At 40.8% G+C, this 216934-nt stretch overlaps 10 protein-coding genes across 19 annotated transcripts; 5 read left to right on the plus strand and 5 right to left on the minus strand.

Annotated features, from left to right (window-relative positions):
- Positions 1-29753: 29753 nt before the first annotated feature.
- On the minus strand, positions 29754-59815 carry LOC311261406 (TNF receptor-associated factor 2-like). Of its 3 annotated transcripts, XR_014623148.1 has the most exons (11): positions 59392-59815; positions 56284-56362; positions 55386-55484; positions 51985-52146; positions 49165-49239; positions 48958-49032; positions 45847-46329; positions 45297-45474; positions 45010-45158; positions 36616-36913; positions 29754-31683 (listed from the first exon to the last, which is right to left on the minus strand). XR_014623148.1 is itself a non-coding variant. In XM_084359989.1 (10 exons), exons 1-10 carry the CDS (start codon positions 59577-59579, stop codon positions 36695-36697), a joined length of 1707 nt encoding a protein of 568 aa, XP_084216115.1. In that variant the 5' UTR covers positions 59580-59815; the 3' UTR covers positions 29754-36694. The 3 variants fall into 3 exon arrangements, 2 of the variants coding, with proteins under 2 accessions (XP_084216115.1, XP_084216116.1); XM_084359989.1 differs by having other exon boundaries at positions 29754-36913; XM_084359990.1 differs by lacking the exon at positions 48958-49032 and having other exon boundaries at positions 29754-36913.
- A 6006-nt stretch (positions 59816-65821) lies between these two features.
- rabl6b (RAB, member RAS oncogene family-like 6b) lies at positions 65822-88829 on the plus strand. Of its 3 annotated transcripts, XM_084360756.1 has the most exons (18): positions 65822-65949; positions 67889-67999; positions 68211-68568; positions 68700-68834; positions 69182-69229; positions 69434-69463; positions 69840-69892; positions 70066-70154; positions 74032-74172; positions 75289-75394; positions 75870-75973; positions 76809-77194; positions 79472-79625; positions 83183-83386; positions 84047-84308; positions 84555-84741; positions 85560-85618; positions 85708-88829. In XM_084360756.1, exons 3-18 carry the CDS (start codon positions 68439-68441, stop codon positions 85891-85893), a joined length of 2274 nt encoding a protein of 757 aa, XP_084216882.1. In that variant the 5' UTR covers positions 65822-65949; positions 67889-67999; positions 68211-68438; the 3' UTR covers positions 85894-88829. The 3 variants fall into 3 exon arrangements, with proteins under 3 accessions (XP_084216882.1, XP_084216881.1, XP_084216883.1); XM_084360755.1 differs by lacking the exon at positions 67889-67999; XM_084360757.1 differs by lacking the exons at positions 67889-67999; positions 69434-69463.
- On the minus strand, positions 87622-94128 carry LOC311261786 (CMRF35-like molecule 8). 2 transcript variants are annotated; one of them, XM_084360758.1, is made up of 5 exons: positions 94069-94128; positions 93281-93568; positions 89785-89874; positions 89205-89227; positions 87622-89111 (listed from the first exon to the last, which is right to left on the minus strand). In XM_084360758.1, the coding sequence occupies exons 1-5, from the start codon at positions 94103-94105 to the stop codon at positions 89019-89021; spliced, it is 531 nt and encodes a 176-aa protein (XP_084216884.1). In that variant the 5' UTR covers positions 94106-94128; the 3' UTR covers positions 87622-89018. The 2 variants fall into 2 exon arrangements, with proteins under 2 accessions (XP_084216884.1, XP_084216885.1); XM_084360759.1 differs by lacking the exon at positions 89205-89227.
- A 1139-nt stretch (positions 94129-95267) lies between these two features.
- Positions 95268-103709, plus strand: imp4 (IMP U3 small nucleolar ribonucleoprotein 4). The gene is made up of 9 exons (XM_084359731.1): positions 95268-95360; positions 96780-96888; positions 96984-97067; positions 97189-97298; positions 97817-97949; positions 98652-98806; positions 98902-98996; positions 99095-99168; positions 103380-103709. The coding sequence occupies exons 1-9, from the start codon at positions 95358-95360 to the stop codon at positions 103490-103492; spliced, it is 876 nt and encodes a 291-aa protein (XP_084215857.1). The 5' UTR covers positions 95268-95357; the 3' UTR covers positions 103493-103709.
- A 359-nt stretch (positions 103710-104068) lies between these two features.
- On the plus strand, positions 104069-127104 carry araf (A-Raf proto-oncogene, serine/threonine kinase). Its single transcript, XM_084359009.1, has 16 exons — positions 104069-104136; positions 106482-106696; positions 110690-110793; positions 111234-111336; positions 111867-112021; positions 113018-113116; positions 113220-113364; positions 113769-113796; positions 114551-114681; positions 114846-115048; positions 115312-115488; positions 116722-116768; positions 117128-117246; positions 118428-118559; positions 120005-120139; positions 120688-127104. Exons 2-16 carry the CDS (start codon positions 106586-106588, stop codon positions 120826-120828), a joined length of 1830 nt encoding a protein of 609 aa, XP_084215135.1. The 5' UTR covers positions 104069-104136; positions 106482-106585; the 3' UTR covers positions 120829-127104.
- A 324-nt stretch (positions 127105-127428) lies between these two features.
- On the minus strand, positions 127429-135222 carry LOC311261526 (leukocyte surface antigen CD53). Its single transcript, XM_084360229.1, has 8 exons — positions 135114-135222; positions 134166-134250; positions 131767-131955; positions 130671-130745; positions 130465-130575; positions 129500-129604; positions 129257-129340; positions 127429-127985 (listed from the first exon to the last, which is right to left on the minus strand). Exons 2-8 carry the CDS (start codon positions 134226-134228, stop codon positions 127914-127916), a joined length of 699 nt encoding a protein of 232 aa, XP_084216355.1. The 5' UTR covers positions 134229-134250; positions 135114-135222; the 3' UTR covers positions 127429-127913.
- Positions 135223-137700: 2478 nt separating this feature from the next.
- pnpla7b (patatin-like phospholipase domain containing 7b) lies at positions 137701-168704 on the minus strand. Its single transcript, XM_084360294.1, has 35 exons — positions 168451-168704; positions 167475-167518; positions 167052-167126; positions 165291-165378; positions 164708-164784; positions 161682-161776; positions 161077-161217; positions 160239-160398; positions 160057-160137; positions 159814-159942; positions 159542-159622; positions 157033-157153; positions 156820-156912; positions 155434-155516; positions 153876-154025; positions 153601-153678; positions 150592-150797; positions 150366-150497; positions 149852-149975; positions 149556-149745; positions 149072-149221; positions 147927-147990; positions 147524-147692; positions 145885-146067; positions 145678-145796; positions 144699-144855; positions 144472-144588; positions 143995-144064; positions 143646-143762; positions 142370-142518; positions 141644-141796; positions 141432-141548; positions 139637-139721; positions 139231-139379; positions 137701-139086 (listed from the first exon to the last, which is right to left on the minus strand). The coding sequence occupies exons 2-35, from the start codon at positions 167514-167516 to the stop codon at positions 139021-139023; spliced, it is 4011 nt and encodes a 1336-aa protein (XP_084216420.1). The 5' UTR covers positions 167517-167518; positions 168451-168704; the 3' UTR covers positions 137701-139020.
- A 112-nt stretch (positions 168705-168816) lies between these two features.
- Positions 168817-170001, plus strand: mrpl41 (mitochondrial ribosomal protein L41). 2 transcript variants are annotated; one of them, XM_084360298.1, is made up of 2 exons: positions 168817-168973; positions 169386-170001. In XM_084360298.1, exons 1-2 carry the CDS (start codon positions 168890-168892, stop codon positions 169827-169829), a joined length of 528 nt encoding a protein of 175 aa, XP_084216424.1. In that variant the 5' UTR covers positions 168817-168889; the 3' UTR covers positions 169830-170001. The 2 variants fall into 2 exon arrangements, with proteins under 2 accessions (XP_084216424.1, XP_084216425.1); XM_084360299.1 differs by lacking the exon at positions 168817-168973 and adding an exon at positions 169029-169173.
- Positions 170002-171192: 1191 nt separating this feature from the next.
- Positions 171193-182846, minus strand: dph7 (diphthamide biosynthesis 7). Of its 3 annotated transcripts, none has more exons than XM_084360297.1 (10): positions 182665-182846; positions 182163-182335; positions 180654-180787; positions 180488-180575; positions 178672-178766; positions 178406-178560; positions 175254-175326; positions 175097-175162; positions 174748-174920; positions 171193-171874 (listed from the first exon to the last, which is right to left on the minus strand). In XM_084360297.1, the coding sequence occupies exons 2-10, from the start codon at positions 182292-182294 to the stop codon at positions 171465-171467; spliced, it is 1326 nt and encodes a 441-aa protein (XP_084216423.1). In that variant the 5' UTR covers positions 182295-182335; positions 182665-182846; the 3' UTR covers positions 171193-171464. The 3 variants fall into 3 exon arrangements, with proteins under 3 accessions (XP_084216423.1, XP_084216421.1, XP_084216422.1); XM_084360295.1 differs by having other exon boundaries at positions 178406-178563; positions 182665-182844; XM_084360296.1 differs by lacking the exon at positions 182665-182846 and adding an exon at positions 182516-182611 and having other exon boundaries at positions 178406-178563.
- Positions 182847-183351: 505 nt separating this feature from the next.
- Positions 183352-211676, plus strand: sh3glb2a (SH3-domain GRB2-like endophilin B2a). Of its 2 annotated transcripts, XM_084360422.1 has the most exons (12): positions 183352-183523; positions 184083-184224; positions 186242-186253; positions 190588-190716; positions 192718-192851; positions 193541-193633; positions 196109-196171; positions 199686-199709; positions 200877-200966; positions 202919-203019; positions 205698-205899; positions 208266-211676. In XM_084360422.1, the coding sequence occupies exons 1-12, from the start codon at positions 183461-183463 to the stop codon at positions 208371-208373; spliced, it is 1161 nt and encodes a 386-aa protein (XP_084216548.1). In that variant the 5' UTR covers positions 183352-183460; the 3' UTR covers positions 208374-211676. The 2 variants fall into 2 exon arrangements, with proteins under 2 accessions (XP_084216548.1, XP_084216549.1); XM_084360423.1 differs by lacking the exon at positions 186242-186253 and having other exon boundaries at positions 183353-183523.
- Positions 211677-216934: the final 5258 nt, after the last annotated feature.

The raw sequence follows: 216934 nt of genomic DNA on the forward strand, positions 1-216934 counted from the left end.
AGGATGAATTGTAATAGCTTTGGTGATCTAGCCCTGTCATCTGGGCAAAATGTTCATTTTTCCAGTACTGTGGTTTATGACAAATACCTCTAAAAAATAATGACATTCCCATTAGCCCCAGTTGTACTTTGTGTTTAGTGCTAATTAGCAAATATTAGCATGCCAACATGGGTCAAGACAAGCCACCAGGAAAAATGACTGGGCTTTACAGCCAATTTGGCATAGCAGCCAGTGTATTTACAACATCACGTGATGCAAACTGGCAAAAAACGCTGCAGTTGTAAAATGCTGGATAAGTTTTATTGAGCATCATTACCACTGCAAACTCACTTGTTTCACTATCAGCATTTGAGCTTTTCAGTGCGATAACACTTGCAAAGTGCAGATTAGCTGCAAAATTAAACTGAATTTTGAATTTATTTATTTTTTATGGAGGGCTAAACCAGCTCAAGTCTCTAGATGGCCGCACCATGAGGAAGCTATCCGGAAGATCCAGGTAATATTACACCTAGGAAGTCAACTTTTTTGGCTTCATGCGCCACTGAGCAATTTCCATAGGAATGAATGGGGCTTTGCCTCTGACCGTAGCATTTAGCTTAAACCACAGCCTCCCAGAGCCGCTAGCAAGGCTGTAGATTGTTAGATTTTGTGCATAAACTCCCCCTAAAAATAATTGTTAAGATTTCTCAACCAACGGTTCTTACACACTTTAGAAAAAAAGGAATAGAACTAAATCTGACGGTAGAAGAATTCATCTTTTATTGTTTCCTCTTTAAATTCTGCTGGGACTGATCCCTAATCCAATGCGTCTGTGTTTTTAATCAGTCCATACATACCAAGACATCTGTCTTGCAGCATAATCAAACACATTTGCAGTCTGGTTATTCATGTAACTGGAATAAGGCATTTTTGGACAGTTTAAATCAGGTTGGATGGTACCATTTTGTGAGTTAAGAATGGGTTTTTTTCATGGCCAAATTACATACAATAAACTGAGCCAGCTGGAGGGCTGTGTGTGCTCCAGATTCAAGACCTTGTAAAAAGAGTGCGCCTGGAGGTATTTGTCCCTCTCCAAAATACAGTATCAGGGGGTTAAGTACAAGGCTGGCTGAAGAGGAATCCTGCTCATCTTAAATATCCTCACCACAAGGAGAGAGGGGAGGTGAAGTGTAATTGATTAAATCTCATCTCCTTCTTCAATGCTGGGAACAGGTAGAGGCAGATACTGTAATGATCTATCCTGGGATTTTCACCCATTCTAATTCACTAGCCACATTTATTTTCATATTGAAAGATATTATATCCTGATATTACTTAACTGCTTCCCATTTCCACTAATCAGTCTAGTGGTTTACCAGTTCAGATCCAATGGTTATCCGCCAGATTGTCTTGTTTGCATCCACCCTAACTTTTCCACCTTTTTTTAAGGCACCTGCCTGTCTGTTTAACGTTTGCCTTTTCTGCCTGATATCCTAGTTTTGACCCTTGCCTGGCTTAAGATCAAAACTTCCTGAACTGATTCTGCTGGTCGAAATATAAATGTCTGCAGCAACTCTCTCACACTGTTATCAAAATGGGGGAAAACTATAAACTTCAGTTGCCCATATTGAGACTAGATGAATAGGGACCCATTTTAGAAAGCAGATTTAACAAACTCTGACTTTATAGATATAATATAAACTCAGAGTTTGTAGACAATGGTGGTCATCTCTGCAGATCGCTGCTCCAGTCAGGTTGATAGATGGGAGTGAAGTTAAATCCGCTTTTCAATTCTAAGAGTTACAGAGTAATCTCTGAGCTCTCCTTCTGTCAGTAAACAGCTCCAGATTAGAACAGAATCTGGTGTGACTCTGGGTGTCTATTCCTTCTGTAGGTCTGGCTCTGCCCCTGCCTCTGAAATGCTGTTGAAACACAGACTATGTAAAGTATATGCAACCTATATTCAATGTTTTAGAATCTTAATCTTTTAATCTAATCTGCACCACAATCATAGTTGCATAATCTCCAACATGACATGTTAACTATGACAGGAAACATCAGTGCGACCAATCACAACATGACAAATAATAGTTTATTGATCAGTGTCCTGTGTATCTAAAGCTTCATACAAATGTGTTTATTTAAACAGTGATTACTACAGTAATGTAATATTTGTAAATGTTTCAGTGCAGGGTAACTGGTTGACGGCCTGACAGCTGCCTTAGGCTGTATTCAGACCTGGGTCATTTGCGGCCAAACATTGCAGGGTGGTGCGCTGTGTCACTCCATGATCCATGTGTGTGACGTGTTGTGAACCCCCCGCCGATCAGTTTGCCGAAAGGAGCAGCTACTATGTTGTTATGCTACTAACATGCTGGTCCTACTAGTGATTGTTTGTCTTCATGGAAGGATTAAAACTAAGAGTAAACAACCAGGATTACTGTGTGTTTTAAACTGGGGCACAAGACAAGACAGAATGATCCCAACTGAAACATAACATCACACAAAGAAATATCAGTTGTGTTCCCTCTGTAGTATTTATCCATGCTAAATAACATGCCCGTCATGCCTCTGCCAGAGTTGGTTAAGCATGCCGGTCCTACAGTGATCGTCCGCATCCACGAATGAAAAAAGTGTTTGAAATTAGTGCACGATGCAAAACTGAGTGAATGCACATGACACATGATGTTACACTCCACTGTGGTTTGATCGTCGGCTTACGTGAAGGCTGCTTTTCCTCAAGAGTTGACTCAGCCTCAACTTTTATACTGCAGCCGACTGCCTTTTTGGCTGTAAGTGGTCTACACAATATCGTTTTTTTATTTTATTGCTAGTAAACTAAAATAACCTTTGCTGCCAGTACAAATTGTCCGGAAACAACAGTTTGCATGTGGTCACCTCCAGGCAACAAAAGTCAACCAGTGACCTGGATCTTTCCTGAAACTTAACTTAAGTTGTTTCAGTTGCCTTAGCTTAACCAAATCTGAAGCATAGAGGTGGCCGAGAAGAAAACACTTGCATGGATCATTTTAGAAAGCATTGATGAATGATCTATTCATCATTTAAGTAGATGGTGGTTGGAAAACATTTCTTCAACAGGATGTCAGTGATCATCAGTCAATATTGGTTCCGGATCAAACCCCCCTACACAGGGGCATAGCTCTGCTCTTGACACTCAGCATTACTTTATCAGCAACATGCTTAGAACTTATTCCAACCTTTTGCAGCATTATTACTTTTCAAGACTTTCTCTGTTCCCCACGGAATTAAAGAAAATCCACTCGAGCAGCAGGCTATAAATGTACTGTATCTCAATTTCACAACACTCTTAAACTCACCCTAACCCTTCATGGGAAGACAGAGGGGCCAGAGGATTGAATTGCAGACCCCAGACAAGACATACACACCCCCCAAGCCCGCCACACACTCCTTCACCCCATTGGCTTGACCTTGGAGCACAAAGAAAGCACATGACTTCACCCCCAGGAGCAGCATTCAAACATGTATGTGATCATTAGCAACTTCTGGTAAATCCAGTGGGAACAATTATAGGCAAAGTAAAGCACAACTGAATCCTCTGCCACTGTATATAGGGTGTAAAGCAGTCATAAGTGAGCACCATCACCTTCTGGTTCCACTCAGTGGTGCATAAGGGGATTTAATTTTGATTAATGGTGGCAATTAAACAGATGAAAAGAAGTGGACGCCTAATGAATCTATCAACCTTTAGTCAGGAGTACAGAGGGAGGCTCTGAAACTGGTCCCCATGCTTGACGTCCCTAATTTGACAGCATAAATCACAAGTTAGGCTTTAGTCCTGTTAAACCCTATTCAACACTAATGGCCAACACAGAATGCTATCAGACCTCCCCAATTAGCCCGGCCAATGGGAGATACTAATCTGTAATAATTGCTACATGTTGATTTAATTAAGCAATATGTGAACTCAATCTGTGTGCAAAGAAAAATCTGTTAAATGGCTGGCAGTAGAAGTGATGTCACTGGGAAAGTACACAGTAGAATCAGTGTTTAACTCAGTGTCTCTGACCTGAAAAACATAAAAAACAGAGAAAACCAGAGCCGTATCAATCTTCAGAGAGGATTAACCCTTTCCCCAGGGGCTCTTGATGCAATGGGAAAAAATCCCTACGTTAAGAAGAATGTGTCACAGATAGAAATCAGTCATCGTGTTGGTCTGTTTGTCTGCTTCTGCTGCATGTGATCTCCTCCCCAGACAGACGCTGGGCCAGCTACGGGTCATTACGAGGGGCTCCTGCTAGAGGAAGGAAGATGCCAGAAGTTACCTCAGCTCCCTCTGAATCATCTTACCAGGAGCACCTCATCAGGGTCATCAGTTAAACAGTGATGTCAGCTCCTTGAAAATAGAAACTTTCACAATGTTAAACGTGTTTAAAAAGGATAACAAATCTCAATTTCATTTTTTTTTTTTCCCCACAAGCTGCAAAGCGATGATGATTATAAAAACTTCATTGAAAATTTTGATAATGATGGTCCTGGAGCAACATTAGTTTCGAGCTTCCAGGAACAACACCAACACGGCGATATTGAATTGTGCATCAAGATCGTTGCACTTGGTCAGTGGTGCAAATTTGCTTGTCAGTGTTTGCCAAAGTTGAACTAACTGTACTGCTGTTCTAAAAATGTTACCATTTTAATGCTGGCTTGGTATTTCAGACACATACGGTATGCAGCTAAACACAGATTTGGTTTCTGGTCCCAAAGAAAGTGACATTTTACTTAAAGGATAACTACCGTTTTTTACAACCTGGACCTTATTTCCAGCAAAATATATGGTCATTTACTCACCCAGATAACTTTGGTGTCATTCGGCGTCGTTCGGACGAAATTAGATCCAGTGGATCGCCGATATATCCATATAATGCGAGTAACGGGGCATCGACACACAGCCTCTATATAACGCATTATCTACCACGAAACTAGTTCATTTCACCAATATTTTGTTACGATACGCTAGTGCTATTCCCCTCTGAGTCCGGGCTCGTCTGTTGTCAACATCCGGGGTCTGTAGGTTGACCTACTACCTCTGACCTGGAAGATGTCGTCTCTGAGCTGCGCGCGCACCCGCGACAGCCCGGCTTGTTTACCTGTAGCTGCTACTGCTAATTTGACCCCGGATGTTGATAACGGACGAGCCCGGACTCAGAGGGGAATAGCGCTAGCATATCGTAACAAAATATTACGATGGATCTAATTTCGTCCGAACGACTTCAAATGACACCAAAGTTATCTGGGTGAGTAAATGACCATATAGTTTGCTAGAAATAAGGTCCAGGTTGTAAAAAACGGTAGTTATCCTTTAAGTCTTGAAGAGAAAGAATGGATCTGGATAATGAGCATTAGCAAATACTGTGGCTGACCAGACACAGGGAATCAGGATCTTTATCAATGGAAAAACAGTTGTTATAAGTTCCTAAAAATATCGCCAAATGTAAACTGAATTTTAAAAATACATTTAGTAGATTTCATGCTTCATATTCACACAGACAAATAGCCCATTTTTACTCACGGCCCAACTGAACAGTTGAGGGTTTCGGTACTTGCTCAAGGGCACCACCTAGTTTTTGAGGGAAGGAATAAACCCCCCCCCCCCCCCACTCCCAATGTTTCCCAGCAGGTTTAGTGAGTGTCACGCATCAATGCAAAATGTGCCGCCTGCTTATTTGGGCCTCCACTGAGCTGGCCTCTGCTTGGACAGTTGATTATTATGACTACCATCTCACATCTCATTAGCAGTAGTGACCATTGAATTTTGCCCTCTAGATCTCAAAAGACACTTTGTGTCAGAAAGTTGATGTGTCTCTGGGGTGTGGATGTGACATCTAGAAAACAGTGTCTCTGTTAACATATGGAACAGAGACCCCAGCAGAGCTGAGCAGTCAGAGTCTCAGGCCTGTAGATGTTCTTTCTCTACAAGATACAAGATCTCAAAGAACAGAGAGCCTTTGTGCTCAAGCCACACCACCGACCTCTTGGTTCTGTGGTGTGCCATAGAAATGCAAGAAGTCATTTAGCATTAACACGAGGTGAGTCCACCCCTGCTGCCACTCACTGTATGTTTATGGAGAGCAATGTGCCATGTCACCGCTTTTTAGTTCCACTGTAATTATAAATCATCCATTTACCAATGTTTTTCTCTTCCCTGGAGTTGTGTACATGAGAAGTACTGACGCTACGAATGTAACACATTTTCTTCCAACAGCTTCATGTTTCTCCATTTACAAGCCACACACTGATGGATGAAGGATTTTGCTCAGTTATAGTCATAATAGGGTGGAAAATCTGCTGACACAGCATTAAGGTAAGCATGAAACACTGAAGCTCTTTTCTATTAAAAAGTTAATTAAATTCTTTAACATAGATCAGCACCTTCTTTGGGTAAGGTAGACCATCTAGTCTAACCAACTGTGAGAAAGATGGATTTATACTTTTGTTTTCATGTACATGTAGCTATAATTAAAGCTCCTTTAATCAATATTTTTATATTAAGGAAGGATTAAATCACTATGTGTATTGTAAAAGGGGCTGCTGGTTGTGATGAACCCATAGGTCTTGTACTAAAGCCCCACTCCTGTGTATTTTAGCATTTTTATGATGTTTCATATTTTTCTGCATCATTTCCTGACCATGTTGATTAGTTACACTGCTTGCCAATTTTTTTTTGACAAATAACATAATGTTGTGCTTTAACTGAAAAAAAAAAAAAAAACTGTTCCTAAAATGGGACAATGCTATTATCCATTGTTATGGCTACCCATGCTTATGATGATGATATTGCTAGAACATCAATCTGGTTGCAATAGTTAATCATGTCACTATTTACCACATCTCTTTTTGAAGCCAAGTGACATTGGCTGGAGTGGGGCTTTAAGGCCCCTATCATTTCACATTGTTCACATTGTGCTTTAGTGGTGCATACAGTATTACCAAGTACATTTGCATCAAATTACCACAAGCAAATTGCCACACCTTAAACCTGGTGCTTTCTGGCCTGTAGGTTCTGGTGTCCCATCCATCCCCCTGCTTTTCCATTTTTTTTCTAAAATGGCTCTCTGCTGTCACTGCAGTGTCCACTGTTTCTCCTCTCCACCTTTAATTCCCAGGCCTCATCTATTACCCCCCAGGGGATCTCTGGAACGTCTGTAGATAACGAGGTCTCACCCCTATAAGTTCATGTCAAAGATCTTTTAATTAGTGAAGTAAACGTCTGTGGAGGTGTAGCGTGTTCCCTGATTGAAATATGTTTCTCTGCACTGGTTACATGGGTAAATGCCACTGAAGCCAAAGCATCAATGACTTTACAGCAGCAATAAAAAACATCTGGAGGAGCCCCTCTTCCATTCATCAAAGGTGGATGGAAAAAAATAACTTTTTAACCGGTCAAATCCCTGCATCTGTGCCAGTAATCTGTTTAGCATAACTTTAAATTCATCAGTCTGTAATACAGCAAGAAATGCAGAAAGCTCAGCCAGGCTGTTAGGTTTTACCATTAAATGCAGAAAAAAGGGAGGAAACCAATATAGTGCTGCTGACGCTTTGACTACCGGAGCTGTATTTGTTTAGTCAGGTGAGTTGCCATACCCACTGAGCTCCTAAATTAATTTTCTGACAGCACACAAAAATACACAAAAAAGGAAAGTGCCATACGTTTGTGTTTGTGTGAATAACAGATGGTTTAAAAGCAGCAGAGTCAATGCTGTCACCAGGTATGATGATATTAACGTACATCAACAACCAAAATGTCTTTGCATTTGACATGTTAATGTTATTCAAACATAAATGAACAGTTTATATGTCATTTCAACATCACCCTCCTCTTAACCTCTTGTGATCCTCTCCACAGTTCTGTTTTGAAACTTAATGGTCATGTTGAGGTGTTCCCATTCCATGTTAACACCTACCTTTCAAACAGCATCACATGGAAATAACTATTATTATCATTTCTGCCTCATAGTTGCACCTTGTAAACCGCGAGGAAGATCCAGGTGCTCGTAGTGCATCAGTCTTTGAAGGTGAACGATTTAAGCCTCAGAGGAGGGCTTGAAATGCACAAAGTCCATATTTGTAAGCAGCAGCAAAAAAGACTGGATATTTGGTCCCCACATCATTTAAAACGGTCCCTGTGATATTGAGAGGTAAAAGTTTGCTAAGTAGTTGTGGCTTGTCTAATGAATGGCTGGCCACAGCTCTCCCAGGTATTTTTAGTGAAGGTGTTAGTGTCAAGGAAGTGATTTAGAGGAAGGGCTTTGAAAGTGAACCAGCCTTTTCAATTATGTAGCTCTTGACTCTATCATTCACCTCCTCACACTACATAACCCAGCAAACTACCTGTCTCCGAACATCTGTCTGGAGAATGTACCTATCTCAAGAATCATTGCAGGAAGCTCACTGTCCTCCTGTTTGCTCAACAAATGTGAATTTAATGTACAAAAATAATTTCAGAGGAGGGGGGCACTGGAGCAGAAAGAAATGCATTTTACTTTTCTCACCTCAGACGATTATTTTGTTCCAGCCTTCCCTTTAAATACTTAGCATAAATCAAACAAATCACAAAAAAAATGTCTTTATGCAAGTCTCACCGTATCCAACTACGTCATGTCTCTTCACATGTAACAAAACACCTAACATTATCAGAGTGAACGTAAACTACATGCTCATTATTAGTGCTCACAGCTGTAAAGCTAGCAGGTTAGTAATGGGAAAGTTTGTCTGTTGATGAAATGATTAGATAGACTTTGACAGCCACAGACACCATATTTCTTTCTTCTTTTTTTTGTCAGAGCATTTTATTTATTGATTGCCAGTGGGATGTAAAGACATTTTATACAAATGCAACAAAAAATGCTTTTAAACTTGATTACCAACCATAGCTTTAACCGTTAAACAACATTAGACTGGGGCATTCAGGGGCTGGCCAGAAACGTTCAGTGATGTTAGCCTGCAGATATTACTGCCTTCAGAGTTTGGCGACAGTCATTGCAGCATATTTGTTGACAGATTTATACTCTTCATTCCTTGTGTCAGTAATTGTTTTGCATGTTGATTTAAATACTTTTGCTGTCTATGTTACTGTAATGACACAACACACATACAGGTTGGTACAGGTTTTGTTTATTTACTGTTCAAAATAATACATATGTGGCATCAACACGATTAATTCAATAAGTAAAGTCAATAATTTGTTGATTTCTTTAGGTATCAGCTTCACGCAGCTAACAGCGTAATATTTTGGGAGGATAATGAAGGATATTGCTTTATTATATTGCCATAGATAATAAAACATGAGAGGGCCTTGTTTTTTTGAAACATAAGGTCCATCTCTTCTCCCCATCCCATTAACTTACATATGGTCCCTAACAAAAAGGTGCAGTTCAATGAAAAAGCTGTCAAAGCTTGAATGGTCAATGGAGACATAGTGAGGACAGGGATGGAAGAGTTTGTGACTCATTTTCCTGCTTCAATGAAGACATAAATCTTAGGTTACACACATCTGCAGGATATTAAACACATTGCCATACCATTGGAGGGACACAGTCACATTCACAAACTTGATGAATTGAGCCACTAGACATGAATTACATCCCTCTATATCACATGCAACAAGCATTCACATAACAGCAACATCTGTGTAGCAGTCCGTTCAGAGGTAAGCTGGGCTCATAAATTGAAGGTTCAGTACAGAACATGTGATAATGAGAACCATACTGGGGTTTTCTTTTTTTTTGTTTTACTCCACAAATGTCACTCAGTGGGGAACATTCTTCACCTTGTGCTACGGCAGCAGTATCAGTTAGAGATTGAGGCCTCTTAAGAAAACAGTAGCCGTTGACAAGGAAAACACGGCCCTGGTGAGAGGCCCCAATGCTTCAGAGGATACTGCTTCCAGCAATGAAAATAAAGCCTCCTGTAAGCCCAGACCATTTAGAGACAGAGAGACCCAAGCCTCTTGGAAGCCATCCGCAAGGCAATCTGAAAGGGATGACTGTTCTAATGGTTATAAAACTTTCCAAAGAATAGAGGCTTTAAACAGCACAGCCAGCACACCACCAGCATGCAGAAAATTCAACAAAAACAGAAATACAACATGTTCATTTTTGCTCCCATTTTTCAAGAGTTGACAACCAAAGACTTTTCTGTGCACACAAAAACTTATTTCTCTGAAATTCTGAGCATTCATTTGTTTGTTTGAGCACCAAGATATACCATCCACCTGACAGGTGTGGCATATCAAGATGCTGATGAAACAGCATGATCATTGCACAGGTGTGCTTTGGACCGGTCACAACAAAAGGCCACTCTAAAATGTGCATTGTTGTCACAAAAAAAATGCTGCAGTTGTCTCAAGTTTTGAGGGAGCTTGCAGTCAGATTGCTGACTGCAGGAATGTTAAATGAATGGTTTTTTTATACCATAAGCCGTAGTGTAGTGCAAGAATTTGGCAGTATATCCAACCAGCCTCACAACCACTCCACATGTAACCACATCATGCCAGGTCCTCCGTATCCGGCTTCTTCATCTGCAAGATCATCTGAGATCGGCCACCTGGACAGCTGATTCAACAGTTGGTTTGCAAAACCAGAGTCTCTGCACAACTGTCAGAAAGTGTCCCAGGAAAGATCATCCGTGTGCTTCTCATCTTCACCAGTTTGTTGTTGTAAACAGCTTGGGTGGAAAATTCTCACCTTTGGTGGCATCTGCTACTTTGGAGAGGTGAGTGAGTGAGTGGGGTCAGTGAGGAAGGTTTGTTTTCTCATTAGCGCTGGTGGATGTGAGACATTTGGTGTCAGGGTGAAACAGATACCATTATATAGGGCCCTAAAAGACACATGCTCAAACATTCAAAGATCTGCCAAATTGCACTGAGTTTCTATTATGTTGCTTGTTGCCTCAAACAACATTTTGGAGCTGGGAGACTGCACCAGCAGGGGAGGAGGAATATCCGGTATTGACGGATGGAGAGCCTCTCTGGAAGAGTTTTTGCTCCAAAGCCAGGAGCCAGAACTTGGGGCTATCCAGGCAGAGTTCGTTGATCAAATGACAATACTCGTCTAGCTGTGTCCTTCAAAACTGCCGCATAGGCCTGTGCTAATCACAGCAACGCCTGAATGACACCTCACAAAATTAAGTGTGTCTATTTAAGGAAATCTATCACGCCAGTGGAACTCCGTTCTCGGTTTAGATTAATACATTAAGCAGCACACAAAAAAAATGTGTATGCTAGTCTGAAACCATTTTTTTATTATTCTTTTTTTGTGCATGGGGCCTCAGAAGAAGCTGACATATCATCATAACACACCCAGCAGACACGGAGCAACATTAGCTCTGATTTGACGTTTCGTTTACTCGTCTTTTAGCTTTGTTTTGATCTTCACCAACAGGCTCTCTCTGGCTGCTAAATACTCCACTATCTTCACTAGCTATTGGACGTTATATATGTCATTGAATCTATTGTAATATGAAAAAGTTGGTAAGTGCTGCTTAAATGTATTAATCTAGACCCTATGGTAAAGAAGGAATAAGGGTTCCACTGGTGTGATAGATTTCCTTGAATGGACAAACTTAATTTTGTGAGGTTTTCTTGGAGTCATCACTTGCACCATTTTGAATCTTGTGCCATTTCTTTGACCACTTCTCATAACTGTCTATACTGTGTTCTTTTGCTGGTGCTCACAATTTCTGTTGTTGGCTGCCAGAATGGACTGTCAGCCTTTAGGTTCAATCCAGTTTCATTTTGAATCCACAGTTGTTCAAAATCCAGAATCTAGAACAGCTTCCTGTGGGATGAGCAGGTGAATAGCTCTTTGGCACTGCTGTAATCCTCTGTTCTTTTTACAAAACAATGCATTTACAAATGCACCATTTATTTTTAGTTGTTATCGGAAGGTCGCTGGTTCGATTCCCCTGGTCTGCATGTCGAAGTGTCCTTGGGCAAGATACTGAACCCCAAACTGCTCCTGATGTGCTGGTCGGCACCTTGCACGGCAGCCACCGCCATCAGTGTATGGATGTATGTATGAATTACTGTAAGTCGCTTTGGACAAAAGCGTCTGCTAAACGCCTTAAAATGTAAAATGTACTTAGCTGGCCTCCATTTGTCAAATTCAATCAAGGCCACAGTGTGGGGACATGGCCATAATTACATTTGAGCAGTGTGGAGTTATTGAAGGAAAGTGAATTGAAGATCCATTACAGTTAATCATACAAAGTCTAAGTTATTATGACCATGATGACAATTGACAAGAAATCAAATGCCATGCATGCACCTTCCAGAAGAGAGAGAGCTCCTGAGGTCTCTTTAGTCAGTCAGGAGTGACCAGCAAAGACGGTGGCAGCACACTTTCTATATTTTGGAAAGGTATGATGATAAGTTGATGAAGTATACAAGGTATACACCCTCACTTCACTATGGATTCAGCATGAAAACAAAGGTTAATGGTTCATATGTTTAAGTCAAAAACATCTAACACACACTATCAAAATTTTTGATGTAAAGAAATCAGTACACTATTTTAAAGGCCAATGTCTTGCACCTCTAGTGTGTTCATGGTCACACAGCCCTTGTAAAGGTAGTGTTTGAGGACTATTGTTGCCTTTCTCTCAAAACACTGTAAGTTACAGGTTATCAGTGCCGACACTCTGGAGAACGATCCTTGTTATAAATGAAAAATTGCTTCCAGTGAGTGTCTTCAGACAGCTCCTTTATCATCCCAGTTCTCTAGAGATAGGATGCCTATATCCGACTCTAACATACTTCCATCTCTGAAACTCATCTTCTCCTCATCACAGCGTTGCCTACAACAACCCAGTCTGGAGAAACAATGACCAATACCACCTGTGCTTTCCCACTTTGTAATATGGCCCGGAGTGCCATTTTAAAGCTGTGTCCTCTTGGGAGCTGCCAGGCCCTGTAAGAGATGTTTCACAGTTTCTCCACCACTCTGCTGTCCATGGAGGTGAACCCTAACATGACCCTGGCCTAATGCCTAACGCTCCATCTGGATCAGGTCAGTCACATGCTTCCCTCTTGAGGTCATGACATGCTCAAAGTATAAGGCACAGGCCATTGACATCTGAAGTTCTAGTGGATGCTCATATATAATGTGGCTCACAGTACAACACCATGAGTACATGCATTTTTTAGTCTGATGTGGGAAAATTCTGGTAGTAGCTCTAAAACACCAATCCACACAAGACCCCATATAAGCAGATCTGTTAAATTGTACAAGATTTCAGTATCATGGAGACGAATACAGTGTGTTTTTATCCGACAGCCTGCATCCAGATGTTTGAGAGATGCCTGTCCATACAGTGTTTATGGGAAAAGTCATTCACAAGGGAACCTAGGAAGCTTTCTCACCATTGCTGATGGTGTTGCCATGGCATCGAGAATAGACGGTTTAGCTAAGCAGATTTTTGAGGTGTGGGGAGTCTGACCTCCCGTCATCTTTAGTTTGTTCCATTCTCACCAGCCGCTGACTGCACACATCTGTTTTCAAAGTGTGCGTCTGTGTGTATTTGCAAGGACTAATGAAGGACATTATGAGAATGTGTGTATTCACCACATCAGCAGGGGGAAGCAGTACCATGAGCTGAAGTCTGGAAGTGAGCTCAGGCCACTAGAATGTGGGTTACGCTGTTAAAACACCACATGAAAGGGGCTCCTCCGGGTTCTGTTAGAATCCATGATTTTTTTCCCCACTATAGGAGTTTTCCAGCCATGGGCCCCACGTTAATCATGGGTTAAAGATGTCGGTGAGTGATACATGAACATGACAAATTTGCTACTGTGCATTTAACTGTTTGCTGACGTACCTCTCTAGACCTCACAATGACCACATAGAAAAACTGAAGTTGAAGGCAAGTGTGAGGCGAGATGCCTATTGATCTGTCAGCCAAGATGAACTTTGACATGCTGACACAGAGCTAGTTAACTATCTGATGTGCTTCTGGTGAGTCAGAGCTAAAAGGACATTTACACTTACATCTTTCCAGATTTAGCTGGAAAAAACTGTGCTTTCGGGTTAACAGACATATCAAGGTTCAGTTCAAAGAAAAGGCCGATGTTGGAGCGTTCAGAAGCAGCCCCCACACTCAGCAGGTAACTCTTAACCGTAATGATGAAGAGCACAGCGGGTAGAAACTCTGAGAGCCCAGCGGCATCTCCTGCATGCCATTCACTATTTCCATTGAGTAGTAAAACAGCTGCTGGCCCAAGACAAATAGGCCAGAGAACACACAGTGCGGTGTGTCTTCTCGAGGGCGTCTAAAAGCAATAACAATAAGTGATTGTCTGGCACAGGATGATCTAAGACAAACATAAGAGCTGAGGTCTAGTCCATTATATCTCTGCCAAGACAGATACCAGGGGGAATGAGATAGTAAAACTCAATATATAGCCTCTAAAAAAGTACCACTCTCCTAAAGAAACTTGATAATACAACTTTTCAATTTTCAATTGATTCCAGGATAAAGCTGTTCTCCAGTGAGAGTGCCACTATTTTTTCTACAATGTTTCTCAATGTACAATTGCAAGGAATTTAGGGATTTCACCATCTACAGTCCATAATATCATCAAAAGATTCAGAGAATCTGGAGAAAGAAAGGCCGAAAACCAACATTGAATGCCCGTGACCTTCGATCCCTCAGGCGGCACTGCATTAAAAACCGACATCATTCTGTAAAGGATATTACCACGTGGCCTCATCAACACTTCGGAAAACCATTGTCAGTTAACACAGTTCGTTGCTACATCTACAAGGGCAAGTTAAAACTCTACCATGCAAAGGGAAAGCCATAAAGCAATAACACCCAGAGACGCTGCCGGCTTCTCTGAGCCCGAGCTCATCCGAGATGGACTAACGCAAAGTGGAAAAGTGTGCTGTGGTCTGACGAGTCCACATTTCTGATTGTTTTTGGAAATCATGGACGTCGTGTCCTCCGGGCCAAAGAGGAAAAGGACCATCCAGATTGTTATCAGTGTAAAGTTCAAAAGCCAGCATCTGTGATGGTATGGGGGTGTGTTAGTGTCCATGGCATGGGTAACCCACTGCTGCCTGCAGTCCAGACCTGTCCCCCATTGAAAATGTGTGGCGCATTATGAAGCGCAAAATACGACAACAGAGACCCCAGACTGTTGAGCAACTGAAGTCGTACATCAAGCAAGAATGGGAAAGAATTCCACCTACAAAGCTTCAACAATTAGTGTCCTCAGTTCCCAAACGCTTATTGAGTGTTGTTAAAAGGAAAGGTGATGTAACACAGTGGTAAACATGCCCCTGTCCCAGCTTTTTTGGAATGTTTTGCAGGCATCAAATCAGTGAATATTTGCAAAATAAATAAAGTTTATCAGCTTGAATTAAATATCTTGTCTTTGTAGTGTATTCAATTAAATATAAGTTGAAAAGGATTTGCAAATCATTGTATTCTGTTTTTATTTACGTTTTACACAATGTCCCAACTTCATTGGGATTAGGGTTTGCATTATACCGCAGTGGCAGACAGTCTAAGGGGCAGGGGCAAAAAGAAAATAAAGAGGGAACTAGCTGCATGCAGTGTCGTGATGTGTTTATGCTGAAACAGTTTCAAACCCTGGTTAGGACTGACAAAATTTAAAGCTCCCATGAACGACTAATGGAGTGCTATGTGCTTCAGCATAGTTTCATGTTTCCTGTAAAATCAGGCGGCGAGGGAGAGACTTGTCGTAGATATTGACTGGCATATACAGCAGCTAATAGTGCTAAATCTGTGTTACGCCCCCCGCCATGGAGCAAGCAGTCCACCGACTCTGACCGAGCTGGCAGCTCAGAGTGAACATGGCATAACGGAAACATGGAAAAACACAGCCTCTGACAAGGCTGGGCCAGTTTGACGATAGAGAATACAGTTTCTTTTCTGAGGTGCTTTTCTTGCACACCTGGCACTCTGGGGCTGAGTCAGCAAATTGGACCACTAGCTTAGCTGCACAGCTGTCTGAGGTAAGTAACTTGCTGCATTTAGCAGCAGTTTGTCAGGGATTATTTAACAAAAAAGTTACTGGAACTGGCCCCCATCGTTCTCTGAGACTGTGTACGTTCAGGAGGTGTTCATTAGGGGGCCAGTATAGTATCCAGAGTCGAGGCAGATCAGCCAGAAAATATTTCTCCATAAAATATGACAACGTTTTAGACAAATCACTACATGAAGTTGTACATTTGTGTTTTTGTACACCAAACCGTGAGGCAGAGACCCCAGAAACACTCTGGTGGCATCCTTCTATTTATACACTAGTGGCAGTGTCATAAAAATTCTAAAGTGTTAATTGATAATTAGTGTACGCCCTCCAGTGCAGGATGAGTCATCAACATTTTTTTAATCATTTTGCAGAAAACTACAAACTCTTACCTGACTCTAACATACCATTAAGAATACCTACAAATATTTTTTTTTGCCATAGAGGGTTGTAGTCTGTAGTCCTAAAACCTGGAATCGGTTACCATTTTTGCACATCCGGTTCCCTTGTCTCAAAGTCTATGGGTTAAGTCTATGTAATTATAAAGCGTTTATGTGTCTTAAAAGCGGTTGCTAACAAGTGTCTAAATGACACTACAGAGGTTAAACCCCATCACAGCGAACAGGTGACATGATTTGATAAAAACACTTGTGGATCGATTCCAAGCTTTAATTTATAAATATCAAATATTAAAGGTGAAATATACAACATTCCCTGCCACTGGAATCAAACAGCGAACACTGCTCTGTGCAGCAGCGGGGGCGTGGCTTCAAGGATCTGTAGAGTCACTCCTGGCCCTCATGGGATCTGACGGAGAAGCTGGCGCAAACGAAATGGAGATTAGTGTGGGGCAACAACTTGCTGTAGAAACCCCAATTGTGGCGGAACAAAGCCAAAGCAGAACGTTAAAGGAGTCTGGATGAGTGGTGAAATGCAGTCAACACAGGTTTTCTATTCTTCAGCAAGAACAGGAGGTGAGATTTTTAAGTTTCTATCAACAGTAGTATGCTCGCTAACGTTAGCCTCAAGCGCCAGAATGGTGATAGTTGCTTTGCAGTACCGTCAGCTGCTCCAGGATGCCTCTCTCATTGGTGGTTGTGATCCGGCTCTGAAAGTACCAATGTAATCATCCAGATTTTAAAATATCAAGTAAATATCAAACATGTTTGATATAATCGAGGTGGCCCAATGAGTCTGTCAGCAGTTTAGGATGCTTAAGACTGGATCTGTAAACCCCTCACATTACCATATCATCTGTGCTTTAAAAAACAGTACTACATTACGATTTGACAGCCTACAAGAACAGTGCCATGGGAACTCCAACTATGTCAGTTTGCCACACTATCACAATAATAACATTACCGGCACAATACCTCTGCTTCATACTGTAACCGTGGTGGTTATGTCAACACAAGCGGCTAATGAGCTTATTTTGAAATGACTTCACTACCTGTAGGTGGTTCACTAAGACAACGTTTTAGATGTTTCCTAAAGGTTAAATATACAATAGCTGACAAACAAATAGCTTACCGGACACCCAACCACCTCATCGGGCCCATTGCTTGGGCCCGTGCCGGTAAGTCTCGCCTCCTTCCTCCATCTCAACTGTCTGCTATATGTTCTCCTTCAACGCCGTGGACTCCAACTGGAGTCCTCATGTGTAAGTCTCCACTGCCTACCTGAAGCTAATTACTACACCAGCGATCCAGCTAGCTGCTAGCCAAACAGGCATAGGCCTTTACAAACACTCTTGCTGCCGTAGCTGTTTTCTGTCTTTTCACAGCCACCATCTGCTCCAACCATGGCACCACGCACCCCACCATCCACTACCACCTCCTGCGATGATTGCCGAATAGCAGAAAAACACATCACTCACCTCACCGAGAACATCAGACGACTCTCAGACGACCTCCGGAAAAAAGACTCTCTCCTCAACGACTTCATCGACACCGCTGCCACGCAGTCCAAGATCATCTCCTCCATGAACTCAGCCTTCGCTGACACCATCCACTGGGACCCTTCTTCACCACCCTGTCACCGGCCCTCCTCGTGCTCAACCCCCAGCTCACAGGCCCCCTGGTCAGTGGTAGTCGGCAAAGATAGAGGTGTGCGTCCTCGCACTGCCTCGCCTCCTTCCCTCAACCTTACTAACCGCTTTGCCATGCTACCACCTGATGTCCCTGTTAGCCCTGTTGATGCTAGCCCTGCTGATGTCCCCACGACCGACGCTCTCCTAGGGGCTGATGCTCCTCCTTCCCCTCACATGGAACCGGACTCCGTTCCAGCTATGGCAGCAGTAGCAGCGGCTGCAGCGGTGGAAACTTCTCCACCTGACGCGTCGACTCCCCCGGCGGCAGCTGCGGTGTCGGCGCTCCCATCTCCGGCCACTACGTGGCTCAGGTCTGGAGCCAGACCTAAGGACTCTGCCAATTTTCCACCAAACCGGTCCACACACCTGCCGCTCTGGACGGATGTGGTCCATGGCGAACAGTCGGCCTCCACTCAGCAGAACACACAGGCGGGGAAGTCCTCCTCCTTCCGCCGCAAGTTGCTGAGGGAGGCTGTCAACAGGCGCTCTGGTGGTCCTCCTCGCCCTCAGCCACCGGAAGAGCCGTCTCCAAAACTGGATCGCAGCCCCACACCTGGAGCTCTGGCAGCCACTGTGGATCTCCCATCCTCCTCCGCTGCTGCTGCTACTCCTGCCCCCTCTCACACTGCTGTGAACCAGGAACCCACTCCTCTCTTCCCCCCCACTGCCCTGATCGTTGGCGACTCCATCATCCGGCACATCCGTTTCGCGAACGCGGTCACTCACTGCTTCCCAGGTGCCACCACCGCCGACATCCTGGAAAAACTCCCAGGTATCCTGGAGTCTGCGCCCTCTACAATTACAAAAGTAATGTAACTGCGGCACGAACGACACCACCCACACACCATCGGAGATAACAAAAGTTCACTTTTCCCAACTTTTTAATCTTCTTAATAACTCTGGAAAGTCTGCTTTTATCTCTGGCCCACTCCCCACAATTGGCCGTGGCGATGTTCGTTATAGCAGGATTCTCTATCTCCACACCTGGCTCCAATCCGTCTGCGCAGCACATAACATCTGCTTTATCCACAACTTTGACATGTTCTGGGAGCGTCCATCCTTTTTCGGGCGAGACGGTCTTCACCTGAGCATGTTGGGATGCCACATGCTCGCTGCCAAACTCCAGCACGCGGTGCGTTATGCACGCGACTGACTATTTGCCAATGTGCACACCTGTCCATCCGCCCTCTACTTTCCTCCGTCTCCCACGCTCAAAGCAAATCACCTTACAATCACTCCTCACTCAGTTGATTACAGCAGCTGCGCCATCCGCTCCTTCTGGACAATGAGATCACGTGACCCAAACTGAGCTAGGAGGTCGGTTGTCCATAACAATTTAATTCAAGTCACCCTACAAGCTCTGCCACCTCCTGCCTCTAGCTGTAACCCCGCAAACTTTGGTCTTTTAAATGTCAGATCCCTCAACAACAAATCCTTTTTATGCCATGATTTTATAACTTCTAATAATCTAGACTTTTTTATCCTCACAGAAACGTGGCTATCTCAGGGAGATTTTAGTCCTCTTATCGAAGCAACCCCCCCTGATTTTACTCACCACCACCAACCTCGGCTGTCTGGCAGAGGAGGGGGGGTTGCTGTAATTTACAGAAAAGATTTTAAATGCACGCCCATTTTAGAAATTAGTTTTACTTCTTTTGAACACCTTGGTTTTATGGTTCACGGCAAAGTTCCAGTTATTATTTTAATTATCTACAGACCGCCCAAACCAAACTCAGCTTTTATTCAGGAGTTTGCAGAGCTTTTATCTCATTTTATGTCAAAATATGACAAAATTCTCATTCTAGGTGATTTTAACATACATGTCTGTTGCCCTACTCAATCTTTTACCACAGATTTTATGGACATTTTGGATTCTTTTAACCTCACTCAGGCGGTACAAGAGCCCACACACTCTAAGGGTCACACTCTTGACCTGGTTCTGTTCAGTGGCCTCAGCCCAGATAACTTCTCCACCAAGCATATTTGTGTGTCAGACCATAAAGCTGTTTTATTTAACATGATTTTATCCCAAACACCTTTTAATCACAGCACACCAGCTCGCAGCCGAGTTTTTAATCCTAATTCTGTCAACAAGTTTTCCGAGCTTTTTACTGCCTCTTTAACTGCTTTTAATTCCAATTCTAACACAGAGGAGCTGGTCTCCCTTTTTAACCAAACCTGTCAGTCTGTCCTGGACTCCATCGCCCCTTACAAAATCAAAAAACAAACAAATAGAGCACTGCAGCCCTGGCTAAACAACTCCACTCAATCACTAAAAAGAGACTGCAGGAGAAACGAAAGGAGATGGAAAAAGACAGGCTTACACGTGTTTTATCAGACTTGGAAAGATGCCATGGTAAACTATCAAAACGCAGTCAAGGAAGCAAGAAAAACCTTCTTTTCCAACTTAATTTTAGCAAATCACTCCAACCCCAGGATTTTATTTAAAGTCATAGAGTCAGTATCCACCACCTCCCCGCCTCCTTTTATTGATGACTCTCAAGAAAGATGTGAGGACTTTTTAAACTATTTTAAAAACAGAGTCACCAATATAAGGCAAAACATTACCCCCCCGGACAAAATTTTACAAACCAGCAGGAATATCCATAGTCATTTTAGTTGTTTTGAACCAGTTTTATTCCCCGCTTTAACTAAAGTCATATCACACATGAAACCAACTACTTGCAGCCTTGATTTTATCCCCACCAAGTTTCTTAAAGAGGTTATTGACACTGTTGGACCCAGTATTTTATTCATTATTAACAGCTCCCTAATTAGTGGCATTTTCCCTCACTCTTTTAAACATGCTGTGGTCCAACCTCTTTTAAAGAAACCAAACCTCGACCCCTCTGTTCTTAACAATTTTAGGCCAATCTCTAAGCTGCCATTTTTATCAAAGGTTTTAGAGAAAGTGGTTTCCACTCAACTTTTATCTTTTATGTCATATAATAACATCTTCGAGAAGTTCCAGTCAGGTTTTAGATCTCTACACAGCACAGAAACTGCCCTCCTCAAAGTCACAAATGACCTTCTTTTAGCAGCCGACAGGGGAGAGAGCGCTATTTTAATCCTTTTAGATTTAAGTGCAGCCTTTGACACAGTCGATCATGCCATTTTACTAGACCGCCTGAAAACCTGGGTCGGCATTAAGGGTACTGCTTTTAGTTGGTTTTATTCTTACCTTTTAGATAGATCCTTCTCGGTCACCACAGGTAATTATTCTTCAACTACAACACCCATTACCTGTGGTGTACCGCAAGGTTCTATCTTAGGTCCGATTTTATTTTCTATTTATATGCTCCCACTCGGCCAGATCATTGAAAACCATAATGTTTCATTCCACTGCTATGCTGATGACACACAAATATACTTCCCGCTGAGGCCCAGTGACCCTGGAAGCCTAGCTGCTGTCTTAGACTGTCTTACAGATATCAAACATTGGATGGCTCTAAATTTCTTACAACTAAATAGCTCAAAAACTGAAATCATACTGTTCGGCCCCCCAAACCATACCAGCCCTCTTCAGCAAGCCCTTGGTCCACTGTCCGCCAACATAAAACCCACTGCACGAAATCTTGGTGTCCAATTTGATTCAGAGCTCACTTTCATCCCGCATGTACGCAAACTGGTCCAGTCTTGTTTTCACCAATTAAGATCAATTTCCAAAATCAAACATATGCTCTCACGCCCGGATCTGGAAAAAATCATTCATGCCTTCATCTTTTCCAGATTAGATTACTGTAATTCCCTTCTCTCCGGTATCAACCATAAATCACTCTCTCGCCTCCAATTAGTACAAAACTCAGCAGCTAGGCTTCTAACCGGTTTTAACAGACGACACCACATTACCCCAGTCCTAGCTTCCCTTCATTGGCTCCCTGTCCGTTTTAGAATTGATTTTAAGATTTTACTGATCACTTTTAAAGCACTTGTGGGGCTGGCCCCGAGTTACATAACAGACATTTTAACTCCTTATGAGCCAGCACGCAGCCTTAGATCCTCAGGCGGGGCCCTTCTAACCATCCCAAAGTCGAGGTTAAAAACCAAAGGTGATCGTGCCTTCGCCATCAGGGCCCCTCGGCTTTGGAACGCCCTTCCTGAGGAGATAAGGCTTGCAGGATCAGTAACCTCTTTTAAATCTCTTCTTAAAACCCATTTTTATAGACTTGCTTTTATGTGATGTCTTCCTTTTACTTTGCTCCTACTGTCTGAGTTGACTATATTGTTGTTCTTGTTTTATTGATTTAACCCATTTCTTTTATTCTTTTTCTTATTCTTACTTATGTTCTTCTACTACTACTCTCAAATCTGTTCTGTTGTCCTCTACAATTTTGCATTGTCTTTGTCAAAGCACTTTGTAAAACTCTGTTTTTAAAAAGCGCTATATAAATAAATAAATAAATAATAAATAATATTCAGTGCCACTGGCATGGAGAGAGCAACATCTGAACACACACTTCTCAACAAACTCAGATCACACAGTAAAATTAGGCAGTGCTGATCAAATATGAATCTAGATTTTGCTACACTTTACTGCATTTGTTGCTTCAAATGTGTGTAATCATATTTTAGTGGACTGTGTATGTGTAAAAACTGAACATTTATGACCAGACAGCTTTGGGTGCTTTGTAACTTTCTTGGATATGTTGTTCAAGGATGGGTTATTTAAGTGTGAGCCACAGGCAAATGTCTCTTCAAGGTGGAGCTTTATTGTAATGTGATGCTGAATAGATTGATGAATAATAATGCATCATATGTTAGTTCATAGTTAATTCCAACCACATTACAAAGAAGCAAGGGTTATTGCATGTTGCTGGAACATGTGGCTGTAAATTTTCCTTGCATGGATGATGGAGTCATATACCCTCCCTGCAGTGTAAATTAACCCAGCAGGGAGGTTCCACAGTGGCCACCCACTGTTTACCTTTGAGATGGAGAATGGCTGACTGTGTACCGAACAGAGGAAACACAAGAGTCCTCCTTATGGACCTCTTCACCAACACTGGGCTAAGAGAGGAGTCGTCAACAGGCGTTTGGAAACTATAGACCCAGAGGATGAGGGGATGATGATATCATTCAGAGAAAAAAACGATGAGGGCTGCTACCCACAATGCTCTATGATGTTTGGTTATAGAGACCATGCTGAGGAGGAGACAAGGGGAGGGCAGGAGGGGAGGATGGATAGATGTATGGATGGGATCAAATGTGTGCATCATTAATCATTCTCCTCACCTGTCACTCTATCTTTCCCATTTGAATCTCTAATGATACACACACAGGTATAGTGGATCACATAGTGTGACAGTGGGTTGTCAACATCAAAAAAATGCGCTAGTAGAACAACAGTTCTGGTCATCATTTGTGAAACAGGATAAGGTTTATGGCATAAAAATGCGAGGAAAGAGATGATACTTGATACTCATATTTGAGTAGGTGTTTCAGTGAAAACTGAGACAAGTCTGCCCTCTACAGCAACAAGATACAAATCTCACCCTGGGACAGCACAGAGGCAAGTCATACAAAATGAATGCAAGAGTTGAGATCCAATATTTTTCCATTAGTTTCATTAATCAGCAAAGAAATAATAAACAAACGTTCAGTCATTAATTAAAGATGATGATTCCCCTCATCTGTAATTTGAGCTAATATAGATTAACATCTTTAAGAAATGGTGCTCCCAAGTACCTTTTAATGGAGCAGTGCAGTTTGGTAACAGTCGTGTCTACATACCAGTACCAGATGTCAGATGATGATAAACTGAGAACAACTTCAAAAGAAAACTAAAAGACAGACATCACAGAGGAGATGACTATTTCCTGTGTGAAACCGAAAATCAACAAAGACTTTATTCTAACTTTCACAACGCAACATACATTACGTACATACCTTAAATTACATGGCGAACACACTGATCTTAAACCAAGCCATGATCTTTATCTAAACTTAACATGTACTTTTAGTGTCCAAACCTAATTTAATCAGACAAAGTTTGATACGATCAGGTACTCATGTTGCTGGTTCTCTCCAATGGTCATATAGGGTAGGTTTGTTGTTTTTGGAAAGGTCATATATGGCTTTTTGGGAGTCATTGGCAATCGACCCATTCATATGTTTAGGTATGATGAAATGTTGGACAAAATGCAGAGGGCTGATTTAGATATAATTTAGCCACTCTCTCTATCCATAGTATATTTCCTGACATGTCTTGCCTTTGAGCACTACTTTCACAATGACACTGATGAATTTATAACAAGAGCTTACTCGACCCTCCGACTGGAATAGGGATTGACGGCTAAGCATGTCCCACTATGCCTCTGGGTTTATAGAGGAAATTCTCCCTCTAAGATATCCCTTGTGCTAATCCACATATTAGACCACATGTCCCGGCTCAGCTCACTGACTACAGAAGGCATTATTAAGATTCTAATCACATGCACTCTGTGATCATGCTGTTTAGCACCATGTCCATTCAAGTTATCAGCCTACCATCAGCCTCAGCTGTACTTTGCATTTAGTGATAATTAGCAAATGTTAGCATGCTATCAAGCTAAACTAGGATGATGACAATGGTTAATATTTATCTGCTCAAAGCATGGCACACAATATTCACGTCATTCGTGTGAGTTAAATATATTGAACTCAAGCTAAGATTTTGCATGAGGCTGTGTCACGAAAGCCTATCAGCATCGACATTCATACTGATGTCACGACATTCGTGAACAGCAACGACTAGAGGCTAATTATCACTAATTGCAGTCATTTGTGTACACCCAAAGCTGTATCTACCCGTACCGAGACACGACAAAAAAAGGAGCTGGCATGGAGCAAAGTTGGACTTACCTGGTAAGTCATGGAAATATGTCTCAGCACAGCATAGCCCTGATCGATCTGAACTCCATTCAGGGAACAAGCATTTTAAAAGTTGTTTGCTTGTCACCTAGCTGACAGACCTGACGAAGCATGAATTCAGGCTTTTTACAAAGCAGCATTATGATGTTGTTGTTTCGCCATCCTTCTGATCCATTTATTGCAGTCAGATCACAGAGAAATCTCTCTGCTTTGGGTTAATATCGATGTGGTAAAATAGATTAATTCAGTCTACGTCTACTTGGTGGTCAAGTACAGCACCAGCCAGCCTCAAGCAGCGCTGGAAGCTGCAGTCATCCAGGCGCAGCTCCAGACAGTGAAATTCACTGAGCTCGGTGCCACGCAAGTAACGTGAATAAAATAATTATCCTGCAATCAAAGTCACGTATGTAACGTGAGGCAAATATTTTTTCTGTGTTTGGTCTGAACGCACAATAAGACCTCAAAGATAGTAGCAGAAGTCTGGAGACTGGACTCAGGTACTGCTACCTAAATAAAGATAAGCGGAGATGCACTTGACACTAACTAGTTCCTATGACGTGTGTTAACCATGTTGGAAGACAAAACTGCAAAAAACCTGAGATCACTGAATTTTCAGACGCAATATTTGTTAAAATTAGGTTCTTTCCTCAAAGACAACCATGGTGTTGCTTTGTCCACACACACATAAAGTGATGGAATGCTGTGTGAAGAATGAATACACCTTGAGAAAGAAGTTTGAGTCCTCATACTGTCACACCTCCACGAAGACACAGTTTCAAGCACAGTTCTGAAACTGAGGTGCAGTTTTAGGGGGTTTGGTTTAGTTGTTCACCAACACTTTGTCTGAAGCATACTAACCTCTTTGTTGGTTTTTCTCAGTGAATCAGAGGTCTTATTTAGAATTATTTTAACTGCCAAGCACAGATAATACACAGGGACACTGGTAAGGGAGTCTCTTCAGAAAAAGAAACTACACTTCATTCGCATTTCAACAACTGTACTTATATTCTTTAAATTAAGTCTGCACTTTGAAAAGGCTTTTCTCAATTCTCTCTCCAGCTTGTACAGGTTAAGGCAGCATATTAACCTGCATCAGGGGAGAATTTGAGGGCACATCTCACAAAGCTCAGCCTGTAATGACAACCACAGCCTCATTCATAGAAATGGCAGGTAATGTTTCAGGACAAACTCACCGTATTCCGGAGTGCCTGTCACTGATCGTTTCCTCCATCCCAATGGTGATGGCTACCCAACATGATCTTTGTCTTTGAGGCTATACGTTCAGTACCATTTCCAACCTGCCCATGAAGAAACTAAAAAATGAGTCTTTGTAAAGGCTACCTCTTGCTTAAAAATTATTTCCGTACCACATGGAGAAGAAAATTAGCACGGTAATCATGATATGTATTGCGGAGCTCTAACCTAAGCCTGCTTTTTATATGTCTTTTCTCATATACTTAGAATATAAGCATTTGGCAGCAACAATAAGTTTGTTTGAAGATAGAGAGAAAATACACTTACAGTGCAAAAACCATCCAACATATTATTTGTTAATAGATGTCATGCTGATGGCCACAGAAAATGATTTACTGCCTGAATTGCAGGAGCAGGAATAAGTCTGTCAGTGGGACACATGGAGATGTTTACCAGATGTGTGGAAGACATTAGCTCGTGGGAGTTCCAGAGGATTGACTAAAAACCACTGCAAGCAGTATGACGTAATGAGGAGCCAGTGATACATATAAATTACTTACTGATGTTAGTCCTCAGGAAGTCTGTTTCCATTCTGGCATTCCCATTGAGTGACCGGCAGTAAGATAAAAATGAAGGCATCAAGCAAGTGATCCTCTACTGTGTCTGTACAAAAATAGAAACATATGAAACTATGCTTACATTTCACAGACTCATACACTTCATATACTTTTATACATTCACATGTTTGAGTGCTAAATGTTACATCTCTGAAACATTTTACTCAAGTGTTTACCATAATTATAAAAGTTTAAATAGATATAAACTGAGTTTATCTTCCCTGGATGAGTTGATCCTAAACTGGGGTTGTTGTTGGAAAATTATATTACTAGACTCTGTATGTGAAATTATTAAACACTTAGATCATTACTCTTCATATGTTCTTCCCACATCCTTGAATGTTGTATTTGTACTATCTGCACAATGAGAGGCTGTTATTATTATGTATGGAATGCCAGAAGGTTGCTCACTGAAGACTCTCTTCTCTGGCCTTCTTGTTTTCTAGCCACGGATAACAGAACCAGGTACAGGTCTGAGAAGGACATAGGGCATTCCTTTCTCCCTATCAAAAAGGGTTCTCAACCGTCTCTCATTGCTCTTCTTTCTGCAGACTGTATGCCACTCTGTATGATTGTTGAACCTTCTTTATAAAGAATAAAATCCTCAAAAGACAACTGGGATCTCTTACAAGTTTATTTCTGATATCTCTATTAAGATAGATTTCCACAACACCAGCTGTTGATGATTTTGCATTTTGGTGTAATGATTGATTGATTTTAGAAGAACACAGCTGGTATTAATAATATTGTGTTTTGAGTCAAATAGCCTACTGACTGTCTGTAAAGAGGTCTAGTAATGTTTGTTCTTTAGTCAGATGAATTCTTTTAAGTGTGCAAAGAGTGGTGGAAAGTAATTAGGTACCTGGGTTGAGCAACTCAGCTGAAAGTATCCAGTACAGACAGCATACTTTTTACAGGTATTATCCAAGTAAAATATGTCAATATTCTTAATTGTGATGAAGGAAAATCCGGATACAGCTGACTGAGGTTTATTTATTTAAGTAAATAAAGTTATTTAAGTAAATATCAGACCGCTTCCACCAACCCAAAGCGTCAGCATATGACGACCTGAGAATGAACCTTAAAAAATCGAATCTTTTTTGAAAAATTAGCCGACATAATGTTGCTTTCTAATTGCCACCTTAATGCACACACACTGGCTAGCCTCGCCTTCCTGCTTCTCTCTCCCTGTATGTGTCTGGTCTGTTGACCCAAAAAACAGACCTCGCATTTTGTCCATTTTCTCAACCAGGCAGGTGAGCCACGTGTAAAAGAAGCTTGTCTTTAGTTAGGCTATGTGGCCTATTGGAACCAACGTGGTACTGAACGACATCATGACAACCAGGTGCACCTACATGCTTTTATGAAAAAAAAAAAAATGACATAAGAAAGGCTACATTAAATACAATCAGTGCGTTAACAGGAGGGATGTAATGCCATAGAACATCTCTCTTCTCTGTGTTTCTTTGCAGAGCATGTGCAGATGAAACGGTAGAGCGAGGGCAGATTTTCTACGAGTTAGTCAATCACAGATGGCATGGTTCACTCTAATGAATACAAATAAAGATACAAATTTAAATACAACGTATTGTCAAATACTAAGAGTGATTCCAAACTGTTTTGGCTTGTGACCTCTTATACATAAAGTGTTTATTTGGAGCCCTTTGTCACCTTTCAAATGTCTGAGGAGAGATCCTCTACTAAACTTTTATTCTCTACTTTTATAAGCAATTATTTGTAGCGTTTTGTTTTTTTCCTTCTTTCCTTACCCACTGGTTATGTCACAACTCCTCAGATTTATCTATTGACCCCTCAGTTGGGAATTACTGGTATCAACTAGCTAACGATGTATTAAGTAATTATAGCTCCACCTTGAGCAGCTACAACATCAGTATATTCAATCATTCAGTATATTGGTCACAAGTGCCATTTTACTGCAGAACAAGCACTTTTACTTTTGATGCAAGTATGATTTGCTGATAATCTTTCTGTACTTTTACTTTTTGTATGCAGGACTTTTACTTGTAATGGGGTATTTTTACATTATTATACTGATACTTCTACTTAAAGCTACGACAAGAAACCTCCATTTGTTGTTGATTCAATGGCAGTATTTCCACTGCCTTGTGTTTAAAGGTCTTAATGTTGCCTTTTGTTTTCATTTGTTATGAAAGCAAGTGAGACAAACACCTGAGTAAAGAGCAGCTTCTTTTCCTCAACTCTCCACTTCATCAATTCAGCACTCCATCATAAAGATACTTTGAATTTTATGACTTATTCAGCCTGGTGACAGCCATTAAGTGTAACCATAATAACTACAGAAATAGGAGTCTTCTCACTGATGGTCTCATTTACTTATGAAGGTCATATAAATCCATCAGTATATGATTGAAACTGTTTTATAACCAGTTAAGAACTTCTTGTAGTATGTTTAGGTAAATGGTGAATCCCTTGGGACTTTCATGGAATCTGTTCACTCTGGTTGCACTTTGGCTGCTCTGGTAAAAAAGGCTGGCTAAGCTGATGATTTGTGTGCAGCAAGCCTAGCTTCAGGACATTTACAGTTAAAAGAGCTGTAAGAGCGTGGTCACCCACAGTGATTCAGCCATTGAAAGGCTGAATCACTTCATGTTACACACATACATGCATATCTGCACTTTGTGTACATGTGTATATACGTTGTTACTATTATCTGTGGCATAGTGCCCATTCATTGTGCCTGTTTTTGATTCTTTTTTCATGTGCCGTGCTTTTTTAAAAAGAATTCTCCATATGTATACATTTGTGTTAATTTTCATGTTGATTTGAAAAACTAAATAAAGACTTAAATAACAAAAAAAAGTAAATAACATAACATAACACTGGCATGCTGCTGCTTCTGTGTGTAAGCACTTGCATTGTGCGCCCCCAAGTGGCCAAACCATGTTCAAACCAATGTGCTGTAATAAATGTGTAAATATTCACATTACAAAAGTGGGAAACATTGCACTTCTTTGCATAGAGGGCATCTTAAAACCTTTAATAAAACAAAAGTAAATACAAATATGGAACAAATTTCCTGTAGTACAAAGAATTTACTAACACACAAGTCACTATCCACACAATGTAGCAGAGAAAACAACAAGTAGATTGCAGTTTGATATCATTGCTACAGATGAAAGCTCTTCATCTTAATCTCAACAAGGGCTTTAGAGAGAAACAGAGAAATAGACATGTAAATAAACATCAGCTGACCTGTTTCAGTTGGACAGTTCTGAAGTGTTATTTGAAATACATACATCACATTGACATATTCTTTATTCTGTTGCAGTAACAGTGAGGCAGTGTGGCATTTCCTATACAAATCAATATCGCTGATACAGCATAACATCAACCGGGTCAAATGTGAATCATTTCCCAGCTGGGGTCGAGAGAAGGTTCTGTCCAATCCATTCGACAGATCAAGCTGCAGCCGGCGGAAAACAGACAAATGTGTACGGATGCCTTATGTGACATTTAGCGGATGGAAATTAAATATGAAGTCCTTTTGTTATGTTCATCAGCTATGAAGAATTCTGGAGTCCCAGCCAACATCAGGTAACACATTTGACATGAAAGGGCGAGGATAAACACACATACAGTGCTGCTATTCTGTGTCCACTTACACTAATTGCAACCTTATACTCGGCTATGGCGTCCTTTTTTAATGTTACTGGCCACAAGATAGAGCCAACTGTGTGTTTTGTTGTGGCCATCACCCAACAAATGTAGCAGCTAATTTATTTGAAGCCACAGTCATACATGCAAAATGTAGTCTACATAATGTGCAACAATAACAACATGTTCTTAAGAGCAAAAACTGTCTGAGACCACGAGTCCAAATACTTATAAATGTATTATTACAAATGATATCAGCCGAACAGTTTGAGTGAAAAGTTGAATCTTTGAAATCCAACACGTGACAAAAAGCTTTGTGGAATGCTGTCAAATCATGCTGGATAACATGAGTCTGCAGGTTTTACACTTACTGGGTCCATGCCAACTGGAGTGCATTCTGTTAAAGCAAAAGGGGGACAAACTAAATACTACAGATATTCTGAAATACATGGACATTTTTCAAAGATTCAATTTTTACCAAATTGTTCAGCTTACATCGTCACATGTAATGAAAAAATAGTATTACATTACAAAACAAATGCAAAATAGAAGTATGACTAGTGGTCCAAGACATTTGGACCCTACAGTATGTTACTGTAAAAGACAAAAGGAACAACAGGAACATGAGCTGCAACCTATTGGGGTCAGACTGCAGATGCATCGTTTCACAATTAGCCAAACAAACCAAAACGTGCTTTTAAACAATCTCAACATACAGTATATATTTTTTTCTTTAATCGATAAATCTATATACTATTTATATATGTTTAGGTCACTCACAGCAACACACACCTCATCAAACTCAATCACACTGTGTCTCTATACCACACGCACATATGCTGTATATTTTGATTATAAAATAATAAAATGCTGGTTCCAACCAGTGTTTGATATAAGTAATAAATTAAAATGCCTGAAACATCTCATGCACAGAGAGGTTTCAGTACTTGCTGAGATGTTTAAAAACATGCTGGATGTGTTTGGATGCTGACCTAGTTTGATATATGATTAAATGAAATAAATGATGTAACATTCACTAGCAATATGTATGCAAAAGAAAACATTCTTAGTCACTTAGAGTTCATCACATCAAATGGTCCAGTAAAGGGGGGCTTCATAAGGGACAACAATAAAAAAAAGATACAAATTAAAAATACACTGCACAAAATCAAAAGTTTCACATTTTTGAAGGTTCAAACTCACAGGAAAGCACATCCACAACTCAGTGGGCTGATGAAACATAAAAAAAAAGATACAGGCACTTTTTCTGTAAAAAGTAGGTCAGTTCAAAGCTGCAAGGAAAGCCAAAAATAGGAAAATATTACAATAACATCAACCATTTTCTCTTTTAATACCTCAGCTCTGCTTTCATCCTAAGGCCTTCACATCTCAGTTCCAGCCTCCACATGTCTGTGTGTCTAAGCACAGCCAAAGGCTACACCCAGATGGAAATAGCACCCAGTGTCTTCACAAAGTGTTCAACAAAGCCTGGTGGTTTCTGCATTTAGTAATATTACAGCATCAAGGTTACATGATTTAAGATTCTCACACATCCACACACAGCTGAAAAATCCTAATGTGTAATCACTTAAAATGTAAAAGCTGAAATGCAGTATGGTGATGAAGTAACTTATTCTGAAGGATTGTACACTTCCTACCATCTTTTGCTGTGTCTCCAAATTAAGTGACTGGTTGTGAAGACAAAAAGAAACACATCATTCTGTGATTATCTGATGAAACTGCATGCCACAACAACAAGATCCCTGCGGAACCGGGAACTCTAACAAAAGTTCTTGTGAGCAGTAACCCACAAAAACACCTTACAATTATTCACTTGTAACAATTGCCATTGCTGCAGTGTTTTGATGTTAAACATCTACTCTCCACCCAACACCTAAGTATGGACCCAAAGATATTAAAATACCAGACTTCCTTCCCTGTCGAGCAGATGCAGTGAGGAGCAGAGGCTCCTCTAAGACAGCGATCTCAAACCTTTACAATGACAGACCTACCCACTTGCAGAAGGATAAGAGTAACTTAAAAAACTATGATTTGTTTCAATTTTTGTTCATTTCAGTCACTACTGTTATCATGAGCACAAATGTTTTTTTTTTTAATTTACTTTTTTACATTAAGTAATGAAACACATCATTAAAGGCAATTGAGGTGTCAGTTTCTGTTCTCTTCCTCTTTTCGTGCAAAATATTCATCTTTTCAGGCTGAAATGACACTTTTCTTATGGGATCATTTCTGGTTCTGTGTCTTCTCTTTTCTTTTTATTCATGGTGTGTATGTTGTTTGCAAAATACAAAAAGTGAGTCGGCATACTAGATTATGCTCCCATGAACATTTATTACCTACAGGTGTGACATTTCGGCACAAGTTGCTCACAAGTCCTTCTTTAGACGTGTGAAGAAGGACTTGCACCCTAAATGCCACACATGGATGTAAGAAATGTTCATGAGAACATTACCTAGTTGTAAAGTTATGAAAAAGTAAAGCGAAGATACATACCCCAGAAATTATCCCATAAGAATAAGTGTCATTTCAACCTGAAAAGATGAACATTTTGCACGAAAAGAGGGAGAGGAAAAGAACAGAAACTGACAGCTCAGTTGCATTTTTTTATGTATTATCATTTATTACTTAACATGCAGCCGCTATTTTTGTATTTTTCACTTTTGCCAAGCACCTGGTGTTTTAAGTGTTTGGATGAGCACGCCTTTATATACTTTGTATGTGGTTTGCCACATGCCTCTACAGCAGGTCTAATAAGAGACATGATGTCAGAACATCATTCACAATAAATGACCAGCATATAAATGAAACTACAGGAACCTCCACTGCTTCATTTCAAGTTTAACATGAGTGTAAGAGTAGCAGCAGCAGCCGCTAGATCAATCAAAGTTTCCTTTCTTTCAAAGATCTCAACCAAGTAACATGAATGATAAAGGGAAACAAGCAGAAAACTGTCCGCCATTTGCTGCACAATTAGTTTCATTTCCATCTGAATAATTCCAAGTATTAAACATGTCTCTGTGTTGTTTACAACACTTACTGGTCTAAAGACCGTTAAATATGTAAAGTGTATTCAGCATCACAGACAGATAACGTTAAGAAGTTTAAAGCTGTATGTGTGCACTCGCTATTAAGTGCTGCTTTAGGAAAATAAGTAGAAGTCATGATTTCGTCAAAAAAATAAATAAATAAAAAATAACATGCTTAACTTCTAAGATCGATCGTTATGGGGAAATGGCGCCCAGAATAACAGACAAATGTACGCCATGTTGGAGGTGGCACTTTATATATCAACAGTGTCTCACAACATAACAATTCTTGGCCAGTCCAACATTGAACACTTGACAGGGAAATATTTGTCTGGTCTGATGAATAAGGTTCCCTTTGCATCACCACATGGTGTTAACCCATCGTGAATGATTAGAAGTGTTAAGTTGCTGGTAGTTACAAAACAATTTTTGTACCAAACAAGTCAAGAGAGTCGAGGAGGAGGTGTTGAACCAAATTATCAACAAACCCACCCACATTATCATTTTTAGAGCCCCGCACTCTTATTACCTGGACACAAAAATATTAGCACTTTGGGCTATATGAATACATTAAGCTTGGAAAGCTTAATTTATGCAACACTACAAAATGTAGACAAAAAATGGAAATCAGTATTTTGTGAAGACATTGCAGTGGACATATTTTTGATATACCTGTCATGTAGGTAAATATGTACCAAATCATTGGGCAGATATATTTAATACTCTGTTTTGGCCATTTCAATATTTGTACATACAGTATGCATGTTTTAAAATATTTAAAACTGAATTATTTAAAACTGAATTCATCCGTGCTAAAATGGTCAAAGAAACTGTAAATATGCGGACAACAAATATTGAAAAAAGCCAAAGTTTAATACCAAAAATAATTATTGGATATCAGAACTTTATGCAAATATATGTTGTTGGGTTTTTTTTTTACTAAAATATGTCATATTTCCATTTGGGAAAATCAGCTTGACAACCGTCTGTCTCCAGGACAAACAGCCCAGAAACTTGTGAGCTACAGTGCATCTTCCACAGATCCAACATGCAAACTAACACACGCAACTAACAGCAAAGATGAATAGTACACACGACAACATTCACAACTAAGATACTGCACTCAGAATTCATGGAATTCAAGCAATGTCCACCACCACAAATGATTACCATTGAACACAGAGCTTGAAAGTTGGAGGCATAGATGTTTAGAAACAGTAAACAAGTTTTAAGTTCAATCGCACTACAAACTGTGTGCAAAGCTGAGTGATACTCTGTAGGCTACATGGGTAACACTGTTATTGGAACTTCACCTTTGTTAATGCAAAAAAATTATTAGTTAACCAAATGTTTAGCAGTACACACAAACAGTGAGCACAAGCGCCAATACCTGCATGACCTACCAATGTGTTTTCAGGTTGGTTGAACTACATAGCTACGGTGCCACTGGTCGAAGACTCATTATTTTCAGTTTTTGATTTTAAAACAATCTGGAAATGTATTGGTGTTTGAAATACAAAAATACAATATAAAAACCAAGGTGAAAATCAGTTAACCAAAAGAGCACTTTGTAGTTTCACACAATTGGGTTATTTTAAGCTTCACATTCATTAATTTTTATAGTTAAGGAAAAGTTCACCCAAAAATGAAAATTCAGTCATTGTCTACTTAGCCCTATGCCAATAAGTAGTCAGGTGAAATTTTGTCCACAGAACATTTCTGAAGCTTCATAGAACAAAAAAAAAAACAAAGAAAAAAGAAAAAGGCTTCAGCTTCTCTGGCATAATCCAAGTCTCTGGAAGCCCCGGGAGCCCAAGTTGAAAAAAAAAAAAAAGACGTTGTTTACACCCTTGATGCACAGTCAAGTTCACACCCACTTTGCTCACACTCAATCTTCTCACAAAGAAGATTTTGGTTTAAAAAACTGTAAATGAAATCTTTTCAAATCAATTTAGGAATTCAGGTCTTTCGGAGACTTGGAATACACTGGATTGAAGGATGCTGCAACATTGTTTTGCTGTGGAGCTCCAGATTTTTTAGCAGACTAAAACTCAATTGACTTTCCATCTGGCTGAATTAAAGTTTTTGGGTCAACCTTTCCTTTAATAATGAGCCAAATGACTAAAAAACAAAATTGGTCTTACAATTGGTCACTTGAATTCTATCATATTCTGCAGTTCTCCTCAGCTCTGTGCTGTGTTTTAGTGTCTTTTAGCTAAATGTTTTGATTTTATACTCACAGTACCCCACCTGCAGACAGGTAAAGTTAGTGAACAGCTGGTGACCATGATAAGGCATAGCAAGCAAAAGAGTCATATTTTTCTCAGAAGTTGGTGAAGACTAAAACGGAGAGAAAATTGCACTTACATTTATCAGGTAGCCAGAGATATATCACCCAGTAAATAATAGTGTTACTCTGTGTCAGCTAAGTAAGAAATCGATGGCTAACATGTCAGCTAAATCAAGTTTTCAAGGCCATTATATATTAAATGTGGAATTTTTATCTTGCTCTGGAGTTCAGCCCCAAGTGGCAAAAAACAAAAGAAAATGCAGCTTCAAATATTTTGAGGAACACAAGCTATGGTAGTTATAGTAGCTACTAGTAAAGTTAGTTATTTTGGGACAGAAACTAGCAGCAATTACTGATTTTAGTCACAAGAGGATCTTATTTACAATGCAGAAGTCTGATTGTGTCAAACCTATCTATCAAACTCATCTTCTAAAAATTAAATAGATTTTTTTTCTGTGTAAAACTGAACATGATGAGCCTTATCTATTGTACAAGAAGCCATAGGCTGATCACTGCAGATTAAGACACTATCATCTTAGTTGTCTACTTATTTCATACCTAGGTCTTGAAATGCTTCGAAAGTTCAAATGCTGTTTAAGAGTCTTATGCAGGGTGGGAAATTAACACCTGTCACCAGCCAAATATTGGCTTATATAGTGTGTTCACTCCTCACTTTTTCACTTTGGTACATAATCAATGTTTCTGTCAAATACAAACTCAGTTTGATTGGTAAAGTAGTTACAGTGGTTAAGGAAGTCTTGAAAACCACCAGCCACTGTGGACATGGCAAAAAAAAAAGTTTCTTGCTCTGGTCTTGCATATTGCTGCCATCACTCAATTCCGAAACCAAAAGAACTAGACAGACCCCAAAGAGAAATGCCACTTACTGGTGATACAAAAGCCTGGTGATTCAAACAGCTTAGTAGCAACAAAAGGCAGGGTTGGATTTATGCCCCCATTGTTTGCCTAGAGCCCAGTGAGGTCGACAATGGCCTTGATGAAGATGGTGTCGTCGCGTATGTAGGAGTTTTTAGAGTCCAACTTGGAAAGCGGACAGAAGAGTGGGCAACCACTGGCGATGTTCATATCGCTGACGGGCCTCTGAAAGGATGAGGACGAGATGTCGGGCCGGAAGGCATCAATTATGTGCTCCCTGTTGTTTTGGTCAAGCAGCATTAGGGTGACCTGGGCACAGATGGTAGAAGTACAGCCTTACATCTGCTCTGACAAAATAACTGAGCTGCCCACTAACGCAGTTCCAGTATAAAGCATGTTGACAGTTTAAGATGTTAGTTATAATATTACAAATGCATTCTAAATTAATAACGGATCATCGTAAAGGTAATTCCAATAAATAACAAATATTAGTGCAAACCACAACCCACTAAATCTGAAACAAGAACAAACATTAAGCCATAATAGCATGGTGCTTTTGGATGTCAAAGCCATTTAAAACACAATATAAAACAGCACATTATCAAGATACCTACAGTCGCGGTCAAAAGTTTACATCCACTTGTAAAGAACATGTATATCATGGCAGTCTTCCGTTCCAATGATTTCTACAGCTCTAATGTTTCTGTGATGAGTCGAACACAAACTACTTTGTCATAAAAAACATTCATGAAGTTTGTGTCACATTCTGTCACATTCTGTCAGATTCTGTGGCGGATCTTATGCGTTTTGGTGTTTGTTTTTTCTGTTGTGCTTGCAGAGGTGCACTGAGAGGCTGGGCAGAGCTTTCCACTCACTGGAGCTGCTGACACACGGGCACCTGCAGCAGGTTGGCAGTATCAGTATCATCATCCACTTTTGGGTCTGCACTCTATGCACGCAGGGTAACAGAATCATCTGGCCATAATATAGACCCAGCTGATCCGGCATCCATCCACAAGGCCCTGAACCCACAAGGTGTCCTCGTGGGAAGACATGAGCAGATGCTTCAGGGGGTCATGGAATCATTCCAGACTCTAAACTCCAGCGTCTCCCAGATTGGTCACCAACTCAACCTGCTTGCCTGCCAACCACCTGCATCTCCCTCAACTATACCTGCGACTGTGAGTAATCCTCCTGCTACGAGCTCTGCCCGACCTTATTCTCCCCCAGCCAAAGAACCCTTTGTTCCCCCAACTGAACATTACTCTGGTGACCTAGGTTCATGTGGTAGTTTTTTGTTACAGTGCTCACATGTATTCAATTTACAGTCCACCAGTTATACCTCAGATAAGGCTAAAATAGCTTACACAATTAACCTGTTGAGAGGAGAGGCAGCACAGTGGGGAACAGCTTCGTGGGAGTCGGGTTCAGCGGCTCTGGAGTCTCACATCACATTTGTGACTGAGATGAGGAGGGTTTTTGATCACCCGATACAGGGTTCCGAGGCAGCCAGTAGGTTATTCTCTTTATGCCAGAGTTCACAGTCAGCGGCAGACTATTCCATTGATTTCTGCATTTTGGCAGCTGAGACTGGTTGGAACAAGCCTGCGCATATAAGTTTGTTTAAGAGGGGACTTTCAGAGAATTTACAGGATGAGCTAGCATCTAAAGAAGAACCAGCATCCGTCGAGCAACTCATATCGCTAGTTATCTGCTTAGATAATCGGCTGAGGGAGAGACAGAAAGAGAGAGCGTCCACCAGCCACTGACCAGCTAGCTCCGCCCCCAGTCAGTTCTCTCACTCTCTGCCAGTACCTCAGAGCTCCCCACACTCCACCTGGATTCTCAGAGCTCCCCCTGCTGTCCCAGAGGATCCTATTCAGGTGGGGAGGACCCGTTTGACCCCCGAGGAACGTCAACGCTGGGTCAACAAACACAGATGGCAGCTTAATTGACTCCTCCCTGGTTGAACAGTCTCTAATCCCCATAGAAACACCCCCAAGACTGTAAATGCCCTAGATGGGCGCAGCTTGGCTACCATCACTCATCGCACTGCACCCATCACTCTAATCATCTCAGGAAATCATCGGGAGTGTCTCCAGCTCTATGTCATCTCTTCTCCAGTCGTACTGGGTCTACCCTGGTTACGACTACACAACCCCCACATAGACTGGTGCTCAGCCTCCATTTCCAGCTGGAGTATTTTTTGCCATTCCCACTGTCTCCACTCTGCCGCCACTACAGTCAAGGTATCTGCCTCCATCACTCAAAAATCACCAGATCTGTCTCTCGTGCCACCGGTTTATCATGATCTAGCCACAGTGTTCAGCAAAAAACGAGCCCTGTCTCTGCCACCTCACCGCCCTTATGACTGTGCTATTGATCTGCTCCCTGGTGCTCCTCTCCCTTCCAGTCGCCTGTACAACCTGTTACACCCCGAGAGAGATTCGATGGAGGAGTACATCAACAACTCCCTGGCTTCCCTGGCCCCCCTCGTGGCTGGCTTCTTCTTTGTCGGTAAGAAGGATGGGACCCTTCGCCCCTGTATCGATTACAGAGGACTCAATGACATCACAGTCAAGAATAAATACCCACTACCCCTGATCGACCCATCCTTTGAGCCTCTGTGTCACGCCCAGATTTTCACTAAACTGGACCTTCGGAACACCTACCGCCTTGTCCGCATTCGAGAGGGGGACGAGTGGAAGTTCAACACCCCCCTCAGACACTTTGAGTACTGTGTGATGCCTTTCGGTCTCTCAAATGCCCCGGCTGTGTCCAAGCCCTCATCAATGACATTCTCCGTGACATGTTAAACCATTTTGTGTTTGTCTACTTGGACAATACCCTTCTATTCTCCACAACACAAGACGAGCACATCGAGCAGGTGAGGCTGGTGCTCCAACGACTTCTGGATATATAAACTGTATGTCAAACCGGAGAAGTGTGAGTTCCACTCGGCTGAAGTCAGCTTTTTGGGCTTCGTTTTAGCTCAGGGGAGGCTTCAGCCGGACCCTGCCAAGATCCGGGCCATGGAGGAGTGGCCCACACCTTCCACCCGGAAACAGTTACAACGTTTCCTGGGATTTGCCAACTTTTACCGACGAATCATCCGAGACTAAAGCCACGGCTCCCCTCACCCAACTTACCTCCACTGCTTCACCTTTCACCTGGTCTCCCGGTGCCGACGCAGCCTTTAAGAAGCACTGTTCACCCACGCCCCCGTCCTTCAACATCCCGACCCAGCTCGTCAGTTCGTGGTGGAGGTGGACACCTCAGACTCTGGCGTAGGGGCCATTCTCTCCCAGCGCAACACACAAGCTTCATCCCTGTGCCTTTTTCTCCCAACGTCTTTCCCCTGCAGAGAGAACTACGACGTGGGAAATCATGAGCTGCTGGCTGTAGTTCTGGTTCTCAAGGAGTGGGGACACTGGCTGAAGGGGACCCTGGAGCCCTTCCTCATTTGGACGGACCACAAAAACCTTGCCAGAAAACTCAACTCCCGCCAGGCCTGCTGGTCCCTATTCCTAAGCCACTTTAATTATACCGTCCCAGCTCCAGGAATGGCAAACCTGATGCCCTTTCTCGCCTTTTCTCCTCTGACACACCTCCTGCTGACTCTGAGCCCATGGTGCCTTTTCCCCGAATTGTTGGAGCTGCTACCTGGGAGATCAAAACCATAGTCCGAGAGGCCCAGCGCAGTCATCCCAACCCTGGTACAGGTCCCCCTATTCATGCCAGAGGTCCCAGGTGTTACAGTGGGGCCATTCATCCAGGTGCCACCCCGGAGTCCAGCAGACACACCGCCATTCTCACCATTGTGGATTGCTTCTCTAAGATGGTTCACTATATCCCCCTGGTCAAGCTCCCATCCCCCTCTGAAACCTACTCATCCTTCATGTCTTCCGGCTCCATGGTCTCCCCGCTTACATAGTCTCGGATCGCGGTCCCCAGTTCACATCTCAGGTCTGGCAGGTTTTCTGTAAGGCGTTTGACACCACCTCCAGTCTAACTTCAGGTTACCATCCACAGTCAAATGGACAGATGGAGAGAGCCAATCAAGGTCTGGAGACCTCCATTCGCTGCATCATCGCCTGTAATCCCACTTCGTGGTCCTCCTTCCTCCCTTGGGTCGAGTACGCGCATAATTCATTAACCAGCTCAGCCACCGGAAAGACCTCGTTCATGGCCGCCTACGACTATCAACTGCCTCTTCTCTCTGCCCAGGAGGGCGAGGTTGCTGTCCCCTCTGTCCACGCTCATATCGCCCGGTGCAAGGAGATTTGGAGGTCAAACCGTGATTCCATTACCCATTCCTACCAGCAGAGTCAGTGGCTGGTGAATCGTCACCGTATCCCCGCTCCCCAATACCAACCGGGACAAAAGGTGTGGCTTTCCTCCCATGATCTCCAACTTCAGGTGTAGTCCCGCAAGCTGGCTCCAAGTTTTGTTGGTCCATTTGAGGTGGACAAACTAATTAACCCTACTGCCGTCCGCCTCAAGCTGCCCACCTCCTTACCTGTGCATCCCACATTTCATGTCTCACAGCTCAAGCCTGTGTCCTCCAGTGACCTTCTGTCAGATTCTGTGGCGGATATTTTGCGTTTTGGTGTTTGTTTTTTCTGTTGTGCTTGCATAGGTGCACTGAGAGGCTGGGCAGAGCTTTCCACTCACCGGAACTGCTGACACACGCGCAACTGCAGCAGGTTGGCAATCAGCACCTGCTCACGCTACCTGTTGCCAGATGATTTTTTCAGTTAGATGCGGTACATGGCTCTGGCTAATTCGCCTAATCGTATACCTACTAGTGTTTTTGTGTTTCTCTCCAGGAGATCTAACATTTCTCGTGTTCTTCTACCTCCAGTGTTCACTCTCAACTACCAGTGTCTCCAGCTCCAGCAGTCCAGCTCTCTGCACTTCTGCAGCCAACAGCCTCACCCTGCGCTCACCGTCTCAACTTGCCACACTTACCACCAGCACCACCGTGAGCAACCTCTCCTCCTCCCACTCACTCCCGGACGGAGACTCAGCCTGGGACTCACCCCATCTTCACCTGCAATTACCCTGTGAAGTCAATAGCCCTTTTCACACAGAGACGCCGCATTATCGCCGCAGCGGCGGTTCGCCAATTCTCCAGCGTTGGTTGTTCACACAGAGCCAAGCAGCTCCAGCGTAAAAGACGAACCAGTGTGTAATTCACACAGAAAGCCAGCGCTGCGGCTCCAGAAGAGGCGTGACGATACGCGTCATGGTGATGACGTGCGTTTTTTTCCAACGTGTTTCCCTGGTGTTTACCTGTTAATCTAAACATGTACCCGCTGACTGTTTATAGTCATATGGATGCTGTTATAATGTGTTGTGATTGGGATCCTGACCCACCAAACTTCCTGGAAAGTGACAAAGTTACGGTTTTCTCTAAATTACATAATTACATAATCGCCATCAGTAAACTGGACGCTGTCTGACTCTTTCACTTGCAGGGAGGGATGCTGTTTTCTGGGGGGAAAGTTCACTGAGTCTCGGTCGGGAGGACTGACCGTCGTGGTGATTTTTTTCACCACGACACTTGGTGAGTTAACGTTTTTTGCCGGGGACAGACGCTGTTTTTCGGCCAGAAATTTGACAAAGAGTCGGTAGGACCGACAGACACTTCTCCACGTATAACTGTGGTATTATTTTCCTCATATAAGTTGCCAAAGACACAACCAGTTACTACGTTACTGTTGTTTGGTCCTGTAACGTTGCTTTGTGGGACATTTATCTATATTTTGTTGAGTGATGGACCCGTTTAGTTATCAGACAGTGAACACCATCAGACTGACACATCCTGGCTCCACACCGCCGGCTTATCCGTTCACACTGCTTCGGTTCGCCAATAATGCTACCTCCGAAGGCGTATCAGAGGCGGAGGGAAATTTCACCCCTCGCCACATCTGAAACTTTCACACAGAGGCGAATGCGGAGAATTGGCGCAGGATCCCCGCATGCAAACGGCAGTGTGAATGGGGCTAATAAATTACCTTGCTCACTATTCCCTGCCTCATTGTCCGCTTTTGGGTCTACACTCCATGCACGCATAACAGTTTGGTTCAATAATGAATTTATTATAGGTCTTCTGAAAATGGGACCAAATCTGCTGGGTCAAAAATATATATATAGTAATTCAAATATTGGTTAAATGTCTCTTGGCTATTTTCACCTCAATTAGTTGCTTCTGATAGCCATCCACACACTTTTGGTAGTCCTCTGGCTGAATTTATTTAACCACTCCTTGACAGAATCCGTGAAGTTCAACTAAATTTGTTGGCTTCCTGGCACGGACTTGTTTCATCAGCACAGTCCACATGTTTTCGATGGGGTTCAGGTCAGGACTTGGGAAGACATTCCAAAAACTCCATTCTAGCCTGATTTAGCCATTCCTTTACCACTTTTGATGTGTGTTTATGATCATTGTCCCGTTCGCCCACCCAACTGCACCCAAGAGCCGATCTTCTGCTGATGATTTTAGGTTTTCCTGAAGAATTTGGAGATACTCCTCCTTCTCCATTATTCCATTTACTTTCTTTAGAGCACCAGATCCACTGGCAGCAAAACAGCCCCACAGCATAACACTACCAGCACCATGCTTGACAGTAGGTGTGGTGTTCTCTGGGTTAAAGGCCTCACCTTCTCTCCTCCAGACATAATGCTGCTTATTGTGGTCAAACAACTCAGTTTTTGTTCCATGTGACCACAGAGGTTTCCTCCAGAAGGTTTTTTCTTTGTCCATGGGATCAGCAGCAAACTTCAGTCCAGCTTTAAGGTGCCGCATCTGGATCAAGGATTTCTTTCTTGCACGGCAGCCTCTCAGCTCATGTTGATGTAAAACACACTTGACTGTGGACACTGACACCTGTCTTCCAGCAGCTTTTAATTCATTGCAGACTTGCTTTTTGGTGTTTTTTGGTTGACTCTTGACCATCCTGACCAGTTTTCTCTCTGCAGCAGGTGACAGTTTGTGTTTTCTTCCTGATCAAGGCAGTGACACACCTGTGCCATGCACTTTATACTTAACAGTTGATCTTGGGACATGTAACTGTTTTGAAATGGCTCCAAGTGACTTTCCTGACTTGTTCAAATCAGTAATTCAGATCAGCTTTTTCAGATCAATGCTGAGCTCTTTAGACTTTCCTATTGTAGTGTTTGTGGCTGAGTCTAATGGGTGTATCAAACAAGCCCTATTAAAATGGGCCCAGAAAAGTCACCAGCTGTTATCAATCAGAATTACTCAGAAGAAGTTAAGAGGCCATGCTACAAAGAACATTTGTTTGATTCACACAACTTTCTCTAATCACTGAAATTTTCAGAAGAAACATAATAAATTGATTATTGAACCAAACTTCAGGAATGTTTTTTGCGACAAAGTAGTTTGTGTTCCACTCATTCATCACAGAAACATGAGCTGTAGAAATCATTGGAACTGAAGACTGCCATGACATACATGTTCTTTACAAGTGGATGCAAACGTTTGACCACGACTGTATATATATATATATATATATATAAATATACATATACATACACATATATTTATATATACACATACATATATATATATACATACATACATACATATTTATATACACACATACATAATAACACACAGAAGAAAAATATAAACACTCTTGTTTTGCTCCAATTTTTCAAGAGTTGACGTACAAGATCCAATGTTCAATGGCCATACCATAACCCCTCCACCACCACCTCTGTTCACAACGTTGACATTAGCAAACCACTTGACCACACGTCTGCCATCTGCCCCATACATTGTAAACCTGGATTTATCCATGTAAAGAACAAAGTTCTAGACACATCTCTAAGGTAAGCATCCGTTCATTCAAGTTGTTAACAATGACAACCTATAGTCAGGTAGGGACCCTGGTGGGCATGCAAATGAACTTCCCTGAGACTCTTTCTGACAGTTTGTGCAGAAATTATTTGGTTGTGCAAATCGACTGTTGCGTCCAGGTGGCCGGTGTCAGATGATCATGCAGGTGAAGAAGCAGGATGTGGAGGCACTGGGGTTACGAGGTTACACTTAGTCTGCAGTTGTGAGGGTGGTTGAATCTACTGCAGTCAGCATTGCTAAAAATTTGAGACATCTGTTGCATTGTGCCACGTGATTAAACTATATATTTTAGACTGGCCTTTTATTGTGACAAGCCTAAAACACACCTGCAGTAATCATGCTCTTTAATCAGCATCTTGATATGCCACGCATTTGTGTGCATAAAAAAAAAGTCTTAAATCTTTTATTTCAACTTGAAATATGGGAGCAAAAACAAACATGTTGCATTTATATTTTTGTTCAGTGTGTGTGTGTGTGTACATACTGCGCATATATATATATATATGATGAATGTTACCTTCTGATTAAAAGGCCACTTGAGGAGTGCGTCGCTGTGTCCTCTCATCACCACAAAAAACAGGGACAAGTGGGTGCCGCGTCCCGTCCCGTCACCATTCAGGTAGATCCGCAGACACATCTTGTAGCCGTATTTACTGGTATAAAAGGCTGGAAAACATTATAGACCAATAACGGGTAATGATATCTTTTCTTCATTGCTAGAAGTTAAATTAAAATCATTAATCAGACAGATGCTTTAATTTTTTGGAGATTATAACTCAGGTGTTAGTCTTAGGAAGTTGTTACCAGGAGAAAACATAGCAGGGGCTCTGCCAGCCACAGCGTCCTGCCTCTTCTTGGTGAAATCTGAGATCTTCCAGACAAAAATGCCATCATATGTGGCTGCAGACATCTCTCTCATTTTCCCATCCATCTCCACGATAGACAGGTCTCTCAGACTCACTGTCCTTTCTAGCTGACGAACCTGCAGCACAGCAACACATGAACAAGACAGTTTGCTTACAAGCTATCTTTGAGTCTTATGCTCCCTGATAAATAAAATAATAATAAAATAAATAGACTGCTGTTGTAAAATGTAACAAATGACGTGCAACCACCTCAGCTAGCTTTCAGCAATTATTCCCTTGAGCTCAATATAGGTAGGTATTATTGTGTTCATATGATCACTTACAAAACATTTGCATTACAATACACAAGATGATGGTACGATCCTTTGAAATCTTCTTCTAATTTCTGGTGCCTTGATCGTCTCATTTCCCTTCAAGATCATTTAGATTGCAACTTAATCTCGTGGAAATCACAGCTGGACTGCACAGGTCACGTCTCATTTTGTTACCTTGTTGTTGAGGATCTCGATCTTGTCCTGGTCCAGTCGGTGTTGGCGGTTGTAGGCCTCCATGGTGGTGCAAGAGCGCTCCATCTCTCTGTTGAGGACGCATACAATGTTCTCGAAAGTGCTCACTTTGAGCTCTAGCTCCTGGCAGCGCCGGCTCAGCTCAGCCACCTTGGTCTTTTCGCTCTGGAGCTGCAGCTCCAGGGCAGCCCCGAAAGCGCTGGGTAACGGGGTGAAGGAGGTGGCCAGGGTCGGAGCGCATGCACCCTGCACGGGAGCTACACCACCCCCAGCCACCTGGCTCATCTTCAGCTCCAGATCCCTGAGGGACTGGTGGAGCTCCTGCAGCTTGTGGCTGGCCACATCCAGGCTTTGGGGCTGCAAGCTCTCCAGGCTCACCTTGATGCCCATGATGAAATGTAGGAGAAGGTTAAGGTGTTCATATGAACACTGCCGCTCATGGTCATGGATCTTCTCTTTCTCCACCTTGGTGTCAAAGACAATACAAACAGAAACACATTAAGAACATAAACAACAGTCCTCCTCCATTTCATACTAATAAATGACATTTTAATGATGTATGAAAAACTGTGCCACACAAGAAGAAAATAGTAAAAGCATACAGCAAAGAAATAATGGAGCTGATAATGAATATATACACTCTACAAAGTATTCACCTCTGCAATGTTTCAGGTTTTGTTTAACCACATTGTCACCGAACAAAGGAAATAAATCTTAGATGTGAAATTGATCAGATAAATTTGGTACAAATATAAAACCTAAGCACTAAAACCATTAACTGTGAGATAATATAATACATGAGACTTATTTTTAAGTTGAATGGAGACATGCCACTTTTAATGAAGATGTGCAGATGACCTCAGGTTAAACTGGCAATAGACAATCTGCATAAATATGGACCGCAACATGTAATGTGACGCCAACAGTAATACTGCAGGGAAACACTTGGAGGGGATAACTTGAAAAGTTGTCTGTCTCTGCTTTAAAGGCGACTGTATCTTTATTGGCCCAACAGCTGATTAGTCTGTTTCCAAATAATAATGAAATGGGCACCATTCAACGTGAGGATGCAAGAAAATGTACAAGGCGCTTTCCTCTCTTTAAGTTAAGTAAGGCCAAATGTGGCAGAGCTACAAATGTGGTGTCTATCAGTTGTGAGAGATTACAACATACACAGCTCCTAAACTTGAACAGTGTAACGGGTAGTGACAAGAATCAGAAACAACCAAAACTCTGGCACACATATGACAAGTCTTTTGTGGGCAAAAAACAAATGTGTTTCAACATTAAGCCATGCTAAATCAGTATTCTCTCAAATCTGCTACTAACTATTGACATGAGAGGCCAAGTACTGTAATCAAACTTATGTTTTATATTTCTACTCAAGACCCACAAGTTGATCAGTGTTAAAAAGCCTAAGCGCACCCGATTCATGTGTTATTATTTGTGATATGACTCATGACTAGTGGAAATGATCATTTTTGTGTCACGGTTTTCATTTTTACTGAAAGAAACTATTAAAATCATGATGATGTGACATTTGTTGGAGTCCGTACCAAACAAACGTATTTTGTAACATCTAGAGAACAAGATTTGTAGACCCGGACATCTCTGCAGCACTGCAGTGATCATTATAATGCTGTTTGTCACATATTTATTTAAAAAAAAAAAAACTGCAGCTTCTATGATTTTGATATTGATCTTAACCAAATTTCGATTGTGATTTCAAATAATTGTGCAGCCCTATAAAATAGTAACACACAACAAGCCCAAGTTAGGTGAATACTTTATATAGGCATTATGCATACACACAAACACACTCACACACCCAAGGGCTTCATACTGAACAACACAGGTTTAATTTACAGACATGACAATAAATTCTGTAATAACTGTTGAATAATGTAATATCTTGGCAAATAAAGGAAATATTCTCAATGTTACAAAGATTGTTCCATCAATGTAACATAATTATATTTTATCATACTATATTAAATAAAAATCATGTTATCCTTTCAGTTAAAGGTGCAATTTGTAAGATGTGGTCAGAATTTTAGTTTAAAACACTCAAAAAGTGACCTAACATCATCAACAGAGTGGAAACAACAGTGCTGATGTTCTGTCAAAGACGACCATGTACTGTTTTGCAGAGATGTCTACTGAAATTGGCATGCTAACCAGCTAGCCCCGGCTTGTCCTGTCTCCTAATAACACTTTGTACCTCAAGGGGTGAGAGTCTGATAGCTCCTGCAGTTTCAGCTCACAGTACACAAGTGGCAAGTTTCCTACATTTCACAAGCCCTCTTACCTTTTTAGTCAACAAAATAAACTCACAAGAGGAAAGGAAAGAAAGGTCAAGTAAGGAAATATTCTTGCACCCATTTTCCTTATTAAAACAGAAAATACAACCATACACCATCTTAACGCAACTTTCTCTCTTTACTAAGATGAGCTTAAGTGCAAAACAGTCTTGGATTGTTTTTGTACTGTTCCAACAATTAGCACCTCTGGTGTGGTTGAAATAAATCCTTAATTCACAGAGTTGGATGTGAAAATATTTCAGCTGCTTTTTCACGCTGGTCAAGACCAACCTTCCTCTCGCTCCTGCTTCACTTCTTTCCTGCCCCCCCCTGCTGTGTCTTCTTGTCCCTGGAGACCTGATCAGAGTCGCTGTAAAAATATTCAGCTGTGTTCACTGGGAAGCTACTGTGCTTGGTTCCATTGCACACGGTGTCAACACCAACACACCCCTGTTGCTCCAGACCAATTAGCAAATGGGGCAACTATCTGCATGGCTAACTGAGTTACTAGCTTACGGCAGCTACTAGCTACAGCCAAAGATAGCTACAGCAAAAAGTATAGTGAGCAGCAGTTGGTGGTCATTCTGGTGATACGCTGCACCCTATGTGTTTGGCACGGTCCTTACACATTGCACCTTTATTCATCACTCTGAAAATTTTAGTTCAGTCAACTTAAAAACTCTTTCTGTCTCATAAAAGTGAATTTGTGTTGAATCTTTCCAAGTAATTACATAGTCAAGAAGTTATTACATTGTTACACATATTGCAAATTATGACAAAAATGTCTACTTACAGACGTATCGCAGCCAACAACATGAAATCGGCATGGTGCTTTAAACTTACTGCAGAACTTAATATGGTCCACATACTGCAAAACAAAAAATTAAAGAAGCTAATGATCTATAGAATATGTTGTAGCATTCGATCCCTAGCTAAATGGTAAATGAGATCAATTCAACAGAATTATGAGAAATCACTTGAATAAAAATATCTGGGGTACCTTTTCTCTGGGGATCTTTTTCTTTGCACAACCTTCACATATCATTGGGTACTTTGGACAGATTTCATCGTGAGCCTAAAAACAAAATAAGAACAGTTAGTTCAAAGTGAGGGAAACATCTCATCCTGGGGCAGTTGCCTATGGTCAGGCTCCTTCACGTTTCCTGCATTATAGTTATATACACAAGTGATATTTATGCTCAGGTGTCATCACATGACCTCCAGCCAGTCTGGCACTCTGAGCCCATCCTCTCCCTCTCTCAAAAAAAAAAGAAAATCTGCAGAGTAGATAATATTCACAAGAAACGAAAGTGACGCTGAGTCTAAAAATAAGTGTATGTTGTCTGTGTGTTCAGAAGGCCCAAGAAGAAGAACCAATGTTGCAGCTTTTAGCAGGCAGGTTGGATTCCAGCCCGGGCCCTTTGCTGCATGTCATCCCCTCTCTCTCTCCGCATTCCTGTCTGTCTCACCGGTTGATATCGAAAATCAAAATGTCATTATGACACAAAACTATCTTCCATTAGCTGTATGTCAAAGCCGTTCCTTCAGTTCCATCTGCTGACCGTGTTTATAGGTGAGTCACAGTGACTCCTGTTTACCTCATGCAGTACCTTTGCCTCAGAATTCTCAGATTTTAAACTCCTCCCAGGCTAAAAAACCTCTGAGCAAGCAATTACAGCAGTTTGTATAATGGTGGGGGCTTTTGTCACCCCTCCTGAAACAGTGGTAACAGGGTACAATTTGGATAATGAAAAGCCCCAGCCAGTGTTTTCAAGTAACAAGGAGTCAGCAATAAATACAAACAACAAAGCGTGAAGACAGAAACTTCAGTCAGTGGACAACTGGAAAAAGAGCACCACCCATTATCATGAAACCAAAGCTCGGTACTCGCAGCATGATATGACTGAGACAGGTACAGATTCTGAGGATGGCTGCGAGAGATGGTTGAATACTATGGGAGAGCTTATAAGTGACCTCAGTTAGTAACTGGATATTGGATTTCTTCACAAGCAGACGCCAGAGAGTACAAATTGGCATTCACACCTCCTCTATGTTTTTGCTCAACACTGGGGCCCCCCAGGGCTGTGTGCTCTAGGGCTGTCAACGAATATTCTAAATTCGAATATATATTCGAATATTTAAAAAAAACGGAGATTCGATTGTGAAAATTAATAATTCGACTGTGGAAAAAAAACCACATCGGCGGCTGCTTTGCGAGTGGGCGCACTGTATGACGGTCAGGGACAGGTCACTTGCACAGCGTCACTCACTGCTGAAAGTGAGTAAGCTAACTGTAGCTTACACAGCTAGCATACAACTTTATCTCGAGGCTCCGCACTTTTGTGAGACGCGACAAAAAACGTGGCAGATGCAGATGGCAGAGAGAAAAACAAATAGGCAGAAAGTTCAGAGCCCAACTCAGCAGCAGAGAGAGTGGTTTGGACTCCAAGCAACCTAAAAAGCCCCGTTTGGAAATACTTCCGATTTTGGTCAGTAGACAGCAAAAATGCGGAGCCTTGAGATAAAGTTGTATGCTAGCTGTGTAAGCTACAGTTAGCTTACCATTCCACCGCTAGCAACATGAGGGGAGTTCGCGCATAGAGAGAGAGGGGGGCGAGCGAGAGAGAGGTCTACGGTCCTAAAAGTTTTACAGTATAGGCCATTAGTTCATTTACTTATTTTGTAATATGTAGGTATGTTTTCAAAGACATGTTAAAACTAGAAAACAAATACCTATACAAGTAGTTATGTCTCGTTGTATTAGTTTGTCCTCCTGTTATTGACATAATGCACAAATCTAGATATTCGAATGGTTCGAACCTATGTGGTTTTTTTAGATCGAATATTCAAACATCATTTTGGAGCAATTTTGACAGCCCTAGTGTGCTCAGCCCCTCCTGTTCACACTGTACACCCTGTCTGCACTCCCATACATCTAGGGAACTCAGTTGTGAAGTATGTGGGAGCAAATCATCAATCTTACAGAGTGGTGAGCAAATCTACTGCTCAACGTCAGCAAAACCAAGGAGGCAAAGACACACACCCCTGTCTACATCAGTGGAGCTGAGGTGGAGCAGGTGAACAGTTATAGGTTCCTTAGAATTACCATCACTGAGAATCTATAATGTTTAAAAAAGCACAGAAAACTCTGTACTTCCTATGGAAACTTAAGGCTAAATATGGAGCAAGATTCTGTTCAACTGTTAAAGAGGATCAATAGAAAGCATCCTGACGGGAAACATCCCAAACTGGCATAGTCCATGCATGACCCAGGACAGGAAGGCTCTACAGCAGGTGATTAAAACCACCCAGAACATCTCTGGTACCATCTACAGAGCATCCTTGGTACTATCCACATAGCATAAGTGAAGTGAGATGTCTGAACCGAACCCAGAGGATACTAACAGACAACACCCATCCAGCCACAGTCTGTTCACCCTGCTGCCATCTGACAACAGATACAGAAGTATCTGCTGCTGTACCACCAGACTACAGAGCAGGCTGTGAGACTGCTGAACTCATCCTCAACAGTCCACTGTCTAAAATACAGTAGATGTAGCAGGACTCAAAGGACTAAATCACTGTTTAGTTTTTTAAACCCTTGTGATTTAAAAAAAATGACAATAAATTGACCTTGTACCATGTAGAATAGTTAATCACAGACATTAACATACAATGATCATAACATCAGTATCTATAAGTTTGACTAAAGTTGACAAGTATCATGCTACAATATTATAGTACATTACAATCCCTGAAGGTCTCATACAGGCACAACACCTGAACAGTGCTTGACCATAATTAAACAAAGAAATCTGACCTTGATGTTCTTTAACAGGAAGGGTTCTTTGCAGTATTTGCAGTTGAGCGTCCTCTCTGGACATTCTCTCTCGTTGTGGCGCTCCTGTTCGTTGGCTCTCATCAACTCTTTACAGGAAGGACACAGGATGATCATGAAGTCACAGTTGCCCTCATGGCTAGCCTGCAAGTGACCAACAAATAAACTTTTCAACATTTTATCTAATGTTCAATCATTAATGCATGAACATGAGTGCTGGTGTGTTTTTCTAACAGCTGTGCAACAATGACATCAAAAAAGGCATCTACTGTTGGAAACTTTTAACAAGAAGTAGTCATGGCATAGAAGAAGAAGCAGTCCAAAGTGTGCCTTTATTTCATTAAGAGAGATGACAATAGTGTTTGTTGTAATGTCTTTAAATGGATCATTTCATGCTGGAAACACTAGGAATACGCTGAAACATCTTTCTGCACAACATGGGCTTAGTAATATCAGATATTTGACACTAACCCACAATTTAATGAGGGTGAATATCTTGTGCTGTAATGTGTGTCATGATAAGTGTCACAGTAAGTGTCATGTAGGCAGGCTTGGGAGGAAAACCTTAATGAAAACAAATGCTGTACAAATATTCTCTCACTTCATCAAGTTTAGCTATAGCTAGCTCTCAGGCTACAGCCAGCTCAACTAAAACTGATCAGGAGTCAATAAGGGAATTGATAAAGAATCAGACCAATGAGCAGCATTGATAATGGCATTGTTATCAATAAGAGTCCCATTCCTCCTGTAGGTTTGACTTTATGCTGTCACTGACTGTAGATTGCATCCAGGTGGTGTATGCAGTCAGTGATTTGTTACATTTTTTACAGGGGGGATGGAACAGCCCCTGCCCACACATCCTCACCCATACACACTCATACACATACACATTCATGTACACCTCCAAAAGGACATTGTTGCAAGAAGACTGGACCATGACTGTGACATTTCTAACTCTGCCGTTCTATTCACATACTAAGATGTCTTCATAATCCTCTCACTCTTTCGCAACTACACATTGCTACTTGTCACTTTGATTATAAAGGTGATGATGGTCGATAGTTTACAGGCTACAATATAGTAGAATTGAGTATTTATAGTAGATAGTTTAGAGAATATTATAGATCCAAGACAAAACTGACAGAAGGGTGGGACTGAGAGAAACAGCTTCATTACAAATAAATCTTCTACCACAAACAGAGCAGTTGGGATACTGATATCACTGGTACCTGTCTGCAGAGTACCAGTGATATCAGTTGAGTGAGGCGAAGATACTAAAAGACAACACCCACCCCAGCCAGGGTGAACAGACTGTTCACCCTGCTGCCATCTGTCAAAGATACAGAAGTGGGGCACCCCGGTAGTTCAGCTGGTGGAGCGTGTGACCCATGTACAGAGGCTTTGTCCTCGCTGCAGCGGCCCAGGGTTTGAGTCCGACCCCTTTGCTGCATGTCATCCCCACTCTCTCTCATCCCATTTCCTGTCAGCTCTCAAGCTGTCCTGTCAATAAAGCCATGAAAAGGCCAAGAAAATATTTATTGTACAACCCTACACTGTTTTGTATAAGGACAAATACATGAACCTTGAACCTTAGAGAGCACAAATTAAGTCATTTGGTCCTTGGCAGTAGTTGCCATGGTGATAGCAAGTGCAATTTAATTCTACAGTAAACACTCTTTAAGCTGATACTTTGTGAGAAATAAAACAGAAGAGCAGCTGGTGTATCTGTTTCCAGTGCAGCCAAACAAACTCAAAGGAGCGAGTCCACAATGGTCCTGATTTCAAGCTGCACGGAGGGAACAGCAGGTTACAGTGAAGCTGGTCACATGCTGACAAGTTGGAGGTGTGGAGGCTGTCACCTGCAGCTCTGCTTCTAAGAGGCTGTTCACACTTTGCATCAATGTGTCCTGAGTGATCCAGTCACATGTGGACAGCTCTGAGTACAGTTCCCCCAAGGCACATTGAGGACCCATTTGGGAGTCAATCACTTGAGGCTCAGACCACATTCGAGGTGGTCTGGGCAGCATTTGACAAAGTTCTTTTAGCGGTGCATACACAAACGTCCTAGGCCACATTGAAAGCCCGCCTGAACTGAACTGACATCCTCTGTGAAACAAGAAGAAGCCACAACCACAGGCAGAATGGATTACACACTGTCTGATGTCCATGTAGTTGTTCCATGTTTGGGCTCTCTTAACCTGCCAATTCAACTGATCCAACTAGTAGCCACAATATCCCCGGACTCCCTTACAAATCATGATTTTAAGAGTTGTTGAGTGAGGAGAAACTAAACAAACCATGTGAATTTTAACTCCTTGGTGCCTTCTTGTAAATTCAATCCAGTACAAGTTGTTTGTTTCCTTGTAAAAAGGAAATGGCTGTACCAGCCTGTCTGCGTCTGTGTCTAAAGTGCTTCTTACCTGCCAACACTTAGCAGCTGTTTGAGCACACAATTTATCAAATTACTTTTATTGACAGTAAACATGTCATACTTTACAAATACAGTAAACATTAACCAATATAGGCTACTTCTTTTACGCCCTTGGAGAACGTCCCCACACCCCCTTAAAAAATGGGAATGAATTTTGTGAGTTGTTCAGTTAGCAGAAACTTTAGAAATGCTGTCTATGACAAATTCGTAACTATTTGGGCCTTCTTCTTAATTCAACGAAAGTTATACATGAAGATATTTCTTTGAGTAAAAAATTTGTTCCATTGATGTACGTGTTTACATGCATAGAGAGTGGGGAAGTGAGATCATATCACACGTGGTCCCTTGAGATGCACACCTACACGCATGTGGATGCCAGGTGTGAACTGGCTGGCGTAAAGCTGTTCACTTGTGATCGGAATTCCCTCAAACAGCTCACTCTTCCATTACTCCCTGAAATATTTCAAACTGATCCTCTGACAAACATTTCTGCTGAACGATTGTGGTTGAACAGAACGCTGGGTTCATGTGAGCGCTTCACTATAAAGCCACTGTGTTTCACCAGTGAAACAATTTTAATGTGAATTAGCAGCAGTAGGGAATGTTGGGTTAGCATTCACAGTAAACCATGAGACTGATACCAACAAGATCAAACCATGGATTACATACTGCATTGCATTCTATGAACTGTGGGTAAAGAGTCATTTTGTAAATGTTGAACTTTAGACCTATCAAAATGTGATCAGTGGCAGAGGCATTATTGTTGATGGCACAAAGAAACAAGTGCAAGAACTTTGAAACCGCAGGCACAAACACAAAAACAGACACACACACAAACCACTCCTCAGTCTCAGTAATTGCCTAACAAATACGCCAACCAAGGTCTAAATTAAATGGACATTTGACTGGGAGCAGGTATTCATTTCCCAGGCTGCATTGCATGCTGGTGCACCTCAAATTCTTTGATAGTTCCCGTCCATGTGCATCCCTCATTGGGACAGACGGCCGCCAAGGCCTCCACTTCTCTCCGAGCTGCATTGTCAGGGAAAGCCTGCATTGAGAAAAGGAGGTTGTTGTCAGTTGTGGTCTGGTTTGTGTCTACAGTTACAGTGTGAAGGGGATTGTGTTACAAACACTCAGTTTACTGAGGATCAGGATACTTGGAGCACACTTATCTCTCCTGGCTCCAATTTGCAGCACATGTGGTCATTTTAGGTCATTTTAGATGGAGCAACTAGAGTTGTTCCATCTTTTGTCTACACTGGCCGAGCGTTACAGAGCAGTCACAAAGTTTTATGTTGTGTTGGCACTATACTCTGAATACAAACAATGATGTTACAGCGCTATCAGACTATCAGGCTTCAGATCCAGGAAAATGTTGGCTCACCACACCTGAAACCCAAAAAAAACAAACCTGGCCAAACTCCACTCTCAATGAAAGACTCGTCATTATTGTGAAGCAACATTATGTAACTTTTTACCTTAAAATATCAGCTTCAGATCATTTGGATGTACAGTGACTTGTAATAGGGTGAATGGTGTCTCTGTCTCGGCCACTTCTCCCCCATCACTTTTTTCTGCACTATGTAACTTCAGTGAGAGGGTAGGATCACAGCCTTACATACATGTTTACTTCAAGATACAAGTTTTCAAAACCTGATTGTTATGATGTTATGAGTTTTGTTTGTAATTAGCACCTACATTAGGTCTGACAAATCGTTACAGACCTGGAATTTGTATTTACCACAGTGGTGCTGCACTAGGGATCTTAAGTGCATAATATTGCTGTATTTAATGTAACTGTGGGAAACTCTGAAAAAGATACCATGTAGCATAAAAAATGTACTTACGCCACCTTGCTTGAGAATGGAGGTGGGTTCCTCAAATAAGTCTTCTTTAATGCAAGCACTGCATTTCTGTGGTCCAGAACTTGAAGGGAGGAAAACAAATATTTACATTAGTGTTATACTGTACCATGCATCGAACAATATAGGTACTGCATGTACCAACTCTGATTCAAAAAAGTTGGGACACTGTAAAACAATTAAAACCGAATGTAATAATCCTACTTGACATATATTCAATTGTAAACAGTACAATGACAATATATTTGTTTTCCATCATCATCAACTTCATTGGAGCTTCAAGAGCTTGTCATCTTAACAATTTTTTAAAAGAAAACATCACATTTAATTCATGAAGTCTATTATTTCTTTTGTATATATATTTTTTTCTTGTATTATTGTGTATGTATTTCTATATTTGGACATATATATTATACATTGGATCATTGTCTATTGATTTAGTTATTCTGTTTATTGTGTGCTTTTTAATGATACTTGGCACTTGTATTTTCTGAATTATGTTATTACATTTTTATAGTTTTTTCCTATTTATTTGTATCCGTAATGAAGGGCAGGGGTCCTTCATATTAGCCCGATGGCTTCTTGTCTTCTCCTGACATATCTGTTATTTTTTTAATCATCTGATTTGATCTATTCTTATGTGTGTGATTAAAAACCTGTTTTGAAAATATCTGCTCATTCTCAATGTGATCCCAGCAACATGTTTCAAACCAGTTGGGACAGGAGCAACAGAAGACTGGGTGAGCTGTGGAACGCTCCAACAACACCAGTTTGGAACATTCCACATGTAAACAGGTTCACTGGCCACGAGTAATAGTATCATGAGTGGGTATGAACGGGGCGTCCTTGAAAGGCTCAGCTGGTCACAAGCAAGGATGGGGCAAGGTTCACTGCTTTGTCAAACACATGACTGTATAAAGGAGATTACTGCATCGGCTAAGCAACATGTCTTAAATGGCTGTCAGTAAAAAAAGTTGGGGGTTTTTTTGGAACCAGGGTTGTACCATCAGTGCTATCCAATACCATCTAAGACTGTCGAGTTCACTCCTGACCCTGGGATCTGAACTCAAGGTACAGATATATTCCCTTGACTGAATAAAGGTTCAAACAAACAACAGATATTCATAAAATAATATGGTAAAACCCCATGATGTCCTATTGTAGCCACAGTTGGTCACATTACAGAAAACACAGAGACATGCACACAAATAACACAGATTACTGTGAGAAATGTGATAACACAAGAAAAATGGGTTTATATTGGTTGCATTAGTCTTATTACTGTAAAACCCTGTTTATATCCAGTTGGTCTGTAATCAGTTACCATACTGCTCAGTAAACTACAGGATCAGATTACTGGGGGAAAAGTTGCTTTTAAGCCCCTGTTGACATCGACAAGTTCCCACAATCCAGCCAGCACTCATAGGTGGGAATATTACTGAGTTTTCTGTGTGTCTCTTAATTGTGGGGATTTAATTAAATATACATTTATTTCGGAATACAAGATACAAGATTCATTTATTAGTCACTATACAATACAGGGTTAAACAACAAAATGTTTGCAATAGTTCCTTTATGCTGCTCACAAAATAAAATGATATAAAATTAATGAATAAATAATAAAGTAACAATAAAAAATATATATTAGTTGTGGACACTTCTGTATCTGTTGTCAGATGGCAGCAGAGTCAACACACTGTGGTTGGGGGGTGTTGTCTTTTAGTATCTTTGGGCTCTGTGCAGACACCTCACTTCACTGATGCTCTATTAATGGTACAAGAGATGCTCTGTAGCTGGTACCAGAGATGCTCTGGGTGGTTTTAACCACCCGTTGTAGAGCCTTCCTGTTTCCAGTCAGGATGCTTTCTATATCTCCAAGTTAAAAAGGGCTTGGCACAGGAACTTTGTCTTCTTAAGTTTCAGTTATCAGTTATTTCTAAGCATTCTCTACCATTTTTGAGATGTGTCATGTCCATGTCAGGTTGGAACATAAAAATATGAATTTGCTTCACCTCAGCTCCCCTGATGTAGCTAGGGTCACACACCCCTAGCCACATCAGCGGAGCTGAGGTGAAGCAAATTAACGGACATTTGCCTCCTTTTACTGATGCGGACTATATGAGCATACTGTAGTTGCAGTCTTGATTTAAACAGAGGGACCATCTACAAGGGAGAGCAAGATCGTAACGCAGGACCTACTTAAGTGGGCTGTCTTTAGTTGATGTTCATGTTCATGTAATCACTGTAGTAGCTAAATTAGAAAGTCATCACAACTGGATTTCCACTAAAGCAACTGGATTTGTTGGTCACATGTAGACCAACTTCAACAGAGTTATACTGAAATCTATGACACTGCGATTGTGTGACCTGAGAAGGTTCAGCTTATTCATGTATTTATTGTTTGTGTGTACTGTAATCACATAGGCCGTCTGTACTGTACTGCACTATATTACCACAAACTGTGCATTAGCTGCACAAAACATTCAGACAGGTTAAAAACTGTAAACTTCAGCAGCAATCAGAGTCGTGTCCTCAGTCCTACCCCTGTCATCCCAGCGTTACAAAAGTCGTAGACAAGTACACATATCCCATGTCTGTCAGTCAGGTCATCCTGAGCTCCCATCAACATGTCCAGTTAGATGTCGGTAGTGAAGTACACACACTGAGAGGAACACATTGCAAAGGCTTAACAGTTGCTCGTACATTTAGCATGCACACTGACCTGATATCAGTTTAACAAAACACACTGTCGGGTTCAACACTTCGACATTTGCGCTGCTTGCTCCGGTAACCACGACAGAGGTTAACGGGACTTCACAACGAGGACATCTGGACAACCCATCACACTAGTTGAGATGTCATTAATACCCAGCGGTGACTGGTGAATGACCTGTGTGCCGAATTTTACAGCGGGTCTTTACAGTGTTTACAGCCTAACCTGTCTTTGCAGTTATATACAGCCTTGCCTGTGACAATAAGCAGGACTTACAGCCATAAATTGAACAATCTTTGAGGGAGGATTGGTGACAAGCTCTGATTGCTCACACAGGCTACACATCTAGCTAGCTCGCTGGCAACCATGACACTACTCACCTCACAATCTTGTTGAAACAGAACGAGCAGAAGCGGTGACCGCATTGAGCTTGTAACGGCCTTCTCAGGATCTTCTGGCACGAATTGCACAGATGCTTGTCTTCCAGGCTGTTGGCCAGAATTTTCTTTGGGAAGCCCGGTTTGTTGCCTTCCAGGGAAGATGGTGGAGACGGCTCCTGTGCAGCCATTATTCCCCTTGAACAATATCGGGGTACTCAGCGGGGTGTGTTCAAGACAGCAAACAAAGCTGAATGTAATTTTAGAATGAATCGCCAGCAGTGACTCATTGCTCTTCGGTGAGTGATTAAAATATGTATTCCTGCATATGTAAAGAACACATAACGATGATTGATCTTCATATGCACGGACAAATAAGACCAGGCGTTTTCATGTGATAAAAGTGACAGCTGAGGATGCTACGTTCACTTGTAGGTCGCTACGTCTACCGCTAGGCGCCGCAAGCCGGAGAGAAGAGCATCGACGCGAGTATCATCCCGTGGTATCATCAGGAAGCAAGCTGCGCTGGACTGGACACCATGACACCACAGCTGCGGCAAGTTAACCAGCACACTCATTCTGTCTTCAAAATAAAAGCGGGCGGGTTGTTTTCATCAGCTTTGGGATGTGTAGTGTAAAATGTAGTGAATGGGATCTTGTGTTCACTTAGTACATAAACATAACATATGGTTATTGCACACATTATAGCCCATATCAAAATTAGTAAACAGACCAGGGCCCCGTTATTGTAACAGTATATGTTTGCAAATGAGAAATGGGGGTGACTTCTCCCCCAGTGGGTATGGCATTAGATAGTATGGTATGTTCAAGGAGCCCTCTAGTAGCTGTTGCAGTGGCAGCACTACCAGTTCCCATTGCAATTGTGTGGGAAATTAATGAAAGGTTAATCCAAACTACACAAAACAAAACATATTGTTGCATTTATCACTAATGGTATGTGTTTAGCACGATAAATAGTTTTGCTATGCACCCAGCTTTTCAGTTATCTTCCCCTGAGATGTCTGTGGATTATCCTGGATAGATAGATAGATAACTTTATTAATCCCCGAGGGGAAATTAGGTTATCATAGCAGTACATTCAAGTACAAAAACAATCAAAATACAAGGGCAAATATAGAAACACTAAAGTACTATATACAATATACAAAAGACTATAAAATACTATATACAATAAAATGCTTAAGTAGTAATAAAATAAGATTAAATAAAATACTGAGGTAAATAAAATAAAATGTTGAGGTATCGAGGAGTAAAGATAAGTGGGACATAAGGTGCAAGAGGATAAGGTGCCGTTTTATTTACAGTGATAATAATTTAAAGCGCAAAAATGATTTGTGTGTTTTGGAGTGAGCGTTATAAAGTCTGTTGTCCTTGCTTTGATGCCCGCACCCCAGGACACCACAGCGAAGAAGATGGTGCTCGCAACAACAGACTGATAGAACATCTGGAGCATCTGGTTGCAGACATTAAAGGACCTGAGCCTCCTCATAAAGTAATGCCGGCTCAGGCCTTCTTGTAGACTGCCTCCGTGTTTGTAGACCACTCCAGTTTATTGTCGATCACAACACCCAGGTATTTGTATGATTCCACAATGTCGACATCTGTCCCACCAATGCAGATGGTTGCTGGGTTTTTGTACAGGTTTTCACCAGGTGCTCCAGTTCACCTATTAGCATTCGCTTTAAAAAACAAAATGCATAAATAACAATCTGGAGAATTGAACAGTTGGACAGTTGGCTGAGGAACAATAGTCTGTATGGGGGAGGAGAAGAAGGAAAGAAATTAAAGAAAAGAGAGGATAAATTGAGAAATTGAGAGAAATGAAGTGAACTGATACTTATTAGTGTCTTTGCTGCCCATCACAAGTTACTGGACACTGTTTTCTCTCCATTATTTTGAGAAATATATCACCAAACATGACACTTAACTGGAGTATGGCAGGAAGCTGTGGACCCAGAGGTCACCGGTTCGGTCCCCGACTGGAACATGTTGCTACCCAAAATTGCCAAGTGTTATGAATCTATCAAATTGGATAGGGGCTTCTTGTGAATGTCATACAGCCAAATAGCAGTTCATTGTGTTGCTGAATGCTTACATAATGTCAAAATGTGATTACTTATGAAATAACAATAACAAACTTTATATAGCAATGTAAGAAACCTTTGTAAAAATCACCACAGCTGGACACATATGTTTTGCATTTACTTTTGACTAGAATATATTTTAAATTTCTGACCAGTGAATAGAAGTATTGAAAGTACTGCAACAATGTAATTCTGAATGATTAGTTTGCATGCTTTCATGCAATGTGGAACTGTTTGAAATACTGTTCTGTTCCTTTGTTGTATTTTCATTATATGCTAGGGTTTGCAAAAAGCTTACATTTGCTTGACTTTTTTGGTAGAAATAAGGGAAAGATACTTCTGTGGAAATAAAGCAAATTTAATACAAATTTCACACCTTAATGCTCCCTTTCATACACACACACATCTAAAACTATAGCACACATACTAAGAAAAAAATTATACAAGTATATAAAATAAAATAAATATAATATAATATAATAAATAAACTAAAAATAGAAGATAAATAAGGCTAGGAAACTATTAGAACAAGACTAAAATATAACAAAACATTTATTTTCTTTTAAAACTATTTACATTACGTACACACAGGGACAGAACAAGAATGTCACAAGAATGTCACAAATCTTTTTCTCCGCATCTCCTCCATCCATTGCTCAACTGGCATGTTGGCTTTTTTATGTGTCCATAATACTGGCTGTGACCAGTTTCCTTATTGCGGGGCTGTTGGCACTAACTACATTTATTTTTTTCAACTGTCCGGGTGTAAGTCCTGCGGGCAGGTGGTGGGGAGAGAAGCAGGCCAGAAGGAGCGATCTGTTGGGCTCCAGGTGCTTGTGGGGTCAGAAATATAAGTGGAGCAATGACAGGGCTGGGGTTTGGGACAACAGGCAAAGTGTCAGATGTAGGTGGAGGGACTGGCTGAGGGAACAACTGCCTCTGAGCTGCAGACTTCCTCTTGACCACTGCCTGTCCTGCTGTACTGTGGGGCAAGTGGTACTGATGCTGGGGTCCAGGGCGTGGGGGTGCAGCTGTGGGGCGCACCTGTACAGGTGGGAGAGGCGCAGGAGCGACTGAAATAGAGGTAGGCAAGTTGACCCTTGAAGCAGAATACTACTGCCCTGCCTCTTCAGTCTCTTGTTGTGCCATTGAACCAGTGTTGTTTGATTGATCTGAAACAACTGCAGAGTAGTGCTCTGCATTACTGTGGCATTACCCAGGACCAGCTGCCTGATCTTCCCGTAGTCAGTGACAGTCAGAGTCCATCCTGAAGTGCGTCCTGAAGACACCAAGGGGCAACATGTCGTGCTCTCCACACCTGGTGTAAATTCAGGTCTCTTTTTTCAACACACTTAAGCGTCCTGTGGTCAGACGCACCTGGTGCCGCACAGCATACACCACTCTTTGCTAGTCATATGGCAGGAGGTTCTGCCAAAGGGCTATAATTGTGCTGGCCTGCTGGTTGCTGAGTGTTTGGCCAGTTTCAGTCCTAAGCCCCACCAAGTACTCTGCCAGGCCATCAACTTGGTCCATCCCTGGGATACCGTGCTCATCAACAGCCTGCTGGAAAATATAGTACATCAAAATCAATGTCACAGGCAGAAAACTAACTCATCTGTCTAACTAGTCACAAAATGACTTACCAGCTGTTGCTCAGGTGCTGCCTGGGTCGTGGCAGGTGCCCCAGAGGGACCAGCGGTTTAAGTGGAGAGAGTATTTGGTAGGATGGTGATGTAGGGAGGGGCAGTGGCTGTGCTGGGGGTAGATGATCGGCCAGAGGACATGGTGTTGTGCTCGTACAATATCTGTTAAATGTAATAAAATAAACATCAAAATAATACAATGACAAGCAAAACAATGACCACTGACACTTTTTTGACACAACATTTCACAAAAAGACTTACTAGCTGTTGCTCAGGTGCTGCTGGGGTTTGTGACCCAGCAGTAGCTGTAGCAGCAGACAAAGTGGTTGTGTACGTTGCCACGCGCATCTCGGAATGTCTGACAGACATCTCAGCTTGGACAACTACGCATCATCTCAAGCTCAACCTCAGTAAAACTGAACTCCTCTTCATCCCGGGGAAAGACTGCCCTCACATGGACCTGTCAGTCACTGTCGAGGACGTCACGGTATCGCCTTCATCGACTGCGAGGAACCTGGGCATGATCCTCGACGACAGACTATCCTGCAGCCCCAACATCACCGCGGTGCCCCAATCCTGCAGATTTGCCCTTTACAACATCCGCACAAAGGACACGACGCAACTTCTGGTCCGATCGCCTGGAATACTGCAACTCTTTCTTGGCTGGATTCCCAGCCTCTGCGACTAAACCCTTGCAACGTATCCAGAACGCTGCAGCGCGCCTCATTTTCAATCTACCCAAATTCTCCCATGTGACCCCCTCCTCCGTGACCTCCACTGGCTTCCATTTGCAGCCCGCATCCGATTCAAGACCATGGTGCTGGCCTTCAAGGCCATCAATGGAATTGCACCCATCTACCTCCAAACACTAGTCAGACCACATGCCCCAGTGCAAGCACTTCGCTCTACTACATCAGCTGGCTGGCTGGTATCACCATCGCTGAGAGCAAACAAAACTCGCTCAGCAAAGTCGCGACTTTTCTTTGCTCTGGTGGAGCGAACTCCCGACCAATATCAGGACAGCAGAACCACTCGCCATCTTCTGCAAAAAACTCAAGACTCACTTGTTCAGACTTCACCTCGACCCCGCATAGCATGACTCCCTCCCAACCCCCCATCCCAAAAACAAACAAAAAAAAAAAATAAAATAAATGTATATGCACTTGTATGCTCTTACCCTTAGCACTTACATTATAGCACTTATGTACTTATGGTATCCTTGATAAATAGCACCTACTTTGCTTTTCTATCTTTTCTTTTCTACTTTATCGATGGTGATATGTTGAGGTTTCTTTCTTGTGACAAATGTACTTATTGTAAGTCGCTTTGGACAAAAGCGTCTGCTAAATGCCCTAAATGTAAATGTAAATGTTGTGAGGGTGGTGGGGGGGGGGGACAGAGGCTGAGCTGGTGGCTGAGAACTTTTTGGTCAGCAAATTGAAAGCCTGAAACAATACAATTGAAATAAAAATTCACAATACACCACAAGTAAAACAGATGATACGTCATAAATAAATATAAATAGTAAGTCTGACCAAGCGGGAGGGACAGTTACAGAGGGCCCGCTCCCTGAGAAAGCGAATCACCCGCATATCACAGATGCAGGCGTAAGTTACACAGGTGTAAGTTACACATGCCATCACCTGTTACCAACGAACCTGTGGAATGTTCCAAACAGGTGTGTTTGGAGAATTCCACAATTTTAACTATCTTTGATGCTCCTGTCCCCACTTGTTTGAAAAATGCTGCTGGCATTAAATTCAGAAAAGCATATATTTACAAATGAATTTGATAAGCTAAACCAATAAATATATTGTCTTTGTACTGTTTTCAATGGAGTATATGTCAAGACGGATTAGCACATGATCACATTCTGCTTTATTCATGTTTTACACAGCGTCCCAGCTGTTTTGGAATCAGGGCTTTTGCTGTTCTCTTTTTGTAGAGAATATGTAGAGAAAATAATCTCACCACATTGTTCATTTAGTAGTTGTTCTGGAGCTTTTTGATCATATCACATGGTGTTGATCAGCAGATTGGGCTTGTCCTTTATTTCAATAGGCCTCATAGTGTTTCTTTTGGGCACTTTTAGGATTTCTCATCCATGTTGCATTAACAGCAGAGCTTCAAAGTTCATCCTTTACCCTGGAAACTCCATCTGCTTGTGCTGTGTGGACCCAGTTTCCAAGGTCAAGAACGAACAACTGATCAGTTGTTAAAACACAATTTTTCAGTGCTCTCATGAACACCAGCAAAATTCTATTTGTTTCCATTGTATTGTGATGGCCACACTAGTTTCAGAGGTGGATATCTGGGAACAGTGTGACCTAAAACTGAAACCATCTACATGAACAGGTACAACAGGGATTTGGAGAGAAAATATGTGATTTTGTAATTTGGGTGAACTGACCTTTTATTGTACACAGTATAGGACAATACTGGAGCTGACAAGTAGTAACCAACTACAACTGTATGACGGGAATAATATTCCATAAAGCAGGTCTGCTACTCAATTGACTGTCTCTGACGTAAACATCAAATTGGAAATCGTGTTAAATTAACGTTTTAACAGATTTCTCCTTTTAAAGTTAGTTTTCACGTTTGTACTGTAGTCATTCATCAGTCTTTTACTTTATTGTGAAAGTCTCAACGGAAGTTGTAGCTACATATCTGTGTGACGCTTGACGCTGGGTCCCTGTAGCTGCCTTCTTTGCAAAGGAATGTCGCGGCTACATCGCTGTCGGGATGGAGGTCTGACAGATGTTTTGAGATAAAGATGTTGGGGCTGCAATTTCTTATCTTATTAAATAACCGTGAGTATTAGTAGCTGATATCACCTGGAAGAAAACACCCACCCTAGCTGCTGTTAATGTCACTGAGCGTACAAGGGGGAAAGCTAAGCTAATATCGGCTGGATAGCTAACGTTAGCTAAAGCAGAGCCGAAGGATAACGTTACGTTTTAGTCAGGGTAGGCTGCCTCATCGCTGCTCAAAGCCTGTGTTGTTCTTGGTATACCCATAGAGTATTTTGCCTTAGGCATTGTTTCAGAAATTCAGTATAACTCTCTTTTAACCGAGCTAAGAGCTTGGTCAGCTAATGCTAGCAGGATACGGTTAAAGGGAAATTCACCACTAAAATGAATGAATACGCTGTGTTGTTATTATTACAATATTGAACGGTTCGGCTTTAAAATTGAGCAAGTTTCTCCTTAACAGAGATGAGCACAGACACGCACAGAACTGTTACTGTCATCTGAAGACTAATGTCAAAGCTGATCTTGATAGTAAATAATGTAATAGCGCCTGGGACACTGTGACAGCTCCCATTAGGATTCTACTGACACATGGAGACATGCAATGATGCTGCTGTCAGCTCATCTTTCACGAATCTCTAATATGACTCTTATAAATCTATGACTCAGTTACTGATATGTTTTTATGTCATTTGTTTTCAAAGTGTCATCTGACCACATCACCAAATACAGCTCCAGTTTGTGTGTGTCATGTACTGGTATCACATTGAATTTACAGAGCCAACCTTCCAGGAAAATTAATAACCAGCAATCTTTGAAAAACCCAGACGACCGTTTAACGTAAATAGCAGAAGTCATACAGAGAATCATGATGGGAAAATACATCCAAAATGTGTCAATTTTCTGCACCTCACAAAGATAATATAAAAAGATGTTTTTGAATGAAAATACATATGTTAGGGATAAATGATGTATCATCCCAATAAAAAAATCATCTGCCCGATATTGGAAAACTTATATTCTCGGCTATATATTGGGAATCAGTAAATTTATAGTCAGTAAATATAGCTGATAATACAAAGTCAGCTGCCGCATCTACACACTCTGATACAGTAGGTGATGGTATGCACTTTTTAAGTTGGTTAGCATCAATAGACATGGGTCATCTAAAGTGTTGGTGCAAGAATAGAAATTGTGCTTTTTGTTTGTTTTACATTAGACTTCTTGGACTGTCTGCATGTGTGTCTCCTGCAGTTCTGTGTTCACACATGTAAGCCTCTGTTTCTAATAGTTGTCTGTGAGCTTCTATGAAGCTTGTTAGTTGTCAGTGTTTTGACAGTAATCAACCTTGATCCGTGTCTCAAACTGTGCCGTGTTTGGTTCCTTGAATTTGAGGGAATTATGCCCAGAAGGTCATTGAAAGGCCTTCAATTTGATGTTTAAGAAAGTGTGGAAACCCTGGTGTTAAAACTTGAGGACTTTTTTCCTCTTCTCTGAACCCTTGTGGAACATGAAATATTCACACTGGAAACTACCACTGGTTTGACTCTGCGTGCTACAGTTATTCTCCTCTTGAGCTTTTTGGCAGGTCGCAGCCAAATTTAGAAGAGTCTTTATTTATCATACAATGTAGTGAAACTTCTCTGCATTCAACCCATGCCAGAAGAACAGTTGGCAGCCAATGTACAGCCTGGGAACCAACTGCAGATCGAAGCACTGACCATGTTTTGATGGTTGGGGAAACTGGAGCACCCAGAGGAGATCCACACCAGCACAAAGAGAACATATTAACTCTCACAGATTCAAACCCAGGACCTACTTGTTGTGAGGCAACAATGCACTTGACCAAGGCACTGGCTCAGTTCGGGAGTTGTACCCTGGGCGCAACCAATGCCCACTGCTCCCCTGAGATGGATTAAATGCAGATTACCGGTTTCACTATGTTGTACATTGTATGATATGTGACCTGAATATAGATTCTTCTTGTTCTTCTTTTCAGTGCTCACTGGGTAATTATTTTGCAGAAAAATGGATGACTGCTCTGTGACTGGAACGTAATGAAAAAACATGAGAGGCTCAACCTGGGACTAAATCAAATCTGGTCTTAATGGTATTATTTCCATCTTAGGAAAACAGTTGTCTGTGTTTTTTGGTATTTATCGACTGAAATAGCACAAATATTTTATTTATGGGTGTATTTCCTTTTAAGTCACTAGATCTGGCAGCACGTTTCTCATACCTTGTAATGAAGACATGAAACAGCATCTTTCATAAACCTTGAAAGTGAACATAACTTCTATATTCTTCTGCTTGTTCCCCAGATGATGCTCAGAACAACATGGTAGTTACCTTCACTTCTAACTGGCAAGAAAGAAGAGTCAATATTTAGTCATTTAGCATCATATTGGCTTCTAAGCATGGAGCCCTAACTTCCTCAGCCATCAGGATACACTCTTACACTTTCCCTTCAGTTGTTGTGTGAGGAATTGTCAGAGGAGTTCCATTGTACCCCAACGTGTTGCTGTAGAAGCTGTTGAAGCCTCGTCAAGATGTTTTCAGCACTTAAGAAGCTGGTGGGATCTGAGCCAGGGCAGCTCAGGGACAAGAACATTCCGGCTGGCCTGCAATCCATGAACCAAAGTCTGCAAAGACGGTTCGCCAAAGGGGTACAATATAATAGTAAGTAATGCAGTCAATCAGGTGAACAGGCTTCTGCAGACAAATACGTATGTCCCATCATTTATAGAATGTTGCTTCTCAGTCCAGTTGATTTCTGTTGAACTTCATGTACAATATCATTCCCTCTCAAGTGAAAATAGTCATCCGGGGCGATAGAAACACTGGAAAGAGTACTTTATGGCATCGACTGCAAGGCAAGAAGTTCGTGGAGGAGTACCTGCCCACTCAGGAGATCCAAGCCACGAGTATCCACTGGAATTACAAAAGTTAGTCATTGCAACTCTTGTATTAATTTGATCGTATCTCCACTGCTTTGGTTACTTTTTTATCTTGGTGAATATTTGACATCTACTGTTTGTTGATTTATTTCAGTGGCTCCATATCAAGGTAAAACGAGAAAGCGCGCATTTAGATTTAGCTTCAGCTAACCGGTTTTTAGAGTAGGTGTCCTGTATTTGTGTTAGTTGTTCCAAACAAAGACTATCACCACTACTTTTTCTGTTTGTAGTTACTGTAACCATATTAGAGTCACTTTGCAGCCTCGACATTTGAATAATATAGCTGTGCCACCCTAGAACATGAATAATGAAAATGCCCTTTCTGTTTCTCTCAGCTACTGATGATGTGGTCAAGGTAGAGGTGTGGGATGTGGTAGACAAAGGTGAGTGTTGACACACATGCCGGTTAAAGAACCAGACTTTCTACTGAGGCTTACCTCACTATAAGAAGTGACACTTTTTTCTGTCTACTGCAGTCAGCCTGCTACAGTACGTCATAACATTAAATAGATGCATGGTTGCTTGTTTGCTTTTCTGCTCTCACTGTTGATGTTGTCTTTTTTACACGTCTCTCACACTCATCTCAGGCCAAAAATATCCTCTTCCTGAAGGTGTAGGTGAGCGCTACAATAGTGTGTAGAAATTGAACTCGCCTGTGTGCCGTGGGTTTGCCCCGCCTTGTCCCACACTTATCTGAATGTCAATATACTCAAGGTTTGGCTATTCCCTGCGTGGCTGAGTTTTCTGCTGTATTTAGCTAAAGCCTGAGCGTCCGCACCGTGTGAGCGATGATTTAATGCCAGCAGTGTATATTTAAAGGATAACGTGTGTTAAAAGGCTGCAAGATGCTTTTCCATAAGAAAAGCGGCTGTGCTTCTCTGCTTGCTTTACACATAATAAACTAACGTAAAGCAACAAACTAAGCTGTAGAGTGTGAAGTATTTTCTTTTCAGCTTGTCTCAACTTAACATTTCTGATTTCTTGTCAATACAGGCAAAGGCAAGAAGCGTGGAGACAATTTGAAACTGGAGAATGAGCCCCAAGAGGTGATTATCACATGAGTTTGGGGAAAAAAGGCTATCTTTATAGTATGTGGGTCAGTGATGGTTTTGGCTAGAGAGTCGTTATATGTTGTAAATGATCAAAAATATAAGGATTATGTTTCTTTCCTGTATCCTGTTATGAATACATTTGTTTAATCTGAATATGTGTGTTGTAGTCAGATGAGGTGGCCTTGGATGCAGAGTTCCTGGATGTGTACAAGAACTGTAATGGAGTCATCATGATGTTTGACATTACCAAGCAGTGGTAAGAGTCGTCCGTCTGGTTGTTGTGCTAACACTGTTTCATCAGTGAACTCTAATGCTACAATATGCATGGACAGATAAGGTTACAGTCAGTCTGCATGCGGCTGTGAAGAGTTTCCACTGGTGGATTTTGTTCAGCTTCAAAGGCAGAAACCTTAAAACACATTTCAACATTGCTATTTTTGGCATCATTTGTGAGGGCATGAATAGATTTTTTTTCGTAGTAACTGTAGTCGTGACACTTTATGTTTGTATATATGCCGGTCTCTCAGCTGTACATTAGAAAAAAACTCCTAGGTCAGCGGATACAGTAATGAGCATCAGTCTTGTAATATTCTGTGTTTTGTTTTTTGTTTTTTTGTCAACAAATCACACAAAATCACCAAAACCAACAATTAAGTATTCTACCACCAAGTACTGTGTGTGTATCGAAGCCTGATAGGTCTTATTCCTCTGTGTCATAGAGCTCCATTGTTGTTGTAAAAAAACACACACTAGTTTATTTGAACTGAATCTCACTGACATTGTCCCGCTGCTCCAAATACTCACTAAATCCACAACTGTGGATTAATCCACAGCTGAAAATAGTCCCTAACAAATGCACTATTCCCTGCTGTTTGACTAAAGTTTGATTTAAACCTACAGTGACCTGCTGTGTAGGCAATCCTATAGTACAGGGCTGTTCAAGTAAAATTCAAAGAGGTTCAGTTAGAGAAAATGTCCTCAAGTGAAGGTCTAGTACCTCATGCTGTCTAACTTGCATTACGACTCAGTGTCATACACAGTGTATTGAAGTAGACTAGCAGATGTATCAACATCTGTATGTTGTCAACCACTGATTAAATTAAATGTATCAGAATCAGAAATACTTTATTGATCCCCGAGGGGAAATTGCTTACGTTACAGCTGCTCCCATCAAAGTTCAGAATATGCAGAAAATAATTATAATATCTATATATAAACAAGAACAACAAAAATACAAGAACTGTACACTCCACTAGAATAAATATACATATATACAGAGCAATAAATGATGCCAAAGTTGAAAACACATTTGCCATTGCACACTGTTTGTCTTAAATTGCGAATTAGAGAGAAAAAAAGCGTCCAGAGTGAATGACCTCAGCCGTCTCAGAAAATAGAGACGACTCTCTCCGTTCCTGTAGAGGGCGCTAGTGTTCTTAACCCAGTCCAGTTTATTATCAATGTGGACCCCCAGATACTTATAATCGTCCACAATGTCCACACTGACCCCCTGAATGGAAACAGGGGTCAACAGCACCTTGGTCCTCCTCAGGTCCAGAACCAGTTCCTTGGTCTTTGTCACATTGAGCTGTAGATGATTTCACTCACACCATGTGACAAAGTTGTCCACAGTAGTCCTGTACTCATCCTCAGCACCTTGACTGATACATCTAACTATTGCTGAGTCATCCGAGAACTTCTGGAGATGACAGGTCTCTGTGCAGTAGTTGAAGTCTATGGTGTAGAGGGTGAAGATGAAGGGAGAGAGGACAGTCCCCTGTGGGGCTTCGGTGTTGCTGACCACTCTATCTGATACACAGTGTTGTAAGTGCACATACTGTGGTCTGCCTGTCAGATAGTCAATAATCCAGGTCACAAGGGGGGAATCCGCCTGCATCACTGTCAGCTTCTCACCCAGTAGAGCCGGACGGATGGTGTTGAATGCACTGGAGAAGTCAAAAAGCATGACTCTCACAGTGCTCGCTGGTTTGTCCAGGTGGGCGCAGACATGGTTGAGCAGGTAGATGATGGCATCCTCAACCCCAAGTTTGGGCTGATAGGCGAACTGTAGGAGGTCCAAGAGTGGTTTGACCAAGGGCTGGAGCTACTCCAAGACGAGTCTCTCCAGGGTCTTCATGATGTGGGAGGTCAGTGCCACAGGTCTGTAGTCCTCGAAGCCACAGGGACGCGTCGTCTTCGACACAGGGACAAGGCAGGAAGTCTTCCCTCTGTAGACTCAGGCTCATGCTGAAGACATGGTGAAGTACTCCACATACCTGGGGGGCACAGGCTTTGAGCACCTTGGGGCTGACACCATCAGGACCCACAGTCTTGCCCGAGTGGAGTCTCACCAGCTGTCTCCTAACATGGTCAGCTGTGATGCTCACTGAAGAGGTGACAGGTAGGGGAGGGGGAGGTGTAGAGTCATCTGGTTGTAGTGTGTAGTGAGTTTGGAGACCAGGGGAGGAGGAGTGGGGGGGGATCTCACAGGAGGATGAAAGGCTGTGAGGAGGAGGAGGGGGTGGAGAAGGTGGTAGTTGGTAGACAACAATGGGATTGATGGTGGTGTTATCAGGGGGTGCAGGGGTCTCAGTATCAAATCTGTTAAAAAACAGATTGAGTTTGTTGGCATGGTCCATGCTGCTTTCAACTCCTCTATTGCCAGCGGACCTGAATCCAGTGATGTTCCTCATTCCTCTCCAGACCTCTCTTATGTTGTTCTGCTGAAGTTTCCGCTCCAGCTTCCTCCTGTAGTTTTCTTTACCCTCCCTGATCTTCACCTTTAGGTGTCCCTGTATTGTTCTCACCTCCTCCCTGTTACGGGTCTGAAAGCCCTCTTCTTTTCATTGAGGATTTGATGTCCTTTGTTACCCACGGCTTGTTATTTGGGTAACAATGCACAGTCTCAGCTGGAACAGTGGAGTCTACACAAAAGTTGATATAGTCCGTGATGCACTCTGTGAACCCATCAATGTCCTCTCCATGCGGCTCACAAAGTGACTGCCAGTCAGTGACCTCAAAACATCCCTGAAGTGTCTCATAAGCTTCCCTGACCATCTCCTCACTGTCCTTGTGGTCACAGGCTGGCTCTTCATCAGAGGCACATAACAGGGGTTGAGGTGCACCAGGTTGTGGTCTGATCTACCCAGTGGGGGGAAGGGAGAGGAGCTGTATGCATCCTTCACGTTTGAAGTTGGGCAGTGCTGTACCCATGGTGACGTGGTTGAAGTCATCTGAGATAGCAATGAATGCACTCGGGTGTTGAGTCTGTAACTGGGCTAATGGCAAACAGTTTAATGTCTGGGCCACAGATGCACTCTTTGACGGTAATATGAGCAGGACTGCACCACCTGTTGTTAACTAGAACGGCAATCCCCTTTTCTTTATGCTTACCGCTCCCGGTGCAGTCCCCATAGCCCTCAATGGAAACGATCGTCGAGAATGTCCTTGTGCAGCCATGTCTGCGTAAAGCACATTAAACTACACTCTCGGTACTCCCTCTGACTCCTGGCTTGCGCCGTTAGCTCCTCCATCTTGTTAGCTAGCGATCTCATGTTACCCATATTGAGAGAGGGGACACTCGGCATTGACCTCCAGTTCAATGTGAAAAATGACAATACTGTTGATATATTGTATCATTTTATATATTGTTTTTTTTTATTACTGTCTTTTATAATGCTGCAGTAACCCGGTGCTTGCAGCAAAATATTATTTTTGCATTTTTGATGTATAATTGTACCTGTAAGTATTAGGGGGGTCATGATTTCAGTTCTAAATCGAATATTGATCAAAATAGGATTTCAGTTTCGTTGATAGAATTCAAAAGCAAGTCAAGCTGCTGTTGTGAAATACCCCTATCTTTTTAAATGTAAATGACAGTTGTCAGGGCATACAACCAATGACCTGTTGATCTTTAGAGATCAACATGTGATAGTCTAACAATGCCATAGCTGTCAGTGCTGAAAAAAGTGTCAATCTAGAATTTGGAGAATTGTGACACCTGTAGTTATTGTCTTAGAAAACTAATGCAAGAGAATTAATTTCAACCTCCATTTAACAGAATTTTTAAGCTCCTTTTAAGTTTTCTTCAGCCACCCATGATTAACACTTTGTTCCGATTTTGTCAACTGCAGGACTTTTAACTACATCCTGAGGGAACTGCCCAAAGTACCCACCCATGTGCCAGTGTGTGTGTTGGGAAACCACAGGGACATGGGCGAGCATCGCGTCATACTTCCTGATGATATAAGAGACCTGATTGCTGGACTTAACAGGTAGATCAGCACTTAGGTAAATGGTCAAATGATAAGACTCTCACTGTGATGGAAGCTGATGTGATGTAGATTCAAGATACTTTATTGTCATTGTACTACTGTGCAAAACAACAACACAATAAAAATACCATAAGAAGTATCATTGAGGCATTATGATGGATCCCACTCACGTTCTCACAAGACCCACACTACTCCACCTCTGATTGGTTGGCTTTTTTCATTGTGTTCTCTATGCTTGACTCAAACTTACACAGTCTGCAGTTTATTTAGCCGTAGTTTTGCAGGTAAACACATCGACCTCTTTGGTCTCTCGTCTTCTGCTTCTGTTGGGATCACTCATCCTTCGGAGCCACACTTTACTGTCCATGTGTCTCTGAGCTTGTCAGTAGAGTGAGCAGGCGGGTGTCGCTTGGCTACCTTGCCGCTACTCCACCACCTGGCCTGTGAAAAATTAAATGAAATTAAAAATATAAAATATAGAAAATAATCAAATATACTACGACACTAAGCTATGGCTCTGCTGCCTGGTGATTAGTCCAGTCCTCACAACTTACTGTACTACGCGGCTCTGGCTATATAATGTTAACACAAGCCTATAAGCAATAGTCAATAGTCAATATCAATCTATTGCTTTTAATCTTGTAGCCTATTAGTCCTGACGTGTAGCTAAATGTTGACTGAGAGACCAGATAATCAGTCTTTTATTTATTTATTTTTTTATTATTGAGCATCCGTGAGGGGGAGGGGTGAAGCGCATATGTACATACAGTAGGGGGCGGGGGAGTTAAAGATGACTATGGTGCAGCAACTTAGACTATGGCGGGCTGCCAGAGTCTCGTTAAATAATGGGGAACACTGATTCTTCACTCACAGGTGTGTTAATTGACCTAGATACGAAGCATCCACAGTGCAAAATAATGTAACATTAGTCTAGAGATAAAACGCAAATTCTCTACTCCTCCGTTCTTCTCTTTTCCTCCCATCTCCTCCTCTCCTCTCCTCTCCTCTCCTCCAATACAAAAAAATTAATAAACAACTACTAAACAACCCTACAAATGTACTGCATGTGTTAGAAATATGTCATGAAAGATAACTAGTAATTCTTGTGTTTTACAGACCAATGGGATCATCTTACATCCACTATGCTGAATCCTCAATGAAGAATGGGTTTGGCTTGAAATATCTGCACAGGTTTTTCAACATCCCCTTCTTGCAGCTACAGGTGAGTGTTTAACCTTCATATCATCATCAATACTATCAGAATTACAACCGCTGTTTGAAACAGAATGTGATAATTTCTTATGATTCTTGTGATAATCGTTTTTGACATATACTCTATTAAAATTTTGTAAAAATACAAACTCAATGTATTTTTACATTGAGTTTTACCTCATGAATTTCATTGATTTATGTAGATATATGCTTATTCTCAATTTAATGGCAACAGTTTCAAATTAATTGGGACAGGGGCAACAAATGATGTTGTCGGATGCTCCAAAAACACCTGTTTGGAACATTCCACAGGTGAACAGGTTCATAGTATCATCATTGGTTATGAAAGAGGCGTTGTCAAAAGGCTGAGTCTTTCACAAGCAAGGATTGGGCGACCACTTTGTAAAGTGTGTGTGTGTGTGTGTGTGTGTGTGTGTGTGTGTGTGCGCGCGTCTGCCTGTCTGCCTGTCTGTGTCTGTGTGCAGAGAGAGACGCTCCTGAGGCAGCTGGAGACCAACCAGCTGGACATGGATGCCACCCTGGAGGAACTCTGCGTCCAGCAGGAGACTGAAGATCAAAACTATGAAATGTACTGTCTGCTTTTTTTTTTCTTCCTTTCAGATAGCTATTGCACAGAGCCCTTAGAGGGACAGTTTTCTTGTGCAGATAGTCTACCCTGTGCACATGGTATATGTGCAGAGGCTGGGAACACACTACAGACCGTGGCTGTGCTTCCGTCAAGCTGTGAAATTTTACACAGATTTGTGAAATGTGGTACCATTTGGGTACATTTCCTTTAGCTTAGTTGTCATTCTTATGGTGAACATAAACACTTTTTTCAGGACAGGAAATTGTGGTTCTTGTGTCAGCAAATTTTGTCTGTATTTTGTCAGAAGACACAGCAATTCAAACATTAAAGGTGATATTGTAGAGAGTCAATTACAATGGAAAAAAGTGATTTCTGCTCACATTTCTTACCTAATATTAGCCCAATATTACATGATGATCCACAGCTGTGCTGGAGGTGTGTTCCCAAATTACATGCAACAGCTTACCAACTTAAGTTCACAATGAGTTAGCAAAATTATACAATATCTATAATGATGTGAGTGTAAAGAGTCACATTTTAAGAAGTACAAATGCACATTGGTCTGGACAGTTAATGTTGGGCAAGCCAAATAATTTAAGAAACCAAGAAAACTTCCATTACTATTTATTGCAAATATCTTGTTATAGTAATGAGTTATCTTCTGATAAACAGATTTGTGAAGTTGTTTTCCAAGTGTTCTGTGTTTCTTTGTGTCGCTGATAATAGCATTTTTTGGGGTGATTATAGCACCAGTCGACATCAGGGCAATTGAAATATTCATGATGACTCGGATATCATTTTAGTTTATTAACCAGCCTTGTTGTGATTTCTGCAGTTTCCTTGAGAACTTGGAGTCTCGCAGTAAGGGCTATGGTTCTCCTGGTCCAGCCAACGGTCAGAGTCCCTCCTCGGGCTCCCAGTCCCCCATTGTCCCACCCAGTGGAGCCTCCACAGGCAGCTCTAGCCCCAGCACCCCTCAACCCCCTATTCCCTCCCAGGTGCTCCCACAGTCGCCATCTGTGTCTGCCTCTTCCCCTCCACCTCCCCCGCCAGTGGTGAGCGTTGCAGCTTCACCAACTGTTGAGTCAAAGCCATCAGCCCAGTCGCCGGAACACCTTCAGTCCTCGGCTGCATCTGGGGCTTTGGCCCCCCAGAAACGCAGCTTCATCTCCCGCTGGTTTGGTTCTCCTCCTGCGTCTGAGGCTACTGCTGTTCCACCAGGTGAGATTCTACACATTACTCAAGCAGTAAAAGACCATCACCAGGCCGCATGACCTCTTCTTCCTAAACCTGGAATAGCATGACTCTGTCACCACAGTTTAAAAGCCATACATCTTGATGTGTGGTTTATATACTTGCTATAGTGGACCCTCACCCCAATGAGCAGCAGATAAAGCAATATCAAGAGTTGTTCAGTCGACAACAGAATATTGGTCTGTGTGACCACCAGCCAATTACAGCTGTTGGTTGAGAGCGCTGGGTTGAAGCGCTTGTGCAATGAGAGAAAAAAAAAATGCTGCATGTTGGTTTTTATTGAAATTAGCTAACGCTATGGTAACAGAGGGATGGCTACACAGCCAATAAGCTTACACCGTGTAGGGGGATAAAAGAAGGAAAAGGCGTTGGGCACAGCTCTGCTGCATACGCTTGCTCGTCATTGGGAGCAACTCAAAAAAGAGGCTTGCCCTCAGAAAGAAATGTCATGTAGAAATGGTTCCTTACCAAGTCAGACTGATTGACTATGCAAACTCCTTTTGTACTTCTGAACTTGAACTTTGATTGTCTATATCCCAGTCTTGTCTTGTCAAGGTTGCAACAACACAAAGTTCAATACACAGAGAGATATTAAAAAAATATGTTTTTTTTATTTTTTATTATTATCTCTCTTAATCACCCTCATTTCCTTAGCTCAAAGAAAATTAAATCAGTCTGATAAACAATGAAACATGAGCCAAGTTTTCATCGTTTGTAGATCAGTCTGTATTTTAGACTATAGTTTCTCCGTGGCAGTGTTGTAAAAAAAGTTCAAAAACAAACTTATAAGATAAGAAGAATAACCAACAATATAAAAACAGTAACAAAACACACAACCACAATAATAATCAGGTGAACAGTCTCCACTCCGCCACATTTTCATGCAGTTGGCATGAATGAAATGATCACTATATAGCAAAGCCCTCTACATAAGGTATTTGAGCAAATACAATTTAAGATCAACTCAACGCCTTGCCTTACCGTGCACACGATAAGGCTTAAAAAAGGTAAGTATATTGGCAGCAGAATTCGATCTAATGATGAACTTGATCGAAATGTATTCAAGTATTCACTGTGAGAGAAGGGGACGAGCCTTCCTGATGCTTACAATGGTTATTAATTAAGTCTTCAAGAGGAAGATTAGTTTTAAAATCCATTAGCGATGTAGCCTGTAAGAGAACAGAAAACACTCCTTCATATTATTTAACTCTTCAGTTCAAAGCCGGTGACGACACTCTTGTACACCAGGTGCCAAGTATTCAATTAGCATGTGGCTCTTTCTGTAAATAGGTTAGGTCATGTTTGAATGAAGCCTTAAGGAGCATAAACTACCTTTGTCTGAATTACAAGAAGCCATAAAAGATACCTGAAGCCAGCAATGTTGTTTTATATATAAACAGTAAATTGTTTGCCATTTCTTAAAAGGGCTTTAGAATAACATTAAAACAATCATTATTATGTCTATCATGTAATTTATAAAAGCTTTCAATGAGAGCCGGGTAATAATTCTTTGTGTGATTTATCATCTCTCCGTATAATCTCCTTGAGACAATTCTCACAATAAGAAATCCTACCTGATGGGTCTCAAGTCTAAATTAATGACATTGTAACTAGAGTTATCAGTGTTATATCTGAAATAATGTTGAGAACATGTGTCTTTGAGTTTGTTCTTCTAAAACACTTTTACTGTAGTGAATGTCACAACATTTATCATTGCTGTTGAGATAATGATGCAAGTAGCACTCATTTTTTTCAATATTACTCACTGTGACATGATTCAGCATGACTCAGCCAAATAGAAATATTGCTACTATGAAGTTGATGGCTATGTAAGGAGGATGCAGGATGCAGGATGCTTTCTTTTTATGATCTCCTCTATAGCAGTTAGGGGGTCAGCTGATAGTTGTTGTTGGTTTTCTGATCAAAACTGTGTAATTCTAAATAGTGAATCTTATTTTTCATACAATATCTTGAATGGATTATTCAGTCGTAACTAAACTCCACAGCAAGTAGTCACAAGACTCACACTTAGCAGCTGAGATATGCAGAGCTTTAAATGATCACAGGACCTGCTGAGTTTGGAATGTCATGTGATTTTACTGTTTCATTGGAGTTTTTGTGTCATGAACAAGGCAACACATGGCAGTGCTGTGATGGGAGCTTTCTAATGTTTGATTGCAGATTTGAATAAAGTGAATGTATTAGAAAGGTACTCACATAAATCTGGCTCTATGTTGTCTTCAGAGGGCGCGCCTGCACCAGTGTGTCCTGCTAAGGTGCAGAGTGTGGATGATTTTGTACCAGATGAGGGACTGGATAAAAGCTTCCTGGAGGACAGCCTGCCCTCGAAGACCAAGGTGCCTCAGCGCGCACCAGCTCCAGCTGTAGACAGTGACAGGTGAGATGTTTATGAAATCTCTTGAGTTGGTTTGTTCTTCCATGGGACAAAGTCAGTATTTGTTGATATTGTTGATTTTTCTACATAAACCTAAATTAGCCATAATGTGGATTGGGGTTGGGCCGTTAGGGTTAGGTGTCCCTTTCACTACAGTCATGAAAAAAATCTGCTGCACAATGAGCACATGTAAGTAATAAATGCCTTAAGGATGTGTGTCCAGCAGTGCCACTGTCTGTGTGATTGAAGATGCTATGAAAGTTATGACAGAACCTTTTTGTAAATAATGTAATGTGTCAAAAATGACAATTTATTAGTAGACAAATAGTCTTTGGAAGCACTCATACTCATTTGTCACGGGAGAGCCTCTCCCCTGGGAGAAGTTTCCTGCTTGTCCTCCGGTGCTTAGTGGTGCTTATACCAGGGACTGAGACCTGTAGTTTCCCCAGTAAACACATCACCCTACCAGCCATTCGGTAGCATTTTGAATGACAAGGGAGAGCCAGCAAATCTTGAGGCTGTCTGCAAGATTTGCATGAAGATGACAGCCAGAGATGGTTGTATAATTCAAATCTATGTGCTTATCTCAGAATTAATCACCAGCTAACAATGCTGCAAGGATGAACTTGTCAAATTCACAGGCCTCAGCTAATGCTGCAGAACATGTATCATATTTTTGTCTTGGTATGAAAATAATAATACTGTTACTTTTAATACTACTATTAATACTATCAATATTATCAAAATAATAATCTTTATTTGTATGGTACCTTTTTATACGAGAAATGCAGTTCAAAATGCTTTACAACACATAAATTACATACAGTAAGTGCTTCACATAAAAAGAAGAGTGCTATGATTTGAAGCCAATTTTTATAGTGGCCAGACCATGTAATTACATCATCAAGTGATGCACTGTGGCCAAAAAAGACTTTTTCCCATAAGCTAACATTGTGAAAGCAGCGTCTGTAAAATGTTGGATAATTTATTTATGTTTTAGCGTCAGAACCCCCTCAAAATGACTTGTTTGACTGTCATAACTTGAGTCCAATAAAATTTAGAAAGTCTAGAAGAGCCGCAACGCTAGGGCTGCACGATAAATCGAATTATCATCGTCATCGCAATATGAACATGTGCGATAAACACATCGCAAAAGACTGCCTGACATGCGATGAATAAGAAAAATCATTTTGTTTACATGCAGCATGCATGCACCGTGAGCATGCTAACATTTAGCCTATCAGACGGAGCCCTGAATACAAGGGCCAATCAGATGAAGCCCCAGCTAGCCGTTAGCTACCCTGACAAAATTAATCGGCATCAGTTTGGTGGTGATTGCCAGGTTATGATGGCTGAGGAAGGAGAGAAAAACGATGAAAATGGTCGACGAAGAACAGCACTTCTGCTATATGGAGTTATTTTGGATTCAGGAGAGACGACGTTGTAACTTGGGCTGGTGAAGGGGAAGGTGATGGTCCACTTTAGTGCGGCAACGGCGGGTAGCTCCGGTTACTCAAGAGACGGCAGGCAACATTGGGGGTCCCGCACGGCACTTTTATTCATAACATTGACCATGCCATGCCAGGTCTCTAAGGCACTAATGTTACAGACATCCGTGCAAACGAACACACCGAGGTTCTTCTACCGACAGTTTACAAAATAAAAAAAGTTATATCGTCATCGCAATATTGAACAGTGTTATCGCACATCGCAGATTTTCCTTATATCGTGCAGGCCTACCGCACGCTTAAATTATTTTATCCCCATTCAAGTAAGATGGACGCTAAACTTGAAGTTAGCCGGCTCAGTCGGCGAAAGTCTCTAGTGCGCACGCTCTAAGGGCCCCACAACACAGAAGATCCAGGTATTTTTATTTGCCAGGAAGTCGAACCATTTTGGCTTCATGCACCACTAAGCAACTTTCATAGGAATGAACGGGGCTCCGCCTCAAGGGCTGTGTCCAGGTTTTAATGTAACGTCCTTGGTGCAGGCACCTTCGGGCGGAAAATGGTATAGCAGCAATTAGCAGCTACAATGTGATATTTAATCAGCTGGTGGCAATACCATATACCGCAGGAACATTTGGGGAAGGTTTAACGGTATCAAAAATTGGATACTGCCCAACTCTAATGCAGATTAGAAACAAAGCTTTATTCATTGTATTCTTTCCAACAACAGCATGTGTTAAGTTAAAACTAGCTTTGATTGGATCTGTTATAATAGAGAAGCTATATTTAACAGTGTTGGCTTTTAACCCTGTATACAGTAAGTAGTTGGATAATATGTATTGGCCACTTCAGGGCTCCTATTATGATGGCACTCGACGGCGTATTATGCGGGTTCATGTAAACGAAAACGTTTTTGAAAACGATCTTGCGTGTACGACGTTATTTTTGAAAACAGAGGGGGAGAAATATTCGTTTCTGTAAATACCCGGCTATGTGTAAATGTGGTCTGACACCTGTCTTCTAGCTGCTTCTAATTCATTGCAGTCTTGGTTTTTGGTGGTTTTTGTTGACTCTTGACCATCCTGACCAGTTTTCTGTCAGCAGCAGGTGATGGGCCCAAAAAAATCAACAGCTGTCATCAATCAGAATCAGTCAGTAGAAGTTAAGAGGCCATGCTACAAAGGACATTTGTTTGATTCACACAACTTTCTATAATCACCAAAATTGACCGTTCAAGTTACTATATGTATATTTTTGATCCAGCAGATTTGGTCACATTTTCAGAAGACCTAGAATAAATTCATTATTGAACCAAAGTAGTTTGTGTTCCACTCATTCCATCACAGAAACATGAGAGCTGTAGAAATCATTGGAACTGAAGACTGCCATGACATACATGTTCTTTACAAGTGCATATAAACTTTTGACCACGACTGTACACAAAGAAATGGTACATGAATAACACCACTCTTAAATATCAGCCATCTCTTTTCAAAGACTCAGCTGTAATCACTATTTATCATTACTGAAATAAACATGCAATCCACATACTGTGCAAATAAAATAAAGTTAGGTTCTTAAAACATATCACATGTTAGCTACAAGCATAGGCCACAAGCATAATATGGATGGGGAAGATATGACATTATTAGCAGTTGTCATCTTAGCCAAAATAACCACAGGTAAGTAAAATTAACATTCAGTACGCTTCATTACAAACTGAAAACCACTCAAGAAGAGCTTAGTCTGCTGCAACAATAGCCATATATAAAGAGTCCAAACTTACACTGTCTCTGACTTCTGTACATGGGACCTTTGTGATGAAAAGGTAAACACACGGTGCGTTGAGGTCTCTGGGAGTTAAAACGTTTAACTTTACGCAACTGACGTAGCAGTCAACTATATACAATATGGTCCACACAGTCTCTGTAACGTGAGGAATTCACAACAAGCTGAATTATATCCATTTAAAGATGTGCATATGTACATTTGATGTCACTGAGGTCCTAGTTTTCACTACCCCAGCTGTTACAGCAGCCCACAATAGCAGACTAACACTCTCTCAATGAGTAAAGGTAAAAAGACAGTTTTACTTGTCTTTCTCTTTCCCAGTGATGGCGAAGGCAGAGGAAACCCCATGGTGTCAGGTTTCCTGGATGAGCTTGATCCTGATGACACTGAGCCCAGCCTTCCCCAGCCTAAGACCCTGCCCCCCAGCAAAGATATCGCTCTGACCAGTGATGAAGAAGAGGGAGTACCAGCAGCCCCCACTATCACACAAGACCAAGACCTGGACAGTGAAGCTGAGCTGAAAGCGTAAGTCCTTTCTCCAAATGGGATGACTTTAAAACCTTAAACCCCCAGAATTTAGCTCTTCATAGAATCTAATATAAATACATATGCATTCATACAGGAAAACAGGGGGCATTTAATGATTTGGTGAGTCTGGAAATGATGTAATTCATATGCTATGGCCTTCACAAATCTCATCCCAATTGAACACCTATGGGAGATTTTACAGTAGTCTTTAATAAAGCACTCTTCAGGGTCATCGTCTAAAAAACCTCACCAGCTCACTAACTCACCACTGGAGTCAACACCTCCGTCAGTGTGGTAAACACTGCATTTCTTTTCATTGTTACTGGATAGTGCCCAGACTATGTAGGCTACCAATCACAATTTACTGTAAACCGTAGTGCATCATATTACAAATGCATGACATGAGCTGTGAATGATTTCGATCTGCCACATTACGTGCTGTGGTGTGATGAGAGGATTTACGTAATCACACTGTTAAGTCCAATGTAACCATGATGGTTGCTAACCTCCCACCTTTGGTTTCCGTGATTTTAGATAAGAAACTTGAAAGTCCACTGCTGCTGCAGCAAGAGCAATGTAAAAATACCTACAATACATATCAAAACAAATACTCATATATTTCAAGGTAAACAAATGTTCCTTATCACCCTGCTTCAGGCCTGTGATCCACATCACAAAACCAAAGGTGGCATCTAAAGCTCCAGAGCCCAGAGGCCAGGCTGGAGCACCCATCTCCCTCACCTTAACTCCAGCAGCAGAACAGCCCGCCCGACCTCAAGGCAAAAAGAAGGGAAGCACACCCAAAGCTGAGGACTCTGATACAGACCCTGAGGCTCCTGTAGCCCAGCAGATGCTCTCGTTTATCATGGATGACCCCGACTTTGAGTCTGAGGCATCAGACACACCAAAAATAGCAAAGGTAAAGTAGAACAGATTTTTAATCGCAGCAGATTCATTCCGACTCAGTTCACAGCTCTTTTTTGCTGCTGAAAGCCTGAGCTTCTAATGGACTTGTTGGAATCGAGTCAGCTAGTACTACTAAAGAGATTTTAATTGCAGTTCTGTCATACTGCCTCTTAAGAATCCTTAATTTTTCAGTCTCAGTCTCTTTTGGGAAAATCAAACCATTTCCTCATGTAATTTTTGACTTCCCCCTTCTTCCCAGGATACATTTCCAGTCAGAGATGAGCTTCTGTCTGACCTCTCTGATGATGACATGCAGTTAGCCAAGGTGCCAGAACCTCTGAAGCCCACTGTAATTTCCTTCAAACACAAGGATGATACCGACCTGTTTGGCCTCGGCATCCAAGAAGAGGCTCCCGCTCCCAAAGACAGCAGTGAGGAGCAGGAAGGCAAGTCATGAAATATCTGTCAATGTGTCTTTGTGACTCTGTAAGTCACTTGACATTTTGAATTGGATTCACATTAAAATCCACGAATGATTGATTGATTGTGTTCCCAGTCTTTAATGGTGACTGCAACAGCTCGGTTTTTTACCCCAAAGATTAGACTAATTCTGTCCTCTGGACAAAAAACTCGAAAGGCCCAAAGTGCAAAACAGCATCACGTTCAAAGAAAGGGTCGTTATTTAGAATTAATAGAACCATAGGTACATAATCACAATTACATTGGGAGTGTGATGATTAGATTTTAATGCATTCTTTGAATATTTTATGTTTTAAAGTAAAATATCTCTCGATTGGCAAGATAAATCTGGGTGTGGAAAGTGAAAGGCAGTGCTTGCTCCACCCTCATTACCACTGATAACCTACCCTCATAACCGCAACTGCTCCAGTGGCCACAGATCAGCTTCCAGGTGTGAATGTGTAACTGTGTGGATGTGATCAGGGCTGCATTGCCCCCACTCCCTAAGTGAGAAAAATTCCTGGATCCATTCCTTTATCCAGATCCATGTCAAAAGTTAATGGGGTCTATTCTGAGCCGAGACCCACCCTCTATCTGAGTTTAGTGGAAGTCCTTTCTGTAGTTTTTGTGTAATCCTGCTGACAAACCAACCAACCAAAAAACAGACCCTGCTGAAAATATTACCTCCTTGGCAGAGTTGATTAAAATACCTGATCTTAAGATATTTAAAATGCATCTATCTGCTTTTTGGCACTTTATTCATACGTCACCATAAGACAACTGTATGTATCTACTCCTCTTTCAGAGAAAGAAGGCAAACACTCCTCCAAAGAAAAGAAAAAAAAGAAGAAGAAAAGCAAAGAGGTAAAGTTATTGCTGTTATATACTGTCAGTAGTAATGTGTCTAAAAAACAGTAATATCAATACAAAAACTTCTGTCATTTGATTTTCAGGAAGATGAAAAGAGCAAGAAGAAACACAAACACAAGAAAAAGGAAAAAGATGAAGCTGCAGTAGTAGATGAGAAAAAGAAAAAGAAATCCCGGCCCAAGAAAACTGAAGTGGACGAGTTGGAGGACTTTCTGGGTGGGGGAGCAGGATCGGTTAAAAGAGATGATGGTGATTATGAAGAACTATAAAAGCTCCTGGTTTATGAGGAAATGGAGCCGCAGAACAGCAGTGAGGCGTGTGGTTGTTCGAAAACCTCCACATAAAGCAGCATCTCCAAGCCATACGCAATACACAAGGCTACCAACAACGCCAGGTCAAATACCCAATGACTCTGTACCTGTATATTCCTTCTGATTGATTTCCCCCATCTGCACTACTGCTGTCACTTCCATTCCAACCTAGGAGAAATGGCATGGAGAGCCATAAGTACTGTAGTGAGTCGTGACATTAAAATTTGATGATCGCTGTAGCCACAGATTGGCTCTTTGTACTTTGACATTATTGAATATGGCTTAATATTTCCTTTGATTTGATACACTCTGCAAGTGATCCACTCCAAATCAGCTCTGTAAATACGGTTCCCACGTTGTCTGAGTGTTTGTTTGGTTGGTTGGTGTAGTAATTGAGAGCATGCTAGAAGTGATGACTGACTCCTAGTGTTCTGTCTTTTCTTTCTTTCCTACTTGTTTGCTTAAATGTTTAATGTCAGATTTAGTCTTGTGTCTCTAATTATGAACATTGAAGAAGAATTCAGATTGAGTTGATTTAAGATTTTTGTCCATCACCAACAAAGGATATTACTTCCCCCTTTTCACCCTTGGAATATGTCCACGCTAAGCTTGTTTTGTCCTCCATCCACACTTAATATGCATTTATCTTTCCTGAAATCAGATCTTTTCAATAATGATCTGAAGACGTTGTAAGCCTTAAAATCCTGGCTGAGCATTTCAGGGTTGATCAGGAAAACTGAGCTTTGGAAATCAATGAAGTGATGTACACATGGCTGTGTGGCAGTCAAGTCAACACTCATGTTAATGCTAATACAGCTGATCATACAATACAGGGCTTGTAGTTAACCTGTATGAATGTAGATTTTGTCAGACAGAGGACAGAACTGAGGTTTAACCAGCTGAGACTCAGCAGAGTAACCAGGCTGTGTCTGTCTCACCAGATGTAGGCTGTATGGCACAGTTGATTGTTTGCAATCAGAGAATAAAGAAGGTGAGAACTTTGCCAAGATTAGAACATATATATAATGGCATCAGGAGCGAAAATTAGCATTGGGCCTGACAGTTGCACTTTTTATTCCCCACTGTGTAGTGGAAGACATCCAGTTCAGCACCTGAGACGCCTCACAGCACCTAGAAAAAATCAGATTTGTTTTCTTGTTTTAGCTACTTCTATGACGTGCCCCATGATGATTACCCACAGAGCACTCTTCATTCACAGCTGTAAACATAGAGGGGGAAAAAAGAGACCACTTCTATGAACTGACCATGACTTGTTCCTAGTTCACTGTGAGTGCTAAAGCTGTGCTGACATGTGTAACAGGTGTGTCAGGTGGAACAGTGAGTCTGATCTGTTGTCCTTCAGCAAAGTCACAGTAAGAATGTATGACTGACTGCCTAATGTGACAGTGACCCTCTTGAGAGACAAAAACATTGTGTAATCTGAACCCAGCATGAGTCATCTCCTGGTGTTTCGGCGATCTAATTCTGATGTGGACGCATGTTTTTTTCACAGCATTGGAATAATTAGCGGCTTAGTATGGACTTTGACAGTGAACAAGTCATCACTGATGATTTTATAATTTCATCTGCTGGTCAAAATAGCCTGGACGAGTCACTTCCCTGCTCTCTTAATTTAACATAACAATTAATTTACCAGCCAGCTTCTCTGCTTCAAGTTTTCTACAGTTGCCTTAATGGAGGTTACTATAAGGGAATGATGTGCCGCTATCCTCGTGAACCATTTTTAAGTGTTCTTACTGTTAAGTGTTAGGTAGCTTGGTTGGGTTCAGGTTGTTGTCCAAGCCTTTTATTGGTGAAACAGAATCTATACCATCCTTGAAGCCTGTTCTAAGATTGCAGTGAATCAATACATTTGTTTGTCTTTTGTTTGACTCTCTTCCGACAGCAAAACCCCATCCATATAAAGAAGTATTATGGACTTTTGTTATATTTCTCTGTAAGTAACATTTCCAAGATTTCCTCATTGTTTTGTCCTTGTGTTATTTATTGCCTCTATTTTGTTTTGTTGCAAAATGTCAGGGTTTTGTTTGTGTGATTTGTGCTGAAACTGTCCTCAACAGTCAAACATGATGCGACTTTTAATGGGTTACAGCTGTTCACATTTCCTAACCTTCTCCTGTAATACATCCAAGGTTTACTTCCACTGCTTTTAAGGAAATGTAACTGGTAAACTTTTCACGTTATTTTTTTTGTCGAATGCCTCAAATTGTCTATTCATGATAGATTGAGATGAAGTGCAGTATCTTCCATACATACATCACCAAACTGTTAATAAGTGAAGCATTCTTGCATCAGAAGAGAAATTATGTGTATTTTTAGACAACAGACAGGTTTCATACAGTTTCCAACTACCATACACACATGGTTACACTCTGTTGGTTTACAAAGAAATTACGTTTGATATTCCAAAGTTGAAACTATGCAGCATTGATCCTGAATACTGTATGCTCTTTTTTGTCTTTGTCATGTGATTGAGGATAAATGCTGATAGCACAGTTTCAAGCAAAGCATGATACTTCAATGTACAGCAGGAAAAGAATGTATAAAGTATAAAAATAAATCTATATATTTGAAGAGCTTTGTTCCAGAAATGATACATACACCATGTGGAAACAATGTCGCTGAAATCCTATAAAATAATGTTGACAGGAAAAATCTGATAGGGGAAATAATCTAAAGTAATAACATTTCTGAGAGTAGATATGCACACACAAATACTGTCTTTCAGTTATGTTTTCCAAATGGATGTATGGAATTTTGGAATGAAACCCTTCATTTATTTTTCACCCAATGACATGTTCCATCTTTACACTATGTGAGTTTGCCTGTGTTTGGTTTGTCCAATAAATGCAAACTTATTTCTTCAGACAGAACTTTTGTTGTGTCTTTTTTTAAAGGGATTTCACCTCAGAAACAATGTGTAAACCACCATGGCTTGGATGATTCTGTGCCTATCTTTACCACCAGGTACAACACTTCTGCACTGAATAGTAAAGCCCCACCCATGTCATTGTGGTTTCTTCAGGGTGGCCAGGACATGATGCCACGTAGACCACTTTTGGTCATTCCAGCTCACAGAAAGATGCTGCATTCACATGCTGTGGATTCTCCAGATCTCTGCTCATAGAAACCTCTTCAAAGGGCTCCCCTGCATTCTAAAGGAAGAAAAGAAAAAGCAATCCATGATTTTAGAATTCTATTTTCAATTTTAAAGATTACATTTTTTTTAAAAACGGGCAGTGATTTACCTTTCTGATGTGTTTTGTTGTTGCTGTGAAAGAGATTTAAGAGTTTAGCTGAAGCTACTACAACTATTTGCTGTTGTTTCTGTTAGTCAGGTTGTGAGACTCCTCAGGTCATCCTCAACACTCCACCATAAAAACTGTTATCTTTTCATGACATATCGAACCCCTAGAAGTTGGAATCCGACTCAGTGACAGGCCTTAAGAATAACTATATATTCTATATAACTATTCTATATTCTGTATAACTAGAAACAGCCAATTTTCTAACCGATGGTCTTGTTTGCTCATGTAGGTCATACAGAGGCATCAGTATGAGACTTTCATAACCAGTTAAAAGTTCCTTGTAGGATATTTTTCTCTTCATGTGAATCGGTTGTACTAACTAATCAGCATTAAAGTTAAATAGTACTGGTTTTTGTTTCATATCCTAATTCTTTTCTAAGGTAAAAAAAAAAGACAAAAACATTCTCTGCATGTTTTGTATTGTAGTATTTGTTTGCTTTTGGTCATTGTACTCCTTACTCTCTGCCTAAAATTAAATATAAATGTCTATTTTTGTTGGTGGTGCAGCAGAATAACTTACCTCTGGTGCAGATGTTTGTGACCGTGGTCACCAGGGGGAGCAGAGGCAGCAGAATCCAGCGAGTGAAGCTCCAGATGTAAGCACCAGAGGCTACAGGGGTGGATGGCAAAGATGAGTAGATGTAATTTGAGTGAGTAATACAACATTTACATGTGCAAGTTAACTGATTTCTCAAGAACATAATTATTTGGTAATGCACTTTAATGTTGAACATGTATCTTTATATCTAAGAATATTAACCAGTGGTAGTTATAAAAACACACAGGAAGCTTGAATTAAAGCTGTACTAATCAATATTCTATATTAACATAAACACACTTAAAATGACTTAATATAATGGGAAAGGTGTCATTTCATAGTGGCAAAGCCACAATTACCACCAGCTTTGTGGCTCTTGGCTCTACAGAGGACTGTTTTCAACTGAAAGCTATTTTGAGTAAAAAAAGCTCAGACAAATCCAATTAAAGGGGCACTGTGTAGTTTTGAAGAAGAAATTCAAAGTCAGAATTTCAGTATTTACAATATTAATGAGGTAATAATACAAACTCAGAAACTTTTTTTTCTTGTTACTGAATAAACAAGCTGTTCTCAGATGAAAATAAGGTTCCAGAACACTGTTTGAAGCTGGAAAGGTGGCAGGGTCCGCCACATATAAACAAAGTAAAACAGTATAAACTGTGTTGTTAAAGGTCAATTTGTTTATTCAGTTTATTCAGTCAGGAAAACAAAGAGTTTGTTTATTTGTTTGTTTAGGCAGAAAAAAATCAGCCAATGAAGATCTTTCTCAAAACTACATAGCGCACCTTTAATGTAGTTGTACTTATTCTCGCACATCGAGAGCTTGGTTATAAATGATTTTGAATGATGATAATATTCCACATTTTTGCCAAAATTAAACAAATAAATTCAAGATTTTTTCCTGAAATATAAAAATTTTAACTTCAGTAATTGATTGATTAATTGTTTTTGTTTGGCCACTTGGTGGCAGAAAAACAAGCTTAAAACACAACATTGGTAATTAGCGCCTTATTTGTCATGGTGAATGTGTTAGCAAATAAATGTCTATTTACTCAGACACAGACAGAGACACATTAGCAGTTGTGGTTCTGTCCACCTCACAAGAAACCACAGCAGCTCTCCTGTGGTTTCAACCAACTACTGAGAACTCCTTTGTCCATTGTCCATTGAAGGCTACCGTAGATGTAGAAACATGGCGATGCAACGAGCAGAATCCGTTTGAAGAGGACCTGCTCCCTCTGTAGATATCTCAATCTAAGGTTGCCGAAAACACAATTCTTACTTTCAGGTGATTATACACTAATGAAAAAATATTAAGGAATACTGTATTCCATTTCTTCCAATTCTAAGTGCTGTATCGTAGGCAACTGGACTTGTTTCAGTTTGTTGAAGACGTTTCACCTCTCATCCAAGAGGCTTCCTCAGTTCTAACTAACTGGAGGGGAGCTGTAGGCTTTTAAACTGTGTGGCAGTGTCATTACAGAGTCGTTAGGACACTTGTGGATTATTGGTCAAACCAGCCTTCATGTGGGTTGCTAGTGCTAGGTGGGCCCAGGTGTGAATGGTTGTTAAGCTGTCTGGGGAGGTACAGCATTGTATGTGAGTGATAAGTGATGTCGTAGGCCACCTCCTCTGTTCAAAGACGGTTGTTCCAGTTTGACATAGCTGGATTCTTTTACTCCTCTTTCAAACCATCTGTCTTCTCTGGACAAGATGTTAACATTGTTGTCCTCAAAGGAAGGATTTGTCCCCTTCAGATGTAAGTGGACAGCAGAGTCTTGACCTGAGGAGTTGTCCCTCCTGAGTTTATGGAGAGGTTGTTTTGTCTCCCCAATGTACAAATCTGTGCAGACCTGACTGCACTGAACAGCATAAACTACATTACTCTGCTTATGCCTGGGTGTTTTGTCCTTAGGATGGACAAGTTTCTGCCTCAGTGTGTTGGTAGGTTTGAAGTAAACCGGGATATGATGTCAATTAAAGATCCTCCTGATTTTTTCAGATGTTCCTGCGATATAGGGAATGACAATGGCCGCGTTTCCCAGATTCGTTAAGAAGCTCTTAAGTGCTAAGATCTTCTTAGGAGCGCTCTTAAGAACGCTGTGAAAGAAGGATGTGTTTCCCAGAGTCGCTCTTAGCTTAAGAAGATCTTTCACTAAGAAGGAAATGTAAGATCGAGCTGACCCACTCATAACAGCCTTCTTAGCGCCCGAATGCTCAGTGATCAAGCGCGTCAGGGAAATTTATATGCTCCACTTTGTGAAATAATAAAACAATCCTCAGTGTTGAAATGCGCTCATAGCTGCGGACCACTGGCGCAAGAAAAAACAAAATAGAAAATGGTAGATGAAAAAAAACCTTTTTATTGAATTACACGTTTAAGTTTTCCGCAACATCTGCATATATGAGTTTATAGTACTACACATAAAAAAAACAACAACCCTGTGGCATTTCACAGATATCAAGGGAACAGGTGTATTAAACTCAGCTGAACCTCATCCAGAGAGGCTTCACCTGCTACTCTGCGTTGCCAAAGTCCGCGCGTGTGAGAAACCACGGCTGCAATACAGCACATTCTCCCTCAGACCAACAGCGTCGCCGTGCGCGAAGCCAGACGGTTTACATAAATGCATACGTGCGTCAGCACTTCTCCCCACTGGACGTGCTGTCAGACCGGGCTGTCCAGGCAAAGTACCGGCTGCCCCGTGCGGAGATCCAACGGCCGTTGGATCTCTTTGCCTGGACAGCCCGGTCTGACAGCGCACACACACACACACTTATGCGCTGATAAAGAGGTGGGTGATCGATCTGCCTGGCATCGATTGATTCAGCACAGCAGCACCGCGGTGGACAGCTCCCACTAAGAGCTTCTTAGGAAGCTTCTTTGGCTGGATCTTAAGGTTCTCCTAAGAAGGCAGTTAAGAACGCATCCGGGAAACACCCGTATCTTAGCGCTCCTTCTTAGCCGAACCCTTCTTAAGAGCCTTCTTAAGTCCTTAAGAACGATCGAATCTGGGAAACGCGGCCAATGTTGTTACATTTTACCGTGTCTTCCTCTCTGTCTGCTCTGGATCTTTTAGAGGTTGTGCTCCAGTGGGTGATGAGTCAGACTCCTCAGCTCCTTTGGTCGGTAACACTCTACACCAACACTCAAGAATCAACTTGAAAATGAGCATAAAATGGGACCTTTAGTGTTCAACTAGATTTACCAGCTAGTCTCTGACTTTGTTTGTTTGCTGTTTGGTGCTGGCTGAGCAGCGCACAGTGGATTCATCTGAGCATTTGTGTGAAATAGAGACAGACAGACAGACAGACAGATAGATAGATAGATAGATAGATAGATAGATAGATTACATCCTTAGTATTAGTCATCAGAAATCTATATGTGACAAATCCTATACATCGTAGACACAATCCATCAGAGCCTGTGTTTAGCCATTTAGTTCTATGTAATGTTTGAATGATCCCTTCTACTTACAGCTGTGAAAGAAGCCTTCAGCCAGCTTGATGATGGTGTCATTTTTGTCCAGCACACCACACCAGTACATTCCCTCTCCATGGCTGAGCTCCAGCACCGCCACAGTGAAGGTGTCTGAACCCTCGGTCACCTTAAGTTTGCCTCCATCCACTATGTGTGCACTTTGGTTGAAGGTGAGGCCATAGCAGCAGTCAGTGGAGCTCTGCCTGCACCACACCCTTAGCAGGCTCTCATGCTGTACTTCATAGGGACATGTCAGCTTCTGCCAGTACACTGCCTCACAGGCTCCTGCACACAGCCATGTAGAATAAAATACTTGTTAAACTGTAAGCTCCTACCATATAATAAGAGGCCTAACCATTATAAGAAATGTTATCATTCACAATTGCCACAGCTTATTCCATTATTCTATATTGTTTAAAAAGGCTTGCTAATCTACCAGTTCATCTCATGGAGGATATCCTGTAGGTTACACCATGCAGATAGTGGTAACTGACGTCTTACATTTTCACTTCTAAATGAATGTAGTAGAAGGTGGTTTAAAACAAATAAAGCTTAATAGATACTTAGCATATCAGGAGACAATTTTATCTCTCACAATATTCCAGCTGGCTTTATTTTAGTATCAGTAGCATTTTTTTCCACAGATTCCAGACAGTTACAAACACACACTGTAAAATTATTTTCAGTAAAGTAAATCATTACAGTAATTGAGTAATCAAGTGTTTAAACTATACAAGGGAACATCTGAATTTAGGTTCTGTATCTTGGTGAAGACCTACACTTACCTACAGCCAAAAGCAGTATCAGATTTAGAGAATGCATAATCCAAGCACTGAGAGTGGTAATGCTCAAGTCAGATAGTCTTTAGAAAGAGGAAGAGAAGCTGCATTTTTAAGCGACATTGGTTCAGGAAATGTCCACCCACACCAATACTGTTATCTGTCTTCATGCTTCAGAGGTGATGGTATCTTATTTTAATATCAAGTAAAGAACTGTTTTAATAACTTATATCCAGAAAGAGTCTATTATAACTCATAGTAGTGATAACTTTTTTAGAAAGGAGGATTTTTTTCACATAATATTTTGGTGTCAGTCTAAACTCAGCACTGACATGAAAGATGGCCTGTCTCTGAACACCACGAAGACCAAAGAAATCATCCTGGACTTCAGGAAACACAGGACAGATCCATCTCCCCCTTTACATACACGATGACTGCGTGGAGAGGGCCCACACCTTCACCTTCCTGGGCACCGTGATCTCTGCTAACCTTTCCTGATCTGCAAACACCTCAGCTGTCATCAAGAAGGCACAGCAGCGTCTGCACTTCCTGAGAGTGCTCAGAAGAAGTAACATCTGCGAGAAGCTGCTGGTGACTTTCTACCGCTCTACCATCGAGAGCATCGAGGATCATCGGTTGCCCCCTCCCTTCCCTCAAAGACATTTACAACTCCCGCTGCCTCAGCAGAGCTGAGGCAATCACAAGAGACAGCACCCATCCAGCACATCACCTGTTCGACCTCTGGCAGGCGCTACAGGTCCATCAAAACAAGGACAAACAGACTCAGAAACAGCTTCTTTCCACAAGCCATCACAGCACTTAACACTAACGGGCACTGACATTGACACACACACACACACACACACACACACACACACACACAAACACCCAAGGACAATGTGCAATATTTGTAAAGACTATTTCACTGTGCAAACCTACAACCTGCACCACTGCACACTTTATTTACTTTATTTATATTTTTATACTTATATTTGCACCGCTTGTACTTTTTACTACTACTTGTACTTTTTACTTTATTTTACTTTATTTTATATTCGTGTGGAATACTCGGATGCTGCAAAAATTTCGTTGTACACTTGTGCAATGACAATAAATAGGATTCTGATTCTGATTCAAATCCTTGAATCTTGGGCTTTTATTTTGAAAAATTTGTCAGTCAGTATCGAGTGCTGTCATTGGCTCCTCTATGAGCCAATGAAGGGACCCTTTATACGCACGTCTACCTGACTACATGTGAGTAGTGCTGTTGGCTAACTGCTAGCTAAAGAAAAATCATGGTAAGTTAAAAATCATTTTAAAAAATGTGTTGTTGTCTTGTTTGAATAGCTTGATATGAAATGACTGTCGTGAAGAACGGAGCCTCTTGATAGCAGCCGAGGTGACGGTGACGTTAACTTATATGTTCTGATAATTCATCTGCGTTCATCCTCACTGAATGTAAACACCACAGTCTGGGCCACCGGTTCAGTTTAGAAAGCGATGATGTTTTGTGTGGTTATACGTTACCATAGTCTAGATGAGGCTAGCTAAGTTATATTTAGCTCTTGTAGCTGTGGAAATAGCCTCTTTGGGGCTAGCACAAAGAGCACACCCAGAACTACATTTAAAAGTTAGGTTAATCATTACCTTACGTTAATTCTTAGCCCTTATACCTGGTAAAACATGGCTAATCAAAGTATGTCCTTTCATCAAATGCAACATTTGGATTCGGCATTAACGTAGGTCAACTTCTCACCTAGAATAGGTGTCAACTTTGGGACAACTCCCACAGCTTAACACTGTAGATTATATAGATGATAACAAATATTGCCGTTTCGCATGTGTGCTATTGAAAACGTGTCGCTTATTATTAAGGAATGTCTATAAAATGAATTAAAGGAACAGTTCACCCATAATTACAATTCAGTCATTATCTCCTCCCCCTGTGCTGGTGGACAGTCAAGTGAAGTTTTGTAGTCCACTAAACATTGCTGGAGCTTCACATTAAAACAGCGTTGCAGCATCTTCCTAAACAACTGAAGTAGCTGGGGAAAAAAGTCCAAGAGGAAACAAAAATTGGCATCATACAGCTCCTTTGGCACAATCCAAGTCTGAGGATGCCACAAGATCCCAGATTGAATAATAAAAAAACCGGATACCCTATTTTAAAGATGAAATCTCCACTGTAGCTGCTAACCTATAAGCTGTAGTGCACACATCCATCTGAAATGGGTGCACGCGCTCGACATCGTGTACAAGACGTCTTTTCAATTCGATTTAGGATATCAAGGCTTCTGAAGACTTGGGTATTAAGTTTTAAAACAAGTCCCCAGCTACTTCAGTTGTTCAGGAGAATGCTGCAACACTATTTTGCTGTGAAGCTCCAGAAATGTTTTGTGGACTACAAAACTTCCCCCGACTTTCAGTTGGCATGGGGGTGATAAGCAGTGAGACAGAGGCATGATTGCATTCTCATTTTTATGTGAGTTTATCATTTAAGATTGATTTTAGTTTTCTTACATTGCTACCATATAATGCTACTTCTTCAAAATGAAATACTAAGACAAATGTTCATAATAATAATAATTTGTGGTGTTCCTTGCAGGCTTCAGAACCAAGCTAAAATTTTCCTATCACGATCACATTAGTCTTGTTAGAGCCTGCATGTCTTGTATTGAGATCGTTTGGATAATGTTCCTAATGTGTTGTTTTTATAGCTTCGTCGAGAGGTGAGACTGCGACGAGAGTACCTGTACAGGAAGGCACAAGAGGACAGGCTCCGAACAATAGAGGACAAGAAACAGAAGCTGAAAGGCGCACTTGATGGTAGGATGGCATGGTTACATTTTTTTCCTACTGCATTATATATGTTAGTGGTCAGCAATGTAAATGATTCTACCACAAATTATTTTTCTCTGCAGAAAATTCTGTTCTTCCAACTGAGGTACGCAAAGACGCTCTACAGCTGCAGAAACTACTTGAGTATGACGATGGAGGGGCAGAAGGCAAGTGTTATTTTTTCTTGCCATAATCAACAGCATCCTGTCTGATAGCACAATCGTATCAGTGATCATCCCATTTTGTTTAATCATCATTATGTTGATTTCTTGGTTCTTGCCTCTACAGGTGTCAGCTCACACATGGATGATGAGTATAAATGGGCCGGAGTTGAAGATCCTAAATTAATGGTCACCACATCCAGAGACCCCAGCTCCAGACTCAAAATGTTTGCCAAGGTCAGCAGAGGGTCCGAGAGATTGACAGATTGCCGAACGCAGAGAGAATGTTGTAATCCAGCTGCATAATGTCCATGTATTACTTAAAGCTCATGGTTTTTGGTCTCTGAGCGGGGCAGTGAAACTTAAGCAACAGGCAGCTTGAGCACAGATAGATAATCCTACATGAGGGAAAGTTTAAGGCTGCTTCTTGCTACTGATTATTATTTTCACACAGCTACAGGAACTCTTGGTGGCCGACACTGAGGTTAGCCACAGAGTGACTGATGCTTGTTAAATGCTGAACAGCATTGTGAACAACAGAGCCATCAGAGTTTCTCATTTCTCGTTCTTCTGTATAACATAGTTTTTTATATTTCTGTCTTTGATGGACCTGAGCTACAGGTGAGAGAAAAGAGCGGGGCCAGGACTCAGATACCTTACTCTTTGACAGACTTCTTCTTTATAAAAACATTGACAGTGGGGAGTCAGGAAATATTAGAGTGAAGAATGATGTGTAACTATGTCACTTTTAACAGGAGGTAAAGCTAATGTTCCCTGGAGCCCAGCGCATGAACAGAGGAAACCATGAGATTGCTGCACTTGTGCGAGCCTGCAAAGCCAACAATGTTACAGACCTCGTCATCGTGCATGAAACAAGGGGACAGCCAGGTACGCCTGTTTACTTCAGTCTCTGCTGTGTTTATGTGTACTACAGGGAACGCATGAAGCTTCCACTTTTAAATTACAAAGTAATTTATAGCATGTTTAGGGTATGTAGTGTGTTTCAATTGGAAAAACTAAGTATACTAAAAAAGTGAGGATGCCGAATGTACAAAGGAAAAGCGGCTTGTTTCTGCAAATGATTTGATCTAATGATGAATATGGGTGAAACAGAACATCTTGGAATACTAATATAAGTATTGACTCTGATCTAATTTCTTGTACACAAACTGAAAAAACAGTCTACTATAAGATTATATATACATACACATATGATATGTATATGTATGTATAAATGTATATACGCGTGTATATATATGTGTATACGTGTGTGTGTATGTATGTATATATATATATATATACTGTATGTATATATATATATATATATACTGTATGTATATGTTGTGTTGTGTGTTACAGTAGCACTAAATGTAATAGCAATCAGGTTGCCTGTCCCTGTTGCCATACCAATTCCATGGCAAAAAATATAACACTTTTTTAAAGTGGTATAAGGACTGTTGGAAAACAAGGTCCAATGTGTTTTGTAGAGTGCGCCCTGTAATCATAGTACTAATATGAAAGTAGACTATAGTCAATACAGAAAAACTGCACTTAAAGTATCCAATGTAATTTGTTCCTGTATATTTACAGATGGCCTGGTGGTGTGCCACTTGCCATTTGGACCCACAGCTTATTTCACACTCTACAACGTGGTAATGAGGCACGATGTTCCAGACATAGGCACCATGTCTGAGGCCTACCCCCACCTAATTTTCCACAACTTCACCTCAAGACTCGGCAAGAGGGTGAATAACTGCTGGACCATGCACTGTACACATGCCACTGATATTCTCTTTCACCACTTGTTTGTGCATACAGTTAATTAATTCTGCTCACACAGGTATCGAATATCCTCAAGTATCTTTTTCCAGTGCCGAAGGAGGACAGCAGGCGTGTAATCACATTCGCCAACCAAGAGGACTTCATCACTTTTAGGTCATTGTGTAGATTGACTCCCTATGTGTTAATGTCATACTGGCTGTTATTTGAGGTTAACATTCCTAAAAGTAATGTTTTTTTATTTACTATTACAGACATCACACCTACAAAAAAACAGACCACAAGAACATTGAGCTGACGGAAGTAGGACCCAGGTTTGAAATGAGATGTAAGTATGGATTGACAAAAGGAGATTTTTGGATTTGGATTATTATTCAAGTATTTGGCATTCCCTGCAAATATATAGCGGGGCTAGCAGGGCCTTCAAATGCGATTGTCGAGGAGTGGCCCAGACACGTGTGGATATACGCTAAACTCTCATCCCATATGTCATTTTGTATGCGAGTCCCTAACTCTATTTCCCAGTCCACTTTAATAGTGGCCGTAGTTGGGCGGTAAGCCTTTCAATGTGTCATATAAATAGGATAGCATGTGATCTAACCTCCCTAGTTCACCGAAGCAGTCATCCAACTTGTCTGGCCCAGCCTTCTCAAAATGAGGTAGATGTAGATCATTTCTGACTTGAAAGAATCTAAACAAATAGCGTTTGATCATATTTTTGTTGTAGCTGATTAAAAGATGCAAGTGATCCTTCTTCATATATATCACCTACATTACATATCCCAACTTCTTTCCATATGTTAAAGGCCCCGTCCAGACAAGGTGGAGGAAAGGAAGGATTTGCCAATATTGGCAGCCAGAAAGAGATCTTTCTGAGTTTAAAGTGCTTTGACATCTGTTTCCAAATCGTTATTATATTATGTATTACCGGGTTATGTTTGTAAGACGTTCCGCTAAGAGGAACTGGGGATAAAATTACTGCACCAATTGAATATGGCAAACAGTCCTCCCACTCAATCTCCAGCCCGCTTGGGAGCAAAGCTGTATCATCTAACGCGGCGGCGATGGAACAGATACATGTAGCCCAATACTCATTTATAAAATTGGGAAGTGCAAGTCCTCCACGTGTTCTGCACTTACACAAACGTTCTTTCATTCATTACAATTCCATACAAAAGGAAGAATTATTGAGTCTGACTTTTCAAAGTAGGTTTTTGTGAGAAATATCGTTATGTTCTGGAGAAGGTAAAGTCCTTGAGGAAGAAAAAACATTTTAATTGTATTCACCCTGCCCAGGAGGGATGTTGGAAGTGTCTTTCAAAACTGAATGCTATTTTTGAGTTTATCTAAAAGGGGAAGAAAGTTTTCTTTGAATAGAGAGCTTAATTTTTTAGTAATGACAAGTCCCAGGTAGGTGATTTTTTTCCCAGTGCAATCTTCAAAGGGAGTGACCTGAGCCAATCATAATGTTCTAGCCTGAAGGGCATCAGTTTGCTTTCACCCCAACTGACCCTATATCCAGCAAATGTGCCCAACAACTCAATTACAGCTAAGATATTCGGTATAGTAATTTGAGGTTGGGCTATAAATAACAAAATAGCATCCGTATACGAGGAAATCTTGTTAGCAGTGTACTCCGTGTTAAATCCATGTCTGTCAGGATGGTATCGAATGGTCTCCACAAGTGGTTCCAGAGCCAAAGCTAACAGTGAAGGGCTAAGTAAGCAACCCTGCCTTGTGCCTCTGTGAAGCCTGAAATGGGAAGATAACATGTGATTAGTCAGTATTCTTGCAGTGGGGTTGCTATATAATAATTGGATCCACGAAAAAAACCCATCACCCATCTGAAACCTTTCCAGGACAGCAAGGAGGTACGGCGAAGTTGAGAAAAGAACTCCTTTCAGTTCAGTTCAGCTTTATTTATATCCCGAGGGAAATTTTATTTTATGTGTGGTTCTGTCATTTTCTATTTTACGCAATTGTCTTGCCAATAATTTGTGTGGTTTATCGCCAAACTCAAAGTATTTTTGCTTAGTAAAGGTAAAAGCTCTGCTTATTTTCTTCGATAGTATTTGTTTAAGCCGATACTTGAGTGTCATAATAGTGTTGTATTTTTCTGGGGACGTGTGTTTGGCAGTCATCCAGTTTGTTTATTTGCATCCCCTAATATATGCTTTAACGTTCACCATTGTCATTGGTTTCAAAAAATAATTTAATTTGTGATCAGGCACAATAATGTTTTGGTATCTTGAATCCTGGATAAGTGGCAGTACTTTCCCATCTACCAGAAAATAATCAATCCTGGAATATACATTATGCACTTTAGAGTGAAAGGAATATTCCCTCCCTGTCGGATTTAGGATCCTCCATACGTCACATAAATTCATATTATCCATACATGTTGTAATAAGGCCTCTTGCATTCATATTTATAATCCTCTGAGTAAAAGACCTGTCTAACACTAAATTAAGATCGCCTTCGATAATTAGATGTGTAGCAGATATGTCTGGGATCAAACCAGACCCTGTGATTTGGGCCGTACATGTTTAATAGTGTCATTGGAATTGAGTGCATTTCCCCCACAACCATTCCATACCTCCCATCTCCATCCTGTATTGTAGATTGATGCTTAACAGGAGTTCCCCTTCCGGGCCTCCCCCCTCACTCTTGTGAAGTTGGCTTATCCATCTACACCTTAGTTTATTATGGGCAACATTTTTCAGATGAGTTACTTGTAAGAAAATCACATCAGCTCTAAGTGCCTTTAATTGGAATAAAACCCCTTTTTACTGGCTCATTAACACCATTTATGTTCCAGGTACAAAATGTTACTTCCCCTCTGTTCTTTTCTCTATCAAATGTAACCTGCATTGAAATGGTAATTTATTATGATTCCTGTTGGCTTCCTCCTGTTCTGGACTGAATTTTTGCAGTTCTGCGTTAAGCGGTCCTCACACCTGTCCCACCCCCATCCAGACACTTTAAAAAAAAAACACTCATCATCCTAACCTGAACTACCTGAACTCGCAAGAAAAAAGTCCCAAAACATACACCTAGCAAAACGATAATAAAATGGATACAATATCCAAAACCTAAGCTCTCAATTACTAACTTTATTCTTTATTCCTAAAGCGGTAGCTCTGCAGTTCTACAAAAAAGGTAAAAAACAAAACAAAATCAGATTTGTACTTCACACATACAGTATGTACCCTTTCAAGGCTGAGTGACAAAAAAGAATTGAGTCCGTCTCGATCATCCACAGATGGACTTGGTGGAAAAAATAGGAAAAGTAATAATAAGAGGAGCAAAATGAGGAGCTGGTAACATTATTGAAAACAGGGATTATCCCTCCCTTATTAACTGACAATTAGTTTGATCTTACACTTTGCCTTCATAACGGGTTGCCTGAGGATCCAAAGTGCTGCTCCGTATACCGGCGGGCCTCATCTGGGTTGGTAAACACAGATTCTGTCCCATAAATAACTTAATGTATTGCAGAAAACATAAACCGCTGATGCGAACAATGCTCGTTGCCACAAGTGCAACAAGTCCTCTGTATGTGCGGGCAGAAACGCAAGAAATATTTCTAAAAGATCTAGCGAAGGTGCATCACTTCAGCCTACAGACGGGTGGAGAAATGCCAAAGCTGCCAAGCTCAGACTTCATCTCTCATCCTCATTCACCTCGTGTGTAATGGAACTGACTATAGAGACAAGGTTAATGATTAAAAGTAACCATTCGTCCACTGATTGTTGAGCTATGAATGTGGTGCGTTCATAATGAGTATCCTCTATATGGTGGAGATTTTTGGTCATAATTAACATTTTCAATCCAATTATAAATCCAATTTAAAATGAGTATTGTTTTACTACACAACTAGGAATATACAGATCAAAAATAAACTTACAGGCTAAAAAAGTAAATTGAAAAAGCAAACTCAAATGTTATACTACAAATGTAGGCTAAAGTGAAGAAATGAAAAAAGTTGATTTTAAAATGGAAAGTATCAAACTGAAAGCTTTTCTAAGGGTGAAATTGTAAATGTCAATGGAAATAAGACAAAGGAAACATTGAGTATGAAACTCAAGCTGGGAAATAGTTTAACTTAAATGAAAATTTGTACAGCTGTCATGGCAATGAGTATAACTAATAAAACAAGAAATCTGTGAATGTAACTTGTTAATGTAATGAAAACTCCACTCATCCTAAGTTATCACGTGCCTGTACAAGTATTTCACACCTAGAAATTCAAATGGTATACTCTACCACTGACTACCCCAGGACCAAACTGACCAGACACAGTCCAGCCATATACTTGTTTTTGACCTAGTCCCGTTTCTCACAGTGTTAATGTTGGTGTTGGGATGGCCTTGATTTTAAGCCAGGCAAATGCAGTCCAGACCGATCTCTTTGTACTGATTGAAGAGATACCAGCCCATGGGTGAAAAATAGCGTGCTGTAGTGTGGAATGAGGAGTTCTGTAGTACCACTTTTCTTGTGCAGTGTGAACATTTGTTTTCTTTCTGTTTTTTTGTCTAGTGTACATGATCAAACTCGGCACCCTTGAGAATGAAAGCACCGCAGATGTGGAGTGGCGTCACCATGCTTACACTCATACAGCCAAGAAAAGGAGGTTCCTTAGTGTGCAATAGGAACTAATGAAGCAAACTGGACTACATAAATCTCACAAAATCTGGAGTATAAAATGACAAGTGATGATTTGAGTAGCATCATTATGAGTCACGGTATTCTTTAGGTAAATTTAACCATTTTACAAACCCATTGTCTAATAGAGACCTAATAAACACTCTACAGAGAGTATTACAACTGTTGTCATGTATTGTAATAAAATGTGTTTCCGTAAACCTGTGCTGGCTCAATTGCATCTTTTCTATCTTTTTTTTGTTTGTCTGTTTTGGCCATAGTGGAAAAAAAAAGTACACATGCTTATCCATGCAAATATAAATGACAGGTAAATATATACTGTAAGTGTATAAAATAACAAGGCAACGCTGCTTCTGAATAGTTTATAATACATTTATTGATTTACTTATTTGTTTAAATGGAAATAATAGAGCGACAGTCTTGGTGCTAAATGTATAGTGTAGCTCTTTACATGACAAACGGTATACTCACAACTCCCACCTCATAAATGTACAGCCTGTGTTGTCCAATCAAAACACGCAGCTACAAGAGTCAACCAATGAAGACGAAGCATTTCCGAGGTTTTCCGCTTTCCCCGAAGTTCTTGACAGATCCGACTTCAGATTGAGAGAATTCAAGATGGCTGCTACAGGTAAGAGTTTAACTTGTATCCTAATTGTATTAAAACGCTGTCACGGAATCAGACTTTGCTTTTATCCTGACAGATGTATAGAGACAGCGGTGTCCTGCTGTTTTACGCATGTCAATCAAAAAATTAAGGGTAGCGTATTTTGGGAAGGTACCAGAAGTAGGCAACAAGCTGACGCGGTGGTAACCCCCCCCCCCCCCCAAGTTGGCTAACATTAGCTGGCTAAGAGTAGGCAGCATAAAAGCACAGTAAAGCTAGTCACTGAGTTAGCCAGATAATCTCCTCTCCCAGTCCAGTCAGCACTTAGCCAGCTAGCTCCCACAGTTTCAAGCCCAGCTGAGGGGAATTTACAAAAGCGTTGATAACTTTGCGACGTTAGCATTATATTGTTCATTTCTCACCTTCTTGCTACTATGCTAACGTTACCAATAAAAGTAGTTGGCTAGTTAGCTTAAGTCGTTTAAGTGGCGATCCGAGAGAAACATGGCCTCCCAAAATTCGAAATGTCATATTGCACAGCAGGCAAATCCCTTGCTAAGCTAACTGGCTAACGTCAGCTAGCCTTAGCATCATGCGAGTAGTTAGCTAGTTGGTTGGTTTGCAACTTTGTCCGTCAGCACTTCATTTCAGCATTATTTTTTCGAGCTTGGCGGTGTACATGGCAGATTTTATGATTTAGGGGAAACTCGGTATTATAGCTGTTTGTTATGATAGGCAATCCTAGCCGTAACGTTAAACATCGTTGTCGTTTGACTGTGCCGCTAAATTACACGGGTGAAACTTAAAGCTAAGACCCGGTACATGCTAGTCTCTGTTGTAAATTATCGCCTGTCATAATCCAAAACTAAAATAATTGTGTTCCTCCCCACGGACGAAGATTTACGATATACCTCGTGAGAATGAAGGCTCGCTACTGTTCGTTTGGTGTATCCACCATACACAGTATTTTCAATAACATTATGAAGTCACATTTGTCAAGTACTTGCCATCCAGCAGACTAGTGATTCTTGTTATTCAAGACATGAAGCTATCTCTGCTAAGCTGTCAGCATGTTTAGCTTTTGGATTCACCTTTCATTACAGACCAGGGCAATGTTGAGAGAGTAGAGGTGCATTCTCCCCTCACTACCCCACATCAATGTATTTTTCCTTGATAATGCAATAGTCATCAAACGCTATTATCTGCCAGTAATCAGTGTTGTCTACTTTTTCATCATAATTTGTGGTAATGTAATAACTTGGCATCTGTTGACATTTTGACTTTATTGGCCCCATGGGGAATTTTTTTTTTTCACAGTTCAATACATCTCAGTGAAAATCAACATAACACTTTACACACGTCATCACACAGTACAACATGACAGCATACAACAACGACAGGCAAAAGAACTTGAGGACAGTAATTGTAGTTCCCTCAGCGAGTCACCCTGTTCAGGGCTGCAGGTACCAGCCTTTTTTGCCCAATTGAGCCCCTCTGCAACTCAGGGACCCACACCCTAACCCAGGAGGGAGTACAGTGAAGTGGTGATTGAGTGGATGTGTGATGTCCTGTGTTATTGTATGTGCAACATGCATGATGGTCTTACGGTTGAGTTCCAAGAGGTTGGGTGTTGGGAAACCTATTATCTTGATTAAATTATGATATATTGTATATTGGTTGTATTAAAGGAGACAACAACTGAAAGTGCTTGTCCTGATCCATGCCCTTTGCTGATATCGATAGATTGTACAGCTTTGTGCTGTATAGGATTGTCACAATTCTCAAAATCCACAATCTGATTTGACTTTCAACAGCTAGGCCATTTTTAGATTATCGACTATTATTTGTAGAGAACAACACCTCATTGGTTGTAATTTTTTTTATGAAGCCAACCTGATACATTTTTTTGACAAAAAATAAATGTGTATAATAAAACACTCAATTTAAAGTTGTAATAGAGCAAAATGTGAAGAAAAACATAGTTCTTTATAGTTCTGTATAGTTTTTTAATTGCATCATAAATCTCTTTGCATTAATAAAGGAAAATGAATGGTGTCGTTCTGGAGTTTGAAATCCGTAGTAACTACACATATATGATTAACTTTTTTGTGGGGGTTTCAATAGGCAAACCGAACATTAAGCCATGGTGACAGGCTTAGGATTTTGTAATGACTGGAAAAATGTGGATCCCCCTTCAAATCAAATCACTCATGAGAAGATATTCGTATGTCATTAATGAAAACCACCATCGCGAATAAAAACCTAACCCTAACCCCTCAAAATGATTTCTGGGCCAAAAATCAGATCCACTTTATTTCCACAAGAGAGGTATATTGTCTCCAAACTGAAATATGTCCATGTTGTTGCAGGTTCGAAGTAAAGGACTAACTCTTTTGGATCCCACGGTGCATGAAGCTCTCCTGAGGTTGTGGTGTCTAATTCCTGCATCCCCCAGCTCCTCCCATCTCTCATCATGTCCTCCACCTCCTCCTCCTACTCTTCCTCGGGAGAGACTAGTCCAGAGGATGTACCCCGAGGTGGGGGCACGATCCGAGTCTACCTCCCCAATAAACAGAGGACAGTGGTGAGATGATTCTCTATGCTGCTCTTTATCAATGACCCAGCCGCCCTTTTCAGAAAAACACATTTTTACATATACCAAATATGAGTGAGTATAGTGTAACTAGATTTTAGAGTAGGGATGTACATGTCATGTGTGTCATGGGACTGTGTTTATCTACCAACATATGTCATTGTTTTGGTTGTAAATTTCATGGATCTAACGAGGAAAAATCAGTATAAATGTATTCTGCTTTCTCTCATTGTATTGTTCTGTTGGAACAGCAGAGGGCGCAATCATACTGCTTAAGAAGACAGACTCAAGCTGTTAGCTCACACATTAGCCTTGGTAATGTCTGTTTTTGGCAGTGTTTGAGCTGTAGTAATTCTCTGAACTCTTCGCACCGACCTCTTCTTGTCTTTCCCGGTTTTGTGCTGCTCTTGTCGGGGTCACTCATCCTCCAGAGCCGCCCTTCGCTGCAAGAGTGTCTCTCGGCTCATTAGGTGGAGCACACAGGCTGCCATTGCTCTGCCACCCAGCCTGTCTGCTTCACCTAGCGCTCAAAACAATTCATGGCTACTTTTTACACATGCATAGGTCATGGCCCGCTGCTTTTATGTTACTATAGAAGGAAAGCAGAAGTACCTCAAGTAAAAAGTACAAATAAATTGTGTAAGAATAATAAATGCTTTATTTATTTATTTATTATTTATTATTAGAACATTGTTCAAGTTATCTTTTTCTTTGTTTTGTTTTTTTACTATCGTGATAAATATTGTATCATGGACTATTTATAGTGATGACATCATACTGTGAGATTTTGGTATCGTTACTTCCCTATTATAGAGTGATAGTTGACTATTATCACCTCTGTCTTCATCTTCATCATCTTCCGCTTTGTCCGGGGTCGGGTCGCGGTAGCAGCAGGCTCAGTAGGGAGCTCCAGACCTCCTTCTCCCCAGCGACACTTTCCAGCTCCTCCGGGAGGATCCCGAGGCGTTCCCAGGCCAGATGAGATATGTAATCTCGCCAGCGGGTTCTGGGTCTGCCCTGGGGTCTCCTCCCAATTGGACGTGCCCGGAAAACCTCCATGGGGAGGCCCCCAGGAGGCATCCTAATCAGATGCCCTAACCACCTCAACTGGCTCCTCTCTACGCGAAGGAGCAGTGACTCTACTCCGAGCTCCCTCCGGATGTCTGAGCTCTTCACCCTATCCCTAAGGTTGAGCCCAGCAACCCTACGGAGGAAACTCATTTCAGCCGCTTGTATCCGCGATCTTGTTCTTTCGGTTACTACCTACAGCTCGTGGCCATAGGTGAGGGTTGGAACATAGATGGACTGGTAACTCGAGAGCTTGGCCTTGCGGCTCAGCTCCCTCTTCACCATGACGGCCCAGTACAACGCCCCTAATACTGCAGACGCTGCACCAAGCCGTCTGTCCACCTCATGCTCCATTCTCCCATCACTCGTGAACAAGACCCCAAGATACTTAAACTCCTTCGCTTGGGTCAAGAGCTCACTCCCCAACAGGGGCAATCCACCGTTTTCTGGCAGAGAACCATGGCCTCAGACTTAGAGGTGCTGACCCTCATCCCGACCACTTCACACTCGGCTGCGAACCGCCCCAATGCTTGCTGGAGGTCACGGGCTGAGGAAGCCAACAGAACCACGTCATCCGCAAAAAGCAAAGACGCAATTCTGAGGTCCCCATACCGGACACTCCTCACCACGGCTGCGCCTTGAGATCCTGTCCATGAATATCACAAACAGGATTGGAGACAAGGGGCAGCCCTGGCGGAGTACAACACCCACTGGAAATGTATTCGACTTTGTGCCAAGTATACGGACACAACTCTCACTTTGGTCTTACAAGGACCGGATAGATCATACCAACGGCCCCGGTATCCTATAGTCCCTCAGGACTCCCCGGGGGACCCGGTCGTAGGCCTTCTCCAAGTCTACAAAACACATGAAGACTGGATGGGCACACTCCCATGACCCCCCCAGCAAGCCTGCAAGGGTAAAGAGCTGAACCACTGTTCCGTGGCCAGGGCGGAATCCGCATGGTTCCTCCTGAATCAGAGGTTCGACGATTGGACGGACCCTCCTTTCTAGCACCCTGGAATAAACTTTCCCAAGGAGGCTGAGCAGTGTGATACCCCGATAATTGGAACACACTCTCCGGTCCCCCTCTTTGAAAATGGGGACCACCACCCCGGTCTGCCACTCCAGAGGGTACAGTCCCTGACCTCCACGTGAAAAGACGTGTCAGCCATGACAGCCCAACAATGTCCAGAGCCTTCAGCATCTGGGGGCGAATCTCATCCACCCCTGGTTCCTTGCCACTGGGGAGCTTCTTGACTACCTCAGTGACCTCTGCCAGGGATATGGACAAGTCTTCCCCTGAGTCTTCAGGCTCTGCCTCAGTTTCAGAGGACGTGTTAGCCGGGTTCAGGAGGTCCTCAAAGTGTTCCTTCCACCGCACAACGATACCCCAAGTCCGGTTCAGCAGGTCCCCTCCCCGGCTGAAAACAGCCCGGGCTGAGGCCCGCTTCCCTTTTCTGAGTCGCCAGATGGTTTGCCAGAACTTCCTTGAGGCCGACTGAAAGCCCTTTTCCATAGCCTCACCAAACTCCCACACCCGGGTTTTTGCTTCGGTGACCACCAAAGCTGCAGCCCTCCTGGCCTCCCGGTACCAGTCTGCTGTTTCAGGAGACCCCTGGGCCAGCCAAGCCCGAAAGGCCTCCTTCTTCAGCTTGACGGCTTCCTTCACCGCTGGTGTCCACCAGCGGGTCCTTCGGTTGCCGCCCCGACTGGCACCGATGACCGTCTGACCACAGTTCTTAGCGGCCGCCACTACAATGGAGGCTCTGAACATGGTCCATTCGGATTCCATGTCCCCAGTCTCCCCCGGGATGAGCGAAAAGTTCTTCCAGAGGTGGGAGTTGAAGACCTGACGGACCGGGGCCTCCGCCAGACATTCCCAGTTCACCCTCACTACTCGTTTGGGTTTCCCAGGTCTGTCCGGCAGCTGCCCCCGCCACCTGATCCAACTTACCACCAGGTGGTGATCAGTTGACAACTCCGCTCCTCTCTTCACCTGAGTACGGCTGCAGGTCCGATGATATGACCACAAAGTCTATCATCGACCTTTGGCCTAAGGTGGCCTGGTACCAGGTACACTTATGAGCCACCCTATGCCCTATACATACCCTATATCAAACATGGTGTTTGTTATGGCCAATCCATGACTAGCACAGAAGTCTAATAACAAAACCCCCTTCGGGTTCAGATCGGGCAGGCCGTTCCTCCCAGTCACCCCCTCCAAGTTTCCCCATTGTCACCCACGTGAGCGTTACAGTCCCCCAGAAGAACTATGGAGTACCCAGGTGGAGCCCCTTCCAGGACACCACCCAAGGTGGTCCCCCCCTTAGCCTGCTGCCCGATGTACATAGCACCCAACCCCATCGCTCTCCCCTGCGGGTGGTGAGTCCACAGCGCAGCCCCACGTTGTTCTTTCGGGCTGAGCCCGGACGGGCCCCCCACCTCTGTGGAAAAAGTTATTCTAGCACTGATGGTTGTAAATGTAATTACTCACACTGAATTTGACATCATTCACATGTTGATGAGTAAGCTTGTGGACAGTTGGTGTTAGGTTCCACAGATGGTGTTATTTTTGCTATGCTAGAAATGCATATATACAATTATCTTGTGTAGTGATATCAATGGATCAGCAGCTGTGTTTGACTGACATCTCACAGTGTCGGCTCAAATAACATTGTTGTTGTGGTCAGAACAGGAATATACTATTTTCCGAGAAATAAATGATCTGTACACTGGACTCAAGGTCTAGTCTGTGGGAGCTTCTGTCACAAATGAATCATGTGAAGTGTCTCTGTCAACTCAATGTGCAGCTGTCCTATACCTTTCAATCTGCCTCCTTGTTACCTGTGTGTACATAGCCAATGAATGTCAGTTCAAAGGCACACATGCTCAAATACAGTTTCCTGTTCTCAGGTGAATGTTCGTCAAGGACAGACTGTGCACGAGAGTCTAGATAAAGCACTTAAAGTGAGAGGTCTAAGCCAAGAATGCTGTGCTGTATTTCGCCTTCTGGAAGGGTAAGATTGCATTATTGTGTGCATGAACGTCCTCCCACACCATAGAAATAATGGGTTGCATTCCTTATTGCCTACAGAAAAGATCAAGAGACAACACCAAAGAATTATCATAAGTCTCAGATCAATGTATTGTACAGTGCGGTTTGTAGATATATTTGTAAACTATTGAGACTGATGCAAAAGTATTGTGGTGCAAAACTGAAGTTATTTATACATGCTGAAAAATACAGTACCTACCTTATAGACATTACTTTCGTCATGTGTGTTTTAAACATCATGCGCTAAACTATATTTTACTACATATTTATGACAAAAACATTAACATTAAAAACCAACAAAACAACCTCAGATTTGGAATTTTATAGGTTTTAAAAGTGATAATATGACAAACTTTTCTTTTTGATTTTGTTTTTCACTTATTCACATCTTTTCCTCTCCAGCCGTAAGAGACTGACAGATTGGGACACAGACATCACTCCTCTGGTTGGAGAGGAGCTTTTAGTTGAGGTCCTGGATGATATTCCTCTCACCATGCACAACTTTGTAAGTAGCTATCAAACACACCTACCCTGTTTACAGGTTTATGGCTTCAATGAAATGTCTTCTATTAACAGAATACTAACCCATCTGGAACTACCTTTATATTTGGATTCTTAATTGATTTTTGCATAAATGTAGAGCTGCACAGTCAAAATTGCAATCTGACCTCAAAATCCAAATAAATTGAGCTGCAACTTTTTTTTGATAAATGTAAAGTGTGTGACAATACAACATTATAAAGAAGTACTGTAGTGCTGTAGAGATGTCCTGGCCTCCAAATCTTGTTCTCCAGATGTAAGAAAACGTGCTGTTTAGTACAGACCCAACAAATGTCACTTCATCAGTTTTTCAGTGAAAATGGCAATTGTGATGCAAAAACTAAATTGGTATCATTTTGCAATCATATCTGTCAAAATAATCACCATATAGTTTTTCTTTGTTTTGTTTTTTTGGCCATGTCATGCAGCCCTACCTAAATAGTTGTGTTATTGCTGCTGTAAAGTGAGCATTTTGCGATCTCTTTATCTGTGCAGGTACGGAAAACCTTCTTCAAGCTGGCTTACTGTGATTTTTGCCACAAGTTTCTTTTTAACGGCTTCAGATGTCAGACATGTGGCTACAAATTTCACCAACACTGCAGTAGCAAGGTCCCTACTGTGTGTGTGGACATGGATACAGTGAGCAAACGGTGAGTTGAATAAATGTTCAGGATAATGCAGTAAAGCTCTTCAGTTTATTAGTGGGTTTAGGCACTTGGTGATCTTATACAAGTGAAGGGCACCAAGTGCCTTTCTGTTCATATGATGCTAACAATGGCCAGAGGTATTTTCCAACTTGGTGCTGTCTGCTTAGCATACCCACCACCCCTAGCATGGATGGGGTGGAATGGGAAAGCTGAATTTCCCACTTGAACTCTGAGTGTTTCTTGACATACATGTGTTCAAAATAAAATAAACGGTACCTGCTTTAGTAGATGGAAAAACATCTTGGTGCAATTTCACCTTCCCAGCTTTTTCCGGGGAGCAGTAAGCCACATTTCATTGTCTTCCCCATTTTTAGCATCTTCACTTTCTTTGTCTTTCTTTTTTTTTGTCTTGGTTTTTTGTTTGCTTTAGCATTCACAGTCAATAACAGGAGTGTTTAGGACTAGACCAGCAGAAAAAAGGCAATATTAAAGACAAGTATGCACTCAGTGAAGAAGGAAAAACTCCCAAGCATCGTTGGTGCTGAGGTGCAAATCATCAAAACAAACATGCAGCCATTATCCAGTGGCAAGGGTCCACAGATGAACACGATCATGTCAGAATGTGCTACTTTGTTATTCATCTGTGATATTATAAGGGGGATATAGTCAGTGTTTGTTTGCCAGTGTCAGTTTTATCATGTCAGAATCACTTTTGTCATTGAAAGAGAGGTTGTTGAGGTTGTTTTTTTCCTTCAGTTTTTTGGAAAGAAAACGACATCAAGCACTGAATTGTTCAGTTGGTGTGTGGTTTCTGATGTGCGTTTTTTTTATCATCTGGCCTACATCTTTGAGTCAGAGAGCCTGTGTTAATAGAGCAGTAATTTCACATAATCAGAGGTGCACTAACTTGAAGTCTATAAATGAGTGTTCCTGTTGACTTACCTGGTTTCATTATGTCTCTTTGGTCTTGTCCCATCCCTTTTACTATGTTTTGTCCAGGTGTGATCCCAATCCCTGCTCAGATGAGTACCCACAGATATTATTGCCAGAAAATTCCCCATCACAAAGCAACCTAGCCTTAACCCCAGAGCCTGCAGGGTAAGCGCCCATACTAAAAGCATATTTAGATTAAAGCAGTATAGACTTAATCAGTGAAACTGATATTCAAATACATGTTGAGACTTTTTTACTTTCCACTCAGGATGGACCTCCTGTCCCCGACTCCGGCCTTTCGCTTCCCCATGCCGGGTGGAGATGGCCAATCTTTACAGAGGCATCGCTCCACCTCCACTCCCAATGTTCATATGGTCAGCACAGTGGGCCCTGCTGGTGCCAGCATTATAGAGGTCAGTGTTGGCTGCTTGGTCCATGTTTTGATTGGTTGCTACTTGTATGTAGTCATTTAACTGTTCAACTGACCAGGTAAACTATGTTAACCATTGCCTGTAAAAACCAAATCCCACCTGGTGGCGAGAAAAGAAATTCCAGAATACGGCATGCACCTGTAACGTTCAGCTTTGACTAGCTTTTTGATAAAATTTTCATCGTAAATAGTCTGTTAGTTTGGTAGACAGTGTTTTGCTTCCGGTGTAAACTGATAATATGGCCATTTTCACACCCATCCAGTGTTTTAAAATTTTGGTCTCGATAAAGAAGGCATGAAAAACCATTGACTTCAATATCCTTACTAACCTGTGTATTAAGTTATCAAATTTGAATTGATGTGAACTGTGTCTCTTCTCCTTTTTAGGAAGCACTAAAATTCAACAACACAATTGGTACGTTTTAGATTTTTCTTCCTCATATTTCCTTCCCGTTTCAGAATTTGTCTTCATTTGCAGGGTCCAAAATTAGCACTACTCAAATGCTGGTAAAAATCTACATTGGCAGGTAGTAAATGAGGTCACCTGCCATTGGTGGGTTTCTTAAATAGGCCTGCTTCATGACTAACTACACCACAACAACACATAGGTTTATTGATCATGATTCTCTTTTTACGTCTGCTCTGCACAATGGTGGCGACATGCAACGAAAGACCCTCGACTGTGTCGCAATTCATGATGGACCCTCGGTGTCCACTGTTGCTACCATTATCTAGCTAGCTCCATGTTTCCCTTCTGTGAAGAATTCAGGAGGACGCCATAGTAACATTGAATGAATGGGAAATGTTTTGCAGAATGCAGTCCTGATTGGCATGTAGCAATCAACTTTAACAGGTATTCATGCTCCTATGCATTGTCCTGATTGCAAAAATGTCACTCTCAAAGAGCCTACAGTCCGAGGTTGACATGGAAAACCATCAGTTATAATCAGGAAAATGTATATATCAAAAGTAATTAAAGGAGAGGTTGCATTGGCTACACCAAAGAACAGGCAAAGGACTGATAAAGGGGAGAAATGCTCCTCTATGGCCTTAAAGTAGTCTCAAAACTTGCGCACATAAAAACCAATGGACCCTGGTCATTTTGACATGACATGTGGTGTCATTCTCCATTTGAAATATTTTCAGCTCCTGTTTTCCCATTCCTGCAGGTCCTGAGCCCTCACCAAAGCCCTCCACCAGCCCACCTTCTTCTCTCGGGTCTCCAGGGAGGAGACCGCCCAAGTCTCCTTCAGAGCACAAGGAGCGCAAGCCTTCTTCGTCCGATGACAAAAAGAAAGTGGTATGTGGTCTTTAACCTCATTCACAGGCCATTGGTTGTCTTCAGACAAGTGATTAGAGAGTTAATAGTGACAGCAAAACCCTTGAAGGTTGGTTAAGTAAAAATTCCAGGTACTTATGGCGTGCATTAGTAGTTCAAAACATTCAGTCCATGTGTTGTTTCAGCACCGAGGGGGCTACAGAGACTCAAGTTACTACTGGGAGGTCCACTCAAGAGAAGTCAACATTCAGAAGAGGATAGGTGCTGGCTCCTTTGGAACAGTCTTCAAGGGCAAGTGGCACGGAGACGTGGCAATCAAGATCCTTAAAGTCACAGAGCCAACACCAGAGCAGTTACAGGCCTTCAAAAATGAAATGCAGGTCTTGAGGTGAGAAATGCTGTCCGTGTTTTACATAACTTACAGACAGCTGCAACAAAGATGAATATGTTTGCACTTGTTATCGATAGCTGACGCTACTAATGCACTTCTTTTGTAATCAGTAAAAATATTGAAAGAAAAAAAAGACTGTCAAGTGTATAATAATTTGGTGTGCACCAATTATAAGGATTTAATAACCCTACCTTCATTTTGATCTGATTGTGGATGAAAAATTGAATTTCTAACACTATTACCATTTCTCTTCTCTGCAGAAAGACCCGGCATGTCAACATCCTGCTGTTCATGGGCTACATGACTAAGCCCAACTTTGCCATCATCACACAGTGGTGTGAAGGCAGCAGCTTGTATCGCCATCTGCATGTCACAGAAACCAAGTTTGACACTATGCGTCGAATTGATGTGGCCAGACAGACAGCACAGGGCATGGAGTAAGACTTGGTGCTAGATTTCATTTCACCCTCACCACTTACCCACTGCTGACACTTACCCAACCAGACTAGACATCAAGTGTTAGTTTCATATAGTGTTTTTTCCAGTACACAACTTTCTGCCCTTTGTAGGAATGAACATTACTTTGGTAGAGATTAATTACTTAATGATACATCACGTTTACATTTATGAAACTGTAAAGTTTCCTAATGAATTTAAATCTGTTCAGATATTGTTTAACTAGTTCCAAAAGGTTCCAACACATTGTGAACAAGTATAAAATTTGATTTGAGTAATTTCCAGGTCTGGATAATTGTGGTAAAAAAGAAAAGTTAGAGTGGAATAGTTCTAGACTGTCACCCCTATCATGTTTCTGAAATATAAATGTCAGCATTTCTAAAACTGAATTGATCATACTAGCAGAGTGTTTTTCATGGCGTTTGGATGATGGATGTTGATATATGGCTAATGCTTTGTGTGACGGAGTAACTTGCATTAGTAGATTCATGTTCATTCAGTCATGTTTGTTTTTAATACAGTGTTGCCTGTAAGATGGGTCACAGTATTGAATGTTGGAAATCTGACTTACCCCTTAATTACAGCGATTTATTTGGATTCTCAGAATCTTTTGATGATGGAATGGATTGTAGATGCTGAAAATCCAAAATTCATTGCAGTTGGGCATTGAAAAAGGTCGTTCTTAAACTTTGGTCTGAGTGGTGAACCCCACCCCATCCTTGCTTGTGAATGACTGAGCCTTTTGAGGATGCCCCTTTCATACCCAGTCATTATCATCATCCCATCAACTGTCAACAGTGAACATGTTTACCTGTTGAATTTTCCAAACAGGTGCTTTTAGGGCATTCCACAACTTCCCCAGTCTTTTGTTGCCTCTGTCCCAACTTGTTTGAAATGGGTTTCTGGCATCAAATTCAGAATGAGTATTCATTTACAAAACAAGTGAACCTGAATGAATGAATCTACAGAGAAGCCTGGAAAAGTATTAAAAAAAAACTTGGTTTCAATTTGGTTTCAATTATGGTCTGAAAAGTAAAACATAGGAATTGATTGTCAGACATTGTGCAAGAGGCACTCGTGTAGTAATGGTAAAAACTAAAGACACTGTTGCTTTCTGGTACTGCAGAGGGTCAATCATTTAAATCTAGTCTTGTCAGAGCTTTGCCTACACAGATGAAATTAATGATTTTTACTTTCTTTTTTTTCTCTTTCAGTTATCTTCATGCAAAGAACATAATTCATCGAGATCTGAAATCAAACAGTATCCTTGTTTTGTCCAGTGATAACTTTTAATTATGTAGTTCTACGATTTTTGTGCTTAGACTGCTGTAGACTAGACTGATAACTACAAAGGCAAATTTGAACACCAGTGGCTGCAGCTAGCAGACAGGTTTATCCGCAAATAACCTTTTAATTAGCAGACATGTATAGAACAGTCAAAGTATTAGGACAGCAATATGTTAATTATTTGTCTCTGTACTCTGTGGTACATTGGCTTTGAAATAAAACAATGACTTGAAGGTAGTATAAGACACATTGCCCTGTTTTTACATAGGTAACTAATACCATGAACATGTACACTATTTGTTTGTCGTGATATTTCCTGAGCTCTGCTGCTAGATATTTTTCTCCACGAGGGCTGGACTGTTAAGATCGGTGACTTTGGCTTAGCCACAGTGAAGTCTCGTTGGAGCGGCTCTCAACAGGTAGAACAGCCCAGTGGATCCATTCTCTGGATGGTAAGCCTCTCTGTATTGCATATGATTACTTTGATTCAATGAAGACACATCCAGTAAAATGTCTGGGATTTTTATAAAAGAATTCCATAAAGGAAAAAAAAAAAATGATTCACATCATCTCAATTACTCTCCTACAATTCAGAATCGATTCATAAATGTCAGAAATCAATTTTCTAAGTGTTTATTAATAACATGATGTTGACCGAACAAAAACAGCAGTACTTGAACTGCAAGGGAAGTACAGAGTTATCTTGAAGTTCATCTTCAAACAAGGCAGCGGTTGCAATTGTTTCTTTTATTTAATGACTGGATAATCACCCTTGCAAGACAAACATTAAGCAGGCCACATGTTTGTGAACACTTCATAAATGTTGATGTAAATGTAGATAATTGTATTGTTAACCTTTTCAATACTTTAAAGGTAAATTTCATATCCATACATGCAGCCGAGTACTGTATGTTGGCATATACACCGATCAGCCACAACTTTAAAACCCCCTACTTAATTTTGTGAAGGTTCCCCTTGTGCAGCCAAAACAGGTCTGACCCGTCAAGGCATGGTCATAAGACCTCTGAGGGAGTCCTGTGGTCTCTGGCACCGGGACGTTTGTAGTGGATCCTTTGGGTCCTGTATGTAGGGAGGTGGAGCCTCCATGGATCAGACTTGTTCTAGCACATCCCACAGATGTTCAATCAGATTGGGATTTGATGAATTTGGGGGGCAAATCAACAGCACTGGCCTTTTCGTTGTGTTTCTCAAGCCATTCCTGAGCAGTTGTTGTGGTGGGTCAGTGCGCATTGTCTTGCTGCTGGGCCACTGCCATGAGGGAGTGCCATGCCATGAGGGGTCGTACTTGGTCGACAACAATGTTTGGATGGGTCAAGTGGTGTCCACGTGAATGCCAGGACCCAAAGTTTACCAGCATTAGATTTCATTGTAACAAGATGATCTGTGTTACCCACATCACCTGGCAGTGGTTTTAATGTTGTGGCTGACCAGTGTATATGATCGTTATATTTGAGACGTAACAGCTAACTTAGGATAACCAGTCATGTGTAATTTATTGTTAGATTTTTGAAAGTCATTACACAAAGTAGTTTATGAATTAAATTAAAATTAATTATAAATGATTAATGCTTAATTAATTCTTGTCTTTTTGTTCTTTTCAATTAATCCTAAGGCTCCCGAGGTGATCCGAATGCAGGACAGCAACCCATATACGTTCCAGTCTGATGTATATGGCTATGGAGTAGTACTGTTCGAGCTGATGTCAGGGACCCTGCCTTACTCCAATATCAACAACAGAGATCAGGTTACATGAGACTACTCCTCTTTATGTTTACACAACACTGACACAGTCTCATCTGATTATCCCAAATTATCTTTCGCACATGATGAAGTGTCTTCACTTTTACCCTCTCTGGTGTTTATAGCAGTTGAAAACACAATTTATCTTCCAATCATAAGGAACAGCTGGCTATCACCAAATGCCATATACACTACTGTGTAAGCATTGTTAGTAGTCTATTTGGGTTGCATGCTTCTAACAATCTGCAACACATACTAAGCATCTATAGCCACAAGATTACTGTGTTAACTTGCGGATAGGGCTACTGTACATCCAGCTTGTTTGTGTGTCCCACTTAATTCTAGTGGCAGGTGGTAACCTTTTACCCTGCATTTGAGATTTTGTGATATGTTGCGACACTAACCCCCAGATTAGAAGCTGACTGTGGCCATCCTAGACAATGCTCATGGTTCCACCAGGCGCGCCACGCCACATTTTAGATATGTCCATCAGCTCTGCAGATAATACACGCTGAGACTATTTTTATAAAAGGGGACAGAAGTCACATCAAGCTGCGCAGAGCAGATCAAGCCAGGCAGGAAGTCAGACACAGGTACAGCATAGAGCATCTGGTCAATTTTCAAAATAAAACACCCTTTGAAGCCTCAGGATCTACAGCATAACAACGATATACATAATTCAAACAGAAAAAGCATGAAACCTTTTAACTAAGTAGCCTGCTCATCTGTAGTAGAAACACAAGTCTGAGCAAGTCAACCATATCAGGCAGGCATGTTGCTCAACTTCTGAAATGCTGTGCATCAAACATGCACGGTCATAGTTGGGTGCCTGGTGGAATCAGTGCATAACTGTTGCAAAAGAGGAAATTTCGCATCAGTCGATCGTATGCATTTTATATTCTAAATTTGAGAAATAATTGTTTAATGTACAAAGTGTGACATTGAAATTGCTTGTTTTGTCTGACCAATAGTTCAATCAAACTGGAGATACTCAGTAAACACTGAAGTAAAACAGAAGCAGCAAATCATCAGTGGATGATCTGATTATTTGGCATTTTTGCTTGAGATATTAAATGATATGTCAATTGTCAAAATAGTTGCAAATATGTTTTCTGGTGAGCGATTACTTGACTGACTGTTCTAGCTTTAATTTCATCTTCCATACGTCATCAATATTAGAGCAGATTTTAATGGGGTTTTGGTCATTGCCGTTCCAATGGTTGTGGAAGTAATTCACTCCCGAACAAAGTGCCTCACTAACTGACCAACAGATGGGTACATCATATTATATTGTGGCTGTCTCACATTCTCCTGCCGTATCAAATGAAGACTTTTAAACCTGGTGGCAAAAATCTTTCATCTTGTGTTTTTACTCTTAATGGCAGAGTTCCTGTGCACAAATGGCACTGACTGATTTCAGTAACTGTGCCCTTTTTGTCTCTTTCTCAGATAATCTTCATGGTTGGACGCGGTTACTTGTCTCCAGACCTCAGTAAGCTGTATAGTACCTCACCCAAGTCAATGAAAAGGCTAATCATTGACTGCCTGAAGTTCAAACGTGATGAGAGGCCCCTGTTTCCACAGGTGAGGAATGTATTTGTTACATATGAGACAAAAGCTACTCTACAAAATTACAATTACAAACCAAATGCCGACTCTTGAGACGACCTTCAGTGTTTTTTGTGTTGTTAGTGGTCAACATAGGGGAGGGAGGGTGAGGCGGGGGGTACTTCATGGGTTGCAATCTGCCACCTCACCGCTAGATGCCACTAAATCCTTCACACTGGACCTTTAATCCAGGCTATCCATTTGTGGTGTGAGATGCTGTGTGCCTTTTGCCATTTTACTTATTGGTGTAATACGTTGACACTGCTATGCTCCATCTGTCGTATATATCTTTTAAAAAGTTGCGGAAATGCAAGAATGATACAAATGTAGTTGTGATAAGAAATGTAATTTAAATGCTGATAATGTCGACATATAAACAGTATAATCAGTAGATAGAGCGCATCCACACTTGTCTGTAAACAGGAAAAACAACCAGGTGGCTTAAGGGTGACAACCACATGAATATGAACGCTGTACTTAAATGTCATTAACAGCTGTCTTTACATTTGGTTTTCCTTCACCAGATCCTGGTAGCCATTGAGCAGGTTCAAGACCTGCTGCCAAAAATTGAACGGAGTCGTTCGGAGCCGTCACTCCATCGGGCCGTCCATGCAGAGGACCTGAACCCCCTCCTGTTCCACACCACCAGGCTGATGCCCCTTTAAGCTCCTGACAGCACTGGGCAGATAGGCCGACACCCTGTGCAAACCCACAGCATTTCGTGCCTCAGAGAGGCCACAGGCTGACTGTCCTAACAGACTGCCATTCCTAAACTCAGTCCCCACCCCTGCAGTGCCCTGGAGCTGCAGCACTCGGCGCAAAAATCTGTATATGCAAAAAGAACCGCAACACATAATTTAGTCTTTTCCGTTAAACAAGTGACAAAGATCTGCTAATTAAGATAAATAATTGTCTGCTGTAATTAGTATGTTAGAATGCCTCTGCTCAGTCCTTGAGAAAGAGAGAAAAGCCATCAAACAGGTTGAGAAGCATTCGATACTCTGATCTATGAGGAGGTAATTTCTGTTGTTTTGAGAAAAAGCAAAAAATAGACGTGTTTTGCACATCAAAACTGTGTTGCCGATTTTCAGTGGTAAAATAGTCATAATCAGATGTTTAAGCAGCACTGTGATCATAGCCAAAATTTTAAATCAGTTCATTAGCCATAACGCTAGAGCTGCTGGTTCAGGTCACTTGATCAGCTTGGCTGTCATGCCCCCCTTCAGTCAAATGCAGTGTAAATTTAACCGGAGATCAGAGGTGTGAAAATAGTGATTTAAAGGAAATGGAGTTCCTGTTTGAGAATGTTTTGTAAAAGATATGACATTTTGTGTCAGTTGAAGCTCCAGTGTTTACTGCTTTGCAACTTCAGACACTGAATATGAGCTAGGGAAAAATGAAAATAGTTACTTTGGTGAAAGTGTCTATATCTTGAGAACTTCAGAAAAACTGATGATATGAAAATATGTCAAGCAGGCACTCCATTGTCACTCAAATCACCAAGTTAACCATGGACCCCCTTTGTAGCAACCGACTCAAAGTCTGGACGGGGAACAATCTACCCCAGCAGGGCCTGGAAACATTGGCCATAGATCCAAATAAAAAAAAAGATCCTGTATCACACTGCTGAGGTATGCATCTTGATTCAATTATTCCTGTTTGGTCTCAAAACATTATTATTTTGGAACAACAAACCAAGTTCAAATTGTTTTTATAAGTTTTTCATACCCATATTGAGACACTGTTAATTCCTGAAACAAATTATTTTAATGTTACCTTTAATGTTATTGTGCTTACTCCACTGGGATTCTCTCAGCTTGTTGATAAATTCAGACTGAGAACAGGATTAAATTGTTTGGACCAATATATTTTCAGTGTACACAGAAGAGCTTTTCATATTATTGAATTTGTCAAACTGATATTTAACATTTGTAAGCCAAAAATACAGCCAATAGTTTTCCCGAGCATTAATTTTTTGCCGATTTTAACCCCCTTAAACCATGAGTTAATCACCACAGGGTGCTAACACCCAGCAGAATATTAACAACATGTAGAAAAAGATTCTGTAGCAACAGAGTTCACGTAAGAGGCTTTGAATAGACAGCTTAGTATTGATTGATCCTACAACAAAGTTAACTGCTACACTTCAATATTGTGTGAAATTAGTGCTCATCATGCAAAGCTCTCAGCAGAGCACATTTGAAAAAGAACATGTAACTCTCGAGGCTTTTTACACGACTGACCAGAATGTCATCATGCTCTAGACTGCAGGATTGCAGATAAGATCGCTTCTACAAATGTTCTTTTCTTGAATTCAGTCTTTTTTAGCCTAATTAGGAATTGACAGGCCTTAGTAATTTGCAGTCTTAATGTAAAGATTAGTTGTGTTGCTGCTACAAGATAGTGAGTTGTCTGTCCAGTTTGTTTTCTAGCCCTCAGAGTTGAGACATATTGGGACTGGAGTCTACTGACACAGCACACAGCCTACACTAGTCTTAATAATGTATTCTTAATGCTCTCAAATGCTGCACCATGGATTAGCCACTGGTCGATATTTCACAGATATGCCCTCAGGCATAAACTATTACTGTAGCTGTTGATGTATTAACACTGTGGGCAACTTGGTCAATTAGTCAGTCCATCTTAGACACACTATGGGAGGTGTGAGAAGTAATTGATGTTCTGCAAATACGAAAGGGTTCAGTGTGCTTCAAATGAACCAGGTTGTAAGACATGTAGTCAGACCACATCTAAAGGCGACCTGTGTTAAACTGTTCTTAATGGCCACTGGCAGGATGATAAACCTGCTGTTTATAGCTGCCAGTCTTTCTACAAATTCTGTCTTGAATCAGCATGTGTGAAAGGCATACATGCTGTTGCTCTACATTACACTCACAGTGATGGTAGTTGTGTGAGGAATGAAATGGAGCACTTGAAAGTGAAGTTCAAATGCTGCTTATTTTCACTTGGCAACAAACTGCATAAAGTATGCATGGCTGTCCAATTTGTCTGTTTGAGAAAACCGAACCTAAAAATGGTCTGACCTACCCTCCACTGATCCCACTGTTAAAACAGGACTTTCAGGTGCAATAAATGAGTGGATAAGCAATTCATTTGAAGCATAATGAGGCCTTACAATATGAACAAGCAAATCATGTTTTTGTTTTGCCAGTCTTCCCATTGTTCATGTTCATTGAGCTAGCTGGCTAGTTGAGAAGCATTAATGTATTGGTGTTTAGTGTAATGCGATCATTCTCAAACTGTTGGTTTTTTGAGACTTGTCATTGTCTTGTCATGACTAGGACAACTGAAGAGGCTGTCATTATCAACCTCAACAGCTAAATCAGATTTAGAGGAGGAAGCATGGAAACCTGTTGATGGCAAGTAAAGCTCAGTGATCCAGTGTGGCATATTGCTTTTGTGACATTGACAAACCTTTCTATGTGAACCTTGCACAGTCACCTTGTGCTTGCATGTTTTTTGGATGCTTATACACCCCAAGTACTTAATGTGTCAAGGCTGGTTCCAAACCAGAGTCACTGTAATGGAGTGGCAACCCAGACAGCTTCCCTGCCTTCAGTACAGTGTGCATAGACTAAATGAACAATGCGCCCAGTGTTTGTTGGCCAAGACTGCTCGTCTGTCCCTGCTCGCTCCTCTGGAGAAGAATGAATGAACCAAACAGTGACTTGTTGATCATGTTGCTCACAGTGTTGATCTCTGGGTTAGGCCTGTAACTAGTTGCTGTTGTTTCGTGATTTAAGTGGTAAATGGACTCAGTGAGGCAGACACGAATGGAAGTGTCAGGATTGTGTTTGAGCAACACTCATTGCTCAGGTGTACACTGCTTCATAATGCAGTACGTTTCTTAGCAATTTATATGAACTGCAGATGAAACCGGCTGCCTTACCCAACTATTAGATTTGGTCAAATTAAAGGCTAGCTGTGTAAAGACCTTCCGAAGTAGTGATTGTGGATCTGTAATGGTGTGTGGTGCTCTCTGGCATGGCTGTTATATTTTAGAGGTCAGTGGGTCTGATGCATTATGAGCATGAAGCCCTCAGGAGTTCACATCTTTCATGAATTATAAACCTATTCCATGAAAAAGCACTTTACACCAATGTGAAACCATCAAAAGTGTAGATGACGGAGGGACTTCATGCTGGTGTCTCCTTTACTTGAACCATGCATGAAGCTGCTGTTGCTCTCTGCATCCTGTGTGATCCGTGACACTAGTGTAAAATACAGTTTTTCTTAAAAGCTTGTCTCTCTTTAGAGCCTCGACTAGCAATGTTAAGGATTTTGGTTGGGTGTAAGCTCATAGGTCATCATGTGAGCAAAGGTCTGCTCTATGTTCTTCGTTTTGTTTCCTTTAGAAATTGACTGAAGCTAAACTACTAATTCGATCATGTAGTTTTCAACTCGACCTTTGACACTGTACCATGTTCAAAGTCTCAGCAGGGTTCCTTTAAGTGCTTTGAATAAAGGTTCCTGTCATATTCACCTGAAAGCCAGTGAGTGAGTTCAGTCTCCTGAATGGAAATGGTTAATTCTGAGAAAACAAATAATATGTAAAGATGACACATTAGGGATTCATTCAATTGACAGTGATGTAGTGGCTGCTGACAATGATTTGAAGTGTCACATCTGTCCTAATACAGTCCTTTTCATATACAGTGTACCTGAGTTATTGATCACTAAACATTCGTACTCTTCAAACCATAAAGTGATTCCCTCCAAATGAAACAACTACGTAAAATGGGACAAAATTCAGTCCTCATTTCGGACAGAAATCTGGTTTAGTTTAAACTATTGAGAGACTTAATCTAAACTTTCAAAGTCATTGCCTTTTTAGTATCGCATTCCCTCCTTGGAAAAAATTAAGGAAGGCCAAAATAACTGGCAGTAAACCTTCATGAAACTGCCAGAATGGAAATACTCGGACTGCTGAAGCCTCATATTATGTTTGCTTTAACCGCAGAATGCATTTTTTGCACAGGAGGACGACTATTGATGCTGTTGAATTTCTTACTGTTTGACATCACATCACAGCCAGTATGGAGAGGAGGATTGACTACAGCAATCACTAAGTCTTTCATTTGGCATGTGAGAATTGTACTAAGAGAAAAAAGAAATCTCACCCTATCCTTTAAGTCACTGGCGTCCACCATTACTCTACCTGTCCCATTCAAACACAGAATTGTAGGCTAATGCACAGCAAGAAGTGCCCCCTGATTTGGCTTGCTTGTTGGAATCAGACTGTCTCAACTCTTCAGGATTTTAACCAGAGCCCTTACACTGATGTCTTTTTCTCTGTTTTGTTTTTTTGATTTTCCACAGCAGTCTTGTGTGTGACAGCTGTTTTCTGGATTTAAAAGTAACAACTGAAGTAACTATTCAGTTTTGTTCTTTAGAATTAATTAATACGTTGATATCTGGTGTAATTGTTAATCTTGAAAGTATTAGCTTTATGATACTAATACTAATATGGATTTTAGTGTCACACTTAAGTGTAAATGGACAGGCAGCAGCTGTGAGGGTGATGTTTCAGGTGGTGTTTGGTGTTCTGTAAACTGGCCTTGCTTCTCTGTATACTGTATGTGATGTGACTGAGCAGCAGGCAGAACAGATGTTAACATTTGTGTCAGTCATGAATGATTGACACCAGATTAGACATTTAAACCTTGATGTTTTAATGTGGTGAAAACAGGGGCTGGATACCCTAATTTACTCATTCCAGTTATATGGGTGGATCGTGGTCATTGGGACATTGGTTTTTACCAGCAGGGCTAGGGGTGGGGATTTGTGAACCAGGGTTGGGAAAGACTTGGTTCCGTCTTTCTCTTATTTATTGATGTCTTTGCAGATGTTCTCATCTGCGGCCACGGCTCTTTGGTGAAATGTTTACAGAGAGAGATCACTCTTTGCAACATTCACGTCATCACTCTTTCTAACAAGAATGTTCTTTCAGCACGGTACTGTCTGCTCCTTCAAATGACTTTGATTTTGATACCGTCTCCTGCAGGGGCATTTGTAATGGCTTTTCTTTTAAACACCTTGAGCACAAACTAGGTATCAAAGTTTTTAGCAACAATTTGTTCTTAAGTTTTCACTACGATAGCATTTGTTAATGGCAACACTTCAAAATACTGTAAAAGTAGGTTGTTGTATGATGGGGGCGCGTGAGATATATATAAAAATGTGCACAAGTAATTGAATGGCTTGCTGAATGAAACAACCCCATCTTTTTTAAATGAGCTGCTTTTTATAACCATTCAGCAATAGCAAGGACAGAATGTCTAGAATTTCTATGATGCAGATCAGGAGTGCTGACCAGGTTTTCTGTAAATCAATGTCAGAAGCGCTTCCCTTCTCAGAGAGGCTCACTGTAGTGGTGGACTCTTTATTTCCATGTACAGACAGGACATTGAATCATTATGGCTCAGTTTTGTGTTAGCGTGGTGTCTCCCAAAGTGGACTGTGTTCATCTGGTATCTAAAGGAGGAGAGAACAAGTGCCACTGTTACTGGAAATCCCTGTTAAAATGGACCCTGAATGGCTTCATTCAAGAAACTGTGCTGCCTGCACCAGAGGGGGACAACCAGACTTAGAACAGCTGTTTGTTTCAGAGAAGGATGAGGATGAGAGCTGTATCAGAGTAGTTATTTTCTTTTCATATCTCTAGGTTTGCAATACTTGTGTTTATAGTTTCTGAGGTGTCAGGGGTGTTCAGTTTGAAATAAATGGTATATTCTGCTGTGTACAGTTACATCTTTTTTAAATGACAAAAATTGTACTTGTTTCTATTTTTGTGTGGTTCCAAATGAACAAAATTATTAAAGTGTAAAGGAAATCTTAGTATTTTTTTAGTTTTGTTTTTGTTTTTTTGTCTTAAAATATTGATGCAGGATTTATTCTTTAAATAAAATTCATCTGTGTTACATGCTCTTGTTGTCAACTTTTTGTATGATCTCTGCCTCACTTTTTGTGAGACAAGGAAAAAATGACATGTCTGTTTCTTGACAGAATTTATGATATTGCTTTAAAAAGTGGTCTTTAACATTTCTATTGAGGGGTAACTGAATATTTACTGCCTCGAACATGAGACTCAGCGAAAGATCCATTTTTAGAGGAACCAGCTGATGGTAAAACGGACAAAAGAGGAAGTGGCTACGCCACAGATCAGTGAACTGCAAGCTCGATGCAGGAAATGATGATCATGTGACAATATAAAGATAGAGATAAAATGGAGGATATGTTGCAGCTTTAATATTGTAAACAATATTTTATTGGTTTATTATAGGATTTCCAAAAGTTGTCAAGTTTGAAAAGTTTGTGGAAGACAGTTACAGTAGTTATGCGATATTTTACAAGAACAGAACAACCTCACAACAAGCAAGTCATATACAAAATAGCTTTGACTTCACACAGCTCGGACTGAAATACATAGCATTTAAGATTGATTGATTGATCACACGTTTACAGAAGGCCACAGACGTCATGTCTGAAACATTTTAATTTTCTAGTATATGAAAAAGCTTGTTTAAATTCCAAAAATATTTTTTATATCCTGGTCAAACAAAGTCTTTACAAAGCACAATTTGTCTTCATTAAATATCCATTTTAACTTGAATAAGCATTTTCATAAATTTCAAATCCAATTTTTAGCCTTCTGCAAAGACAGAGCTGTACAACAACGTAAACTAATAAAATGCATCAATAAAAGACGCATTGTTTGACAGAACATTATCTATAACTTGTAGCCCAGTCCTGATCTGCTGATGTGGCAGAAGAGCGTCATGGCAAAACACATTCCCAAGACCTGTCGACAAAAGACATAAAAAAAATTCAATTGTAAGATCCAAGAACCATTTATATTATACAATACAGGATTGTATAATGAAAAATGTGTTGTTATTTCCTAAGCTACATACACAGCTGCAACAAAACTATACAGACTAATAAATAAGGAATAATCAAGTCAGAAAAAGAAACTATTCATGCTGGAATGTTAAGGATGAGCTCAGGAGTCTCATAGAGGGAAGAAGCTGCTCTCCAGTCTGGTGGTACGGCAGCAGAAACTTCTGTTTAGCAGATCTGATGGACTTAAAGCTGCATCAGATGACTTTTTTGGCCACTTTAGGGCTCAACATTTATTATCAAGTGCATTCTACATACATTTTATTTTGGTGTCCGAATTGTGAGTGTGAAATACAGGCATACCGTAGAATTACATAGATTTATCATAGTACTAGATTCTGAATTCAAAGATGGCACCTATTTAGTCCAATGAGAATTGCTCGCCTGGCGCGCCTGCTAGTTCCCACTCAGCCCATTGACTTTGCATTGTTGTGATGTCACAGATTTTTTGTTCGCTTTTCTGGGCTCCGGAAAAGTTTTACAAAAATTAAACCTCGATGTATCAAACATTCATACGAGACATAGTCATTATTGACCTTGTTTTCAGTTCGAGGTGTCCTGTCAACACTTTTACTTAATGGTGGTCTATGGGGAAAATGCTTTGTGGGCTGCATTTTCCGGGGTGATTTTTTGCTACAATACTGTGAGTGGCCACTGGCCAAAATTGGACTGCAACTTCCTTGCAGTTTGGTGGTGATGTTTTAATAACTATTTTAATATGGAAAATATAAATAAACTTTTACAGAAGAGCAATAGAAAGCATCCTGACTGGAAACATCTCAAACTGGCATGGTTCATCACGGCCCAGGACAGGAAGGCTCTACAGCAGGTGATTAATACTGCCCAGAACATCACTGGTACCATCTACAGCGCATCAGTGACATCAGCAAAGTGAGATGTCTGCACAGAGCCCAAAGATACTAAAAGACAACACCCACCCAGCCACAGTCTGTTGACCCTGCTGCCATCTGACAACAGATACAGAAGTGTCTGCTGCCACCAGACTACAGAGCAGCTTCACTTCCCAGACTAACACTCCATCATGAATAGTTTTTTTTTTCTGAATTGATATAATTTATTAGTCTGTATAGTACAGCAGACAGAAATTTCACTATGCAGTCTTGCGTTGCATAATTGCATAAAATTCATCTTGAATAACTATGATTAGTTTACCTCAACAATGCAGAGGACAATGACAGAAATCCCAGTGGTTAGGAAATTGTCCTCAAAGAAGCTCTTCAGTGTGTCCAAACAGCCCTGCAAACATAGAGCGTGAAGAGGAAATTAACTTAAACCAACAGTCAAATACAATAATAAGGCACCTATCTGACATTTCAAATACATGTGAACGTGACCTCTACAGATTGTCAAAACTAGCCTAATCCAAGCTATCCACAGGGGTCACACTGTGTCTACCTTTGTCTTGTACTGGGGATTCTGGGTTTCGCATCCGCTTTTGCAGCAAGACTTAGGCACTTTCTCTCCCCAGTCTGTGACATTAGTCACTCCACAGCAGTCGAGCTGAAACAAATCAGTCAGAGAACAAAAAACAATATCTTATAACGTGTTGATCAAGGTTCTCAGTCATCCAGGTCATGGTAATGCTAACTGCTGTATCGTAGGCAACTGGACTTGTTTCAGTTTCTTGAAGATGTTTCAGTTCTAACTAACTGGAGGGGAGCTGCAGGCTTTTAAACTCTGTGTGGGGGTGTCCTTACAGAGTGTGGGAGTGTCCTTACAGAGTCGTTAAGGACACGTGTGAGCTCTGAGCTTCAGAGTCGTTAGGGCCACTAGTGGGTCTTTGACCCAACCCGCCTTCATGTGGGTTGCTAGTGCTAGGTGAGCCCAGGTGTGAATGGTTGTTAAGCTGTCTGGGGAGGGAACTCAGTACAACATTGTAGGTGGGTGATAAGTAATGTTGTAGGCCACCTCCTCTGTTCAAAGGCGGTCGTTTCAGTTTCAGTTCCATTGATGTCAAACTGGAACGACCGTCTTTGAACAGAGATGGTGGCCTATGACATTACTTAGCAACTCACATGAAGGCGGGTTGGGTCAACGACCCACAAGTGGCCCTAACAACTCTGAAGCTCAGAGCTCACACGTGTCCTTAACGACTCTGTAAGGACACTCCCACACAGAGTTTAAAAGCCTGCAACTCCCCTCCAGTTAGTTAGAACTGAAGAAGCCTCTTGGATGAGAGGTAAAACGTCTTCCAGAACCTGAAACAAGTCCAGCTGCCTAAGATACAGCGCTTAGAATATCTTATAACAACAAACTGAGGTCACTTAGCTATCTGTATTTTTCAACACACCATCCATAGTCATTTGTGTGATTACATTACCTGAGCTGTTGTCAGTATGTCCCTGCTCTGATACACTTACCTGCGTCTGAACCAGATCCCACTCAGTCATCACCTCCGTTGAGTTGAATCCATTCTTTCCTTTTGCCGCGGTCAAACCAGAATCAAGATCTTCTTTCACCAATCTAGCAATCTAAAATGAGGTGAAATTTGCCGATAAAAACATACTATATATGTGTTTCCTTCATAAGCACAGCACAGTGTGAGTACTGATGGATGTGACATTACCTCTCCCTCATACACGAGCAGCAAGCATGCTGCAGTCAGCTCCACCAGCATCAGGAAGAACAGCAGGAGGAAGAACTGTTAACAGAGTTTATTTCACAAGAGCCTGTTTTATTTCAAATTTTTGAAAATATACATATATGTTGACATATATGACAACATCGCAGAACAACAAAGCAAAAATTACAGTTTGCAGACACATTTCCTGTTTTAACTTTGAGCTACTGTTCCTAGTAACCAATATGTGGAAGTGATATTTATTTGCATGAAAAAATAATAATCAGTCTATCTCTATTTACACCCTCAACACACAGACAAGCTCATGCACCCACTTCTAGTGCCTTTACCTTGGCAGCTACAGTGAAGACTTTGGCTTAAAAAGGGTGTAAATAACATCTTTTTAAATCAGTTTGGGATCTCTCGGCTTATGGAGAGATTACGCAGGACAAGCTGTATGGAGCCATTTTATGTTTTATTTTTGGTTGTTTTTTTACATTTTAGAACAAGTCCCCATCTGCTTCAGTTATTTAGGAGACTGCTGCTACGATGTTTTAGATTCAGTAATGTTTTGTGGACTATGACACTTCACCGGACTTTCTGCATGGGGGTGAGTAGATAATGTCTGACTTTTCATTTTTTGGTGAACTGTTCCTTTAACATGCTAATGTTTATCAGGTTAATGATTAACATGTTCACCATCCTAGTCTAGTGTGTAAGCATGCTAACGTGCCAGTAAGAACCATGACCAAAGTGGGGACGGCCTTCTATTCCGAAACACCGCTGATCCGAATCAGACTTTCAAGTTCCAATTACTGCCCAATAGGGTCAGGGGTTCCACAATAGCCTTTTCGGAATAGCGGGGTCTTTAGAAAAAATGGGAAACCATGCCATTACGAAGAATGGAAGTCTATTTTCGGAACAGCAGGGTTTTGGAAAGGCAGGGTGAGGCTGATGTGAATGGCATGAGTCACCAAGGTCATTAAGATTCATCTAGAGAACATGAATATCTGGACCTAGTTTCATCAAAATTCCCTAAAACAGAGAGTCTTGACTGACCCACAACGAGAAGTCAGCATATGGACTGCTGTGTGTGCCATACCGTCAGGAGGAGACAGCGGTTCTCCTTCAGAGCACCCAGGAAGCCCAGAAAGGACACGCACATGATGATGATGCCGCTGACCAGCAGCATGTTGGCCGAGTTGAAGCTGGCCATAGTCGGAGTGAGCGCGGTCATCCTGAAGTTCACCATCATGTATACACCGAAGCCCAGCACGGCCACACCACACATCTGACAGGAGGAAACACACTGCAGTCAGCTCCTGCCACACACACCACACACTCACAAAAACATTCATTCAACTGCTTCCTCACTGAGCAGCTAGTGTGTCACTGCCTTTCTTTTTGCCTGTTTTGTAATGTACTACATTTACTCAAGTACTACTGCTTCACTACTGTAGTGAATGACCCTGTGGGCCGGGTAGATTGAGGGAGTGATTGCACCTGTGGAGGGGAGTGTTTGGGAGGAATAGGAGTATTGAAAGGAGGAGAGTGAGCGGGTGCTGGTGTCTCTGGGGAGCGGAGCATGGTGAGCGTTACGGGGTGGAAGCCCAGCCGAGCATTCGTTGTTGCACTCGGTATCGGGGGGTGGTGGCCATTCGCATGGCATATAGGGCTGCCGGCGGCGAAGATAGGCAGCGGGTTTAGGGCGAGGTTCCGGCGTGGGGCAGGGCTGAGATAGTGTCAGCGGGGAGACGTGAGTGCCTTTGTCCGTTACATGCTGGCATTCCGACATCCCAAAAGTCCGACATCCCAAAAGTCCGACATACCGTCATTCTGACAAAGTTTAACCATAATCCGCAACCCTTAACCCTAACCCTTTTAAAAGATGTGTCAGAATGGCAAGACATTTAAAAAAGAAATAAATACCACCATTCCGACCTTAGGAGGCAAAAAAGGTCGGAATGATGGGATGTTTCATTAAAGGTTTAAGTGTTGCCATTCCGACAATTAGGGCCCAATGTCGGAATGGCGGTTGCCTCCCCCTTTGTCCGCTCTCCAGCTTGGTGGCGAGGCTCTCCTGCTGCACGTGGAGACGCCTCACTGCGCTGGACCGGCGGTCGCCCCACAGCAGACTCCAACTGAAGCCGGGCCGTCGTTTAAGCTTTTTTTGCTCCATTACATCTATTTATCAGCTTTAGTTACCTGTTATATGACAGATGAAGTTGTTGTAAAAAAGCTATCACAAGTTTATAAAATACAATGCATTGCTTTAAGGTAATCTGCCCAAGTGACAAATATAGAAGCTCCAATTAGCTCTAACTCAATCTGACACATGGCTGTATCATAATAATAATCTAATTATACTAGCATATATGTAGATAATAACACCACTTTTATTTTTGATACTTTGTGTATATAAGTAACTGATAGTAATTTTACTTAAGTAAAGGATCTGAGTTTTTCTTTTTTTCTTTTTTTTTTTGAGGAGGTTCAGTCACATTTGAATTTGAAAACTATGGGGGGCAGCATAACCACTTACTGCTGCTCAGTACATCTTTGCTGTGGCTATCTTTGGCTGTACTGACAAGCTGCTGTTAGCAACAAGCTCAGTCAGCCATGGAGCTAAGTGGCTCTATTAGCTGACAGGAGTCACAGCAATCAACAGGGGTCAGTTCAACCTGGTTCAGCCCCCTCCTAGTGAACACAACTAGACACCAGACTGGGGCGGAACACAGGCTCCCAGTAGAACAGATGTCAGTTTGAAGACGGGATACAGTACAGAGGTGATTTACAGCAGCTCTGACCAGGTCTGTGACTCCAGGGGTGAGACGGCACTGCAGGCAGCAACAGGAAAGGCATGAAGCCGGAATATTTTCACATCTTACTCTGTGAACTGAGGATTTATTTGGAGCAAACCAGAGGTTGAGTTTTGTTTTTTTATGTGTGTTTTATGATGAGTATGATGAGGGGCACTATGCAGTTTTGGAGAAGAAATTCAAACTCACAATGAGGTAATAATATAAACTAAGGACCCAGAACACTGTTTGAAGCTAGAAAGGTGGCAGGGTCCGCCACATATAAACAAAGTAAAACAGTATAAATTGTGTTATCCTTTAAGGTCAGTTTGATTATTAGTTTGTTTCGGCAGAAAAAAAATCTGAAGATCTTTCTCTGCTCATTAACATTTCTTCCCAAAAACTACATAATGCACCTTTAACAAGACAAATTGCTGCTTTAATTTGGACGTTTGGACCATTTATCCAGCACTTTGAGCTATTAATTAAGACTTTTTTTCCACAGCTTTATTTGAAAACTACTTTTGGTATTCAGCAGATGGTATTCAGGTGTTAGAATGTATGGATATTTATCAAATCATAGTTTCTATGTGACACTACAACACCCCCTGACAACTGTAGAAGGACCTCCTGGCTGATAAAAATAACAAGATATACCACAATGACCTCTGAATGTGATGCTGGAAGATAGAGACATACGTACAAAACAAAGGAAGTTTGCAGCACACATGGTGAGCTTTAAACACTTCAGGCAGCCTTGAGCCATTCTGTAACACCTCTGATCAGACCTGTAACAAGAAACAAAACATCAGATAGTTCATCTCATGTGAACAGAGGAAGCCAGCTTCAGTCTGATCTGCGCTCAAAAGCAGCGTTTGTTTCTGTATGTGTGTGTCATCACGCTGACAACTGCGTGGTCACACTGCGGGGAAGAAATGATACCACACCTCACTTCCTGTTTGCTTTACAAGCTTTACAAGTTTACAAGCAGTAAGTGTGTGTCAGATCCTTTTTATGATTCTTAAACATGACATGAATACATTATACTTGGTGTTGCTGATGACATCACAGGGTTAATCCTGGGTTTTGCTGATGACATCACATGATTTGGTCTACTGTCGAAAAATACCACCAAGTTCCCCAGAATAAAAAAAAAAGAAAACCTCTGGGTAAACGTCCTTTCGTGACTATCACCAGAACATATATATTATGTTGAAGACACGACTTTAATCAAAAGCATCAGATTGTTGATGTATTTATAACTGATATTTGCTGTAAGAAGAATTTTATGACACAACTATATAGAATTTTGTGAATATTTGGTCTATTTTTAGGTGTTTAAAATTACAGAAGCACAGCTGCCATATTGTTTTTCCATCAAGTGTGTATTTTTAAAGTTTATACTTCGTATCAGATTATTGATCATTATCATTTTAAAGTCATTTTAAACTTTTAAATTAGTTGTTCAGCTTCTTGTTTTTTACAAGTATTCTCAAGAGACATGACATCTAACACCATTCTATATGATAAAGAGGCAAGCGGAAGAGAACGTCAGTGAAACATGATCTTTACAACACTTGAAATCTTTGATGATCTTATTCAGACACTTAAAAGAGTCAAATAAGGATGAAATGTAATGTTTAGTTCTTACCTGTTTCGGAGAATAATACGCTTATCTCTGTTTTCAGACTTGTGTTTACGGATCTTTGCTGTTGCTTCCACTTCCACTTCTCATACAGCTATGAACCGTGCATCGCTTCATGGGGCTTTCAGCACCTCCTTCTCACTTCCTCTTTCTCAGCATTAGCAAGATGGAAAATCTATGACTGAGAAAGTGTAGCTGGGGGACAAATAAAAATAACAGCAGCAAAGTCATAATGTGCACGTCTGTGAGAAGCTTATATTTAGATATTATAAGACCAACACTTAGACCTCAGGTCCACTCTAAAACAGTCAGTCTGCGGTCAACAGCGCTGAGTTTGAAAACATACAGAATAATTATCAACATATGAGCTGCCAATGAATATGTTAGAAAGGTGCAGGGACATCTGGCTAAGCAGGTTATTCTAAACTTCCCTCTTTCTCCCCAGCAGTGTTTTAGTTTTAATAGTATGAGTATCAGTTTATTTAAGAGTAGCAAGATTGTAGCAAGGTGGGAAACACTGCATCTCTCCCCAGTTGACTGAACATTAAGTAACATTTGGGAACCACACCCTGTTAGTGGTGAGGACGAGGTGAGGGTTCCACTTCACAGACTGAGGTGTTTGTGAAAATCAGCTGCTTGAAATACAAGTACAGCAGCCTGTAAGGCTAAAAGTAATGTCATTTCACTTTGTGGCAATTTTACGAAGTGGCAAAGTCTGACCTAGCATATGTGTGTAGTCCAGTACGTCTGTTACTGGACTACACACATATACTATTTATACAGAGCTATGAAACTAGCTAGAAAAATGCTACCTCTTAAATCTTGATGCTGACATTAAACGCACCACCAATGTACCTTTGCATCATCTCAGGAATATCTGTGTGTGTATGAACCAGATAATAAAATTGTTCTTGTGATCTTGTATACTGATAGAAAGTTAGTTTGTCCATACGATGCTGTGGACCATGACCACAAAGAGAAGCAGACACAAAGAGCCAGTTGACCTCACTGGCATTAACATCAGCATCTTAATACTAACCATTAAAGGTGACATATGTAAGAATTGGCCATCTGTCAAATTCATACTCCAGACAAATAGGGGGCAGCATATGGCATTTAGCTGGTTAGCTCAGTTAGCCGTGCAGCTTGTGGTTCAGACTGGGAGCTTGGGGACCCAGGGAGTGTTATTTTTTATAACGCTAGTATGGGAGCTTTGGACCGGGACAGGCTGGGGCTAGCTGGTTAGCATGCTAACTTCAGTAGATATCTCTGCAACACATACATCAACATTACATTCTGATGGTAACCTTCATTAATTTCTTACTTTTTAACACTAAATTCTTACATAAAGCCCAATTAATTAAGCAGTCTGTGTCTGTCTGTCTGTTATTCCCCTAACAGGGTTATGGTGTAATGTATAAAATTATACTACAATATTGTTGTTGTTTGTGCTGTTTATTTTAATATGTCAGATCCCTTATTATTATTTTTTCTCACAATCTGAGCATGAATGACAGGTAATGAGTCAATTAAGGGAACTTGGCGTCCTGACAGTACAACAATACAGTACAACACAATAGCTGTTTGCCTTCAGCCTTCGGCTTACAAGTAAGATTTCAATTTTGGCCCTCTAAGGGTGAAAGCTTGAGCATCCCCGCTCTATATAAAGTAACATGACCGGTTCCATTACAAAACTTACATTCAGTTTCAAGTCATCAGTTCCTGCTTTTTTGCAAATGATTTCGATGGTGCTTGATAAAAAGTGAGGGGAAGAAGTTAATACAATTTGTGCAGAGGGGGAGGGGCCTTCCTGTGTCTATGTTGGTTCCTTCAGGATTCTCTGTTTTCCCACACTCCTATAATCTTGTAGCTGTCAGCCCTGTGATGAACTGGTGACCTGTCCAGAGTGACCCTGCACAGGATAAGCAGTTACAGATAATGTATGAATGGATCGTGAGGGGGACACGGATGTGTGTACCGGATTTCATGTCAATCCTTCTACAAGCTGTTGAGATATTTTACAGCTGATGGCACTAAAAGAAATGGCAGCGGATCACCAGGATCATTAAGATTAATCTTCTGGACACAATGGATATCTGTACCAGAGTAAAAACCAAAATGTCAAAAGGTGTCAGGAGATGAAAAAGTCAGTAGGGTTCAGCCACAGTTAATCACAGAACCTTCCCTGAAACGTTTTGCACTTTTAGGATTTCTAACCCAAAAGCCAGTTTCAGGATGTTGGAAAATGAAGACATAGAGTTATACTGTTTCAAATATGATGTACTATTACTGAAGTGTATAACTGGAATGATTATTACCTCTGCCAAGGAGATTATGTTTTTGCCCATTTGTTGGTTGGTTGGTCTGTCAGCAGGATTACACAAAAGCTACTGGACAGATTTCCGCAAAACTTGGATTTTTTTTATTATAACATAGCAACAAACACTTTCAGCTCAATTTCAGATTCCACAGGAAAAAAACCTCCTGGACTTCTCCATTTAGTCAAAACAGCACAGCTTCAAGAAAAGAAATTCTATCAAGTAGTGCACATTTTAACATTATCTAACAGTTTGTTCACAAAATATTTAGAATGAAATATTCTTAATCTTTATTCATTATTTTACTATTTCACAGGTACTAACTAACAGCAAGTGTTTCAGTGGCAACATCTTACAGAAAATATTCTAACATAGTGGTAACTATTCCCTGTTAACACAAAATCATTAACATCAACATCATCCAGCAATAATACCATGGTATTTAGACTATTATAACAGCCATTATACTCATAACACTTTATCTTTTGTCCCTTCCAGTCAGAAATACTTAAAACACTGAATCACCACAGTCCATACCACAAACACTGCAATTAAAAAGGACAAATGGCAGCTATACAATGATGCATTAATTGGCTGGTACTAGTTTGAGTGTAGTACCACTGTTAGGCGGTAGAGGTAGGTCTAAGTAATGATCACACTTATAATAGTGATCACATTCTATGAATCTCACTGTATCATACAGCTCGACATAAAAACTCCAGGCACAAGATGTGTTACTGACCACTGACAGTAGGTCGTTAGGTTGTCTGCTTCTCAAACAGTATCTGGTACTGTCCATGTGAAGATACACGCAGAACTGATAGGTCCATTAATCTCAGGTGAGTTCCAGTTCCCTTGTACACAGACATAGACCCAAAACCTCGTTAGTATGTAGTATTGTAAAATCTAGCATATAATTGGGGCATAGTTAAAATGTCTGCAGAACAGAAAAGTCTATGGAATTGACAGATCGAGTGTTTACTTGCTGAAAATAGACCTCGTACTTCATTATGCCTCGCCTGCAGTGCTGTGCTTCAGTGGTCTGGAATATGTTATACGACTGCTGTCACTAATCTTTGCACTGCCATAAAAAACAGAGACTCATATATGTTCTCTACATAGTCAGACAATGTTCACATTACACAAATACCCCTACTCTGAGAGGAAATGCCAAAATATATCTGAGCTTATTGTGGACGGCACCAGTCATGCATAGAACTGCATAGCTTATGAAATATCATATAAAAAGATTGTAGTGCATTTTTAAGTTGTATGTGATGTGCTTGAAGATAACAATCTTCTCGAGATTTTCAAGGCTCCTATGGTGATTCCATAAACTGTCTTTCCACAACTTGTGTGTGTCAACAAGCTAAAAAAAAACCACTCTGCTGTATTATTGTAAATTAAATGATTTGTAAAATTCTTCGCTATTCCCTTGTTTCTTTGTTTCTTGCTGAAGTGTTTTTCAACGTATCAGCTACATGTTTGTTCTGCTAACTCTTGTCAATTTTTCCCACAGGTCACCAGAAATACTGCATTGAAATGTGTGTGTTGTCGACCATGGTCTGCAGCCCTGCCAAGCTCTCACGCCCTTGTCATGGCCGAGGAGATATTGGGGCATTTTTCGGTCGGCGTCGGACACGGATTTGAATTTCTTCATCCTGTGAAAAAGAGAAAAGTGAAACGTCATGACTGTCATCCATTTATTTTAGGATGGTTGCATCTGTGGTGATCAGAAAAGGGTTAAGCAGTAATGATTACGCTGATTTGAAACAAGAAAATGATGATGGTTTTTTTTTACATACTGTTTCAGCCGTGTCAGCAGTGTCAGCCGTGTCTGCCGTCTCCTCTCCCTCAGTGCATTCACTGCCGGGAGTGAACGCCTCAAAGTCAGACAGGGCGCTTTCCACCGCCTCCTCATCATAATCTGTCTGGTATTCATCAGACAGCTCCTCTGAAGGCAGACAAAAAAGCCAGTATTTGAAAAATATTGTCCCAATTCAAATTCTAAAATTGTAGTAATTATGTAGCTTTCACTTTCCCCAGGGATAGCAGCCTAACAAACCTAAACCTAAACATACATTAGTTTGTTTAATGATCAAAGTAGCATTAAGGAGTTTCATTACAAGGCTTTATAAAAGTTTTTTTTAAATGTATATATTCTATATATACACAAAATATTGAAATAATGATTTTAATACTTTAACTAACCATTTATTAAGGCATTCTTGACAGGTTCGATTCTTGACACAATCTCTGCCAGGTCAGTGAAGGAGGCGTTTGGACAGGTGACCACCTGAAAGACACAAACTGCATCATTCCTCAGTTTCAGTTTATTCTCAATCGTTTAAATGACACATTTAGAGCACACATCAGGTGGCATCAATAAAACAATACTTGGAATTGACCTAATAAGAGTCTTGTTTTTGTATCTGTGCAGTGCAGTGACTTTGTGCTGACTACACTTCCACCTATTTGATCATTTCATGGCTTCTCATGACATCCCCAAAACTGAAAAATGAAGCTTGGTACAAAGCTTTGTCCTTTTGCATCAGTCTACACAAACCACATTTTAACGCGAACGCCTGCAAGTCAGTGTGATATGGGTGAGATCACTGGTTGCATTGAAGAGCAGTGTTGCACAGTCATAACCAGTACTGTGTACATCATGCATTCCACAAGCCATTTCTGCCCACTGCAGAGGATGGTGTGAACAACTTGAAAAGTTTCCAAACATTCATTCAAAGATGCCATGAGGTAGGAACAGCATGCAGCGGTTTGCTTGGCGCTGAAGGTGCAATATGTAACAACTGGCCACCTGTCGTATTCATACTCCAAGTAGATAGGGGGCAGCATATCACCAGAGTAAATAACTGCTTCTAACTGTAGCACCATTAGCTGGTTAGCTCATCCAGCTGTGCAGCTCGGGCTCCTATTAGCTGAGTCTGCCTGGACTGGGAGCTTTGAGCACCAGGGGAGCGTTGGTGTTGTTCACTACTAGACTATCACCTCGTGAGGTACAAACTAGCTGTGGGCTAACTGGTTAGCATGCTAAACTCAATAATAATATACACATCTCTGACATAATAGCAAAACTGATATTTCTTCACACTGTGTTGATCATGTTGTTTGGAATGTTTTAAACTAACATTGATTGCTTATGTTGTGTTTAATATAGCTGAATTTGTATTTTTTGTTTTTCTTACTGACATATTTTTCTGACTTTAGAACAAGTATCACATTTGATGGCAGCTCATAAGTAGCCTCCTGTGTAGACATTGCTGAGCTGCAGGTAAAATCATTATCTATTTTATGATAACAGTTGTCAGATGTACAGACAGCAGCTGTGCTGTGAGATTTAAAATGAGTGATCACTGAAGGTTATCATCCAGTACAGCCATGCAAATGTGTATTTATGCTTGTGAAACATAATCGATGTCAGCAAAACACTTTAACTATATTATGCATGTGGCTGCTGAAGAGCAGACGCTCAGCTTCCAGTGGACACTGAAACTGTGACAGAGGCCTGTGAGCTGGGGAGCAGCTAGAATGTGATGCAGTGTACACAGACAGATTTATTAATGCACATGGATTGCAAATCTGTGGGCAAAGATTATTAATTGAAGAGGACAGTTTATAAACCATGTGCACAGATTTGTAAATGAAGAGTACAGATGTCTCTTTATTTTCTCAGCTGCCACTCTCCTCCAGCTCCTAAGAAAAATGTGTTTGTCTTTAGCTGCTAGATAATTCGCTAAGTTCACGTACTATCTTTGGCTGTCTGCTGTTTGGTACTATGGCAGCACAATACTTAACGATAAACGAAAGAGATTGTAACTGTGCCATCTCCACTAGTTAGGCAGGTCAGACCATCACCAAGTTCTAACTATTCAGATTTTTCTGTACATTCTGATTGAGTCAAGACAAAATTCATACCGGTCTGAACAAAACAAAACAACATGAAAGCAGCATCATGTCAGTAGTAGTGTCTGTAAGTTGAGCTCACATGGCCAGTTTTGGTCTTGTGGAACTCCTCCTGATGTCTGTCCTTCAGCATGCTGTCCACCACGCCACTGCGCTGCCACACATCGAATAAAGTCATCCCGTGTTGGTATCCCACCTCCTACAGCCACAGTGAGGGAGGGTTAGAGTGAACTTCAAAACCATCAGATGGTACAGACATGGGGAATAGCACTGAGGAGCTTAGGGGAAACTCACGGCGATCTCATCGAACTTGCCAAAATCCAGCGTGCCATAGTGGTCGATGGGCGGCCGGATGTATTCACAGTATTCACTATCTCTGACCAGTTCCAGCTGCCGCACACAGCAGACGTACGCAAGCCGGGTTTGGATCTCTGCCATGTTCAGGACCTGGAGAGTTTAATTAGTTACCTTTAAAGCAACATTATGTAAGACATTGTAGTTTTTGCAACTTGGCTGCCCTACAGTTTCAGAGTGGAATACTCTGCCAACAGCTAAGGGCCAGTCTGAGGTTTACTCTTGCTCTGTCACCGTCTCTTTATCGCTTCTTAGCTCGCTCCATCAACTCCCTCTTCAGTCTCTTCACCTCTGCCATCATGTCCATACTGACGCACTTCTCGGGGGAGATTGTACCTGCTCAACCGAAGTAACATGGTGCAAGAACAGGCATTCGGGGTGTGGAGTGCGTATGACGGAAGCACCATCCCCCTATTAGAAGTCAGTGTACCATTAAAATGATTTTGAAGCTGTTATTCAAATTATAGTAATTGCATAATGTTGCTTAAACAAAGGTATGAAGGTCATTACATTACTGATATTCAGTATCTCTAGATTTTACAGTTGTCATATGGATTCTCTCCATGCTTTTTCAGCAGGTGAAAAGCTTTAACCACACATCTGTGCATTATTTTTGGTAAATGGCCACAAGAATAACAAAAGAGGAAGTCAGAAATTACTGTTTACCTTCACTTTCTCAGCAAGAGGGTTGAAGCGTTTCCACAGCAGCCACCACCCATTCAGGGAGTCCCCATAGTTGGTCAGGTTGGTTTCATCCCGACTTCCAACATCAATAGCAATCACAACCTTAGCCCCCATGGAGCGAGCCACATCGGCTTGATAGCAAAATGAGAAAAACACATTTAATTTAGGGTCTAAATGCCCTGATATCCTGCTCTCAGTCAGCTTCTTATTATGAGCCATGTGGCCTGACATGATCAGGAAACTTTCTGCTGAAGTTAGACACAGTTTGGGTAATTTCACATGAGAGACTTTTTCTTTGCTATGTTGCCTGTCAATCAGAGCATTTACACAATGTTCCCATAGGGCTGATGATTTAGATTAGCTGAGGGGTTTTCTCTTAGTAAATGTGAATCGGGGATGTGAATGAATATTCAAGTGTGCTTTAAAAGGGGAATTCCACCCAGTGCTCAGGTCTTGCCACTCAGCAGCGACCTTGGCAATGCCCCCTGGAGGTTATTTCAGGTAAACAGTACCAGGACCCTATCTAAATGAATGGTGAGAGAGCCAGAACTTTACTTTTAATGGTCACCTGGACATGAAAACGGCATGTATAGAATCACCAGTCAAATCTGATGAAAAAAACAAAAAGAAAACACTTTTCACAGTGACTTTCCCCAAAATAAGGTTTAAAACACTTTTCCCCACTGTTATACCAACGTCTTGTAAAGCTCAGAGTGTCGTGATGTGATGCCTTCAGCTCAGCCCGCCACAGCTCTTGAACAACAGCAAGTTTATTGTCTAATGTTTGAATAAGATCACTTTTCTTGGTAATCCGGTGTATTAGTGTGATATCCTCCTCTTCCATGCCTAGCAGAAGTCCATCTGCAGCTGCACTGAGTTGGTTGAAACTGTCCTTAATCTCAACTGTGTGCTCATGTCAGCACAACAGCATGATTGTTTGATATGATTCAGCTGTAAAAGGGCAGTTGATTGGCTTTTGGGGGAATGGGGCAGGATATGTGTCATCTTTGACACATCTTTGGCATTACTGACTTTTCTCTGTGCTTTAAGTGCTTTAAGTGGTTTGTCACTCATTTATGTCTCCATTACTACTACACATGTGAAAACAAGTTCTACAAAGCCTTCTGTATCACCAGAGAGAGCTGAGAGACAATTAGTGAATCTATTTCTTGTTACAGAATATATGATTCCCACTCATATGACTCACAGGAGTCATGCTGTTAAGTCCAGTACCAGCCTCACTACCAATGTTTCTTACCAGGCAGGTTGTTGATGTACCCTCCGTCCATGAGCAAGTGTCCATCTTTGGGATCACAGAGAGGTGGCAGGTAACCAGACAGTGACATGCTGGCCCTGACATAGCGCCACAACGAGCCTGAAGAGGAGAGACGGTGTGAGAGTCACAGTATCAGTATCAGAACATGCTTTATAACCAAAATTATCATGGGACCATAGCAGTGTTAATATTTTTGTTAATGTTGTTGACATTTGCTTTGCTGCCCATTTTTCTCCATTCTTTTGATTCATTTCATACAAAAAAGTACCAAGTCTTTTTTTTTTTGTTATTGTTTGTAAAAATGTCTGTCAGAGCGGTGAGTTGCACAGACCATCAGTGTGAGCTCTCATGGAAGAAGCTGTGATATCAGTTGTAATGTTGAAATACGGCAGCCACAGGTCCTAGCAAAGGAGAAGTAATGAAAACATCTGTAATTAATTATGAGACCATTATTACTGAAAGACACAACTGCACAAGTGCTCTCTCTTTGTAACAAATATAACACTTGTATTTGATGCCAGATATTCTTGTTTTGTCCCACTGAAATATGCTTATTTTATTATTATAATTATAGTTATTATTCTATTTATTTATTTATTTATTTATTTATGACATTTATTAGTTATTAATTATTATTCTCACAGAACATGTAATGTAAAGTACAGCACACAGTGAGTGCTCACCTCAGGTGTGAAATAAATAAATAAATAATAAAAAAAAAATGTTCATGTGTGCCACATGAATTCCAATGCTGCTCTTACTCTTGGTCTTTCTGGAGAACTTGTTTCAGAGAAACCCCGAACCTTACCTCTATCTGTTTGTCCTTGAAGACAGAGCTAACGCTGGAGTTAAAGGAAGCTCCAGAAAACATGGAGGTAACAGGGTAGGTCAGATCCAAGATCTTCTTAAAGTAAGAGGTCATATCCTGAGAAAGGAAAGAAGTTACAAGTGATACATATGTATACTGATAGGTAAGGAATGAGACATTCTGACATGTCATGTATAGAATCTCTCCTCAGTATAATGTCAACACACCATAGCCCACTCACGAGCCCGGACCCTCATGCGACTGTTGCTCTTCTCCTCAGCGTACAGTGCTCCCATGAAGGAGCCGATGGAGGTGCCGCCCACCATGTCGATAGGGATCCCCGCCTCATTCAGCGCTCGCAGGATGCCAACCTGAGAGCAACCCCTGAAAAGAGACAGGGGTATCCATCAGATAACATCACACATGATGTGTGACATCACATTTTCTTTAAACACTATCAAAAAATGTTTATTTTAACAAGTCCATCAGTCTCGTATTTACAGTCTGATTTCTTTAAAGATACTGAAAAATCTGCCTGTAGTGAGGTGCATGGGTTTCCAAAGGAGTCTGACTTTTTTATAATTACTTTGAGATCTAATTTGGCAAATCTCTCCAGTAAAAACGTGTGAAAACGTTTCAGCTGTGTTAAATTTAAATGACTTGTTAAAATTGGAAACAAAGTGGTTTACAGAGCCACAGGTGCACAGATACAGTAGGTGGCACCAACCACACAAACCCAATCAAACAATGGAGGCAAGGAGGAATCGATTGGTGCAGTAAACATCCTAAGAAAGTGGCATATACAGTATGAAAAGCATCAGAACTGCCTTAGTCAACACAGGTCTAACAGGTGCCTCAGGTCAGAGCTGAGAGGAACACAGTCCCTACCTTGTCAGAGCTCCAGGACAAGCCAGAGCAGTGAGGAAAAGAAACAGATCGATCAGCATAGAAATAATCAGAGTACACCTGATTATTGGAATATACTGCACATGTTTTGTGAATTGGTTATCAACTGTTTGCTTCTTAGAGATTGATGCATTTAGTTTTTTCTTTCACATCTATCATTCAAACGTTAGGCTGCTAAAGGAAGACACCTGCCACACTGATGAACAGTCACTTTCTGCCGTTCACTGGTGTCACACTTCAAGATTTCAGTTCTCTAATATGGGGAATATGAATATGTATTTGTATATAATGCTAAAGTACCTGGCGCCCCCTCCACCCAGCACAAGGGCGATGCTGTTTCCTGTCAGGATCCTGGCCAGACGAGAGAAGTCGGAATGACGATCTGGACACTTTTCAAACACGCGCTGGTACAACTCTCTCTGAAAACCAAACACACAAACAGAAATGACACATTTGCTAAGTGCCGAGATATGGCCATAAAAGACTCTGTGGGTAGGTGCACAGTACCAGCTTAGGTAAACTCCTCTTGGAGAAGACTCTGCGGGGGCAGGACAGGTGATGGTGTCTGGAGATCCAGCTCCGCATGTTCAGCCACTCGGCTGTCCCTTTGGGCGGTGGGCCGTCCTCTCTGTGCAGCAACACCAGTTGCTTCTGAGCACGAACTGAACTTCCCTCCAACATCCGCTCCAACTACAGGCGGAGAAGAGCAATGAGAAGCAGGAATCCTCTACTCAGCTCATCACAGGGACCCATTGCAGAAAGGAGGTTTCACAAATACTATGAAGGTGTGGCTGAAGTCAACAAGTGAACAGTCTCATCATAACAGATTTGTATTCAAACACTTCAGACACAGCTGCCGTTTCTACTCTAAAAAGTTAAGTGGTAGCTTCAGAAGAGTTGGCCTCATTAGCTACAGAATCTAAAAGTCTGTATTGACTAACTAAGCTCATATAGCAAAGAAACTGCTGAGTGCTGGGACCTTGCAGCCTTTATTCATGGTGCTTCAACAAAAGTTTTGAGGTAGGCAGGTCTTACAGCCTGAGGACAGAAGCTGCTCTGTAGTCTAGTGGTACTAAAACAAAGTTTACTTGATTTCACCATTTTCTTCATCTTTTTTCCAAAGGGGCTGCCAGAATAAAAACATTAAAGTACCTTTAATACACTTCATTTCTGATTTATTAGTCCTGGTTTCACGCATTTGCTTACTATTTAGACCTTCAAAGAACGTGTCACTTTAAAAGGGTTTAAAATAAGTTTTGATTTGAGAGAATGTTTTGAAGCTAAGGCATTGTTGGGACACGCACCAATACTCCAGTCCCACTGTGGGTCTGAGGCTCATGTGTATTAGCACTACAGTTGACTGATAATGGATTTTGCATCACTTCATATTAATGCAGAAACTGATATCAGGGAGTAAAGAATTCTGATACTGACATACCGGCCAGTATACACACACTCTATTGTGAAGTATGCAGATGACACCACCATCATCGGCTGCATTACAAACAACAGTGAAGTTCATATCGGGAGGAAATCAACAGCCTTGCAGAGAGAACAATCTACTGCACACTGACAGCAAAACCAAGAAGCTGATTGTTGATTTTAGAAAAAAGGAGGCAAAGACACACACCCCTGTCTACATCAGTGGGGCTGAGGTGGAGCAGGTGAACAGTTATAGGTTTCTTGAAATTACCATCAATGGAGCCCATCTTCATCACCACCCTGCTTTAAAACAACACAGACAAGGCTTTGCTTCCTACGGGAACTTAGGAAGGCTAAATTGCGGAAAATATAAATATACTTTTAAAGAGGAGCAATAGAAAGCATCCTGACTGGAAACATCTCAAACTGGCATGGTTCATCACGGCCCAGGACAGGAAGGCTCTACAACCGGTGATTAAAACCACTCAGAGCATCACTGGTACCATCTACAAAGCATCAGTGAAGTGAGATGTCTGCACAGAGCCCAAAGATACTAAAAGACAACAGCCACCCAGCCAGTCTGTTCACCCTGCTGCCATCTGACAACAGATACAGAAGTGTTTGCTGCCACCAGACTACAGAGCAGCTTCTGTCTTCCATTCCTTTATTTTTCTTTCTGTAAATAAAAAAAACAGAAAACAGGTGTGAGTGAATTTACACTGACCTCACCCACAGTGGGCTCCTGCTCACCAAGTCCCACAATGATGATGCAGTCAGCCTGGCGGATGCAGCGCTGGGTCCAGGGTGTGAGGCCAGAGTCAGACTGGTAGAGGACGATGCGATGAATGTCTTCCTGCTGCCCGAGCCAGCTGGACAGACGATACTCGTGGACACTTTCAGAGATAAGGCACAAAAATCAGCCTGTTTACAACATAACACCCGGTACTGTATTTATATAACTGTTCACTGTATATAACTGTGTATTGTATTAGTGTGGAAATTGCATCTCAATCAATGTCTTGTTTTCAGAAAGAATCATTCATAACCAACAATACCTCATAAGACACAAACAAACCTGAACACACGACTCGTATATTTACAATTCATTCACTTTAACAACAGTCTACCTGTCCAGAGCAGCAGAGCCTAGTCGCTGTTTGATGATGTCACTGGTCAGGAGTAGAGTGGGGCCTTCAGAAAACAGAAACACATTTTCAAAAAGAAACCTACAGTGTTGGTGTGAATCAAAGTGTAGTAGAATGTATAATGGTGCAGATTATAGAGTCGATCCTCCCAACCCATGAAAGCAGATAGGTACAGTCAGTGTTTGCAAAGGAATTTTCCTTGTGACACACTGTTAGTAGTAAGGATTTAGAAATGCGTGTTTGAACTTGTATGTCGTCTTTATTTTGTGTCTAATCATCAGCAGTAGCTTGGTTATGCCTTGTACTTGGACTGTACACACACTAGCTACACAATAGAAGCTACAATATCAAATTCATTTTGGTCTTGGCCTACATCAACAACAGTGTAACATTATGAAGACGTTCATTAAAGGAAAACTGTTCAACCAGTTTTGCATCATCACAGTGTGGGTAGTAAATAATTACTTTATTTCCATTGTACTTTTTACAACACACAGTGAAGAAGTGCTTCACATATAGGATGCACACACACACACACACACACACACACACACACACACACACACACACACACACATACTGTACATACAGATATACATTCATACACAAACACAGGCATGATGCGCGGACAGGAATGTAGCACAAGACTAGAAATATACATAAGTATGGCAAAATGGGAATTTATAAAAGCGCTAACCCACAGAAGTGAGTTTTCAGCAGCCGTTTAAAACTGACTACAGATTTGGCCAATCTGATGGACTGGGGACGGTTGTTCCAAAACTCAGGTGATGCCATCGCAAATGCACGGTCACCTCTGGATTTGAAATACAAACAGGGGACAGATTAAAGGCCTCTATCAAATGATCGGGGAGGACGAATGCTTAAATAAGGGCTCAGTAATTCTGTTTAGTATGCAGGTCCCAGGCCATGCAGGGCCTTGTATGTAATTAATCAAATTTAGAATTTGATTCTGTGTTTTTCTGGAAGCCAATGAAGAGAGGCAGCAATTGGGTTCATATGGGACTGGTAACAGCCTAGCTGCTGCATAATATGAATAAGTACTTTATTTGAATATGTGAGTGAGTGTGTGTGTGTGTGTGTGTGTGTGTGTGTGTGTGTGTGTGTACCAATGCCACTGAGTGCGTGCTGCAGCTCCAAAGTAAAGGCAGTGAGGGGAACCTCCTCAGACACAGGCAGGATGGCCACAGTGGACAGGTTGGAGACTGGATTCCCAGCATCCCACTTACTGGTGGGGGTGTGGAGAGCCAGAGTACGAGCTGCAAGGAAGAAGAGTTTTCCTCATTGTATATTTTAGACAGAAAAGAACATACAGTCAAATAGTGTTTACTGTAAATACAGTATATGCTTCTTTATACTCTGTCTTGCATTTATCTTGATTTGTATCTCACTCATTTCACACTGAAATACGACACATTTTAGTGTTTTGTGTTTTATATCACAGTGGCTGGCACATGTTTACATTACTCAGCCAGTTAACACTTAAGAATCAACTTGATCTTCACATGATAACTGGTGATGTTCCTATCATTGGTGGATTAAATAAATTCAGGCCCATGCTGACACACACTAACAAAAATGGTGTGCAATTACCAGCCAGAGGTCCATTGACCTGCTGCATGTTGCCCAGGATCTTCTGTCCCAGCAGATGAATCAGCCTGGTGACAACCTGAGGATACCTCCTCTTGATGGAGTTCAGCGCTCCTTCAGGTAGCTTGGCCAGCTCAGAGTCCCTGACAGCGTGGACCGTGGTGGCTCTGTTCATGTGGGTCAGGGCCTCAACCTGGACAATACACACAACAGCTTTGTGATGCCTAAAGTATGTTTCCCTGAGCAGTCTGTCTTCAGATTGTGATTTCCTTTTTCTCAAACAGTATCTGAGCACTCACCACACCAATTAGATCCCCACGGCCATACTCTCCAGCCAGCTCCTTCTTCCCATCATCCTTTGCAATGACAGAGCGCAATCGGCCACTGAGGACAATGAAGGTGCTATCTGACTTGTCTCCCTGTCTAAAATCGGAAAACAACAAAGTTATCTCATGTAGTTATAATTCTTTTTATTTCACATATACAGATTTACACAGATCAGCCACAACTTTAAACCCCCCCACTTAATATTGTGCATGTTCCCCTTGTGCAACCAAGTCAGCTCCGACCAGTGTAATGGGTCCACAACAGTGTTTGGGTGCGTAGTGTGTGTCCAAAGTTTCACGGCATAACATTGCATTGTTGCAATTGTTTTTTTGAGGGCATTTCAGCTATACTGGACAGATTGCGAGTTAAGACCCCTTAAAAAAGAAGGGGGCACAACCTGCCACAAAGGTAACTGGCTGGAATTAAACTGATGTAATGGATATTGATTCAATAAGAAACCCTTCAGTGACTCTGCAGAGTAGATACCTGTAGACAGCACGGCCAGCCTCTACAGCCATCCAGTCCAGGGCAAAGTCAATCTGTCTGACAAATGGTGACACCCTCTTCACCACAGTGTGAGCTACATTCAGCACCACCCTGGGCTCCTCACGCATTATCCTGCAAAGTTGACAAGAAAGATTTGTTTGCATCCCAGTGGTGTGATGAACCCCAAAGAAATGACTCAATGTTTGATGTGTGAGCTTGATCCTACTCATAAAAGTGGGCCTTGGATATGGAGAGGAAGGTGCAGTCTCTGTGAGCCCGAACAGTGAAAATAAGGGGCTCCCCCGTGAGAACAGCCAGGTGACCCACCATCTCCCCTGGGTGGGTGACAAACAGCAGAGTTTCCTCCTCGCGGTCTATCATACGCTGGTAAACATGGAGCGAACCCGAGATGACAAATGCCACGCTCACATCCTGTCAGTGATGTGGAGAGAAAAAATATGAGGCATGGACAAATAAAAAATGGTTTTGATGAAAGCTGCACATCAGTTAGTCCTTAAATAGTTTTTATGGTGCTCAGGCAAATGGTGGGTTTGATTGCAGTTACAGTACTTCAATTTAGTATGTACGGGAGGGCAATATGATTTTACTCGTCAGTAATAAATAAAAATGCATTATTCCGAAAAGAGAACAAAGACAGATGTGGTTCCCTGAAGCAAAATGAGTGACTGATTTAACAGCTGTTGCTTTTGCCTTCATTGAGTGAAATCCCGTAGACTGGGTTAAGACTGGGGAAGCTGGGCACATGAGTGTATGGATGCTTTTCTTGCTTTTGTTAAGACAAAAAAAAAGAGTATCTATAGAACATTTTGAAAGCTGCGCATTTGCTGCAATCGCAATGACCACAAAAATCTTCCTGTAGCACTCAATAATATAATTAATTTCCCTAAGAAATGTTAACCCTAACCCAGAATTCCAAGTCAGATAAGCTGTTGAGACCAGGTAACTGTTCCTTTGAGCCGTCCTCTTCACTCTCTATACTACGGATTTCACTGCCTCATGAAAACAACCACGATCCAACAAAACAATTCAGTCACACTTAATTTAAAGGTTATAAACATAAGTATTGATGAATCCTTACGAGGCAAAGGAGACGCTTCATTCAATGAGAATAAAGTTCAGTTCATAGAGATTGAATTGACCGTTTAGCCGCCATCACTCACTTGTGTGACGTTAGCCATCTTCTGCAGCTTTTGTCATTTTATGATGGTTTTTAATCTAAAATCCACTCTGGTTAATGGTAATCCTTGCACAATGACCATTCAGCATGGGTAGGGTGGGTTTATTTCCGATTGACAGGGATTTTAGTTTAATGCATCTTTGCCTGATAACATACCACTTGCCATCTGCTTTGAATTTTAAATTCTACATCAAGCTTAGAGTTTACATTTCCAAACATGAAAGCAGTGTCAAATGTCAGTGTTTGCAGTGGGCTAACATGACAATAACATTATTATAAATGTTGTATACTTGCACATTTTAGTATTACATTGCCAATTTTGAGAGGGAAAAAAATTACCCACCTGAAAATATAGTAAATTATATGGTAAAATACTAAATTATTAAAATAGTAAAACAATGTAATAAGATATGAAATTATCCATAACATTTTTGATCAAGGCAAGTGCAAACATTATTACATCTTCAGCCATAATTACATTTTCAGGAAATTATTACAGTATCGGATGCTACAAGGCCAGACAGAAGTGCAAATAGTAATTATTCTGAAGTAATTTGCTACAACTGATTATGTTTAATGTGAACAACCAGGAGTTCTGTATCTCTGCTGAGTGTAGACGTATGATTACCACTTCAGAATCATGTACATCACTCACCACAAGAAAGCAGTAAGGTATGTCTAGATCGTGCAATATTTCCTGATCATGAGAAAACAAACATCAGTACCACAAATTTGAACAATGACTTTTCTGCACTTTAAAGCGGGCCAGTGTTTTCCTGCCCACACAAAGGTGTGGCTCAATTCTACACTGAGCTGTGACAGATAATGCATGACTATATATTGTGTGTGTGAGAGTGAGAAAGGGAGAGGGCGAAGTGGTGGTTTACTGTATATGCTCCTGAGAAGCCAGCACAATGAACCATTTCATCTAATGTCGAAATGTCCCTCTATTTCAAGTTCCTGGAGCAGCATTATGGGTGGTTATAAAATATTAATATGAGAGTGCATTTAGCAGAGAGCTGCTCGTATGGGTATTCTCTTGTGACTCCCCATCCAGGTCACTGGGGAGCGTCTGCCTGTTTCTCTGCCTGTCTGATTTACTCTAAATGCAACATTAAAGATCCTCTTTTATTTGGATGCTGCAGGCATGATGCTGTCTTTTCCCACTCTAAACCTATGCATATATACACACTCTACATACATACATATGTACTGTTAATAAAAATAAATAAATAATAAAATAATAAAAACCATGCACATGCACATGCACTAAATCAAAAAAGCATTGTCTTGTCTGAGGTATCTGGTCAGATCTCACTAGAGCAGCTCAGTGCATGAAGAAGTGTTTTCTCTCCTTCTCTGCTCTGTGCTGGACTGTTGTGCAACCACCTTCTACTTATTGGTTATTGACTTCCCATGAGGTGGGTGTGTGTTGTTAGATGTGTGCTATGAGTATAGGCACAGCCCTCTCAGGTCTGGGCCCCCAAGAAAAAACAGCTTTGGTCTCAGCTAGGGCTGGTGCGACACATCGGCGTAATCGACATAATCGATTATGAGAATACGGCAATTTACGTAACGTGCGGCGATGCGTTGGATTTAAGCATTGCTACCGCCATGCTCGAGTACTTGAAGCAGAAGCATCCCCGGTGCGGCAGGATTCAGTGGATCCAGCGGTGCGGCGAAGCACCACGGATTGATGTGGCAGTGTTGGAGTGTCACTCCATGGTCCGTGTGTGTGACGTGTTGGGAACCTCGCTGATCAGTTTGCCGAAAGACGAAGCTGCTATGTTGTTGGGCTACTAGCATGCTTGTCCTACTAGTGATCGTTTGTCCTCATCGACAGATTAAAAATAACAGTAAACAACCGGGATGAGGCAGCTCATTGCTGAGATTTGGGAATTCAATGTAGCTGTATCACTGTGTGGAAAACCTGGTCATTGTTTGTTAAAAGCTTCATCTGCATTCTGTGCTTTAATAACCTGTCTCACAAAGAGCAACACACTGAGGAATGTGTCAGTGTCAGCCCAACAGACTGACCTGGTCTCCCTGGTGGGCCACAACAGAGCCGGCTTTGACCTGGCGAAGATTCACTCTCCCCTCCAGCAGACTGGGATCCTGATAACATAAGAACATTTAGACACACAAAATGTCTTTTAATGGTCTGTGTGTCCAGTTATAACCACCTCACAAAACATGGATTCATTACATTTAGTTTTCCTTTTGTGGGGTCAATAAAGTTTATTTTGAAATTAACAGACAAGCAAATAAACAGACAAATGAAACAAAATAGTAGATGTTATTTAAACACTAACCTGTATTTGGATGACCTGTAACAGATCCTTTTTGGCAGCTTGGAAAATGGCATTAACCCTATTATGGCTGGCATTTCCTCCTACAGCATCACTGTAGTGGTAAACAGCAGATGGAGTCTGCTGCATTGTCACACTTTTCTTTAGAATAGACTGAGGAGACAGAGAGAGACAGAAAAGTGTAATGAGACTTTATACCTTTCAGAGAGTCACTGAACTACACACATAATACTCAGTCTATGTAAAATGCCTGTCTAAAGTGACAGGCATTAACTTGCACAGTACTTTTATGTCCATCATATTTGAGCCCTTGCTAAATGAGTTCACACAATGCTGATGAAGCCTATTACTGCTGAGTAAATCTGTCTGTATTTGTCAGTATAGTGGAGTTATTTTATCTGGTCTGTGGTGACTTTCCTGTGCTGGTAGTGATGGGTTTTATGTCAAACAGTAATGATTGGTTTGCCAGAACTGAAGGGGGAGGCAACCATAACGACAGTAGGCTACAGCAAGAAAGAGCATGGCATCATAACAGGCTGGCCACTCAGCATGCTTGTGTAGTGCGTGGCGGCTGTGCTGCAGCGTGGCTCCTGCCTGCCCTGGTTACATGGAGTTTACCTTTGATAATTATCAATAAATATAATGTGATTTTCCTTTACCACCGATTAAAGAGCGAGAAAGAGGGAGGGGGAAAGAGAGGGAGCGAGGGAGGGAAAGAAAAAGAGAGTGCACAGGAAAAAACTGCCCTTCAACTGTTGTGTGTATTCTCTTCATGTCTGTGACTTATTCTACATATATTAAAACTATAGAGAAACATTGTTACGATGTCTATGACTGTCTACAGGTCATTTTCAGGTCTATTTTGTTATGATGTCTATGACTGTCTACAGGTCATTTTCAGGTCTATTTTTGCTCAGAACCACGCACACGTCGCGGTAAATATAGGTAAAACTCTTAATCTGTAGCTCGACTCATGCATCCAATGTGGCCGGTCTAACCTGTAAACAAGGACGGCGAAATGAAAAGCCAGAGGTAACACCATGCAACAGCACTGCACACGCATCCAGTGTGTCCAGCCTGTGTTTGTAATTGCCATTGCTGCCAAAAGGGGGAGACTTGTGCACTGCAGGTTGTAACTTGTTGCTCAAATTATGATTTTAATTAGGCTCAGTCTAGGCCAAGCCCCCAAAGTTGCATTTTTACAGCTGTTAATTCAGTTTCTAAAACTCTTTCCCTTCTCATTAGCAGCTTCAGAACAATGTTGGAAAGCAACACATTATGAGCCATGTTTCCCTCTATCTTATCATTTGTTGGTCACTGACTGTTACCATGGACAAATGGCTCTTCAGAAATAGCCTGGGAGTAGGGTGGCTACCTCATCAGGCATAAAATAAAATCAATCCTCGTTTCTGTAAAGCTGTCTGACTTGCATTTGACTAGTCTAAGAACAAATTAAGACTGGCCCGACACTCCAGACTTGTACAATATACACTTTTGAAATTGGCCCAAATGTTCAAAATCTGGATTCAAGCCAGAAGTAAGAAAATTCTTATGCAGAGACCTTCATCGGACTGTGAGGCGTCACCTCCTCCTTGGCAACTCTAGCCCGTTCATATACTCTGTTGAGGTCAGCTGACATGTCACCTGCAAGATGCAAAAAGTTGACAGTCATTATATTGATTAGTATCAGCAACAATAATGATTGACTCTGTATCAGTTACTATGGCCAGATGGACAAGCATCTCCCTCTGCCAATATGTCACAGAGGCTACAGTAGTTCTGAAGCCTGTATTGCTGCTGTTGATCAGAAATGTTGTGGAAGCCTTTCCTTGCTTGTAAACCTAATTTCCCTTCGGGGATTAATAAAGTTGTCTTTGTCTGTCTGTCTGTCTGTCTGAACTTTATTTCCGGATTGCTGCTTAAAGAATTCATACTGTTTGATTCTGGTTTGGCAACTTGTTTGTCGGCTTCTGTCAATGTAAGAGGTTGTAATCCTTTGATAAATCCTTTGACTTACATAACAGACACTGCATATAAGAACATTAGCGATAACATTGTAAAGTGAGAAGTTACTGGTGATTTGGTTTTATAATGGCAGCAAGTTACTAATGTTGAAAACAGGGTTGGAACCGATTCCAAATTTCCAATAAACCGTGGATTCGATATGACGTGTGCGTTTCAATTCTGCTTGTAAGTTCCTAACTTATGCATATTTAAGTCTTGCTCCCGAGTGAACTGCAGTGAGCATTTTAAAGTCCCTAAAATTTGTACTTATCTGCCAGGACCTGCTGCGTGGACCTGACATGACGTCATTAAGCAGTACGTCAACAAGGCATGTGATAAGACGAGACACTTCTGTTTACATCCCGGACATGGCTGACCGCTGCAAACACTTGAAAGTTTGGCCTAACTACACTAAAAAATATAAGGACACAGCAAAATGCAGCACCTGCAGTAAAGATTTTTCGTGCAAGGGAGGAAGTACCTCCAATATGACAAAGCATTTAATTCAACACGGCGTGAATCTGAAGGAATGCACCGTGTTCGATGTGTCTACAAATTATTCTAATATTTCTCTTAGATACGAGTTCAGAGAGCACCTCTCCAACTCCGGTTCATCATCCCAGAGACCCCCCTCTAGTCCAGAAACTCCTGTACTCCTTTACATTAGCTTCAGCTCATTAGATGAAAATCATACTACAAAGTTTCTAAATGTTTTTCTTAAAATATCCTGCCAACTTTTTTATACATGTTCCAGGGCCCTCTATTAAAAAGTATTATTACAAAAAAGTATTTTAGTTATATTTAGATAAGCATGTAGCATGCAGAACTGTCATTGTTTACTGAATTATATACAGTATGACCTATTGAGACAAGAAAGGCACAACTATTCAAAATATATATCTATGTATATGTATAAAAATTATTGTGTGTGTATATACTGTACCTGTAACAGCCATGGGGGTGGAGAGAGAGCGAGATTTCTTGTATTTGAATGTGGACGTGTCAGAATGGCCAGACTTTTCTGAAAATCTGCAATCTGAATAAAGATAACACAGATTTAGAAAAAAAAAATACTACACACAAATTGCTGTACACACATTACTACACACACATTACTGCAGCCCTGAAATGTTGACAGAATGCTGTTGTTTCTGACCTGCGTCAGCTTTTTCAGAGCCCAGATCATCAGAGTGGGAAGGCTGCCTGCGGAGGCCTCTGTGTGGATGAGCCTCACCCAGAACATTGGCCACTGACACCAGTGAGATGGCTTGGCTCTCCTGTAACACACACGTCAAAAAATATTTATTAATAACATCTCTTCTTTTATAAACCTCCTTTTACTAAATATGGACTAAGATTAAACTAGAAAAGGGTCATTCTTTTTCGATATTGAATGTGGCCCACTGTGACATGATGGATATGAAGTATGAAGAGTAACACATACACCGTACATATTCTAAGATGAATGCAACATTTACAAAAAAAGGTCAATATAAAAAGGTTGACATTCTCTAAATAATTCTATAAAAGGTATTTATTAATATGTAAGTGGAACATGACCATGAAGATATTGCCTCTTATCACCAAACATCAGCTTGATTTGCTCAAGTGGCCCCACCGTGTATTTGTACTGTAGGCCTGCCACTGATTGGACAGGGAATAAAAGCACTTCTTGCAACTGAGAGTAAGTAAGCACAAGGAAACACTCAAAGCCTTTTAGAAAAGGAGTTTGAAGAAGCAGGCTCACTATGATGCCCTCTGTCTTGGAGGCTCACCTGGCTAATCTCTGTGGGCAGCTGGTAGACCTGTGAGGGCTGCCAGCTGATTACAGGGAAATTCCAACATTTTTAAACCTGGGCCGAGAATATTTAATAGTTAACCACAAGCCTCGTTTTTGAGGAGAGGTCTGTGGACTTGTGTTTCTGGTGACAAAGCTGGTGTTAACTTTAGGTTGATAAATTATAACTGCTAGTAGTAGAACCTTGCATGGATTCCTTACTGGTCACATTCTATTATTAATGGATCAAAAATATACATATAGTAATTCGACAGAATCAGTGAAGTTCAACTAAAGTTGTTGGCTTTCTGGCACGGACTTGTTTCATCAGCACAGTCCACATGTTCTCGATGGGGTCCAGGTCAGGACTTGGGAAGACCATTCCAAATCCTCCATTCTAGCCTGATTCAGCCATTCCTTTACCACTTTTGATGTGTGTTTGGGATCATTGTCCTGTTGGAACACCCAACTGCACCCAAGAGCCAATCTGATGATTTTAGGTTTTCCTGAGAATTTGGAGATAATCCTCCTTCTTCATTATTCCATTTACTTTCTTTAGAGCAGCAGATCCCACAGCATAATACTACCAGCACCATGGTTGACAGTAGGTGTGGTGTTCTCTGGGTTAAAGGCCTCACCTTCTCTCCTCCAGACATATTGCTGCTTATTGTGGTCAAACAACTCAGTTTATGTTTCATGTGACCACAGAGGTTTCCTCCAGAAGGTTTTTTCTTTGTCCATGTGATCAGCAGCAAACTTCAGTCCAGCTTTAAGGTGTAGCGTCTGGATTAAGGGCCTCTCTCTAACACGGCAGCCTCTCAGCTCATGTTGATGTAAAACACACTTGACTGTGGACACAGTGGCTTCTAATTCATTGCAGTCTTGCTTTTTGGTGTTTTTTGGTTGACTCTTGACCATCCTGACCAGTATTCTCTCAGCAGCAGGTGATAGTTTGTGTTTTCTTCCTGGCAGTGACACAACTGTGCCATGCACTTTATGGACCTGTAACTGCTTTGAAATGGCTCCATGTGACTTTCCTGACTTGTTACTGGCTCAATAACGAGCTCTTTCAGATCTTTAGACTTTCCCATTGTAGTGTTTGTGGCCATGCTACAAAGGGTGAGGGCTTGATTCACACAACTTTCTATAATCACCAAAACTGATTGTTCAAGTTACTGAATGTATATTTCTGATCCAGCAGATTTGGTCACATTTTCAGAAGACCTATAATAAATTCATTATTGAACCAAACTTCATGAATGGTTTTGTGACAAAGTAGTTTGTGTTCCACTCGTTCGTCACAGAAACATGAGAGTTGTAGAAATCATTGGAACTGAAGACTGCCATGACATACATGTTCTTTAAAAGTGGATGTAAACTTTTGACCATGACTGTAGGTATATTATAAAATAAATCCATCCACAGATTTAAATCATTCTTATCATTTTGACTGAACTTTGATAAATTACAATACCGTTGCATTCTCTCTGCAGTTATTACACCTTGGTATGGGACAAGTATTATTTGTTGACTCTTCTGTCTCTTTACTTGCCGCTTGTGGCCATCAGAGACTATTAGCTGGCTGTGGTTTGTTGTACATCTGTGCAGAATTTGGTAATTGCCATGATGTCTTGTATATACACGACCTGCTGTTAAACACCACTCACGCTCTTAATAAGGCCTCTACATTGATGCAGTGTTGCAAATCAGAGAAACAGACTGAAGCAGAGCAGCATGACCATGAAACAAAAAGAATAAAATAAGTGGGACGTCCAATAACCAATAACAGACATGCAAATATTGAGGTAAGATCATCCAAAAACATGTTTGCACAATCCATATCAGTCCAGCCACAGTGTGGAGCACAGACAGAGAAAAATAACAGTACCGGGTTGAAGAGCTCTGTGGTCAGGCCGAGGTAGTTATGTAAGGCCAGGAAGGTGACTCTTTGGAGACGCACCATGATTATCTACAGACGACAAGAGGGAAACAGGACATAGAGGAAATTCAGACGTCACTTTAAATACCAAAAAGGGGAACGGAGGCATATTGTGAAGCTTCCTGTGCTTCTGTTGCATGTTATGCACTAGCTTAAATGGTACTTGCAATGACTGGGGCTGACTTGATGAATTAATTATTTGTCTTTCTCAGTTCACACACCTGGATGACACGGACCAGAGTTTCAGGATATTTCTCAAAGACTGACTGGAAGGCTGCAGCTGGGAGACGCAGGACAGTGGAGGGAACTGCAGCTCTTGCAGACACTGTTTTGTAAGGTGCTGGATAGCCCTGTAATAGAGAATACAGCTTGTCGAGTAAGAGGATTGTAATGAAGAGTTAAAACCTTTTGCAGAGTTGAATTAGTACTACAAGACACGGTCACATATGAGGATGAAGACGTACAGTGATGATGTCCATGATACTGAGCAAACTGTGAACACTGTCTCCTGGTAGAACATCCTTCACTACAGCATCTGTACCATCCTGCAGAAAACACAAAAACAGAAGAGAAAACCAGTACTAATCCCTTGCTTAGTGTGAAATATTCTTGTGATCTCTGTGTAGGTGCTGTGGTCGGCCCTTACACTCTCATGGATGCACAGCTCCAGGCGGCCATCCTGAACCACGTAAATACTGTCATCAGTGTCCCCCGGTCGAAAGAGTCCCTCTCCCTGGTGCAGCGGGATTAGCACCATGTGACGACACAGCTCCAGGAAAAGAGGCTTCTCAAAGTGTCCGAGCACCCTGGTTACAGCATACATGTAAACACAGTGTAGTTAGATTAGCACTAATAATGATATCCACATGTCCATCAATAGTTACGAAATGTGAAAGTGACCATTTCAGAACAGTATACTTCCCAAATAATAATAATGAAACAGTTCATCTGTATCATATCCAAGATATAACAAATCTAATTCAAGTCCTAGATGTACAACAGATTCATCATAATGGTCTCTTCTATTTCTTTACTATTTTCTTACTGATGCCTCGATATGACCTACTGTACATAAGACCATCAGTGAGAAGATTGAGTATTTTTATACAGTTATAATAGTTCTTCTTAATGTCTGTCACCACTATAGATTCTGATGTATCCTGATTGAATGAAGTCACAAAAATGGAAACTACTTTTCATGGTGAAGTGCTAATAATGGATTAAGGAGTCTCGATGCCTGAAGAAAGAAGCTGCTCTGTAGTCTGGTGGTACAACGCTAAAACAAAGTTGTACTTGTTTCACCACCTGCATTTTACAGTTATTCATCCTGCACAGCTGTGTTTCAAAAAGAAAAATAGCATTCTATCTGTGGGCTGTGAGAATTCATTGTGTCATGCTGTATTAATGAAAACATCAGGGGACTGCATATAAACTGTGCTCCTGTTCATGGGGAAAATGAAAATACAGCTTGTATCTTTACTTACCTGACATTTTTCAGCATGTACAGCACCTCAGAAGGCAGGTGGGAGTTCTGCACATCAAACTCAGTCAGGTCAGCCTCCAGCAGACTGGGAGGGGGCTCCTTGGGCTGCAGGGTGGGGGGCTCCCTCCGGATGCGCAGGATCCTGACACACAAACACACAAAAAACATCAAAAGATGTTATTCATACTGAAAAGATGCACTTTATTAATTTAATTGGCAGAGTAAGTCACTCAACAAAACCCCAGCTCATAATTGTACACATTTCTCTCATCTAAATTGGAACTTATTTCTTTTTTCCCCTTAAATACACATCACTAATACACAAACCATTATTTTAAAATTCACGATGCACATTTCACAAAGCTTTCTTTCAATAATATACCTGTGTTTGTTTATTTTACTCTTTGCTCTGATCGTTTTCCTGTTCCCTGTTTCTTAGCATGCCAGCTTATCTTATTTAATGAAATAATCTTAACTCAAGGTCCACTTACTTGGACTTTGAGTCAAGATTATTTCGTCAAAGCACTGTTCAAAAGGTGAAGAATTAACTTTTAATGCTCAAGGCTTATCTTCTGTCTTCACCAAAAGCTTCAAAAAGGGACTCACTTGCGAGCTATAGACAGGACTTTGGTCCTCTTCCTCACTCTCTGCCGGGAAGCTGAGTTTGAATTAGAGGCAGGGGTTGAGGACAACGTCTGAACCTGTAAGAGGAAGGTTTGGTGTTGTATGTAAAGGTATTTGTGTCCACTAGCAACAGGACCTAATGATGGGGATGTCAACAGCTGCTCAGTCAATGTCTTCTATCTCCCCGTCCATCTGTCCAGAACTTCCAACAGAGAATGATACGATAAAAACAGCTGGCCAGCTTCGATTGTCAATGAGATGAAACACATAAAGATCCTTAAATAACCAATTAAAACAATCGATGATTAATACATATAAAGCCGTAAACCAGCTATTTATGTGTTCTGCTTGTTTGCAATGTAATTCTATATGTACTGTATATATACACCGATCAGGCATAACATTATGACCACCTGCCTAATATTTTGAAGGTTCCTCTTGTGCAGCCAAAACAGCTCTGACCTGTCAGACTGCTCAACTCTAAGTGACAATTGTCTTTTATTCTGGATACCTTGTTTCATCAAATATTTGCACTACCTAACTCAACAATGTCACTTTCAATAATTTGCACTTTCAGTATGTTTCTGTTTTTGATAATCATTATTCTTATTGTGGTATTTTTTTGATATATTTTCATATTTTAATTCTATGCTGAGCCTCTGAAACGAAATTTCATTCTGTGTTCACTTGTTGCTCACTGAATGACAATAAAGTCTGTCTAAGTCTAAGTCTAAGCATGTCAAGAGGGATTAACATGAATGCCAGCACCCAAGGTTTCCCAACATTGCATTATGATGAGATGATCAATGTTATTCACGTCACCTGTCAGTGGTTTTAATGTTGTGGCTGATCGGTGTATATATATATATGTATATATATACAGGTCCTTCTCAAAAAATTAGCATATTGTGATAAAGTTCATTATTTTCTGTAATGTACTGATAAACATTAGACTTTCATATATTTTAGATTCATTACACATAACTGAAGTAGTTCAAGCCTTTTATTGTTTGAATATTGATGATTTTGGCAAAAAAGTCAAGAAAAACCAAAAATCCCTATCTCAAAAAATTAGCATATTTCATCCGACCAATAAAAGAAAAGTGTTTTTAATACAAAAAAAGTCAACCTTCAAATAATTATGTTCAGTTATGCACTCAATACTTGGTCGGGAATCCTTCTGCAGAAATGACTGCTTCAATGCGGCGTGGCATGGAGGCAATCAGCCTGTGGCACTGCTGAGGTCTTATGGAGGCCCAGGATGCTTCGATAGCGGCCTTAAGCTCATCCAGAGTGTTGGGTCTTGCGTCTCTCAACTTTCTCTTCACAATATCCCACAGATTCTCTATGGGGTTCAGGTCAGGAGAGTTGGCAGGCCAATTGAGCACAGTAATACCATGGTCAGTAAACCATTTACCAGTGGTTTTGGCACTGTGAGCAGGTGCCAGGTCGTGCTGAAAAATGAAATCTTCATCTCCATAAAGCTTTTCAGCAGATGGAAGCATGAAGTGCTCCAAAATCTCCTGATAGCTAGCTGCATTGACCCTGCCCTTGATAAAACACAGTGGACCAACACCAGCAGCTGACATGGCACCCCAGACCATCACTGACTGTGGGTACTTGACACTGGACTTCAGGCATTTTGGCATTTCCTTCTCCCCAGTCTTCCTCCAGACTCTGGCACCTTGATTTCCGAATGACATGCAAAATTTGCTTTCATCCGAAAAAAGTACTCTGGACCACTGAGCAACAGTCCAGTGCTGCTTCTCTGTAGCCCAGGTCAGGCGCTTCTGCCGCTGTTTCTGGTTCAAAAGTGGCTTGACCTGGGGAATCCTGTAGCCCGTTTCCTGCACACGCCTGTGCACGGTGGCTCTGGATGTTTCTACTCCAGACTCAGTCCACTGCTTCCGCAGGTCCCCCAAGGTCTGGAATCGGCCCTTCTCCACAATCTTCCTCAGGGTCCAGTCACCTCTTCTCGTCGTGCAGCGTTTTCTGCCACACTTTTTCCTTCCCACAGACTTCCCACTGAGGTGCCTTGATACGGCACTCTGGGAACAGCCTATTCGTTCAGAAATTTCTTTCTGTGTCTTACCCTCTTGCTTGAGGGTGTCAATGATGGCCTTCTGGACAGCAGTCAGGTCGGCAGTCTTACCCATGATTGCGGTTTTGAGTAATGAACCAGGCTGGGAGTTTTTAAAAGCCTCAGGAATCTTTTGCAGGTGTTTCGAGTTAATTCGTTGATTCAGATGATTAGGTTAATAGCTCGTTTAGAGAACCTTTTCATGATATGCTAATTTTTTTAGATAGGAATTTTGGGTTTTCATGAGCTGTATGCCAAAATCATCAGTATTAAAACAATAAAAGACCTGAAATATTTCAGTTGGTGTGCAATGAATCTAAAATATATGAAAGTTTAATTTTTATCATTACATTATGGAAAAGAATGAACTTTATCACAATATGCTAATTTTTTGAGAAGGACCTGTATATATATATATGTATGTATATATATATATATATATATATGTCACTGGTATTTTTATTGTTCTTAACAAATGCCTGTCTTTTTCCAATCTTTAAACTGTATGTGCTAATTCATTTTGTGCCCTGATTTTTTGTGGCTACCATCGTGTGTTAGGCGAGTCATAGAGCTGAGCAGTCATTTAACAACATCTACTGGTGTTCTGAAGGTTTTTCCTGAAGACTCTTCTAACCATCTGAATAAAAACATGTTTGGTCTGCTGCATAATACTAAAGATTTTAACCCATAAATAAGCTTATGGGTTTTCAAAGGTTGATCATCTTCTGGAAAAACTGATGCTTTGCTATGTAACTCAAAAGTGATGCCAGCCACACCGCTGATGGGGAGCCAAATCAACCAGCCTCTTTAAAGGGAGGGAAAAGAAAGGATTGTGCACTGAATATAAAATGGATAAAACATTGTGGACAGTATATTATTAACTGTTAAAAAATACTGAGTGGGATGTTTAGGGATCCAGCCCACTGACCTTTCTCATGATCTTCCGGCCGTAGAACATCACCTTATCTCTCTTCCTGAAGCGATAGTGAGGAACACCGGCCTCCTCTGAAACACCAAAAATCCTCTGTAAGACCATCTGCAATCTACTGTATCATTCAATCTGTGCTCCTCATACCAGCCCTGAACTGATGTCCTGAGCTGCTGCCAGAAATGCTGCACTGTCAGAAGCTTTAATCCTTGAGAAATAACTAAAGTCAGGCACTGACTACTTGATTTCTTTTCTTTTTGCATGAACGTGGGCACTTAAAAAATACATGCAGTATTTTAAAACATTATCAGCTACTTGTACTATACCTACAAAATTAATGATACTGCTGATTTTTCAAAAAACAATAACCAGTTTAAAATGAATGCTGGTTTGAACTGCGAAGCGGTTTATGTTGTCTCTGAAACACTGACATTTGATAAAAACACCTAATATTGTAACAGTATCACTCTGACCACACTAAGTGACACATTTGGGTGTGTTTTGTACATCTTTACATACTGAACATGTGTAGATATAAATGTACTTGAAACAGAACAGGGTGCACAGTGTGCAGGGTACTGACTTGACCGTTTGTATCTTCTGTAGAGAAGAAACACAACAACTCCAAGGACAGAAACAACTGATACAGCTCCGATCAACACAGCTGTCCACTGGAAGAAAAACATACACAAGATTACAAACATTTAAATTAGCTCTATTCACTTCTTTAATTTAAAAATATATTTACATATCTAACATAAGAACCCCACCGTTTATTCCACCCACCCACATGCTTATGTGACATGTCTTTGGTAGATTGTTGTTATATGTTAAATAATACCAACACCAAAGTTCTTCATGTGTTCCCAGTACACTCTTTGCTACAGCGCACTTCAACATACAAAAAAAGCCATTTGCAAACAATGTCTCAGTCAGAGATGTCTCAGAGATGCATGATATGGATTTTTTTCAGCCGATACCAATAATATATAATTACCTGCTTCTCATGGCCAACAGTGATGAGATAAACGATAATTTCACACTTTTGTATTTTAAAAAGAAGTTCAGAACTTGTAGTTTACGCACACCTGAGGGTTAGAAAGGCCCAGATATAGTGAGTAAAGGTGGATGAGTTAATATTCCATAGCTCTAATAAGATTTGTCTGTAAAAGAACAGCCCCACCGCTGCCGATATGTTTGGCTTTCTAGTCTTTGGAAATTATTTTACTTAACTTTTATTTATTTATTTATTTATGTTTATTTTTCCTTTCCAGTGCGATGGGGTGTGAGGCTAGACAATGTTGGCCTGGGAGAGGGTTTTGGCCTCCTCCTGGCTTCTGGCCCTCTGGCAGCGCAGCAGGGACCTCTGATGGGCGGTGTAATGTGGTTGGCATAGTTACCCCCTTCCCTACCTCTTACAATAATATAAATAAACACAAAAAACAACAACAAAAAAAGGCAAACACGACAAAGACAGTCCCTCCTCATCAGACAGGCTCCCTCCTATACAGTCTGAGAGTGGTCCAACATGGAGAGGACAAAAATTGGGCCAGCACCCTCCTTAGGGCCTGGGAGCAGTCCAATGCTCCAGAACAAACAGCCAATCAAAAAAACAAACAAAGAAACAAACAAACCTTGAAGGGGGGATATCTGATATTCATTTGCTGTCCTGCCCTGCCTATCTCCACTTAGGCCCCTGGTTGTGCTGCTGGGGGGCTGGGGGTTTGGGGGGGCGGCTCTTTCTTGATTCTCCAAGGGCCCTGTGTAGCCCTGCTTCTCATTGCCAGATATGAATCACTTCATCATCATCATTATAGCTGTTATTATACTATTTCATTTTGCCTATAAGACTCATCGTCTCTTGTCAGCTTTGTATTATTATTATTATTATTGTTATTTTTTACTATTACTATTATATCATCAATATTATTATTATCATATCATTGTATGTATATGTGTGTGTGTATATGTATATGTGTGTGTGAGTATGTATATATGTGTGTGTGTGTATGTATATGTGTGTGTGTGTGTGTGTGTGTATATATATGTGTGTGTGTGTGTATATATATATATGGTTTTTATTTGTCTCTTTTTCCCCCTCTCCCTCTCTGGCTTCACTATAACCCCTCCCTCTGGACACTGACCAACCACAGTATGTTTAACTGTTTGTTAAATTTGTGAATTTAACTTTAAGTCAATGAAAGTGATTTGGCTTCTTACTATCAGCTCTATTTATTGGCTTTGTATTCACAGATATTAATATATAGCCTATCATTTATTAACCCAACATACATTGTGCATCCCTATGTCAAACCGTTAGTCAGAAATTGGCTGTCGAGGTTACCATGTTTGCTTCCGTCCTTTCCTCCACAAACTGCTGCATCCTAGCCTTGATCTCACTTCCAAGTGGAACCAGGCTCTGAAACATCAAGTAAGGAAACAATACTGAATGAAGTACACTGGACAGGCTGTGTTGAGGAGTGTAAGAGCAATCACACCAGAACAAGCACTGGGACAGCAGCTTCAGTTGAAGATAAACAACAGTGTAATCACCATTATTGTTTCTAACTCAACACAGACCTCTGATCTGGTGAAAAACATTAAGCCCTGCACAATGTATGTAATACATTTATCATGTGTTTCACATCTGAGTTATGAAACTGTTAGACCATAGTAATACTGTGCCTAAATGCCTTGGTCAAAGACAAAGACAATGTAGACTCATTGTAAGATAATGAAGTGTGTACTTATGTAAGAGACAACATACCGGGTATATACTGCAGCTCTCCTCTTCATCATTGTCTTCCATGGCTGTTAAAAAAAAGATACGAGTGAATGAAAGAACTTAAACTATAAAGAGTAGATCTGATGAGCGGCAAACATTGAAAACATTTCATAAGGTAGGCCTATGTAAGTAATATCTGGCTGACACGATACTGTGTTTTGGTGAAGCTTCACTGGTCATATATTAATAGCTCGGGGCTGGAATCATGGACCGTAGCAGCAACACTTGTACCAACTCCACCCAGCTGACCGCAGCAGGGTCACAGAGCAAAAGGTTTTAGATATCTGGGTCCAGGATCACCGACTTGGCTCAAGAAGAATTGGTCACAAGCCGCTTGTAACCAGACACTTCCCCTGCACCTACCTACAGACAGCCATGGCAGAGAGCTCGTCCCGGGACAAACAGGGGGATCTGGGTTATACGGTTTGTTCAGCAGACACCTGACAGGGTCCCTTCTCTCGCTTATTTACTTCCCATATTGTTTGAGCCTGGGAGTCGTCTCGCGTCAAAGTCCATACAAACATATCGGATGTGTGTACTGGTGTTATGTGGGTTACGTTTGTGCAAAACTACGTCCTGTCTTATTTTCGTCGAAGTGAGTGTAGAGCACTGAAAAGTTGAGCGACAACACGGAGCTTCACATGCTGGCTGACCGGATTTAAATGTGTTTACGGTGTCTATGGGGGAAAAAAATCAGACTTCTGTGGGTTAATATTCATCTAAAGTTGGCTCTACAAACTATGCGTAGAGTGGCGGAACTTAATGTCAACATTAGCTAAGAAAATTCACTTGAACTTTGCTGTAAGGTCAGCTTTTCTCACAGTGTCCGTGCACTTCGCTTAGGTGGCTGCGGTCCGCTACACAACAGGACAACCCAATGCAGGCGAAAATCTGAACGAGCCAGTGTGTACTGACAGTCTATAACACATACAAACACACAAACAGACTTTCAGCTGACCCTTTCTGACTGGACCGGCCACAGAAAAATCCCCACGTACACTTCAGGAGTCAACAGATTTGTGTACAGCTTGTAACATGTCTCTCACGACAGTGTGCAGCCTGTTCAGTGAAAATAAGCTCGGCGTCCTGTCATTGATTTCAAAATAAAACCCATATCAACGAAAATGTGCGAAGACCCGGATGTGACGCAGGAATAGACTACATTTGAAGAGGATGTAGGGCGCAGTTCAATAGCTAGATTTTACTTTTTACTGATGCAAATATAAAAATAGTTCAGCTGATCAATAAAAGAGAGTTTGTACACACTTATGCCCTTTGTATCGTAATGTGCCCTTTGAGCATTTATTTTGAAGGTTAGGATGTCTGTATTCTAGGTAACTTTGTTTGACTCAACGCTCCGGAGTCCTACTACCAGTGTCTCCGATTATAATTGGTTGATGCTGTTGCCTTTCGACCAATCACTGAAGATTTCATTGGAACGTCAGGCACGTCGCTTTCATCGGCCCGACAGTGTGCTCAAGGTGAGTCGACTTTTGTAATATTGTATTAGCTTATGGACAATTTAAGATGATTTGAATGGCATTTAGCTTCGTTAGCTGTGGGTCACTCTTGTAAAGAAGCAACACGACATTTGTCTGTTCTTTAACCTCAAAAAGGGGCTTTCATTGCTTTTTCATTGCGAACACCCTTCATCCATGTAGGAAGCGGTAAATAACACAGAGTAAGGACAATGTGTTAGAAAGGCATGAGGATTTATTAATATGGCGATTGCTTCGTTGAACTTTCCTGATCCCGATTGCCAAACTGTCTTCACTCGTATCTACGAGGAAACACATCGGTTTATATGAGCAGTACGACAGCTCAGTTGTTGGTGGCAAAGTCCGGGGCTGTCTTTCACTACATTGTATTTAATATATCGCTTGTTCTCCACAGGGTTTCTGCCCTGGAAGGAGAAAACGCTGCGGCACCATGGGTGTGTTGTCCACGCTGATGAGGGGTCTGATAAGAGGAGCGGACAGGATGTCCGAGTTCACCAGCAAGCGTGGATCAAGGACTCACAACAAAGGCAGGGGCGCGAGGCCCACCGGGCTCAAGGTCTCCAGCAGAAAGTTTCTGTCCGTACGGGCCATGATCCCTGAGTTCGTGGTGCCTGACTTGGAGGGATTCAAACTCAAACCATATGTTTCCTATCGCTCCCCTCGAGGAACGGAGCCTCCACTCACCGCACAAAGTGTGTTCGCTGAGGCTGTGGCTCCTCAGATCAAGAGAGACTTTGAGGACGGTACTTTCAGCAAAGAGCAGCTGGAGAAATATGGATTTGAGCCCACGCAGGAGGGAAAGCTCTTCAAGCTGTACCCCAAGAGCTATGTGCGTTAAAGATGCATTCTCAGTGTAATGTACATACAAAGAAAGGCACTGCCTGCTGATGAACTAGAGAAGGAAAGCTGCAGAATGTTGTGAAAAAACTATATATGTCAAGTAAAGTAAATTTGACTCTTTTGTTACTTGATCACAAGCCACAATAAAGCTTAAGGCGCTATGATCCACACTGCAGAATGGTGCGTTTATCACTATAAAGAGCATTTGAACAGCCTGCGCTCCACATTTACAAGTAAAAACTACCACAGAAGGCATCTTACAGTACATATGGGCTAGTAATAATTATACAACTACAACATACACTGATATGACTTTTGAGGCTGACTGTTATTCTTTACATTCTCTCATACAGAGGATTTCAAGTTAATTACCACATAGTTACCACTGCCATATTCACTGAGCTCTAACCACCTTGGTTTCAAAGACATTTTCACTGGTTGTGCAAGTTGAGATATGCACAGTGAACCTTTAACTTGTCAATGCAACTTTATTTGCCAGGAAGTGTAATGAATGGAACTAGCCATGAAAAGGCCTCTACAAATCTTCATATACTACTGTGATAACATTTCCAAAGTCATCATATGGTGAAGATCGCCACCTCAGATCTGTGGAGAGCAGGAGAGTCTGGCCTAATACCACGATTAATTGCTCTGACAGTGTGTGACGAGGTTTTGTTTGCAAGGCGTAGTGTTTTAAAAAATATTGAAATATTGCTAAACATCAATACTGAATATTTTTTAAACAGGTTCATTACTCATTTTTAGCAGTATTAAAACACCAGTTCTTGCTACATTTTTCAATCTCTGACAGCAAGTTGACAGCTGCCCGTGTCAACGTGCTGTACTGCTGTAGTGCCCACATGGCTCCTCCAGAAGTAAATTAACGTGGATGCTGTTCTTAACACACAGTACACAAGGCCTTCTTATATTTCTTTTAAAAACAAATAAAATGTTGTGTCCTCAATGTTGTCCCCTTCCGTGTGTGGATTGATCAGCTGTGTGCAGCTAGACATGGTCTCTGTCAACAATAGGCTTGTTGCACAAGAGCTGTGCCTGGTGGAATCAAGCCGTGAGACTTTTTACAAATGAAAACGTTTATGTAGAGAATGCTCATTAAAGCAGCCTTAACACCAGTCACAAGTTATTAATCAACCCTGCCAAAATGTCATCAACACTTAGGGCAAAGTGGTGCAAATTAGGAGAATTTCCCTTTGAGGATCAATTAAATTCACCAGACATGATCACACATACTGCATAGGTACCTGCAGTAAATTACGAGTCAAAATGGGTGCCTGTCTCCAAACAAGGATGTTTTTGTGAACAATTTTCCTAACCACCATCAGAAAACACTTGAAAAGGTATGTGGGTGAATGGTTGTATTGATCTTTGTACTGTATAATGTTTAAGGACTATCCACAATTTAAATACAAGTTTATAAAAATCTGTTGTTAAGAAAATAGTGTTTTCTTTGTTGCATATTTTGTGATAACTTATTGTTAAGTGTGGGGACTTAATAGTGAAGACTGTGAATGGAATAGCAGTATATCATACACTCTGCTTTACTTCAGTACAGGTTATAATATGATAGAAGATATTTCTATCAAGTGTCAATGCAGCCAGTGCTCCACTCAGGTCAAAGTTGCCCCAATTCCTGTTGAGCCTCATCTGAAGCCCAGTCCCAGCGCCACACATGGAGCATGTGGTCATAGAATGAGCAGCTCGCCAGCAGACTGGACAGTGAAGGGGTATCTTCATTAGAGATGTGGGCAGGGCCTGCACTAGGGGTGGTGGAGGGAGCTGTAATGCCCTCTGGGATGTATTGTCCCGCATCATCCTCTAGGGAAGTGTCAAAGCTGGCAGTGGGAGATTCATACTGAATCCTCAAGTGTCCTCCGCTCTCTGTGAGGCTTTCCTTTGGTTCCACAGCAGGGGGGGAGCAGGGAACAGGTTCCTCCAGGGACAGCTGGGACCAGTCGGCTCCGTAGGCCAGGGAGTTGTGGAGGATATAGGAGGCTACAACAGGACATGGCCCTCCACTGCCATCTGGACAATTACAGAAAAACAACCATGGTTTCAGAAAAACTCATCAATAACTTCTATGGCAGAAACAAACTGCACTCTTCTGAGGTGTCCTCTGAGACGCTGAGCGTGAACAACAATGTCCCTGGTTTGAATTGCAAAAATTGTTACTAAAATATAATAATAATAATAATAATAATAATAATAATAATGATATTGCTGTAAATGGCAATGCTTGCTTCTTTTTTAAATGACAAGCCCTTAAAAACAAACTACATGCATATGCATGAATTTCCACATTGGCAAGTAGGAATTGGCCACCTGGGGATTTGGGAAGAGACTCACACATTCCCACAACTTGAGGTAATGACATGAGCAAAACTGGGGTATTTTTGTCTGTTGTGTTTGTTTAAACTTAAAACTCTTACAACAGTCAAGTGTTGGTGATGAAATTCTGAAAAAAATTAATTCACACATCATTCTGCTGGTTTTTGGTGTGTTGTTAAATGCTGGTGAGGTCTGATCAACTACTTGGCGAAATAGAAAATGTGCATATAAATTACAGTCATTGCAGCCTCATTTATATCTCAACATTCATTTGAAACATGGGATGTCTGGTATCCAAAGTATGTCTGAGTCAATTTTGGTAGCATTTGAATAAAGACTTGTTCATTGATTTGACATATTTTTAAAAATATAGTGATGGACATGAACATACGTCCAGTGAGGCAAACTTTTGTCACACTTCAGTGGATGTGCTGATGTGTGGTGAAAATGATTTTGGAAACTGTGACTGTTATGTCTAGGCGCTGTATCGTAGGCAACTGGACTTGTTTCAGTTTCTTGAAGACGTTTCACCTCTCATCCAAGAGGCTTCTTCAGTTCTAACTAGCTGGAGGGGAGTTACAGGCTTTTAAACTCTGTGTGGGAGTGTCCTTACAGAGTCGTTAAAGACACGTGTGAGCTCTGACTTTCAGAGTTGTTAAGGCCACTTGTGGGTCGTTGGTCCAACATGTAGCTGTTACAGTTTCTGAGAACACAGATACTTTTATGGCACAAAAATAAAAAGAAGAAAAATCCTACCCCTAATACCCCTAACAAAAAATGAAAAACTTGATCACTTGCTCCTCATTTTCGCCTTCTTTCTTCATAATTAAAGTGCGTGTAAAGCAGCAAAAAAATTGTGTTATGAGTTTGTCACACCACAGTAACATGTATCATTGATCACTGAGCCAAATTTGAAAGATTAAAAAAATTGCTAAGTATATAAAATTAGGTCTCAAAATCATGGAAAAACAAGCACTTCTCTCTGCTGTGAAACGCTGGGGGCGTGTCAGTTAGAGGCACTGAAACCACGCCCACCGCGGGAGGGGAGCCCTCTGTGTACTGCACAAGGACGTAGCCTAGCAACAATGGAAGCTAGTGCTAGCAGCATCTCTGAAGGACCCAGCACTACCTGTTTGAGCCATCAGAGCCAGAAACTGACTGAGTCAGACACTGATAGTGCTCAGCCTCGTTCCTCACAGCCTCCATCAGAATGGTAATTTATTTCCCAGTAATTTAAACCCCAGTCTACATATAATTCCTTGTCATAGCTATATTGGTGCACATAAAATATTACCTGTGGATTATCATTGTGCTGTCAGATGGACTCGCTCAGGGAATCAGGCCAAATCATGTCATGATTAAATGCAATAACATTTGCTAACATTACATGGGCACGATGTAAAATCACTTCCAGGATTTGCACCTTCAGCAAAATGCATTTAATTAAACGAATACAATATTTATAACATAAGCACACACTTACACTGGCGGGCACGTAATGCCGGTGGCGGAGATGAGAGCACCTACTTTCGGCGGGACAGAGAGGATGGTGCCCGCCACCGATCTTCTCCGTCCCCGGCTTGCATCCTCTCCATCCGCCGACAGCGGCTGTTACCATCGCGGCCACCGGCATTACGTGCCCGCCACCGACAGCAGGTGCTCTCTCTCCGGTGGCCGTGATGGTAGCAGCCGCTGTCGGCGGACGGAGAGGCTTGGTGGCGGGCACGTAATGCCGGTGGCCGTGCTGTAACTATCGGGGGTAAAGTGGACACTGCAGAGACTGGTGTTGGGGTGATTTTGAACTCTCCACAGTAGCTCCTCTTGACAACATCGATCCACCATTTCCTTACGTTGTCTCGGTAGGAGACTTAAATAAGCTAACTGAGCCGTTACCCTGGCCTGCACACTGTGGCATCCAGGAAAGATGCATGAGCTACGTGGAGGGGACATGACTGGTTAGCTAGCTGCAGACTAGCATAAGCGATGCTATCCGAGACTCGAGAGCTAGCGGAAAACCACCGAAGCTAATGCGCTGAACGTATTTATACCGCTTCCGCAGCAGGGCGGGGTTTATGCTAATCATAGCCGCGTTACGTAACGCGGCTATGATTTCTGACCCGCCCATTAAATCCTGAACACAGAAATGTTGAAATACAGTTTGGCAGCCTAGCTCCATAACTAAATTATAAATGGCTGAATGGCTTTTTACATGTTTTAAGGAAATACATTTATAACCTATTTAATGTGTTTAGAAGAAAATGGCTGAATTTGCTTTACACGGACTTTATTAAATAAATCATCTGGAAAATGTCAGGACACAATCCCCCTTGTTAACCTGCCCGCCCTCTCTACTTACCCCAGTAGCAGAGGGGTTGTTTAATTGAATATGTTAGTCTAGTCTGCCTGGTTAATCCATCATTTATCTGACTGAGGTTTGTGTAAGTTAGACTCTATGGCTCCAACCATGGAGCTGAAATAGCAGTAGCCCAACATTGCTTTGTGTTGATAAATCCATAGTGCTCTCTGCGGTGCTGAAGTACAGGATGCATTCATCTCTCCTTCACACTCACCAAGTGCCAGCTGGCAGTTAAGGATATGGAAGTCATTGTGCATGCAGGCTGCCAGGAGCAGGTGCTGATGGGTAGGATGCCACTTCAACCTCCACACTCCACCACCCAGGGGACTTTCACTGAGAGGCTGCCTCATATTCCGAGAATCCCACAGCAAAACCTGCTCATCATAGCTGCAGAGAGAAGCAAGACTTACAATCACGTGACTGAAGAGTGAGTCGGCTGAAAGTTTTGGACAAGAAGGCCAAAAACAAGAGGAAGCAGCGGTCGTAAACAGTCATCCCAACCATACAAAAGGAGATTCTCACACAAAACCATGTTATGTTACAGGGTTGATTGGGATATTTACCTGCCTGTAGCCAGGATATGTTCCTGATGTGGGTTGCTGTGAATACTGCACACACCCATTGAGTGCCTTCAAGAAAATAGGATATCAGATATCGTCAATGTATTTTGCCAAAACAGAAAGTCCAAATGAGTGCTGATGACATAAAGTCAGTACAAACCGTTTACTGATGAAAGTGGGGCAGGAGGGACCAACCCTGAGATCCCAGCCTTTAAGTTTGCAATCATCACCACCTATTGAGGAGTGACACAAGCACATAGAAGGAGGAAAATGTATTAGTAGTGGAGATGCATATATAGGCATACAAATATAATCGATTAGTACAGGTCCAGTATCGCAATATATTTAGGCTATATCACATTACACAATATCCATCTTGATATTTTTCAATATCTCATCAAAAGCTAGCAATTTTAACACAATGAGATTTTTATGCATCAGTAATGTGAATATAATGACAGTTGGTAAGTTTAGAAAAGGTCATCACTTTACTGTAATGCGGTCTTTAAAACCAGGTGAAAAAAAACACTTGGGTCATTTCACAATAACGATATCCAAAATCTAAGACCATATATAGTCTCAAATTACTAAAACAATATAATATCGATATAGAGAGCAGTGAACAATGTCAGGTTTAGCACATATCCTGTCAGGAAATTTATGAGGGAAAACGGTAGATGCTTCTGCTATTTAAAATACTGTTAAGTTCTTTTCTTCTAATGCGAGGAAATTACATTGGTTATTTTCTTTAGTCAATTTTCAGTATTTGTGAGTATGTGAACTGATTTAAAAAATGCTCAAACTGAGCGGCACTTTGTCACAGGAATTAAATTATTAGAGAAAAATAAACAGCTTGAATGAAGTCCAAATCCGCTGAAAGAGTCAGACCAATAAATCAGCCGGGCTGATACAGGCCAGTATTGGTATGTCACATATGTCAAGATCATTTTTCCAACTTCAAAATGTCCAACTCCTCACATATTCTGTCCATAAGTCTCGAAAAAAACTTATATACTTATATTTAAGTATATATAACATATATTTATTGCACTCTAAAGATATTACTCTCCAATACTGCCTGATAAAACAGATAAATAAGTCTCTGTAAGTCTGGAATGCGGGCTATCATGGGTAAATAGGCTGTCAATGTAAAAAGCCAGGTACTTAAAAAGGAGCAAACCTTATTAATTTGAGTGTTGTGGATAACCACAGGGCTGTGTTCACATACTGGTCTCAGGACAAAACACCATCTCCTCATTTTTTTCACATTCAACATGAAGTGGTTATCATCACACCACTGTACCAAGTTCTTCATCTCAGAGTGGTAAAATAAGGGGTCCAAGTCTTTATACATTAGGCTGAGGATAGCGATGTCTTCAGAGAATTTGAATGTGAAATTGTTTGGACGTGTACGTCTCGTTTGTGTACACTGTGAAGAGCACTGGGGAGCTCATACAACCCTGAGGGACACCTGTGCTGACTGATTTTGGGTCAGAAAGAGTGTTGTAAACCTTTACAAGTTGTATGCAGTCTGTTAAAAAAAGAAAGGTACCATTTTAGTCTTCTAGTAGTCACATTTCCATGTGCATTTCATCATTATTGCTGTAATACATCTTTGTGTACTTTCACTCCTGTCAACCATCGCTTATAATTGAATACATTGTGATCTCGTTGATCTGCTCTGTACATGCGACATCTATTGCACGTCTGTCCGTCCTGGGAGAGGGATCCCTCCTCTGTGGCTCTCCCTGAGGTTTCTTCCGCATTTTTTTCCCTGTTAAAAGGGCCTTTTTTGGGGCAAGTTTTTCCTCACTCGAATCGAGGGTCGAAGGACAGAGGGTGTCGTCTCTGTACAGATTGTAAAGCCCTCTGAGGCAAACTGTGATTTGTGAATTTGGGCTATACAAATAAAATTTGATTTGATTTGATTTGATTTGATTTGATTTGATTTTATGATAAAAGGATTGACACTCAACTGTTTCATTATCGGAATCAGGAGGTAAGGTGTTAAAAGCTGAAATAAAATCAACAAAGAGTAGCTGTGCATAACCTGTAATGTCTTCCAGATGCCTAAGAACCAGATGGGTGATGCTACTGACTGCATCAACAGTGCCCGTCTCGTGCCCATAAGCAAACTGGACAGGATCTAACAGTGGGTTTATGTCAGCTTTAAGTAAGGAAACCAGATGTTTTTCCAAGCATTTCATCACAATTGAGGTTGGAGCTATAGGCTTATAGTCATCGTTTTCAGATCCACAATTTGAAACATAGGGCGGGGACGGTGTCTGTGTCCAGTGACTGCTGGAGAATGGGGCATCATGCTAGGGTCAGTTCCTCTGTGAGTCCTAAGCAGGAATGTATGTACGACTTTTTGGTGCATACCTGTTGGAAGAGTGACAGGACCTTGTGCGGATCCACAATAGGCCTAGTGCCGAGGTCACATGAGATGGTCTCTATCACAGTGTTGCAGTCATGGGAGAAGTCCAGACTCTCTGATAGTCATCTGTGGTGATGAAGTGCCTCTTGCTTGGTTCTACGATAGTTATGGCTTTCACAGAGTCCCACATTTTATTAGAGTCAGCCCTTTCTGTCCTTTTGCTGCCTCCTGGCCTCCCTTAAAAGTTGAATGAGTTCCCTCTGCACCGTTTTCAACTGCACCCAGTCAGTTTCTGAAGGCAGCTTTTTTCTTGTTAATAGTTAATGTAACGTCTGGTTTGTTGTTTGGATACACAACAATGTCCTTTTTAGTCACCGCATTATCCACACAGAAAGCTATATAGCTGGTTACTGACTCAGCCGCCTCATCTATATTACTGCTATGGAAAATGCTTCAACCTGTGCAAGTGAAACATGCTTCCAGCGCCTCCATGCTATCCTCTGAGCACACATTCACTGTTTTGACCTGTGGTGTGTGGCTGTGTGTTTATGCAGAGTCTTGTAAGTTGGTAATAGATGTACTGTGTTGTGGTCAGAGTTTGCTAGAGAATGTAGATAACAGGCTCAAAAATGTATGTCATGCTTGAGTTGAATACTGTGTTGTATAAAGTAAGAAAAGTAAAGCAAGAATTCACCACTGCCCATTCATATAACTGTGAACAGGGCCTCGTCTTTCCCACAGGCCCCCCCGCTGCAGCACCGCAGATTTATTCTGAAAATATTAATTATCCTCAACCTGCTTTGGCTGTATATATGGTAGCCACACAAGGAGATTTAGATGAGGCAAAACATCACTGACCTCACTTTTTTCATTTGTATCAGATAGCCCTGGGACCAATAGACAATGTGACAGACTATAATTTAGAGGAGTGTTACCAGAATAAACCAGTTGTGTGTCCCAGTAGGAAAAAGCTGAGATCCAGGCCTCAAAGTCATGGGCCTTCCATTGTGACAGAGATGTCAGCGCACCTTCAGCCAGGGAGAGCACACTGATGCAGCCTGCGGAGTCACTGCACACCACCCGCACATCACTGCTGCAGACACAAACAGGAGACATGTGACACAGTGTTTTGCGTGAAAGCTCTGACATTTACTTTTACAGCTGTAGGTGTACTGGCTTTGCACCATGTCAAGTATGTTACCTGTCCATTCTTCCAGTGGACCAATCTAATGAGAGAGCCAGCCGCTCTGTTCCCACCTCCAAACTGCTCAGGGTCTGGAGACTGCGGCCGCCTTCCTACTGGATACACACATTCATGAGTGCAGACTACCACATCAGCCACCAGTCACACCAAGTCTGATATACATAATGAAAGGTAGAGCAGAATAAACACACCTGTGCTGCATTCAGGATTTACTCCTCAAACACCCCATTTTACATCAGCAGTGAACTAAGCAGCCATTTAGTATTTCTGTGGCTTACTGGACAAATAATGGTACACTTGAGCTTGCACACATTTCCTGTTCTAAACAGACCGAAGGGGTTTTGTTTGGTCAAATACTGTTTAAAGTACAGTAACTGTGCAAGAAGAGTAGAGGAGTAGATGTTGTGGATGATGTTAAGTGTTTTATTGGACAGAAGTATATTATAAGGCATCTGTCCATCCAAAACAAACTCCTCAGTCTTCAATAACATAATGGAGTCTAGTACAAACAAAAAGTATAAAATACTGCGATGCAATTTTTGCAACACCTTATACACTGCATGTCTGATGAATTAGACTGCAATTAAATTGTATGTCTGTTGTAAGGTGTTTCTGTCTTTTTGTCCACCACTGTGTGTAGTTTAATAAATTAGAGGGCATCTGAGAGTGACAAACTGTTGGTCTGATAGAGCAAACTCTGATTTAAAATCAGTTTTAAAAAAATAGCAGTTAAGCCCTTCATTGCCTAACCATACATGCAGACATGGTGACTTTCTCATGTCTGCTGATCTATGCAGCACAGAAATGTGTATTTTCTACCTTTTTTTAGTGTTTTACCAAAGGCAGGTTTTTTATATTGCAAATTTCATTCACAGTGGCAGTTCAACGTACTTTACAAGTTGCAAAATAGGAAAAGATTAAAAAACTATAAATTCCAGTGCTATTTGGTGTCTAAACTCGAATATTCTTATGTTGCATCTAGTAAGCATTTTTGCTCAGCGACAATGCCACATTAAGCTACAGTATGAGGCTGTTCAGACCTGGTATTATCATCTGTCCTGAGTGAACCAATTCCAAGTGGGCAGCTCTAAGTACGGGTGTGACCACCCCTAAGACACATTGAGGACTTCTTTGAGATCCAATCACTCAGACCACATTTGAAGGGTGATCTGGGCCACATGTGACCACATTCTTTTGGCAGTGTGTCCTGGGCCACACTGATGGACTGCCTCCTCAACTGACGTCCTCAGTGAGACAAGAAGAAGCCACAACAACAGGCGGAATGGATTACACACCGTCTGATTTCCATGTGGTTGACTGTAACGTAAATTACATGTCTGGGCTCTCTTAACCTGCCAATGTTAGCAGCAGGTGTTTGTGAACGCAGTCGGTTAGTGACTGCAATATCCCCAGGCTCCCTTTAAAAGTTGAGGAGTTGTTGAGTGAGGAATACGTTAAATTTTGTGAAACAGCTATGGCAAAATTTTAATCATTGGTGCCGGTTTTTAAATTCAGCACTGAATGTAATACATTTAGTATCAAAAAGTGTCAGTTTGTTGCAGCATCGCCGTACCAGTCTGTCTGCTTCTATAATGTGGAGAAGTGAGAGCAGATCAGAAGTGGTCACTCGAGACATATGTTAATGCCAGGTGTGAATTGACGGACTTGGAGCTGCAGTTTTGATCTCAGAGAATAATAATGAATATATTCAACAATCATGTGTCCTGTCAAAAAACCTCACATGCAGCACAGCCAAATGGCTAAAATAATAATCTGTTTCTGGCTGTGATTCTTCTGATGCCTCATTTCTCACCTGACTGTCTGACAGTACGTACAGCTGCAGCTCTCCGTTGGCAGCCGCCATTCCCAGCACTGCCTTTCCTGACAGTGGCACATGGCACCTGAGAACATACAAATTAATCAACAAGAAGGAGAAGACAGGGACATCAATATTACAATAGCCAGAACTAATTCTTTACCATTTCAAATCTAAAATGGCCGCTGTGTCCATGCGCTGAAGCTCGGTGAGAGGAGGGCTCATTGGTGTGTCTCGTTGAAATTCAAACAGGTACAAACGACCCGTCCGGCTTGGAGTGGCATCCTCTTCTCCTGCCTACAGGAACAATGGGAAAGGGACATGCATCAGTCAATAGTCAGGCACCAGCCCCAAAATGTACGGGCTACAGCTGCATTAAATTAAGTCACAACTAAGTAGTTGTTTTGCAGATGCAGCAGCCAGTAGCTCCTTTAATCCTTGCTACATTTTGATTTACTTTTCTTTTTTTTCGCCTCTATACCCTCTTCTACTGAAACACGCTTTGCCTATAATAGAGATTAATTCATCAACTTCAGAAAAGGAAGGGTAGGATTTTGATTGACTGCAGCAGAGCACCAGAGGATCTCCACCAGTTGAATCTGCAGAGTAGCCAGCCAGACGAGTGGGACAAAATGTCACCAAAAGTGGTGTGCCCAAAGAAAAGAGGAAAGAGAGGCGCATCAGAGCTAACCTGACCCAATTTGGACCAAGACCTGTTTCTCTACCAAGCCTTCTCCTGGCTAATGTCCGGTCACAGGGGAATAAAGTGGATGAGGTGCGACTGAGGCTCACTCAGCAATGGGAAATCAGACTGCTTTGTGCACATCTTCACAGAGATGTAGTTAACCCCCTATATCCTGGATCAAGCTATTGTACTGGATGGGCGGACTTTGTTCAGAGCCGACAGGACACAGGACTCTGGTAAGAGGAGAGGAGGAGGGCTCTGTGTCTACATAAATAATGCTTGGTGCTCAAACGTAGTTAGTGGATGAACAATGTTGACCAGATGTCAAATTTCTGATGCCAAGACGGCGACCATATTATCTGCCCAGATAATTCACCAGTGGTTTTACTGTTGCTGTGTACATTCCCCGACATGCATAATACACTGCAAGAATTGTATGATTGGCCTGGATGAATGGTGAGGTGAGGGCTCTATCCAGAGCCAAAAAAGCTATCAGTCATGTGACAAGGAAGCATACAACACTGCCAGAGTAAGAGTAAAAGCGGGCATCAAGGATGCAAAGAAGAGACATCATCACCGACTGGAGAGAGACCTCAACACCAACAGCACTGAAAATACGTGGCAGGGGAAATGTCACAGGCTGCAAAAGCAGGAGCTTCCTGCCTCAAGACAGCCATCATCTTTCCTGTACCTAAAAAGTCTGCTGTGTCTAGTCTTAATGACCCCCATCCTGATGCAGTGCTACCAGAACCGAATCAAAGGTACTGCGCTGTGAATGCAATGTGTTAATAAGACAGTGACGCCTGCAAAAGTGTTTGATGATGGGCTTTTTCATAAGAAGTTTAAAGACAGGAATCACTAAACACTCGCATTTCTCAATAAACTCAGATTAAAACGGTCAGAAGTGTCTATTAGTATAAGGTACGGCCCGCACAACAGGTTATGGGAATTACCGGGACATTTGGGACTATTCGTATGTAATCTCACCCCTTTCTGTAGCTGATACGTCCCGCAGGCCAGGATGTCATTGCTCGAAGAAACAGGACACCACTCCACCGTGTCAGCGCTCAGCTCCGTGTCAAACACCTGTAGATTGCGGGTCCTCGACTTCCAAGCCATGATCGCCTGCTCTGCATAACGTTTCTGTGTCGGTGCAATAACTAAAAGGCGAAATTATGTCCCGTTAAAAACAAAAGATTTCACACATATGTCTGTACAGTAACGTTAGTACGTTAGACCTATAGATTGTTACTATCTAGCTAACTTTAATGAGGCTATCTAAGCTAACAACATAATCTGTTTGGTAACGTTAGTTAGCTAACATGCTATAATTAACTCACTTCCGAGGCACGCAGCCCAAACTGTTAACAAGGAGACACTCCAGACAGTGAACAAGACATTCAACGAGTAAATAAAATGTCCAAATTCAAATTTAACTTTTGTGTAATACTGAATATCCACAGAAAAAACAATTATCAACAAAACTCACATGTGAGCCTGCCCAGACTCAACGACGTGTGCGTCGTTACGTCAGCGCTTGGCGTAAGGATGCGTTCAGGGACCACTGCAAAGCATTAAAACGTTGCGGGGGGCTGGAAGGTGGTGCAAACCCCGGACAAATCACCAGTCTGTCGGGGGCTCGTATCGACAGTTTCAATATGGACGCTGACTCTTATTCTCACTGTTGTTATTCTGTAACAGAGATAGCAAAAGCCGTTATTCTGGTTAAAGATAGCAGAACTCATCTTGGAGCTTACAAGAATACTTCCTGTATTCATAATATATATACACACAAAAAAAGGTTTACATTGTTATGTCACCACTTTAACGTAGTGTCAAATTTGATGGGGTACATGCATGGACCTAAGACTAGTACATGAGTATGTTTATAATTATACATACACTGGCTTCCGGTACGTGGTCACTGCGACTCACAACACGTATGTATTTAAGCATTGTGTATGATGAAAATGGCGACAACTGCTGGCCAACATTTGCTTTACATGCATTAATTGAACAATTCACTGTAAGATCTCAATGGCGCAATTGCCAAAGCATAAACGCAGTTATCCTTAAAATGTTGTTATTCTAAGAAAGTGGACTGTGTTAATGTGAGCGGTTGATTTTAAATATTATTTTTGGCAAATTGATACATGTTTGACGTAACGAAGCCTCGCTCATGGTGGTCACGTGATTTTTGGCGTGTGCCATCCTATCTAGCCGCTGGTGTCGACTCCAGTAGTCTTCTTCGAGTATAACATCACTAGCTAGCAGATAGAAATACAATGGATTTCAACGTGAAGAAACTAGCCTCCGGTGCTGGACTGTTTTTCACGCGTGCTGTCCAGGTAACTAATGAAATGTCCCTGTGAAGTCCTGCGATGCGCCTGATGCTTCTTTCATTTTGACAGCCAGCTGTGACTAACGTTACAGACTTACATTACGGTACAGTATCTGACTTCGCAGTGTATTGCATTGTTGAGCAAGCGTAACGTTACACGATAGCATAGCAGATACATATATTTATTATTGAGTTACAACATGGTTACAGTTTAGGCCTACATCATAAATAAACAGCGCTGTCCATATGCCATAAGCAGTGTTGTTAGTTGGTAGTGTCTTTAAGCGAAAGCTAGCGAAGCATTCACTAGTATAAATTAATCATGGACTCGTTGAAAGAGGCTTGCGAATTGTAATGGATGAATGTAACGTTACTTTTATTCATTTGGACAAGTTTGAGGGTGTCAGGAGAGAGGACGAAAACCGCTGTCGAGCAAGAGCAGGTCATGAACCGGACCCTTCATGACGTCATGACGTCACGTCGACTCCCGTGCTTTTCCTCATAATTAATGAGCCGTCAGACAGCTGCCGTCAGTATGACCCGTGTGTTTGTGTGCTGTGTCTCAGTTCACAGAGGAGAAGTTGGGCCAGGCGGAGAAGACTGAGCTGGACGCTCACTTTGAGAACCTGATGAGCCGTGCAGACTGCACCAAAAACTGGACTGAGAAAATCTACAGACAGACTGAGATCCTGCTGCAGCCCAACCCAAGTATGACATCAATATAGCAATCCTATAATCACCGGTGGGGGAAGAGAATTCGAGCGTACAGTCTGTCTTCCAGCAGAACTTGTGCTGTACTTATATTTTATACAAGTGAAATGGCTGTTTTAAAAACAAAATGGCAAAATTAAGCAATGATTAGCTCATTTATAACACTACACACACACACACACACACACACACACACACACACACACACACACACACACACACGTGTATATATGTAATAGTCTTTGGGGGTAACTGATTATCTTAAGGAATATATTCATTATCACTAATGCAAAACACAATTAAACTAATTTATTTATGAATAATGAACAATAACAAAGTAAAGCTAGACAAAAAAAAATAAAATCTAGATGGATTAAATCATAGTCATAGGCTGTGGGCCTAAAATAATATTCACTACACTTGTAGTGTATAGTATTTACTCTATACCATGTTTGGATTTACTTTTGATGTTTAGGTCCCCAGTAGTTTTGGTTCATTTCATTATTTCTAGGAAAATCTACTATGTTGAACTAATTCATCACAGCTGCCTTTATTTCTGTGTCGAAGTTCAGCCGTGGCCACATGCAGGTACAATTTTAAGTTTCTTCACATCAGTCTGTTCAAGAAATTCCTGACATCTAAAATTTGAGTTTTATCTGAATTTAAAAACTTATTTTGTTTTCGTTAGCAGTTATTATAGTGCAGGCTCAGTATTACTTCTACAATGCACATTTTATTTATTTATTAATAATAATAATAATAACAATAATAGTAAAAAAATGAAAAAATAATAACTAGAATGGAACATTAGTGGAGAGCATACTTCTGCCATGGCCCAACTGTTGACTTTAATTCAATCAAGCCTAATCCAATATCAAACTCCAAAGCCCTGTATAATTCAATATTTTAAACCACCCGTAACTGCTTAACCATGATTCAAGAAGATCTCATTTGGTATAAAATTTAAGACTTTTGCTAAACATGCAGTTGCTGAGCGTAGTCTAGTTTACTCTCCCCAGAGATCTGGATATGAACAATACATCTTCTGAAAGTATGAAAGATATGTTAAAATCATTGTTGTGTCTCTAAATCCGCATTATTATATTGCAGGTTTCTAACCCTAGTTGTTACCATATTGCGGCTGAAAAAGTACTACCCTCAATGAAAACATATATAAATCCGCTAGATCCAGATTTTTGGATCTGCATCATATTGTACTCACTAATACACACCAGCAACCTAAGTACGGCTGGTTTTCATCAAGATCCATACTTTATTCCCTGAGAAATTAACAAAATGTTGAAAAAATGATGTACCTCACAATTTTAAAGAAAATGAGAACAAATTCCTGGATCCGTCCCTTTATCCAGATCCACACCAAAAGTTATTCTATTCTGTCTATTTTGGGCAGAGACCCATCCTCTGTCCAGGAAATCTGTTCTGTAGTTCTTGTGTAATCCTGCTGACAAACCAACCAACAACAGAAAAAGATGAAAACAAGGTAAAGGTGATTAACTTTATTTGTGTATCACCCTTTATACCAGACCCGCAGCTCAAAGTGTTTACAACAAATTACTGGCACCGAATGCTTCACATAAAAAATGACAAAGAAGGATCAAGAAAACAGGTAAAGATAAAGTGGTGCAACTGTGACAAAAAATAAATAAATAAAGACGAGTCAAATTTGTAGTTAAAAGGCTGAAACATGTGAAAGCACTGGTATGTTCCTTTCACTAATAATAAAAGACTGACACAAAAAATGATATTATTTTCTGAATAGGCCCTCAGTCACCCACTAGTACTCATATGACCGCATACCAGTTGTCAGTCAGCGCAGTTGTGAAACACTGTGCATAAAGGCAGGCACAATCGCAATGATACTTTAATTCAAGAGATCCAATGTTTGGAAATAATGCAGCTTATTAGCATTATTTGTAGGTTCACAGTGATATGGAATGACATACTGAAGAATAGGGAGCTCTAACGTGTGACTTTTTGATTCTCCATGCTACAGTTGATCACACTGGTGAGTATTCTGCCTGTCTGTTTTAGTGCCCTGCTGTGGAAAAGTTTCATGCCTTTCAATTATCAGTACAGAGAAGTAGTTGTAGTAGTTAGAAGATTAACAGGACCAAATCAGCACATGACTCTTCGGTATTGAGATCAAGTTGGCTACTGTGTGTGTGTGTGTGTGTGTGTGTGTGTGTGTGTGTGTGTGTGTGTGTGTGTGTGTGTGTGTGTGTGTGTGTGTGTGTGTGTGTGTGTGTGTGTGTGTGTGTGCGCGCGCGCGCACACGTACGTGCTTGTGTGTGTAACAACGATCAATGGAAACCAAAGTCATCAACCCACTGAGGGCTGGATTCAAATCACACTGAAAATCAAAGTAAAAAAATAAAATCACAGGCTGATCCAACTTGTGTGAATTTATCAGGGCAACTCATAATGTGACTCAGTAGTGTGTATGGCCCCCGCAGGCCTGTGCCTGTGCCAACATCTGGGCATGCTCCTTAGAAGTCAGTGGATGGTGTCCTGGGGGATCTCCTCACAGACCTGGATCAGAGTATCAGTGAGCTCCTGGACAGTCTGTGGCTGTACTTGGCAGCATCGGATGCACCGATACATAACGCCCCATACATGTTCAATTGGATTTAGGTCAGGAGAACGAGAGGGCCATTCAATAGCATCAATGCCTCCGTCATCCAGGAACTGCCTCCACACTGAGACTGTGACATCTATGTACATGCGACATCTATTGCACGTCTGTCCGTCCTGGGAGAGGGATCCCTCCTCTGTGGTTCTTCCTGAGGTTTCTTCCGCATTTTTTTTTCCCTGTTAAAAGGGCTTTTTTTTGGGGCAAGTTTTTCCTCACTCGAATCGAGGGTCGAAGGACAGAGGGTGTCGTCTCTGTACAGATTGTAAAGCCCTCTGAGGCAAACTGTGATTTGTGAATCTGGGCTATACAAATAAAATTTGATTTGATTTGATTTGAGGCCGGTCACTATCCTGCACCAGGATGAACCCAGGGCCCACTGCACCAGTGTAAGGTCTGACAGTCACGCTGAGGATTTCATCCCAGTACCTAACAGCAGTCAGGGTACCGTTGGCTTTGACATGGAGGTCTGTGCGACCCTTCAAGGACATGCCTCCCCAAACCATCACTGACCCACTGCCAAACCAGTCATGCTGGATGATGTTACAGGCAGCATAACATTCACCACAGCATCTCCAGACACTTTCACACCTGTCACATGTGCTCAGTGTGAACCTGCTCTCATCTGTGAAGAGAACGGAGTGCCAATGGCGAGCTTCACGGTGCTGGGCTATGAGCACAGGTCCCACTAGAGGACGCCGGGCCCTCATGCCACCCTCATGGAGTCTGTTTCTGACTTTGAATCCAGCCCTCAATGGGTTGATTTTGGTTTCCATTAACCGTTACGTCATTTTGTTCTCAACAAATTATACAATAATTACTCTCTCTCTCTCTCTCTCTCTCTATACATATATATATATATATATATATATATATATATATATATATAGTAATTATTGTATATACTGTATATATATATATAGTAATTATTGTGTGTATGTGTGTAAATGGTAGAAATGTGGGTTATATATACATGTATATACATGTATATACATATATACACACATATATGCATATACGAACAGACACACATATATGAACATATACAGTATATGCATGTGTGTGTGTGTGTGTATGTATATGTTTATTATCATTATTATTATTATTATTTGACAGGATTGTACAGGTTCTCCACCTGTACCATTTACACGGTTCCCCTTCTTATTTTCCTCCATCATCTCTGACAAGTTAAATTGTTATCGTCATTACTCCTGCTACATGTGGCCATCTGTGATAGTGTGTAGTGGTGTCTGTGTTTGTGGACTGTGTAGATTAAACTTAACTTTTGTGGGCAGGCTGTAGATTTCTGTCTTGATGTGTGAATTTTTCCACATGTACAATGTGACTTGACAGCCAGCTACACTGAATAATTTATTTGCCATCATGGTAATTCTCAGTAAACTCCTGTATCAGTTTGGCCAAAGCATGTCTTGACCCTTGTATCAGTATGTAACTATAGAGTTAAGACTTGAAAAGTGCAAGAAAACTGTAATCCATAACAAATATGTATGAGCAATAAAAAATGATGAACACAAATTCATAGTGTAGAGTATCACAGAAGCGATGCCAAGAATCACGAAGGTGAAATGAAATAGAAAGAAATATTATTTTGTGCAATATGAAGGAGACCTCTGGAGCATGACCCCTAAACCTCCTGGCTTCTAGTCATATGCTGCATAATGTACTTGTGGAAAAAATGTATCTTTGTGAGCCTGTAGAGTCTTTAAACTCAAATCTTCCATGGTATTCATTTATACTACATAACGGACATAATTTGGTAACAAGGCATAAACTGGTCTTTAAATCCTGACACCACAGTAATGCCATGGTTTAAAATGTGTTTAGAAACTAGCTGAGACCTTTGACCTGCTAATAGGTAGGACTAGTCCATTCAGTTTTCCGTTGGACTCAGGCTGCTGTTTATACACGTAGCGTTGAACATGATGTGTGCACCCACAAACACTTTGTATTTTGTATTAAACCTGTTAAGGAATGAGTCAATGGGTCATACTAGAATTTAACTATAATTATATTATCTACAATATAAATAAGGTAATAATACAAACTCAGAAATACACTACTGATTAAAAGTCTGGGGTCCCCCCAAAAATTGATGTTGTCCATGAAAACTTAATTCATCGAACGAGTTGCCAAATTAAAAGAAAGTCAGTACATTGACAATGTTAGAAATAATGATTGGAAATAATGATTTACAAAAAAAAAGAAGAATACTTTTGTCCTTCAAACTTGTGTGTGTAACTGGAGGATTGGACATCAAACTGTACGCTCTTAAAGCAGTGTGTCTTTGTATCAGAGGTTTTGATTCCTCTATTATTGCACATTATTGAGCTAATAGGGTATGCTGTTTATTGTTTAATGTAGGGATGCACAATATATATTGGCCTGATAATTTGTCAGCCCCATTTTGTGAAATGTATATTATCAGATATATCTGTATCAGTCAACATATAGCTGATAAGTGGAGCTGATAATATGAAGCTAAATTGCCTTTATTGACTTACGCTCGGTCCACATTGTCCACTTGAGCTCCACATGTTCATTTTCATTGTGAAGCAATCCATTATGATTATTTATATTGTTAGTGAGAGGCTCCGTGTGACCACTTTGACAAGCAGCAGTTAGTCACACTGTATGTACCGGAAGGTTTTCATGTTGTTTTGTCCCCCATTTTGTTTGTCGACATCAGTTACTATTAACGTACAAATTCTGCTGTCTGATTAAGAATCATCCCGTATTCTTACCAAATAAGCACCAAAAATGATGTCCATTCTCTTGTCACACTGTGTAAGATGGCACTACCTCATGGCAAAGGTTTTCCCTGGTAGACAATGCTTAGGCCATTTATGCCAAACTAGATTTAAGCAAAAGAAAAACATTTCAGGAGTATAAAAAGAATACCGCGGATTGTGTTTGGTTATTGTGTAGTGTGAGAATTTTCTACGGTCATTTTTTTGGCATTTTTCTGCTGCTCAGAAGAATCTGATCATATTCATCGGGTAACTGCCTTTGAACTGCTAAAAAATCTATTAAACTTTTTTTCCTCCGCTTTGCTAACAGCTGTAGTAGCAAGTTTCTTGACATCTCACCTGCATAAACCACTCGTGTAAAGGTGTATTTTTACATTGCTGTATAAGTTCTTCTACTGCATTCACTGGTGTTTGGGCACAGGGACGCTGAAACACAACAAAATAATCAATCAAAAACACATGCACCTGGACCACAAATCACCAGTTTATAAAGTAGCTTTGGCTTTGGCATGTTCGCAAACACTTACAATGACTCCAGAGTCTTTGGGTGTTTAACTGAGTGCATTTTATGAGCGGCTCTAGTATATTATGTTCAACCTGTAATTCTGTCTGTCTGCTGTATAGAGCAGGTAGTTCTCAGCATGTTTATCAGAGCCTCTGTTCTGTGCAGGGGCTCATTAGAGTTGCTCAGACTCAGACAAAGTTTCATTGAGCAGAGTTGGGTTCTAATAAGCCAGTACACCACTGATGGGTTGGTTATAGCAAGGTGAAGCAATTACATATTTTTGCAGGCTTAGCCAGAAGTTAGCATCGCCCTGGTTCCCTCAACAAAAGCCTGTGGGATTCATTCATTCATTTAATCAGCACTTGGAACTAAAAGTTCCAAGCTTCGTTGTTTCCCAGCTGTGCCATAAAGTAAACTCTTCTGGACTTTCTCTGCAGGTGCCAGAATTGAGGAGTTTCTCTATGAAAAGTTGGACAGGAAGGCACCATCCAGAATCACCAATGGAGAGCTGCTGGGTCAATATATGCAGGACGCAGCAAAAGAGTTCGGTCCAGGAACTCCATATGGTTAGTATGCTACCACTTATAAATAAGCTTCAAGGGGTAGCCAAAACTTCTCAATGCTAATTTGTTTGATGATGTATCCAGAAACTGATGATAACCATGCTGTTTCCTTTGGAATTTCATTTTAGGGCATTTAGTAGACGCTTTTGTCCAAAGCGACTTACAGTAATTAGCGTTGGCTACCATGCAAGGTGCCGACCAGCACATCAGGAGCAATTTGGGGGTTAGTATCTTGCTCAGGGACACTTTGACATGCAGACCAGCGGAATCGAACCAGCGACCTTTCGATACAAGACGCTGGCTCTACCCCTGAGCCGCAGCCACCCGATTTCCCAGCTAAATCGTTTATTTGGTCAGAGGAAGGCTAACTCCTCAGATATGACCTTTTGTCTCTGGAAGTCCATTTTATTACCCAATTGTTCTCTGTTCTTTATAAACCTTTGATTTTCCTCTTAGCATTTCTTTCTTGTTTTTCTAATATTTGTCCAACCCATTCTTATCAATGATGGAAAACTGAATATAAATATAATCATTTTTAAATATAACACTTATCAGACTCCAGCTTCCAAAATGACCTTCAAGGTTTATATTCAAGTATCGCTAGCATGAACTATACCAGCATCCCAAACCACTTTTTTAACACTGGGAGAAGGTGCATTTGTCCTCGGCAGTATAAATACCATACATCTAAAAATCCAGTAGATGGTAGTAAAGTTCAACAGTGACAAACTATAGCCAGTGGTAGAACTTTACGTCACTGTCCATGGTCACAGGTACCAGTAATCCTCTGTGGTAGCCAACACATGCAATTGTTCGAACGTCATACAGAAAGCAGTCATTATGGAGAACTTGGGGACCGCGGTTTCATAGGTGATCATGAAACCACTGTTACAATGTAATATTTTCAAGTAGCTTGTTTGACCAACCAACAGTGAAAACACAAATCACATAATCAGGTCTACTATGACATAAGTCAAAGATCCTCTAAATGAAGAAGCTAGAACAAGGGAATAATTAATCACCTAATCTTTGCTGTTTGTTGTTGGATGTATGATCTTACACAGGTTTCACCAGAACACTGACAGTCTGCAAGCAATTCCATCTTTGTGGAATTAACAAAAAAATGTTGTTGATGAACTGAATTTTCTGGATTGTTTTCTGGATTATAATTCAGATACATTTTAATAAATATTGTACTTGTCTAGAACTATGAGATCTATGGGAAGCCCTGGGTACATACTGCAACAATTTCTCAGTAACGAAAAAACCCCCCCAAAAAACCAATTGCTTCAAACAGTAGCATCCTAACTTTAGAATCTGATTAACTAAAAAAAACAAAACATTGATCTGTTCGATATGTAATAGGTTGAGTCTTTGTTTCCTCAACTTTAGGAACAATCTCTTTGAATTCTATTAGACTCTATTAGCTCCTTAACTTAATAAGTGACCTTGTAATGTGAATAACAGTTAAAGAATGCTGGCAAGGAGACTTCCTGTGCTCTCTGTGTTGTCGGTTTGCCCCAGTAACTTGGCTGCAGGCTTTCTATTAGAGACAGGAAATGTGTCATGAGTTTCAAAGTTCATGAGTGCCAAATAACTGACACCATCTTGACCTTATCAGAAAATCTGCAATTCTGCAAATTAAGATAATCACCTGCCCTTGTGAGCAGTTTCATGTAGTAACTATTTTTATTTACCTATCAAGAGCATGAGCCTCTCCTCCATGAGTAGCTGCACACTTACTCCTGCACGGTTATACGGTTGACTGGTGGGTGTAGTTTGGTAGAAAGAAAATAGGTCCTACATGAAACTACTCAAAACAAGATCTGTGGATTATCTTTAGTGTCATTATGAGTTTTTCAAATGCCTTGAGCACCCCAAACAGGGGGCCATCTAGTTCTGTTATGTTCAAGAGAGGGCAGACATTGCTATGTAATTTTGGGAAATAATGTGGGATTTGATATGAAAACTTAGTGGTGAACAGATCTAATATGTTTCTTACAGGGAGTACTTTGATAGAGGTGGGGGAATGTGAGAGGAGATTAGGAGCTGCAGAGAGGGAGTTCCTCCAGACGTCAGCTATCAGCTTTCTTACCCCACTCAGGAATTTTCTGGAAGGAGACTGGAGGACCATTTCAGTGAGTTTAAAACACCAATCTGAGATTCAAGATTCAATTTGACTATTATAATACAACCAGAATTGTACAATAAAATGGCAGTTGTTGTCCCTTTATGCTACTTACAAAAATACAAAATTATATAAATGGATAAATAAATAATAAAACTGAGGAAGAAACTGCTCTGTAGTCTGGTGGTACGGTAGTTGCAGTGGTTAAAATCGCTCAGAACATCACTGGTACTCATCTACCGAGCAACAGTGATATGGGTGATTTGATGTGTCTGCACAGAGCCGAAGGATACTAAAACACAACAACCACTCCAGCCACCGTCTGTTCATCCCGCTGCCGTCTGGCAAGCGATACAGGAGTATGTGCTGTCATACCACCAGACTACAGAGCAGCTTCATTCCTCAGGCTTTGAGACTCCTCAACTCGTCGTCAGCACTCCACCATAAAATCAATTCTATCTTGTGCAGCATAAAGGGATTACAATTTGCATTTCGTTTAGTTTCAAAGATGTGGTCACAATACATAACCTGAAATATGTGTAATTACTAAATTTGATATTTTACAGCCCACAAGTAAACATCTGAATAATGAGAAGTAAGAGTAAAAGTACAATGTGAAGTTAACCACCAGCGTGAATTGAATGGTTGCAGTTGCTCACAGCTAAGCTGCTCCCTCATTTTTTTATTGTGTGTGTTTAGAAAGAACGGCGTCTCTTGGAAAATCTTCGTCTGGACCTGGATGCCTGTAAAGCACGTCTGAAGAAGGCTAAAGTGGCTGAGGCTAAGGCTGCGGTGAGTCTTTTTGTGCCTCCCAAACTGCAGCCCCATCCCTACATTCATTCCAATAACCAGTCTAATGTGATAAAGCTTGTGGTGGTGCTGGGATTACTGTTATCTTGACTAACTGTGCTCATATTTATAATTTTTGCAGTGCGAGGGTGAAGTGAGTATTACTGTAAAGACGTTTTTAAAAACTTTCGATATGATGCACTTGGTTGTTTTTCTCGTCTCTTGCTTTGAATTACTTTCAGTTTTTGGTGGCAAGAAACAGTTGGTTTGAGTTAACAAAAGCAAAGCAATTGACTGAAAAAAATAACTTTGAACTGAACTTGACTCTTTGCAAAGAAAGCTTGAACCCACAGTATGATGGGAAATTGACATTTGACCATTTTCAGACTTTCGGTATGATGCACTCGGTTTTTTTTCCTGTCTTTGGCTTTGAATTACTTTCAGTTTTTGGTGGCAAGAAACAGTTGGTTTCAGTTAACAAAAAGCAAAGCATTTGACTGAAAAACTGAACTGAAGTTGACTCTTTGCAAAGAAAGCTTGAACCCACAGTATGATGGGAAATTGACATTTGACCATATTCAGCAAAATATTTGGCTGACTGATTTTTTATTCTAGATATTGCACATCTGCAGACATTTCTGCAAGTAGCCAGTGTGTCTTTTTTTACTGTAGATTGTTCATTTACCTCTTGCATCACAATTTTGTTAATGCCTCGGCAAAAAACTAAGAAATTAGTAAAAGTATTATAAATTCTGTATGAATTAATTCTAAAGAGATCTGTGCAGTGTTATTTGCTCAGATCTGTTTGTTCAAGTCAACTTTTATTTGGTTGTGATCATTAATTTAAGCATGAATGCCTTTATTTGAAAAATGCACATGTATATTGAACATTGACTTCATGCAGAGATTAAAGTACAGCAACACTGTTTTGATTTGGATTATGAATTATCAATATTTCACAAACAGTCTCGAAGACTGTGCTCCATCACCCAGCCTGGCATGCATGGTTTACCTGAATATTGATGTGTAATAGAAATGTGTTTTTTGGAACTTTCTAAACTTCTAGATATCTGCTGTGAATAGTGTTATCTTACAAGCGGTAATGTGAAAAAAAATTAAAGAAAAAAACTAAAAAAAACACACACACACAAACTCATTCTCAAAACCTTCTGAATGATCCTCCTGCAAACAATACGCCCACACGAAACCAGCACAGAGCAAAATGTTGATACGATATACTCCTAGTCTCGTTAAACATATTTCATTAAAGTTTTATTTCGTTGTTAACTGACCGAGCAGCAGTTTCACTCATTCTGGGACCTTACAAGTCTTCAGACTGACAACATGATACTGTTGTGCTAGCAGATGGGTTTGACAGTCATAGTCCTGACTTTCTTTCCACATTGTTATAAATTCTGCACTAAAATCTGTTTGCAAACTTGTTCGTACCACGCAAGTTCAAACAAAGTCATAGGCCTGAACACAGAAGGTCCTGAGGAATAATGTTCCTTCCTCAACTCATTATGATCTGGTAATACTCGCACCTTTAAAACTTTTTCTGCCTTTCTTGAAGCTTGTTTTTATTGCACTGTTGAGCAGAATAAAAAAAGTCTGACTTTTATCAGAACTTTCGTTTTCAGTACGAAGGTGACAAAATCAGACATTATGCCGACTGACAAAGTCAGACTTTTGCAATCTGATTGCATGTTAGCATGGGCATGATAAGCTACAGCTGCCTGACAATAAAACTCAAGATTAGTCATTAGTTTCACTGGTGCTTGAGGGGATGTTTACATATCATTGTGTTACATCACCTCTCTACAGCTTTCCTTTATGAGTTCAGACACACCTAATGTAAAAGTGTGCTGGCAGGTATTTATTGTTAACCACCTTACACATTTTACAATTGGCAGAGGCACATGAACACCCTTTTAAATTAAGAATGACATGTATTTAACTATTTTAAATTAAAGAGGTTAAAAAATTCAGCTTATGTTTTCAATCAGGTATTTCTCTGTATGAATCTGGATATTGTGGTTAGACATGATTGACGTAAGTTTGATTTTGATGTCAAGTCAGTTTTATTAATGTATCTCCAATTCACAGCAAAAGTTATCTCATGACACTTTTCATTTGGAGCAGGTTCAGAACATACTCTTTAATTATTTATTTACAGAGACCCAACATTTCCCCCCATGAGCAAGCACTTGGCGACAGGCCATACATTAATATCGTATTTATGTCCAGAATAACCAATTTATTAATAGAAAAGGACAAAACTGAATTATCACTGATTCTAATGCACAGATTGCCAATTTCACAGTAATCTGTACTGTCTTCTTCATTTTCATTCTCTTGTGGTGCTTTCTGATTGATTTGTCTGCATTCTTGATGCATAATGTTTGCTGAAGTATGGTTGCCATGTAAACATTGCGTACACAATAGTATGAATGTGAAATAACCTCATTGTTTCTGTAGATGGCTCCAGATTTTCAGGAGACCAGACCACGCAACTATGTGCTTTCTGCCAGTGCCTCTGCGGTAAGGAGACAGTTCTGCTTTACTTCACACAGCTTGACATGTACAATCACCGCTTCAGAATAACCATGTCACAATTTAACCATAACCATGTCATATTCGATGTACATATTGGTCAACCAGAAACAGACTGCTTTTAAAAAACCTTGAGTCTCTACAGTGTGGCTCTGACAAGTCACTAGAGTGGGTGGGAAAATCACGTAACTTTATTAATGGTACTTCAAAGGGCCTTAAGACAATTCCAGGTACATGTATTGCATCATACTGTACCAGTCACATATTGTGGGTTGCTATGAACCTGTACTTCATCAGTGTTTTATATTGAGGTTTCTTCACCTGCTAAGAATGTTGATGATGAACTCAAGGTAACATACCAGACCTCTGTGTCATGTCTGCTTTTAGATAGTCATGATAAATGTCGGCCTACATTGATAACAAGTCCACAAAGCAATTGCTCACTGACTCGTCTGTTTCAGCATTGACATCTACTGGGTGTGGTCAGAAGTGTGCTTTGTTCCACCTGCATCCACACCCAATAGCGTTGTCACAAGGTCCTGGAGTAGAAACAGGGCTGGGCCATATAGCCTTAAAATACAATTGCAATATTTCTAGGCTATATGATAATACACAATATAAATCTTGATATTCTGAAATCTCCTCAAAAGCACATGGACCGCAACATCAAATATCACAACATTTATGTCTAAATACGTAGATATCAATATTGTGACAATATTGTGTATATTGTATATGTGGATTGTGGATTTAATGACTAAGTGGGTAAAGGCAAGTATTAGAACAAGTGGAACAGTCTGGTTGCTTCAGAAAATGACATGACTTTACTGTAATGCAGCCTTGTAAACCAGCCAGACCAAATAAACATACAAATAAACAAACAAAAATGAGATCCAAAATCTAAAATGATGTATTGTCTCACATCACGTTAAAGATACTTATCAAATACATTTGTGAGCCCGAAGTACACATGCATCATTGCAGCATGGAGAGAAGCTAGTTAAACCCCCAGAGGTCAGCAAAAACAGGATTTTCAGGGAATGTCAGGTAACTCTTAAAAAGGTGCTAAAACAGACAAAAACCATAAATAACATTCACATACAGTGTGAACTGTTGACATACACAGGGTATCTACTGATCTTGAAAATGTCTTTAAAGGCCTGGAGGGGCGCTGACGTCGGGGAGTGCTGTTGCAAGGGGGATGTTTATGTGGTCTACATCAGTGTTTGGATGGGTGGTGCGTGTCAAGTGGCATTCACATGAATGCCAGGACCCAAGGTTTCCCAACAGAACATTGCACTGTAACAAGATGATCAATATTAAAGGGGCACCATGTAGTTTTGGAGATAAGATTCAAACTGAGAATTTTAATATTTACAACATTAATGAGGTAATAATACAAGCTCAAAATATTTATTTTATTTCCGTAAGTGAGTAAACAAGCTGTTCTCAGAGGAAAATTAGGTCCCAGAACACTGTTTGAAGCTAGAAAGGTGGCAGGGTCCGCCACATATAAACAAAGTAAAACAGTATAAATTGTGTTGTACTTTTAGGTCAGTTTGATTATTGAGTTTATTCAGTCATGAAAACAAAGAGAGTTTGTTTCTTTAGTTTGTTTAGGCAGAAAAAAACAAGTCAGTCAATGAGGATCTTTCTCTTCTGATTAAAATGTCTTCCCCCAAACTGCATAGTGCTCCTTTAACCACTTCACCTGTCAGTGCTTTTAATGTTTTGGCTGATGGGTGTATAGAGAGCTGAAGTCACGCTCCTTCTGGTTTGCCCCATGGGACCTTATTTCAGAAAAAGTTTGTATGCTAGTGATGAAGAGACACATCATTTTTTGATCCTGTTTGAATTGTGTCATGAATTACACATGATGTTTGTCATTTGAAAAAATTATTTTCCAAAGTCTCAGTTTATCATAAAACTGATTAAATATAAGACTGTGAAAATAAGTAATTACAAAGACTACACAGCCAACAGTCATGTTAGTGATGTTGTCTCACTGAACACCAGTAACCTGTAACTTAAACATTGTAGAGCTGCTTCTGTATATTAGCAGCTCACAGAGCTGACCAACTCTCCTTTCACATAACTGCAGATGTCAATATGAGCAGACTTATTGTGATTTCCATCTTTTTTACTACCTTTTCTGAGCCCAGTTGGCTCCATGTTGGTGTTGATGACGTGTGTTGAGAGAGACGATGTAGCTCACTGAGCAGTTTAACACAAAAGTAGATGGTATGTTACTTAATGTACGACAAACTGAGGCTTTCTTGACTTGAAATATTAACCTTTGAAATTGACAAACATCATATGTGTAGTTCATGGCTCAGTTCAAGCGGGATCAAAAAATTATGTGTCTCTCTTCATTCACTACAATACAAAGCTTTTCCAAAATAAGGTCCCATGGAGTCCATTGGAAGGGCCGTGACTTCGGCTCTCTACATGCCCAGTCAGACTTCTCAGCTTCTAAGGGAACCTCAAAATTAGTTTTTGCATTTCTGTACTGAAAACATTGCTTTAATTGTCAGACATACACAGATATATTGATGTAGCTCCAATCCAAAGCTGTCTATGTTCTAACTATGTTATATTTTTTAAGCTCTGTCCATAGACTCTTATGAAGGAAGTGGATGTAACCTCAGAGACAAAAACGTGAAGCAAATGCAGAAGTGTCTTAAATCTACATTCTTTTGCGTTGGTTTCTGTATGATTGGATGTAAGATATTGAGAAAAGATCCCTACTTGTCACCTGACTTGGCTTCAAAACAGAAGCCCGCAAACCAGTGAGTGACGTCATGGTGGCTACGTCTACTTCTCTTACATAACCTGTGGCTCAGCCCTCCTAGCCTCAAGTTCCCTTTATCATTTTCTCCTGTTGTTCATACTCCTTCAGTTCATCTTTCTTGATGCTCATGTTCTTTGTCTGGTTTCTTCAACTCTTGAGGAACGTCCAGTCCAGGCTAATGCTCCATGTTGCCAAACCCTGTCAGCTGCTGACTTCAATTAAGAGCGCACACCACTCCCTTTGAACCCATCCCAAGAAAATAATCCTTTTCACACAAAACATTCTTATATAAACAAAATCAACTGACAAAGCCAACACAAGCTAGCACAAATTCTTTCTCAACCTGAAAATAGATGTGAACAACAAACAAAGTGACTGCATCAGTGATAGGTTAGAGCAAAAAAAAATCAATGGGAAAATAAAGAGGGTTATGTCAGGATGTCGTCACAAAATGGCATTACAGTGTCAATACCAGGCAACAAGGTACACAGCCTTGATGCAAAACCTGCCTGTATTTACCCCACCTGACAAGTTTTTACATCTACCACTACTGAGAGGATGTGTTCCTCCATTGATTAAACAATATTTTCGTACCATAATTAAGTAACCAGGTGACGTATCACATCAGTCACGGTCCTCTGGGGTAATCATGTCATAACTTGTATTTCTCTCTTCCTCTTCTTCTTTTTTCTGGTTGTTTTGGCCTCTCAGCTTTGGAGTGAGGAAGTGGAAAAAGTAAGTACAGCAATGTTGTGGTTGTAAACATTGTCCTACTGTTTAGTCTCCAAGATCATTGCATTGTGTGCTCATACCAACTTGTCAATATCTGTTGCATTTGGCCACGCTTGAAGAAAATTCCTGAAGCAATGAGTTGTAGTTGTAACAACACATACTTAGATCGTTGCTAAGACAGTTTCAGAATGAAAAGACGTTGTGACGAGCACTGTTTGAAGTGCACTGACGTCTTGGTTCCCTGTGTTCTATAAATAGCACAGTATAGTGTGCAAACAATTCAGTAATACGAAACAGCCAATGATGGAATGTAACTAAGTGCATTTATTCAAGTACTGTCCTTGAGTACAATTTTGACACATTGGTACAATACTAGAGTATTTCCATTTTCTGTGAATGTATACTTCTACTCCACTATATTTTGGATTTTTAATTATTTTTTAGGGCAGTCATTAAAAAAAAAAACAAACAAGAAAATTTGACTTTCATAAAAATGTTGAATATTGGATGCAGTCATTTGCCAGGCTGATAATGGGTCGACCCACAGTATATAGTATATTGAGTACATACATGTAAATATAAGTATATATAGTTTACTTTACTTGTACTTTTGATACTGAATTACATTTATTGCCAGAAAATTACTTTTGATATTTAAGTGCTTTGAGTATACTATACAACACCTAAAATCCTCCCAAAGCATGCTCCTTGGTATAAATTACATCAGATTCTGAGGGTTATGGAGGGTTTCATATTTATGACCAGTACTTATCTTTAAGCATGTCTCCAGGTTTGAATATAGACTTCAGACTTGACAGTACCAGTACTAGGAAGTAAACATTTTTGATATCAATATATCTGCCGATACAAACACATTTTTTGAAGTTTTCCCTCAAATGTGATTATCAAGCACTTGTGGCAAAGATATGTAATGGATACAGGATGTTTTAGAGTTCAACAATTCATTTTATTGTATGATTTACCTCAAGCATCCTTTCTGGATTATAATCTCTAAAAAATAAGTGTTTTTCTATATCAGCGCATATCAGGCTATATATATATATATATATATATATATATATATATACACACACACACACACAAATACCTGTACAGTATCCTGAGGTATATGTAGGAAAAATGTCACTTATATTTCTCCTGTTGTTTCAGGCTGAACATGAGCTCCGAGTGGCCCAGACAGAGTTTGATCGGCAAGCAGAGGTTACACGGCTGCTTTTGGAAGGCATCAGTAGTACACATGTACGTCAGCCATACCCCATCCACCACTTCTGTCACACATACACACACACACACACACACACACACACACACACACACACACACACACACACACACACACACACACTGTTCCAGGTTGCATTTGTGGTGGCTGTACTTATTCCCTTAATTAATAATTTTTAAGTAGTGGGTCAAAAAACATTCACCGCCCTGAAGTCATACTCAAACGTGTTTTCACTATTTCACTGGTTTATGTTGCATTAGCTTTAATTTTAAACTGTAAGATTGTTTGTACATTCTTTGTATTCAGTGGTATTTAGTTGAGGCAGCATTAATAAGTAATGCAGATTGAATAATTTAATTCAATGAACGTGCAAGATTGATACATTATATAATATATTTTGTAAATTATTTTCAGTGTCATTTTTTTAATTTGAATCTGAGAATTTATCAGTATCTATTTTAATTAAAAAAGGAGAAAAAGCTCAGTGAAATGCTCTGTAGACCTATTTTGCTGTGTAATGCAGGGCACACTGCAACTTTAAGATGTACACAAGAGTTCATATGGGCTGGAAGGAAGCCACGCCTCAAAATAGCTACACTATGTCTCATGCTCGAAGGGAGGTCCTGACCTCCCCGACATTCGAAAATACCCACTTAGTGCCCACTTGCGTATTATATCTGACTGGGTGCCTAATCCTGCATCTCTTTGGTTTGATATAGAAAGCTCAATGTCCAAATTCCCCTGAAAAAACATACTATTTATGAAGAACCTTAGATCTTTGAAACTGGCCTGTAACAACCCGATTAGTCTCCACTGTTTAAGCAGACTGTTGGACGATTAGAGGGTAGGTCTCATATAACTTCTGTTTTCACTCCCATAATGTGGTAACCCTGATTTCTCACCCGGAATAACTGATAATGGCTTTAGGGTTTGGCCAATTAAAGGGATCTCCAATCTGTATGACTTAATGGAGTGGCCCACTTTGATGTCTTTTTGTTAACTAATCAGAAAATACAATATTCACAAACAGGATTTTTCCCGTTATTTACAGGTGAGAGATTATGTTAACCATCAAAGAATCTCTAGTTCTGAAAGGCAGCTTTTCAAACCACAGTGGTTAACTCTATAAGCAGTTTTTACAGTTTACAGTCTCACCCACTGCCTGTGGTCTTGCAGAAAAGTACAGCAATTCTGGTATGTTATAGGGTGGGAAATTGATTAGATTCTGTCTGTTGCTACAGAGTGTGACCCACTGAGCATGCTACTTAGGATATGGAATGCCTCTATCACCGATAAATATAAAGAGAAACTCTACAAAAATGCATTCTTTTGAACTGGATAACTGACAAAGTTCCATCCAAAACACATTGGCATAGCTTATACTTGAATATATATCATTAGACTATTTGACATGTATAAGACAGGCATTTCATTTCATTTTCATTTAGAAGCTATCCTGTTTGAAATAAGAAAGTGTTGTCACAGTGATATTGGGATCCTAAAATGGTTTACACACTATAGTTAGTGTATATTGTTAAACACACACATTTCAGTGCAGTTTCAAGTGCTTTTCAACACAACCAACACCATCTATTGTTTCTACAGGCAGGCTATGCTATGAGTGTTTTTAAACAAACGTATTTAAAATATGAACTGCTTGAAGACAATATTCTTACAATACTGATATTTTTGTTAAAGATTATAAGGTTTTCGGGACTTGATTATTTACAGAAATTTCTTTGTGAGATCGTGGACTAAACTTCCCAACGATATAGTTAATATTTGCTCCACCAACGACCACTACAATAGTAAAAGGCCACTTCCACATTACTGCATCAATAATAATAATCATTAAATATAATAAAGTATGTATGATACAACATATATTGTGGTATAGCTATGTTTACTTGATGAGCTTACAAATCAGTATTTCTTTAAGAGTGACTGTTGTGTTGTTGCTTCTCTGCAGGTGAACCACTTGCGCTGCCTGCATGAGTTTGTGGAGGCCCAAGCAGCTTACTATAAACGGTGTCATCTCCACATGCAAGAGCTACAGAAAGAGCTGGGAAGGTGAGAGCCCGATGGGAGATAACACGTGGAGATGGTGTGGCTTTACAGGGGCAGCCATCTGTTTTTATACAGCATGCAGTAAAAAAATAAAAAATAAATAGGTTTCTACTATGTGATGGTATCAAACTACTAAATGACAGTGTTATAGTTCTACAAGTAACAGGCGCCGTACTAGCTGTATTCCAACCCTTACCCTTTCAGTTGAGGATGTTAACAATTACCTCAGGACTGATTAATGATGATTAATCATCATCTAAAATGTATTGCTCCAGAACATATTAACCAAAAATGCATTCAGTTGGTGCAATAGAGTGTGTCTTCCTGGGACTTGGTTTCAGCAGCGCACATATTTTAAGCATCAGGATGTCCATATTGGGATAACAGAGTATGATGTACCATGAACAACCCACATCAGAGCCTTAATTCAGGACCAGCTTTAATGTTCTTTGACTGGAATGAAATGTCATGGTCAAAGCTGTTATTTGAGATCACTTGAGAAAAGAAAAAAAGAAGGAAAGAGAGAAGAAAAAATAAAAAAACAAAAAACATACTCTCATTAGACATAACAGTCATAATCTAACATTTTGTTTTAGGTATGACTAACATCCATGGTGTCCAGACATCAACAAAAGCATTCATTTTCAACTGTATTTTAGCTGTAACTTTTTCCATTATAAACACCCCGTTCACCCTTTGTTGCCATTGTATGATATTGGGGGCTTGTGACTGCAACCATAAGGTTGTGATGTTTTTTCTAGCTATCAGGAGAAGGATCCGTAGTAAGTATAATTTGTTTTTCTCAGTTTGGATTCCAACTGGGATGCCTAATACAAATAACTTTGGATCAAGGTTCAATTTCATACCCAGAATGAGTTCTATTTTCTTCTGAACATCCTCCCAGAACCCCTGTATATTTGGACAAGCCCATGGTATGTGCGTAAGGTCACCTTGTTGGCCACAACCCCTCCAACATAACCCTGTCGATTTTCCATATTTGGCCATTATAACCGGAGTTCTAGAATACCTAGTTTTTTACCTTCCAGTCAAACTCCCTCCAATTTGGACTATTTGTTAATTTATGAGCAAACAAGCAAGTTTCACTCCATTCATTTTCAGCAATTACAGTTCCCATCTTTCTTTACTTTTTTTGTTCACAAATTATAAAAAGCTGCTCAATGTGAGAGGGATTCCTTAGAATATATTCCCGATCTTTATTTTTCTAAAGATAATGCCCCTCTTTTAGAAATGTATAGTGATCCTGTATAGATAAATTGAACTCTTTTCTGTGTCCATACTAGATGGGTGGAAATCTGGATTTGTGTCAATTTTAGTAGCTATGGATATTGTATTTTGCATTTTTGATTTGTTCTTAATTTGTTCCATATTGTCCAGGCACTCTGAACCCATTCATTTTTAATTTTAAGTAGGAATGGTAGAGAACCTAGAGAGATTGGGCAGGAGTTCTGTTCCATTCCCACCCACATTGAATCTGTATCTTCTGTAATCCAACCCATAATTGCCTTGAGTTGAGCTGCCCAATAGTAATTTTGCAAATTGGGTAAATTCAAACCTCTGTCCCTTTTGGAACATTGCAGCTTTCTATAATTTATTCTTGCCTTTTTGTTTTGCCAAATAAAGTTTGAATCATTTTATCCAAAGATTTGAAAGTGGTTTTTAAAATAATCAATGGAAGTGACTGAAACATAAAAAGCAGGCGTGGTAAAATATTCATTCGTACAGTTTCTACTCTACCCAGTAATGACAGAGGTAAGATCTCCCACTTTTTCAGATCTTGTCTTATTGGCTGTAAATAATTGGGATGCTAATGGTGTTATTACCACTCCCAAGTAGAGATTCTTATATGCAATGGATTTCTTGTTATAAATACAACATTAAAGGTCCCATGTTGTAGAGAGTGTATCTCACACGGTAGAGTGTGCACCGTGTACTCTTCAGCAGCCTGTGTTCAGTTGTAAACCTGTGTCTTCCCCGCTCTTTCTCTCCCCATTTCCTGTTTCAGTCCCCCTCCTCTTAAAAAAACCATGTAAACATTTTCAAGTACACAAATTTTACTTAGCATTATATGAGACCTATGGGAAACTTGGATTTGTCCTCAGTATCAGATCCTTTTGTTTTTGGTTTTGTGAAATCATGACGCATCATTTTCACACTCCCTGTGCCCTCAGTTTGGATGAGGACGTGTGAGTATGGCTCGCCCTCTTGTGTGCTGATGCTATTTATCTTTCCCTTTGTGTGTATGTTCTGTCCAACAATTTGCTTGCTTGCCAATTGTTTTTAAATACCTATTAAATATAGATCACTGAATTTGACATCGGTGCATCAGGTTATTTTCCTTGTTGGCTTCTCAATCTGAAGGGCCCTATTTTTGTGGAACCAGAACAACCAGCACAAGGAAACCTTGGAAGACCTACTACTTTGCACTTGTTGCACTTCCACAATTGAAATAGGGCCAAAATGTGTTGGACTCCAGTTTACTGACCAGACCTTAAAGGTTACTTTGAATGCATTAGGAACAGGAATAGGTGCTTTTATGTTCCAGTGTAGATGGACTGGAAGTATAACTCTGGATATATTTGGTTTCGCTTTTGCAATTTTTTGTGTCATTTTTATATAATTACTTTTAAAAGTATGTATCACATGTGCCTGCTTTCCCTCAGGCTTCCCAATGCTTTTGCACTGAATTCCACTCACTCTGTGGCTGCTGCTGGCTCTGCATCAGAAGGCATTAGCAGCCCTGTGGAAACAGATACCCTGAAGATTGAGGAAGTTCAGGCACCAGCTACAGGAACCCGGAAGGCCAAAGTCCTTTACGATTACGATGCTGCTGACTCCAGTGAGCTCTCCCTTTTAGCTGATGAGGTGAGGTTTCATTACCTGCAGCTAGCAGGTTGATTAATGACTTTTTCCAACTGGCTAGGTCTCTCTAGGTCTATCTAGTTTCAAACAATAGCCCCACTCATGTGACTTTTCCTGAGTTATGCCTCTGCCCTTTTCCATTTATTATTACAAGTGATAATGTTTTACTCGTGATAGAGGCAGACTCGCCTTTACTTGAGGTAACACAGATTAAACTCTGGGGACACTGATATTAAAATGATTGGATGGATGGGTTCTGAATGAATCTCCTCTATGAAACCTTTTACCTCCACTCTTTCTTTTATTATCAATGAGCAAGGTAATACCTACAGTCATGGTCAAAAGTTTACATCCACTTGTAAAGAACATGTATGTCATGGCAGTCTTCAGTTCCAATGATTTCTACAGCTCTCATGTTTCTGTGATGAACGAGTGGAACACAAACTACTTTGTCACAAAAACATTCATGAAGTTTGGTTCAGTAATGAATTTATTATAGGTCTTCTGAAAATGTGACCAAATCTGCTGGATCAGAAATATACTTACAGTATCTGTAATATTTGGTTAAATGTCCCATGGCCATTTTCACCTCAATTAGGTGCTTTTGATAGCCATCGACAAGCTTCTGGTCATCCTCGATCCTGCGTCTGGATCAAGGGCTTCTTTCTAACACGGCAGCCTCTCAGCTCATGTTGATGTAAAACACACTTGACTGTGGACACTGACACCTGTCTTCCAGCAGCTTCTAATTCATTGCAGACCACTGTTTGTGGTCTAATGGGTGTATCAAACAAGCCCTCTTAAAATGGGCCCAGAAAAGTCACCAGCTGTTATCAGTCAGAATCAGTCAGAAGAAGTTAAGAGGCCATGCTACAAAGAACATTTGTTTGATTCACACAACTTTCTCTAATCACCAAAATTGATCATTCAAGTTACTGCATGTATATTTTTGACCTAGCAGATTTGGTCACATTTTCAGAAGAAACATAATAAATTCAGATTTGAAGCAAACGTCATAAATGTTTTTTTGTGACAAAGTAGTGTGTGTTCGTATGAGAGCTGTAGAAATCATTGGGACTGAAGACTGCCATCATATACATGTTGTATGTAAACTTTTGACCATGACTTCAGGTAACACCTTGTCATTTTAAAGGAACAGTGGTCCAAATTAAGTTTCAGTCCTTATCTACCCACGCCCAGCTGTCTCTGCTGCTAGTTAAAATGACAAACATGAAGTTAGATCAGTTGCAGCTGATAAATGTTTAATTTGGTAACGACGAAAATAAAAAGTGTGTCTGGTTTCTGGTTAATGTGCTCTCTGTTGCTGGTGTCTGTTTCAGCCAAAGATTATTGGTGAGTGTAAAGAAATATCATCTGTAAATACCACTGTATTATAACAGACAGTGGACTGATGTTTTTATAGTTCAGCTGGGACCAACAGTACAGTACAGTACAGCTATATACATTAATTACATTATTACTTTCATTAGACTTTGAATCCAGTGTGGAAATTTGCCATAAACAATTAACACTTATAGATAGCGAGGAAACTACAGAATGTAAGAATACTAAAGGTATTTTGATATCACCGTGTTGGTGTTGTTTCTACAACATTGTAGTTAATGTTGCAACAAAAATTTCATCTGGAGAAAGCCATTCTAGCTCAATAGATTAAGTACAGGTCTCTTTCACCCAAGAGAGCAGGGTTTATAACCCAACAGGAACCATATTGTTTTAGTTTTGTCTTCGTATTTTTACAGTTCACTTATTGATGAGTTCACTGTAATATTCCAATTTTTTTTTTCAGTTTTCTCTTCGTATTTTGGTTAGGTTTAGGCAACAAAAATACTTGGTTAGGTTTAGGCAACAAAAATATTTGGCTAGGTTTAGGAAAACATGGTTTGGCTTAAAATCGACCTTTTCACAATGGTAAACACGTGATTGAAAGTATAACTTCTCTGATTGGTCAGTTACAATGATGGCCAACATTAATTATGATGTTCCAGGAACAATACTAACATGGTGACATCAGATCTTGCAGATATTGAATGGTTTCTGAAAAATGCAGACCATAAATACAATCAAAAGCAAGATTTGATTTAATTTTCAAACTTTAAGGATAATAACTTAAAATAGTCCCATCCATTCAGTCTCGTCACTGCCTGGTCTTTCCACCAGCACACGCATCTGCGCTATGAATTAAGGGGCCATAATCTTGTTTTGTCAAGTTGCTTTCCTTGTTGTTGTTTTATTCCTTGTTGTTGTTTTATGTTTAAATTTGTAAAGTTTATTTTACCCTTGCTAACTTTTGCTTTAACTGTACATTTGGAATATTGGACTTAAAAGTGTGTATGTCGTCTGTGCTACAGCTCATTACAGTTTACACAGTGCCGGGAATGGACTCTGACTGGCTGATTGGAGAGAGAGGAAACCAGAAAGGAAAAGTGCCTGTCACATACCTGGAGCTTCTCAGCTAAAGAACATACACGCATGCATGTGTGTGAGTGGGTACTACTAAAGCCATGAGGATATGTCTTTGACTGAAATTAATTTCACACTCCTACACTAACTTGTAACCTTCAGTGGCACTCCTCCACAGTAAGCATTAGCAAACTCACCTGTGTGCTTCTCAGAACACACTGAAGTATATTCACATGACACTGACAGCAGTGATATGGAGACACTGTTACAATGAGGGGGATGGTCAATGTTCTTTTTAGATTTCTTTAGGTGATTATGTTTTTTTCTATTTATTCTTGTGCATCCCAAAGGTTCCAATGTGTGAAGTTTAGCTACGTTTTCAGAGAGATTTATAACCAAATTATGTTGTTTATTTAATTAAAATAATAAGCGTCTCTATTGTCTCCTAAATCCGCCTTTGTTCATAAATGTTTTGCCGAACTCTGATGACCACAGATTCAAGAGTTGTGTGTGCCTCTAAAATGTGAATTCACCATGATGTCCAGAAATATCTTGTATTATTTCTGTTGAATTGTGTCTCAAGGTTAGGTTACAAGTATATGGTTGCACTGATCTGTCTCTGAGTGAGGAAATGTTTGATGAATTTGTAGTATAGGAAGCAGTATGGATAAAACAAGCATGCAATAACAAGGCCTCTTTCATTCTACTCGTTAAAGTCTTGTCTTTCAGTTAAGTCATTAAGTACAATTCATTTCTGTATCACAGATAACCCACACTGAGGAACAAGTTAAAACAAAAGTTCGCAAAGAGATCACAAATTATTGTGACCACACCATGACAGACAGGTCATTATGTTGTGTTGACATATGACATGACATGAGATGTCCTGTAATTACCAGCCATGGACGAGGAAAGCCATTCATGCCACATTATAGTTTATTTTAGATCCATAAATATAAATGACAGATGTGTTCTGTGTCTTCCAATATGACATGAAGAGAACTGCATTTCATGTATTGTATCTGTGTGTTGTATCCATAGTGAAAGTATTAAATACACTCAAAGAATTTTTTTTTTGCATGTAAATTTTCCATCTGATATGTTGAGTCAATGGCTATAAATTGAATCAATAACTATATTCAGTTATTAAATATAAAGTGAAAGGGAACATACAAACAATTCTCTACTTTAACATGTGTAGTGTAATGTATTATACCTTTATACCTTAACATAATGTAATGCATTTGCAATACACATCTGGTTATTTAATTGTACACACTGGCTCAACATGATAGAAAAACGTTGCATATAATGTGACCTTACAATTGAACTTAGAATTAGATGGAAAATTAGATTAGATGGAAAATTTACTTGTAATTAAAATACTTAAAGCAACATTATGTAGCAATTCGTATTCTGTGCGATTTGGTGCCCCTGTGGTTTGAAGGTTGCAACACAACTGTTGTTAATACAAATCCTAGGTTTCTGCATTTTTGCCATGCGACAGTCAAAGTTTGCACAAGCGCTGCACACAACTCTGAACAGAAACCGCATGTAATGTAATCTGAACAGACAATGACACCTGGCTGTAAAATCTGTTGAAACCTCTGTTGAAATGGGCTGACTTTTTCAAAAACTACCAAGTTAACAATTTTGCAAACAACTAAACATCAAGCGAATGCAACAACACAAGACATGTAACTTAGCGAGCCAGCTTATATTACTTACACTTCAACAGCAACAAGTCCAGTTTACCATCTGTCTGCAGCCTTTTATTTAGAGAAGTTGTCTTCAACAACTAAAAGCCAGTCTGAAACCTTGTCTCAGACCATCTCTTCTTAGATTCCTCCAGTCTCTTGACCTCTGTCACAATGTCCATAGAGGCTACTGAGCTCTATTCCATCACCTGCTCACCCAGCTCCAGTTTTAGTGCCCATTCCAGCACCATATTTGTAAACCTTCTCCTCCTGCCAGTTCAAAGCTGCCATGATAGTGGTGTAAACACATACACTTTCTGGCTGTGCTCTGAAAATCTGAAGAGATTCTGCTGTTCTTATTTGAAAAAGGAGGCTATTCCAAAGTCTTGGTGCTTCTACGGAGAAAGGCCTAGCTGTACTGTATGGGGATAGAAGTTCTGTAATGTAGCTCAGGGCTTGAAATGCAGCAAAGGGCCACAGTCGGACTCAAACCCTGGGTTGCTGCAGCAAGGACAGCCCCTGTACATGATTTTGAAGCTGTTGTTCTAAGAAACAAATAGTTACTTATTGTTGCTTTAAAGTCACTGTTTGAGTCACTGAGTGTATGACAAACAGCTTCCACTGAAGAACAACAACTATCAAACAGCAAATTTTTTTATGGCTCTTCTATCATCCTTACTCCTGGGAAGCAGATTTGCCTTACCTGCTAATCTAAATGAATGTAACTCCTATTATTTTAAGCAACAATAACATTTTATGGACACTTGGAGGGAATATTACTCGCAACAGTTTTGCTTGATAGATGAATTTTTTTGGCCTCCAATGACTTTGAAGATGTCCAGTTGAACATCATGAGCGCCTACACAGCAAATAAACATGAACACTCCCATCCTAACTGCCTTAAGATAACAGGAATGAACTCCTAAGGCCATCTTTTGCAAACCAGAGAATGTGCTCTTCACAACAAAATGTCCAGAGTTTTAATGTACACCACATACGGCATGCAAGACTGTAACTCCTTTTAATCACGTGTGTTTGTGTGACTTTGGTTAACCCTTGAGTGTTTTCATGACATTCCGGTTTGTTGTTGTTATGTCTGTTACTACTTTAAAGTGTCTTCAGTCTTTGTGCTGCATGTGCTACAACTAGTAGCCTGTCCTGCTGGACATGTGTGTATGTATACAAGTATGATGTAGCTAAGTCTGTTTATGTGAGATCTGCTGCACCAAAATGTTTGCACAAGAACTAATGTGCTCTCCTACATCCAGTATGTACATGCATGTAGTCTGTCTGTTTTTGTGAAATGTGCACAAAGTTTGGAAATGCAAAAATCTCCCAGCAGAAGAGAAGTGAATTAACATGAGACTCAAGCAAATTGTTTTATTACTTGCAGTCAGTGCGAGAGGCAGCTGAGAATGAGGTCTGATATTTTTGTTGGCAGATGAATGTAGTCCACATCATGTATGCAGCTCTCTTGTGCTCATGTCACAAATGTTCTGGGATTTCTTTTTCTTTTTTCCAAAAAAACGTTTTTATTACTGCTGTTGTGATTCTGTTGTACCTCATCTTGTATTATTATTTTATCAAAATTAGATTGCCTGTTCCTTAACCAAGCTGAATGAATGAAATGTTTGGATTTAATAAAAAGACAGATTTATTTGATTTCATTGATTTTTGACCATTTACTCTTTATAAAAGTCACAACATAAAAATGAAAACTGAAGTATTTGCAAAGATGTATTCTAAAGAGAACGCTTAAAGTAACTTTGTGCAGCTCAGGTTTCTACCAAAGAAAATCTAAAGCCGTTTCTGTCCAACCCAATCGTCAGAATAAATGTTGGCAATGTGCGTTTCCACAAACTGCAGATACGTTGAACTTTACATTTCTTTGTTGTAATTTTACATTTCTTCAGGTCGAATTTTTAATTAGGTTTTGACAATAATGTGCAGCACAGTATTGTCAAAACCTAAAATTGAAAATTCAACATTCACAGTCTATGCTGATGCTCTGGTTAGGTTTAGGCACAACTAGGCTTAGGAAAACATCATGTTTACCTGGTTCTGTCGTTACAAAATGCTGAGTCAGACAGTGCCTCTGTATTCAAGAAGATCAATTCCCTATTACAGTACAGTGCAAACATGAACTATAGTACAGTCTTAAAACTGGGCAATAAAACAATTTGGATATACAGTAGGCTTCTATTTCACTAAACTAGTGAGGAATGATGTGTGTTGCGACGCATCAAGACGACACGTAGTGACGACACGTAATGACGACACGTAGTAACGACACGTAACGACACGTAGCAACGACGCATAGCAACGACGCATAGCAACGACACATCAAGACGACACGCCATAACACACATCATATTGACACTGTCAAACAACACATCACAACACACATCATAACAACACTTTGTCAAATGACACATCATGACGACACGATGTAATGACAAAGTCAACAGTTCAACGTTTAATAGACATAGACAAATGTCTTCTCACATGTTCAGCAGACATAGACAGTGCGCATGGCGACATATTTTTGGCACAAATGGAACCCCATATAATAGAGCTCAATGGTATTCTAGCTGTTTCTGGTGTCTCCTTTAGAGGAAGGACTTACTCTCCTCCCAGCAAATGCCAAAACAGTTACTTTTCCATGAGCTCAGAGACTCATTTTCTCACAATAGTAGAAGTGCTGTGGAAGGAAGTGCTCTCCATCTGGTGCCATTAGATAAGCTAAGATAAAGTAGAAACAAATCTTGAGATACTGTATGTTTTTTAGGACCTGGTCCCCCTTTGTATAATTTGTGAGAGCCTCTACCTGATAAAGCTGTACTTTGAATATCCCTGCATATGAAGTGGTCAGTTGGAATTGAATGTTAGATCATGATGTCCACTTGTACCTGAATATGTACTTTTTAAAATCTATTTGACATATAATATATAATATATAATAGTGTAACAAAAACAATCCACAAATAAGGTGTAAAAGGTGTAAGAAAGAAAGCTGCAATGATACTATCATACAGAGCTACTTCAGCAACTAACATTGCACTTTCATAAGTTATGGGGCTTACAAGACACAAATTTAAAAGAGAACTGAGAACAAAGCAGCTGCGGGCAAGATATCCCGTGCAAACTATAGAGGACATGACACAACTACGTTTATTTAGGTTGAGAATTGCTCCTCAATTTGTACTTCACATGTAAAATTGGCGGACTGTCTCTTGAATGTGAAGGCAGCTGAAAAAAAACACTACTTGTCTCTTTGAAAGATATGTAATCATCATTAAGTTTTGGTTGAAATATTTCAAAGTGGCAACAAAGCCAAGTACATTTTTGACATTTGTTAATGAAGGTTCTCAGTCATCCAGGTCATGGTAAATCTAGATGTTATATCGTAGGCAGCTGGACTTGTTTCAGGTTCTTGAAGACATTTCACCTCTCATCCAAGAGGCTTCTTCAGTTCTAACTAACTGGAGGGGAGCTGCAGGCTTTTAAACTCTGTGTGGGAGTGTTCTTACAAAGTGTGGGACTGTCCTTACAGAGTCATTAGTCAGTTTCAGAGTCATTAGGGCCACTTGTGGGTCGTTGGTCAAACTGGCCTTCATGTGGGTTTCTAAGGCTAGGTGAGCCAGAGCATGTGCATGGGAACACTAATTTTAATGATGTATTATTATCATTTATTATTTACTTAAATTTTTGAGGGTGGTTTTTGTATGTAATAATAATAATAAAAACTTTATTTGTAAAGCAACTTTAAAAACAGAGTTTACAAAGTGCTTTGATAGAACATCACACGTGTCCTCAACGACTCTGTAAGGACACTCCTACACAGAATTTAAAGCAACACTAGGTAGTTTTTCGACCTTAAAATAATGTTTCTAAACTCAGTTAAGTGATAGACAAATGGTTAATAGGATGAATGGTGACATCTCTGCAGCCTGAGGGGTGTCGCGCCAGCAGAAATGGCACTGTGTAACTTCACAGAGTGGGTGGGAACCTATCTGACATAAAGGCGTCTAGTGCGACCTGCTTTCCGGCATACGCCACACGTTTATTCGTCGGTGGATTTAGCCAGCAGCTACTTGGATTTTTCGTAAACTTACGCCATGGCCAAGCCAGCTAAAAAAGCCAAGAAGGTATTGTCTGAGGAGGCGAAGAAAAGAAAAACAGAAAGTGATAAAACAGAGCCCGGACACGGATAATATTGGACCAGCTTACACTTGGTGGTGCGAGCTGAAAGAAGAAATGGGTTTCAAGACTGATGGCGACCTAGCCTTGCTACTGGATTTGTAAGTCATATATTACACATATTTATTATCTTACTGACTTTTACTTTGAGTTGATTTGTTGCTATGTGGTGTTCATTGGGGCACTATTTCTCCACAGTTTATAACCGTAATAAAGCCGGGAGATAATCTAATGCTGTCCGTTTCGATAGCTTGCACGTTTTCATGTAGTGACTGTAAACGATGACTAACTTACTAAAACACTGTGAACGTCTTGTCTTGAAAAGTTGCAGATTCCTTAGGTCATGCAGATAATCAACGTAATTGTTGAACAGTGTGGTTGGGAGGTAACGTTAGGCTATTGTTGTTATCAGTAACGTTAGCATGCTACTTACTGTTGTCGTACCCAGTTGGTTGTAGTTATTACACCAAACGCAACGTCAACTTGCGATTGTATTTAGTAACTCCCGAAAACATACTCATATTTTCAGACGTTACTAAACACATTCACGCCCAAGCGTCGTGTTTTGGAAGTAACTTAGTCGGGGCAATCACTATAACCAACTCGGTATGAGAATAATTCTAGTATGCTAATGTGCTGTGCAGTGCAGCCTATATGCTAACAAACTACCAACTGCTATCTCTGAATCTAGCTTGTTGTTGGCACTCGATTGAGGTTTTTTCAGATGATTTCGTGATTCGCTGGATCCGTCAACAAATTCACGTGTATTCATTTTCCCCAGGGATGCTCATACAGCAACAGTATTTACGACACTGGTAACAGATAATTGCGCTTCTCAACCAGCCGGGGGTAGTAATGAGTCCAAACTACCTAGTGTTGCTTTAAAAGCCTGCAGCTCCCCTCCAGTTAGTTAGAACTGAAGAAGCCTATCTTGGATGAGAGGTGAAACGTCTTCAAGAAACTAAAACAAGTCCTGGCATTTGTTAGTGTACACAAGCAGTCAGGCATCACATATGATCAGTGTTGGGGTTGTAATCAGATTACATTTGTCTGTAACGCAGTAATGTAACGCATTACTGTTGAAAACGTCAGTAGTCACATTACAGTTATGAATCAAAAATGATCTTGTTACTTGCGCTTCTTTACGGGAGGACCGAAAACACAAATCAAACGTCCCTTTCTATGCGTGCTTATGCAACGCTCGTTCGTTACGTGACTCGAGCAGGAGCAGAAGACGAGCGAAAGACGAAGACGAGGAAGGAGAGTAGAGGCGACAGAAAGGAAACATCATCATTTGAGAGATGGAAATTCGGCCACTACTTCGAACTTGTAGAAAGAAAAGAAAAAAATTTGACTGTGAAATGTAAGCTGTGCCCGGGGCAGAAACAGCTATCCACCGCTGCCAACACAACCTCTAACCTGACCAAGCACCTGCAGCGGCAGCATGCTAGCATGAAGCTAGTGGCTGCTAAAGATTGGACCGAGAGTGATGCTGAAGAGAAGATGCTGCCGAGTCCGAAACCAACAAAACAGGCAAGGCTTGACTTTGACTCAAAAATTAGCAACAAAAGCATCTTGTTTAATTTTATAGTGTTAATTGGCAATTAAGGTATGGTGCGTCTCAGGGGATGTCATGGAGTAATCCAAAAGTAATGTAACTAGTAGTGTAACTAATTACTTTAAGCAGCGAGTAACAAAGTAAAGTAAGGCATTACTTTTTTAAAAAGTAAATAGTAATGTGTAATGGATTACTTTTTTTCAGTAACTACCCCAACACTGCATATGATCCACTGCATGACATCATTCACAGAGGACTTTCAAAGAAAATCTTTTACACAGAAACCCAGTCTCTGTTTGGATGTTGGTGTCTTTTGTTTTTGATGAGACCAACTGGCTGCTGATCCTGTATTTAAGGAAGTAAGGTCAGGACATCATTATGACTCACGTCAAAACCACTTCAATAATGTTTTAAATGTTACACAGCTATAACAAAGCAAGCTTTACAGCTGAAATCTACACGGTAGACTTCGGAAGAAAGGCTAGTTCTTAACAGGTTAATGTGATCCCGTTATTCCTGTTTGACTCTGTCAGGCTATGTAGACAATGGTACAGTATGTATGATAGTTGGTTTGTGGTACTGATAGCATGTGCATGGGAACAATAATTTTAATGATTTATTATTACCATTTATTATTTACCTTAATTTTCGAGGGTGTTTTTTGTATGTAATAATAATAATAGAAACTTTATTTGTAAAACAACTTTAAAAACAGAGTTTACAAAGTGCTTTGACGGAACAAAAACAGGACACTCAGCAAGATAATGTAACAGGATGCATAACAGTCAAGCCAAACTAGTCGAAGTAAAAACAAGAAGGCAAAAAAAAGCACAAATACTATACATACATACACATAAATACATAAATACATACATACATGCATACACCCCGCCACAGTGCAAGACTCCACCGGGAAAGCCTGGGTCATGGCACCCAAAGTGGTGCCACCCAACACACACCAACCACCCAAACACCATCGCAGAGCAAGCACAGCCCCCTCACATTCCTGCCCAACTTTATAGTATTTGAGCTTTCAAATAGCCAGTCTATAATAATATTCCATCATGCGTAATGACTGATGCAGAGGAAGCGTAGGTTGACCACAGTTCCCCGGTGCTTTTCAAGAATGAACAATAAAAAGTCAAGTTCAAGTGGCTGTAAC

This window comes from Pagrus pagrus, assembly GCF_965226575.1.
Source record: "Pagrus pagrus genome assembly, chromosome: 8".
Classification (NCBI taxonomy): Eukaryota; Metazoa; Chordata; class Actinopteri; order Spariformes; family Sparidae; genus Pagrus; species Pagrus pagrus.

Bases quoted from the DNA above. Each gene is read 5' to 3' on its own strand.
- LOC311261406 (XM_084359989.1), bottom strand. From the start codon at position 59,579: ATGGCTGCACAGGAGCCGTCTCCACCATCTTCCCTGGAAGGCAACAAA. The intron at 49,240-51,984 runs GTCAGATTTCTT...TTTTGTTTTTAG, and splicing joins TCCTGTTAAAGAACATCAAG to GCTCACGATGAAATCTGTCC. The intron at 36,914-45,009 runs GTAACATTCATC...ATCTGTGCCCAG, and splicing joins AGTGGCCTTTTAATCAGAAG to GTCACCCTAATGCTGCTTGA.
- rabl6b (XM_084360756.1), top strand. From the start codon at position 68,439: ATGTTTTCAGCACTTAAGAAGCTGGTGGGATCTGAGCCAGGGCAGCTC. The intron at 70,155-74,031 runs GTAAGAGTCGTC...TGTCAACTGCAG, and splicing joins TTTGACATTACCAAGCAGTG to GACTTTTAACTACATCCTGA. The intron at 77,195-79,471 runs GTGAGATTCTAC...TGTTGTCTTCAG, and splicing joins GGCTACTGCTGTTCCACCAG to AGGGCGCGCCTGCACCAGTG.
- LOC311261786 (XM_084360758.1), bottom strand. From the start codon at position 94,105: ATGCATTCTCTAAATCTGATACTGCTTTTGGCTGTAG. The intron at 89,875-93,280 runs GTAAGTAGAAGG...CCACCCCTGTAG, and splicing joins TGAAGGCTTCTTTCACAGCT to CCTCTGGTGCTTACATCTGG. The intron at 89,228-89,784 runs GTAAGTTATTCT...TCTCTTTCACAG, and splicing joins CACAAACATCTGCACCAGAG to CAACAACAAAACACATCAGA.
- imp4 (XM_084359731.1), top strand. The intron at 96,889-96,983 runs GTAGGATGGCAT...TTTTCTCTGCAG, and splicing joins GCTGAAAGGCGCACTTGATG to AAAATTCTGTTCTTCCAACT. The intron at 97,950-98,651 runs GTACGCCTGTTT...GTATATTTACAG, and splicing joins TGAAACAAGGGGACAGCCAG to ATGGCCTGGTGGTGTGCCAC.
- araf (XM_084359009.1), top strand. From the start codon at position 106,586: ATGTCCTCCACCTCCTCCTCCTACTCTTCCTCGGGAGAGACTAGTCCA. The intron at 106,697-110,689 runs GTGAGATGATTC...TCCTGTTCTCAG, and splicing joins CCAATAAACAGAGGACAGTG to GTGAATGTTCGTCAAGGACA. The intron at 114,682-114,845 runs GTATGTGGTCTT...GTGTTGTTTCAG, and splicing joins CCGATGACAAAAAGAAAGTG to CACCGAGGGGGCTACAGAGA.
- LOC311261526 (XM_084360229.1), bottom strand. From the start codon at position 134,228: ATGGCTCAAGGCTGCCTGAAGTGTTTAAAGCTCACCATGTGTGCTGCA. The intron at 131,956-134,165 runs GTACGTATGTCT...TCCTCCTGTCAG, and splicing joins CTGCAAACTTCCTTTGTTTT to ATGTGTGGTGTGGCCGTGCT. The intron at 130,746-131,766 runs GTATGGCACACA...CTCTGTTAACAG, and splicing joins ACCGCTGTCTCCTCCTGACG to TTCTTCCTCCTGCTGTTCTT.
- pnpla7b (XM_084360294.1), bottom strand. From the start codon at position 167,516: ATGGAAGACAATGATGAAGAGGAGAGCTGCAGTATATACCCG. The intron at 165,379-167,051 runs GTAACCTCGACA...TTTTTCTTCCAG, and splicing joins AAAGGACGGAAGCAAACATG to TGGACAGCTGTGTTGATCGG. The intron at 150,498-150,591 runs GTAGGATCAAGC...TCAACTTTGCAG, and splicing joins TCCAAGGCCCACTTTTATGA to GATAATGCGTGAGGAGCCCA.
- mrpl41 (XM_084360298.1), top strand. From the start codon at position 168,890: ATGCTGTTGCCTTTCGACCAATCACTGAAGATTTCATTGGAACGTCAG. The intron at 168,974-169,385 runs GTGAGTCGACTT...TGTTCTCCACAG, and splicing joins GGCCCGACAGTGTGCTCAAG to GGTTTCTGCCCTGGAAGGAG.
- dph7 (XM_084360295.1), bottom strand. From the start codon at position 182,294: ATGGCTTGGAAGTCGAGGACCCGCAATCTACAGGTGTTTGACACGGAG. The intron at 178,767-180,487 runs GTGAGAAATGAG...TGTATCCAGTAG, and splicing joins ACGTACTGTCAGACAGTCAG to GAAGGCGGCCGCAGTCTCCA. The intron at 174,921-175,096 runs GTAAATATCCCA...TTCTCTCTGCAG, and splicing joins CATATCCTGGCTACAGGCAG to CTATGATGAGCAGGTTTTGC.
- sh3glb2a (XM_084360422.1), top strand. From the start codon at position 183,461: ATGGATTTCAACGTGAAGAAACTAGCCTCCGGTGCTGGACTGTTTTTC. The intron at 196,172-199,685 runs GTAAGGAGACAG...TTGGCCTCTCAG, and splicing joins TTTCTGCCAGTGCCTCTGCG to CTTTGGAGTGAGGAAGTGGA. The intron at 199,710-200,876 runs GTAAGTACAGCA...CTGTTGTTTCAG, and splicing joins GGAGTGAGGAAGTGGAAAAA to GCTGAACATGAGCTCCGAGT.